The following is a 288,358-nucleotide window of genomic DNA, read 5'->3' as shown; positions in this document are numbered from 1 at the left end:
TGTCCCACCCATCCTCTCCCTAATTTTGTGTTGGAGAAGAGGTACTAAAGTAACCTGAAGCAACGGAGGGGCCCCCAAGGCTGGGGCCCCGGGATAACACCATAGGATCCTGAAGTCCTGGACCAACCTGCGGATGTACACACCAGATTAAGGTGTAGGGAGCCCAGATCGCTGGAGTGGGCACGGGGCTCCTGTCCCTGGCCGCCCCGTTACACCCCTTGGCAGATTGGTGTTTGGAGAGGGGGCGGAACCGTGAGCGTGTGGGCAAGGAATGCTGAAGTCAGGGGAGCCGCCCCCCCTACGGATACAGGTGGTGGACAGTTCACCTGTGTGGTCCAAGGGAGGTTCAGGACAGGAAGGGACCCTGTCACTATGATTTATGGTTACATAATCAATGGTACGAAGACAGTTAAGTTATTGTAAATATGCTTTGAAGTTCTCTTGAAGGATTTATGCTAGAAATGTGAGTTATTAATTTTACAATGAAAAGTTTAATAAAATCTTCTTCCAACGAAAGACAAATTTGTCGGACTGTGTATGGCCGGTGTTGAGGGAGAGCCTACTGGTGGTCTCCGAGTTCTAAGGCGCACTGCCTTCAATCCTCAATTTACAAAACCTATACTGATATGTAACAGAGATACAAATATGACAAGAAATAATAACATTGCTCAAGCAACCTGTGCACATTAGACATCATGGAGGCATTTGTTCACACCCCTCTGCCACAAAAGCACAGAAAACATCTCTGGTTTGTGTCGTCGGAGAAAACATTGCCAATACAGAGAATTACCTTTCGACAGATAATCAGCCCCAAAAGCAGCCCACCTAAAAGTCATATATGTATACCCGAACATGGAGAGTGGGTTTCTGAGCTCTCATCTCAAATCCAAATCAACACAGTGAGCAGATACGTAGTGTACGTGTTTGGAACACTATCAAATGTCTTGCTTTCTGTTACTTGGGCCTTTCCCACAGGATACAGGCATCATTAGCTCTAGCTTTGTAGTGTTTGGCTCCACCGGAGACGCTTTAACACTTGATAGAAAAGTTCCAATGAATATACAGTGCTGCAGCCAGACTAGACCTAATTTGAGCGGACATGGTCACCGTGTCCTAAAGCCGTACTGTGATAACCAGTCACATGAAGAAACTCCTTCATAACCCTCTACATCACTAACTGTGCAGTGTATGAGAAGGAACCATTCTCCTTATGGGCTAAACTCAAATTGCACAATCAAAGGAAACATCTTAGTAAAATTATGGCTCTACTACTGTTAAATTATCCATTTAAAAAAACAATTAGTGTAAAATTGTCATACATATGTACATGCAAGCTCTGGCCCAAACTTTTAAAGAAAATAAGGGTCATCGATAGACAGCAACTAGAATCCAGAAAAGAAAAAAAAAACAGCTGACAGTTCCCAAAATCTCGCTCCAAATGGCGGTCGGGCAAAGTCATTTTAGTTGGTAAATGGAGTGCTAAACTAGCCTTCACTCTATCGCCACATGCTATCCAATGTGTAAGCACTGCTACATGCCAAATGTTTCAAGTTTAAAGACGTTCTCCTGGTCTCATTCATGACACCAAAAACATCACCCTTGATGGCACTTCAACTAACACTCTTCTAAAACTATGCACTAAAAATGGAGTAAGTACTTACTCGTCTAACTAGGAGAGTTTGGGTCCTCATCAAATTATAGAAAAGCACTCCGGAGATGCTGCCATTGAATGTAATAGAATCATGGTGAGAAAATACTGCAATGGGTACAGATGCTTAGGCCCAGCCTCCACATATCAGAGACCGGGCATCTGACCAGTACAGGCCCTTTCGCATCCGGTTCCTTGCCTCGAGGCTCCCGCCTTTCTCCTCTTTTTGCTTGCTCTCTTTTCACCTCTTGTGCCTCTATGTTCTTTTCACTCATTCTCATCTTTCTTTCCCCCACTTTGCTTGCTCTCTTTTTCACCCCTTGTGCCTCTATCCCCTTTTTCACTAATTGTGGTATTTACCTGCTTTTGTTTGCTCTTTTTCACCCCTTGTTCCGCTGTGCTCTTTTCAATCATTCTTGTTTTCCTTTCACCTGCTTTTGCTTGCTCCCTTTTCACCCCTTGTTAATCTGTCCAATTTTTCACACATTTTCGCCGTTCTTTTCACTTGTTTATCTGCTTGCTTTCTCATTCACCCCTTGTGCATTTTCTGACCTTTCCACTTGGTTCGGTTTGCAGGCCTCCTTCACCTGTTTCAGGCCTTCTGAACACTCTGTTGTGCTCCTTGCAGCTCCCCTCACCTCTCACTTTTTGCATGCCTCCCCATGCTCCTTATCTGCTCTTCCTGTCACTTCTTCCCCCACCTCTGCAGCCCCACCCACTGCCCCCTCAGGCTCTACCCCCAAATACCTACTCAATGGAGGCCACTGCACATCTGTTTCACTTTCATCAAAGGCAAGCCCGTCTGTGCCAATCTGTGTCTGGGCCATGCCCAGTGCCAAAAACCCTGGTCCAATCACACCCGAGCAATTCTCCTCAGTGCTCTTTCAGTCAGTCAACCTAGGACACCATTCCCCTGCTGCTGTTGCACTGCACTCCACACTGCCTTCTAGAGCCTTCACCCGCACCCACACCCACTGCCAGTTTAGCTGCAGTAACCTACCTGCACAACCCATGCAAGCACCAGCAACTCCTAAAACACCCTCACGCAACATCACACACCTCAACGCTCACTTACATGCATGCTACTCAACACACAATCTCTCAGCAAACATGTGACCGCAATCTTGGGGCTGGTAAGCAGAGATGCCCTAGACCTCCTCTTCCTCATGGAAAGCTGGCTCAACCCCACATCAGTACCTGACATCAACACAGCAAATCCCTCGGTGCAGCAAGATCGCACAACAAGATTACCTTCACAAGCTATGAGAAAGACACACAGTCATCTACAAGGACTACATGAAGTACTCAATGACCATGTAAAGCACCACCTCGTTTATGGAACACCTGCACTTCAAACTGCAAATCTCCAAAAACGTCACCCTAAACAGAACTCTTGTCTACCGACCAGCCGAACTACAAACTTCCTTCACAAACCTCATCACTGACTTGATCGCTCCCTTCACCACTGACTCCAGAGCCTTCATACTCCTCGATAACCCCAATTTGCACCTAGAGGACGGTACTGTCCCCTGCTCCACAGACCTCCTCGAAAGCCTTAACAACATTGGACTAACTCAGCTTGACACAGAACCAACACACATGGCAGGACACATACTGGACCCCATCTTCCTCACGAACAGCATCAAGTACAACTCCATGTCAGTGCTTACATGGGCTGACCAGTCCATCATCTACTTCCAAATCAACACACCACAAATCAACATGCCCACCAGAGCCAACCTACCAACCCGCAGATGGGGCAAAATTGCAGAAGCAAAATGGCTCAACATTCTCAGCATGGATCAACCAAACCCCACAGACAAACTCACCAAAGACATCACCAACTTCAACAATTGGATCAAGAACTTTGCATACTCCCTCGCACCCATTAAACTCAATAAGCAGAGAAGAACTGACAAGCAAGCTGGCTGGTCCACAGAGGACCTCACAGAATGTAAACGGCACTGCAAATATCTATAAAGAAAATGAAGAGCCACCTGCAAAACCACCAACAGAACCACTTACAATGCTGCCCTTAGGTATTACTGTCAGCAACTGAGAGACACCAAGAAAAGAGCACTAGCTAAATGTATCAAAGTGAATGCCACATCTGCAAGGAGATCTTCTCTATCATCAAGGACTTCACCATACCCTGTCAACAGTGCACCCCCTTTCAAGAACTCTGCAATGACCTATCAAATTTCTTCTACAACAAAATCACAAGCATCTACAACAACTTCACACATGAACAAAGCCCTGGCAATCTCATTGCCTGACTGCCCATCACCAACCAAGACAACCACATAATCAAATGGGAAATTCTCATCAGAGAAGACACAGCCACGATCATGAAGTCTATCCTCTGAGGAGCTCCTACACATCGCTGACCCCATCACATCTACAACATGGGGGCAGCACCAATCTGCACCACCCACATCGTCATCAGCTCCATCACATCTGCCGCATTCCCTGAAGACTGTAAGCATGCTGCAGTCAACGCCTTTCTCAAGAAACTTTTGGCTGATCCAAACCAACTGACTAACATCCGTCAAATCTCTCTGCTCCCCTACCCAGCCAAAGTGATAGAGAAGGCCATCAACAAGCAACTGTCATCAACCGACCACCTGAACCACAAAATTCCTTCACCACCCTCATCACTGACTTCATAGCCCCTTCATCATTGACTTTATAGCCTTCATACTCTTCGATGACCTCAAGTTCCACCTGCAGGATGGTGCCAACCTCTCCTCTACAGCACTCCTTGAAAGGCTCAGCACTGGACTAATCCAGCATGTCACAGGACCAACACACATCGCAGGACAAATACTGGGCCTCATCTTCTCCACCAGCAACAGCATCAAGTACAACTCCATGTCACTGCTCACATGGACTGACCACTCCATCATCCACTTCCATCATCATCATCAAAGAAACTTTATTCGATTGATTTTAACAATCATAAAAGTCATTATGCATAAAGAACGATTTTCAGAGAAAAAAGAAAGAAAAATGCAAATAGTAAAATGCATATAAATATAAATATGAATACAACCAGTTAAGAGAATAAAAGAAGTGGTAAAGGTTAATAAACAGTTTGATTAAAACAGGTAAGGTAGTCTCAAATATAACGCTTAAAAGTCTCACTCAATTGCCTCAAAGCACGATCTGGCCTTAATCACTGAACACAGGAATAAGGCTAATCCATTGTAAACCATAATAGACGGAAGGGATAAAAGATACAAGAAAGCTGGACGACATTGTTTAAAATGCATTAATTTTAAAAGTGGTATCACAAACATTTTTCTAGAAGTTGAATAATATTTACAACAGAGAAGTGTATGCATTGTATTTTGGTCGGAGACATTATCACAGGGGCATTTTTCCAGTTGTAGAGACCAGTCATTAATCAGGGGAAAACTAACGAGGCGATGAAAAGACTCTAGTCTCAGACGGGTAAGGACAAACCGATGTCTTGGGTTCAAAACATTACATAAGTATGGTTCCATACCATTCGTTCGCTGTATCATATGGTTTCTCCTGACACTATATTTATTTGCCTCCGCATCCCATCTCAATTCGGCCAGGTGGGTGAGGCAAGTGTTTTTCAGGTCTTTCCTGGAAATTGTTTTCAATTCATCTGGAGTAAAATACAGCTCGGTGGCCTAATTTGATAAAAAAATTATTTATGTAATTTAGCCATGGGATTTTGAACGAGTAGGTAAGTGCTAGGGCATCTGCTATGATAGCCCTATTCAGCCTCGCAGGGTCTGAGGTCCATACTTTATGCCAAAGTAAAATTGGTTGAACACGAATGAGATCTGTAAGGTATGTTACTCCCATTTCTGAATGGCATACTAATGTTGACGTTGATTGCGGGACGCTTAGGACTGTTTTCAGGAGAGCATTTTCAGTCAGCTGTAGGGTAGTGCAGTCCCGGTAGCCCCAGAGTCCTGCCCCATACATTGCTACTGAAACGCATTTCACATTGTAAAGAGTCATCATATCTTTAGGAATTGCTCTCCCCACCCTTTTAGAAAAGTTTTTTATCGCCATAACAGGTTTTGTGAATAACAATTTTCTCGCTTTTATGGCTTGTACCCATGTACCTTTGTCATCGAACACAATGCCTAAATACGAGAATGTCCCTGTATCGACTAGTTTTGCGCCTTTTAAATCTATATGGCAATTCTTTGTGCGGTTTCTGGAGTATGTCATAGAAAAAGTTTTAGTGTGATTGATTTTAAGGCCCAAGGCATCCATGCAATTATCAAAGGTTGTTACTAGTCTTTGCAAAGCGACTGGGGTGTGGGCCATCGGAACAGCGTCATCCGCATACAGGAGCGCCGGGATCTTCCGAGAGCCTACTTGTGGGAGAATTCCACACCCACATTTCACGTCAGAGAGCTCTACTGGCCCCACATTTACAAATACATACAGTTCAAATGCCTCAAGCTCACATGAAAAGCTTTGCACGACACCAGACCAGCCTACCTGAACAGCTGAATACACTTTCCCCAGCCAACCAGACACTTACCCTCAGCCTCACTTGCACACAACCCCAGCATTCACAAAAGCAGAGCAGGAGGGCTTGCATTCTCCTGCATTGCACCCAAACTTTGAACAAACTCCTGGAGCATATCACCCCCTCACTTCTTGAGTTCCACAAGAAACTGAAGTTCTGGCTACTTGAATAAACACGCGGGGTAGCTCGCCTTTCTCCTGCTCAAGCACCAGAATACCCTCTAGGGTGATTGGCGTCCTCTACAAATCAACATAACATAATGTAAATATTGCACCACACCTCGTTGTATCAGTATTCCTCTAGTAGTGTTAGTGCACCCAAATACTGAGACACTCTTAAAAAAGGCCTAAATAGTCTTGTTTGCCTTTTGTAATTTATATTAATTGTTTCTCCCTAGAAGGCACGTTTAGAATTCAAATATGCCCATTTTCAGGATAGATAAAGGAAGCGTGTTGTCACTTCCGCTGCCATTATCATTTTGGATTGGTAAGACACTCAGCGACAATATGCTAATTGTGGCAGTAGCTAACATTATGTTTATTTTGAGCTCTGTTCCCGGTGAAGACAGAGTGTTGGCACTCCCTAACTTCCGCACTCGTCACCCTTGTAAATGTTTTGTGAGAGATTTATCTCCCACTTTACAAAGAGAGAAAAAGGGAAAAGAAAATTAGTTGAAAGTGAAAATGGTCCTTGGGAACGTGTTGGAGCATTAACAGAGACAAATAGCTAATTAACTGATGTAGAAATGACAGGTAATGATGACCAACAATAGCAGCCGCATGAGAAACTGCGCGCCAATTACTTGCAAAACAGCACTCTCCCAATTAAAGCAATTTCGAGAACTTTAGCTAATTACACAGCATTTTTTTTAGATATTAAGATTACAAGTCTGTGTTTGTGACGAGTGAGAAAGTGCTGGCAATTGCAAATTGCCGTTTTATGATAAATGAGCCGTGCAGATGCTTCACCCTTGCTGAGGCCCCGCCGGATGTTATTGCACTTGTCTGGCGTGACCTAGGCTTGCACCTACTCATCGCGGGTTATGGATCCACCTGAGAACTGCTGTCACCTGGAAAAGATCACGCTCACTCAGCTCCTTGTATCCTAGGGCGGCTGTCACTCAAAAGCTATTTTAAGGGGAACTGGTGAGACAATTGTGAACATTTTAGGTGGTATTAATGGGAAGTCAAATGAAGAATCGATTTCTCGTTTTAAAAATTCAAATCCATTGCAGGGTATTTGGGGTGAGTTGCGCAATTTAAGGGAAGACTATGAATAAGTAAATGGTTTTTTTTCTGAGAGACCTTATAGAATTATGCTAGCGCTAGAAAAAAAGTGTCATTTTTTGCCAAAGTGAACTCCAGTCCATAATAGAAAGCCATGTATGACAGAATATTGTCTACAGCAATGCCGCCTGACAAATATTGTCTAGAAAAATGTCACCCCTTTGGAGATAATAATAGAAAATCTACACCTAAAGGCAGAATAATTTTGCAAACGATGTACAGAGCACGATATTTATGTGAGACAATATTTCTGTGTAGGACAGTCTGACACACAACTGCCTTGTACATTTGTAAGTAAGACATAAGCGTACGTAAGACACTACCATTATTGAACGTTTGAACGTGTCACAGCATTTTATACTCTGTAGCACTCCATAAAAAATATGTTGGTACTACCTCTAAGGGCCTGACTACATGTCAGACAGTGTATTCCAACCCATGTGTGCAAACCCCTGTTTACGCAAGGGTCGGAATTACGAGATGGAAGATATTTAATTATCTGATAATTGTCAGATGCCTTAAATACCTTAACCTTCATTACATTTTGGTCAGCCCTGCCGAAATTTAACAGGGAAAAGCATTTAGGCCCAGGTTAATCATAAGATTACACTGCCCTTACGTCACACAGGGTTACACAAGGGCAAGAAATCCTTAAGTCAGATGTACCAAGTCACGCAAGAGCACCTTGCGTGTGCTTATGTTGGTTGGTTAATCTGGAGTAATGTAAGGCAGAGAAAGTCAGGGATAGAGTTACAGGTGCACCATTACCTGAAGTGGTGGAACATTATTATGAGGTGATTGAGTTCCTGAAGATGAGAATTTCGCCTAAAAATATTGATTGGCAGAGGATTGACAGGACAGTGCTGGATGTGAAGGAGTCGATACATACCTACTATGAGAGATTGCTGAAAGCGTTCAAGGAGTACAGTGGTAAGGAAGCGATTGAGCCAAAGGACGTGTTGCACTTTGTGTTCAGGTTTGTAGAAGGATTGAGATGTGAAATAGGACAGATGATTAGGAGTCATTTGATTTGCTGGCAAGCGAATCCGGTTGATGAGGTGTTGCAGTATGCAAAATATTGTAGTGATGAGATTGAGTTGAAGCAGAAAAAGGTGAAGGAGAAGGCAATGGTGATGCAAATTAAGGCAGCTCAAAATGGAGTGCAAGGAGCTTAAGTGCAACAGATGCTGAAACAGCAGGGAACTGTCATGTTCCAACCTCAAGTGAGAGGTAGGGGTCGTGGAGTCAATATGACTCGTGGTCCGTATTTGAATACTGTAGTGGTTCAGAATGATGTGCAAGGGATGAAAAAGATGTTATCGTGTCATCTGGGCGGAAACGTGGGACACTGGAAGCGGGAGTGTCCGTTGATGGTGCAGGATGGTGTTGTTCAGCAAGGTGGTGATGTCAATTCATTTCAAACTGTGAAAGTCCCTAGAATGAGAGGACTTAATCCAATTTTTCAGAATCAAGTGCAGAATTTTCAACCTATGCAGCAGGTGCAGGTGCAAGTGCCGCGTGCACAAGTGACACAGATGCAACCAATGCAGCAGCAGGTTCCTATGGTACCTAGACAGCAAATGCAGATACCTCAAGCCCCAATGGAACAGCAACAGGTGATGCTTACTCAGCAGGTCACGGGTCATAGACAAGACAGAAGTAGTGACACAGTGCACCAATTCCCATTACATAGTGAGACTGGAATAAACAACAAATGAATATGTGAGAGTTTGGTTGAGGAGCCATGTATGCTTGCAGCATCCCTAGAGGTAGATCAGAGAGGACTCTTTGTAAAAGGAAAGGTCACAGGGTCTCATTTCTAGCAGACACAGGAGCTATGCTCTCTACAGTGCGAGGTGAAGAAGATCCGAACTTACCTCTATCAGTCAGAACAGTCCAGGTTGTGGGGATAGCAAACAGACAGCTGATACATCAGATCACAGATCCAGTACAGGTTGAGATTGGCAACTTCCAGGGACTGCATACGTTTGTAGTCTGTGACTCAAGTCCAGTATCTCTACTAGGAAGGGACTTGTTGTGCAAAACCAGATGTTCAATTAGTTATTGGACTGCTGGAATAGAGGTTTAGATGAATAGTGATGATGAGGAAGAACAAACTCCTGAAACTGAGACTGAAAGTGTTAACGAAGAGTACCAGTTAAGTGAGTTTTTCTCCATGTTTACTATGAAAGAATTACATGCAGATTTGCAAGGAACAGTACAGGAAAATGTGTGGGACGTGACAGGTAAAGAAGTGGGTTTAATCAAGGGATTGGAACCGATTAAGATCACTTTGAAGCCAAATGTAGTGTTTCTGCAGCTTCCACAGTATAACATGGCACAGGATGCTTTGATGAAAGTGGTAGAGATAATTGGAGACTTTCTAAAACAAGGGGTATTGAAAGAAGTATTGAGCAGTCCATGTAATTCTCCGATAATGGGCCTGAAGAGCCTTGTGAGAAAGTACGAATTGTTCAAGACTTGCAAAAAGTAAATGACATGGTGGTCAAGTGTTGCCCTGTAGTGCTGAACCCAGCAGTGATACTGTTTCAGATTCCTTGCAATGCTGAGTGGTTCACAGTGGTTGATTTGTCACAAGCTTTCTCTGTGCCTCTCCAGGAGGACAGTCAGTTTCTTTTTAGTTTCAAATTCCTAGACAGAGTCTACAGCTGGTGCAGGCTTCCTCAAGGGTACACGGAGTCACCGTCTCTGTTCAATCAGATTCTGCAAAAGAATGTGGAGTCATTGGAACTACTGTACCAATCAACTTAAGAGCAGTATATTGATGATTTGCTGATTGCGTCCAAGACAAGGGATGAGTGTAAGTACGACTCGATTGCCCTGCTGAATCCTTTGGGGAAATTTGGACATAAGATGCCATCTTTGAAACTGCAATATTGTCAGAAGTCAGTGAAATACCAGGACACCAAATTGAGAAGGGGTCAAGGAGGATTTTCAGAGACAGAATTACAGTGATATTGCAGAGAAGTCCACCGACTTCACAGAGAGATGTCAGGATGTTTCTGGGAATAGTAGGTTATTGTCGTCAGTGGATTCCAAATTTTGCTGAGATTGCCAAACCATTGCAACAGCTGACACATAAAGAGGTTACCGACCCCATAACCTTAGATGAGGATCAGATGAAAGCATGTACTGAGTTGAGAGAGTTTGTGCAGAGCTCCAGCGTTGGGAAAGACTGATTACACAAAGCCATTCACATTGTTTTGTCATGAACGTGATGCTTGTTCTTTGTCTGTCTTGACACAGGTTCATAGAGGTGCTTATGGCCCAGTAGCCTATTTTTCAGCTACCTTGGACCCAGTTGCAGAAGCTTTACCAGGTTGTCTGCATGCTGTTGCGGAAGTTGGTCAAAGTCTCTCTCAATTTGAGGGAATAGTGATGGGATACTCTCTTTCGGTAATGGTACCTCACTCTGTTGAGATCTTACTGACAAGGACGTAAATACAGTATTTGACTGGTGCCAGATTGACAAGGTATAAGACAAGCATTCTAGGTGCTCCAAATGTAACATTGAAAAGATGTACAGTGCTGAACCCGGCAACATTACTTCTGAGTGATATTGTTGAGATTGAAAAAGAGGAAGACATGGAGCATGATTATCTTGCGATAACTGAGATGTGTACAAAACCTAGACCAGATATCAGAGATACACAATTGGAAGAAAATTACCAAATTGTCTTTGTTGATGGTTCATGTCTGAGAGATGGTACAGGAACATTGAGAGCAGGATATGCTGCATGTACAATCACAGGTACATTAGAAGCTTCCTGGCTTTGAGGTGTATATTCTGCACAAGTGGCAGAGTTGGTAGCTCTTACTAGAGCGTGCCATGTTTCTGCGAGACTGAGAATCACAATCTATACTGACAGCCGATATGGATTTGGAATTGTTCATGATTTTGGTCAATTGTGGGCGCAAAGGGGTTTCATGACCTCTACTGGCTCACCAGTAAGAAATGGTGACACAATAAAAGAATTACTAAATGCAATACAGTTACCTGAAGAAATTGCTGTGGTAAAATGCAGTGCACATCAAAAAACACAGGACCACATCTCACTTGGAAATGTATATGCGGATCAAGTCGCAAGGTTTTGCGCATTGAACTGTATTTCGTTCAAATACAAATGGGAATTGATGTCAGAAGAAGATAACCCATGTACAAGGTTTGCATTGAAAGTGATCGATCCTTTGGAAGAGTTAAAAGCATTGCAAGATAATGTTGACAAAGAAGAGAAATGACTTTGGTCTAAACTAAAATGTGTCCAAAGAGGTGATGAAATTTGGGTTTCTGAAGAGGGTCAGATGGTCCTGCCAAATAGTTTGTTGTCACAACTGGCCAGATATTACCACGGTCAGGCATATATTGGGAGGGATGCAATGGTCCGTTTGTTCAAGATCGACTGGTTCAATCCCAAGTTTAGGCAGGCAGCAGAGGCAGTATGGCATCGCTGTATAATTTGTCAGCAGCTAAATGTGGGAAAAAGAGCAGTGGAGAACTTGAGCCACATTGGAAGAGCAGGAGGTCCATTTAGCAGAATGCAATTGGATTTCATTGAGATGCCTGCGTGTGGAGGTTTGGAGTACGTGCTGGTGATAGTGTGTGTTTTTAGTCACTGGATTGAAGCATACCCCACAAGAAGAAATTACAGTCTCACAGTAGCAAAGTTGTTACTTGGGGAGTTAATACCACTTTCGGGTTTCCGATCACTTTAGAATCAGGTAGGGGAACTCACTTCAATAACGAGGTGATTAAACTCTTATGTGCAGCACTAAACATTGAGCAAATGTTGCATTGTAGTTACCGCCCTGAAGCATCAGGACTGGTGGAGCAGATAAATGGTACCTTGAAATCAAGAATTGCAAAGATGTGTGCAGCTACGAATCTGAAATGGCCGGATGCATTGTCTTTGGTGCTGATGTCAATGAGAAATACACCTGACAGGAAGACAGGGCTGTCGCCCCATGAGATCATCATGGGCAGAGCAATGAGATTGCCAGCAGTTCCAGCAAATGTACTTGTGAATATTACAGATGATATGGTGTTGGACTACTGCAAGGGTCTGACTGATGTGGTTCGCTCTTTCTCTCAGCAGGTGCAGGCCACCATCCTGCCACCCATCCGTGATCCAGGGCACAATCTGAGAGCCGTGACTGGGCCGTTGTCAGAAAGCATATTCGCAACAACTGTTTGAAACTGCGTTGGAGTGGTCCTTATCAGGTGGTGCTAACAACTTCGACTGCTGTGAAGTGTGCCGGACTTCCAAACTGGATACACGTGAGCCATACCAAGAGAGTGGTATGTCCACAGGATCACGAAAAAGTGTTGTTGAGAGCACCAACAACAGTGAATCAGGTTGCCGCACCTGCACCAGAAAAGGAGCCAGGAGAGCCTGAAGTTGAACCAGAACTGTTGGAAGATGGTTCTATTACCCCTGTAAGAGACGAAGGTGAAGAATTACAGGAGGGTGCGGAAGAATCTATGTCAACGGATACAGCAGGAGAGCCAAGCTCAGCAGAGATTCTCCCAGAAGCATTCAGGGCTGAAAAGCAGACAGAGCAAGTGCCAGACCAAGAGGGGGAAAGAGATGAGACGGATCAAAGTCAAGGTGATCTGACTCCTCCTGAGCCGTTGCAGGTCCATCAAGAGAAAACACCATAGAGAAAGAGAAGGAGAAGAGTCAGATCCTGAGAAAATACTAACAGAAGGATTGAGAAAAGGAGATAATTGGCTCGAATCACAAATAGGGAAAAGAAAAGAATTGGTCATAAATGAAACAATAGAGAAAGAAGTAGATACCACAAGATAAGAAGAATTGAGTGAAGGTGAACTAAGTGGTGATTGAAGGTTGAAAAGAAAGAGAACAGCAAGTCAATGTTACGCAGGTCCTGAATGGGCGTATGCAACTACTAACGAATGGCAACATGAGTTTATGTCCTTTTGTTTTGATAGAGAAGTTCTGAGTCAGTACTTTGATGTAACCTGAAGAGGAACAGAGAGCTGATTTGTTGAGCTAATCTGAAAAGCCTAAAAGAGACTGCTGAAAATAAACTGGAAGATACATTGATAACCTGATTTGACATAAAACCGGAGATGACAAGCTGCTAAGCGATTTTGACAAAGGAAAAGGGTTCCTGCTGTGAAACTGAACTGTGAGAGAAGAATGTTTTCCTTATTTTTTATTTTTACTGCACCTTATAAAAGAGTTACTTCTGCTTTCTGATTCTTTACAGATCATGGCTGAGCTAAATGATCAAGGTAGAAATGCTAGACGCTGTAGGTATATGAGTGTTGGATTGGCAATTATGTGTGGAATCTTGTTTATAGTGGTGATTTTGGGAATGTCTGTTCTTGATGTGAAGGGAGTCACTCATACTTCTGCTCCTGAAATTACTACACTAACAGCTTTGGAGAAATGTAAGTTAGATGAGAAATGTTTGCATGATTATACTAATGCTCAAGGAGAGCTTTCTTCTAACGTCTTCTATTGCTTGTTGAGTGAGTATGTTGAGCCGATGGATGCAAGGGATTGTCTTGTGTGTACGCAAATTACTTTGTCAGTAGAGGAAGGAGTTACGTACCACAGTTTACCATTTATCTATGGAATAAGCTGTAGCTTGCTACTAATAAGGTTCTATAACCAAGAGTACATACAGTATTTTTATTCCAATCATGATGTCATGTTTACATTTGTTCCTATTATTAGATATCTGAGTAAAGTAGCTGGAGAGCATGATATAGTACTAGTTAGAGGATTCTTTGAGCCTACATTAACCTTTAGAACAGCCTATGCGCATCAAAACAATCTAACGTGCTTGCTTACACCTTTAGAAAAGAGCTTTATAGGGCATACTGATGATAGAAGTAAGGCATTAAAAGAAAAAATAGAAAAAGGTTTAGAGAAAAGAACTTACAAGAATGATTATGCTTACACTGCAATTAAAATGCAAGGGAAATTAGCATTAGATGCATTACATGTAGGGAGGCTATGTATATATAGGCCAAAATCACGCACTGACACTGTATTTGTGAGAACGATTACATTTAGGCATGTGTTTTTGTTTCAGAGTAAGTGGACTTTTATGCTGAATGGTCAGGACCCTGCGATTCCTGGAATTTAATATATCTGTGGACTCAATGCTTATTACTGTCTTCCCAGAGGATGGTATGAAACATGTTATTTGGGAATAGTTTTCCCAAAGATTTATCAGATAGACGGCTTAAAGAAGTTTCAGAAATTTACTGAATTACATCATAAGCGACAGAGGAGGGAAACCTCTTCTGCAGTGGTGGAGATATCTTTGGTGCAGTGATTCCTTCAGTGGGAGTCATCCTGAATTCGATCATGATACAAAAGTTGTCTACTATTGTGGATAACATGCTGACAAATTTGACAGGAGCAAAATAGGCTTGCTTTAGACATTCTTTTAGCGAAAGACGTCGGAGTTTGTACGATGATTAATTCTAGGCATTGTTGCTCATATATTTCGGATAACAATAGAGAGATAAGAGACTTACTCAATAACCTGACTAACTCAAGTAAAGATTTGAAGGACTTGAAAGAACCAGGTGTTTGGGAAAAGGATGGAAAGGGATTTGCTTTAATGGGAAATTGGCTTAGTCAAATTTGGAATGGAGTATTATTAAAAATTATACAGGGAATATAAATTGTGATTACTTGCATATTAGGATTATGGGGTTCATGTAAATTGTGTCAAAAGATTATATTGAAAAGGTCTAAAAATAATCAAAGGAGGGAAGAACGAAACAGGGAAAGAATCCATAGAGAAGATTTGAGAATGAGACAAAATACAGCAGAAACCAAATTGTGAAATGTGATAAAGAATGGTGTGATTACATATTTAGTCATCTGAGGAGGGACTGTTGAGCAGATATGCTAATTAGAAATTTTTAATTAATGTTTACGTGTTTTGAATAACAAAAGGTTAAAAGAGAAATTAATTGTTGAAACATTAATGTGTACGTTTGAAAATGTGCCCACGGAGAGTAACAGCCAGATTATACGACCTTGTACTAAAATGATGAAAAATGCATAAAATATTGAAAATGAACAAAAACAATGTAGTAGTATGTCATATTAAGATGTATGACCTATGTTTTGCATTATATTGTGGAGTTAACTTAGCCGACGTTGTGGCCTAGTTGCCAGGCCTAATGCAGAAGCGGAATTTCTAGCGCACTGCAGAGAAGCTGGTACATTGAACTGTCCCTGAACTGCATACGGTAATCAAATCTGCTTAGCTAGATTTTTCTGCAATGTACCGACGAACAGGAGATGAGGTACTAGGATATGTAACAATTTTGGTGTAAGACAGAATTAATGTACTTTCTCAGGACTTGAACTATAGAAGCACTGACTAGAGAAGAAGATGCAACATTTTCGATACCTGATGAGCCGGATGAGGAGGACATCGTACAGTGAACCATTCAAAGAACTGAGAACGGTGAAATATTAGAATTCGTACATTTGTAAATAGGAATTAAGGGGATGGACTGGAAAACCTTAATAAAAAGTCATGACAAGGGGCAAAAACTCAGATGAGGGCAGAGAAGAGCAGATGAGATGAGATGCCAGATGTGAGAGGTGAATTGCTGATGCCAAGAGACGCGATTCGAGATTCTGAATTGGGCTTATGCACTTGAGAGCCTGACGCTTTGCTGATCCATTGATGACCTGAAGACGAAGACAGACTTTGTTGCTGATCCATTCTGTGGATAGGTAGCTAAGACAATGTGACTGTTAACTCTTTGCTTTTCTTTCAAGGTACCAACTGTGCTGTTTGAATACGTTTTTCTTCTAGCTAGATGTTTTCTAAATTTGTGTTCTAAATTATTTTCGCATGAAGTCCCACATGCTAATGCTAATTTGGATTAGGTTTCCTTGGCTGACGTTGACAGTGACAAATGATTGACAAACTGATTGCTGAACTCTGCTATTAAGGTTGATATAGTCATCTTTGATTGCTTATACTGAAGCATTAGAGCACGTGTTTACTCAAGTTCTTATTAGAATATGTTATTGGTGGTCATTAAAAAGTTCGAACTAATCATGACTTTATATTGTAACTAATAGGGAAATACAATTGATAAAACGTATAATTGAGTTGTGGTTATTCACGGAATGTTGATATATTGTCTCATGCTTAATGATTCTCTTAGTGGTTATTGATTGATTACACTGATAATTGATGTTCATCGAATACTACATAGCTAGGATACTCCATGCGATCCATAAGGTTCATCGGCCTATACGTGTCCCCTTGTAAGTTTACTTATTAAGGACCAGGCACGCCAGCAACCTCCTTCCCCTTTGCTAATGGGTTATCACCAGTTTGAAACTCATAGTAAAGTATTACTGTTTTGCGACCGGAATTCGGTCACAAAACAGTAATACATACATACCTTACCGATTTGAATGCCCTCAACGCCCCTTCCAAATACCGAATTGCATTTTGCACATTAGAAAAGGCATTTTTCCGGTTCCAAATGGCCCGATGGACAATTTGAAACCAGAAAAATGCTCTGTACATCCAGCCCTAAGTCCCTTCAAACGTCTTTAGAAAACATATTTGCTTCAAGAAAAGCGTGTCTGCTCTATTTTGTGCACTTGCAGCCCGAGATCTATCTGTTTAGATCCCCATGATGGCGGCGTGCCAAGAGCAATACAAATTAAAGGCTACCCCATTGAGCACTGCTGCCTTTTCTTTAAAAAAAAAAATAACAAAATATCTTGAAAAAAATAATTGCAGAGCTAGGTTATATGCCAACATCTTTTATTAAACTACTTAGAAAAAGGAGACAGAAACAACTTTAAACCGGAACATTTGTGGTGGCAGGAAGTCTTAGCTTTCTGAGATGTGTGGTTTCATTTTTCTCTCAGCGTGCTCCCTTCTTTCAAGCCATAATAGCTGCTCTCTGTTAATCAGCCTTCAGGAACCACAGATAGAGGGGATTGTTGATAACAGGGAAATATGCAGCTCGTTTCACTGGGACTCCTTAAAGGAACAGATGAAAGAGGAAGAAGCAGTGGTGTTCATGCACTAAATATTGGGCCCCACTGCGCCCCTCTTCCCGTCCATTAAAACTTTCTAGATTCCTTTAGATTAACAAGGAAGCAAGATGACCGACAGCCGCCTTTCATTATTAACCCTATCTTTCCACTAAGTAACAATGTTGTTTGCCTAACATAGTTTCTAAACAGCATTTACTCCGCAGAGATGATGACACCTGACTATACGTAGAATATGTAACTCTAACTGCAGTTAACTAGTTAACTGGGAGTGTTCGAAGTTGCAAAAAATCAGATAACTGCATTTTGTTCATCCCCCCCGTAGCAACGTGAGTTGCAAAATTGAAAACAAGCATTGGCAAAAGTAATGGATCTGGCTTTAATGTGCTAACGCACGTAAACACAAGCATTAACACACGTTGTTTGCACACATTCCATGCATGAATGCTGTTTCGACACATTTACACCAGCTCTTTTGGCTTTGTCAATGCTGGGAAAAGCTAGCAAAAATGTTTGCTTTCGGTAAAGAATGACAATAGGAGATAAAGAATTTAATGTAACAAATGATATCATTGATGAGTGTACATTTCAGATACATAATAGCCTCTCATGCAATCTAAAAGAAGCGCTTCCTAAGAGGATTATACACAAAATAAGTGGCAACATTAATATAGACAACTCGCCCTCTGACTGCAGTCAAAGCCCCAGGCTATGCACAGCAATAGGTCTGGACATAGCTGCGGTCTTACATCAGGTCTAAAAAAACAGCTTTAGACACTTTTTGCTTTGTTTAACTTTGCAATGTGTGAAGTTGGGAAACTTCAGCTAACTATACAAAGGGCAACGTTTCCAGGCTCACCCACTCCTCGGTTGAAGTGAAAACTTTGTACTGCACTAGTCAGTATCACAAAATGGTAGGTCTGAATAGCAGACACCAAAAGATAGACTCCTCTAATCCTCCAACTCTGGTATAGTTCTTTATGCCTCATGAACTCCAATGATGTAATTTGGGCTTTAAATGGAGTAGTACTCAAAGATTGTGAGAACCTGCACTTCATTAATTTAAAATGAAGAATACCAGCACTTCTTAGCAGGAGTGCAAGACTTTTAATGGGAAGTTACTGACACATTTGAGTGGCTAACAAGTAACTCTGGAGAGTGAGTACCTGCATTTTTGTATTTCCAATTCAATGATCGATAATCACACAATACATCAAATAATTATTGGCAAAGCCAATGGGTCAAGAGCTGTGTTAGCTGTTTCAGTTTATCAATGATTGCCTTGTTTTTTTTATGGTTTTTGCAAAACGTTGTTGCTGGAGAAACTGTTGAGCTCTCACCAGTCTAAAAAAATCTAAATATTTTTTTATTCTCAAAGAAGTACACATGGCCATAGTAGTCACTAGCAGTAAAGGTAGCTACTTTTCTCTGTAGATGTAGTCTTTCTGAAAGATCAGAATGCCAGCACTCATGGTGAAGTTAGCCAAAGACTGAAGTGGGCTGACCCACTGCCCTATTCTGTGTACTGTAGCAGGCGTAAGAAAAATGTGACTTACACAGTAGCAGACGATTGGATTAAAAGGACTGGCTTAAAACCCCAATACATTAGTTTATTATAGATACCATTTTAATAACATAAAAAGGTCTTCACTAATCCTAGACCTAAAAATGTGCTTATCAGGGTCCCTTCTGTTCATAGTTCTTTAACTAATTAGGTTAAAAAATACAGAATAGGCACCTCTTATAATATACAATAAAAACTCTTTGTACGTCATATTTCTTTCTTTGTTCTCTTTTTACATGCACAAAAAGCCAGAATAAATTATTCTAAGGAAGTCTGATTCTTTTGTGTGCTGTCCTCACAGAATGTTGCCATAACTGTTTTAGCTGGCTGTAGAACTCTGCACACGTTAGCCATACTAACTGTAGATAAGGTGCCTGTGCTTTTCCTTTCAACACGATTACATTGGTATACTCCTAATTGGCGTATTTAACTTTGCTCTAAGTCCCTGGTATATGGTACAAAGTGTATCCCAGGCCTGTAAGTTAGCTGTCACTAGTGAACTGCAGCACCTATTTTTCTATCCACTACGATGACAGTGTAAAACATGGCTTCAGGCCTACCACTTTAGCCTGAGGGTAGCAGAGTAAAAACTGTAAATTCAACCTGTCAAAATAAATGTTTTTGTCAGGTCAAAACCTCCCCTTTAAATATTAATGCCACACTAATGTAGGCCTTACAGGCCACTAGGAAGGTAGTCTACTCCGCCTTCCAAATTTATAAAGGACCGCCTACCTTCATTTGTAAGGGCATTGGCAGGAATTGCCATCACAGCGGTTCCTGTCAATACATTTTACTGTTTGCTGCAGCCCTGCAGCAAAGAGTATTATTTTTTTCTTTGGAGAAAGAAAATTGGGAGAACACGATTTTCTTTTTTAAAATAAAAAATGTAATGCTCCACTTGTCATTGGAGGCTTAGACCAGGGCAGGGATGGAGCAATAGAATGGCTTTACTATTCCTTGGAAAAGTAAAAAATGGCTACATCTCCCCCATCTAAATTGGGCAAGCAGACATGTAGCCATTTCTCCAATGGCCCTTACTCCCCAGGGCTGTCAGATGGGATTAATCATGCAAGAGACAGAGTAGTCTCTGCCGTAATTGAACTTAGGGTACGCTGACAAGTGAATGCAGTGGAGGGACCAATATATCAGGGGAGGGGCTCAGTCACCGTTGTGACAGAGTACCCTCTCCAACAACATATAAATCAGGTCAAAAGTCAGAAGAACTTTTGACCAGGACAAACTTGGTTGGTGTATCTAACCAGGTTCCATTGTGGTCTGCCTCAAATTGTGCCTAGTTCCCTACCCTGACTATTGACTGTCATTGGAATTTTGTGCTTCCTGGCATCAGTACTACTTGAAACTTTAAAAGCTCATCTTTACAGTTCCCCTTGTTGAGTAGTGTCAATTTTGCTTCATATTGTTTATTAAACTCTACTTTTTTCTAATTTGGTTAGGGGTTTGTATTGTTTTGCATTTCGACTTTACCCATTGCCCTTAGTTACACCTGTCACCTCTTTGCCATAGCTCCCAGGAGGTTGAGATCAGGTTAACCTAAAAACTTTAGGGTTTACCCTGACAAGAGCAGTGATTATTCCTTGAAGTGAGTAGTCACCCATCCCAATTAATAATTCAGCTTTTTACACTTGCTTATACAACATGTGTTGTACCTATCACTTATTTACGTTCTGAGGGGAAATGTTAGTATTCTTCCAGCACTTTCCAACCATAAAAAGTGGATGTATATTTGTTGTTTGCTCTGCAATACTAAAATCACAATCAGCCAATATTTATTTCCTATTGTCTGTGGAAATGAAAAAGGTGTAGCTAGATGTAGAGGCATCTAACTCTGGCTGTTCTTTGGTTTTTGTGCTTTACCTTTGCTATGCCTATTCTTGGGAATCATGTGGGCAGTGCAAGAAAAAAAAGGAAATAGGGCTCAAAGAGCTAGACAACAAGGCATTAGGGGCCCTATTTACAAGAAAGTGGCATGCTGCACCAAAATTGGCAGAGTAGCACTACTTCACTTCAGAAACACAGGAAAGCACTGTGTTTACGAAAATACGGTGAACCCCTGTGTTTCCCCTAACACTGGCAAAATAATTAGCTGCCTGGCACCAACGCTGACACCCTTGCACAATAGTGCAAGGGTGCCTGCGTTGCAGGGAATGATTGTTTATGTGCAGGAAGGTGCCCCATCCTGCATATAAACAATCAATAATGGTGATTTCTTACTTCTATGTGTGCTGCAAAACGCAGCACACATAGAAGAAGCAAATCGTCATTATGTAATAATTGTTTCTGTGCAGGAAGGGACACCTTCCGGCACATGATTTATGGCATTTTGCTTTTTCTATGTGTACTGTAGAATGCAGCACACATAAAAAATGCAAAAACAAGGAGAAATAAAGGTATTTCTCCTCGTTGCGCCACGCTAAAGCCACCCTAAGGGTGGGGTTTTTGGTGCTGACCCAGGTTTATGATTTCTCATAAATCTGGGGCAGCGTCAAAATGCAATGGGTGTTGTGGTGGAACACCCGCCAGCAACACCCATTGCACGCCCCTTTTACACAAAGTGATGCGTGTAAAGGGGCTGTATTTACAAGGCGGTGTTAAGCCACAAAACGTGGCTTAACGCCACCTTTTAAATATGGGACAGGGCATTGCACTACCAGAGCATTGCTGAACATGACTCTCCAGTGGCGCTAGGGGCTTGTAACTAAGTCCCTAAGGACCATATTTATACTTTTTTAGCGCTGCATTTGTGTCGTTTTTTGATGCAAAATCAGCGCAAACTTTCAAAATACAATTGTATTTTGTAAGTTTGCACCGCTTTTGCGTCAAAACAATGACGCACATGCGGCGCTAAAAAAGTATAAATATGGTCCTAAATTCGTCTGAACAACTGACTGATGGTTGTCAGGAGAAGCTTGAACCCCACCAGCTACTTAGTTGTGAGAAGTCCATCTGGAGTTTAATTAATTTGGCACTAGATTCCTTCCAAACTACGTAGGCCAAAAATGCCCCCTACAGCGATTGCTGGTGATGTAAATAGGCAGTTGAAGACATACTACGTGTCTTCTGTCAGTGCCCGAACACACAGTCATATTAGTGACAAAATGAAACGCTATCCGTTGAGCAAGTAATTTAAACATCTCCTTCACTGGAAATGGCTGTCCTTCATGATCCAAATGACATTCCAGATGTGCTCATCCATAAGATAAGGGAGATTGCTTTGGCCTTTGCAATGTGAAATTGCAGGAGGCTGGCCATCTATGTAGTGTGCAAAACTAGGCACACTGTGCAGGGGGTCCAGGAAACCACATGTTGGTTTACAGAGGTTAAAACTAGACTACCTAATGCTCTACTATTTATGATAGCTTATTAGAGCAGTTGGACTAATCTTCAAGAAATAAGAAACATGTGTTGTACTTCAGTAGCAATAAAGCAAGACACTCTGGTGGGAGATCCTAGTGAATTCTGAAATCCAGGCTTCCTCCTGGTCCTTTTACAGTCCAAAATGGACTATCCTTCTTGGTGTCCAACATGAGGTGACCAGTACCTAGGGCTATTGCACGGTTTGGCCACTGGAGGGCCGAGTGCCACCAAACCTGCCACACTCTCAGGGTTTGCCCACATAATCCATTGGGTGGGGTTTGGTCTGGCTGTGGTGTCCAGTTCCTTGGTCAACAGCCAGTCAGTGAGGTGGGCTTCACTGGGTCTTTGTTCTTGGGTTGCAGGAGAGTGATGCCTTCAACCTGAAGGGAGATCTTTGGTTATTTTAACAGAGGGGAGGTCCTCCGGGGGTTTGTTGAGTCTGGCCAGTGTCCAAGAAACCCCTCCGGGGCGAATATTTGTCGAGTCCTGGGTGCAGCAGGCAGGGGTTGGCGCCTTTTCTTTGTGCAGCAGTACTTCAGTTCTCATGCCTTAAATCTTCTTTGTTGCTGGACTTCTTTTGTCCTTGGAATCTGCTTGGTCTAGGGATGACCACTAAATACTGGGCCAGATTAAAAAAAAAAGTGGTGCTGCACACAGTGCAGCACCACTTTTCTTGCTCCCCTTAGCGCCCCCTAACACCACCATGTGTGCACCATATCTAAGATACAGGACACCATGGCAGGAGTTAGGGAATTAGCATCAGAATTTTTGACTCCAGTTATTTTTCAAAAATGTTGATACTAATCCTGCAAAGTCCAGTAAGGCCCATTGTAAACAATGGTGTAGCTCCTTTTAACGCCTGCTCTGAGTAAGAGTTAGAAGTGCCAAAACAATGACACAAAGAAATGTCTTAAATGTCTTTGTGCCATATTTTCGCCCCCCTCAAACTGGGGAACACCCCCTTTGCATACATTATGCCTGGCACAGGCATAATGTAGCAGAAAGGATTGCAAAGTGGCAAAATGCATGCATTGTGCCACTTTGTAAATCTGGTGTAGTGATTTTGGCCTCGGGCCACATTAGCTTCATAAAAAATCATGCTAATGTGGTGCAAGGAGAAGCTAGGGGCTCTTAAATCTGCCCCACTGTATTTAGTGGGCGTTTAGGGAAGTACCTAGTAGTGGCCAATGGGCCATCTGCCTCAGGCTGGCTACACCCACTAAGTGACCACTTCATGTGGGCATGGGTCACTTCCCTACACCTGATTGGCTATTTTCCTTCCATGCAAGTTGGAGGAAAATGAAATGGAGAGGTCATTTTGCATGCAACACCTTAGGGGTTGTGCAAGCTGGGCTGACCACTCCTCCTGTCCTTTGTATGGTTTTCCCACCAAACGTGGGGGTTTACAACAGGGGCGGCTATCTGCTGCTAGCAGCAGGCTTGGAGGTCAAGTTTCAAGGGCAGTAAGCCCTTTGAAGTTCACCAGCAGGGCAGTGCACATTCCTGAGGTAGGGGGTGTTGTCACCTCCACTTTGTTCTGGGACCCAGAGAGCAGGAACTCTCACCACAGGGCTCCAGAATCTTGTCTGGTGGTGGCAGGCTGGTTGTGACCAGCCAGCAACCATGTCAGTGTAGTTAGCTTTTGCACGGGGGCCCTCTAATGTGACCCCTGGGTAAATTTTGTAATGAATCCAAAACTGGTGCCAGTTTGGATTTATCATTCTGACATGTTTGATACCAAACAACTCGGGGTTCAGAGTAGCCATCATGTAGCTGTGAAACTCGTACTGATCAGTGTCCAGCACATGTATTCAAATTCCTGCTCTGTTCACTTATTATGTCCCTCGTTTGGCGAGAACACAGTAGGGACATATTGCTCATGCATCTATGCCCACACATACAATATAGTGCTCCCTTCCATAAGCCCTGCCAGAGGGGTGACTTACCTATAGTGCATGCAGTGTGTAGTGGACAGGGCACACAGGCTGTGTGCGATGTCAATTTTGTCTTTTAGGGCTGCATCAGAACACTCAGCCTGCAATGGCAGTGCTGGGTGCTTCTGGATGTATGGCCCTAGAGGGTGGCACAAACTGTGCTGCTGCTCTCCAGGGCCTGCTTTAGTACCTCATGCCCTGGGTACCTAAGTAATACCATTTACTAGGGGCTTGTAGTGGCACCCAAAGATGTTGCCAATGCATCACAACATTTTTAAGGAAAGAGATGTGGCCCAGGGAATCTGGTTAGCAGGGACCCTGGCCACTAACAATTTTGAGACTACATCAAATACCAGGCAAAATGTGGGGGCTAACCATGACATAAGAGGCCTTTTCTGACAGAGATTATGTATTCTCAGAAAATGGAAAACTGTGATTTTATCAACACATGAGGAACGAATGGACTCTATGGCTGTCACAGGAGCACATGAGAGACTGTTATAAAAGTTCAACGACCAACTACATCTATTCTATGATACCTGGGGGGAAGGTGTATTCCTCCCAACGTGACCAAAAATGTTGTCTGCTTGAACTATTATCTTTGCCCTAGATTGACTTGAGATAGTGTTTACTAATGGCTTTTAAACATTTATCTATAAAATCTATATATTGAAACTTATGGGCCATAATCAGTAATTGATGCTCTGTTGTGTTTATGACTTTCTGAAGTTCATGTCCATCATTGGTTGTTATATATGTAAATGCCAGCTATTATTGCTAGATTTCCTGTATGAAAAATATGAAACCCAATAAAGATTTCCATACACAGGTGTCATCGCTGGAGCCCAAGAAGAAGAATATTAAGTGGGTGATAAGTGTATGTTACAGGTCCCTGGGTGGCTTATGATTTCCCTTCTTTAATGCAGGTTGGGTGCTGAACCCACCGACTGGTAGCCTACTAGCTAAGCATTTCGGATTCCCCCATTAGGACTAATAGTAACCACTCAGTGAAAACATTCACAGAGATGACTGGAGAAGATATCGGCTAGATAGTCTGAAGACCTAGAAATTATCACATGATACTCCGCTCCTGTCCTGGGGTGTTTTGCATCAAAAGGCATGGGTGGGTGCATGGTATGCCTATGTACCACCAATGTAATGCCCTGTCCGCACTAAGTAACGCAAAGCAGTGCTTTGCCTTACTTTTAGGTACTTTTCAGCTCAAAATAAGTTTTGCGCTGGAAAGTAAATTAGGAAAAAAACATGTTGTGCTGCTTGGCGTCACTTTTGCAAAACCGTATCTACAAACAATAGTAGACATGGTTTTGCGCCAAAAGTTGAGGCCGTTTGAAAGCAGGCGTTAAAATTAGAAATGTTTTCATTTCTCCTTTCCTTTCCGACTTTGTATGCGTGCTGCACTGTGAAGCACACATACAAGGTGGGAAAGGTTTTAAAGGGTGTCCAAGCATAGTATTTTGTACTGCAAGGGTACCATTCCAGTACAAAACTTATGCTAGACTCACGCACACACCCTTGCACTATAGCACTAAAGCAGGGGTCTTCAAACTGGGGTGCGGGCCCCCCTAGGGGGGCCTCAAGTGATCCCAGGGGGGGGCGCCAGGCTCTGGTCTAAAGAAAGATTATGCAGTTAATAGTGCTTTGTTTAAAGCAAAAGCGTGTTTATTGTATTTGTAAAAAGGTAACAGAACTTAACTGCAATGTTTAAATAAGTCTAGGCTTATTTAAACATTGCCAACTTAATAGAATGTTATGAAAAATTCTGAGAGGGGGGCCTGAAGATTTATTTTTTCCCCACTGGGGGGGGCGCGGCATTAGCAAGTTTGAGGACCATTGCACTAAGGTGTGTGTGTGGTGCACGGCAGCTGAAATCATCACCGGTGCTAGAGGGAGAGGGGGAGAGTGCCAGATCTTTGTAGATATGGTACTTTGGTGATGCTAACCCAGCGCAAAATGTTTGTAAACCCCCCCCCAAAAAAATGTTCCCATCTCTCAAAAAGGGGGACCGTTTTACACTGTTGCTAGATATCGACCATGGAGAGGTATGTATACACAATAACAGTGTTGTAGAGAGTTGTTTATGGAATGTGTAGCTATTTGACACCAATAGTTGTTGATAATTGATAATAGAAGTTCTCCTGAAGCTCCCCGAAAGTGGTAAAGTTAGCTAACGGGGAATGGCTGAGGTGTACCAGTTTAATTAAAGAGTCTCTACTGACTTTTTTTCTAAGGTATCTCCTTCCTAGGAAAGGCACTGGTGGGTCTGATATGAAGCTGGTAGGATGGATGTTTTGCATCTCGAAATTTATGATCTCGGCCATGTACTCAGTTATTCTTTCCTATTCACCTGGGAGACATGATAAATTAAACACGAGCTGTGCGTATCTAGGCTTATTTAAACATTGCCAACTTAATAGAATGTTATGAAAAATTCTGAGAGGGGGGCCTGAAGATTTATTTTTTCCCCACTGGGGGGGGCGCGGCATTAGCAAGTTTGAGGACCACTGCACTAAGGTGTGTGTGTGGTGCACGGCAGCTGAAATCATCACCGGTGCTAGAGGGAGAGGGGGAGAGTGCCAGATCTTTGTAGATATGGTACTTTGGTGATGCTAACCCAGCGTAAAATGTTTGTAAACCCCCCCCAAAAAATGTTCCCATCTCTCAAAAAGGGGGACCGTTTTACACTGTTGCTAGATATCGATCATGGAGAGGTATGTATACACAATAACAGTGTTGTAGAGAGTTGTTTATGGAATGTGTAGCTATTTGACACCAATAGTTGTTGATAATTGATAATAGAAGTTCTCCTGAAGCTCCCGAAAGTGGTAAAGTTAGCTAATGGGGAATGGCTGAGGTGTACCAGTTTAATTAAAGAGTCTCTACTGACTTTTTTCTAAAGTATCTCCTTCCTAGGAAAGGCACTGGTGGGTCTGATATGAAGCTGGTAGGATGGATGTTTTGCATCTCGAAATTTATGATCTCGGCCATGTACTCAGTTATTCTTTCCTATTCACCTGGGAGACATGATAAATTAAACACGAGCTGTGCATATCGTAAACTACATGCATGTTTAAACACAAGTGAAAATCTGTACATGAATGTAGATCGAATAGGCACTCTTGCCCATTAAACGTGTTTCTCTGAGCTCCTGTCATTTGTCCCGTCAGCCATTCTCATTCTAGGGACTATGCTTTGGTCTCCCAACAATACCGCAATCTGCACACTGGCCTTTCCCCAGCAACACCCCATGGCGTGCCCTATCCAGCTAACTGGCTTCTCTGCTGCATCTTGACATAGCCTATGATCTCTCAGTCGCATTTAGAACTGGATTGTGACTTTTGACCATCACTGAAATGAATAACGCACATCGACCTGCACAGCGACCTCCCTGACATCTGTTCTAATTCCTAATCTAACAAGACCCTGACTCGCATTTACCCTTTGAACGCTTAATTGGTAAACAAACAAGTAAAGGGCCCAAATGTTTTCTCGTTGACACTACCTTCATTTCAACTCATGCCTCTTTACCACACCACTATACACTTCTTGATTCTTTATCCCACTCTTGCAGGTTCTTTTACTTCCCTGCTCTTGTCATTGTCATTGTTTACCTATCTGTGTCTTCCTTCTTCTTTTTCTTTTTCTTTCCTTTCTCTCTCTTGCTCTGGGTAAAAATCTGCTCATTAAAAATAATTCCTGGTCACATAGAAAAGCTGGGGCACACACAAACCATCTGAAAGCACTTGCACAAATTGAGCACTAGCAACTTTGACCTATCTTCAGCACCATGTTTAAAGATCTCCTTAAAGCATTCAGCTCTGTGCTGTGATGTCACACATTATTATTTTCACCTCTTGGAGTTTACCCAAGAATCAAGAGGCAGGTGACTCATCAACAATACTTAGCTTCTGTAACTCTCCAGGTGCTAGCTGCCACTGGGTGACTGAAGAGTAATGTTGGTGGCACAGTCCATGGACCTAGCTCTCAAAGTCCTAGTTGATACTGGAGCGCCAGGCCCTGTAGAAATCATGTCCTTAAAAAGAGATTGGTGGGTGCTGGAAGATTCTGGCCTGGCTCCTGGTCCTGAAGGGTGCTGGCTGGCTGCCACAGGGTTACACAGTGGCACAGCTGAAAGAATCCAGTGCTAGGTACTCATGACTGGATCCTTTCCCTAGCTGGAAGCCTGCTTCAGGGTTGCCATAGCATAACTTAAAGAAACTGTTTCTCAATCCTCCAGGCTGGCTTGGGGGTGGTCACAAGGAAACCTGAACATATGGATGCAGCCTTGGCACAGAAGGATGGCCAAGCCATTTGAAATAGTTCCCTTTAAAGTGGTACTCCATCTTTCCCACCACAAAGTGCTCACAATGGTGATGCAGTGTGTCATGCTTATGCCGTGGCTCTTCACCTCTGGAGTAAGAAGTTAGGCAACATGGATTTCTACATTGCCGTAGACAAGGATGTTGTCGGCAGTAAATTTCCCACACGATTTTTACACCCATGACCGCAAACTCACATGTGTACATGACCATTTGTACTGAAACCTCCAACAGGCCCAAATGAGTACCAGGGCTCTCTGCTCCCTTCTGGAATAGGTCAAAGGGAAATAAACACAGAAGTGCCAGTACTATACCTGTGACTACCAGCCCATTTCAAGCACTGCTTTCTGTGATATCCAGAAATTGTAACCCTTCCTCACTAAGAAGTCCTTGGTAATAAGAGTTTTAAGGCCACATTACAAAGATCTGGCTTTGCGACTCGCAAACTGTGTGTCTTAGCAACTTGCAATTTGCAACTCGCAAAACCAGATGTACAACAGTGTCATTCCCCTGGGACCCCTTCCCTTTTGCGAATGGATTAGCACCAAGTTGAAACTGGTGCTAACTGAAATTGTTTTGCGACCTCATTGCAGTCACAAAACAATCATACACACCATTTAGATTTGGTATTAGAAAGGGACGCCCTTGACACGCCCCTTCCTAATACCGAATCGCAAAACCCAAACTGCGATTCAGTAACAGGTTACCGAATCGCGGTCTGGGCTTTGTACATCCCAAAAGGCATTTTTCTAGTTGCAAACCGCTCGATTCTGTGAAGAAGACCCCTTTGCGACTAGAAAAATGCTTCATACATCTGGCCCTTACTCCTGAAAGAGCAGATGTTCATGAACTCCCCTCCGAACATTTGTTCCCTGGCTTTCTTCCTTTTCCTATGTTCTTGTTTCTACACCATGGGTAAAGCATAGTTTTGGCTGCACCATCATGCGTTACAGAGATAACACAATAATGTAACTGTCAATGCATATACCATGTGCCTTAACATTACAAATGTAAAGTGGAAATTCAGTATGTTGCGAGCAGCAGTGCTGGACCGGAGCAAGATGGCTGACGCGTAGAGAGGGGGCAGGCTCTGCCACGCCCACCCCGAATCTCGGACGCCAGCCAGTGCCGCAAGCAGCAGCGGACGCGGGCCGGGAAGTTTGGAGGGAAGCTCTCCCCTCCACGGATTACCGGTGCTATGCCGCGGCTCAAGGCGGCTAGAAAGGAGGCGCTGGGGGCAGCCCCACGGGATAATATGGTGCTGGAGAGCGCTCTGCTTTTTGGCTTCACGAACGGAGTACCAACGACAGCCATGGGGGGGTAAGCACACGCTGCCCTCTAATTTTTGGAGGAACGCAGGAGAAGACAAGATGGGTGTAGCCTGAAAAGTTACCCCCACGCTGGACTGGCTCTGCACTTTTGACTTTTGACTCTGCAAAAAAGAAAAGGAAAGCTCAAGTAAGAAAAGGGGGAAAAAGTGGCTTGAAATGACTGGTTTAGACCCTTGAGAGAACGCTAGCAGGATTTTTTCTATTTTCTCCTCCTCTTCAAGTAAAAACCCTAACAGATTTAAAATATAAACATAAGGTGTGTGGATCCTGAGGGCACCTATCCTATTGAATTTTGTGAACACGCAAACTATAGAAGAAAATTTAAGATTAGAAGTTCTACGGGGTACAATTTTAACAAGAACTGGGTGGCCCCAATGCTATTGATTACCAAGGCTAGTACTGACCGCTCGTGTACCCACTTTCGGCCTGCAACGGCCGTTATTAAAAGAGTAATACATGACGTGATACATGACGTGATAGTAGTAATAGTAGGGCTAGCCGGATTTGTGAGAGCACTCCCCCATTCCTTGAAAACAAGTATGGCGCCAAATATAGCTCGGAACTCAGGAGATAAGACACATGGCGCAAAAATTTTTACGGTCAGGAAAGGATAAAGGGGACCCGGACGGGGCGAACAGACGGCCTATATCGACAATGGGTAGACAAACTGGGAGAAACATAACTAGCCAAGGTAAAGATGTAAAGCTGGATGATAACATAACCCCCCTCCCGGAGAATAGGGAGAAAAGTAAAACCCAGGCTACTATCACGTCTTTTCTTGCAGGAGGGACACAAGAAAGTGGAACTACGCTCATAACCCCCACTTCTGGAGAAGGTTAGACTACTACAGAAAGCTCACTCGTGGGGTCTTCAGTGAAAATACTTTGAAGGAACCAGCACCCCAACCCGGCGGTGGGGGATTAGTGGGGGCAGACAGCTGTGCAATGGTAAGAAGAAAGGAAAAGGATCCTCCCATCAGTCAGGAGTGTCCCCCTGCACAGCAGCATGCGACCACAACGCAAGGAGAAGATTTAAGTAATATAAAACCTGCACGGGATATCGTAGCTGTGCAAAATATTTTGCAAAGCCCAGGAGGGCGCGACAAGGAAAATGAAAAAGAAATGAAAATCTTGGACTGGGCGAAAGATAGTGGGGATAAATTCTACTCGTTGACAGAGGAATCGGATTTCAGTAGTGCGGACGAGCATAGTCCTAGCGAATCTGGTAGCAGCATGTCCTCCGAGAGGGGAAACGCTTCATCAAGCAACGAACTCACAGTACGGCAGAGGTGGCGGCAGCGCAAGCTCACAAAAATAAGGTCTGAGTCACAGGAGTGTACCGAATTTTCCGCATCAAGCGGGAGTAAGACTTTAAAATGGGATTATTCCAGCATTAGTTTAATGGATATAACGCGTACAGCAGATACATCTGCCATGGGCGGTCAGCAGGTGGTGAACAATGACATGGAAGAAAACAATGGGGGCAGGAAGAGTGATATATGCACAGCAAGTACAGATTCTGGGATGCTACAATCGATATTTAATTCAATTAAAGAATTCCAAACAGAAACTCGGATTGAAAGTCGTTGAGCCAGGGTAGCCACAAAGCGGCTGCAAGGAACAGTGTGTAAAGTCTCTAAATCATGTACTGAGATAGAAACCAAATTAGGCACAATGGATGAGAGGATAGTAGCGGTTGAAGAGGAAAATGATACGCTGAAGCAACAGAATGCTATGCAGGAGGGTCAATTGACTGACATAATGTGGAAGTTGGAGGACTTTGAGGACAGACAGAGAAGAAATAACTTACGTTTTTTGGGCATAAAGGAAGGGTTGGAAGGGAATGACATCCGGACTTACATGATTAAGTTACTACAGGGGGCATTTCCCGAACGGAACCATTGGGATTGGGATAATGAGGTTCAGCGTGTCAATAGATTTCCCCCATCCAGGAGGGAGGGGGTACATTCAGCTGACTCAAAATATCCTAGAGCTATTCTGGTGTTTTTTGGTAACTATCTGCTGCGTCAGGCTATTTTTGATAAATCTCGCCCTAATGCCCCGCGTAATATGGAAGGGGTTACCTTTTTTACTCGACCAGATTTTTTTCATACAACTGTGGAGCGTAGATGGCGGCTCCGACAGCTGATCAAATCATTTTTTGACAAGGGAAGAGAAGCTTATTTGATTGCCCCCGCTCGTCTAAAAACGGTTGTGAATGGGAAAGTGAGATGTCAGAGATTCAAGCAAAAGAGTACTTGATGGGGCTAAAATAATGAGGTGGTTAAGATGGCAATGAATTCGGTGGTGGGCAGGCACCCCATATCTACGTCACGCCAACATTCGGGCCAAAGGTGGTTCGATTGCTCTACAAGAAGGGGGAGGGCGGGTTGGGAGGGAAGGGAGAGGATGGGAGTGGTGTGGGGAGGGGGATGGTTGGGAGGGTGGAAGAGGGTGGAAGAGGGGGGAAGGGGGAGAAAACGGGGAAGGAAGGGATAAAGAGAATTGAGCAGAATATAAGGACTAGAGAGGGAGAAGGGAAGGGAAGTTTATGTAAGATTGCATATAGCCATGGTGGAATCCAAATAAAAAAACTGGGAGGCTGGGAAGGGTGGGGAGGGGGAAAAAGAAAAAGGGGTTAAAAATGACTAGACTCCGAAAAGCTTCTATTTACATCTGTGGTTTAAATGACCCCCGAAAAAGAAGGAAAGTTATGGAAGATTTAAAAACCCTCAGGGCGGATATTTATTGCTTGCAAGAAACTCATGTGGAACGTGAAAAACTTAGGTTCGCTTGGTATGAGAATGATAATATGCTCAAAACAAGAGGTGAAAACTAAAGGGGTGGCGTTACTGGATCGGAGCAATAGAGTGAAATTTGCCAGGCAGAAGGCTGACAGGAATGGGAGATGGGCAATTGTAGAATGCTTCTATGGGGGAGGTAGCTTTACGCTGTGTTCTGTATATGGGGCGGTAACGGATGACCCAGTTGTAATGGATACTATGGCTGTAGAACTAACTGGTTGGCCTTCCCTGTATATTTTATGCGGGGATTTTAACTTTAATGGCTCTTGGGATGGCTTGCAGGATCTCTTAGCGCCCGCAGCTAAGAAATATCAGGGGCTGAAGCCTCGTGTGTTTAAGGCAATGGTAGGTCTGCAGAAAGAGTTAGGACTGGTGGATGCTTGGGTTAAGCTATGTGATTCAGATCCTGGGTACACTTATTTCTCTGCCCCTCATGTGAAATTGGCTCAATTAGATTTTTTCTTGACATCTCCTGAATTATTAACACAAGCTAGTATGGAATTATATCCATGGATTATGTCTGATCATAACCCATTGGTATTGGACTTGGAGCTAAATGGCCTCCAGTACAAAACCAGGAGGTGGACCTTCGAAAGAGGGCTTCTCAGTGACCCTGATTACTGTGACTACATGAGGAATTGGATAGCGGAATTTTTAGAGATTAACTTAGGGTCTGCCCCTATACAGATAGTCTGGAATACCCTGAAGGCAGGGGGGCGACTCTGAGCTTTAGCCTGAGAAAACAAAAAAGGGCTCAAAGTAAAGTAAGAGGTTCACATTTGAAGCTCAGAGATTTAGAAATGCAGCTGATTGCAGCCATAGAAAGGGGGGAAGATATAAAGAATACCCAGGAGCGGATTGCTATAGGAAAGGCAGAAATAAATGAAGTTAACGCAGAAAGTGTAGTGGGAAAATATCTTGCACAACGCTCTGAAAGCTATGAGTTTGGAGAAAGAACTGGTCACCTGTTGGCGGTAAGGGCAAGCAATAAAGCAGCAGCTGGGGTCATTAGAGAGATTCAAGACCAACAGGGACAAATAGTGTCAGACCCGGATGGTATTAGGAAAGTGTTCCAGGGATTTTATACTGACCTCTATAATGATACAACCGGATTTTCATTGACAGAGATGCAGGAATTTTTCAGCTCGATTAGGTTTAATAAAGTCTCAGAAGAGGATTATTTGCAACTGGAGGGACAGATCGGTAGTTTAGAAATAGACAAGGCATTAAGCGAACTAGCCACTGGGAAAGCTTCTGGCCCTGATGCGATTCCTTTAAAGTTCTACAAAACTTTTAAAATATTGTTATGTCCACTGATGTTCGAGCTGTTTATCCAGGTACAGAATGGTGGAGAAATCCCGCCATCATGGGGAATGGCCAATATAGTAGACTTTTTAGAGAAAGGGAAGGCCCCACAGAGCCCGGCCTCATATCGGCTGATAACATTAATTAATAGCGATGCTAAAGTCTATTCAAAAATATTTGCTGTGCGTTTATCCCTGGTAATTAAGAAATTGGTAATACCTCGACAACATGGTTTCGTTCCTGGTAGAGATACGGTAGAACATATTCAAAGAGTCATCACGCTTTTTGATGCAACAGAAGTGGCGGAGGAGCCCATGGCTGTCGCCCTGTTAGACGCAGAGAAAGCATTTGATCGAGTTAGCTGGAAATATCTCTGGCAGGTCATGGAGAATTATGGCTTTCGGGAAAAGTTTATCTTGGCAATAAAAGCTATGTATAAGTCCCCGGGAGTGAGAATACAACTAAGAGGGCAGTCTGGATGTATTCAAGTGGGGCGAGGCACTAGGCAGGGATGCCCATGTTCTCAGCTATTGTTCGCCTTATACATAGATCCTCTGCTCAGACAGCTTGAAGGGAACAAGCAGATATGGGTGGGATACAAAAGCCCTGGCATATGCGGATGATATAGCCATTATAACATCTAATCCGGATGTAGCACTGAAAGAAATTGAAGAGGTGACGACCAAGTTTGGGATATTTTCTGGGTATTTGTTAAATAGAACCAAAACACAGCTATTGGTTAACCAATACACAAATTCTCAGGACAATCGGAGGGTGGAGCATGCAGTGTACTTGGGCATCAATATCTCACCAAGAGTAGGAGAAATCATCAATCTGAACTTAGATCCAATACTTGCGCAGGTTAAAAACGATATGCATAGATGGAACAATTTGCATTTGACTATAATGGGGAGGTGTAATATGTCAAAATGATGCTCCTCCCCAAATTATTGTATTTATTTCGGACCATACCCTTGAATTTTACAAATACTCGGTTTGAAGATATGGACAGGATAATTATGAGATTTATTTGGGCATATGGCAAGTGCAGAAGATCGGTTAAATTTATGTCTCTACCACTTGAAAATGGGGGGTGGGCTTTGCCTAATATGAAGCTATATCAAATGGCAGCCGCATTTCAATACATGCATCCATTATGGGGGGAAAGACCAGGGGAGAACGAGGTGGAAGGTATTCCCAATATTTATGAACTGCTCGTGGGCTCTGCCGCCAATGGGTGTTTGCTAACCTTCCATGAACCGGGGTATTATAAGAAGGCCCAATACAAGGTGTTAGAGGTGGCCAATAAATGCTGGCGGCCATGGCGCATAAAGAATGGGCTTGGAAGATTTAATTACTATACCCTAATTAAGATTAATCCGTTGCTTCCGGAAATATTTAAGGATAACTATATGGCAAAATGGGCCTACAAAGGTATAGCGAGGTTAGGAGACTTCTTCGACGATCTTGGAATAAAGGCATTTAGGAGTCTTCAAGAACAGTCCGGTTTAGAACAAAGGGATTTTTTAAAATTCTTAGAGGTACAAGACTTTTTAGGTAAGAAAACGGGGGGCCACAGGGGTTTAAAAGTAATCAACTGTTAAAAGGTATTCTGGGGGAATCTAATATGACTATTAAAGTCATTTATTCCTTATTGATGGCAGAGCAACCCGATGATTTGGGGAAGCATAGTGAAAGGTGGAGCGGCAAACTGGTGGATGGGAGTGTTCATTTTCTCAAATCACTTAAGTTAGGTCACACTATGTTACTCTCTTCGTCTCTACAAGCACAACATTATAAGACCATGTTCGACTTGTATTATACACCGGCCCACCTTGTTAAGTGGGGGGGCTTACGAGGAATTAATTGTCCAAGGTGTGGGGCCCACAGAACAGATATAATCCATATGTTTGCTACGTGCATGGAATTAACGACATTGAGAGATGGTATGCAACTTGTGATAAAAGAAATATTGGGGTATGACGTGGTCCTCACCCCTGAGATCATGGTCTTAGGTGCTGCTGAACAAACAAGGGGACGACAGAGTGCGTTTATCTTCCTTGCCATGGCAGTTTATCGATTATGTATTTCCTCTGTATGGTTGAACACGCAACCACCATCATGGCAGCAGTGGTTGAGCAGGTTATTATCTGTGTATCATCTGGGAATTGCCCTGTATGAACGGAAGGGGAGATTGGCTAGGAAGAAAGAGAAAACTATTTGGGGACAATTTCGGAACTGGCTTATGGCCAATGATTGAAGGCTTAATTTGATGTTTTGATGATAAACAAGGGAAATGTCCCTCTCCAGCCGAATGAGAAGATGTAATCATATATTTTACCTTTTTTTTTTTCTCACAAATTGTTTGTTTATTGGTAATGATGTATGAATGTAACTATTTCTCTTCCTTTTCCAAAAATAAATAAAAAGATATATAAAAAAAACAAATGTAAAGTGGAGCGTCTTAACTGCATTATTGAAGATGCACTCACAGTAAAGAATTAGAACATTCATATATATGTGTGATCTAATGTTTAATTTTCACATGCTGAAATGTAAAATTCATGCACATTTATACTCATTTACTCTGATTATGGAATTATGGGGAAACTGCATATAATCATGTTTAATTTATAATTCTTATTTTCAATTTATGATTGCAAGATACACTTATTTCCATGTATTTTGAATGTGAATCAAATGCCATATTAAGTTAGCATAGCCAAAGGCCTGAAATATTTGATTTCTTGTGTCTAACCTTCAACGTGGAGTTTTGCTTGTGTTGCAATATTCTTTCTTTACAGGTGTGTTCATGAGAGTCTTCAGTTAATGAAAGGCATGGCGTGTGTATTGAAGATAGAGGAATACAGGAGGATGCTTTCGCAAGAATAAAGAAACGCTAATGAACAGAAAAGAAAAGACTCCTGTTTGTGTACCAGACACCAAGAGACTTTCAAGGCCATCCTGATGTCCAATTCGTGGGATGTGAGGTTCAATGGGAGTTGCCAATTTCAACTGTGCACGGAATAAAGAAAACTATTGCAGTGGGTGACCTAGCCTTTTCAAAGGCTCTGCAGGTTTAATTGGTATTCACCTAGTTAGTCAAGAGAAGATTCCCTTGAAACTTGGAGGGGTACAGACCTCTCTACTCTTTTCTGTTTCTCATTTTGTGTATGGCTGGCTTTAACTGAGTCTCTTGCATGCCTTATGCTTATATGATTTAACCTCATTTGGCACTTTACTTCACCTTTATAAATCCTCTACTTATATAGCATGTTTGTGAGATTCATTTTCATCACTTTGGCTTTAAATTTATATTACATCTTTGAACTTTATCCTCTGTTTCCTGGATTTAATGTGTTACCAAATGGGTTACATTGTTAATTCATTTGAATGGTTTATTTAACTCTCCCTCACCCCTTAAGTGCCCCAAAAATATCTGTTTGAAGAAGAGAAGCAAGAATATCAGCCAGAGCTTCATGACCTGTCTGAGGTCTGAGGACAAACACAGTGTGCATGTAAATGTGGTTTAAATGCATAGGCATTTTGGATACTTTGAATATTTTATCTATAGAAAGTGCCTAGATTCTTTTAACAATGGCTTCTTACCTACATGTATGGGAACCGTAGCGAAGGACAATGAATGTAAGCAAAAGGAGAACCAGAGCAGGGGTTCAAACAGGCTGCAAGGAGACACAGACTGGATGGGCATGCTGCACAGACAGGCACAGAGATGCACACTTGCTGTACATTAATGAGTGATTTCCACAGACAGGCGAGATATGCTGCTGGTAGGAATGGACAGATTTTGATTATCACATGCTTTTCCTATCAGTAAACATTTATCATTCAAGCAGCATTCAGGGAAAGTATTTACTACAATAATGCATCATGTTCACTGTTTCTGGTTAGTGAGCTTCAGACTTAGTAGTTATCTTGAAATCAGTGAAATACATTTCTTCTGTAATGATACATGCTTCAGTCACAGCATGCAGCATAGTGCATTAAAAATGAAACATTCTTTCTGTATACATTTTATTGCTGACAACCACTGATGACAAACCATAAGAAAATACATCTCACAGGAGTACTTTCAGATCATTAGGGTGAGATTGTTACATTTCGTTCCTATGACTCTACCCCCTCTTGTCCTCTGTTCTTTTCCACCACAGATTGCACTCTTCTTCAGTGTTCCAAACATACCTTCCACTAATCTTCTCCTTAGTTTATCACACATTCTTCCGACTGTTCAGTGCTGCAAGCAACTGTTATCATGACCTAGGTACTGGGTCCACTAGGATCCCTTTCTTGGACCTCCTTTTATTGGTTTCCTCTAATCTTTGATCATGCAATTCCTGGTTCTATGTGGCATGCTTCATATCTCAGGTGGTAGCAATGAAATTTAGCAGTGCTCAATATTTATTTATATTTTCACATTAGCTTTGCATATCTAAATAAAGCATATTTCTCTAAAGAAAGAAAATAGTTCCCAATTGACTCTCCAACTGTGGAACATGATTTAAGATTCTGTTTCATAGGACGATAGTAAGATCAGGATGCCATTCTCAAAATCTATTTTGACATGAAAACAGTCTCCAGGATCCTGCAAAGAGACCACATGCATCAGCCATAAGGAAACCATGATGTGTAATGCCACCACGTGGTCCACGGCTCCAGATGCATCCGCTGCCTTACATCGATACTCCACACCACAAAAAACACATGTACATTCCGTGCACAGAAGACGCATAAGTGGAAGGAACTCTTGCATCACTAATCTCTCAGTAGTTGAGGCTGTTTGGTCTGCCAGGATGGCACATACAGTCAATGATGCAGGAGAAAAGTATACCAGGAGTATCATAAAAATCAGTCATCTGGCACTTGTGTTCTTTCACAGCCTCTCCACGCTGAGGCTTACACCTATGCCGACTTGGAGGCAGCTTTGGTTCTCCTTTGCAGTGTGAAGGACAGTAAGTTAGTTAGATAGTGTGACATGCTTTAAGCAAGAGATTAATTTTTCACATGATAAAAGTCATGCCACTTTGTAGCCACCCAACCATTACTCGGAAGGAACCGTTCCAAATGCCTAGATGCCCTTCATATCCCTCAAGACAACCGTCAGGAGACACCCAGGTTGTGCTGACCTTGACACATGCACTCAGAAACCACAGAGGGCAAGAGAGGAAGCTTGCCAAAGCCAATTATAATGTGAGGATGCTCTGTGTGAATTAGTGAGATTGAGCTTTGGGAAGTTAGCTCTCAGGCATAGAAAGCAACAGAGTGAGGTAGCAGTCATGAGAAGAATACAATAAACGCATACTGTATGAAGAAATGAAGCAGCAGCTAAGACCAAAAAGGTTAGTAGCCTTCTGAAGAGACCCAATGAGGAGAGAGTCTGTCAAGAACAATGAGCCAGTACATACGCTGACAAGGGAAGGTTTTTCTTGCTTGTGAACCCCAGGAGGGTTGGGGCGCACTCAAAAGACAGAAAATGGGCCTGGATACCAAAAGAAATACCGGTTGTCCAGGCCTGATAGAAACATGTCTTGGGCCCGGGTCAAAATCTACTTGTGAGGTCCCACCCTAGTACTCTGTCAAGCAACCCATTTACATTGCTGCTATGAGGCTCCACATTACGTACAGAACCTTCAGAGAGCCCTTATGAATTAGCCCACATCACTTTGATGCTCATTGCGGCCCATTTTTTCACTTTTCAAATCCGTATATGACTTTGGGCCACTTATGAGCTATGTTTTTAGAATAAATAACATCAGCAGGTCCATTTGAAAGACCATTGTGCTCATCACATTGTGCAAACCATGTTAGGATCCAAAGCCTAATTTGGAGGCTGGGGTCATCTCTAAAGGGTTCCTGAAGTGACACACAGTTTGTTTTAAAGAGCAAAACGCCCTAACATTCAACACTTGCTAATATCTAAAGACAATTTACAGAGGTGTTCAACAGTTCATCACCTCAGTTAAACTTTGTGGCAATCAATGGCAAAATGTGCATTTTAAGAGCACATTTTCTAAAATCATAATTTTATTCATATCAGTGCCAGCTCTCCACCGTAAGCCTGTTTCCCATTAGCAGTGTTATCCTTTGTGGGCAATCACCAACATCCTTGAAAAACCCTAGCACGAGTGAAATGACTGCAACGTTTTTCATTGACATTCTGGTAAGGAAAAATAGGTTATGTACTGATTTAAACCTAAACTAGGAGACGTTTCTCACCAAACCAATACATTTAAAAGGTGAATATGAAGAGGGCAATGTTAATCAAATTCTTTACAAGTGACAGACACCGTCTATTCAGGGCATTAACTATTGGCCTTTTGGAGACCATTCCGATCCCACGATAGGCATGTCCAGAAAAAGGGGCATGTAATGCCACTGTGCGTTGTCAGAAACCCATGTGTCATTTCCACTCATTTTCCATCAATCAATGGGTGTTCTATAATGAGCGAAAGTGCAGGCTCAAAAATAAAGCCATTTTCAGAGCAAGGGAACCCAAGGAGCTGCCTCCCCTCAAAGAATTTTAAAAGTTGCTGATGTTTAAAATAAAAGTTGTAGCCAGCATTGCCAATAATACCCCGGGATACCAATGCCAATATGCAAGTCATGCAAAGGCATTGGACAATTTCAGAACAATAGACGGTAAAAACACATGACTGTTTAGAGAAGCCAAACACGGACAATCAGGATCCTGTGCACCGCTTTCAGTGTGCTCCTCTTCATGTCAAATCCACAGAAGATGGGAAAAAAGGCGTCTTCACCTCTGAGTATAGGAACTACACCTGGGTCTAAAGGGCTAAGTACATACATTTCCCCTTCATTTGGAAGTGGAGAAGATTAATATCCCTTTGCTTGGGATTTCAGCACCTGCTGCCAGACCCCTGTAAGCGCAGGGCCCAGGTCAAACAGATGCAACTGTCTCCTACCTTTGTAACCGCCCTCTGTGTGACAGAGCAGTTAAACACTGTGGTGACTGGAGTATAATTTCCTTTTGGTCCAGCTAGATTGCATAAGACTAAAAAGTGTGTCCCATTTACCTTTCTTCTATCTAGGAGCAGGGATTAAACAGAAATGGTCGCCCCAGAAATAAGAGGCTCCACTGGGAGGATTCACATCCTAGCAGGGGTGGGACCTCTGTGAGGGCGGAGGAGCGTTGCCCCCACCCGCCAGCAGCTGCGAAACCTCTAAAAGAAATCGATAATAAATTTAGTTTATTATCGTTTTCTTCTAGAGGGGCAAGGCCACGGGGGTGACGAGTGTGAGGGGGAGTGCTCAGCACTCCCCCTCAAAGCGCATGTGTGTTTGGCCGGCCGTCTCCGGCCAGCCAAACACACATGTGCACAGGGCTCTCTCCAGCCCAGCAACACAGTTGCCGGGCTAGAGTGAGCCTACACAGGCTTCCAGTCTGCCTGGGAGCACCCTAGCTGGCTGCTCCCAGCCAATCCTGATGCTGCTCTTTTTTTTTTTATTGCATCAATATCCCCCTGAAACCCTTCCTGATGCCCCCCCACACGCCACCCACCCCATGTAAGTCCCACAAGCCGCCACTGGGGATTCCAAAGATCAAGTTTGGTCTCAATGAATCATAAAAACTCACATGACAGATTTGTTGAAATGATTAATTAAAAAACTATTCATGTCGAAAGTGTTTATAGTGTTTAAGTTAGAAATATGTACCACAATTTGAAACTAAGGTGCTTGCACTTTAGATTATGGTCAGTACAAGAAATCTGCCTTTTCTGCATTGTTGCCACAGATTTGTTTATTTTTATGGACCCTCTTTTTCCTACTATTAATATGCTGTGCTCTGTGACATTGCCATTCAGTGCCACAGTGTGTGTGAGCACTGTCCTTAAATCTGTACTGCAACATAGTGTTCACTCAATTCATGTATTTAGCTTTACACTAATGCCATTGTAAATTAATGCAGGTGTGAAACCATGGTAGGAAAGTTACATGTGGGCAGCAGTGTGTATTTACATCAGACACATATGACTAAAATATAAGGCTTCACAGAACATCACTGTTGGTGTTCAGATTCTGTAGCTGTATCTCTGTCATTGTGCTGCACTTGTACTTTGGTGCAATGGGAGAGAGGGGCAGTGCAATCCTTTGAAGCTGAAAACCTACTGTAGAACCACATTCCTGGGTCAGCATGCTACTGGAGTCTACGGCACAAATGCAGGGAATGTGTGACACTGTTTTACACTGAGAAAGGGCATATTTTGCTGGCCCCTTGCTGCCAGTACCACCACCCCTGCAAGCCTGGGGAATTGGGATCTGGAAGGTGAGTGTTGGGATTGTGTGGGGACATCGCAGGAGCACTGTCTAATTGTTGGGTTCACAACTCAGTTTTAAGGTGAGCAGTAGCAATTTCTTTCCTGCTTTGAATTGGGAACAGTCAGGATGGTGAATTCAGAAAGTATTCAGAAAATATTTGTTAGAAATGGGGTCTGTAGTTGGCAGAGGTATACACCTTTGTCCAAAAAGGGACCACAATCCGAGTTAGTTTAAATCACAACACAATCCAAATTATCCTGTGCCTACCCTTCCGCAGCTTGGCACTGAGCGGTCCACCTTAACTTAGAAGGCAATGTGTAAAGTATTTGTGCAATAAATCATACAGCAACACAGTGAAAACACCACAAAAATACACCACACAGGTTTAGAAAAATAGATCATATTTATCTGGATTAAATAAGGTGAAAATGACAAAGATCCAATAAACACAAGTTAAAATATCACTTTTAAAAGGGTTAAAAGAATCTCAATCCTTAAAAATAAACAGTTGTCTCTTTGTTACACACAGCACATGGGATGCGTCAAAAATAATGATGCACGGAGACAGCAGAGAAGGAGATGCGTGGAAAAATAAGGAGTTGCGTCAGATTTTCTGATGCGGCACAGACAATGGGTCATTTCTTTCCACACTGCAAGGGGGTTGTGTAATCTTTCGGCACGCAGTCTTGGTTCCTCACTGCGTTGCGGAGATATTTTTATGGCCAGGGACAATGCGTTGAAAATTCGTGAAGCGCTGGAAGAAGGAGCAGGTGCTGTGTTAATCTGGTAGGCAATGCATCTAATTTCCGTCACCAGGTAGGCGCTGCATCAAATTCCCAGTCGGGAAGTCGGTGCTGTGTTGTTCCGGTCAGCAGTGAGGCAATTTCTGCAGTCTCCAATACACCCAGGTAGTGCCAGAAACGTGCCAACATTATGTCACTACAAATTTTGATGGATGTCCCTCGAAATAAGCATTATCTAACACCAGCTAACGTACCTAACTGACACCTATAATACAATGAATGAAGTATACCAATCAGACTAACCATACCATTACAAGGTGACTTTGCCACATTATACAGGTTCCCGATCCACAACAACATGGTCAAGCACCAATGAAGCAAAAGTTTAGGAAAGTGAAAACGCTCAAGGCTGATCATGAACACATACTCAACACATGTAAATAATTTTAACCTGATGTCATGTACAAGGCTATGAAACATGTTGGAAAGTAAAGGCAAGTACGCCTGGTGTAAACAAGTCAAACCTACTTCATTTCATATACTTCCAAAAATACACAATGGACCTATTCAAACTTGTAAGACCTCAAAGTTCCATACATTGCTAGTTAAGGTAAAGGAGTCATAACACATGTCTCACACATAAGCACTAATTATGATGTATCATGGATTGAAAAACATAGTGGACTAAGTCATCTAGGCCGTTGGTCTTTAGACAACTAACATCATCTATCAAGTAAGGGGCAAGTTGCCTCTGACATATGTCACACACACTACCACAAGATGTCAATCAAAGTGTACCAGAAATGTGGCCAACTAAACTGTGCTGCAATCAGGCCTACCTCATCAAGCAATTAGTCCATCTTTGGCCCACTGACTGAGTGGGTACATAACCACACACACATCAGACATGCCAAGCCTTGCAGCTGTCTGTGGAGTATTCTGTGGTCCAAAGCGCATGTTTTGGTCTCATGACAGGTACACCTACCATGATGCCAGCCAAAAGCCCAGATATACTTACATCACTACTCACATGTGTATGTGAACTTACCACACGAGTGCCACATTGGTATACATGCCAACGTTTGTCTCCCAAACAGGCAGAACTCTTTGGCCACATCCTTCATAGCAAAAGCAAGTATACATAACAATTTGCAATGTTGAATCTTCCATGAACCTTTCCAATGATACATGATGTTGCTACATATCTAATGAGTATGTACATGTGAATAGGCTATCATTGCCCATGTGTAATGCCTACAATAGTATGCCCAATGACAATGCTGTGTGGCCACTTTCCACTCACAGAACATTAGCATGGCTGTAGCATTCCTTGCTTCTGATATCAACATTTCTAAGCCCCTAGAAATGTTGGAAAACATCAATGGTATCCAACATGCATGTTGTCTACTCTGATGAGGCATCACAAATTTAAACATACATCCCTCACTTACCAAGGGGGAGTACCTTGTAACAGGTGTGAAGATGTTAACCATGTAGGTCATGTGGCATATCAGATGGACATCACAGCCTCACATGCTGCTGTCACTTATCAGAAAGCATTAGTAAACTAGTAAGGAATAGTGTATGTCTGCCATATTTTACAAATGAAGATGAATATTGAGACATTGCAGATGACAGAGTACAAAGACCTGCACACCTCACTATCATCACATTGGGAGGAATTACCTGTTGGTGGGCATCTATAATCACCAAAGTAGAATATGCAGTATACTGGGACACATATGACACAGTCATAGGTGCACCATTATATACAATTGTACTGAGGGAACAACATAGTTGAGTAACATGCCTCTTAATACATTTGTATGTGCATACCTGTGTGCCATATATGGCTACGGTATGTCAATGTGTACACAGGAAATCTGTCGCATTTTGCACTTACCACATTGTCAGAGCCAACATCCAGTTCCCTCACTCAATCACCTGGTAAAGGGGCAAACATAGGTCTGTACCCCCTTGTGGCTGCTGTGCTGCCTTCAAACACATATCCAACTCAGGGTAGGCCACCGTCAAAATGCGGTCTTTGACCTGCATGGATGACATAGATAAGAAAGTATGTCATGTCCACATGTACCATACTCCAATAGGCGAGTTTAAAACCAGCTGGTACAACAAGGCTAACACACACTGTCATTAACATCTACTACACTGATAGATGAGCATATGCAGTGAGGTCAGATGTGCGGTGGAAACAGGCAGGCAACATGCATCTCCAGCAACAGCAGTCATGTCATCACATATGAACATACAGCAAACACTTTTGCAAATATGCAAAATCAGGATGAGTCTGGTATACCAACTCCACTAACCCTATGCAACAGTTACACGGTGGGTCCGGAAACATACATCAAACACTCTCCACAGTGTCTCAGGACTCACAACCTGCCACCAAACATCAGTACATGACCAAATACTCATTCCATTCTTTGACAGCTTTGGCACTCTACATACATTAAGCACACATTCAGAAAAGTTGGCCCTCAGCCTTATCTTAGCTCCACAAGGTATACTCGGGTAAAGGAAATATTTGTGCACATGATGCACTTTCCTGCTCCTCTGGTGGACCATAGAGCTGTTCATACAGGGATAGGACCTCCTCCACCAGCTTCTCCAGGTCCTTAGGAGAGAAGGCAGGGGCCCTATCACCTGTAGAATGTGGCATGATTGCACACAGAGGCAGTACACTGCAGCTCTAGTCGTGGAGGTCTTGCCGTATCAGGAGTCAAGTGAGAGATGAAGTACGAAATGCCGGTCACATCAGCTACGTAGGATACAGTCACTACCGGTGGACATCACCATTGGCCCTAGACCACCAAAGGCAGCAATGTGTTCCAGTAGCAATTCTCACCACGGTATTATCTGCCTACCGCCATGGCAACTTCCACCAGCGGTCCTAGGTCACTTCCTAATGTCCAGTATAGTAGGTCAGGCAGCTGCCATTTTAAGGTCCTTAGATGTAGATGCTCCAAAACCTCACCCTGAGATGTCAGATCCCATATATACTAGATGAGGGGGAGAATGCAGATTTTCCAAGTGAGGATGACAGTTATGAGATTGAAGGTGGAGACAGCCATGCATATCTCATACATCAATACTTAAGCTGAGTGTAGGTATGTGTTGTTCTGTATAATACTTCACTCATTGGGTATCTGAGGGGCTTCGAGATGTTTGTTAAGGGTCTTAGTATGACTATCAGACAGCTCATTATTTGCTTAGCAGTACATAGCTCAGCTGTGCATGCAAAATTGTAAATAGAGTTGTGCTATCCTGATGGTCTCATTTGCTATTGTCTATGATGCGGCACAGTCAGTGTGACAATTGTATTTGGGACATGTCTTTATGGGTCTTCATTACCATTACCCGCTTATACCTTTTGTATTACATTTTCACTTTACAGATGTATTCACAAGGTCATGCTCGTGTGCTCAAATCTGAATTGTGCCACAGGCAGGTGGGATTTGCAGGTCTGACATGTGAAGTGAACATGGATAGATCCAGATGCTGTATGGCATCATTTTGGTGGTGTCTGAGTTCCATGCTCAGACTGTCAGGACAGTGCAATGCTAGTGTATGTTCCACACAATAGACCCCTGTGCCGTGTTGTCTGGGTTCTATGGTGTCATATGTGTGGCCTTGTGTCTCTGACACAAGCATCCTGTGTACTCCATCACCTTAACCTTCTTATTGGTTTGATTATGATACTATTTAACTTGTTTGTAGCTGTCACTGTGTTTCCTTATTACAGTCCACTGTGCAGTGTGTCAAGACTGACATAGGTGAGTAGCATGCCTACGGATACCCGACCATGGTAAGTGGAAGGTTCCATGACTGGGACAGTTGTACTGACCTCTGTCAGTAATATGGGGTATGGTTAATTGGGAGGTATGGTATGGAAACTTAATCCAAAAAGGGAGCACCCTATCTTACATTTCAGCTTGAATAGCCCCAAAGCATCATGAGAAATGCAGTCATTAGAATGAATTCGAATAATATTTCAAAAAGTCTTTCACCATAAATGGGTGCAGCAAGTGCTGTAACGTTGTAGAAAGTTTTTCACCATAAGTTGGTGCGGCGAATGCCGTATCTCCGGACACGTGTTTCTGGCTTTCAGCCGTCATCAGCAGAGAGCAAAGTGTGGCAGACGGGGTTGCTTGAAATGCCGCCTAAACGTATTCTCAGGTTTTTGTACCACTCAGTAGGCGCACATGTGCTTCACCAGGGCTCGTCAGCTCAAAAGCTCACGGGAGCCGTTAAATACACCATCCAAAAAGGGAGCACCCTGTCTTACATTTCAGCTCGAATAGCCCCAAAGCATCATGATAAATGCAGTCATTAGAATGAATTTGAATAATATTTCAAAAAGTCTTTCACCATAAATGGGTGCAGCAAGTGCTGTAACATTGTAGAAAGTTTTTCACCATAAATTGGTGCGGCGAATGCTGTATCTCCGGACACATGTTTCTGGCTTTCGGCCGTCATCAGCGGAGAGCAAAGTGTGGCAGACGGGGTTGCTTGAAATGCCGCCTAAACGTATTCTCAGGTTTTTGTACCACTCAGTAGGCGCACAGGTGCTTAGGAGTTGTAGTGCTAACAGTCCCTGTACTACCTATGCCATACACAGACACTGTGCCCCCAGGTGAGATTAGTTGACATGTGATACAGCAGGAAGAGGTATTTGGACAGTTGGACACAGGTGTGGTGAGTGTGTTGGCTGTGATGATGTCAAAGGTGATCAGTAAGCAAGCAAGACAGAACTTTAGGGTGACATTTCCATTGTTGTGGCTTACCCGATTCCACTCCCCCAGCTATTCCTGTTAAGCCCTCAGGATGCAGGATGTCCAAGACCTTCTCCTCCCATGATGAAGACATTGGGGGAGGAGGTGGAGGCCCACCACCAGTCTTGCAGACCGCCAGCTGGTGCCTGGCTGCCACGGAACGTACCTTCCCCATGAGGTCATTCCAGCCCTTCCTGAGATCCTCCCTTGTACATGGATAGCTGCCTACAACATTCACCCTGTCGACTATGTTTTGCCACATCTCCATTTTCCTGTGCAATTGTTGGACCTGGGCTCCAAAAAGATGTGGCTCTTCCCTGACGAGTTCGTCCACCATGACCCTCCACTTGTCCTCTGTGAAGTGGGGATGTTTTTGTGGGGACAGGGTAGTGGTGGATGACACAAAAAGGTAAAAAAATTGAGTAATGAGGAGTGAGTGCTGTGTTGTGTGTGTAGGTGACGGTTTGTGTCTGATGTGTGGAGGAAATATTGTGTGATATTTATGATGTGCAAGTGTGGGATAAGTGGTATTTGGAGTGTTAAGGGGTGCCTAATATATGGTTCTGTATTTTTAAATGGCGCTCTATCTTATGTGTGTGGTGTTCTGGTTGTCAAGGATTGCGGTGTGTCATGGGGTGTGCTTAATAGAGCAGTTTGTAGGTGTGTCGGATGTGTGGATGTGTGTCAGGTATGTGGAATTCAAAGTATCCAATGTGGTGTAATGTGTTACTGTGCAGACCTCTGACCGCCGCAGTTCGCATTGCTATTGGGTTTCCACCATGAGAGAACTGCTATTGTGATTTGTGAGTCGGAATTGGTTCAGAGGATTTCTGATGGGATGGCGATGCCGATGTGAAACCGCCTCTTTCACACCCTCTAGGCGGTGTCTGCATTTTCACATGCACTTCGCACCGTTTTCTTACCCACAATGCCCTGCAAACCTCCAACTTTGCAGGAAATCACACATCTTTCCAAAATGTTGGTGATGGAACCTTCCAGAATCTGCAGGAATCCACAAAATTCCTACCACCCGGCATTGGCTCATCTATACCGATAAAAATTCTGCTGCACTTGTCAGCCTAAAAATGTTTTTTTTCAAACTGCCCTTTTGGACCCGCTTTGTTTCCCCCTCAATTTCGACATGTTTTTGGCTCTTCCCTGTCACAAGCACTTGGCCCACCTACACAAGTGAGATATCATTATTATCTGGAGACTGGGGGGAACATTGGGTGGTAGGTAATTTGTCCCGGTGTGGTGATCCTACACAGAAATGTGGGAAAAATATTTTTTTTTCGCTAAATTTGAGGTTTGCGGAGGATTCTGGGTAAGAAAAGACTGGGGGGGTCCACCCTAGTCACACGTCCCTGGATTCCCTCGGGTGTCTAGGTTTCAGAAATGTCTGGGTTTGGTAGGTTTCCCTAGATGGCTGCTGAGCCCAGGGCCAAAAACGCAGCTGCCCCTACAAAAACAGGTAGTTTTGTATTTGATAATTTTGATGTGTCCAGATAGTGTTTTGGGGCATTTCCTTTCGTGGGCAGTAGGCCTACCCACAAAAGTGAGGTACCATTTTTATCAGGAGACTTGGGGGAACGCAGGGTGGAAGGAAATTTGTGGCTCCACTGAGATTCCAGAACTTTCTGTCATCAAAATGTGAGGAAAAAAGTGTTTTTTTAGACAAATTTTGAGGTTTGCAAAGGATTCTGGGTAACAAAACTTGGTGAGAGCCCCACAAGTCACTCCATCGTGGATTCCCCTAGGGGTCTAGTTTTCAAAAATTTGCAGGTTTAGTAGGTTTCCCTAGGTACCTGCTGAGCTAGAGGCCAAAACCCACAGCTAGGCACTTTGCAAAAAACAGGTCTGTTTTCTTTGGGAAAATGTGATGTGTCCATGTTGTGTTTTGGGGCATTTCCTGTTGCGGCGGTAGGCCTACCCACACAAGTGAGGTACCCTTTTTATCAGGAGACTTGGGGAAATGCTGGGTGGTAGGAAATTTGTGGCTCCTCTCAGACTCCAGAACTTTCTGTCACCGAAATGGGAGGAAAAAGTGTTTTTGTTGCCAAATTTCGAGGTTTGCAAAGGATTCTGGGTAACAGAACCTGGTCAGAGCCCCACATGTCACGCCATCTTGGATTCCCCCAGGTGTCTAGTTTTCAAAAATACACATGTTTGCTAGGTTTCCCTAGGTGCTGGCTGAGCTGGAGGCCAAAATCCAAAGCTGGGCACTTTGCAAAAACAGCTCTGTTTTCTTTGGTAAAATGTCATATGTCTACGTTGTGTTTTGGGGCATTCCCTGCAGCGGGCGCTAGGCCTACCCACACAAGTGAGGTACCATTTTTATCGGGAGCCTTGGGGTAATGCTTGGTGGAAGGAAATTTGTGGCTTCTCTCAGATTCCAGAACTTTCTGTCACCGAAATGTGAGGAAAAAGTGTTTTTTTAGCCAAATTTGGAGGTTTGCAAAGGATTCCTGGTAACAGAACTTAGTGAGAGCCCCACAAGTCACCCTATCTTGGATTCCCCTAGGTGTCTAGTTGTCAAAAATGCACAGGTTTGGTAGGTTTCCCTAGGTGCTGTCTGAGCTAGAGGCCAAAATCTACAGCTAGGCACTTTGCAAGAAACACGTCAGATTTCAATGTAAAAATGTGATGTGTCCATGTTGCGTTTCCTGTCGCGAGCATCAGGCCTACCCACGCAAGTGTGTTACCATTTTTATCGGGAGACTTGGGGAAACACAGAATAGCAAAACAATTGTTATTGACTGTTGTCTTTCTCTACGTTTTTTCCTTCCAAATGGTAGACAGTGTGTACAAAAGACGTCTATTTGATAAATGCCCTGCAATTCACATGCTAGTATGGGCACCCCAGAATTCAGAGATATGCAAATAACCACTGCTTCTCAACACATTATCTTGTTCCCATTTTGGAAATACAAAGGTTTTCTTGATACCTATGTCTCACTTTTTATATTTCACCAAATTAATTGCTGTATGCTCGATATACAATGAAAACCTGTTCCAAGGTGAAGCTCCTTTATTGGCTCTGGCTACCTAGAGTTTTTGATGAACCTACAACCCCTATATATCCCCACAACCAGAAGAATCTAGCAGACGTAACAGTATATTGATTTTGAAGATATGACATTGCAGGAAAAAGTTACAGAGTAAACCGTGGAGAAAAATGGCAGTTTTTTTCACCTCAATTTCAATATTCTTTTTATTTCAGATGTTATTTTCTGTAGGAAACCCTTGTAGGATAAACACAGGTTACCCCTTGTTGAATTCAGAATTGTATCTACTGTTCAGAAATGTTTAGCTTTCTGGGATCCAGCATTGGTTTCATACCCATTTCTGTCACTAACTGGAAGGAGGCTCAAAGCACAAAAAATAGTAAAAATGCCCTGTAAAATGCCAAAATTGTATTGAAAAGTGTGGTTTTCTAATTCATGTCTAGCTGTTCCTGAAAGCTGGGAAGATGGTGATTTTAGCACCGCAAACCCTTTGTTGATGCAGTTTTCATGGAAAAAACCACAAGCCCTCTTCTGCAGCCCTTTTGTCCCATTTTTTTTAAATGAATTTTTTGCTGTATTTTGGCTAATTTCTTGGTCTTTTCCACGGGAACCCACACACTCTGGGTACCTCTAGAATTCCTAGGATGTTGGAAAAAAGTACGCAAATGTGGAGTGGATAGCTCATGTGGACAAACAGTTATAAGTGCCTAAGCGCAAACTGCCCCAAATTGCCAAAAAAGGCTCGGCACAGGAGGGGAAAAGGCGTGACAGTGAAGGGGTTAAAGAAGGCCACTCATCTGAGGACCATTGTTTTAGCTTATAGTCGATAGCCCAGAAGTCAACTGAGAATTGTGGTAATTTGTTCTGCTACTTCGTAGACTTTCATGTATGATTTGATTTAGTTAATGTGCAAACGCGTCCCTTTATGATAATTTATTACACATCAGGACTCGTTTCAGGCCAATGAATCTTTTGACCCAGTTGAGAGACACCTTAGGACGAGATAGCTAATCAATATGTCAATCAATACATTAATAATGTCATCAATATTTACCACAACAATACATTTCACTTTAGTCAAAGTCATCAATTCAAAGCACTACCATGACCTTGCAGTCATGAATAACCACACCAGTTTAGTAGAATTTTATGAAGTTTTATTCCCTATTGATTACAATTCTAAAAGCAGATGCGTTAATCTCAAAACCAAGAAACATAATAGCAAAGATTTCATTAAGGCGAGAATCACAAACATTAAAACATAACACGGCGTAAACATAGATCAATGTAGCCGAATGTCAATAACGCGACCGTTCAACAAAGCATAATTTCGGTCATTTGTCTATTTGCGTTAGTTTAGTGAACACCTGTCCTAACCACCGATTAGCATTAGCATGTTGGGCTTCATGCAAAACAATTTAGAACACCAATTTGGAAAACATCTAACTATGGTCTCTGTCAAAATAAGCAGTTGGTACCTAGAAAGGAAAAGCAAACAGACTAATCACAAATGCATTGTCATAATTACCCTCCAAGGTTTAGGTCAGCGCACAGGTTCAGTATGGACACTTTCCTCATAAGGAGGTAAAGTGTAAAATGGGCAAATCTAGGACGAGGATGGTTTTAAGCAAACCAATAAGTCACCAAACAGAGTTTCTGGATAAAATCAATAGCATTCCCTAACCCACCTAAATGGCTCCCCGTGTCATGGGTTTTTATCCCTTTTCCGTTGTACATTCCCCTAAAATGTCATTGGTCGTTGGTTATACCCCACTATCTTTAACCTATCAGAAAATGCATTAGGTCATTAATCTTTCACCCCATATTATTTTACAGGCACTTCATTGGTCACATGATTTACGTCTTCAGAGGTAGCACATCCAGTATGATTTCATCTTTCTGTAATTCTTTGCACATCTTTTGGTCAGTAGCTCCATTGTCTTCACCGTTTTGAATGACCTTGTACATTACATTAATCTACACTGTTGCATTTTGATTAACATTTTATACAAGCAATAGGGATTTCATGGGAATGGATCTACTATGGTTACATTCAGCTTCTAATTTGAAGAAAACAAGGGGTCATGTCCTTTTGTGAGTCGGCACACTGCAAGATGGGAAAAATATGTTTAATATGAGAGGCAAGCAGCTAAGCTTCGGCTCATGCTAACTTAAGGCCTACAAGGATTTTAGCACAGATTCAATAGCGTAATCATTAATAATTAGTATAAAACTTATTCAGTATAACATTTATAAACATTTTAGTCATCATTATTAGTCCACGTATACATTAGCGGCCACTCCCCGTGGTCACATTTCTAGAGCGCGTTTAAGCAAAACTCACTATTACAGTTTTCTATGCGGCATTATCACACATTAATTCATAAACATTTCATGTTAATATAGATTATATAAGATACGCTCTCTCAGTCCCTCCTCTGCTGACGTTCGTCATCACACAAAACTTTCCCTTTAACCTTTCATTTTTAATTTTTCACCTTGCGCATAATGCGCATTTCAACATCCTGTCCTTTGTGTGAACTTTCCTAAATTTCGTTAAACATTTTCTCCCTTTCACTTTCCTCATTCTTTTTATTTCTCTTTGTCCAATTTCTTCTAATTTTGTCATTAATTTTGCATGCTCCCCATAAACCTAATAAACAGGCCAGAACAATTAATAGACCCCCTAATATTTTTGCAAGGACCCCATTCCAAATATTGCTAAACCAGCTCTCTACTCAGGCAATTCCTTTTCCCACTTTCTCCCACACTCCAGGTTCCTTCAAATCCCTCAAATCTGTGCTATCTCTAGTGAGATTAGTAAGCATACCTCTAATCTTTTCACTATTATCTGGCATACATGAGCAACAATGACGCTCGTTGAGCATCTTGCAGACTCCGCCGCTCTTTGCTAAAAGAATGTCTAAAGCAAGCCGATTTTGAAGAGTCATAGCTCTTTCCGCAGCAAGTCCAGTATCCATCAGGAGTATAGCCCCTGTAAAATTTGTCAGCATGGTATCCACAATTGTAGACAACTTTCGAATCTTTATGGAGTTTAAGATAACCCCTACTGAAGGAATTATGGCTCCAAATATGTCACCAACGACAGCAGCCGCTGTCTCTCGTTTTTGTCTAGCATGTTGTAATTCAGACGTTTTAGGTATTTGCTTTAAGTCATCAATCTGGTAAATCTTTGGGAAACTATTCCCAAATAACATGTCCCATACCATCCCTTAGGTAGATGGTAATAAGCATTAAGTCCACAGATATAATAGATCCCAGGGATCGCTGGATCCTGTCCATTTAACTGAATGTCCATTTACTCTGAAACAAAAACACATGCCTGCATTCACTCGTTCCCACAAATGAAGTGTCATGTTCAGATTTCGGCCTATATATACAAAGCCTTCCTACATGTAATGCATCTTTAGCTAATTTGCCTTGCGTCTTTATTGCAGTGTAAGCATAATCATTTGCATATGTGCGTTTCGCTAACCCTATTTCTAGTCGCTCTTTCAAAGCTTTGCGTCAATCATCAGTGTGATCTAAGAAACCTTTCTCTACAGGTGTTAATAAGCAAGTCAGATTGTTGCGGTGTGCATAAGCTGTCCCAAATGTAAGTGTCGGTTCAAAGAACCCTCTAACTATTTTTATACTATGCTCCTTAGCTAATTTGTTCAGAAACTCAATCACTGGCACAAAAGAAAACACCACATCCAAATTTGAATAAAAGTATTGCATATGTTCTTGATTATAGAATCTTGTTAGTAGCAAACTACAACTTATCTCATAGGTTAGTGGAAGACTATGGTAGGTGACCCCTTCTTGCACTGATGAAGGAATTTTTGTGCACACATAACAATTTTTTGCATCCATAGTTTCAACATACTCATTCAGCAAGCGATAGAAGACATTAGTGGAGAGTTCCCCTTTTGAGTTAGTTCCCTCATGCAAGTGTTTTGTATCTTGCTCAAACTTTTCCCACGGTGTTAGTGTTGTGGTCTCAGGTTTTGAAGCATTGTTAGTCGCTTTCTTATCCAACCATGGCATTCCCACAATCACACCTACAATTATTATTGCACACACAATACCTAATACAAGGCTTAACCAACCACACACTTTACCCTTATTGTTACTACCTCTATTATAAGCCATGGTCTGTAAAGAATCAGATAGCAAAATAACTCAAAGAAAACAATCAACTTGAGGACCATATAAAAGCTTTTTTTTTTTTCTTTTTTTTTTTCTTGATGCAAAGTCTCTTTCTCTCTGCGTGTATTTACAACGTTTCACTCACTCCAGGACCCTTTTGTCAAATCAGGTTAGCAGCTTGTCAAAATCGGGTTTTCAAAGTCAATTCAGGTTATCAGTGTCACATCTGGTAGTTTATAAGTCTCTTTCTCAGATTTTCAGCTTTCAATTTAGTTTTTCAATTTCAGTTTTTAACACAGTCTCTTTCTCTGATTGATTTCAGGTACCTTAGTACTGGCCTGGTACTTCTCGATCAAAACAGAACGCTAAGAATTCTTGTTGCCATTCAGATGTCGTTGCATATGCCCATTCAGGACCTGTGTACCTTCTATTTGCAGTTCTTTTTCTTTTCAACCTGCGTTCACTTTGCAATTTTCCTTCACTTAGATCCTCTGCCCGGGATGTATCAGTTTCTTCTGTTATTGTTTCACCTGGTACGACCTTTTCTTTCGCAGCCTGCTTCTCTGGCCAGTTATCACCTTTATGCGTCTTCTTCCTGCTTGTCTTTTCAGGACGCTGAACAGCACCCTCCTCTTGTGCTATGGTGTTTTCTCTTGACGGACCTGCAACTGGCTCAGGGGATGCCGGTGTGCTTTGATCTCTCTCTACTATTTCCCCTTCTTCTTCTTCTGGGTCTGTAACAGATTCAAGCTCTAACCCGTATCCGTCTACTTCTGGGAGAACCTCTCCTTGATTTAGTTCTCCTGCTGCCTCTACTGAGATAGGCTCACTGTCACCTCTCTCGAACTCGCTTACTGTTTGAGGGACTAGGCTGTTCTCAGTGGGCTCTCCTGCAGTCTCAGTTCCCCCTTGGCTGTTTTCTGGCCCTGAGACTTCCTTCTCTGGAACTGCTGAGTAAGAAACTTCAAGTTTCTCATCAGTTGGACATGTTACCTTCTTTGTGTGACTGGCCTGTATCCAGTTTGGAATGCCTGCACATTTCACAGCAGTGGTTGTTGTCAGTATTACTTGATATGGCCCCTTCCTGCGCGGCTCCAAACATGACTTTTTCATGTGCTTCTTGACAACCACCCAGTCACCGGTTTGCAGGGTGTGACCTGGATCACTGATCGGTGGCAATGTATTGGCTTCCACCTGGTGGGAAAAAGAGCGAACCACATCAGCCAAACCTTTGCAGTAGTCCAACACCACATTATCCGTGATATTCACAAGAGCATTTGCGGTAACTGCGGGCAGTCTCATAGCTCTGCCCATGAGAATCTCATGGGGTGATAGTCCTGTCTTCTTCAGGTGTGTTTCTCATTGACATCAGCACTAAAGGCAATGTATCTGGCCATTTCATATTGGTTGCTGCATACATTTTTGCCATTCTCGACTTCAAGGTACCATTCATCTGTTCCATTAGTCCTGATGCTTCAGGGTGGTAGCTACAATGCAGCTTCTGTTCAATATCTAATGCAGCACACAAAAGCTTAATCACCTCATTGTCGAAGTGTCTGCCCCTATCTGATTCTAAAGAGACTGGAAAACTGAACCTGGGTATTAGCTCTCTTAGCAACAGTTTTGCAACTGTGAGACTGTAATTTCTACGTGTGGGGTAAGCTTCAATCCAATGGCTGAAAACACACGCAATCACCAACACGTACCTCAATCCTCCACAAACAGGCATCTCAATGAAATCCATTTGCATCTTGCTAAATGTACCGCCAGCTCTCCCTATGTGGCTCAAAGTTACCACAGTCCCTTTTCCGGCATTCATCTGTTGACAGATGATGCACCTGTGATAGGTAACCTCTGCGGCTTGTCTGAATTTCGGGTTAAACCAGTCAATTTTGAATGACCTGATCATTGCATCTCTCCCAAGATGTGCCTGTCCATGATAGAGCCTTGCGAATTGTGATAAAAGACGGTTGGGCAAAACCAGTTTCCACTCCTCTGAGACCCATAAGTCGTCATCTCTCTGTACACAATGCATTCTCTGGCAGGAGCGTTTCTCCTCTCTGCTATCACGACCCTGTAGTGATTTTAGCTCATCTACTGTATTAACCACCCTTAATGCAAAGTTCAAGCATGTTTCATTTTCAGTTTGCGGTAACAATTCCCACTGATCCTTGAACAATATACAGTTCAATGCACAAAACCTTGTGACTTGATCTGCATAGCCGTTTCCCATTGATACAAAGTCTTGTGATTTAACATGAGCATTGCATTTCACCACAGCAATTTCAAGAGGTAACTGAATCGCATGTAACAAATCCTTAATCTGTTCGCCATTTTTCACTGGTGAACCAGAAGAGGTCATGAAATCTCTCTGTGACCACAATTGGCCAAAATCATGTACAATGCCGAATCCACATCTGCTGTCAGTATAGATAGTGACTCTCAGATTCTCAGCTGCGTGGCATGCCTTAGTAAGGGCAATTAATTCTGCCACTTGTGCGGAATACGTTCTCTCGAGCCAGGAAGCTTCAATGATACCAGCTATGGTACACACAGCATAACCAGCTCTCAGCATTCCGACTGAGTCTCTCAAACAGGATCCGTCAACAAACATAATGCAGTCATTTTCTTTTAACTGCGTATCTTGTATGTCAGGTCGGGGCTTGGTACATAATTCTGTTACCTCAAGACAATCATGCTCCACTTCCTCTTCACTGTTAATCTCAGTATTTTCAACAGGAAGTAGAGTTGCCGGGTGGAATACAGTATACCTCTTTAGGGTGACATTCGGTGACCCCAAAATAATTGTCTCATATCGGGTAAGTCGAGCATTTGTCATGTGCTGAGTTTTGGTTCGGGTCAACAGAAGTTCAACTGAATGTGGAACCATTACTGTAGGGATGTCTCATCACTATGCCTTCACACTGCGTGAGGCTTTGACCAACTGCTGCAACTGCGCGCAAACAACCCGGTAAGGCTGCTGCGACGGGGTCCAAGGTAGCTGAAAAATATGCTACAGGGCGGTTTGCACCTCCATGGAACTGTGTCAAGACAGACAAAGAACAAGCATCGCGTTCATGACAAAACAATAGAAAAGGTTTTGTGTAATCAGGCATACCCAAAGCTGGTGCCCTGCACATGCACTCTCTCAATTCCATGAATGACTCAAGCTGTTCCTTAGATAAGGTTATGGTAAACAGTTCATTCTTAGTCTCTTTGGCTGTCAGCTTTTTCAATGGTTTAGAGATAATCGAAAAGTTGGATATCCACTGGTGACAGTAGCCCACCAGTCCCAAAAACATCCTGACATCTCTCTTTGTTGTCGGGGGGTTCATTTGCAAAATGGCTGTCACTCTTTCCTACGATATTCTCCTGGACCCTCTCTCAATCAAGTGTCCTAAGTACTTCACCTCTTTTTGACAGTACTGCAACTTCTTTGGGGATACTTTATGCCCGTTCTTTCCCAAATGATTCAGTAAGGCAATTGTGTCATACCTGCAGTCATCCTTTGTCCTGGACGCAATCATCAGCAAGTCGTCAATGTACTGCACTAGAGTCGAACTGAAAGGCAGTGCTAAGGATTCTAGGTCCTTTTTCAATATCTGATTGAAGATGGACGGTGACTCAGAAAACCCTTGAGAAATTCTGCACCAACTGTACACCTTGCCAGGAATTTGAAACTGAATAAAAATTGGCTGTCCTCATGAAGAGGCACCGAAAAGAATGCCTGTGACAAGTCCACAACTGTGAACCATTCTGCATCACACGGAACCTGGAACATAATCACTGCTGGATTTGGCACTATGGGGCAACATTTTACCACAATCTTGTTTATTTTCCTCAAGTCCTGCACAATTCGAACCTTCCCACAAGGGTTTTTCAGACCCATTATTGATGAATTACATGGGCTGCTCAACACCTCTTTCAGAACCCCTTGCTTTACAAAATCTGAAATTATTTGTGACACCTGAATAAGGACATCCTGTGCCAGGTGATATTGTGGTACCTGGGGAAACACGGCATTTGGCTTCACTTGTACTTTAACTGGTTCCACTCCTTTTATCAACCCCACTTCTTTTCCTGTCAAATCCCACTCTTTCTCTGTCCCCTGTAATTCAGCTGGTAAGTCAGTTACTGTAAGCATCGGGAATAAGGTTATCAAAGGGTAATCCTCATTTGCGGTTTCCGTCTCTAACTCTGAGAATTGACCATCATCCCCTTCGTCATCACTGTTTGTCTGCACCTCAATTCCATCATTGGAACAGGTAATCGAACATTTCGTTTTACACAGTAAGTCTCTTCCCAGTAGGGGCACGGGACTTGAATCGCAGACTACAAACTTATGCAGTCCTTGGAAGTTGCCAATTTCAACTTGCACCGGATCTGTGATCAGGTTTGTCAGGTACTGGCTTGCTACTCCTACCACTCTTATGGTACGCCCTGAAAGTGGCAATTTCGAAACCTCTGCACTTCTGACTGTAGAGCGTGTAGCTCCGGTGTCAACCAAAAAGGAAACCTTGTGACCCATTACCTTTCCCTCTACATAGGGTCCCCTCTGATCTACTTCTAGGGATGCTGCAAGCCTCCACTCTTCACTGTCTGAACTGTTATCCGACCATTCATCATTCACTCCATCTTCACCACGCAATGGGGATTGCTGTACTGTATTATTCTGACTCACTACTTGACCTGTGACCTGCTGAGGAAGCATCACCTGTTGCTGTCCCACTGGAGCTAAGGGTAATTGCATTTGCTGTCTAGGTACCATGGGAACCTGCTGTTGAACTTGCTGCATTTGCGCTGGTAGAATACGCAGCATTTGTATTTGCTGCATGGGCTGTAGCCCCTGCATCTGAACCATGTTATTCTGGAAGTTTTGATTTTGACTTCTCATTTTTGAACCTCTCACATTTTGTATTGTACCAACATTTGTGCTTTGTTGAACGACACCATCCTGAACCACATTTGGGCATTCCCACTTCCAGTGCCACACGCTCCCGCACGCATGACATGGTGACATCTTTTTCATCCCTTGCACATCATTTTGAACCACAAAAGTATTCAAATCTGGACCGCGATTCACAAAACCACGACCTCGACCTCTCGGTTGCGCCTGAAACACGCCATTCCCTTGCAGTTGTTGCTGTACCAACTGCTGGATTCCATTTCCCTGCATACCTGCCTGCGCTTCCCTTATCTGCATCACCATCACCTTCTCCTTCAGTTTTCTCTGCTTCAGCTCAATCTCGTCACTACAGTATTTTGCATACTGCAACACCCCATCAATCGGCTTCGCTTGCCAACAGATCAAATGATTCTTAATCATCTGGCTAACCTCTGGTCTCAGCCCTTCAACAAATCTAAACACGAGATGGTTCATGTCTTTCGGCTCAATAGTTTCAGTACCACTGTAATGTTTGAACGCTTTTAGCAACCTCTCATAGTAAGCATGTATCGATTCTTTAACCTCCTGTGAGGTGCGATCGATTTTCTGCCAATCAGTCACTTTCAGCAACACTTTCTGCTTCAAAAACTCAATCACTTTATGATAGTATTTCATCACCTCCTCAGAGGGTGCTCCAGTCACCTTATCCCTTGCCGGTTCCTGTGTCGGCCAGTCCACACCTCTCTTGCACTCAAGCCACAAATCAGGCGGAACAATGATCTCAAACAAGGTATTTAAGTCTTCCCAGAGACACTTCACAAGCTTCACAAACCTGTTTGCTGATACCACTCGATCGGCTTCTCCCTCAACCTGGGATAATCATTTGTGAAAGATAGAATGTCTCCCCTGGTCCATGGTACATGGACTAAAACCCCAGCAGCTGTTTCTCTCATTGGTAGCATCTTTACTGATCCCGTATCTGGTGAAGCTTTAGCTTGACTTGATTCCCAGACCGTCACGTTTCTCCTTATCTCTTTTCTTTGCCCATCTTCCTTCCCACTTTTCTAAGGCTCCCCAAATCTGAGCACTTTGCAATATTTCTTTTAGATGCGCTTTCATTCTGGCAGACCTCATGTGCTCGAAGTCCTTTGAGTCAAAGTCTAATCTATAGCTTCTTTTCAAATGTTTAGTATTCTCAATATCCATATGGTATTTGTCTGCCAGGTTTGCCATCCTCTGGTGTAACCTTACCTACTTCTGTAGTGATTTTAGGGCACAGATATCTCAATTCTGCTTCTGTATATGACTCTAATCTGTTCACCCCCTTTGTTCCCTCCACTAATTCAGCAGCCTCTACTCCCAGTCTCTCAAAATTCAGGTAATCATCTGTCTCTGACCTTTCTAACTTTTCTACAGTTGCGGCTTTTGGAGTGTAAGTTGTTTCTAACCATTCATTCACTTGTTGCTCCGTAAAACCTTGCAGTGAAATAATCCCTGCATGCATCATTGGCGAATGTGAAGTATTTGTACTTATCAACTGCGGGGTTGGCATACCTAGCCCTGCCTGTCTCATTGCCTCCAACGGGGCTTCAACAGGGCTAAGGTCTAACAAAGACCTCGATTTTTCAACTGCTTACTCTCCCGGGGCCATTAACTGGGGAGTTCCTAGGGACCCTCCTCTTATTGCATCTTGGGTCATTACTCCCTGGTCACACATGCCAGACTTACCTTGCGCATACAATGGCACCGGCGGACCAACAGTAATTGGCAATGATATGGCAGCTGGTGTCTGACCTGGTCCCAAACCCCGTGGAGCAGCAACTCCAAAAGTTTGAATCTCTGAAGCCGGGGCAGGTACTAATGGAGGTCCTGCTGCTGGATTATATCCTGGTGTCAGCTGTTGCTGCGGCTGGGGCAGCAATTGTGGAGTTGGCTCAAGCTGTACTAACCTCGATTTTGTATATATCGGGTCTGGCGGCACTATCAGATTTGTAGTAGTCTCTAGTGCTGGGATGTCCGGATAGATTCTCTGTATCTGCGGTGGAGGTTGCAACTGTATCTGCATGTCTGGTGCAGTGGGTACACTGACACCATTATGTATCAAACCCGTATCACTTGTCTGTGCTGTATCAGTAACTCCCTTCTCCTGCATCTGGTTCCCAGGACCCGCACTAGTGCTCGGAACATTGTCACTTACCGCATAAGGTGGCGGGCGATCATGTAATATCAGATTTAGGAATTCTTCATCATCTGAATCATCCTCTTCTATCCAAGACCTCTTAGTCTCTTTAGGCGTATTAGAGTCCTTGTCTGACATACAGGTGGCTTTCTTCCCCTGCGTCTCATCTCCCTGTGCTATTGCTGGGAACAAATTGAGTTCGTCAACTATTCCTGGTCTCCACATTTTGCTCTCATTATCCCATCTAGCTTCAGCTAAAGTCTTCTCTGCCCTTTTTATTCTCCTCTGGAATTTCTGTTCTCTGTCTTTAATAGCCATTAAATTCCAAATTGCTAAAGCCTCGTACTGAGCTGGCCTCAGAGGCGGCTCTTGTACACTTAACATCCACCTCAAATTCTCTTGAACTCTCGTATTGAACGTTCCATGTTCCGGGAACACCAAACATCCCTCTTTTTCTGTCAGTTTGCACCACTGTTTCATCCACAAACAAGGAGCGACACCCTTTTCCTCCATGACTATATAAGCTGGAGTACCCTCAGGCGGTGTAGGCTCCCCTTCACTCGCCATAATGTATGCGTCTCCTTTCAGGGTGCTCTTAAAAGCTTTGATAAAATTCATCTTTGTGTCTTTTCTTTTGTTGCATTTAATCAAAAAGTGACTTTAACTCCCAGGACACTCTTCACCCACCTTTCTCAACCTTTTGCACTCACGGACAGCAGCCAATCCGTGTGCAACCCCTCTTGGCAACTGACCTATCTCAGCGCGGCACCACTGACGTCACACTCACACACACTGCAGCGGACAAAGTCTTGCGGCTTGTCCACCCCTCCCTGGATTCACATCAAACTAATGAAAAACTATTGCGAGCTCCTTTAACAACAACAACTCAAATTTGCCGGTTTACTACAGGAAGGGTACACATTCGCTTCAGAACTTTACAGAGATTTCACTTGAAGCCTCGGCCGCTACTTTCTCCTTCTCAGTTCCTGCATACACAAGCAGAATTCGACCCGCAAATCCTACTCTCGACTTGTCAATGGTTTGCTCTAGTGCACTTTAGAACTTGCCAAATCTCCATCGAAGGTTTCACTCACACAATTGACTCAAACTCGACTTGTCAACCACGCTCGATTGACCTAATTAAACAGCACAAATTACAACATAAACCCAAGTGTCTCCTACACTTGTCAATATACTCCGGAGTCTTAGACCGTGACGGGTCCGTACATTAACAACTAACCACATGGATAATTTTGAGCACAAAGCGCCACACTCATATGAAGTACGCCGACTTCCGTACTCTCATACTGCGGAGTACGCCCACTCCTACTAAAACAACATTTACCTGGCCTAAATACACACGAACATCACAAATCATCTGCAAAATGCATAAGCTGAGCAAGCGCAAATCCTACCCCACACATGCTAAAATGCTGAGAACATCCCCAACTCACTTAGGCAGGCTCCGAGATCCCGGGAAAGTCATGGTGAATTTAGAAACACATCATACCTCCAATTTTCATTATCTCAGAAAAACAATTCAAACAATAATTCTCAGTCCTAGGGCCCCAAAGGGCCAAACCGTTGCTCTGCTACCAGAACAGCAAGCACGTCCCTTTATGATAATTTATTACACATCAGGACTCGTTTCAGGCCAATGAATCTTTTGACCCAGTTGAGAGACACCTTAGGACGAGATAGCTAATCAATATGTCAATCAATACATTAATAATGTCATCAATATTTACCACAACAATACATTTCACTTTAGTCAAAGTCATCAATTCAAAGCACTACCATGACCTTGCAGTCATGAATAACCACACCAGTTTAGTAGAATTTTATGAAGTTTTATTCCCTATTGATAGCAATTCTAAAAGCAGATGCGTTAATCTCAAAACCAAGAAACATAGGGGGTCATTCTGACCTCGGCGGTAAAAGGCCCTTACCGCCGGTCAGAAGTCTGCCATTCTACCGCCGCGGCCGCGGTAAACCGCCACGGTCATTCTGACCCACAACGGCGGAACCGCCAAAATCCCGACATCCAAGGAAGGTCGCCACATCAGCGGGCCGCGGAAAACTGGAGATGACCAAACCTCCACCGTCACGCCAACACAAACACGCCCATGCCATTCTGACCCACGAATCCACGCGGCGGTCTTTCAACCGCGGTATTCGATTGGCGGGACACACCGCCGCGGTCAAAATACACACACAGCTCCAAAACCCAGCCACATTGGACAATTTGAAATACACACACCTGACACACATACAAACAACACTCCCACACATCCAACCAACTATAAAACACACACCCACATCACCCACAAACCCCTACGACCGAAGATCATAGACGAAGGAGAGAGAGACACATCACAGAATAGAGAGCTACATCACACAGAGGCACACTACACCATCACACACACCACATAGAAGCACAAAGCACCACACACCAACACACTCTTCACCATATACACCACCCCACACCTCATCCACACCACCCCATGGCACCCCAAAGGCACCCACGCTTTTTGGACCAAGAACTCCGGGTCATGGTGGAGGAGATCATAAGAGTCGAACCCCAGCTCTTCGGCTCACAGGTGCAGCACACCACTATAGCCAGGAAGGCGGAGCTATGGCAGCGGATCGTGGACAGGGTAAACGCGGTGGGACAGCATCCCAGAAATCGAGAGGACATCCGCAAACGTTGGAACGACTTACGGGGAAAGGTGCGCTCGATGGTCTCACAACACAACATCGCAGTGCAGAAGACTGGCGGGGGACCCCCACCCACACCACCCGAATTCACAGCATGGGAGCAAGAGGTACTAAACATCCTGCATCCTGATGGCCTCGCTGGAGTACACGGAGGAATGGACTCTGGTAAGTACAATCTCAACTACTTCACCCCCCCCCAGCATGCCAACCCCCACCACCACCCTCACCCCCAACCCCCCATCACACATCCTCCCTGAGAATGTCTCCCCAGCACAACCCACCCAACACCAACCCCTGCATGCCACCACAAACTATGGACACCCATCACCTAAGCATGACCACTGCACATACCCCCCCCCAACACCCCCACAACACCTCCCCCAAGGGAATGACAGCACTGGGGGACAAGGGCACCCATAAATCGCACACAATAGCACACACAGAAACAATAACCATACTCTCTTACCCCATGCAGGACCCGAACGCCAACACACCGGCCAGGAGGGTCCAGAAATGTCCATCCCCCCCCGGAAGAGGCACCCAGTGATGACAGCAGCTCTGTCGACCTGGAACCTGACGACCAGCCCGGACTATCGGGGACCTCTGGACAGTCGGTTCCCCACACACAGGCCACAGCAGACCCAACCCCCTCTGGGAACAACAGCACAGCTCCCACCCAGCGGGCCCATGGCTCTGTCTCTAGGACAGGTCAATCAGCGGTGTGTCTGCCACTACAGGGCCCCCAGGCTAACCCACCACCCCAACAACAACAGGGACCTGGGGGCAGTGGTAGTGGGCACACCGTCCAGGGGACAGAGTCCGGGGGAAACAGGGCAACTCGGAGGGCTGCTGTGCGACAGGGGGGGGAGGAGAGGCCCAGGGAACCGACTCTCCAAGAAGCCCTCACCACCATCATGGCAGCCTACCACCGCTCACAAGAGACGATGGCGACGGTACTGGCCAGGTTCCAGGAGATCCAGGCACAGCAGGAGGAACGCTACATGGGGTTCAACAATCATCTCACCAACATCTCTACCGCCATGGGGAGCCTAGTCCAGGCCCTCCACCGGATAGAAGACACGTTGCGGGACCATGTGGCACCACACAGGGCCCCTGTCACTAGCCCGGACCAGGAACAGCCTACCACCTCCGCCGGCGCTAGTGGACAGGAGGCCCCACCACAACGACAGGCCACCAGAACCCCACCTCCTGCTGAAGAACAACCACCCTGCAAGAGGAGCCTGAGATCCAAAAAAAAGACAGAGTAGGATGTCAAGACCCCCGCCAGCATGAGATACCCCCTGAAGTCATCCCACTGTCCCACATTGCCACCCTGTCCAACCTTGAACTGCCCCTGCTCCATCCTTCCACAGGCATATGGACAATGCACCTGTGAGACTGAGAACTGGACTCTGCCATGGACATTACTCCACCCCCACCCATCACCGTGTTAATATCATGTACCGTTATCTAGCACCAAAAATAAATCACTCAATGCACTGAAATCATGCTGGAGTCAGGCTGTATTATTTACAAATGTAAAACACATTACCGATCAATTATGTTCTGTAAACTTTGTGCTGAACACATACCGAGATCAATAAGCATTAATCCATGGGCTAACCAAGCAGAAGTCACGCAGTGGGTCATACAGCACTGAAAAGGGAAGGGAGAATCAAACATCAGTTTCAAATAACTGGGGGGTCATAGACAAAGTTGAGAAAAACGAGGCAGTCAGGAAAATTAAAATGGCGTGTGTGATTCTTACCTGTGTGCTACTGAAAATACTGTTGGATAACTCTGTCCCTGTTGTCTGGGTCGTCCTCTGAGTCTTCCTCCTCTTCACTCTCCACAGGCTCTACAGCTGCTTCAACACCACCATCTGGACCATCCTCCTGCAGGAAAGGCACCTGACGTCGCAATGCCAGATTGTGAAGCATACAGCAGGCCACGATGATCTGGCACACCTTCTTTGGTGAGTACATCAGGGATCCCCCTGTCATATGCAGACACCTAAACCTGGCCTTCAGAACCCCAAAGGTCCTTTCTATGATCCTCCTAGTTCGCCCATGGGCCTTATTGTACCGTTCCTCAGCCCTGGTCCGGGGATTCCTCACTGGGGTCAATAGCCAAGGCAGGTTGGGGTAACCAGAGTCACCTATTAGCCACACACGTTGTCTCTGTAGCTGTTCCATCACAAAAGGGATGCTGCTATTACGCATCACATACGCGTCATGCACTGAACCAGGGAACATTGCATTCACATGGGAGATGTACTGGTCAGCCAAACAGACCACCTGGACGTTCATAGAATGGTAACTCTTCCTGTTTCTGTACACCTGCTCATCGTCTTTTGGGGGGACTAAGGCTACATGGGTCCCATCAATGGCACCAATTATGTTGGGAATATGTCCAAGGGCATAAAAATCACCCTTCACAGTGGGCAAATCAACCTCCTCTGGGAATATAATGTAACTCCGCATGTGTTTCGTCAGGGCAGACAACACTCTAGACAAAACCTTAGAAAACATTGGCTGAGACATTCCAGATGACATGGCCACTGTTGTCTGGAATGAGCCACTTGCAAAAAAATGGAGGACTGACAGCACCTGCACCAGAGGGGGAATTCCTGTGGGTTTGCGGATTGGGGACATCAGGGCTGGCTCCAGCTGGGCACACAGTTCATGGATGGTGGCACGGTCAAGTCGGTATCGTAGTATGATGTGGCGTTCTTCCATTGTCGACAGGTCCACCAGCGGTCGGTACACGCGAGGATTCATCCTTCTCCTCGCAAATCCCAGCGGACGGTGCCTAGGAAGGACAACATGGAGCACAGAGTCAAGATAATCACTGGTACGTTCACCACTGCTTGCATGGCACACGGTTATCTAGGTATTGAAAGGCGTGTATGTGTGGCAATGCCAGGCCTAGGCCTGTGTGTCGCAGTAGAGATTATGCCATGTGGGCCCTTGAAATGGCGGCTGCCTGACCTGTGAAGTGGGACAATGGGATGTGAGGTCACTGCGCTGGTGGAGCACACCGTGGCGGTAGGCGGTCGAAGACCGCTATCCGGAGCCACATTGAAGCCTATGGGTTTCAGGAGCCAATGACGATGTGCGCCGGTGGTCGCGGTACGCACCGCCGCGGGCGTGACTGCCATTTTCTATCTGCTTAATCACTCGAGACCTGTTCATCCACAGGAGAGGACCTATACTGCAAGTGCTGCTGTGAACTCGGTCTGGAAGTGACAATGGCTGCTGCGACTGGGGAAAGGGCCCCTGCCTTCACGTCTGAAGAGTTGGAGAAGCTCGTGGATGGGGTCCTCCCCCAGTATGCGTTACTCTACGGTCCTCCAGACCAACAGGTGAGTACACCGGGTGCACATGGAATGGGCGATGCCTGTGTGGAGTGGGGTGGATGTAAGTTGGTGGGGTGGGGGGCAAATGAGGAGTGCAACGCACGACAGATGAGAGCATGTGCTATATTGCAAGGTTGGGGAGGGGGGGCCAATCACATCTAACATGCAGTAAGTTGATGATTGTTTCCTTCTCACCCTGTACATGTCACATAGTTCAGCGCCCATCAGAAAGTCGGGATTTGGCGTGCCATCGCCAAGGAAGTCCGGGCCCTGGGGGTCCACGTCAGACGGGGCACCCACTGCCGCAAGAGGTGGGAGGACATCCGCCGCGGAACCAGGAAGACCACCAAGTCACTGCTGGGGATGGCCTCCCAACCTAGGAGGGGTGCCAGTCGTACCCTGACCCCCCTGATGTCCCGGATCCTGGCGGTGGCCTAACCTGATTTGGATGGGCGCTTGAGAGCATCACAGCAGACACAAGGGGGTGAGTATCAGCACATTCAGCTATCTTTCTGCGCAGTGGAGGCGTCTGGGTGGGGGAGGAGGGTTGGGGGTGACATTAGGCCAGGGCGCTTTCTGTAGTGTAGTCCTCTCCCTTAGGCATGGCCCTGTGCTCCCGGCCCCCACCTCCGTAGGGTGACAAGTCCAGCTATTGATGGTCCAGCCTCACACATGTGCGCGCTTGTCGTCTCCTGACCTGTTGTCCGAGTCAGAAGTACTGAGTAGTGTGCCCCGAATGCGCGGCTTAGTGCATGCGGCTCCTGTGTCTGTCCTCTCCGCCAACGGTGTTGACATTGCATGCACTCAACCAGGTCTTCTCTTTCTCCCCCCACCCTTCTTCTTCATCTTCTTGTGCATGTGTGCATTAGCATCATCAGGCGGAGGAGATTTGGCATCAGAGCACGAGGGAGCTGCAAGCCACAAGGCCCCGGTGGGCACAGGAACAGACACCGAGGGCCCAAGTGAGCCGGAGGGCGAGGGGAGCACCACGACGGGGACCGCTAGTGAGAGCAGCGACAGCGACACGTCCTCGGATGGGAGCTCCCTAGCGGTGGCGGCAACATCCGGGCCCCCCGCCTCTACAGGTACAGCCGCCACCCAGCGCACCAGCCCCGCCCTCCCAGCAGCCCCTCAGCCTACGCTCCGTGCCCACTCACCCAGGAAGGCGGGCGTCTCCTTCGCCCCAGGCACCTCAGCCCCTGCCCCTGTTACCCCTGCTGCCCTCAGTGAGGAGGTCATTGATCTCCTCAGGACACTCATTGTTGGGCAGACTACCCTTTTGAATGCCATCCAGGGGGTAGAAAGGGAGGTGCATCGGAGCAATGCCTACCTGGAGGGCATTCATTCGGGTCAGGCTGCCCATGAACGATCGTTCAATGCTCTGGCCTCAGCACTGACGGCAGCCATTGTCCCTGTTTCCAGCCTCCCTCTTCTGACTGCCCCCACCCTGTCTCTGTCTCCTGTTCCTCAGCCTATCCCATCCACACCATCTGACCAGCCTGCACACACCTCAACACCCAAGGGCAGCTCATCCAGACACAAGCACCACAGATCCCACAAACACTCACCCAAGCAACACACAGATGCAGACATCCCAACAGTCACTACCACCCCTGTGTCCCCCTCCTCCTCGTCTCCCTCCTCCCTCCCTGTGACGTCTCCACTCACACCTGCATGCACACCAACATCAGCCAGTGCTTCCATCACCACCACACCCTCCTGTACAGTCCGCATGTGTGCAGTCACCACCCCCACTGCCATTTACACGTCCCCTGTGTCCTCTCCCACTGTGTCTGTCACCACCCCTTCCAAGACACACAAACGCAGGCAGACACCCACCCAACAGACATCCACCTCACAACAGCCTACAGCACCTGCACCTTCACCCAATGACAGCACACCTGACTCTCCTACAACCACATCCTCTTCCTCCACTTCCATCTCCACTTCTCCTACCTTTTACCTTGGCCCTAAAAATGTTTTCCTGGCTAATCTTGACCTCTTCCCCTCCGATGACCTACCCCCTCCATCTGCAAAGAGTCCCAAGAGCACCACAGCTACCACCAGCCCAACTTCGGGTGTCACTGTTGTGCATGGGTTCTGGAGCCCACCCTTTGCCAGCAGTGACACCTCCATCAGCAGCAAGGACACATCCAGCCCCCCCTCCGGCAAGAGGACCAGGAAACACAAGGGCCGCCGTGCGAAGACTGACACGGCTGCCCCCAAGGAGCAGAGTTCGCCCACTTCACCAGCCACAACGTCTAGGGGAGGCAAGGGCCCGAGAGCCCCATCTAAGGAGCGTAAGGGCAGCAGGGCGGAGACGTCAGCCAGCAGGAGCGCGGAACAGGTGGGCCCCACATGCCACATCCCAGCTGTAAAGGAGGACACCAAAGGGCCCAGGACTCCGTCACCGAAGGGCCCAGGAACATCACGGCTGGAGGTCGTCTGAGCACGGAGTCCAGGCCAGGTCTGGCTCCCTTGAACCTACTGGATGTGCACCGCTGAACAGGGCCCGCCGTGCAGAAGAGCACCGCTGAACAGGGCCCGCCGTGCAGAAGAGCACCGCTGAACAGGGCCCGCCGTGCAGAAGAGCACTGCTGAACAGGGCCCGCCGTGCAGAAGAGCACCGCTGAACAGGGCCCGCCGTGCAGAAGAGCACCGCTGAACAGGGCCCGCCGTGAAGATAGGCACCGCTGAACAGGGCCCGCCGTGCAGAAGAGCACCGCTGAACAGGGCCCGCCGTGCAGAAGAGCACCGCTGAACAGGGCCCGCCGTGAAGATAGGCACCGCTGAACAGGGCCCGCCGTGCAGAAGAGCACCGCTGAACAGGGCCCGCCGTGCAGAAGAGCACCGCTCCGCTGGGCCCCTTCATCTCAAGCACCGCTCCGCTGGGCCCCGCCGTCTCAAGCACTGATCCGCTGGGCCCCTTCTTCTCAAGCACTGATCCGCTGGGCCCCGCCGTCTCAAGCACCGCTCCGCTGGGCCCCTTCATCTCAAGCACCGCTCCGCTGGGCCCCGCCAGCTCCAGCACCGCTCCGCTGGGCCCCTTCATCTCAAGCACCGCTCCGCTGGGCCCCTTCATCTCAAGCACCGCTCCGCTGGGCCCCGCCGTCTCCAGCACCGCTCCGCTGGGCCCCGCCGTCTCAAGCACCGCTCCGCTGGGCCCCTTCATCTCAAGCACCGCTCCGCTGGGCCCCGCCGTCTCAAGCACCGCTCCGCTGGGCCCCTTCATCTCAAGCACCGCTCCGCTGGGCCCCGCCGTCTCAAGCACCGCTCCGCTGGGCCCCTTCTTCTCAAGCACTGCTCCGCTGGGCCCCGCCGGCTCCAGCACCGCTCTGCTGGGCCCCTTCATCTCAAGCACCGCTCCGCTGGGCCCCTTCATCTCAAGCACCGCTCCGCTGGGCCCCGCCGTCTCAAGCACTGCTCCGCTGGGCCCCTTCATCTCAAGCACCACTCCGCTGGGCCCCGCCGGCTCCAGCACCGCTCCGCTGGGCCCTGCCGTCTCAAGCACCGCTCCGCTGGGCCCCGCCGGCTCCAGCACCGCTCCGCTGGGCCCCTTCATCTCAAGCACCGCTCCGCTGGGCCCCTTCATCTCAAGCACCGCTCCGCTGGGCCCCGCCGGCTCCAGCACCGCTCCGCTGGGCCCCGCTGTCTCAAGCACCGCTCCGCTGGGCCCCGCCGTCTCAAGCACCGCTCCGCTGGGCCCTTCCTGTCAAGCACCGCTCCGCTGGGCCCCTTCATCTCAAGCACTGTTTATGGTTCACTGTGCCCACCATGCCTCCTCCTTGACCAGTGGAGACTGTTATCCACTTGAGAGACTGTGGCTTTGCACTCCCCAGGATGGCAGAGTGGGCAACGCACCCACTGTAGAGACTTGAGAGACTGTGGCTTTGCACTCCCCAGGATGGCAGAGTGGGCAACCCACCCACTGTAGAGACTTGAGAGACTGTGGCTTTGCACTCCCCAGGATGGTACAGTGGGCAAGCCACCCACTGTAGAGACTTGAGAGACTGTGGCTTTGCACTCCCCAGGATGGTACAGTGGGCAACCCACCCACTGTAGAGACTTGAGAGACTGTGGCTTTGCACTCCCCAGGATGGCACAGTGGGCATGGTGGCCCCTTCGTGGATCTTGCGTCGTGGACTCATGTGGCTGTGGTGCCCCCCCCTTCCCTTCCCCCTGAGGTGCCTGTAGTATTTTCATCAGATGCCCCTGCAGTGTTCTCTCCAAAGGACTCAGGTCTCCTGTGTGGGCTTTGCCCTTGTGTCGCTACACTGTAGCCCACGGACTGTTCCATTTGACTTGGATGTAGCGGACTAATTGCCTCGGTTCGCCATGGCAGTGTGTATAGTATTATTTTGTTATGGATATTTTGCATAGTTGCCGATACGTCTCAGAGTCTATTTTTTATATAAAAATTTGGTTCACAATTTAATTATGTCTTTGCATTTTTCAGGGGGGTTTGGGTGGTGTCACTGTGCATTGTTGCTCTGCATTGGTGTGTACATAGTTTGGGGGGGTGGGGGTCGCATATGTGTGTGCCCGTAACCTTTCCTCCTCCCCCCTCCCGTGTGTCGTAGGTGCAGTACTCACCGTTGTCGTCTGCGCCGGAGTTCGTACTCGTGGTAGATGAGCAGGTAGACGAGTGCAGGTAGGATGTTTAATTCGGGTTCCATGCTGTCCTCCGTACTCGTGGAGTGTGTTTTGGTGAGCGTTTTCCCGTCCGTAGTCTGTTTATGCCGTGTTTTTATCGGCGGGGCTCCCGCCCCGGAAAAGGGGGCGGATTGGTGAGTTGTGATACTGTGGGCGGTACATTGTCTGCCGCCTGCCTGTTGGTGGTGACCGCCGCGCTGTTTGTCTGTACCCCGGTGGCGGTCGGAGTGTTAATGTGGTGGGCTGTGTTGGCGGTTTCCGCCAGGGTCAGAATTCCATTTTTTGGACCGCCGGCCTGTTGGCGGGTTGGCCGCCGCTTTATCACCGACCGCCAGGGTTAGAATCACCCCCATAATAGCATAGTCATGATATGGCAACTTTGATAAGATTTCATTAAGGCGAGAATTACAAACATTAAAACATAACACGGCGTAAACATAGATCAATTTAGCAGAATGTCAATAACGCGTCCGTTCAACAAAGCATAGTTTCGGTCATTTGTCTATTTGAGTCAGTTTAGTGAACACCTGTCCTAACCACTGATTAGCATTAGCATGTTGGGCTTCATGCAAAACAATTTAGAGCACCAATTTGAAAAACATCTAACTATGTTCTCTGTCAAAATAAGCAGCTGGTACCTAGAAAGGAAAAGCAAACAGACTAATCACAAATGCATTGTCATAATTACCCTCCAAGGTTTAGGTCAGCACACAGGTTCAGTCTTCGTCTTCAGGACATCAGTTAAACCGCCATCAGTCAGAACTCAGCTTCGGAGCAAAATGGACACTTCCCTCATAAGGAGGTAAAGTGTAAAATGGGCAAATCTAAGGACGAAGATGGTTTTAAGCACACCAATAAGTCACCAAACAGAGTGACAAAGTTTCTGGATAAAATCAATAGCATTCCCTAACCCACCTAAATGGCTCCCTGTGTCATGGGTTTTTATCCCTTTTCCGTTGTACATTCCCCTAAAATGTCATTGGTCGTTGGTTATACCCCACTATCTTTAACCTATCAGAAAATGCATTAGGTCATTAATCTTTCACCCCATATTATGTTACAGGCACTTCATTGGTCCACATGATTTACGTCTTCAGAGGTAGCACGTCTGGTATAATTTCATCTTTCTGTAATTCTTTGCACATCTTTTGGTCAGTAGCTCCATTGTCTTCACTGGTTTGAATGACCTTGTATATTACATTAATCTACACATTTCTACAAGCAATGGGGATTTCATGGGAACGGATCTACTATGGTTACATTCAGCTTCTAGTTTGAAGAAAACAAGGGGTCATGTCTTTGCGAGTCAGCACACTGCAAGATAGGAAAAATACGTTTAATATGAGAGCCAAGCAGCTAAGCTTTGGCTCATGCTAACTTAAGGCCTACAAGGATTTTAGCACAGATTCAATAGCATAATCATTAATAATTAGTATAAAACATATTCAGTATAACATTTATAAACATTTTAGTCATCATTATTAGTCCACGTATACATTGGCGGCCACTCCCCGTGGTCACATTTCAAGTGCGCGTTTAAGCAAAACTCACTATTACAGTTTTCTATGCAGCATTATCACACATTAATTCATAAACATTTCATGCTAATATAGATTATATAAGCTACGCTCTCTCAAATGGACAGCGTTTATGGCAAAAATTAAATTACTTAAAAGTTGAGACTGCACTAGGGTTGTGTTTTAGCCCACTATTTCCACTTTATATAGCTTACTTTATGCAAATGATTTAGCAAAAATGAGTATGGTCTAACTGGGCTTCAAGAAAAACTAACTGCATTATTTAAATATTGTGAATTAAATAAATTGATCATCAACATGGATAAAACTAAAATTCTGGTATTTGGTTCAAACAATATATCCTTTTGTTGGTCATTTGTTGAGATGGTGTGTGGTGGAAATTTTGTCACATAGATATTTAGGAGTGATTTAATACTAAATTGAATTGGAAAATGAACTTAGTTACAGAGATATTTATGAGCCCTCATTAAAGCCAATCCTTACAGCTTATAAAGGTGTGGTGCCTCTGCAGATGCTGTCTATAGCAGACATTTCATGTTTGAACAGGAAATTTGACTGGGAAGTGGTTGGAGATCGCTGTTTCAAAACTATCCTGTCTTTATACAAATGCTATATTGTGCAAGCTCTGACTGTGGAAGTTAACATGATGTCTTGGAATTGCATAGTCTTGTTCCAAACCTTATTCATTTTGAATAAGCTTGCAACTTCCTTAGCTTAACATCATCAGTTTCTGAAGAGAAGAAGTGAGCAAAATCTCATTAAGGCGGGGTAAGGAATTAAGAATCCAATTGCCTGTAATTTTGAGTTTTTCTTGATCGGGCAAAGTAGAATTTGTGAAAACAGATTTGACCTATTTGGCAATAAAGAACTCATCAGCATGCATAAGAGCTTCAAGGCTGGAATCATCAGCATATCTATATTTCGTAAACTTATCAAGTGCAGAGATGTGAAAAGTAATTTTTAAATTTAGATTAGTTCTAAATCCAATGAACACCTGACTGGAGGCCATACGTTTTTTCCAATAAAATGATGGCATCTGCATCTCCGGTTTGAGGAAGAAGAACACTAGTTTTTATATATTGTTAGATTGTTTGCACTTTTTACTTCAAATGCGTTGTTTTCTAGTTAAACATTAATGGAGAATTAGATAGTGGCTTGCATGCATTCAGTGAGATTTTTATTTAATATGCAATTTTCAGATGTGACCTCTGCTATGGGAAGATCTGTAATAACTGTCAAAGATCAGAATTTGCTAAATTGATTCTATCTAAAATATGAATTGTAATGTGTACTTTGAGTAGTTCTGTGTCAGTCCTAAATAAACAAACGTTTTACTACTACTATTTTCCAAGAACGCATTCTAATGAAATCCATTTTTTTCTATCTAGGTGTGGGAAAATGCTAGAGAAATGACAAAAAGTTATTTTTCTTGCGGTATTAATATGTAATTCAATTGTAAAAGTAGATGTGTCATAGCGTAGAGTTTACTTTGTGGCATCCGAGAGTAGAGTAGTGTAGAACAAGTTTGCCTCTCAACTCTTCTTCAGAGGCTGAAAATACATCCTTGGCTAGCTAGAAAATGGCTCTGCTCCTGAGGAAACCAACTTGACCTCTGTTTGCAGGATAATGATGGAGTTGGTAATCACTTGTCACATAGCAATGATTAGCCAGCTGGATCAGGGAGCAGCAGGTAGAACAAATGGAAGCTTTCACAATTCTATCTTCCTCTTACTTGGGAATGCCAGACAGATGTATCCGAAACGGAAATCAGCAATTCCGACATCCACTCTAAACTTTAGGGCTCCATCTCCAAAAAGAGGGAAGATCATTCCTCACCCTGACAGAGCGGAGGATATCTCATCCTCATAGAGAAGTGACTAGGGGAAGAAACAGATGAACTTCCAGTGAGGTAAAACCCATCCTTGTTGTGGAAATCGGAGTAGAATTGCTGATAAATAAAGAGAAAGTGCTCAAAGGAAGTTGGGTTTTTGGAAGAAAATCAGGACTGGATTTATGGAAATCACCAATTTCTGGCTAGTACACAGGATAAAGCTGTCACCTCACAACCACTTCCGTAGAACATTACTGGAGCTGGTAAGAAAACATCTTGGTAGAAAAAGACTCAGAAGACTCAAGGGCTCCTGACTCCTGTTAAAACCCAGGGGCTGGAGCCGTTCCCCAAGGGTGAAGTGTTTAGCATTCTGTTACCTGCTACAAGGACACAAAAAGAAGAAAGACTACTAAAAAGGCATGGTTCACCATTGAGGGCTAGACCCTACAGAAGCCCTAACTAGCAAGAGACCAGTGACTCTGGCCCTCATTATGACATTGGAGGCCGCCTGCCAATGTCTTCCCTCCATCAGACCACACAGGCGGCCTGAACCCCGCCGGCCCTATTTTGAGTTCCTCACTAGGGGAACAGGGCCTTAACATTGGAGCCGGCTCCTAATGGAGCGACTGCAATGTGGTAGTGCAGCGGGTGCAGTAGCACCTGTCATGCATTCCACGGTCCGTAATTCAGGCAGTGGAATGCATGATAGGGGTGTGCATGGGGTGGACCCTGCACTGCCCATGCCAATTTCATGGAAAGTGCAGGGGCCCCCGAGTCCCCCATTCCGCCAGCCTTTCCATGGCGGTGTAAACCACCATGGACAGGCTGGCAGGTGGGGACTCGTAATCCCCAGGACACCGCTGCTTGGGATTGCAAACGCCGGGACAGCCAGGCTGCAGGCTGGTGGCAGCCTGACGGTGTCGGCAGTTGGACCATGGCGGCTCCTCCACAGTCATATTTTGGTGGTCGGACCGCCACACATGTGGCGGTGCGACCGCCACCATGACCCTGGTGGTCTGGTAACCGCCAGGGCCATAATGACTCCCTAATTGTCTGCAATGAGAAACCAGTGGCAGCAGAAGTGACCAAGTGGATCTTTTCCAGCACTTTGAAAAAACATTTGACATAGTCATTTTATTTTCTCCTCTGCAGGACTAAGACCTGGTGTTGAAGCTTTTTCCGGGAGGGTGCTTCCTTGGTCAGCAAGAAAACTAGTTGTGTCTCGCTCAGAGATTTTTTGTCACACTGTAGACTAATTTGGCAAGACTTTGCAGTAAAGGTAGTCAGCCTCACAGAGCCCTTGCTAGCTCACTGCTGGCATACTCTGAGAACCAAAATATGATTATGTTGGAAGGTAAAACCGTTAACCAGAGTGAAATGTCAAATCTACCCCAGTGGCAAAGTGACCTCAGCAGGACAGGATCCAGTTTATTGCTGCTTAGAGCTTTTTGTACCAATATCAAATTTCAGTGAAAGCTCCATGACAGTATATCCGACCTCAATGGACCCTCGCCAGAGGACTCTAGAAAAAAACAAACTAAGGGCCCTCTTTAGAGCTTTGAGAGTAAGAACAAAGCTGTAAATTGGCAGCCTCTCTGCTCTGCCAAACCTGTGGTTTCCCCACCTGGCGGTCAGGGAACTGCTGAGTTACTATTGATGGAGCCTCTGCTGGCTCTGTGGTGGTATCCCCCACCCAACAGTCCGTCCACAAAGGCAGTCCAAGGCACTTTATCCACCACAGTGTCACAGTCACAGTAATCCTGCCCTGCTGACAGCATGACTACTTTTACGGCATGGCGGAAACAAGTAAGGGAACTGTTAAATGGCCCCAGGGGAAATGTTAAATGACCCCATACATGCAGGGAAAAAGCTACCGTGAGTTGAGCGGTTCACTTTTTATTCAGAAAAAAAAAACTTCTGGTTTGGGAATTTGCTTTCCCTGATCACAAAAGTTGTTTGCAAAGGGGACACTTTAACTTTGGTGCCAGCAAGCAAATATCACTGCTATTCTGGAGCTGTGTTGCCCAACAAGGCCTGTATAAGACCAAAAGCCTCATGGTAAAACCATTGACCGCCATGACCCCCCTTAGATTTCACAAATACCACTTCATTGCAATCGGCGTGAAATCAAGCATAGGTTCTGATGAGCTGCAAAATGCACATTTCCTCTGCCACTTTGTGTTTTATTTGTGCTTTTTGTCTTAAAAGTTTCAAAATCCAGATCTTCCGTTCTCATTGTCCAATTTTAATAATTTGAAGCCTTTTTGCTTACTAACTTTTCTCTCTTTTTCTAACTTGGTATAGGAATTTTGTTCTGCTGTTTTTTTCCTACTTTTAATTTGTAGGTACTGCTTGACTTTAACACAGATTTCTCAGGGAAATTGCATGCTATTTGTGCCACAGCTACCAGTGGCCAAACAGCGTTTCTCTTAGAGTTGTGTAACGACCTCACCAGAGTGTGCTTAGTAAGTTGGCAAGGGTACCCCCTTCACAAAATAATAACCCACTTTCTGACAGTTAGATGAAGGATGGCTTGCATGGAGCAATTATTGTGGACAATATTGCCATTTATTAATATTCATTTAACTTAAAAAAAAGGCACAAGTGAGATCTATGAGAATGGTATGTATAAACTGTTCAGTTACATTTCTTGTGGAGTCAGGGGCCAACCATAATGCTTACACTTTCATGTGGGTTCTTAGCAAACAGAACAGTTAGAAACAACGAGAGTCACACCTCCTTCTCTATTGCTGGAAATGATAGTGTGCCCTCTCTTGTTGAAATGTCAGTCTTTTTAGATTAATAATTTGAAATAGTTTGCCAATATCCCAGTTTGCTTGAATTATTTAGTGCACAAAACTGTCCTTTAGAATTGAAGAAAGTGATGTGCAGTACTGGGTGTTGCCGTTGCAGCACATCCTTTAACAGCAAAGGTTACAATAAACAGTGAAGGTGGCAACTAAAATAAGTGCAACAGAAAGGAAAACGTGGATGAGACGCGAAAAGGGAAAGGGTAAAGAACATTGGAAGGGCTGGAAAGGAAAGCCTCTTAATTATGGATTAACAGTAGCAGAAATGGTCAGGTCAACAAGAAGAGGCAGGACTGCAAAAAGAGAAACACTTGAGATGGGATACAAAATGGGTGCAAAACGACAACAATGTCAAAATATAAAAATGGAGCATGATGGTTTCCAGTTTCAACTAAAAAATATTTAAATGTTTAATTTAAAACTTTAGGCCTAGGTTTAAGAAAAGTGGTGCTTCATATCATGAAGCACCACTTTTCTTGTGGCCCATTGCGCTCCCCTAACATACGGCACACTATGGCGCAGGTTAGGGCCAATAGCATCATCATTTTTTATGCTATTAATGTACTTTGCAGGATTAGCGCCAAAATGTTGGCGCTAATCATGCAAAGTACATAGAGGCCCAATATAAATAATGGTGTGCCTCCTTTTAACGCCTGCTTTGTGCAGGCATTAAAAATGCCGCTAAAAATGGCGAAGCGGAATCTCATAATGTTGTGCAAGGTTTTACAAAGTGGCTCAATGCGTGCATTGTGCCACTTTGTAAATATGGCGCAGTGTTTTTGCCACACTATTGCCACATTAGAGTAAAAAATAAATAATATAATGTGGCGATAGTTGGTGCTAAACCCTTCATAAATCTGAACCCTATTGATTAAGATGCACATATTAGCTGATCTGAATCAAATAATTTGAATTAGTTAATTTGTAACCAGAAATTAGAAAAAAACAGAGGCACATTTAGAGTTTGGCAGAGTGGCTGGAGTAACCTTTCTGACAAACTGATTGTCCAGCCCCTTATTTACAGTCGGGTGGACCGTAAGTATGTCAGCTGGATTGCTGACATACTCCACTCACAGCTCAATGGATTTCACGTAGAACACTGTCTGCCCAATTTAGAGTGGATGGTCTTATATTCTGTTTTGCTGTTCATCACCACTCTGTAAAGCCTAGTGGTGAAGCACAGTAGAAAGAAAATAATGGCCCACACACCACAGGAGACAACGCCCGTGGTATGAGGGCCATTAGTTTTACTGTTTCCTAAAATAAACTCCCTCTTTTAGAGTTTGTTTTTGGAAAAAGTAAAACATTGTAAAGTTTGATGGGCGTACATCTTCAGTATTCAGAATTTTATTACATTGACAGGAGGTGCCATGATGGCAGCTGCTTCCAATGTCTAGAGTTGCTGACATGGCTTGTGGATAACTCAACATTTGGAGAATGGAGAGCCTTCTGTAACGAGGGTCTAAAGTGCTCCACTATACCAACGGACTTACCTCTTCCCACCAAACTCTAAATCAGCCCACTAAATTCCATGTCAACGCTGTACTCTAAAGAATATACCAAAGATCAAACAGACACCTAGAGGCTCGGTTGAATACACATGTCTACAAAGCTCATGTGATCTCAGTTAGGATCTGTGTAACTTATGTGAGTGGGGAAAATTGGAAAATGGATGCCAGAGACTGGGAATGCCTTACCATAGTTCGCAATGACTTTTCACAAGTGATGTGTTGTTTACAAGAGCACCATCATCATTTGAAAAGCCACACAAGGGTTTAAGTTTGTCCATACTAAAGGCCTGCACCAATGGTGTAAACAAACTTGTTTTTCAGTTTGTTGTTTGTGGTTGTCAATCTAGTCCTAAATCACACTTTCCCTCTTTTTTTATTTGTGATAGAAGATCAGGATTTACAGACTTTTTCTCAGAAATCCCTCACTATGCTTTGAAAGTTGTGGCAATACTGCATTTTCTTTTTACAACATAGCCTTAACTACCATATCAGGCCTCAATTACAAGAACCTGACGCATCGGCTCTGATGCATCAGATTTCTTGCGCTTCCCTATGACCCCCCTAACAACTCCATGGATGCGCTGTATTGACGATACAGAGCTCCACCGTGCACGTTTTCACAGATGTGTCAGAAATTCTGGCGCATCTGTGGCGCTAAACTCATGCATTGCCGGGCTAGCGTCAAAGTAATTATGCTACTCCAGCAAAGCCAGGAGGTTCCCATTGAGAAAAACCCTGCGTTCGTTTCACGCCTACTCTGAGCAGGCTGTAAATTTCTGAGCAGTGAAGTCACAGAATGATGCAGTGAAAAGTAAATTTCACTGTGTCAGTTCTGTGTGGCTTTTCCTGTGGGAACACCTACTTTGCATACGTTATACCTGGTGCAAGTATAATGTGACACAAGGCTTTAAAAACTGATGCATTGGGTCCAATGCATCAGTTTGTAAATGTGGAGCAGTGCAGAACACTGCTTGCACCGCTGTTACGTGAAGAAAAAAATGACGAAACCTGCGGTGCAAATGCCTTGTAAATGAAGCCCAGAATGTTCTGCTCAACCTTACTTTTTACCCTGACAATATGATAGCAATCCACCCGTCACTTTTATTGTTTTAAGACACACTGAGTGTGATGGGTATGCATGGATGTGGGTCCCATGCTCGATGTGCTATACGATCTAGCTGCAACTTATCTGTGGTTGCTAGTGTTTGTATTCAAATGGGAATGTGTCCTGGCAAGTCAGATTACAGTGTTCCTACTAGAGCAGGGCCAAGACTTTGACATTTGTAGTGGCACAGAAGACACAAAAATGCTAGACTGGAACGGTGCCCCATATGATAGCCAGAGGCTGAGACTTTTATGAGCACATAACATAATGTATTGTATTGTAGTTATATAGTACTTACCACCTCTGATGAGGTGCCGTACATTTTACAGCAAGTAGAATATTACTCCAGAACCCAAGTTCATCCAGCGGTATTTGATTATTTTTGGTTATTTGGAATTCGTTTTGTGCTCCTGAGGAAATCATTCCATGCATTTGCTCCAGTTTCTTTATGGTAGATTCAATTAATAGGAGTTAGCTGTGTTCATTAATGGGGACTATGTGAGTTCTTACAAATAGTTGCAGAAATGAATTCATGTCATGACCCCTCTTCTTGAGGAAGCAAACCCAGGGAGGCTTCCAAGAAGAATAATATGTTGTGAACCCTCTTCAGCAAAAAGGAGAATGGACAGGTGTTTTTAACTCCCTACAATAACAAGTTATGCTCATGTAGATAAAGAGTGTTAGTAGCCTGATACCCCTGTCAGAGTAATTCTCATCTACTGGTGGAGTACCGATATGGACGAGTATCCCTGCCTTAGCCTTAGAAACAGTAGACACAATCAGTAGTTATTTTACAATAAAATGTAATTTATTAAGAACTATTCATACATAAATTGTGTATCAGAAGGATAGAATTTATCGCAGTAATCTCAGCAACCATAATATACGATTATGAGAAATACCTCAAACACTTTACATCACACATCTTTACTCTCTCCATTAGATTAGCCTAGTCCCTTCCTAATATCTGCATATATGTTATCAGTCTCATGGTAAGTGAATTGGCTGAATGGTTATTAGAATTCTATGTATACATGCCAAGTCATTTATGCATCCCTGCACACTTTAAAAAGCTTTTGCGTCTCAGTCTTATAGTGGTACTTCAGCATGTCCCTTTAACAATTAGTCCCTGTGGCTTCCCCGCCCAAATCCTTGGCACTCTTGACACCTTTCAATCCAATTACTTTCTAAAGGGGGGCGGGACTCCTGGGCAGCTTTTTATATCATTGCTCTGAAACACTGCAGCGCTTCGGTAATAGAAGCACAAATAAGTTTGCTCTTTTTTTTCTTTCCAACCCTAAGCTGGGGAGGCTGGATGGTCTTGCAGCTCTAATAACTGCATGTAATCCTGCAGCTTTTTGGAAAACAGAACATTTTGGTTCTCTATTTTGTTGGCGCAAAAATATCGACGTACCACTGTGATAAGAATGTCTGAAAATAATTAGGGCAGGCGGAACTCAGGGAGTTTCACTTGTAGAATTCTACAGAGTCACATAAAAACTCTGCAAGATTCCATGGAGTTCCATCAAAAGGGGAAGAAAATATGTATGTCACGCTGCTCGTGCTGCAATTTAGTGCCAGTATCACAAGTAGTGCTGAAAAATCAGCGTGAATGGCGCAATGCGGTCCGCAACAGGGCGTGGTCCTTCAAGTTTATTATGCAAATCAAGCGGCAGCAATCCTACTCGAAAAGCATTCCTCTGACCGCGACCACTTGTGACCACCTATGTTAGAAAATGGCACTACGGGACTCCAAATCTCCATTGTGCTCCTCGGTTCTCATTTCTGGAGTCTCGCAGGAGAAAAAAAATGAGTGATGGATTGTGGTGAGAATTCCACATTATAAGAGTAAGACAGAGTCACCAAATTCCACCAATTCCACTGGCAGAATGAAACATTCTGCCAAACCCTGAAAATAATATGGTGATCATGCTCATGTTGTTAACATTACCATTCAAAATATTTGTTTTCCAAACCCTAAACCTGATATACATACACACTCAAAAGAGTTAGTGTTCTCATGTTGTCAATGTAGTCAGCCCTAGTTTGTATGGAACATGTATGTATTACCAGGAAAGTAATTTAAACAAGTGGTGCCCATCTGGGGTAGAAAATGCTGACCTCTCCTTGGCTCACTCAGTTAAGGCAATCTGCCAATACTCAGACGTCAAGTCAAAGGTTAAGGTACGTGGCAGCTCCCAACTGATCAATGAGCTCATCAGCTTGGGGGATGAGGTGCACGTCAGTCTTAGTGACCGCATTGAGACCCCGGTAATCAACACAGAACCAGAGTTCAGGCATGACACCAGGAGCAGCAGCCTTTGGGGCCAAGACCACTGGGCGGGCCCAAGGGCTACTGGAAAACTCAATTACCCGTATGGTTACCATCTTTGATACCTCATCTTTGTTGCTAGCCCTGACCTTGTCAGTCACTCTGTACACCTTTTGTTTAACAGGTGGACTGTCCCCAGTGTCCACATCATCTATACACAGGTGTGTGACCCCTGGGATCAAGGAGAACAGGGAGGCAAACTGACCCAACACCTGGAGACAGTCCCTCTGTTGTTCTGAGGTCAGGGAGGGGGAGAGGTTCACAACCACCACAGACTCATCCTTCTCCTTAGCAGACAGGAGGTCAGGAAGACGCTCACTCTCTTCTTCCACCTCATCATCTGTTGCTAGGAGCATTGTGAATTCAGTTTGCTCAAAGTGTGGCTTGAGGCGGTTCACATGCAGGACCCTCAAGCGGGTCCTGGGAGTCCGCAAGTTCACAAGGTAGGTCACTTCGCTCTTGCACCCCACCACCTCAAATGGCGCGGTCCACTTGTCCTGCAGCACCCTAAGCTCCACTGGCACCATCATCCACACTTTCTGCCCAAGATGAAACTCGACCAGAGTGGCATTCTGGTCATACCAGCATTTCATGTCCTCCAGGTTTGGTTCTAGGTTCTCTTGTGCAAGAGCTCTGAAGCGGGTAGTGTGGTTCCTAAAAGCCAGCATGTAGTTGAATACATCCTGGGGGGTTTACTGGGTGCTTTCTCCAAGTCCTCCTTTACCAGACTCAAAAGTCCCCTGACAGGGTGGTCATATAGTAACTCAAAAGGACTAAATCCAAGCCCTTTTTGAGGCATCTCCCTGTAGGCGAACAGAAGGCATGGCAAGAGGATGTCCCACTTAGACCTCAAGGGCTCTGAAAGGACCATGATCTTGACCATTGCGTCGGGGGTGGTAAGGAGTGGTGAACTTATACGTTACCCAACACTCTTGCCACAGAGGCTTCATATAAGTAGATATGAACTTGGTACCTCTATCAGATACCACTTCCTTGAGGAACCCCATGCTGGTAAAAAAAAAAAACATCAAAGCATATCCCACCACAGGAGAGGTGATTGCCCTCTGAGGAATTTCTGGGTACCGGGTGGCATGGTCCAGCAGGACCAGGATAAACATGCTGTCCATAGCTGTCTTGGGATCCAGAGGCCCCACAAGTCAATACCAACCCTTTGAAAGGGGGTACTAACCACAGGAAAAGGTTGGAGGGGAGCCTTGTATTTCCCCCACTCTTGCCACTTGCCTGACAAGTTTGGCAAGCGCTATAGTGTACATCTGAGTGCCTGTGCATTTGGGGCCAGTAAAAGTGGGTGACCAGCCTATCAAATGTCTTGCATTGCCCCAGATGTCCAGCTAAAGGCACATTATGAACCAGACCCAGTAGGAAGGCTCTGAAGCACTGGGGCACCACCAGCACATGGGCTGACCCAGGCTCAGCAACCTTAGGCTCACTATACAGGAGGCCGTCCTCCCAATAGATTAGGTGTGATCCTGGCTCCTTGCCAGCCGCCTGGTCTGCAGCCTGCTGCCACAAACCCTCCAGAGTAGGGCATACTCTCTGTGCCTCACAGAATGCCTCCACTGTGGGCCCCCCTTCCTGCTGCCACTGTGACAGCTCAGGGGCCTCCCCCAGCTCAGCCACCTGCTCTCCTGTAGGATCCGGGGCATCACCCTCACGGTCAGCCTCCTCCCGGACCGTGGGAACTTCTGGGGCATGTTTCTCGTGCCCCTTGCCCTTCCTCCTCCTGGAAGACCCCTCGGCCACTGTTTCAGGCTCCAAGGGCTTTTGACCAGCCTGATGGGCTGCCATTGACCAGGTAGACACACCCACCCAGGCAGACCCAACATCCCCAAGTGTGACCTATGTTTCACCTCCTTCCAAGGGGAATCCTCCAAGGCATTGCCAAGCAAAAATCTACAGGCATAGTTGGACTCACAGCTACTTTCAAGGAACCTGAGACCCCCCCCCCATTTAAAGGGAGCCTGCGCCACTCTACACAAGCACTCTGACTTGTCCACTGCAACTACTTAGTGAAGTACGCAGTGATCTATCTGCTCTTCAAACACCAGGTGACTCCTCACTGTAGTTGCACTGGCTCCTATGTCTCTCAGAGCCTCCACCCCTGCCCACTGATGGTCACCCACTGCCTGTACCTCTCAGTGTTTTGAGGCACAAGGGTTCTCTGGACCATCTTACTGTCCCCTAGTGAGACAATGGTCATATCAGCTGGCTCCCACCCACCTGGAGCCAACTCCTTCCCAAGAGCTACACTGGCTAAACCCTGTGACTGAGCACCAGTGGGTGCTGGCGTCCTCTTGGAACATTTGGGATCCCCCTCACATGACCCACCTGGTCACATGCATAACACTTGAGAAGTCTCCCCTCCACAGGATTCCCTTTGGAGATCCATGGCTTCTCCCTGGGGGCCTGGGAATCCTTACCCTGGGAGCTAGGTTGGGCCACTTTAGAGAACTCCCCCTGTTTACCCTTACACCCCTTTCTTCTGAGAAGGACCCAGCCCACCCTTGGCGTGGTCTCCCCCAAACCTCTTGTGTACTCTGGTGCTCTCCCAATGGTCTGCTTCCTGCGCAAGCTTCCTGGGGTGAGTCAGCTTGCTGTCAATCAGGTGCTGGCGCAGCTCTGGAAAACAAAGACTGTACAAGTGCTCCCAAGCAATTAAATTGTAAAGCCCCTCATACGTTTTTACCTTACTGCCCTTCACCCAACCATTCAGTGACCTGCAAAAGGAATCTACACACTCCAACTAAGTTTGGGACGCTTTCTTTTTGTAGGACCTGAACTTGTTTAGGGGTCAGATCACATATTGTGAGTAGGGCATCCTTAATTATGGTGTAGGTGAGTCTTTAGGATCCCTTAAGGATGTCAGAGTGTCCCTCCCCTCTACCTCAAAATGCCTCCACAGACCCGCCCCCAATGTGCCTCAGGGACCAGGTTCATATGGAAACCAGGCTCATGCCCCTTGACACACAAGTATATGTTATTCTCCCTCTTATAGTCCTTCACTAAGTATGTAAGAATGTGTACCCTTCTCTCAAGCTGCACTGAGGTACTGCTGCCACCAACCCTAGTGGACTGGCTCCTCTGGTCCAGCTCCCTCAAGCTGAGCTCATAAGCCAGTAGTAACTTTTTCTCTTCAATGGCCAGCCTCCTTCCCTCCATCTCTATTTTGAGCCTCTCTATTTCCATCTGGTGACTCTTCTCTGCCTGTCTGTCCTGTAACTCCTCAGGAGTCAGACCCTTGGATGACACATTGCTACCTGGCCTAGAGACCCTCCCCCAGACATAACAGGTCCATCCACTACTCCATTGTATATACTCGGCACCTCCTCATCCTCATCCTCATGGTAGCTTGGCACATGCAGGCAGGGTTAACTCAGAAGCAATGTGTGAAATATTTGTACCAACACACACAGTAACACAGTGAAAACACTACAAAATGGACACCACACCAGTTTAGAAAAATAGTCAATATTTATCTAACTCAAAAAAGACCAAAACGGCAAAATTCCAACATACACAAGTCAAGATGTGAATTTTCAAACGAATAAGAGTCTTACTCCATACAAAACAATGGAAACGATGATTTTGCACAAAGTACCTGGTTAGTGTAAAAAATAAAGCCGCAAGCGTGCATCGGAAAAGGCAGCGATATGTCGATTCCTTCCTCGCAAGGGAGGTTGTGCGTCATTTCTTCTCCGGTTGGGTCAAAAATGCATCATTTTTCTCCCTTGCACGAGAGTGATGCATAGATTTCCAGATGGGACACCTCTAATCCACGCAGAGTCGGGAAGACTTTGACGCCCAGGGATGATGCATGGAAAATCTTGTCGCACGTTGTAAGAAAACCGCGCTGCACAGGGTTTGCGTCATTATCAGCAGCCGCAAGGGGGTGTTGTGCATCGTTTCTCCAGCGACAACGCATCAATCTCCCAGCCACGATGCAGATGGAGCGTCAATTTCAGCCGCAAAGCAGGTGGTGCGTCGTTTATCAGCCGCGTTGCAGATGGTGCATCGAAAATTCCCTGCACGCCGTTCTGTGCATGGATTTTCAGTTCCTGGTCTGCCAACTTCACCTTTCAAGGGCCCAGGGACTGGATAATGTACCACTTGGCAGGCAGGAGTCTCAGCAGAGAGTCCAGCTGATGGCAGAGGAAGTCTTTGATAGCCCTGAGACTTCAAAACAGGAGGCAAGCTCAGTTCAAGCCCTTGAAGATTCTTCACAAGCAGTAATATACCACAAAGTCCAGTCTTTGTCCCCTTTCACAGGCAAAAGTAGCAACTGCAGGATAGCCCAACAAGGCACAGTCACAGGCAGGGGCAGTTCTTCTCCTCAGCTCTTCAGCTCTTCTCCTTGGCAGAGGTTCCTCTTGCTTCCAGAAGTGATCTAACTTTCAGGGGATTTGGGTCCAATACTTATACCCCTTTCTGCTTTGAAGTTGGCAAACTTCAAATGGGAGTCTCTCTTGTTTGCAAGATCCTGCCTTGCCCAGGCCAGGCACCAGACACACACCAGGGGGTGGGAGACTGCATTATGAGAGGGCAAGCACAGCCCATTCAGGTGTAAGTGACCACTCTTCCCTCCACTCTAGCACAGATGGTTCATCAGGTTGTGCAGGCTACACCCTAGCTCCTTTTGTCTCACTGTATAGAGGGCATTCACAAACAGTGCAACTGTCAAACTGACCCAGACAGGGAATCCACAAACAGGCAGTCACAGAATGGTTTAAGCAAGAAAATGCCTAATTTCTAAAAGTGGCATTTTCAAACTAACAATCTAAAAACCAACTGTACTAACATATGTATTTTTAAATTGTGATTTCATTGACTCAAACTCCATATTTCTATCTGCTCTCAAAGGGAATCTGCACTTTAATAATATTTAAATGCAGCCCCCATTTTAACCTATGAGAGAGATAGGCCTTGCACAGTGAAAACTGAATTTGGTGGTATTTCACTGTTAGGACATGTAAAACACATCAGTACATGTTCCACCTTTAAAATACACTGCACCCTACAAATGGGGCTACCTATGGCCTACCTTAGCGGTGCCTAACATGTATAAAAAGGGCAGGTTTAGGCCTGGCGAGTGGGTACACTTGCCAAGTTGAATTGGCAGTTTAAAACTGCACCTACAGAAACTGCAGTGGCAGGTCTGAGCCATGTTAACAGGGCTACTAATGTGGGTGGCACACCCAGTGGTGCTGCAGGCCCACTAGTAGCCCTGTTAACATGGCTCAGACCTGCCACTGCAGTGTCTGTAGGTGCAGTTTTAAACTGCCAATTCGGCCTGGTAAGTGGGACACTTGCTAAGTCGAATTGGCAGTTTAAAACTGCACCTACAGACACTGCAGAGGCAGGTCTGAGCCATGTTAACAGGGCTACTAATGTGGGTGGCACACCCAGTGGTGCTGCAGGCCCTGGGCACCTCTAGTGCACTTTACTAGGGACATACTAGTAAATCAAATATGCCAGTCATGGAAAAGCCGATTACACATACACTTTACATAGTAGCACCTGCACTCTAGCACTGATTAGCAGTGGTAAAGTGCCCAGAGTATCAAAAAAAGGCACACATCAATAACCTGGGTGGCAGAGGCAAAAAGTTAGGGGAGACCATGGCAAGGATGCTGAGTATAAAAATAAGCTAGTGCAGATTAGTTTTTGTTACGTTGCTTAGATATGATTTCAGTGAAAGGGAAGTGTAGTCCATCAACTGAGTTGGAGGCAATGTGATTAAATACAATAAATAAGATTAAGGGAGACAGGTATGCTAGTTTCAGAGATGGGAGGTATGTAGAGGATGGGGTTAAGGAAGGGATCATTCAAAAAATGAAAGAATGGGGAAAATGTAAAGTTTTGACTCAATATCAGATATTCATGCAGGGCTTTAGAATACATGGGAGGATGCTTTTTGAGATAGCATGAAATCTGAACGTGTATAACTGTGGAAAAACATCAGAAAGAAAAAAACATTAAGTGAGTGCCAGATACTTCTGTTTTAAGTAATTTGGTAGGCAGTAGAATCAAGCGAATGGTCTATTCACCACTCAGCATTTTCTGTTGGATGATACTTGAGAATGTGAGGTCCAAGACCTGTCTTGCAATCTGGGGGTTACCACCTAAGGTACCATTAGTGGACTACTGTGCCTGTCCTGGGCATAGCACATAAGGCGGTGGGGGCAGCATAATGTGTTTTATGTTTTCATTATCAATCAGACTATTTATCTGTGTCAGTGAGAGTCACCTACTGGTTCCTCCCGTATAAAGTTCTGTTGTTATGTGAAAACCTGGAATCTTGAACTTCTCCTTTTGTTGCTTTAATGTGACCCCCCCCCCCCCCAATAAAGCCAGTTCCAAGATTTTTTCACCAGTCACTTTCTTCTTTTTGTTTGTGCTTTTACCTACACCCCATCCAACCTATCAGAAACAGTTTTTGAAAGTGTAGGTTTTCAACTCCACTCATAAATGTCATGCACTCTTGGTAGTTTAGATTTCTCCCATATGACAACAAAGAGCTCTAATGTTGTCTATCACCCACTCTTCTCCAGGGCTTCCCCAGCCCCCAGGCTTCTCTACAGGCTCCTACAGGCCATCCATTCCACATAAGGGCCAACAAAGGCACTGTAGGGCTCATCACTATGCTAGATTAGCCAGACAGTCAACACAAAGAAAGGGGAAACACATATTTGTTGAACCTATTGTGATGGTCAGGAGCAAATCACACAGAGTCAGTTCGTCATAATGCAGGCGCACAATATTACACTTTTATCCTACTTATGAGGGCTCTGGTGTCCCACCATACTGTTCCTGCACCTACAGTATACTGCCCTGGATTGTCCTTCTCGTACCCTCACTTCCTGAGCAGCACAAAGGACAAGGAGTTGTGTCCCGTATCTCAGAGGGCATGTTATCTTGTGGTATGTGTATCTGTAAAGCTCATTTTCACTCAAGAGGGTATCCTGGCGTTGAGCATCTTTGTGTGCTTAGCTCTGTATAGGGTAGATTGGTAATTTGAAAAGCCAGGTCTTCAGCTTTTTGCGGAATTCAAGAACAGAGGAGCAGGTTCTGAGTTGGAATGGGAGGGTTTCTCATACTTTAGGAGCAATGTAGGGGAATGTCCAGCCTACTGACTTGGTTCTATGTATGCGTTGAATGTGTGTGTTTAGAAGTCCTTTGGAGCAGTGGTATCTGGGTTGTTAGTGAAAGGAGGTGCGACTGTTCAGGTGGGTGGGGCCTAAGTTGTGTAGTGACTTAAAAGTGTGTGAGAGGAGTTTGAAATTAGAACATTAGAACATTTTGAAGTGCCGGTAGAGCTCCCTGAGGTGTGATGTGATGAGAGGCCTGTGTGGGAGGCTCAGGATGAGTCTGGCTGCCAAGTTCTGGATGGTTTGTAGTCTTTTGGTGAGTGGGTCATGATCCGGGTGTAGAGCGTTTTTCCCATAGTTGAACCTATGAGTAACCACGGGATGAGCAACTTTTTTTCTATTGTTGCATGGAAGCCATCTGAAGATTTTCCACATCATCTTAAGGGTGTGGTAGCAGGATGTAATAATGGCATTGACTTGTCCAGTTTACTGTTGATGATGATTCTGATTATCTAGGCATGGGTCTGAGTTCTGTCGGCCACCAGTTGGAGTCCCATGGTAAGGTGCTCTTACCAAAGACAACTACTTCCTTCATGCCGGTGTTGAACTTGAAACCATCGGCTTTCATTCATTTAGCGACCATGGCTATGCAGGCTGTGAACCTGTTTCTTGTGTTGGGGTCTTCACGAGCGCGATAGCATGAGTTGTGTGTTGGTGGTGTAGAAGAGGATGTTGATATCATGTGAGCTGATGATGCTTGCCAGTGGGATCCTATATGCGTTGAAGAGGGTGAGGCTGTGTGATGAACCATGAGGCACTCTGCAGATGGGTTTGTGGGTTTACATTGCATGGAGAACAGTGACAAGGTGACAGCTTGTGTTCTGTCTTTTAAGAAGGAGCAGGTCCAGCAGAGAGTGGATCTTGGATGTCAATCTTGTACAGGCGCCTGATGATGGTGGGGTGTGAGACCATGTCAAATGCTGTGGAGAGGTCCAGGTGAATGAGGGCGGCTGTGTCTCCTCTGTCAAGGATCATGTGGATGTTGTCTGTGGCAGCAATGAGTGCTGCTTCTGCACTATGGTTGGTCCTGAGTCTGAACTGCGTGCCATTGAGGAGCTAGTTAATGCTGAGGTCGTCTATGCGACTTTGGCTGATTAGTTTTTCTAAGACCTTGGCCAGGTATGGTTGGAGAGAGATGGGTCTGTAGTTAGAAAGTTTGGCTGGGACAGTGGATAGTTTCTTGAGCAGAGGTGCGATGACGACATGTTTTCAGGTGTTTAGGAGAGTGGCTGAGTCAATGGAGATGTTGAAGATGGGTGTTAGTGCTTCGCTGATCAGTTGGAGTCCTTTGGTGAAGGCGTTGGGGGTCAAGGGTTAGATGAGGCTCCCCAGTGATGGGCTTCATGGTATCGGCGCAGTCAAGTCTTTCATGATGGGAAAGATTTCCTTGCTGGTGTATGTGGTGGCATTGATTCGGTTTCGAAGAGTTGTGCATTGGTGTTCTGCATGTGCTGGGTGCAGCGTTTTTGCAGATTTGAAGATGTATTTATCTGTTGTATCTTTGCATGTTCTCCATTTACAAACTAGCTGCTTGCAGTGGCTTTTCATTAGCCTGAGTTCCTCTGTGAGCCAGCTGGCCTGTGGTCGGGCTCTTGTCATTGTGTTTCACAGGAGGAGAGCCAGGGTGTCAGCGCAAGCTTGGCCTGGTGCATGGAGAGGCCAGAAACCCAGTCTTATTCTATTCTGCGTTTCCAGAATATGGGTCTGGTGGGGGTAGATCTGTGGTTGTGTGGGGTGGGTATGCTGAAACTGACAAGGGAGTGCTCTGTCCCATTCATAGTTGCTGGCTTGTCGAATGTGATATTGCTGAATAAAGGGAAAATTGGTCCTATAGGTGTCCGGCAGAGTGTGTGGGTTTGGTAATGTGCTGGGTGAGGCCAAGCATTCCAAGTTCTTTGAGAAGGGTCATAGAGTTTTGGTTGGCGTGGTATTTTAGGTGAAAGTTAATATTTCCGAGGAGGATGAAGGTGCTGGCATTGATGAAGAGGTGCATGAACAACAGAAGTGACCCCTCCATTTGAGCGGAGAAGCATCACCCTCCAAAAAAATGCCCCCCATAATGGAAAAATAAAAAGGTGATAAACTTTGTTTATTGCCATTTTATTTTTCAGCACCCCGTCCTGAACCGAGGCAATTGTTGCCAAGTGGCAGCAGGGAGCTGTGCACTTGTTTAAAGTGTGCATGTCCCTTTGGCTGGCTGTCTTGCTACAGCCAGCCAGGCATGCACACTTTAAACATTTCTAACCCAGCTGTATTAAGACAGCTGGGTTTGAGAAAGCACAGGCCTCCGGCACTCCTGTGAGTGCTGAGAGAGGTCCCTCCCACCAATTCTGATGCTGCTTTCATGCTGGTTGCCAGCATGAAAGCAGCATCAGGATTGTTTAGTGGCGTTTCCTGGTCCCACACTTTGGAGCTTGCAGGAGCAGGAGGACACCGTAAGGAAGATGCCTGAAGGTAAGTGCCTTTTTTTTTTCCTTTTCTTTTATATTATTATTATTATGTCCCCCTGCCCACCACCCCTTGAAGTAAACATAAGCCAGCCGCCATTGGCGATGAAGTCCATGATGTCACTGGTGAAACTGCTGCAGGTCTTGGTGGTCTGTATACAGGGGTTCCGCCCATGGAAAAGTTGGCTGTGATGCATATCTTGAATGTGAGGCTTTCCATGTAGCTGGTGAGAGTGAATGTGTAGGTGGTGCTGATGATGGTGTTCTTGAGTATGATGGCAAATCCACCTCCCGGAGTGTGTTGACAATCTTGCCTGGTGACCATGTGGCCTGCAGGGATGGTTGTAGTGATGTCTGTTGATGAGGCTGGTTTAAGCCATGCCTCAATGAGGAAGAGCAGATCTGGAGCTTGCTCGTGGAGTAGATCCAACATCTCTGTGCAATGTGGTGAGCAAACGGGTGTTGAGGAGCAGACATGCGAGTATGGCATGTTGTTGGGTGGTGGTTGGTCTGTGTGAGCATGTGGCTGCTTTGTGTGAATGTGTGCAATTGAGGTGCTTGTTGCTACTGTTGAGGCAGTGGTGGGTTTAGTGTGTGGGAGAGTGCATGAGAACTTGCAGGAGGTGTACGTGAATGCTTCCTCTGTGGCGTGTGGTTCAGTGTGGCAGCACTGAGTCAAGTGGCAGCCAGGCTTGAGAGTGTGGCTAAGTACGACAGGATAGCAGACAGTAGGACCAAGGTCCCTGGTGCAAGGCGTGGTCCAAGAATGGGCGGGCAAAGGAGGACTTGGCTTTGGTGACCCTTTAGAGAGCCAGTAGTTGGCTATGCGTGTCTGCTGCACTACTATGTGCGACTGCCATTAAGTAGCTCCTGAGTGGAGGGAGGAGTGCTGGAGGTGGTGTGTGGTGTGCAGATGGATGAGGGGAAATGAAGTCCTCTTGCATGGCCTCTTCTTTTAAAGGTGGTTTGGTAGGTAACCAGTGATGTCTCTTCCTGTGCAGATGAATGATGGGAAATAAAGTCACCTTGGGTGTTTTGGTGGGAAACCAGTGATGCCACTACTTATGTATTTTAATGATGGGAAATGCAGTGATGTCTCTTCCTCTGCAGATGGATGATGGGAAAACCCTGAAAGACCTGGAGCATTGCTGCTGGGTACTAGGGTCTCATTAAGGCAAAACATTACTGTCACAGTACAGATGTCATGGTAACCTATTACTTGAGTCATCTGCCTAGCTATCTACTTAGAACTTGTTACTGTGCAAATTCTTGTCCATGCCCAGTCCTGTAGGTTGGGAAATGTTTTCACTCTGTAAGGGTGGAGGTGGAGCATCAGAGACAGCAGAACTTGGGGGTGGTGGCAGAGCATTCAGGCCATCACAGCCTTGTGTAAGTTAGAGTGACATTATTAGGAGTGTGGCCTGGAAATATGGGCAGGGCTTTAAGTAGTTTCAGTTTGAGCTGCTTTGGAGAAACGTGGCAGCAGATGGGACTGGAAAGAGGGTGGCCACTCCCACTTGGCCAAGAACACAAAAGGCTTCTGAATTGGGGCATCCTCCACGTGTGTCTCCCTGAGGGTGGCAGGGTGGGGGGATCTTGTGAAGTCCATAATTGATTTTAGAACTTCAGAACCCCCACACATGAGCTAAAAACCAACACTGGGAAAGGGTTTCCACCTCACTACGTGCTCCCTGTGTCGTAGAGGCTCTTTACAGGGTGACTCTAAGAAGTGAGCCTATGTTGTGACACATGGTGGCCCCATGTGATTTTGTACTTCTGCACCCCACCTCCTGCCACCCAGTGTCAGAGCACACAATGATGGGACTCCTGATGTTTGTGAAGCACAGCCCTAGTCTCCCATATCTCACAGATATTCATTGGTCTTGGGCTGCAGGGGTCTCACTGAAGGGTTGATTGGCTCTGCAGGTGTGGGGCCTCCCCTGCACCGCAAGGGCTGCATGGAGGGCGTTGCGCCCCTGCAGCCACGGTAGTCCTTCCTCAAGTCCTAACAGCACAGATCTAACAATCATTTGCCATGGACAGCAGGGGGCTCCCTTAGGTACATTAGGAGGCGGTGAGCTGGCACAGAGTACCAAAGAACTCCGTTCTCCCAATCACAGCAGGCAGTTAACAGAAAGAGACACGACCGGCGAGAAGCGCACGGTGAGGCTGTTTCTTTTCGTCCCGCTGCTTTGTCCTCTTCAGTGATGAATCCTCTTTAATTACAGAACAAGAGTTTTCTGTCACAGCTCTCAGCGTGGTTTCTATTGGTGAAGATTAAACAGCGCCCTACAAGAGCTGAATTACCTTCTTAAACCTATTATTTCGATGTGATTAACTTTACTCCCTTTCATTTAGCTGTAAGCAAAATCTTGTTTGCAAGCAAAAAAAAGATATGTATTTGCCTTAATATCGGCAATAATAATAAAAACGAACAAGCCAGAGAAGTAATTTATGGGCAAAGCGGCTGCTAGTGGCAGTGATACATGGACTGCTTAGTCAATTAATGAAAAGGAGGAAATATTTAAAAACAATTTATCAACGGAATGTATACAGTTCATACATCATGGTTCGCGAAGAATGCGCTCATATTCATTCCACAAATAACTGTGCGACCCCCGGTGCTCCCCGCGTGCTCGTACTCCTTTGTGTGACCTAATTTAGGCTGCAGTGGAGGGAGCCATCGACGGAATTTGGTAATTTCCAGCAGGAAGAAAGCCTCGATGACAATAAACAAGAAAGGCATGTTCTAAAAACAAATGGCTCTCGCTGGTCTTGAGTTAATAATGTCATACCTGGAAGGCAGAAGGGATTCCGTTATTTTTCTTCTTATGCAAGAGTTGGAAAGGGATGCGCAGTTTTCAATTAAAAATTGTCAATCACTGTTCCTCTGTTTTCTTTATTCGATATGTTGCGGTTGTGTCTTTGATCTCTGTCAGCTGGAAACTTGGCTGCTGTGCTGCTCCCTCACTGAGCTGTGCTTCATTTCTCAACTGCATCCTTCTCCGATACATACACATCCAAGCGTAGGCATACCCATATGTGGCAAGGGTGCACATGCTGTCCCGCTTTTTTTTCATGAAAAAACCCTGAGACTGGAGACTGGGAACTGCGAACAGAGACTGGCAGGGGCACAACTAGACCCGACCTTTGGGGGGGATGGGTGGAGAGGGGGCTAACCCACCAAGCAATGGAGGTGGAGCAAATACTTTAAACAGTTGGGCGCGGAGTTATCCTCAGAGCCAACACAACAAAATAGGTGCGAGCTGTGTATTTTAAAAATATTGGACACACCCAAGACTACTAGAACAAACATATTTTGTGGATATTACAATATTTATAGACTACTTACTGAGAACTTTAAAAGAGGGTTTGAGAGATATGAAGTAACAATCAGTTTGAACGGATTTGAGTGCAAAGCATATTACACCAGTTTTCGTACTTGGCCCTTTTTGCCAACTCTCTGCCAATTCTTTCTTGCCAGGATAAAACGCTCATTAAATATTTATAATTGCATGTCCAGAAAGGTGCTCTTGTCTGACTGGTGACCAAAGGTATGAGTACAGTTTGCCCATTATGCTGCTGCAACATATGCTTGTTTGAGGCTGCACTCTTGCACAAGTTAGGGTGTAGGACAAGCCAACTGACAGGTTTGATTCCAGATTTGTCTTTCATTCCTTCTGAGTAAGATTGAATGCCAGTCAATTGGCAATATTATAACATGTTAATCGTTATACCATGACTCTAAGCTATCTTAAAAACAACATAGTTGATGTGAGCACCCCACTTTGAGCAGTTCTCTTATGCAAGCATGATTAAGTTATATCCATGAAGGAAGCCACCAATCTGGTACATTGTCTTGTGAGGATGTCACCCTGAAAGAAACAGTAACAGTGGTATGTAGTAACATACATTATAGCAACCAGCTTTCAATTCTCTTCTACGACCCACAGCACATACAGTGTCAAAACCACTAAAATAATCAGGGTTAAATATTGAATGTGCACTGTTCTTCATAAAATGTATATTTATGTTACTAATTTCTTCAGACCACTTTCTGGAAGAATGTCCACATTCTCTGCAATGCTGGTCCCGAACTTATGTATTAATTACAGGAAAAAGTATGACGTACATACTTATTTTTGAAACTGAACATGTTGCGCACAAAGAAGAGTGTTATCCTAGTGTAGTGCTTTTATACTGGTAACCTGTTATGCTTGGAGATATGCTGCATTGCAGGACTTTGTTTAATTTCACCGCAGAGTAAGGGTTCACCAATATTTTGTTGGCAAACTACAGTAGGTTGAAAAGGAAGACACAATGAGGCGTACCTATACAAGGTACGTGCTGTTGTTATGTTGTACTGACTCTCCATTAACACCAATTCCAGCAAATTCTGCATCTGCTTGCAATGTGAAAAACTGATCATTGTGGTTCTTGCTTTAGGCATCAGAGTTTATGCTTTAAGTTACACATACATTTTACATATAGCATTCATAAAGCCAAGCTATCTCTCAGTCTACCCAGAGATCAGTCTCCGGACACCAACGATAACCCTCACCCGGCAATGCTTTTTTCACCGAAAGATGAGAGCCACAACACACTATTCCTGCTTGATGTATTCCTAAATTGCCACAAGCCCTGCATGTAACACTTGTAGGCAACCACTGACCAATGAAAACCAATATATGTCAGGTATACCCACACAGCACAGAAACAATGTTCATCTCCACCACTGATGACTTACTTATGAATCCGGACAGAGGAAACAGCGCCCCTCATTCTCCTGGAAGCATTTGACACAGTTTCCCACCTCGTGATACAATGCCTGTGGGATATTGGCAACCAAGGATCCACTCTCTACTAAATCTGTTCCTTCCTGACAAGCAGAATGAAAACTATGAGTCTGGTCCCATACTAATTGGAAAAACACAAACTTATCTGTGGAGTGCCCCAAAGCTAGACCCTCTTCCCCACCCTATTCAAAGCTTAAATGATCCCTCTTATCACAGTCATCTATGCCCACATCAACAACCTCTCCTACACCAACTCCATGCATCTCATACTGACTCTCAGACAAGACCACCAATGCATAGAACAAGTTCACAGCCTGCATGACTGAAGTCACTAAATGGATGAGGTTCAAATATGTTAAGCTAAACATTGAGAAGATAGAAGTAGTGATTTGTGGCAAGAATTCCTCACCATGACACTCCACTTGGTGGCCAGTTTACCTTGGACCTACATCAACACCCAGCAACCATGCAAGGAACAACAGGATCATCCTTGACAACAAACTGCAAATGACAGAGCAAATCAATGCCTTCACAGCATCCTGCTTCCTTACCCTCAAGATGCTGAAGAAAATATTCAAATGGTTCCAGAGCAATACCATAAAGACTGTCACACACACACTAGTCACCTTCAAGCAGGACTATGGGAACATCCTCTATGCAGGAATCAGCAAGCAACTCAACAGAAGACTTCAAACCATCCAGAACATGGCAGCTAGACTCACCATTAACCTCTCAAACAGAACCCACATCACATCACACCTCATTGAGCTCCACTCGCTCCCGTTACAGAAACAGGCTCACTCACCTTTCATGGCACTGCACAACATCAACCCTACCGACATAAACAGTCACATCTCCTTCCACAAACATTCCAGACCCTTCTGCTCAGCTGGGGTCCCATTCGCACACATCCCACGCATAAACAGAAATGGACCCGGGCCTTCTACTAGAGCTTCCTCTTCCTGAGTTCTGCAAGAGGCTAAAGACATGGCTTTTCGAATAGCCCTGCCTGCCCTAGGCAAGCCTAGGCTCTCACCTGCTTAGTGCCCATCCCGGGTGATAGTGCATGCTACAAATACATATAACACAACACAATAAAGAAGAAAGAAAAAAAGTAAAACAAATGTATGTGCACCTTCAATATGCATAGGCTTCAGGGTGAGGGGGCTGTAGGGCAGTGTAACCATTTCAACAATTCTCAAAATGGCCATTTCAGCTCAGTCTTCAAGGCAATAAATCGAGGTTGCTTGCTTCTATTGCTTTTCTATCAATTTCTCACAGATTGCAAAATATAAACAATTATGGTTTGGTATCCTTTCCTCTGAGTGCAGGGACTCCAGAATTCTGCTGTCAACTTATACTAGCCCATAATCAAGAGATGTCTTCAGCAAGGGATGAAATTCAAGACTGCACTTCTGCTCAATTTGTTTCTGAAATTATCCACCCATGCTGCATCCAGGGGGTATCAATGGACAAAATAAAACCAGTGAAATATTGCTAGTTATTGCTGCAATCAGGTAAACAGCCACATCTACTGATTTGCTCTCTTGTGAGAAGCCTAGAACAAGCTGCTGCCATAGATTGTGACTTTAGTGCATAATGTTTACACATTTATTTGTGTTAAAATAACTATCCAAAACCAGTATGTAAGGGATTGCATTTGTGCTGTAGAATAAAAGGACACTGAAGAGACCTCTTGACAATAGGAGCATTGTTTCAAAGTGCAAAGCATTTGTGATATGAAATCTGCTGCAGCTCTCATGAGTCTTTGAACCTTATAAAGAAAAACCCTTTTCCATTGGGGTTCTATATGGCAAGTTTTATGCTGATCCATCAACTGGGGACAAAATAAAGGGGGAAGAGGTCCAAAAAAGTAAAAATAGTGATGTTTCCCAATTTATTTCTCACAGGACGCATTTGACAAAGATAGAAAAAACTGAACAGAAATACACAAAACTTTGCATGACAGCAGGACTTTACTCCAGAAGTATCTTTCCTTAGTTTGATGTAGATCCAGTCAGAGGTTTTTAGGAAATTAGCATTACAAAGGTGGTTTTGTAGGCCTCATATTGAGCTGGCCTGTCAAGTCAAACTTTGGAGGACAGACTTATCTGGACTGTTAGTTGGTCTATGAACCTAAGTTCACTAAATATCTGAAAGATCCAAATAAAAAAAAAGCAAATCAAACTTGACAAGAAGTTTTCGCTCCCATTGTTCATTTTGGCCTTGCAATCCAAAAGCTGGATTCACCGACCCAAAGCTCTGTGAATACAATTTGAACACAAATATTGCAGCTGTTGTTACGGGGACTCAGTCCTGGCCTCCTGGAAAAAAACATGAAAGCTTATAAGGGGCAGAGGCAGCATCATCTGACCCGTTAGCTCAGGTAGAGGGCTCCAAAGATAACACCCATGATATGTATTTCATTATTTAAAAATTCGTTTTGGCACTAGGTTGCAGACCATGAGGCTGGGTTTGCAGTCATCCTCAGAACAGCCCCCGTGGTCCACAGACCCTCGGCAAGAGCTCCCAGGCACTTGTTGGACATTTAGAGTGCAACTTCTGGTTTTCAGCTTTTGCACAAGTGAAGGATTGTGGACCTAACCAAAACTTAAGAATTTCAGGAAGTTTCAGTTTTAATGTGACTGTCTATCTATCTGTCTGTCTGTCTGTCTGCCTATCAATCTCTCTGCCTGGCTTTCTTCCTGTATGTCTATCTGTCTATCTAGCTTTTATAGCTTTATGTATCATAAAGATATCTTTGTAACACGTGCATAAAGAAAGATTTGGGACTTTAAACCCTAATTCTGAGTTGTGCAGCATTTGAGTAATAATAGCACTGGTAACAAGTGCTTCCCTGGTGTCACTTTTTTGCCAGCAGATGTAATTTCCTTAGTTCCCCACCTCATAATGAGGCATTGCGTTTGTAATCAGCATTTACTGCACCGACTTCTGCATGTTTAGCATTTATTTATGAACATTTTCCCCTAATACATTTCTCAACGTTTTTTGTTGGTGAAATCGGTCAAGGGGAACTGGCACAGTAAGGTGATAAATACAGAACTTCCATATGAGATATGATCAAAATAAAAAACACAACTTGGAATCAGGACCTGAATAAATTCTGTAAAGTCATAGAAAGCAGGGATAGTTTATGTTAACAGAAATTTGTCTATCTCCATGTTGCGATTGTTATGTCCATATAGGGCCAGATGTATGAAACTTTTTTGCACTCGCAAACGGTGCGAATCGCAAAAATCAGCCGTTTGTGAGTGCAAAAACGTGGACTGCGATGCATGAAAGGCATTCGCAGACCAAAAATAAGAAATTGCAAAAATTGCGATTTTTTGCGTTGCGACCTGGTTTTGCGAGTCGCATTTTGCGATTCGGTATTTCCAGTAGGAAATTGCGAGGCGTAAATTGCGAGTCGCAAAATCCAAGTCACAAATAGATGCATCAAAAAATCGCAAATTGCGATTTTTCGCAGAATGGCATTTTGCACATGCAAAATACCACTAAGTGAAACCAGGTGGTAACCAGGTGCAACCTATACAAAGAGGCCCAGAATGCCTCAGACTCTTTTCCACAATGGCTGCACTCTACTTCATGGCGAGGAGGATGAGGATCTTGGCAGGTTTGAGGAGAGGGAGGAGGAGACAGGAGTGCATTTTCAGAGTGCAAATTACACTTTTCAACCTGACAGAGGAGGAAATATATGAGAGGTAGAGGTTGAACTCAGCCATGATACTTGATCTGATAGCTGAGCTACAACCCATACTGCAGCGCAGAACACTAAGGACTCACAGCATACCCACCCAGGTATTATGCTCCCTCCACCTACTCGCCTCAGGGAGCTATTAAGTGGTCATAGCAGCAGCTGGAGGGGTCTCACAGAGTACCCTCTCTAGATTTTTCAATGCATTTATCAACGCCATGCTGAGAAAACTACAGCAGTACATCAGATTCCCCCACACCCCACAGGATATACAGCAGACAAATATTGATTTTTACCCGATAGCACAGTTCCCCCATGTCCTAGGTGCCATAGATGGGACACATGTTGCAATCTGTCCACCATCAGCCACAAAGTATGTGTACCGCAACCGAAAATACCAACATTCAATTAATATACAGGTAATTTGCAATGCTTCCTACATCATAACTGATCTTGTGGCCAGGTACCCAGGGAGCACACATGATTTGTACATCTTTCGCCATAGCGGCATTCACACAATACTGCTAGCTGGGGAGTTTGGAGAAGGATATCTACTAGGTATTGTCCCTCTATACAATGGCGCATTGATGGTGTGCTGATGTCAGATGGCTCAGTTACTCATCATATCCTCTGTCCCTTCCAGGAGACAGTGCCCACGCAGTGCGCACCTACATGATGACGCCCTACCTCAATCCTGCAACACCTGCTGAACCGAGATACAATGCAGCACACAGGGCGACCCGCAACGTGGTGGAGCGCACCTTTGGACTGCTGAAGAGTCGCTTCCGGTGCCTCCACAAAAGTGGAGGGGCACTACAGTACAGCCCAGAGACCATATGTAGAATAGTGGCTACTTGTGCAATCTTGCACAATATAGCTACCACCAGGGGCATACCTGTAGAAATATGTGAATCTGATGAGGATGATGATCCCATACCAACCCTACAGCCAGCAGACATGACCAGTGCGGCAGAGGGAAGGCAAAGGCGTGCTGACATCACAAACAACCATTTCAGATGTAAGTATGAATAACACAAATGCACTGACAACTGTACCTGTAGTGAATTAAATTTATTACCTTAATGTCAGGTAATGTTCGTTCAACGAATAGCAAAAGAAATTAGGTAAAAGACTAGAGACAATAGAAGTTCAGAGTAATGCACTATTACTTCATAGTGAACACATTACCCCACTGGCCGCTACAGTTATTTTTTGTGGCCACGCACACCACTCGGGTGTCCAGTTACCTCACTGGCACCTCGATTGTCCGCCTCAGTGGCAGTGCTTTGCCTGGCACTGCGCCATCTGGTGTCCATTGCGGGTACAGCTAGACTGCTGAGTCTGGAAGTGTCCTCTGTGTCCCCCAGTGCAAGCTCACTAGGTGTGGCTGACCTCTGTCCCATGATGTTATCGATCACATTAGTGATTTGTACCAGTCCGTTAGCCACATCCTTGCTGCTGTGTGCTGCCTCCACCTGTGCAGCCACTGCACGACGTGCAATCAGTGAGGTTGCAGTAGCCACCCTGTTGACAGAGCGACAGAAGCCCCGAACATGTTCATGAATCTGCGCTCCTGTCTGCGGTGGCTCAGCCTCTCATGGCGCAGCTCCTGGCATAGTTCACGCACAGCACTAGTGAGCTCTCTTGTGTCCTGTGATGCCTGCACCTGTCCCTCATGCAGCAGTTCTATATTAGCATTCAGGCACTCAAGCTGGCAATGCAGGCCCCCCATGTTGGTGTTATGTTGCTGCATATTTTTTTGTAAACCAAGGATCCTTTTGCTTTGTAGGCACTGCTGCTGCAACATAGCAGCTTCCAGCCCACCGAAGAAGGAGGGACCCTCACCTGCCTCATTCTGCTGTGCACCGGCATTTGTCGCCATCCTGCGGGGTGCTGTGGCCTGCTGACAACTGGCCTCCTGCATTTGGGTGCGCCTGCCAGTTGGGAATGGTGTAATTGGCCCTTCCTTCTGCTCATCTGAGTCTTGATTGAGCTCTGGCAGTGGCAGTGCCCTGGGCCTGGGTCGGACTGACGCAATGGTGAGAGACCCACTTGTGTTAGAATCAGAGGCTGGATGGGTGTCAGTCTCGCCTACGCTGGCTGATTCTGTGGCTGCTGGGCCTGGCCCACCTGCAACGACAATATGCAGCATGTCAGTTATGTTTGTTGCAAGTAAGGGCACACAATGGTAATAAAGGTACAGGTACTTCTCTTCACTGTGTTGTGGGTGTTGTGTTCCTCTGGGTGTTGCTCTACTTAATTACATTGTACGTGCTACTTTCAGATCTGGGTTGTGGACTGCCACTCCCATAATGCATTGTTGTGCTGCTTCTAAGATGTGGAATGGACTACTTCTCACAATGTTTTACATTACTTGCTAATTCATAAGGGGCTTTTGTGCATACACATATGGGGTTACAATTCAATATTGCACTTACCTTGGCTGGTACTTGGTGTGCCGGAGGTGTCTATCTCTGTGACCCCAGTCACAGCTTCAGGGAGGAGTGTCAACTCCACTAGGTCCTCTAATGGGGTGGATGGTGCCTCTGTGGGTGGACTGCCTCCTGTGCCCCTGGCCTCCAGCAGTCTTCTTGCCACCCTCTCCTTCGCACGGGACCGCAGGTCATACCACCTCTTCTTAATCTCGTCGACCGAGAGCTGTGCCACTCCAATTGCGCAGATTTTGGATTGAACATCTGCCCAGAGTCTCCTTTTCTCACTCTCCTGCACCTGGAGTGAGCTTTTACCAAAAAGGCGATCATGGCTCCTGACCACCTCCTCTGTCAGCACCTCAAGCTCTTGCTCGCTGAATTTGAGCTTCCTCTTTCTCTCTCCCTTCTCCTTTTCTTGGGCTGAGGTGTCCATCCTTGCTCAGGTGTGCTGCCTCCTTCAGAGTGTTGCTCAGTGTGGCTGGGCTGCTCTCTCTGGATGCTGGTTTGGGTGTGGCACCTGAAACTGCCTGGGATGACTCACTTCCTGCTTGTGATGTCATCAGGTTCCTCCAGGTGTGCTTTCTCGAAATTTCTCGCAATTTGCGATTTTCAATTACCGAATCGCAATTTTGCGAAAATGCAAATTGCGATTTGGTAAACGGGCCTCGCAAATGACAAATAGCGATTTTTAAGAAATCGCTAATTCCGATTCACAATTATGTTACATGGCCTATTGCGACTCGGAAATAGCGATTTCTTAAAAATCGCTATTTGCGATTCGCAAGGCCATTTCTTCATACATATGGCCCATAGTGCTGTATTGGTCAAGTAAATTGTACTGTATTTTGAACTGTATTTCTCTTAATTCTCTTTACCAGGTGCTGAAGCTCGCAGCTCTGTGAGAGTGTTATGGATTGAGCATGTTTGTCATGCAGCCTACAAGTGTTGTGTATGATGATCAGAGTTGTGTTTTTGCCATGTTGCTGAGGTTTTACATGAATTTAAAGTGAAAAGGAATGATGGGTGCTCTTGACTGATTCTAATAAATGTATGGATAAATAGAAGTTTGTTAGTGCATTGCATATGTATGGATAAATAGATGTCTGTGAGTGCATTGTGGCCTATGTTTGGAATGTATTAGTATGAGATGAAGGGTTCTATCCTTCAAAGGTGCAAAGACAGTGATTTAAGCAGTTAAAGCGCTCTGAAGTTTAACCAATTACCCCCCACCCCAAAGCAGCATCTGTGGAAGGAAAATGTCAGATACACTTCACAGTTCACCCAAACCAATTGCACTGAAGAAGAATGGATGGCTGTGGAGGTCTGGGCAATTAATTAAAATCATTGACAGAACCTCACAGCAGTATGTAATGTTTTTGTTCAAGATTCTATTTAAATTGTGCCTTATGTTAGTATGGATATAAGGCACTAAGAAAAAGAAAAAAAAACTTATGATATTTAGATTCTACTGTTATAGACATTTATTTTACTTTTAATTGGAATGTAAAATCTTTCTTCAATTGCTTGTGATGTAAAAAAAACCTTGGGCCTAACAAGCATTAGGAAAGTGCTACAGGATGGGCAATAGAGCTGTCTTGCTGAATTACATTTTAAAGGAAAGATACTTATCTACCCTTTTTGGAAGTTAATCTGTGATGAGGTACCACTGCAGTGTATTGGTCAATGGGGAAAGATATGCTAATGTAGCTTTTCATTCCCCTTTATGTGTCCCAAGTCTTTGACACCTTGCAAGTGGCTTGAAGAGCAAGAGAGACTGCATGGGGCACAAGAAGACATTAAAAAACAAAGCCTTCTCTCCTTTTCAAAAACGTTTGAATGTCCTGTAACGTACATAAAGCCATCACACTCTTAAACTAAAAAAAACTAAAAGAATTCTGTGTGTCCTAAAATCAGCAGCAGCCCGGGATACAGCACCCGACTGGGGGCCAGGGGGTGGGTGAATGGCTGAATCCATTTTAGCCCCATGGGCATTGGGTGACTCTCCCTGGGTATAAAAGCCCCGGATGCCATACGATGCACCAGTTCAACAATGGTAAGGCCTTTTATTCTTGAAAGCTGAATATTGATGGCATTTTCAAGTGTTAGAACTTGCAGATTGAAACTTTGTCTACTTCCATTGCTTAATTTGTGAAAAAAAGTGCCCGGCCCTCATCAGGGGGCCACTGCAGTTTGCACCATCCATTGCCCCTGCCAGCACTGCCAATGCCAGTACCACCACAACAATTAACCATCACACTCCTACATGTGTGACAATTAAGACTCTTCTAGCCCGAAAGTCATAAGGCCATAGGAAAGGCAATGAGCAGCAGGTATTAACGTTTTTAATGTATAATGAATTAATAAGCAACTGTTTTTGTGCTCATCTCTAAATTTGACAAAAATCGCCAAAGTGTTTCAGACTGTCATAAGTGCTGGCATTGACAACTAAGTGCTTGTACCAGCACCAGAAACAAGGGTAAACATTAAGCTCTGTCCAGTTGTGTTTGCCTAGCCTTCTGCTTCACCTGGGAACTGCTATCAGTAGGGATCGTCCTGATCCGTGGAACATTGCACTTCACCATGCTAAAGATGTACAGTTGATAGTAGCAGTGGCATATCTAGGTTGCCCTGGACCCTAGTGCAAGCGAAGTAATTGAGCCCCCTGTCTAGGGTGACATCTCAGTCTTTCATTGGTGCTGTCACTACTCATCCTCTTTCATCATAGTCTGCATCTTTCATATAAAAACTCACCAGCATTTTCATACACACACTTTTGTATTTCTAATCCTTGTATTGCATTTCTGCACGTCAAAGCTGTAACCCTAAAACGCAGTACCAAAGCAAATATGTTTGGCCCTTTTAAAGCTCATGCACACAAAGACATAAGATGTGTGGACCCCAAGCCCACATTTCTGCCCACACATAGACAACCCCGTCATGCTGCACTCATACATGCATATGCCTCAATCTGCGCACACACTGGCACAACTTTCAACTTGAAGACCGCTTACACTACACTACAAAAAAGCCATGTTAATTCTACATTCATACAAGCACACACCTTACTCTACACTCACAAAACAAGGTGGTTTATGTGCATTCACACCAGCACACTGTTCACACATGGATACACCACTCACTATGTAGGAGCTGAATTCAGGCAGATAGTGGCATAGGAGGCACAATTTGCGTATCTGATGCATCGTTCCACCAGTGCAATTCAAATTTGTTGTAATAAACTACATTGAAGCCTGAATGTCAACTGAGGTTATCTAATCTCCCATCAGGCACACTTGGACCAGTACTGCAGACTATGTGAATTTGATTTTTGTGGACTTTTAAAGGGAATTACTATGGCATACTAAAGTCTCATTTACATGCTAAAAACAAAGTAGTAGTTGTCTGTGCAGCGCAAGCAGATGCTAAAAATAAATAAATAAAAACAAAAAACAACATATGCTCGCTACATATGGAGGGCATTCGCTTCAATAAAAATATTAAAAAGTAAAGCTTTGTACTGATCTGCCATCTTGTTAGACTAAAAAATGATCAAGTATGCGGAATACCATTTTAAGATGGTGACAAGATTTTGAAACTTGCAACAGTGATGCCTGGTGCTCTGCATAGGAAAGTTGCAATGGCAGAGGAGCTGCTGATATTGTCATTATGCAATTAGGAATTGTCTGCGGTTACAGGTGAACTGCTGGGGGATGAACTAATGGAAATATCTCATGAGGTCAGACTCCTCTGGATGCAGAGCAACAAAGAGTAAGTAGGCAACATACTGTCACTTCGACTACCTTACATTATAAGGACCAGCAGCTGTCTACTAGGCTGAGCCAAACATTAGCAACAATGCCAATAACCAAAGAGGGCCAATCCACTGCCCAATTGTATGTATCCTATTCCGAAGGGCTGAACCAATATATGAACGAAACCTGGTCCATTGAACAAAGTGGACTCACCCAAAGCCCGTTTTCTTTAAGCAAGTTTAAGTATTATTATTGAGAAAACATGAGGCTGGTGAGACAGCTTAAACTGTGCTTTGGTCAGACCTAAGACACACAGAAATGTTAGGAGCACAGGGAATAGGAGTGCATCAGGTCCTTGGCTCACTCATACAACATACAGCACTGGTCAACACCATCACAATCTTCCATCAAAGACATGGACCAGTGCAAGATACCTTCAAAGACACAGAACAAGTGTGGACCTGCAGGGTCCCCCAATACAGGCTTCTTTCAAAGACAAGAAACATGTGTGCTAATGCATCGCCAGTCTGTGCAAACTTTCTTTAAGGGCATGGAACAAATGTGATTCTGCAGGGCCAAGCAAAGCTCAATCAAAGACATAATAAAAAGTGTTGTATGGCAGGGCTAATGTGAGCTTTCTTCAAACACATGGAACAAGTGTGGTACAGCAGGGCCAGCCAGTGCAGGCTTCCTTCAAATAAATGACACAAGTGTGGTACTGCAGGATCATTGCAAGCTTTCTTTACGGACATGGAACAAGTATGTCATTGAGCAACACTATTAAACGCCTACCTTAGATGCAAAGAAGAAGCAGAATTGCAGATCCGTACAGGTGTAAGCAACAGTGCAAGCTTCACTCACACACATAGAAAGATCTACAAACGCAAAATAGATACAGCACAAGGCCGGAGTACATGTTTCCCTCACACCCACAAAACACATGCCAATCTGGCAAAAAAACAATTCAAGCTTCTCTCACATGCACAGAACATGGACAGCAATTGTAGCACAGTCCGAGGGACTATGTAAACACCCACACCCACCCACACAAACTATTTGTAGCTTTTGATAGCAATGTAAGTTTCCCTCCCCCACAGCACAGGTAGAAGATGGTCAACAGCAGTGCAATTGAAGACATCCTCACATCCAAAACGTGTATCACGCTGACAGCAGCATCTAAGCTTATTTTAGCCACAGACTACCCAGACTAAATTATGGGGGTGGTTGAGCCACTGAGGAATTGAGCTAGGTGCCAAGCTCTGATGCAACTCAAGGTCGAGGTCATCTTGAACCCGCAAAGCCAAAATTAGCTTCCATTTTATGTGGCTTCTTCCTGATACCAAAACTCTAACCTCATGCACCAAGAATGAAAGCCAAATTAATGAACATTGTGAAATGGATACTCATCTAGTGGCTGAATTACACAGTGAGAAACCAGAAAACCTGGGATCAATCCCAGCTGGGTCTTTGACCAAATTGTGTGATCATAGGAAGTATTTAATTTTATAATGCCTCCTAATGTTTTCATTATTGAATATAAGAAAACCTTGAAATAAGTGAGGAGGTGTGCAGTACACAAATCTCTATTGTGTTTTGCCTTGACTGTAATATTTCTCTGCTTAAAATATGAATATAGCCCACATATGGGATGCACATGATGACTGTCTTGCCTCCTACATTACTAATGGTATTGTCATCAGGGTGGGGGAAGAGAGTATGAATGTTTCTAGGTTCATGTTTAAAATGTATCACTTTTAATAAAATCAATGCAGTGATATACTCTGACGTACTAATGTGAAACAGGTTAAAAAATATAATATACTTTTTTGAATTATCAAGACACTTTATGATACTTTTACATAGTATTGTTTTGTACGACTAGCAATGGATATAGGAATAAGAAATGGAAACGGATTTGCGATTAAATGGACTGGGATAAATGAAACAGATGTGATTAACAAAGTTGTGACACAACACCGTCAATAAATTATCATATGTACAGAATATAATCAAAATTCACACACGATCCTAGGGTCCTTTAACCCACTTAGAATCGCCATTGCAGGAAGTTTAGTGAGAGCATCGGGGAAACAAAAGAGTGGTAAAGTGGGGTGGTTTGATCACAATTGCTCATCAGCCAGTCAGGAACTAAAACAAGCCCTGCAGGCCCGACCAAGAAACAGAGAAAAAGTAATTATTAAGCGTTCTAATTACAAACATGCATTAGAAACCAGGAAGGCACAATTGAGAGCTAGGGCATGGGCTAATCTTGAACAAGCAACGACACTAAGAGGTAGTACTTTATTTTGGAAAACAATCAACCAACCTTTTCTAAAAAATAGTGATGCACCCGAAATAACAGTACATGTTCCTTTATTGGAATGGCTTTCTCATTTTGGTTCAATTTTTAACCCAGAGAACCTGACTATTCACCCGTCAAATAACGGGATAATTGAGATCAACCCACCATTCTTGAAACCAGTTAGTCTAGAGGAAGTGAAATTTGCCATGGGAAGATGCCCGAAAGGGAAGGCGCCGGGCCCTGACGGGGTGCCAGTAGATGCTTATTTGACACACGTTGTTTTATGGTGCCCTATCCTGACCCAAGTCTTTCTGAGTGTGACAAAGGGATATATTTTAACATCTTGGAGTGAAAGTTTAATTGTCCCTATTTTTAAAATGGGGCATAGAGGCGACCCCAAATGTTATCGGCCAATTTCACTTTTGGATACCTCTGTCAAATTGCTGGGAAGAGTACTTGTAGAAAGACTAGAAACATGGGCAACAAATAATCATATACTTACAGAGGCTCAATTGGGATTTAGGCCTGGGGTTGGTACCCTGGAACAATGTATAAACCTTAATTTAATAATAAGTAAGTATACAATAGCAAAGAAGGGTCATGTATTCCTCTGTTTTGCAGATCTTAGTAGTGCCTTTGATTTGGTGAATCATGCTAAGTTGTGGAAAGTTTTAACAGATATGGGTGTGCCCTCGGATATAATAAGCTTCTTGGCACAACTATACAATAATCTAACAGCACGGGTGAGATATGGGAGAAATGGAGAATGTACGCCAGGTTTTAGGATAGGGAGAGGAATACGCCAAGATTGTGTCTTAGCGCCGCTCCTATTTTCTCTTTATATAAATGGTGTAGATGCCCACTTAAAAAAATTAAAAATTGATTGCCCTAAAATAGGAGAATGCTCTATCCCAATCCTTTTATACGCGGATGATGCAGTTTTGTTGTCACGAACTCCAAATGGGTTGCAGCAACTAATGGAGGGCTTCATGGAATTTATGGAGGAAAGAGATATGATGTTGAATATGAGTAAAACAGTGGTAATGACTTGCGGACAGGGAAAGGCCAGGAAGAAAACGTATTTTATTAAGGGCCACAAATGTGAAGAAGTGAATGGATTTACATACCTGGGTATACAATTTTCTAATATGGGACATTGGAAACAACACCTAGAAATTACCAAAATGAAGTATATTAGGACAACTGAGGCAGTCTTTAGATTCTCCAAAACAATTGGTAATAAACCCCTAAGGGAAATGCTGCAAATTTACAAAAGTAAATCAATCAGCAGCATCACATATGGTTCTGCCCTTTGGGGTTCGATGCCCGAGATCCATTTATTACAAGTGTTAGAGAATAAATTTTTTAACAGACTACTTGCAGTCCCAAATACCACTTCCACATGCATGGTACACAAGGAATTGGGCAGTCCCTACGTGGTGGATTTAATATATATAAATGAGCTGTCGGCTTGGCATGGTATTTGGGCAAAAGAAGGGACGCATCTTACCCAAAAGATTATTAAAGATTGCCTTACATTAGAACATCGGGATAGAATCCCATGGTTCATGCACTTAAAAGATCTGTTGAGAGGTATAAATCTAACACCAAACTTAGAGAACATGGGCATAGTTCTCCAATTTAGCAAGAAAGAACTGAAAAATCATTTAATGGCTTGGAGGGCTAGTGAAAGAGAAAATAGAGAATGCATGAAATCAACGGTAGCTCTTTACATGATCGAAAACAATGAGATAATACCAAACTATTTACTGACAGTTAGGAATATTCAGCATAGATTTTATTTGACCCGATTACGTTTTAGAATGTTGCATTTTCTGGTAGCTTTCCCAAAGATGAGAATTTGGAGTAAAAACCTACCGAAGTGCCCATGCGTGGGACGATTTGCACAATCTACAATGCACTTTATTATATCTTGTAAATTTTATCATGACATTAGGAAACAATTCTTAAAACCACTATTTATTATTAATAAGTTATTGTATTGCAGAGAAGCTTTTAAATATTTATTTAAATTGTATATGAATGAGAAATGTGAAGCAGTGATAAAAGTTATCCTACATGCAATTGAACAGAGGAAAAAGCTGTCCTATTTAGAAAAACTCAGATATGAGAATGAATAACCGCATAATTTGTCGCAACAAAGGCTTTTTATCCTTTTATTAGTAATGTATTTGGGAAAATTTTTATTGTATAACTTTTTTTTATCTTAAAGAGACTGTTTTTTCTTTTATGGAGTAAAATCCGAATAAAGATTGTTTTGAATTGAATTGAATTGTATAATTTCCATGCCAAACGTTCCAAAGGCTCAACTCGTGCATGGGCTCTCAGAGTCAAGACGGGCTCTTAGGCCAAAACAGACCCCTAGCTCGACCTTCACTGTTAATGTTTTGGCACTCTGACCTCTACTACAATACTGTTTGTAACAGTGCTTGAGTTTCCACTCTCTCACCATCTTGCTCTGGAGAGCAACATTTTACTTTCCAAGATTCTGGCCAATTTCTCACAAGGGTAACTATACATATTTCTAGTTTTAGTAAGAAAGAAGTTTATATTAGAGACTTAGTGCTTTTTGTTAGCATACAATGAAACAAATGGCACTCAAATAATTAATTTTCCCAGTTCCAGCCCACTGTCCTCAGAACATCTATCTTCTTTTACTAAATGTCATTGTGTGCCCTCCCCCCGACTGGATGAATGCAGTGATAACTGTGAGTATCTTGTCTAAAAAGCCACTCAACAGCATATGCATAACTTCTTCTTTGATCACGGCTGGTGGCAGGCAGTCAGAGCCAAGTGATGCACTCTGTATTTACAAAAGTGAGCATGCACGCTACTCAGCGATTTAGTGCACGTGCAGTGAGGTCTTTCCATTGCTCCAGGCATGTGTTTTAGGGGGTTCTGCTGCTTGGAGTCTGACTCCTGTAGCTGAGGGAATCAGACAGAACTAAAAGAAAGCTCACTGTACTGTAAGAGCTCATGTGGCTCTAATAGTAATTGGCTCTGGAACAATTTTCAGACTGAGGTTGTGCCATCAATGTTACACCACTGAACTCATAGGAATTCTCGAAAATTGAGCATCATATGAAGAATAAGTGTCGCAAAAGCGGCACACTAATTCAGCAGGAGAGTGGTAAGGGTGTAGCATGTAGCAGGTGTTTCATTTAGGGGCACACTGATATATTACTAAAGCATGGTGTGGTACCAATCCGTCATATACAGGCAGCACATTTTCCATTGAAATGAGTATTAAATTCCACAGACATACAGTTTTGCTATGTGGTGCAAAACAATAATGTGTGAAAATTGAGTTTCACTGGATGTTTGTCATTTGTGCATCACCAAATAAAGTGCCTTGGTTTGTTTGATTCCATTAAAGTCTTTGTTTACATCATTTTCAGAAAACATTCATCTTTGCTTTCCTGTTTATTTCGAAATATTTGTACGTTCATTTATAGGTATTTACATTTTGTTCTGTGCAGAAGAAAACAACATCCAACAGCATTTCCTTTCACACCAGTGAATTTGTCACATGGTTCACTTTACAGAATCCTTACACTTTGCATTAAGAAAAAGAAAAGAAAATACCACTTTTCATTTTAAAAGAATAAGCAGTATTTTTTCAGAAGACTAGATTGATCTTTGACCTCTTTCTTGGATGACACAGTAACTGTACCATGATAAAAACAAAATGGAAAGTCTTCTTTAGTGCTCATTCACATTCAAAACTCCAAAGTGGTTGTTTTGAGAGTGCTTCATCATCCTCTCATCTCTACTGCCAGCACCTATGCTAGATGGTGCCCTCTAAGCGCTCAGGGGGCTATTGGAGTTGGCCCCCTCCCACCTCTGGGCCTTGAAGCACTGCATCAGCTACATCACTGGTAGTTAAGCCCCTGGATGGTACAAAGACCATAATAGCCTCATATTCCATCCTTCACAATGCATGCACAGAGGTGACAGCCTCTAGTTCTTTCAACTACCACTTCTCATCAGGAGGAATCACTGTTATTCTCTTCATGAATTAAAAATCTTTTGAGTTTGTTCTGAACAGCTAGCTTCATCGCAGACTACTTATCAACAACACAGTCACTGACAACCACATAGGATTACCACAGAATCAACAGATCCCACTGAAAGCAGTGGAGGAATCAGCAATCTGGCTAATTAACATCATAAGATGTTTCCACCATTTACTCCGAGTCAGCTCACTCTGCACAGTCCCCTAAACGAAGACTTGTATTTTATTAAAAGCTTTCCTGGATGATAAAACAGATCAACTGCCAGTGTACAAATTAGACAAATCTCGCAACCAGAAGATTTGTGTGGCTTACCCTGAAAGGAGGAAAGTCGCTTGAAAGTTGTCCACCATATATTGGTAAAACTATCCCGAGTCCCTAAGGCACAACAGTTGTTTCTCAGAGTAGTTCAAATTAGGGAGAAGTGCTAAATAGAATTGCCCCTGTAAAATGACAGGAACGCTAACTAGTCTCAGCAAATCAGAATTACTCCATGTATTGCTGGGGCCCATGCATTTTCTGTGTTGAAGAGGTCTACCCCCTTCAGTGTATGCACTAATGCTATTAAGCACCTGGGGATTACATTAAACCCACACTGAACGGTACCTGAGCAGCCAATGCTAATATGTTATAAAAGGACATCAAGATAGACCCATTGGAGTGAAGACAACCGGCAATGTCATGAGTGGGTAGGGCAGTGGCACTAAAGATGTCCATTCACCTGAGGGTCTTTTATGTTCTCCAAACGATACAACTTGGCTTCGGAGACAATACCTGGGGCACTGCAAGCAATATGCTCAGACTTCATATTCAAGGGAATTCATTCGGAAGAGGGAGCAAATAGGACACTTTGACCAAAGTAGGGAAGGTGAGGTGGGTCCCTGACATAGAAAAAAACACAAATCAGTGCTTTTACACTTCTTATATACTGGACCATGCTGGAGACTGCCAAAGATGGTGCATGATAGACCACACATTAAGCAGGAGGCCACAAGGGGGAATGATGTGGCTCCTCAAGATTCAGCTGGATCTGAAGATTTATGTTTCCTGAGTGTCGAGAGAAACACTAAGGGAAGGGAATTCTAAGTGAAGGTAATAGTTTGAGCACATACTGAGATCTAATTACATTCCCGTCAATGTTTATTACACTCTGGGTTATAACTGACTTCATGTTGGGCATATAAAGGAGGGAGCTGTTCGCTTGGTAAGGGGAGTACCACAAAAGACATGTAAAGACCTTTAATATATTAAAGGAAGACTTTCGGCAGGTGGTGCGGAGTGAACAATTCGGGAATAAACCCCTAAGGCGATAGGCTCAGAATCCAGCAGCTAAAAAGTAGCAACAAGATAGCTAGTAGAATTTAAGAGATTAATGACAAGTCCAGCCAGGGGAAAGCATACTGCTTCACTTTCCTTTAGACCCATCAACAAATGCAAAAAGGAGTGAATGCTCCCGTTCAAGAAGACTTGGGAAAAATATGTATGAATACTGTCAGGACTCCTTTCAGAGGGCCATAGGGTAGGCAAGTGCTACTGGGCCCAGCTGTGGTGGTTGAGCCTGATGTCTCCAGGCCCGGCCTACTATGAATTGTGAGCAACTGTGCCAAGTACCCCTCTGCACTTGATTCTCAGGTAAAAGTAAGTGTGGTCAGGTAGTCCAAGGCTTTCTTGGGGAAACATGTTGATACAGATGAGAAAACATGGGCTCACAACTTAAAATGTGCACAGGCAGCATCAATAAATTATTGTCCACCCAAATACTCACTTTTGTGAAAAAAAGAAGTATGTTACTTGTAACGTTAACAACACAAAGGAAGAATACAAAATTCACAAACAACTGCACAGTCCTCCAACTGACGTCAGGGCTCAAGTGTCTTTCTGGCGCTTCCCTGTCCCACTCACTCCTCATGTTAGTGATCATGGCTATTTCCCATTGTCTATTTTTAACATCCAGGGTATGCCCCTCTAGTATTCAGATCCTCAAGATCCCACTATGAACCTGATTTTAAGTCAACAGTATTCCCGCACACATGCACTCAATTTAGAAGCAAGTTCCACTGGGGCTGTCAGGCCCAAACAAGTTTACCAGCACCGGCTAAAGAGAAGCGCTCGTAGTTCAGGAGAACACTCCGCTGGTGGTGCTTGCTGCTGCTCCAGCCTAAATCATGGTAGTTGGAGCACTCAGACTCAGTGGCCGCATTCGCCGGACACAGGCTTTCTCCTTTGAAGTTGTAGTCCTGCAGCGATTGGCGGTTTCATGCGGCTTCTCTTGCGGGAATGGCTACAACAATCCTGTTCTTGGTCCTACGCTTGGGTAATGATGCTCTCACTGCATCCTCACTTATCCAATGGAGTAGAACAAGTCGCAGTTCTTGATGCTCCTGTGGACCTCTTCTGATACATGCATCACCACTGCTCTCTGTCCATGTTCTCTGGATCGGTCAACAGGGCAAAGATTTCCACTACGGCCCCTCCTGGCATATGGGGATTCCACACCTCTACCAGACAAGGTTTTGGCCCTTAACACACAGCAGTCCTTCATCAGGTTAGCCCATTCTGGCATACAGGTTCATCAGACCACTATAAACGCAATGCTTTGGCCCTTTTACACAGCACTCTTTACCAGCACAGCCCCTCTTAGCATACAGTGTTGGTGCACAGCTACCACATAAGGCTTGAGCCCTTTCTCCATGGCAGTCCTTGCAGGGCTATCTTCACATTGGCCCTCTCCTTGCACACAGTGGTCATTGAATCAGCCCTGCACGTGGGCAATGACATGATTGGTGCATCAGCCATTTCCTCACACCTCACAAAGGGAGTCCACAGGGTTCCCAAAGGACCTTGCTCCCTCCAATGCACTCCTCTTCCTCACAGGACAAACTTGTGATGGCAAGCAGGCAAGAGCTGGTGCTCCAGCTCATGTGGTCTTGGATTCCCTGGGTGGTTTCCTCTCACCCAGCAGGAAGACTAGCAGGTCTAGACCCTACTGTCCTGGTCACAGGCAGAAGTCTTGCAGAGTTTCCCCTCCACACATAGCCCATCTGGCTGCTCAGCAGATGACAACTTTTGGGGTCTCAACATCTCCTTCTTATAGTTCATTTCTAGACACAAAATATGATTTAGGGTCTAAGAGGCTTGAATTAGATATTGGTGGATGGGTTACTTGTAACCCAACATCCCTTAATGGAACATTTTTATAATACTCATCCTCACAACAAAACATTTTCATTTGCAGGACTGGGGATTATTATGAAAGCATCCAGATGAGGAAACCTGGAAGGGGGGCTATGCAAAAAAGAAAATTAACTTATCCTCAGATATCAAACTGTCAAGGGAGGATTAAATAAAGATGCAGAATGCTCTATTGCCTCTTTGATGATTAAACGAAGTACCTTGGATTCTAATATTGCAGTTATCTCAAATATTATGAATGAGTAAATCTGTTTAGTTAGCTTGGATTCAAGGTTACAAACTTGTATGTGCCTGTCTTGTGTAAGAACCTAGGCATCCATCAAATATACGTGCCTCTTATATGAACATGCTTGGTATTATATATCAATTTGGATATTTATTTTCTGCCAGGACTGACATACATGCTTTTCATTGAAAGGACTGCATGTGCGTATTGTGAGTTAGATATACTACAGATGTAGTTGAACAGTATTCTCTCCCGTCTTTCTTTCCCTTCTCTTACCCTTATTCTCACTCTTTTCTTTGTTTCTTCTTTGTTTTATAAATTAACATTAGTGTATTTGTTAACAATTAAACATAATATAGATGTCACCCAATTTTACGATGGTCTGTATCCTAACGTATACCTTCATGACTGCTTTTGGAACAACTGACTGACAACTAACTATGTCTTGTTTTGGGCTGACACTTCTGGGTACTCACAAACCAGTAATTTACCTTGCTAGTTAAATTCTACCATTCCGATATGGTGCCCATTCTCATCGCGTAACATGACCCCTAGCATTCCACTACTTCTGAGTTAAATGTTGCACTTTTTACGCTCATAAGAACATGTAGGATGCCCAGACTTCAGAACGAAGAAGAATCCTTAGACTACAGAGACACTGGGGGCCAGATATAGAGAAAAGTGGCGCCAAAATTGGCATTACCACACTGCATCACTTTCGAAAAGCAGGAATGCGCCGTTTAAGGGAATACAGCTCACCCCTTCATTTCACCCTGTGCTGGTGCTAAAGTTAGCTGCCAGTGACAACACAGGCATCCTTGCACCATCATGCAAGGATGTCTGTGTTGAGGGGTGTGATGTTTATGTGCGGGAAGGGGTTCATTCCTGCACATAAACAATCACTAATGGCGCTTTGGCACTTCTGTGTGTGCTGCACAATGCAGCACACACAGAAGTGCCAAAGCATCATTTTCAAATGATTATTTATGTGCAGGAAAGGACACCTTCCCGCACATAAACAATCATTTCTGCCATTTTGTGTTTTCTATGCATGCGGCAGAATGCAGAATGCAGCATGCATAGAAAAAAGCAAAAAACGAGGAGGAATAAAAGTATTCCTCCTCGTTGCGACCTGCTAACGCCACAGTGCTGTGTGGGAAGGGGCCGTATTTACAAGGTGGCGTTAAGCCACAAAAAGTGGCTTAACGTCACCTTGTAAATATGGTGCTTGTCACCTTTATCACCTATATTGATGAAAGACATGTTTTACCTCTTTCTCTTTTTCCAATATTATTTGCATTGCTGACAATTGTTTTAAGACTACTTTGTATAATAAACTTTGACTTAATTTATTTATTATTTTCCCAAAAGTGTTAAATGCTGGAAGCACCCTTCTAGAAGTACACAATGTAAAAGTACAAACTAGCGAAATTAGTAATGAATGTATATGATTTATTCATATAAGACAATGGAATTGACTATTCCGTTTTTACAGTTTTTCTGAATCTTAACAGAGGAGGTAAACATATTGTTTATTTGTTGCATTCAATACACGGGCTTTAATTATGAACACAGATTTTTAGAATTCCCAAGTGTCCATTTGGACAAGGAATATTCAGATGTGAAAGCGAGGGTGGTTTGACTGTATCCTAATAAAAATACAAAAGACTACAAAAATTGAAACTTTACTGCTGATGGAAGGTATTGAATAACATTATAAACAATTTTATGCATCTTAAAGTATGACAAGGTACCAAGATGTGCTTGAATTTAAAACCAGAACAAAAACATTAGAAACCAACGTAGCCATTCAAGTGCCTGGATACCCTCATGGGTGATTACAGCACTATATTAATGGACATAAAATAACATGATATAACATGCCATACAGGGGTGGGATATATTTAGAAAAGAATAAAGAAATAAACAGCATGTTTACTATACCTTATGAGGCCCACCAAGTCCAAACACATTACAAAATAGTACTTAATCATCACCTAGGTTTTGTACTTCAAATTCGAAATTTTGATTTAATTTGCAGTGTGCCTAAAGAATAAATCCCCTGCTAAAATATGCTAGGAATCATTGAGAGACCACACAAGAAACTTATCTAATGGAAGAGTGACTTAAGCCCCCATTGCAAGTTGGCATTCCGAGGATGGCCAAACCTGTGGTGGCGGTTGGACCTCTTCGCTCCTGGCAGTCTGACCTCCAAATTACAACCCTGGCAGTCAGACTGCCAGGTGACCTCTGCCACCGCCAGGATCATGGATCCTGGCTGGGTGGTGGCAGTCGGATTCATGGTCAGCCACAGGGGCTCAGAGCCCAGGGCTGCCGGGCTGATCACAAGTACTCTTTCCGCCAGCCTTTTAATGGTGGGGTCCCTGCCATGAAAAGGCTGGCAGAAAGCCAGTGCTGAGGGCCACATGGGGTCACCTACACTGCTTATGGTCATGGCATGGGCAGTGCAAGGCCCTCCTGCCAGCAACCTCAGAATGCCCACTGTCTGCTGTGCAGATAGTGGGCATTCTGTGGGTGCTGTTGTGCTACGGCATTGGCCTCGGCTTCCTTAAGGACGCCGAGGCCAATGCCCTGGCACTGTTTCCGCCGGTCTGGCCAGCAGAAATGTCATAATACGATGTTTCGCCAGTCAGCCCGGTGGAAACATCATAATACGACTGGGGGGGAGGGAGACTGCCAGTATAGCGACAGCCTCTTTTCTGCGGCTTTGGTGGTCAGATCATTCCGACTGCAAAAAAACAAAATGAGGCCCTTAAATTCTACTACTAGAAAACTGTTTTGCAGAACTTATTGAAAGGGTAGCCAAACTGAGTAAAGCATATGAAGAATATCTAGTGCAAAAAACATGCAGCATCAGCTAAAAAAAAAGCTATGAGCAGGTCAGCTCAAGCAACAACAGTTACCCATACCAGGTGAAGAATTATGGAAAGCACTCCCACATGCAACAAAGTACAACTACCTTTCATTTTGAATAATGAAATTGAAATCATAAAATGTACCATTCAGTACAAGCCAACCACAACCCTGGGTGTTTGCTACCTTACAACTGAAAAAATATCCTTTATAACATTCATTCACAGAAGGAAGAATTCTAGATCAACAGCATGTCCATGTCCCTGACCAGCGTGATACATCAAAGACTGAAATGAAATATCATGTAATGCTAACCAGAACCAGAAGTGTGTCTCTACATTCAGGCCTGGGTCCAAGGACTGGTAATGGGGGAACTGACGGACAGAGTGAATGGGAGCAGGGAGAGGCAGGGAGTCTCCTCCTAATGGGTACGACATGCCAGGTCTCTCTGCAGCAGTCCTGGGAGTGGTGGACAACCCGAAGGCCTGTTTCTCCGCCTTACATAAATTTACTTGGTAACTGTGACTGCGCCTTGCCACAGGGGACTCTCAGAGAAGGATTTGGAGCAGGTGGAATGGCTGATTGCCTCAGTAGGAGGAGCAGGGCTTGGGGCCATCTGAGAGCTTCTCCCATCCCCCAAGCAGAAAGAATGCCCCTGTAGCAACGAGTGCCCCTGCAGGTTCAGAGACACCCCCATGCCACAGGGGTCAAAATCAAAATATGTCAGGCAACTCACTTCCTGAATGAGTGGAAGTGGGGGCAGCCTTCTCTGATTCCAGCCTTGCCACGTTGCTGAAGGAGCTGGCAGATAAAAAAACTCTATAGGCACAGTTAATGACACATTATCCACCACCTATGTGTAAGTTCAATCCTTAAGAAGGAACATTTACAATTTCCACTCCAAGCTCTCTGACCTGGAACAGAGAGTGGTTGACTTGGAATCCTCATGGGACAACAGGCCTCATTAGAGCCAGGAGATCTGAGAGCTTCATTGGAGAACCATTGATTTGGAAGACAGGAGCCAAAGGTAAAACATGCAGATATCTGGAAACACCGAGTAAGCAGAAAAAGTTAATATGATAGACTTTCTCTGTACTCTACTTCTGACTCTCCTGAATGAGACTTTCAACCCTCCCCTGGAATTATAGCGAGCTCATTGTGTGACATCGAGCCACAAACCCTCTCCATCATGCCAGAAGCAAATTTTGTCTCTCTACTTGCAGCATCACCAAACATGCCAAAATCTGACTGCTGAGAAATTACATGGGGCTTCTATGTCCAAAAATACCCAGATACTCATCCTGCCTGACTTTTTGTTTGAAAGTAAAACCTTCCTGGTGCTTATACCCCGACTGAGGGAGAAAGGAGTAAAATATTGTCTGTTAGAACTGGTGAGAATGCTACTCACCATAGATAGCCGGACATGCGAGTTTGAAGAACCAGAAGACTTGGAAAGACTCTTAGAAGGACTGGAGGAGAAGGATGGCACCCTGATGGACATTGCTTCTCAAGAGAGTTCCATGGGTCACAACTGGGAATACCAGACAACCTTGTACCGGAATAATTCCAAAGAACGATGCTTAGTGGAGATGACAAGGAGATGGGTGAAGGACCCCAAATCAGGAAACAGGCAAGCCCAGATTAGTAAAGATAAATCACATTCTCCTCTTAAGCCAAAAAGCCGGCTATCTCCTACCTGTTGCTGTGTCCCCCTTTGTGGAATTGGGGTACTGGAATCCTCGACCACCTTCTCCTTGTATGAGGTGTTGTTCTTGGGCTTTATGGAGGCAGTGGATCCCTCATTTCAGGAGAATCATGGTGCTTTCTGTTCCTGGGCGAGAAGGTTCTGGCCGATTTTTTTCTCCTTGTGTTGGCAGCGCCCCCCTTTTATGGTCTTGTGGCGCTGGAAAGCTTTCCACAGGGCTTTTTATTGAGTGCCTGGGAGTCTTTTGGGATTCTCTCTCTCCTCAGGAGCTTCGATACTGTGACTTTCCTGGGCATGGGACTGTATAGGCCGCAATATAAATGGCTTTATGGGAGGTTATTCTCCCCTCTGAACTGATTACGGATGTGCTCAAGGGCCTGGGGTGGCATGGGAACCCTGCTGTGCTGTTATGAATTGTACCATATGTAGTTCGCTGTTAACTGTTGGACTGTCATGCAATTGAGTAGCAGGAAGCTGCATCAAGGCTGGTGCGGCTGGCACTAGTATCCCAGAGATACCGCTTTTTCAGGTTTTTTTTCTTGGGGGATTAGTGCATTTGAACCCAGACACCTGTCACTTTCTTATCAGGGTTGCAACAGTGACCATTTACAGTTTCTTCTCCTCTACCAGAGAGTATTCCCCGTGGACCCACAACAGGGCCTTGGATAATTCCCCCTTCTGTTTGCACTTTAAAGCCTTTACCCATCACACAGTGCATGGAGCCCCAACTAGAGATCAGTGATAGTTTTGGGACAGGGAGTCCCTCCAAGGGTTCTTAAACCAATTACCACCTAGATACACTGGGTAGATTTTACTGAGATCATGGAGGGGAGCACAACTGTAGCCTCTCTAACCCACCCCCCATCTCTTTAACTTCCCAATCCTCTTATTCAGTCAGCCTTTCCTGGGCGTCCAGCTTGAATGTCAGAAATGGCGAAACCAATCATGCTGTTCTCCCCAGTATTAAAGACCTGACACATTAGCTGACAAGGAAACAACTACTTTTCCTCCTAGGTCATTGGAAACCTAACATTGCACTGATCCAGTAAAACCTTTTGACAAAGGTAGAGTGTGACAAACTGCATAAAAACTAGCTTGGGGGGGCAATTCATGCGTGCCACCACAATCATTAAGCCTCAACACAGACCACACCATTTAGACAAAGGATATTAGGGGCAGTGATACTGCTCCATAAGAACCTCCTATATAGGATACATAAGATGTGGATGGATGAGGAAGGGAGAAATGTTTTCCTAAATCTGCAGGCTCAGGGCACTTACCTAGTGGTGGGATTGGTTTACACCAGTGATAGGGACAAATCTGCCTTCTCCTCTAGGCTACTGGTGTCCTTTGGTACCACTAAGTTTGCCATCTGAGGTGACTGGACGTCACTATTGACCCGATACTTGACAGGTCAGGAAGGCCAGGCATGACAGAGATCGATTTTACTTGCCGATTGACTTGTGGAGTACAATTTTACTTCATGCATCCATGGGACGGGCACTCAGATAGACTACTTCCCTACCACAGTGACCATACTGCACCATGCTGGGGAGGTTCAGATTATAATGGGAGGGTTCTTGGATCATGATATGGTGCCACTCAAACTACGCCTCAACACAGCTTTCCCTCCCTTAGGTCTGTGGCTTATGAATATAGCTAAATATACAGACCCCTCAGACAAACAATGATTGCTTTCCTAGTCCAATGTTTTTGGACGAGAATGATGGATCGTTTCAGTCCCCATCGATGCTGTCAGTGGAGGGTGGCTGGTACACAGGGTGAAATAATCTGTGACTCAGCAGTCACTAAAAAGCAGGCCAACAGTGAGAGTCATTCACTAGAAATGAAAATTGGTTGCTTCTGTATATGCATCTTCCCAGAAAAGATTAGGGAATTAAGAAAGGCCAAATACGACCTGATTGTGCTATACATCACAAAAGTGGAGAAAGTCCTATTTCTCTTAAGACAGCAACACTACAAGAGAGGGAGAAGGCTGGTCTCTTCCTGGCCTTGCAGCTGAAATGGATGGAGCTGGTTAGAACTAATCCACCAATTCGCAATGGGAAGGTGGAATTCATACAGTTATTCAAGAGTTTTGTGACTTCTACTCTCAGCTGCATCAGCCTGAATCCCCCGCTGATCCAAAGGAGGAGGACACATTTATAGACATGCTTCCTATCCCATGACTCTTGGCGGAACAGTTGGATCTGCTGGATGCAAACAGTACGGAAGGGTAGGTGCTGCAGGCAGTAGATGATCTACAGACTGGAAAGCCCTGGGAGTGGGCAGTTACCTTGTAGAATTTAAGAAACTCACTAAAGCTCTGGTTGCACCTTTATTATGCAAGGGATTCCAAGAAGCACTTGCCACAGGACTGTTGTGCCTGTACTCTGCCAAGGGAGGATTGTCTTAATCCCCAAATCAGATAGGGATCCCCTGCAGTGTGCCTATTACAGTCGGATCTCCCTGATCAATGTGGATAAAAAGATATTACAGAAACTCTCTCTGACCAGGTAGGATTTTTCCCAGGATGCACTTCTATTGATCACATTACTCTCTTACATAATTTGGCAGGTTAAAGATTACAGCAACAAGAAGGTACTCCTCTCTCTAGATGCCAAGAAGGCTTTTGACAGAGTGGATTGAAGGTACCCTCTCCATATAAGGGTACGGATGGGCTTTAGTCGCACGTTCCTGACCCTAGTGCGGGGTACATATCACGACCCAGTAGTCGTGGTTAGCTCAGAGGGTTTTACATCTCTCTATTTCCCAGCAGGGCAGGGCACCTGGCATGGATTCCACTCAAATGTGCTGCTGTTTCTCCTGGCACTTGACCTGTGGGCAATTGTAAAATCCCAGGAAAGGGGGGTCAGTGGTGTACGATCAGCAACAGGAAAAGGCTTCTTTACACCGATGATATCCTTCTAACATTGTCCCAACCCTGCCAATCACCTGAACAGTTGGTGGCCTTGTTTACCCTCCGTTCAGGGGGTCCACACAAAGTGAGAAGGGGCTTACAGGCTAAACTTATGTGGGCTCCATATGGGATAACACCATCACCCACGCAACACTATATCTGCACATAGAAAGACTTCATGGTAAAATCGCTCCTTATAGACCATTCCTTTTCCGTGAACACATTGCGTGGGTTGCAAAGATGGTGGGAAAACTTCCTCATAACCAAATTCTAAGACTCAGGGAGCTGCTCAAGGATCTCAACAGAGGTTTTAGAGGATCGAGGTTTAACTATATATTGACTTCAAGATTCTTCACCAATGGCACTGGTCCCAGTAAAACTGTAGGCAGCCAAACTGACTTCACTTTCCTTATGCTGGAGGTGTGGTAGGAAATGGGGGACATTGTGCTGCCCCTCACTCAGACCAGGACGGGAACGTATTTCATTGTGCTGTGTTTTGCCCGCTGCAATCTATTAGACCTGTAAGAGAAGGGCCATGGTCATGTTTATTGTATGTTATATTTTTATTGTTTAATGCATGTTGTATTTTTATTGTTTAATGTATGCTGCCTATGTTGGCTGTGTTGGAATACAGATTAATGGAAATCAATAAACAATTGTTAGCAAAACAAAATAAACCTCTCCATAAATTACAATGTGTTTAAAATGTCATTTAGGGTTGTGAAGCCTCCAACAACTTCAGAACTGATTGATATTAAACTCCAACTCTTTGTAAATTCTGAAAGTCCTAAGTTTCAATTGTTTTCTCTTTTAGATACCTTTTGATCCTGACAAAGAATGCACAGCCTAATATCTGGAAATTTCCCATTGAACAATGTCGTGGTTAATACAGCTCTTCAAATTAATTTGAAAAGAAGAATTAATGAATGCTTTAGTTAATCATTTTTTAATTATATTTTCCCATTTGAGTAATTTGGAAAAGGCAAGTTTGCTAAAAGTGTGCCCTCATGTTCAGAAAGAAAATTACTTTTGGTTTGGTGGTAAAATGGCTGATGGGCAGTTTTGTTCTCCACTCCATGTGCCCTGCCCGGACTCGTACACATGCTGGTATTCAAAAGAATGAAAAATTGAAAACAGGAGACTTGAACCTTCAACTGCACCTACAACTACCAGTCGCTTCTATTGGTTGTTATGGAAGTTATCTGTTCTAGCTCTATAGGCTGTTCCAAAATGGTCACTTATCACTCAATTCCCATTTTTAATAGCCTTGTAGAGTATCCTGCCTACAGGGACATTTATACATTTTTCAACAGGTCAGCTTCTACTTTGCCCTCTGCCTTAGTTAACTGTTAACACTTTGGGATCAGTCACTCTATTAGTGTTTGCAACCACCTTATCTATGCCATACCACGTCATCGGCCTAAGACAGCAAACAAAAGTTTATGGTGTAGGTGTCAAAGTCCCTTCAGGATATATTTTTTTTTTTGGAAACGCAATTTCGAAGTCCTAAACTTTCTATCATGCAACCTAGAGAAAAAATGCTTTTAGGACCCGTGGTTTCATGCATCCAGAGAGCAGGGGCAGCACACCTCGAGGATGCACTCGCAGCGAAGCTACCGGTAGTAACATCTGCCCTTCTGGTCTAACCGCCCCCCTCTCTTCTTAGATATGTTACCTCTTCAGAGCGCTGGGAAATACAAACAGAGCTATTTATTTTTATCACAAAGACGTAAGATTGTTTGTTATTTCGAGCAGCCCCAGGTTACTTGCACTGCCCCACATTCTAGGCCCATATTTCATCCTCTGCTCAAAGCCCCAGAGGAAATTTGTTTGCCGTCCTCTTTTGTTCTGATGTCTCAAATCCGGAAAGCAGCAGGCCCTCTGCACACCTGATCATGGACTCGAAACAGGGAGGACTCTCGCAGTTTTCTGTATGACAACTTTCTCCATTTATCTACCTGACAGATCTTCCTGGGCACAGATTAATCTAACTCTTCCAGCAGTTGCAGAGAGATGGCTACAAAAACACACAGACATAATTAAAAAATAAATATTTCAGCCAGTGTGCAGGGTCTTGATTTGAATTTTGTGAACTGATAGAAAATTAGCAACCTATTTGTTCCTCAAATTACATTTTACCCAAGTTTGTTTCAGTTTTAACTCCGCTTCAGAATAGAACAGAAGAAAAGTCACCGAAAGTGCTTGGTAATTGGGTCTGGAAATGATAACCTAATGTATACTGCGAAAATTACTGGAGGAAAAGAATAGAAAGCATGGGAGCATCCATACTTCGAGTTTGTCCGAAAGAGGCATATAGATACATGGTCAATGCTGTGTGTGTGTGTATATGTTGTTGCTCAACGGTGTGACATAATCCACTTTATTGCCGGGCCTCAAGGCCGCTCACCATTTTAGACTTGGCCAACCTCTCCACGGTGTCTACAGTCAGATCTTTCACAAAGGCTTTGTCTAATACATACGTTTTTACCCGTGTGCCCACATTGAAGAGGGATTGAAAGTTATACGTTCTTCATCATGGGTAGAAGAGGCAATGACACCTCTAGCCTAGTGTAATCGAAACAGCTTTCAGCCCTTAACACCTAGAGACAAGTGGTTTACTTGACTGCTCCTGTGTGAACCCTGTGCTCCCATGAGGTCCTGTGGCCCTCTATAGCACCTGTGATTTTGAGTCGCACCGGAAGCTCCCATTTCACTGCAGGGTTAATTACAGATTTTTAGAACTTAGGCTAACCATCGCTGTGCCTCGATCTTAATAGAGAGGGAGCCATGTGTTGCAATGTAGTACAGTCAAGTCGAAATACTTTATTCAGTTAATAAAAGCCGCACATTACATACAGAGAACAGACACAATAAAACTCTATCTATAAATACACATCATCATTAATTAAAATATGATAAAAAAGACAAAAAAGGCCATCACAGGCTTTCAACAGCACAGACGTTTTTTCCTGATTCTAAGAGCGTCTGACAGAAAATGGGCCACGTTAAAACAAACTACAGGGAGCTGCAACATTTGAAGGTGTCATCATCATCATAAATATTTTATTCGGTTCGCTAGAACCATAAAACGTAATGTCACAAAACTAACAGAGCGAACAAAAACTTCACTGTCTAGATCACCGAGGGCTTGATTACGACCTTGGCGGAGGGGATTACTCCATCACAAACCTGACAGATATCCCTTCCACCCTATTACAAGTTACATAGGATATAATGGAACTTGTGGGCGGCTGTGGTGGAGTAATCCCCTCCAGCGAGGTCGTAATCAGGCCCTAATCGTGAGCATTGCATACAAACTACAGAATAAAAAAAGTGTTTTGTGCTCTCAGGAGCACAACCATCACAAGGACACGGGGGAAGCGTTCAAAACCATGTACTATGAAGAGGAAATGCTACCAAAAATGTACATTCTTTACACAAAACCTAGGGCCAGATGTAGTAAGCTGTTTGCATGGTACAAACTGCGAAAATCGCAGTTTGCGCCATGCAAACAGCCTTCTGCGATGCACATTCACAATTTGCGAGTCGGTACCGACTCGCAAATTGTGAATGCGACTTGCAAATAGGGAGGGGTGTTCCCTTCCTATTTGCGACTCGCATCTCAATGCAGAATTGCTTTGTGACCGCGAATGCGGTCGCAAAGCAATTCGCAGTTACCACCAGTGTCACACTGGTGGTAACTCATTCGCAAAAGGGAAGGGGTCCCCATGGGACCCCTTCCCCTTTGTGAATGTTGCCCAAAAGGTTTTTTCAGAGCAGGCAGTGGTCCAATGGACCACTGCCTACTCTGAAAAAACGAAACCAAATGCTTTCGTTATTTTTTTTATTGTGCAACTCGTTTTCCTTTAAGGAAAACGGGTTGCAAAATAAATAAAAAACTGCTTTATTTAAAAAGCAGTCAGAGACATGGAGGTCTGCTGACTTCAGCAGGCCACCATCCCTGTGAGTGCAGGGACTCACTATGGGGTCGCAAAATGCGACCCCCCTATTAATATTTATGAGGTCGGTCTTTGCGACCCCATAGCAAGTCGCAGACGGTGTCTGAGATACCGTTCTGCATCCGCATTTGCGATTCGGAAATTGCGAGTCGCACAGACTCGCAATTTCAGAATCTCAAATGCGGAAGTTGCTACATCTGGCCCCTAGTCAATTAAAATTTGTGCCGCTTGCAAGAAATGATTTGCAGATACAGGGCAGGATATAAAAAAGGAAACGTCTGAGGGTCCGTACCCACCCCTGAATCCCCACACTTCATGTGCATATCTTGGGCGTGTTAAAAAATAACTCTTTTGTTTTTACTACTGTCAAGGCAAGTAGGGAGTCCGGGGTAGAAAAGTACTTGACAACACCCAGGCTAGCAAAAGTATTTCCAACATAGTTTAACCAGGTATATCCAAGGCTGGATCCAGAGCCAAGCAATCTACTGGCACTGCTCTGCATAAATGAGCTTCAGGATTCCTCCACACTTTAAGCCAAAGTAGCAAGGGCTGCAATCTGATGTAATCATTTATGGGCCTCAAGCAAACTTTGTGTGGCAAAATGATGATGGAGATGAGTGCGCAAGAGCAAGCAGCCATTTTAGAAATTTGTTCTTCACTATCTGAAGACTCTTGTTATTTTTACATCCCAACACACCAGTACCAAAAGAAGTGCTGGATAAACATTGACTTTTAAAAACAGTAAGCACCTCTTTCACATGTTTATGCCCCAGCCTAAATTACCCATAAAGATGTTAAAGGCATCCAGTAAAGATTGAAAGCCATTAGCTGTCCTTGCAATAAGGACAGCATCATATGCATAAAGTAGTACAGTGACTGGCTGTGAGTTGATACTTGGTATGTCTTTCCCTGTGCTAAGCAGATGATCCTCCAGGCAATTGATATATAAAGAAAGAGGAAGGGGGTAACACACACCCTTGCCTTACCCCCGTAACAGATGGAAACTCGTTAATCAAATTACCTTCCTGGCTATATCAGACTTTAGCAGAGGTGTGGGCAAAGAGTCTACAAAGGAGAGTAATGATGCCACGGTCAACCCGCAGCTGTGCCCTAATGGCACATAGTTTTGATCTGTTTACTGTGTCAAAGGCACATGTTAAATCCATAAAGACAAGATGTACACAGATTTTTTTGCCTTTGTATATTTTTTAATGTCATCAAATAAGTCACAGGTTTTTGCCACCCAGCCCTCTAGTTCGGATAATATACTTGGCCTAAGATCTTGACAGAGCTGTCCAGGAGATAGAGTGGTCGATATCAATGAGATTGGTCCTTATCTCCATTTTCAAAAATAGGGACAAAAATGGCCTCCTTCCAGGTGTGAACTAACGGCCGACTCACATCAGATCTTATTACATTAGTAATTACAGCCCTCATAATTCTGGGAGGGCTTTATATAAATCTGAATGAATTCTATCAGGAACAGGGACCTTGTCCGAGGAGCTACATTATATGGCCTGTGGGACATTGGCAACTTCAATTTTCTCACTGAAGACTACGCTGTGGCCAGATCGTGACTTGGCACAATTAACTCACCCTCTGGTTCACCATGAGCCTGATTGTCAGCATTAAAGGTTTTAGAAAAATGTTCCACCCAGACCTGAGATTATATAACACTGTCTATTTTAGGGATGTCGACTCCTAATGAGCTAGTGCAATTAACCACCTGCCAGAAAGCCTATGTGTCTTTCATACAACTCGCTTCTATAAGCTCCCCCCATGCTTTTACCCTCAATTCTATCTTCCGTGCAACAATCGCTTCCCTGTAAGTCTTCTTTGCCATTCTGATACCAGCCTGATCATGGGGGTGAGCGTTAAGGGTCTTTCTTAGTACTCTGTGGGCCAACATCCATGAGTGATTAACCGAGCGAAGGTTTTTATTTGGCCTTTTCGTACCTCTCGTTAAATTGTCAGCCATATAACCTGTTTTAGTGGAGAAAGCTTGAATCCCGAATGGCAATCGCAATTTGTTCCTTGCTGTTTGCTATAAGGTCTCTAAGGAAATTTTCCTTATCAATTCCCCACTCAATACTTACTACCCTATTCCTATTAATCCCCATCTCGGGTTGCAGTGCCCCACCATCGGAGCCATTGTTGAACTCCAGCTTTATATCCAGTATAAGAGGGTTATGATCACCTATACAAATTGGCATCATTCTAAAATCTCCCATAAATGGGAGCAGATATTTGACAATACCATGAAGTCAATTATGGAACTCAAACCTCCATCAAAATACTTCTGAATTGCTCTAGTTGTCTGAATTGCCAAAAATTAAAGAATTAGAAACAGTAACTCTATTTATTGCATTCCCATACTGGGTATGCCTAAAGTGCTGAAGGGGATGTTCATGCTCATCGTGATGCAACAAGACTCCATGATTTTGGTATAGCACAATTGAATATTAAACTCCCCTGCCCAGACAATCAAAAGAGCCTCCTTATGAACATTTTGGAACTTATGCAAGGATTCTTCCAAGTCATCAACCTCCTTTGATATACTAGGGTAAAAGATGTTGTGATAATAGTTTATCAGTAGCAAATCAAAACATTTCTGAAGCTTCAAGAGGAGTATTTGATAATTTGGTGAGGTATCAACAACCCGTACTACAACCTCCGTTGATGCTACAGAGATAAAAGAGGAAAGTATCATGTGGAACCTTGCTCCATTTTAGCCTACACCGCTGGTCATGTGGTATGATCTTACTATTGGTAGGACCAGCATTTGTAATCACAGCATTTGATCTTCCCCAATTAGAGGGTTATGGTCACTAAATTCAGACCACTAAACTTCAAAACTATGCACAAATTGAGCTCGGTTGGCTGAAACAAACAACTAATCAATAACCATGTTGGCCCCTGCCCTTAAAAGTTGGGACAATAGGTCCCTCCAGACTCTCTCTTGTGGTAACCAGGTTAAAATCTGCCAAGACATCATCACGCATACTTCTCTCAGCAGTGTTCAAAGTGATTGCTCTGTTTAGAGACTATTTCAAAGGAGCTTTCAATATAATAGCAGCTCAACGGGCATAGATGTAAGTTAAAAACACTCATTTAAATATCCAAATGAGGTAATTTGTATTTTTATTCAAAAACTTGTAAAAAAGGACTGTAGAGCACATAGGTGTTCTGCAGGGGTTTCTCGATCAAAGGAATTATAAAAATGTAACAATAAAATGATTGGTAAGCCTTTAAAGTTTAGTTTAACAGCCAATAGTTTGCTAAAGCTGGAAACTAGGTTAAGGATCACAGTGCCTCGAGCTTAGTAGGGAGAGAGCCATGTGTTGCAATGTAACACAACACAAAATCCATTATTTGCCATGACAGATACGTTTTATCATGTTGGTACCTGAATTGGTACATTAAGATATTGTATGTGGCTTTAAAAGTCAGTTTTATATGAATGCTGCTCTTTCTATGAGCCACGTCTGTTCTTGTTATGTGATGAAAACAAAGATGCTGGCATCTCCCTAGAGGTATATGTTGCCAAAGCCACACATACGTCCCTCAACATCCACCACATCTGAAAACACAGCCCTGTGCAGCTAGATCTCTTAAGTCAACCCCTCATTTGCACAGAACCCCAGTAATGATAATAGTTTCAGGATGCCTCCTCACCTCAGTTACACTGTTCTCATAAGTCGCCAATGCCATCCAAGGCTTATCTTGAGTGGTTTGTTCCCTGATGAGCAAGTTCTTGAGGGAATGGGGCATAAACATGCCAATATTTGATATGAATTTAGAAAGTGGTGGTTTGTTTTTCCAGGGTCATTGTGCAGGCTATGGTATTTGACAAGAGAGGATGCGTGTTTCCTTTGACAGGGGTGTTTCCATGTCATGACAAATGGCTTTTGCTTGGAATGGTGTGAGAGTTGGACTTTGCCTTGATCTAATATGGTAGCACTCGAATGTGAAGATTGTAGACAGACCAAAGGAATACACAGCACTCTGGGCCAATATATTTAGCGAGCACACTCAAAACAATAATGAGGCAGTCTAGGGAAAACACCCCAGCTTACGCAATGAGGTAAGTTGGGGTGAATGAAAGACTTGAGAACATGATGGGTTTTATTCAATGCTGGGAGAGCTAGGTTAGTATCAGACACATGTTGGCCTGTAGGGAAATGGAGGTGTTGCTTGACAGTCATTGAAACAGCTTAAAACTATAGGCCCAGATTTAAGAGGGCCTAGCGCAAACTATCCTCACCATAGCATAATTATTTTAGTGTGGCAAAAACGCTGCGCCATATTAACAAAGTGGTGCAATGCTTGCATTGTGCCACTTTGTGAACCCTTGTGCCACATTATGCCTGGTCCAGGCATAATGTATGCAATGGAGCGTACCCCCGTTAGGGGGCCCGCAAAAATGGTGCAGTGGAATCTATGAAATTCCACTGCACCATTTTTGCAGCATTTGTAATGCCCGCACAGAGCAGGCGTTAAAAGGCAAAACACTATTATTTATAATGGGCCTTCATGTACATTGCAGGATTAGCGCCAACATTTTTGGTACTAATCTTGCAAAGTACAACAATAGCGTAAAAAGTATGACGCTATTGCCCCTCATCTGCGCCATGGTGCACCTTGTGTTTAATACAGCGCACACATGGTGGACATAGGGGGGGCGCACTGGGCCGCAAGAAAAGTGGTACTTCATTACATGAAGCGCCATTTTTTTTAAATCTGAGCCCTAGACCTAGAAATAGAGATTCATTGATCTAGCCCTGTGGCATCGCCAGATCTACAGAGGCACTCTTCTACTGTGAAATATCCTGCATTCTGCACTATGACAGCGTACCTACACATCCAGAACCAAGAGCAACAACAAAGATGGATGCACACCCAGATGTTCTAAGGCATTTGGAACATTTGCCCTGCACATATTTATTTCCAATCTCTCTTTGAATAATTCTACCTGCCCACCTAATACATAGCTTTTGAAGGAAACTTCTACATTGGATATGTTTATTAAAAAATTGTCTGTCAGTAGGAGTTGGACGAGGTGGGAGCAGCTAGGGTGCTCGTGAAAAGTTATTTGGCAATCATTGGGAGCAGCGATGCTCTTGATGGTCTGGGTGTGGGTGCAAATCTTAATTGTTCAGAGATGCTTTGCAGCTGAGTCCATGAACTTGGAGCGTTTCCATAGTTGAAGATACCAAAGAGTCTGCCGTGTTTCTTATGCTTTTTTTTTTTTTAAAGATGCATTTCTTCAAGTTCCAAAAGACAAATACTTATTCCAACAGATTTCTAAAAATAAAACATTCGGCGCTCCTTGATAGTTCAACACATTTTTAGTAACTCAAGTAAACTTTCCTTCGGCCGCTATGCACCAATCCCCATTTGACATTCAAGCTCCAAAGTCCCAGATAATTGGATTGCCCCACAACCCATCAGTATTCCACAGTGCTACCATCGGACCCACATCACAAAAATGTTTATTTTCTGTCTGGGCCCGTCCGTCCTAGATAAACCAATAGCATGGTCTCAAGGATGAGACTTGCTGAGATTCCCAAACGTTTTACCATTTCAACCCTAACCTTGTTCAAGAACCTGTGCATCTTGGGGAACTCTCGTCCTAAATAATAAATAGTGCCTTGTGGACAACAGTCTCTTAAACGCAGATCAGTTCTCACCATCCCAAACTTCTGGAACTGTGAACGTGTGCATTAAATTCTTTGAAGAATGTTCAGATGCGCCATCTGATAACAGGATTGCATCATCACCTCTCCAGGGTAGAGCAGAGCCTCCTCCTTTTCCTTTATCGTCAATTTGGTCCCTACAGCATTTTCCACGTTTTACATTGTCCTAAAATAATGAATCCGGAATATCGAGTGCAATTGTCTCTTCAAGGTATATATATATTTATTTTTTTTGATTCCTCGTCTACTTACTTTGGCTATAAAGGTATCTTCAATATGTGTCAACGTGGAGTTAAGAAAAATAAATTTGCACTCGTGTTTTTACACATATCTTGACACTGCAGAGCTAGTCAATATTCTGGATGCAATGTATGCAACTTAATGTAAAAAACTCAGGACCTTTTTTACAAGGCCATGGCACAGCGCGGCACAGCAAGTGTCTTGCTGCACCACCCTGTGCCACTGGGAAAGGGGCTGAAATGCACCCTGTCATCAAGATATGATGCATTACTGGCCTCTACCCCTGCACTGGTGCACAAATTGCTGCCATGCACCAGCGCAGGCACCTGCATTGTGGGGATGATTGCTTTTGTGGAGGAAAGGACACCAGAATGCAGCACACATAGAAAAGGGAAAAACATGGAGAAATAAAGATATTCCCCCTATTGTGTCACTCTTACGCCACCCCTGAGGTGGCATAGTAATCTGACGCATTCCGAGACTTGAGTGTTGTGTGGGAGCACCGCAAGCAACAACCATGGAACACCCCTTTCACCCCTTTTATTTGTGGAAAGGGTCCATATTTACACAGCACAGAAAATCGACCCAAGGTGAAGTTGCATGGCCTTGTAAATATGGGCTGGCACACTGCGCCTCCGGAGCGTAAAAAAATGTACGTTCTGGTGGCTCAGTGTGCCGCTAGGGCCTCATAAATGAGGCCCTCAATGTTCTGGCATTTTCAAAGATCAAGACGATTTTAAAATACGGCGCACCATGGCGCAGGGTAGAGGGCAATAGCGTCAGTCAATGTGACGCTATTGATGTACTCTGCAGGAGTTGCACCAAAATGTTGGCGCTACTCCTGCAGAGTACATACGGGCCCATTCTAAATAATGGACCTCCTCTTTTAATGCTTACTCTGAGTAGGCATGAAAAGTGCCATAAAAAATGGCACAAGGAAATCTCATAGATTGCCTTGAGCCATTTTTTCAGCTCCCCTAAATGGGGAACGCCCCCTTTCCATACATTATGCTGGTGCAGGCATAATGTAGCGCAAAGGGCTCTGTAAATAGGGCGTGGGGATTTCAGCCCCGTTGGGCCACATTAACTTTAAAAATAATGACACGAAAGTAGTACAATGGGGCGCTAGGGGATTATAATTATGCCCCTTTCTTTCTATTCTTATGCTCAACATCCTTCAATGTTCATTTTACTTGATAACATCATTGCATTTGCTCCTCTAGTGGTGTTGCTCAGTATATTTGGTGCTGAGGACTTGAGACAGTCAACCAGGACCGATCAAGTAGGACAATTTTGTGCTGTGGATGCACTTTCTATCAGTGGGGTCAGATAGCTCAGTATCCATCAAAGTGTCTCCAGCTTTGCTCTGTTTAGGCTTCAGGGAAACCCCTTAAAATGATGCCTAGTTTTATGTCACGTCAGCACGAGTGGGTGCCCCAGGGCAGGACTTCAGGCTCACTACTGTTAGAGCCTCAATGTTTGGATAAGATGGTATTGTAGAAGTGAGGAATTTGATCCAAGGCTAAATATTGCTCAAATCATTCTCTCTCTGGCAGCCTATTCAGAAAATACAGATCATTGTTATTACAGGCCTGTGTATAAAGAGTTACACTTACCCATTTGCATCTAAGCAGCAAGGTCCATGACCTCCATAAGTACACTGGTGTCCAATATGCCCGTCCTCAAATTTTACAGATTCTTGAATTCCACCGACAGCTAATTACGCGTGAATCATGTTTGAACCCACAAGTGACATGACTCAGATTTGGGGAACGTAAAGAAAATCGAAGGCATGTTTTGAAACTGGTAACTTGTATCATATGAGTCCATGTTCAAAAGCCAGGAAATCACAATGATTAAAAAAACGCATGAGACAAAGGCGGTCATTCTGACCGCCATGCGGTTACCGCCGAATGACCGCTGCGCGGTCAGGAGACCGCGGCGGCCATTCTGGCTTTCCCGCTGGGCCGGCGGGTGACCGCCAAAAGGCCGCCCGCCGGCCCAGCGGGAAAGCCCCTGCAACGAGGATGCCGGCTCCGAATGGAGCCGGCGGAGTTGCAGGGGTGCGACGGGTGCAGTGGCACCCATCACGATTTTCACTGTCTGCCAAGCAGACAGTGAAAATCTGTATGGGGCCCTGTTAGGGGGCCCCACGACACCCGTTCCCGCCATCCTGGTTCTGGCGGTGAAAACCGCCAGAAACAGGCTGGCGGGAAGGGGGTCGGAATCCCCATGGCGGCGCTGCAAGCATCGCCGCCATGGAGGATTCCCTGGGCCAGGGGAAAACCGGCGGGAAACCGCCGGTTCCCCTTTTCTGACCGCGGCTTTACCGCGCGGTCAGAATAGCCCTGGAAGCACCGCCAGCCTGTTGGCGGTGCTCCCGCTGCCCTCCGCCCTGGCGGTCAGAGACCGCCAGGGTTGGAAAGAGGGCCAAAGTCCTAGAAGGCTGCGGACACGTATACTCAGATTTACTAATCATTGCACTGCTGGAAAGTGATGCAGAGCACTAATTTTTACATCCCAGCACATAGGTGCTGCTTTTCATCAAGGGACGCATTACCGGGACATTACTTGGGTAGTTCAGCACAAACATCCAGGGGTGCTGCTGCAAAGCCATATCTATAAAGATATCCAGGCCGGGCTTTATATAAAAAAAATAGGAAGACATGAACAAGGGGAAATGTGTTCATTTTTAAAATAAAGACACGCATTGCAAATAGGTGGAAGCGCACATCACACATTCAGGCCCATATTTATCATAGTGTTGTGTCTCACTTGCGTCACGCAAAGAGGGCGCAAAGGCAACGCAACACAAAAAGTCAGATTTTCAAGCCACACAAGGCCACCTTGTGTGGCCCTGCATGACTTCATAAATCTGGAGTAACGCAAGGCAGCACAAGTGGCTGCCTTGCATTATTCTGCCCCAGAGAGGCGTTCCATGGGTGGAGCGTGGGTGTTCCCATGCATCCATCCATGGATTTTGGCACCTTCCCAGATTTAACATTAGGGGTAGACCTGGGAATGTGCCAAAATACTACACCTCCCCAGGGGAGGCGTAAAATGGAGAAATAGCTTTCTTTCTCCTTGTTTTTAACTCTTTCTCTATGTGCTGCATTCTGCAACACACATAGAAAGAGGTAACCACATCTCAGGATTGATTTTGTGCACGAAGGTGTGCCTTCCTGCACAAAAACAATTCTGCATACAACACAGGCACTCTTTCACCAAGGTGCAAGGGTGCCTGCATTGGTGCGGGGAGCCAAGAGGGAACCAGCACATGTAAAGGACAAGAATGCATCATATGATGTTACATTCAGTGCATTCCTGCCCTTTCACTTTGACACAGTGCAGCAAGGTACCTTGCTGCATTGCACTGTGTGAATGTATGAAAAATAGGCTCCCCCCTGTGTGCAGTCCTTTTCAGGTTTGTCTGCCCATAGGAATATGTACTAGAAGGGTATGCTCCAAGTAAATATCCCATTCCAGACAATACACATTCACCTCTGCTCGATGGTGCAAGGCTCATGCAGGCCAATCATAATAGATATAGCTCTGCACTATGTTTTTTTCTCCCTTGCATAATATAACACAACAAATGTGGTTGGTGTGCTGCTTTGCCTGATAAAATATAGATCTGGACTGTAGTGTTGACCTCCTTGACTGAGGAAATGGGACTAGATACTTGGAAGCCACTGGCATGTCCGGGGGCATTCATGTATTTGCCCAACCTTCAAAATGGCTTTCCCTTTTCTGCTGCGAAAATGGCATGATTACTTCTCTTGCTGGTACTGGAATTGCATCAGTCTGAAAATAGGTGGAGTGCATGAAGAAATATATTTCGCAAAGGAGCGCTATAAATAACAGGTCCTGTCTCTGGCAGAAGATAGCTGATGAACGGTTAACAGGTAGCTTTGGGCCTGCATTAATCCCTTCTGTAATCTGCGAACACTAGGACCCTGAGCAGACGGATGTCTCCGGTACTGGGCACTACTTACTGTGGCCATTAGGGAAAGGAAGAGGGGGATGGGAAGGCTCACTCTCTCCCATGTAATTCCAGGTACTGGAGGCTGGGGATCAGGGGCGGCAATCGGCCATTGTCTGAAGGGCCTTTGGCAAAGGCCAGATGGTGGGCCGTTTTTTTCTGCTGCAAATAAACTCCCATTTGTCTGGGCTGCCTTGATCGCTGGCACACAAGCTGAAAGGCTGCTGCAGGCAAAGAGCAGAGGTCAGAAATTGGGGGCATATTTATAAGAGACTTGCGCCGCTGTTGCGCCAGACGTTTTGACACATCAGCAGCGCAAGCACCACTCCAAATCTATGAGATGACTCATTTGCCTAAATATGACATTTTTCTAGACTTGCGTTGTCTAAAAGCTGCACCTCAAGCAACTGCGCATACAGAAAATCATATATGCAAGCTAGGTTTTCCCTCTCAAAAAGTCACAGAAAACTAACACAGTGATATTTATTGCTTTGGAAATGTGTGCCGCGTCATATGGATGTGGCACGCAAAGCCCAAATGCACCATCATTTTCTGCACATCAGTTACCCAGGCATAGGAAATGACACATTGGCTGTGCAATGTAAACCTGGACATGCAAAATTACGTTGGCAAGCTCAACTACGCAATGGAGGTCATCATTCTGCAACTAGGAGTAGGGAGGAGACCACCACCCCCACGTAGGCAGTGAAGGAGGAGGAGGGGGTCTTCTGCCAGCCAATCTCACTCATCAACCTCCGGGAGGAAGGGGTGATAAAATTCTATAGGCTCAGGAGGGAGTCCATCATAGATTTTCTGTAGAAGATTGTGCCAAGTCTGTTGCCACCAACTGCCAAGCCCACCAACATTCCTCCACAGGTGAAACTGATGACCGTCCTACACATGCTGGCCTCTGGATCATTCCAGGTCACAACAGCAAGAGTGGCAGAAATATCACAGGCATCTTTTTTCTGCCTTCTTACCCACTGTCTTGGATGCCATCATTCACCTCAGAACACAGTACCTCCTCTTCCCCAAGACACAATAACAACAGCTGGAGGCCAAGCAAGGCTTCTATGCCACCGCAGGGTTTTCACGTGACTTGGGGGCTATGGACTGCACACATGTGCAATTGGTTCCCCCAGCTGAAAAAGCACACCTGTTCCTCAATAGGAATCACACTAATTCTATCAATGTCCAGACCATTGTGGATCGCCCGTGAATGTGCTAGTCAAATACCTGGTGAGCGCACATGATGTATAAATCTGCAGGCACAGCATTCTAAATGAGCGGTTCTGGAATTGGCGATACAGGAATGGCCTTCTTGTTGGTAAGTAAATCAGAACTATACAATACAACAACTAAAACTGAAAAACAAATGACAGAATAATCATTTCCATTTCTGTTGATGGAGCCAGAGCCATATGTATGACTGATGTGCCTCAAACTACCACCATGCATCATGGAACATGCGTAATGCAATTCCACAACTCTGATATGTCAAGGCACACAAAGCACCTTTGGTTGTTTTGCATGACAAAGTATAAAGGACAAATGTAACCACTTGCAAAATGCAGTGTTCCTACACAGTGTGCAAGGGAGATGTACCATGTGAGTTATGTTAGTGTTTTCATTAACATGTCATGGTTGTAACATATGTCATCTACATTAAAACAAAGGCAACTGTAGTCCCTGAAGTCACTACTGCTTACTAGTTGTGCTTCATTCAGTGACACACATACATAGTTGACTATGACTTTAAGGGTTATCTGTGTGCAGGAATATGACCTTTTATGCACAAACAGCAATCTGCATGCAACACAGGCGCTCTTGCACCATGGTGCAAGGGTGCCTCTATCCATGCTAGCGAGCCCATTGTGTGCTATTGCAGGGTAAAAGGACAGGAAAGTGCTACGTGACCAAAATACTGGCCAACATTGCCCATTCCCAATGATGAAGTACAGGATGTATATGTGTGACATTATGTGCTGCACTGTGCCATCTTCCAACATGTCGGGCCCCTGTGGTCATATGTACATAGTGGGAACATACGGCAACATGTACCTAATGATGTCACCTACGGACATTCCTACACTTATCTGTCTTTGTTAGTAGCTACAGAACATCTGTGAGCAGTAATCTTTCACTCCACTGTGTGAAAGAATGGCACCATATCATCTGTACTGATTAACAAAACATGTCAAAATCTATGATAATTGGTACCTGTGAGCTGAGTGTCTCCTCGGTAGTGTACCTACTCTTGGGATCAGTCAAATGTCCACATTTTGAATGGATTGGTAACAAATACTGTCATAATGAATAAGTGTGTCACACAGGCAAGTAAAGATGTATGTTGTTCAATACTACAGAACATACACTGGAAGTAGTATATGCAAAGATCATGTGTGGCATGCAATGTAAGTGTAGGCCCTAGAAAGTGTAGAAAGTCCACACTGAGTAAATTCAGGACACCCACAGTACCAAACAGATACATGTCTCACCCTTTCTGACAGTGTAGGTACACACATATATACACAGTGAATAAGTGACATTAACATGTGAGAACTATTTTGATAGTTCAGCAGTTTTGTGATGTAATTTGCCCAAATTAAATGCTTATCAATACTGCAATGTGAAACTCAGAGTCCAACAAAATGCTATGAAAAATGGCACACATCAGTCAAGAACCTAGATTCGAATGCTACCTGCTCAAGGCATTACAGTGTACTCAGGATACTGATTTCAAGATTCAGTGGTCATAGCAATGATGACAAAGTTAAGGCATAGAAGTGCAGGTTGCCCTACACATTATAGCCATACACATGCCTGTTAAAAGCAAAACGATTGTGTGTACCTTTTTAGTAGACTTGTACTAATAACTACATCAGTATGTCCCACATAAAGATGGTCCACGCTGCACGATATATGTGTCAATGAAAGTGCACCATGAAACATTCTCAGTCCAAAAAAATAACTGACGATTCACAAGAAATGGGATAAGAATATGTTCTGTGTCAGAACTGTTCTGTGTCAGTACGCACCTAAATCACATGTGAAAGGAAATGATCAAATTAACAACAGTGTCAATGTCATGTAGGCCACACACAACCTCAGTAGTTTTACATGGACATATGTATGTGTGAGTGTCTAACATGTTGCCTATGTCATTACCTTACTAGTTTGGACAAGTGTCTAAACAATCTGATCAACAATATGTCACTTAAAACATGTAGTGAGTACACATCACATGGAGTGAGCAAGAACTTCCCCAGCTACCCATCACTGCAAGATACTGAGAGACATGAAAGTCAGGATATAGTAGTGTCTAAAGTATCTGACCATGGTCATCATTTCCTATTACACAGAGAACAGGAATAGACATATGTAAACCGTTGTCAAAATGTATGTGAAATACATACTGTGAAGTTCAGTATAAAACGTGTATGAGCTAATCTGTACACACAACATTATTGTGCAAAATGTTTGATGAAACAAATAGCAAAATTACTGACAAAAGTCATGTCTTTTTCCCTTTCCCATGACTAATTATATTGTCTTCAGCTTTGGGTCATGACCTCAATTGCACACCCACAAACTGCCCTGGAATGCAACTGCAATCAGGCACTGACGAAGACCGCAATGTAGTGGAGCGCACACTTGGTCTGCTAAAGTCGAGGTTTAGATGCTTGGACATGTCAGGGGCAGATTGTTATACTTGCTCCCATGGTCTGCAGGATCATACAAGTTGATGTCATCCTCCACAACATCTGCATAAGGACAAATGTCCTATGGGACAGTGAGCCAAATAATCAGAAACCAATAGAGGAGGATGAGGATGATGGAGGAGAGAGAGACAACACTCAGTGACTGGTAGAAGGTGAGACAGCCAGATAATTCAAAATCTTTTTACTTAAAAAAGTACAACTTTTATGGACGACGAACTGCTAAACCGTTAAAGTTACATCATGAAAATAAGTGTTTAAATCAAATCTTTGTGCCTGATTTTATGTTACAGTCACAGTAAACATCAAAGTACCCACATCTTGTCAACTGGAACTAGGGATCAACAGGTTACAATCATTTAATCAGACTTGTTGAGTAACATGGGCCCCTGCCTCTCATTAATGCATGCCATTCAAACAGAAATGCAATGTGATGCAGTGTGGGGCATTAAAGAGACAGGTCAGGAATGTTGCATTACCAAAACTAAATTGAACATATGTTTCAACACGCACTTCAGCAGTTCCAAGCTGCTAAACTAGGAGTCTTGCTATGTTCTGCATCATCAAAGTGTGTTACAGATGGTGGCACACAGTGAAGTTTGAAATACAAACCAACAACTACGATACATTTGACAATCCTCACACTGGAGTGTGTTTCACCAGTGTGGTAGCATGCAGAATGGCTGCATTTGGCCTAAACTGATGTTTCAGATCCCATCAGATATAATGATTGACAGTTATCTTGGACAAACAGTGTCAGCCTCAAATCTGATTGACCAGAACAGCGTCCGGGGAGGAAACACAATTTGGTGTATGTAGTGTTGGGTGGGTTAGTTGTGCTGTGACAACAGGAGGTGTGAGGAAGATGGGAGGAGGGCAGGGGATTGCAAGTGTATGAACAATTTCACAGAGGTACATTAGGGGATTATTTCAAAATCAGTAATGGGATTGAGCCCAATTTGGGGGGGGAGCTGCAGTTACCATTACATCAAGTCATGCAGCTCCATGCCGCATCCTTGGAATCTTGGTGCAAGCATAAATGCATGTGGGGCTTTCCTAAAAAAACAGCACTAGTGAGACAAATCCTGGCTACATTGTCATATATACCACATCATGCTACAGTAGATATTTTAAACAATATCCATGCATTGCAGAGCAATGCAGTTTAGAACAAGGCTATTTAAAACATAAAATAGCTGATTAGAATCTACACTAATTAGCCAGACCAATACTAACTTGCAGACGTATATGGCTAACATCTGAACATCTTCTGAAGAAGCTTTTACTTGGCTCAAAAGGCAGAGAAAACTGTATGTGCACACCTTAACAAATTGCACATGGTCAGATTGAGTGAATTTGAAATGAAGTTACCTTTGCATGGCAACAGTTGTTTACCTGAGTGTAAAAGTGCATAGTTGAGGGGATTACTAATCTTTGATCATCCCAAAGGGAAAATGTAGGAAGAGTGTGTGCCATTATATATGCCTCTGAAAGGGAATGCAGTATCCTTGGGCCAGGAGATACAGACAAAGACCTGCACTCAGAGTACATGTACTGATGTACTGCTACTAATGTTGTCAGGAGTAAGACATAGATTCTGTGTATATCAGCATTATGTTATTTGAATTCCACCAGTAAAATTGACTAGTTGCCCACGTCGCACTGCATGATGGCTAAGGGGTGAAAGCCCTTTTCCAAAGGTCTGTTGGTGTGTGTCATGTCTCGCATTGCCCCCAGTGTCGAGTTCATAAGCCTCGAAAAAGTGCCAATGCATTGAAAATGTATTGTGGCTGATGAGTTGTGCGTCAATCACGCATTGGCTATTTCTGTACCGATACGTCAGAAAATATGACTCATTTGTAAAAAAACAGGTGGGATACACACGGGAAGTGATGCCTTTGGTGTGGCAGGCCACCAACTAACACCCAGTTAGTTACTTTCACTTTCTCTTACTCTCTGTTAGTCTGTGCTTGGTGTTGGAGGTGTTTGGAGAGTATGTCAGTGATAAAAGTGAGTTTTGGTCTTATCAGTGTGTGTTATGTGTATATTTTGTCTCCATCATACATCTGGTGCATTGTCATTGTCTTTTTGTAATAATTGTCTGTGTATTATTGGGAGTTTATTTTTTGGGGGATTTATTGCTGGGCTAGTTAGGTTTTGTTGGGGTTTTATTTTTGGGGGGTTGTGTTTTTGAGAGGGTGTCCATTACGTCTGGTAGGGTTGGAACTTTAGTAAGGCCGAGCTGGGGCGGTTTGATATGGCTAATAGTCCATTACCTCCCAAGGATGCTTGCAGCTGGTGGCAGGGTGAGCCAGGGCTACCCTACCTAGGAAAAGAGAGAAAAGTGGGAGCGTGTACGCTGGCACCATCATAAGATCTTCTGTGTGGATCATACCAACTTCTAAATAAAGCATAGAAGGGTAGAGTTCATCTCCAGAAACAGACTTAATAGACAACCTTGGACTGGAGATTGGTGGACCAAAGGGTATGTATGTCTGTTTTATCTGGCTTTTGTGATGTGCCTTTATCAGTAATGCTCCTCATTTGTGTGTAACGCAATATGGTAATGTGGATGATTTATATCATGATAACTATATATAAGGAGATGATGTACAGTAATGGTACTTAGTGAGCCTCAGAGCGCCTACATCATTGAAACATCAAACAAGCTGTGGCTATGTTGCACAATTCCGTAGCAGCGGGCCTTCACACATATTCATTGTGCAATTAAGGAGTGGGCAAACGAAATTGAGAATGGACTGAAATTCAGCTGTCATTTTTGTTTGGGCAATAGCACCATGCTAGTTACCATGACAAAACTTTTTCAAAAGGCGAACGAGCACTGGTTGCTTTAACTGTCTTTACTCCGCTTCACAAAATGATCATCTGTTTTTCTCCTTGTATTTGTGACTCTCCTTTGCCTTTTACCTGTCCAAAAAAAGAGGATCTAATAAATTATTAGATGTAGGATTGTAGGTTAGTTTTGGGTGTAAGTATATTCTATATTTCAGAGATAAATGTTGAAGGTTTGTAGGTCATAGTTTTTAGATGTAAATATTTTAATTATTAATGAATTAATATTAGCAATTTTAAGTTTTAGCGTGTTAAGTATAGTACATATTACTATTGTATAGGAGGCATGACTGAGTTGAGGGAGTCCCCTCAGTTGGAGTTAAGTGAGGAAATGTTTGGGAAGCACTTTGAAGAGGAATCATAGACCTCTATCAAAAAAGGGGTTGAAGGCGCTATGTTTAAGAGGAAGAGGAGAGCACCTTCAGAGGAGGAGTACTTCTCTGTTTCTGGTGAAGTCAGACCTACAAACCCAAAAAAGGGCTGAAAGATCCTAAGGATAACACAACACCTGAACAGAGCCAAGAATACCAGGTGAAGGACAAAAAGGGACAAAACCCTGTCATCTCTGAGTGGTAGTCTTAGTGTTACATAGGACTGGGGTAGCCTTAGCACTACAAGAGACAATGATGTCTGCTGCGGCACAAGAGGGAGTGGCGTCCTCAGTGGCACAATACAGAACCAGGACTCATTAGCCTGGATGATATGTTCGATGACAATAGTGATAGTAGAGGGTTTGATTAATTCATCTTTGACCCTGGTGATGGCTTAGACACCTTTGCAAGTCTAGACAATGATTTACAGGGCACTCTGCAAATAAGCTAAATGAGGAATCTTTGGGAAATTATGTGTTCAGCCCAGACTCCATAAAACACCACACAGCTCTGAGTGGTGGCCACGGACTCATGTGGCAAAATGCATAAAACAGTGGGTGAGAAGACCTCTTGAAAGGCAACATTGAAATCTGATGCAGGCTGAAGGCCCCAGATTAGTAATAGATGACAAGGCATGTCAGACACCAAACCTAGACCCAGAGTTAATAAGATTCTTTTTTAAATCAGGTAAGGACTCATAAAAGGGCATAGAACAGTGCCTGTAACAGTGTCAGAAATGTCTGTTGGACATCTTGTGCCCTTTGGCATGCATACTAGACATGGCTGACAAGGGACACTTCAATGAAACTGAGGCAGACCAAGAGCTCCTAAGAGGTTGGAGCCACAGAGGGTCTTCATGTTGGGTAACACCAACGCAGGCCAGCGATCTGAAAGAAAGAAGGTCATTCTTATGGGAATGAGCCCTAAACTTGCTGAGTTGGCCAATAAAGAACCAAAAGGTGACCTTGGAGGCCTTCTCTTTGGACACAACTTTGTTAAGTCCTTGGGCAATAGATGTCCACCTTCACAACCTTAAATGAAGTGCAATACAAAAAGAGACGTGTATTTGGAACACATGTTTTTGGAAGGGCCGACAGGAGGGGACTGGCTGTGGGCCGAGGAGTTAGACGATCCTATTTTATACTCAAAACCAGTACTATCAAAGTTTGAGGGGTTATGGCCGAGGTTTACATACCTCATCAGATTGTTACCTACAGAGAAGAAGATCTAGAATGAGAGGAAGATGAGCTAGATCTCATGGTTCGGGACTCAAAGGTAAGTCAAACAACATGTTTCTCCCAAGTAAAGGTTGTTAGAAGTCTATAGCTTTTTGCTCTTTTGTTCACAAATGGGAAGAGGTGACAAATGATCCCTGGGTTCTGGAATAATTTTTAGGTTTCAAGATTGATTTCTGAGAAACCCCTATTTAGGTGTCTCAACCCCAAGGGACTGTGTTCAGCGAAGAGAGAATGGATTTGGTGGATGTGGAGGTTACTCTAATGTTGTAGAAAAGTGCAATAATAAAAGTAATAGACTCAAGGGATGGATTGGTGAGTGCAATTCTTCTGTTGAAAAAGAAAGACAAGGAATGGCACCCAGTGTTAAATCTAAAAGATCTAAGCTAATGCTTGGTTTACCTTCACTTCAAGATGAAAGGAATCTATCTTTTACAGAATATCCTGCAGTAAATGATTGGTTAGTGAAACTGGACATAAAAGATGCATACTTCATGATTCCTATGGTAACAGATTTCCAAAAGTAACTCGATTCCAATGGAAAGGTCTAGTGTACCAGTTTTGCTATCTTCCCTTTGGGCTATCCTTCGCTTCATGGTGCTTTGCCCAAGTTATAAGATCTGTAATAGTTTTTCTGAGGGAGAGAAGAATTTGATTAATAATATATTTGGATGACATTCTGTTGCTGATTCAGGTAAAAACAAAGTTACTGGATCATTTATGTATGACAAGAGAACTTCTAGAGAACCAGGTTTCATTGTGAATGTAGACAAATCAGTCTTGATACCAGTAGACCTTGGAGTTTATAGGCTTTCAGGTATGAGCCCCATTACTTTTGCCTCAGAAAAAGATAAAGAAAATAAGGAAAGAGGTGAGAAATATTTTAGGAAAGGAGCTTGTTACACTGAGGGACTTAGCAAGGACTATTGGTTTCCTGTCTTCATCGATCAGGGCCCTTAAGAGGTTAAAGACAGTTGGGTTGCGAAAAGGTTATGGTATGCGGAATCAATAAGTTTGAACCTGGAAGGTCGAGCAGACCTGGAGTGGTGGTTTAACAGCCTAGAGAGTTGGAATGGCACAGCTATTTTTGGAAATGGGCCAGAATTCGTATTAGAAACAGATGTCAGTTATTTGGACTGGGGGGCTGCCTCAACAACCTAGAGACAGGGAGAAGATGGTCAAACAAGAGAGTTTAATTCACATAAATTGCTTTGAGTTCTTGGCAGGACTAATTGGTTTAATGAGCTTCAAAATCCATTCGGCGTACAGCATGGTACTGATTCGTATGGACAATGTTTCAGCGGTTTCCTCTATCAATCGCCTAGGAGGCTCAAAGTCAAAGCAGTTAGCAGATCTAGCAAAGTACGTATGGTATTTCTGTTGGGAACTCAAGATTATTTTGTCTGCAGGTCACATTCCAGTTGAGGACAATGAGAGTGCAGATGGGAATTCACATCATCTCAGAGATTTCAGCGATTAGCAGTTGAACCCAGAGATTATTAGGAAGGTACAAGCTCTTTGGGGTCCAATAGTGTAGATCATTTTTGACAGCAGACTTACACATCAGGTGGAAAGGTATTTTACTTGGAGACCGGACCCAGAAGCCTTAGCAGTAGATGCCTTGGTACATGATTGGTTCACAGAGAGGGCTTTTGCATTCCAGCCACATGCTATGATCCAGAGGGTACTTTTGAAGGTTTGAAAGGAGAGGTGCAAGTTAATGTTAGTTACCCCCTTTTGGGCTTCGCAAGTCTGGTTTCCGGGGGTAATGGAACTTGCAGTGGAAGAAGTTTCTTATAGACCAGTACATCAGGGCTTACTGATAGGCCTAGATGGAGAGGAGCATCCTTTGGCATTTGAAGGAAAGCTGAACCTTCTTGTTTGGAAGATATCAGGGGTTCTAGAAGATTCTCTGGACTTTCATTAAAGGCTAAGGATTTACTGGATGGATCATGGGCACTAGGTACTAGGAAGAGATACAAGGGGGTTTGGTGCAGAGATAGAAACGGGTCTGGTTCCCGTGGAGGCTCCTGTGATGGAATTGGCCAATTATCTAGCCAAACTATTTCAGGCAGGTTTATCTTACAGGACCAATAATTGCCATTCATATGGTATTTCTGGTGGCCATGCCCTGTAAGATGCCTGTGTGGTCAGAAGGACCCACTAATATGTAGAATGATGAAGGAAAAAAGACTTAAGAGACTGCCTAAGGCTCAATACGCTTCATTATGGGATGTTAATATGGTATTCAAACTTTTGGATTCTTGGCAAGGTAATTCTTACCTTCCTTTGAGACATATGTCCCAGAAATTGGCAACTCTCCTCTGTTTAGTATCTTTCAGAAGGGTTTCAGATGTTAAAGTTTTAGAGATCTGCAACAGGGTTTATTCATCAGATTGTGTACATTTTGAAAACTGGAAAAGAACAAAGAATATTGTATGGTCTTGTTTTCTATCCTTCGTTCCAGGATTGTCCAAAACTGTGTGTGGTAAGGTGCAAGAAGGCTTCTGAGCATTGAATGCTAGAACTTAGACATGATGGAGACAGTCAATTGTTAATGTTGTATGTGAAACCACATACAGCAGTTACTATTGCAACAAAAGCTAGGTGGGTTAGAGCAATAATGAGTGAGGCAAGCATAGATCTATCACAATTTGGTGCTCATTCAGCCGTAGGAGCAATGGACAATAAGTTTTGCTGGACCTGCTGTACTCTTTCTGTTACCTTAAAAGCAGCCAATTGGTTGAATTCCAGCACCTTTGCAGATTTCTTGTGAGACCAGTGAAGCATGTTAGCAACTTAGTTATAGAAAGCTTTAAGCACGCATTATAATAGCCACTGATCTTGTAATGAAATTACAATTATCCAATTAACATGCAGAGAGAATCTTGATTTCATTAAAGACAAAAAAGGTTATCCCACCCACCTAACCATATATTTTTCCCATAAGGAACAGGTGAGGAGCATTAAATTTGATTGAAAAGAATGTAGATTTGTCTATTTAAAAAAAAAAAAAGAGTTCAAAGTTTTTGGTCTTTACATCCTACTCATAGAAGAATATTATTCATTTATCTTGTTTTTCCATAGGAAACAGTTCATGATTGGACCAGACCTCGAGGAGATGTTGAAGTCCTTTCCTTTGGATTACATTGTTTTAGATTTTCTGAGTTGTTTCTTCATGTCGCAGCCTAAAGAGAGGACGATAGCTGTTGCCATGGTCAAATATTCTGTACTATAATTCCAGAAAGGAATATTTTTCCTTTGTCATGTGGTCACATTCTTTAAAAAGCTGCATGTTGTTGGGGGCAGCAATAAAGGTTTATGAATAATGAGATCCTCCGTTGTCTTTAATGAAATCAAGACTCTTTATGCATGTTAATTACAGAATCATCATTCACATACCCTGACACAAGTGCCAATTCAATAGTTAGTGGGTTGTGGTTATAGTACACCAACAAAAATGTCCTGGGGATGCAAAGATTTTTCCCAAACACACAATGCGAAAGGCTAAGCTGCAGATCTCTTTTGTTAATGCTTGTATGTGTACTCTTCAATGTATGTCGCAAGGTGCTTTACATGTATACAGATAGCTATGTCTGTTAAATATCTCCATGTGCAGATCTGTGTGTTCTTCAATCCAAAGTAACATTTTACATACTGAGAAGCCATGCAACCTCACAAAACCTTTGGAACGTACAACAGCTCACTACTACTCAGCACTTAATACACTAGTACCAGTACATACATATGTCTTCTACGAGAGTATATAAGGTGTATGTCTGTCTTTTTCCATCATAACAAAACTTACATTATCTAAGACTCAAATCTGTCTTCTATGTTTCATGGTACACTGGAGTCTGAATTTATGCTGGTCAGCATTACTACACATCATCACATCCCTGACTCATGCTTCAGGCATGTAATGATGTGTACTTCAACACTTCTGCAACCAGCCAGATCAGAGCTGCAAGCGGACTACATGTGTTGAATAACCTGGGAATATATAGATATATGTGTAGGAGCTACTGTGTACTTCTGATATACTGTTATTGAATTTGAAATGTAAACATTTGTGTAAGCACTTTTTACAGTGCTATGTCCTCATTCATGTCACCTAGGTGGAAATCTTCCTTTTACCAGGGGTGAGGTTGATAACTTCCAGGACCCTAGTGCCACCAAGAAGTGTTATAAGTACATGTTTGTACCATATTGATGTCTGTGCGTGATCTTTGTGATGTGTCATATTGTGGTATGTGCTGGGAGGTAACACTCGGCTACCACCAATTATCTGACAGTCTGTGAATCTGAACTGAACATCCCCACTGATCCTTTAGTGATAATACCGGGGTAAAATATCTGATATGGCAATGTGTATGTATGCAGGCCCACAGGAACTAAACAGCTCAACATTTTTTGGATAGTGGCACATCTCTAGTCATGAGGCTTTTGGCACATTTCTCATCGTGAGGCACAAAGTCTGCATATGATCCACAGAAACACACGAAATCGTAAAACAAATGGCATATTCCCAGTTATTATGGAGTATGTGGTAGCACAGTGATTTAGGTTTGTGTAAACAAGTGTGGGCAGGGATCGTTTTTTAGATATCAAAATGTATGCATGACAAAGGACCAGATGATGTGCTACATTTCTACACAGGGACTGTTCCCAAACATGGGCAGGATAGGTATCATGGAATCTGATTCACAAACTGCTTGATTATACAACATATGTAGCATCAACAGGCAGCATAATGGCTTCAAACATGCTGCATGCTTTTATGCTTTCCAAATATGACATTTCAGCTGTACAGACCATAAGTGTGGACCAACATAGCTGTTGTGTTACACATAATATGTTTTTTTGTAAACATAAGTGTCCCTGTACTAGTATGAAAAAAGAAACCCTACATTTTAAACACATATGTCAACGGCATCAGGGTTGCCACCACAATCTGAGTAAATTTTGATGTGGTTGTTGCAGCATATGTTTTGCTTACGCAGCAACATATTCTTAAGTAATGCCTTTGCACCATCACAGCAACACACAACATGCTTCCATGTGTGTCTGTTCATCTGTTTGTCGATTATTCTATGGACATATAGGGCCTGATTTATATTTAGGCAGCTGGACTACTCCTTTATAAACATTACAAATATCCGTCAGCTGTATTACGATCTCCACAGGATAAAATGGGATCATAATACTGCAGCTGGAATATCTCACGTTTGTGGTGGAGTATTCCAACCACCAAGATCTAAAGCAGGCCCAAAGTTCTTCAATGTGTTAGCCTGTCTCCAAGGTCTGTGTGATCTAATCGAGCCTCAGTGGTACTTGAGCCTCCTTCAGAGATATGATTCAAGGGACCATGGGCCATATTTATACTTTTTGACGCGAAACTGCGCTAACGCAGTTTTGCGTAAAAAAAAATTGCGCCGGCTAACGCCATTCTGAAGCGCCATGCGGGCGCTGTATTTATTCAATGACGTTAACCGGCGTTAGCCGCCGGCGCTGCCTGGTGTGCGTGAAAAAAAACGACGTACACCAGGCAGCGCCGGCGTAGGGGGATATGGAGCTTGGGCGCCAAAAAATGGGGCAAGTCAGGCTGAGGCAAATTTTTCGCCTCAACCCGATTTGCGCCATTTATTTCGACTCCTAACCCCCATTGAAATGACTCCTGTCTTAGCAAAGACAGGAGTCATGCCCCCTTGCCCAATGGCCATGCCCAGGGGACTTCTGTCCCCTGGGCATGGTCATTGGGCATAGTGGCATGTGGGGGGGCACAAATCAGGGCCCCCTATGCCACAAAAAAAAAAAAAAAAAAAACGTACCTGAACTTACCTTAATGTCCCTGGGATGGGTCCCACCAGCCTTGGGTGTCCTCCTGGGGTGGGCAAGGGTGGCAGGGGGTGTCCCTGGGGGCTTGGGAGGGCACCTCTGGGCTCCTTCCGAGCCCACAGGTCCCTTAACGCCTGCCCTGACCAGGCGCTAAAAAACGGCGCAAAAGCAGCCGTACGTCATTTTTTTTGACCCGCCCACTCCCGGGTGTGAATTTTGCCCGGGAGTGTAAATACGGCGCACATGCCTCGGAGTCAATTTTTTAGGCGGGAACGCCTACCTTGCATATCATTAACGCAAAGTAGGTGTCCACGCTAAAAAATGACGCAAACTCCATGGACTTTGGCGCTAGACGCGTCTAACGCCAAAGTAGAAATATGGAGTTAGTTTTGCGTCGGAATTGTGTAAAAAAAACAACGCAATTCCGGCGCAAACAGAGTATAAATATGCCCCTATGTATCATATAAAATATTTTCTTTCTACTAGAGGATTGTTAAAACAAGTATACTCACACTACCTAGATGCTATGTAGAATTAATGATGTATGTATCCAAATGCAGACTTGGGATAATGAGTCTACCTAAGTTTAAGTTTGACACCTAATGATTTTCCCTACAAGTCTGAAGCTGGAGATACTTGTCACTTTTCTGTTCCATTACTTGATTCTCAATGTTAGTAAGGTTACACAATCATGGTCTACATGAGCTACATGGCAACCCCCTATCTATGCATTAACTATCAGACACAGAGTAAGGGTAGGCAACAATGTGTGTAGCCTTATGATACTCCACATGGGATCTTCAATGCCAAGCCACAGCTCCTGGACAGTATCTCCTTATCCATGTTCACTGATGTGGATGAACATTAATCAGCACTTTTGCGTGATGCAACTACAAATCCTATATTTGATGATACATTCCCATGTATTCACATTTCTATATGGACTCTAACATGAGTGTGGATTTTAGTCCTGTATGATATGGTATTATGTAATTGTTAGTAATGTTACATTTCATGCACCCACACAGATGGCCTCTGACTCATGTAGTGGATGTCTATGTAGTGACAATATACTGTCCATTTATCCACATCTATTTCTGGTATTGTTTTGCTCAGGCACATATGACAGTGTTACAATGACAGACTATTTCTTACAAGCATCATGTACATGTACAGCATGTGCTAATTAGTGTTAAATGTTTTCACCCTAGATAACATGCCAGCTGATGAAGCATGTATGTTCGAGATGAGGCTTGAGCATTTCTGTCATATGCGCAACATATCAAAGGCATATCAGAAGATACATAATTTGTATGAACATTCAAAGGCTGCACGCAGGGTCCCAGGATGTTGTGAGACCATCACCAACATCAATGCCCACATCTGCCACTGGCCAGTCCAGCCTAGGGCCAAGCGAACAACCTACACCCCAGCTATTTATTCTACTGGCTATCCCTGCTACCACACAGCTGAGACAAACACAGACCAGGAGGCCTTGCAAGAGGGATTCGGTGTTCCACTACACAATTATCTGTGAACTGAGGAGAGTGAACCGTAAACTGGACGGCATGCAGGAGGTGCAGGCCAGGCTACACATGCGCATGGGAAACCTAGAGGAGACAATGGAGCAGGTCGCCCAACTTATTTGATCATTTTTATTTTTCATGTTTTATCTGGTTTATTGTAGTATTTTAGTTGTTAAGATGTTAGTTGACAGTATAGATTTAAATAAAGTAAGGTTTTTGTTTTTAGATATTTATATGTTTATAAGGTTTCAGTGGGTGGGGAATAATGTTTAGACGTTGTGATAAAAAAAAAAATACCCCCCCAAAAAATTTGTTTAGATTTTAATGTGTAGCTAGTTTATGTTTCAGTGTAGTTTATTTTTGTATTGTATGACTATGAGTGATAAGAGAGGGGTGAGAGGTTGATGGTTTACATATCATTTATACTTAGTGGTAAAGTTAGTGTAAGATAAGTTAAGTTAGATTTATGTAGTGTTTAGGAAAGTTAATTTTGGATACATAGATGTAGTTAGATTAAGATAAATGTAGTTATTTTTAGGTAGTGTTTAGGTTAGGTAGCGTAGTTTTGATGGGTTTCGTTTTTTGACATAACGTTATATCTAGCAAATATTTTTCTACTTTCACAACCTCGTCATTATTGCTTTATTATAAGTTTCTACCATTGATTATGTTGAATTGAATAGATGCTGCTGCTATTGCGGTGCTGTCTTTATTTGTGAATGTGATTTTGTTGGAGAACTATGGTCTCCAGGTCTTGTATGTCACATATGAGTCACCTAAGAACAAATTGAAAATCTGAAATAATTGTAAGTGGTCGTCTTCGTGTGATTTGTCACACAGACCAAAACAGATACTCACCCACTGTAGCACTGTGTGTGAAAAAGATACACCATGTATTTTTGGGATGTTATTGTGACAACATATTACAGGGTATTACAGGATATGGGCTATGCTGGCACACACACTGGTGCATGACACTTACATACACACAAATACACATATTAACACATAGGTACTGTTTGTTAGTTGGTTCAACTCGTGTGTGTGTCCCACCTGCCCATAGAACATCAATAATCCCTGACATTGTGTACTTGCTAAGTGTAACACTACATGCAAGTGACTTTGTGCACCAAGATGCAATGTTTTTAACACTTGAGTCCCTCATTTCCTCTTGGCCTGGGGATGTTTTGCTTTCGTCCTTTGTCTGTGATATGGCTCCAAATCAGTCATATGTGTGCATATTTTTAAATTGATGTCATGCATGACAATACTCACAATCAATACATGTGAGGCCTCTCAGGGATAGAGGGACACATAAATCCTATGGATCCCAGTGGACATTTGAACAACAGTTATCATTACCAAACGGGACAGTAATAATTAAAAGTAGCATTTCATGCATACTGACATCCAGGGTGTTTGACTTACCTTGTACATCATTGTGCAGCATGAGTATGATGCTAAATAGTAAGGATTGTGTTCATGTGCACCTGTATATTGTCAGTTCTAGGATAATAACACTGGTTTAGGGACTCTCAAGTGTAAGCATTGAGGCGATCATACGGCCTGTTGAGGATTACAGGTTCCCGGAGCTCATAATTTGTGGATGAGAGAAACTTATTCATTGCCTCACATGGGTCACAGGCCCCATTTGAAGCATGTGCACAGTTGTATGTTTAGTCAGGTCAATGTTTGGCAGTCCAGGGACTGTAGATTACTTTCACACCATGACTTTGAATTTGAATACAAGACGTTCAGCATAATGCATTGGCAGTGGATGTACATAATGGTTAGGCATGTACAAGAGCAGGTAATAGTGACTGTAGCTCATTCTCCTTGAGATGCAGAAGTGTAGGTTCTATATCTAGACATAAACCATGGCATCAATACTCTTTTTTGGATCAGACAGACAACACTCAGGTGTATACTAGTGCATTTATTTACACCGGGGAGATGTTCCCCATGCAAATTTATACTTTGTTTGAGGCAACAACATAAAAATAGATAGTCAGCAAAAAATGTCCAGGCAGAGTCCATTTGGGTAGCATGTCATGCAACATGCGGAGGTGCTGAGAATTTAAGTGAGGAGATCCAAATTGCCATTAGGGAAGGAAGGCCACTTCACAAGTCCACAGGTGGACAGGTGCACAAACAAATAAGTGACAGTTCTGGGTAACAAAAGAGGTAACATGATGATAGACACAGGACCTATTGGGAACTATCCAGGGGCACAGACAAATGTTACCAGTTTTACTGTGAAAATTAAAGAAATCCTCCTATGAAGGGTGGTGTGGCTCCCCTGTAGTTGTTGGTGTTTATGTGAGGGTAATTTGAGGCACAGACACACCAGAGCAGAGGCAGATGATGTAGCTCCCCTGTCCCCAGCAGCATTTGTCTGAGGCATTGAGGCAGCAGGCAAATACCTGGCAAAAGTCTGGCGGCAGCCCAACAAAGCAACAACGTTGTGATTGAGGTCACCCATTGTTATGTACGAGTCCAACTTGAGCTCAATGGAGTGCATGATGTTACGGATGGTCCCCAGCTGGACGGCCACTTCACTGGTGTCAGAAGTAGAGAGCTGATGTTCCCTCTGCCTCATGATACCAGCAAAGTCAGCTAGGGACTGACTCATAATATGGAGGCAAGTGTAGGTGGCTTTTATAGCCTCAGATTTATCCTCCTTGGACTGAGGCACCTACAGACTGCTTCTAGGGTAACCGTTATGGTCTCCATATGCACATGCACCTCAACAACCATCCGCTGCTGGATTCCTAACACTTGCCATTAGAAGACACCTTTGGGGTCTTCGGAGTGCACAGCTGTGCTTGGTCTGGCAGATGGGGCATTTTCTGTGGGTGGTGGTAAATGTGGAGACCCTGCAACACTGTCATCCCTTGCCAGATGAGGAGAAGGAGATTCTATAGAATCCAGGAGGAAAGTGTCATCATCCATAGGCGTCAGGAGCCCATGTCCAACAGGTGGTTCACCCAGGACAGACAGCTGTACAGGAGGTGTTGATTGTCCATCTGCAAATAATATAGATTTTTTAAAGCATGATGTATTACATATGTTGACTATAGTATGTTGATAGACAAACATACCTGATTAGCAATCAATTTATGTCACAAATTGATTTGTTGAGCATGCATGGCTACAAATGAATGAAGCCAGCACAACAAACATTAGGGAACATATTTATGAGCCCATTGTGCCACCATTACATCACTTTTTGTGAGGCAACGGGGGCTCTAACTTAAAAATCATATCTATGAGGCCATTCAAAAACACTTTGCATGGCTTAGAATAGTCCATAGATATGGAGTAAGGCAAGGCAGCACAATTCACTGTGTTGACTTATTCTGCATTAAGGAGGCATTTCATGGCCTTTGCAGTGGTTGTTCCCATGCAGCTCCCATGGACTTTGACGTATCCCCAGGTTTACAATAACGTGTAGATCTAGGGAGTGCCAAAACTGTACGCCTCCCCACGTGAGGTGCAACAAGGAAAACTGTCTTTATTTTTCCTTGTTTTTCCTCTTTCTATCTGTGCTGCATTCTGCAGCACAGATAGAAAGAGGAAAAAGCCTTCCAGGATTGATTTTGGCAGTAAGGTTCACCTTCCTGCTGAAAACCTATTGTACATGCAATACAGACACCCATGCACTATCGTGCAAATGTACTTGCATTGGCACTAGGCAGCCCATTGTGCTCTCGCACAGAGAGAAAGGCCAGGAATGTGCCTTATGCTATAGATACAGCACATTCCTATCCTTTCACTTTGACGCAGGGCAGCACAGCAAGGTATTTTCTGTGCTGCCCTGCTCCAAATTCCCATAAATATGTTCCTACGGACAAAATACAATTATCCAACATGCCTAACCTGTATGTCAAATGTAGGGCTCATGCTATAGTTCACAAGAGTGTATTGATCAAAATCTGTGACATTTACCTACCCTGGTTACCAACACTACTAGGCCCAGACAACTCACCCTCTACCCATCCCCAAAACTGGCTCATTATCCTAGACAAATGACTCACTTTACATTTCCCTGTTTAACAGCCTCCTGATTTGATATATGTATCATAATCAGACATGTGTGTCTACACCTGCCTTCTGACACACACAGCATCTTTTTGGGGTCCACATCACATTGCAAGTGTAGTGCACTAATGCCCTCTTTTACTGCATCCCTTCCCAGCTACTACACATGTGCAACACTATCAAAAAGAAGCACAACATGACTTTCACTCAGGCTACCTTGCCACACATATATCACCCCTCTCCTCCTTGAGATATAATGGCTTCCCTTCAGACCCACTGCAAGTTCAATGTGCTCTGGCACACCTACGAGGCGCTAACAGGGCTGCACAAAGGTCTCACACCATGTATGCTTTAGATAAACAATTATGGATCTCTGGTGAGCTTCAGTTGGATTAACCTCCCTCCACCACAATATTCTCTTGTACGAGACAGGAGGTAGTGTTGACTTTAACAATGCAGACGACACATATGAGATCTGACCCAGCACATCAAGACAACTACGTGTATTGTGGGCTGATGCTATTGACAGTACACATGGCTGTTCACATGATCCTACTTGGAGATACTCCACATACTGAAGGCCTGAATCACCTCTCAGGTGAAAAGCTGATCCTCTAGCAACCCCATTCCATTACCTCACACTCCTCTTTTTGGCTGCATAGCCCCAAGACAAACACCTTTTCCTCGTGGTGCTAGGGGTTGTATTTTAACAATCAGGTTTTGCCTGTTTCCCATGTCCATGCATGATGTGCTGCTCTATTCCAGGTCTTTTGCTTTGTATTGTGGGACGTGTAGTCCCGGTCACTCATGTCAAACATTAGTCAACAATTTACAGTATTAAAAGGACAACCTGGACTGGGGCAGCACATCACACATGGACATGAGAAAGTTGTCTGAGCTGGATTGGACTGGAGAAATTGTCACTTGGCAAACTGACTAACATTTTGGTGATGTAAATGTTGGCTTGCTGGACATTCCTGCCCTTTACCTCGGACACAGCACAGTGCAATGTAGCAAGGTGTTTTGCTGCATTGCACAGCTTGAAACATTTACCCATATTGTTAATTGATGACACTTACCCTGTAGATCATCGTGGTCCTCAACAACGATCCTGTTCAGCAACTCCTGCCACCAAGTCTGTTGGGATAAGTGACTCTACCTACACCTCAATTGGGTACAACTCCTCCAGGTCCTGTGGTCCACCTCTTGTCTGCATGGCTGCCCTCAGAATATTGGCCAGTTTCTCCTTGGTCCTGTGCTTTTGCTTGGTCCACACTGTTCATCTTCTCCACTATAGACTGCAAATTGCTTCCTTCTTAATGCAAATTGTGAGGTGACAATGAAGAGAAGTTCATTTTTTGTCACCTCAGCTATAAATATTTGGTTCTGCTCCTCAATAAAATTGCTCTTCCTCTTCCCTTGAATATCTGTCTGGACATCTTGGCTGCTGTTGGGTTTGTTTACCCCCCTGCTTGTGGGTGCTGCTCCCTCCATTTCTTGTATTTCTTGTCAGTAAATCATGTTTTTGAACTGTGTTGTTTTTTTAGGTTTTTCCAAGGCACAACGCAGGCCCATGTGACACAAATCTAACTTGTGACACGTGAACATTACTTTACGTGCCGCTAATGCGTTACGACACTCGGCCAGTGATTCATTAAAATTTTTGACACAGCCTCGGACCTTATGACATGGTGCGCCGTACCATAAATATAGTGCAGCCATGTTGTATGAAGGTGTCGTAGTGCAAGGTTTTCTGAGGCATCACAACGTTACCACAGCAATGCGTCAGTTTTCATAAATCTGGGCCTTAGTATGACAAAGTGCAGACCCTGAGTGGCTCATTGTCATGTGCAGTAGGACAATGGGCCAAAATGAGCAGGAACAGCATGTAGTGTGTCTCCCCAATCCTGAGTCACTAAGCGTGACAAAAAGTCCTTGGGGAGTGGCGATGGTGTTTATGAGCAACACAGCTAGCACTAATGTTACTTGGGGTGGAGTGAAAGGAGGCTGTGCGTGTGCTAATGCAGAATTTCTTATGAGTTTATTAATGAATATTCATGTATTTTAAGTGTTGGAGTTGTGTAGAAAATGTATTAACTCAGGGAAAAATAATGCACGCATTTGAAGGTGCGCCTACCAGAGTGGCCACCAATATTTATGAAGTGTACTTATTAATGGCTTATTAATAAGACATGTTGACCTTATGTTTAATTAATGTAGTAATATGTCATATTAAGGGTTATGCATTATGTATTAGCTTTATTAATTGTAGGCCTTAACTTAGTGAGGTCTTGATGTAGTTGCACGGCCTCATCTAAAGCTTAATTTTTTTAGGCAACTAATAAAATGGATGCTTAGAGAGTTAAATTGTGATTTCCTACTGTTCTGTCCATGTACTCGTAGCTGAAGTTCTTTCTCATGAGAAATTGCTTGCTAGAAGATGATGTACTTGCTAGTGAAAAAATGTTTAATGTAATGTGTGTAAGACTGACTTTCCCAGGAGAAGACAATGGATGCACTGACTGGAGTATAAGCTGCAACAATATTGTTACCTGACGAGCCAGATGACAAGAGTGGGAGAAGAGGAACCAATTGACAACATGTGAACCATGTACTAGAAGAAATGTAGATTTTAAGTTTTGGTTTCATTGGGCAAAGTGTGAACATGCGATCCCCTGACCTATTAGGATGTGGTAAGAAGTTTTAGGAAATCTAACTTAGCTAGACTGCACAGAGAGGAGCGAAGCCATTCTCCCTATTCTTCTTGAGAGTTTAGGCCATTAGCTATATTCTTTGAAACTGCTTAGAGAGACTTTGCTTTTTCTCAACTTTGATGCTGTATTCTGATGTACTGCTGCCCGAACTGATGCCCTATTGACGAAGACTATCACAGCTTGCTGAATCATATTGAGGACAAGGTATACTTTCAACTTTACTAATTGTTATGTCAATTTGCTTTTGTTTCTAGGTACCAACCCCTAATTTTACTAGAGCCATAGTTAGATGTTTTTCCATATTTGTGTGACTGAATTGTTTTGCATGAAGCACATACATACTCATTCTAATCTGGTGTCAGTTAGGGTTCTCACTGATGATGTTCACCACATGTAATAACATTTGATGTCTTTTCTGCTGAAATCTAAATGTATGTATTCACGTTTGCAGCAGTTATTCTTGATAATAATTTGTACTGTAACCTTAGAATGTGTAGTAGCTCAAGCTTTGATGAGACTGCGATTCTTTCGCTGCTTTGGAGCAACAGTATTGTTTCTGTGTGTTTATCAATTGATTTTGAGGCTAAGGCCCTCATTATGACATTGGCTGTAAATCCTGCTTACCTCTGCGGTGACGCCCACCAACATACCGTCGTGGGAGCGAACATCCGTTCCCAATATTATGACACACACACTAAACCAACAGAATACTGCCACAAACACAAATCCGCCAGATCAAAGGTAAGTGTTAAACTGTCAGTACGAGCACCCACACTGTCATGCCAACAAAACAACGCCATCCACTTTATGACCCATGAATCACCACAGCGGACATATATCGACGCTAAACCATAGGCAGTACACACTGGCACAGTCAGAATGGCCATCCAAACACAAAACAAAAATAATTGGCCAATACCAAAAACACACAGTTGACACAAATACACGGACTAAACCCACCCATCACCAGCACTATAAAACACTCACCCACATTACCCACAACCCTTTACGAACACGAAAAATAGCCACGAGACAGATACACAAATCAGACAAAACTACACACATCACTAACACCCAGCCATCCGTCACACACCCCACCTCGTTATTCAACACGCACTACACAACACACACCACACAACACCCATGTCCCCACAAACGCACCCCTGTTTCAGTGATGAGGAGTTGCAGGTCATGGTGGAGGAAATAGTCAGGGTACAGCCACAGCTGTTTGGAGCACAGGTACAGCAAATATCCATTGCAAGAAAGATGGAGGTATGGTGGAGAATTGAGGACAGGGTGAACGCGGTGGGACAGCATCCAAGAACAAGGAACGACCTACGGGGTAAGGTACGTTCCATGGCAGCAAGGCACCAGCTCGCCAAACCCAGAGAACTGGCGATGGACCCCTACCTCCTCTCCCACAGCTGACAGCATGGAAGGAGCAAGTCTTGGCAATTCTGCATCCTGCAATCCTGCATCCTGAGTGACTCACTGGGGTAGCCGGAGGACTGTACACTGGTGATTCATAATTTACTACGTATCACCCCCCATTACTGCGTGCCATCTCACACCCTTATCCTGACTCCCACCACTCCACTCTATCCCACACAGTGCACCTACACATATGACTAACCCCAATACCAAGCCCTGCATGCCATACCCACTGCATGTACACCCCTCCCACCACTTATGCATGCACAGCATGGAGAACTAACAATCACACAATACATCCCCATATATAAACAAAGGTGGCAGGGCAACAGCAATGATATAGGGGAAGCTGGGAATGTACAATATGTCACAGACATGAAGCATAATACATCACTCACATCCCCGCATGTGGCCCAGCCAGTACCAGCAGCGAGGAAGTCCCAGTACCCCAACAGACGATGCCCCCAGTGATGACAGTAACTCTGGACATCTGGATCTGGATGAACTTCCTGGCCCATCAGGGACCACTGGCCAGTCGGCCACCCCAACCCACTCCCAGTCCACCACAGAGCTACCACCCTCAGTTTCCAACACCACAGCACCCACCCAATGTCCCCACACCTCTGTACCCATGACACGTCAATCAGCAGTGTGCCCGCCTGCACAGGGACCCCAATCGACACCTCACAGGCAAGACAATCAGGGTCCTGGGGTCAGTAGCAGCGGGCACACCATTCAGGGGACACAGGCACAGGGGAATGGGGACACTGGGAGGACAGCTGTGCGCCAGGGGAAGGATAGGCTCAGGGAACCAACTGTCCTGGAGGCACTCACTAATGTCCTGGGGCTTACCAACAATCCCAGGACAAGATGGGCCAGATTCTTGACATCATGCAGGAGATTCAGCAGCTGCAGGAGGTACACCATCAGGAGATCAGGAAAGATTTGCAGGCCATCAACACCACCATGGCCCAAGGGTAGGTCGCTCCCCCTGCCGCTGCAGCTCCTCCAAGTTCCCGAGTTCCTGTGTTCCTGAGACCCACCTAACTGTAAGTACCCCCCTCCTCCCAGCCCCTCGCCCTGCCCCGCGCCACTCACCTTCTCTCCTGCTCCTGCTTCTTTTCCTCCTCTCTGTCTCTTCCTCCTCGCTCCCCCTCGGCAATCTTCTTCTGTGTTCTTCTGTTCTTCCCTTCTGTTCTTCTGTTCTTCCCTTCTGTTCTTCTGTGTTCTTCCGGTCTTCTGTGTTCTTCTTCTCTGTTCTTCTCTGTGCTTCTGTGTTCTTCTTCTGTGTTCTTCTGTGTTCTTCTGTGTTCTTCTGTGTTCTTCTGTGTTCTTCTCTGTTCTTCTCTGTTCTTCTCTGTTCTTCTGCTCTTCTGCTCTTCCGATCTTCTGTTCTTCTGCTCTTCTGCTCTTCTGCTCTTCTGTTCTTCTGCTCTTCTGTTCTTCTGCTCTTCTGCTCTTCTGCTCTTCCGGTCTTCTGTTCTTCTGTCTTCTGTTCTCCTGTCTTCGGCTCTTCTACCTCCTCCGTCTTCTTCCCCCGAGCCTGCCCTCCTGCTCCTTCCTCATCCCCCTCCCTCACTCGCCTCCCCCTCTCTCACCCCTAGCTAACCCGTTCGCTATCTACCTCCCTCACTCCTCCTATCTTCCTATCTCTCTAGCTCCCTATCTCACTATCTAACTCCCCCACTCTCCACCTCCTCCTACCTACCTATCTGTCTATCTATCTATTTCCCTATCTATCGACTTCTCTATCTATTTTCTCTATCTATTTCTCTATCTCTCCCCCCCTCCCGCCACCCCCTCTACTACCTATCTCCTTATCCTCTCACTCTACCTCTCTCCCTCACCCACCTCTACAACCCCCCCTCCCCTATCTTCACAACCCTACTCCTATCTCTCTCCCTAATCTCCAAACCTCCTAACACTCACCCTCCTCCACCCTAAACCCCCTCCCCCAGCTCCTCTCACTCTACCTGTCCCCCCCCTCCCTCGTGCTTTCCCGCCGCGACCTCCTGCACGCCCCCGCCCCCCAGCTCCCATTCGCCCCCAGCTGACCCCTCCTCCCCCCCCTCCTACCTCTTATGGCGGCCGCTGCGCGACAGTGGTAGCGACCCTTGACCCAAGGGAAGGTCGCTCCCCCTGCCGCTGCAGCTCCTCCAAGTTCCCGAGTTCCTGTGTTCCTGAGACCCACCTAACTGTAAGTACCCCCCTCCTCCCAGCCCCTCGCCCTGCCCCGCGCCACTCACCTTCTCTCCTGCTCCTGCTTCTTTTCCTCCTCTCTGTCTCTTCCTCCTCGCTCCCCCTCTGCAATCTTCTTCTGTGTTCTTCTGTTCTTCCCTTCTGTTCTTCTGTTCTTCCCTTCTGTTCTTCTGTGTTCTTCCGGTCTTCTGTGTTCTTCTTCTCTGTTCTTCTCTGTGCTTCTGTGTTCTTCTTCTGTGTTCTTCTGTGTTCTTCTGTGTTCTTCTGTGTTCTTCTGTGTTCTTCTGTGTTCTTCTGTATTCTTCTCTGTTCTTCTCTGTTCTTCTGCTCTTCCGATCTTCTGTTCTTCTGCTCTTCTGCTCTTCTGCTCTTCTGTTCTTCTGCTCTTCTGCTCTTCCGGTCTTCTGTTCTTCTGTCTTCTGTTCTCCTGTCTTCGGCTCTTCTACCTCCTCCGTCTTCTTCCCCCGAGCCTGCCCTCCTGCTCCTTCCTCATCCCCCTCCCTCACTCGCCTCCCCCTCTCTCACCCCTAGCTAACCCGTTCGCTATCTACCTCCCTCACTCCTCCTATCTTCCTATCTCTCTAGCTCCCTATCTCACTATCTAACTCCCCCACTCTCCACCTCCTCCTACCTACCTATCTGTCTATCTATCTATTTCCCTATCTATCGACTTCTCTATCTATTTTCTCTATCTATTTATCTATCTCTCCCCCCCTCCCGCCACCCCCTCTACTACCTATCTCCCTATCCTCTCACTCTACCTCTCTCCCTCACCCACCTCTACAACCCCCCCTCCCCTATCTTCACAACCCTACTCCTATCTCTCTCCCTAATCTCCAAACCTCCTAACACTCACCCTCCTCCACCCTAAACCCCCTCCCCCAGCTCCTCTCACTCTACCTGTCCCCCCCCTCCCTCGCGCTTTCCCGCCGCGACCTCCTGCACGCCCCCGCCCCCCAGCTCCCATTCGCCCCCAGCTGACCCCTCCCCCCCCCCTCCTACCTCTTATGGCGGCCGCTGCGCGACAGTGGTAGCGACCCTTGACCCAAGGGTAGGTCGCTCCCCCTGCCGCTGCAGCTCCTCCAAGTTCCCGAGTTCCTGTGTTCCTGAGACCCACCTAACTGTAAGTACCCCCCTCCTCCCAGCCCCTCGCCCTGCCCCGCGCCACTCACCTTCTCTCCTGCTCCTGCTTCTTTTCCTCCTCTCTGTCTCTTCCTCCTCGCTCCCCCTCTGCAATCTTCTTCTGTGTTCTTCTGTTCTTCCCTTCTGTTCTTCTGTTCTTCCCTTCTGTTCTTCTGTGTTCTTCCGGTCTTCTGTGTTTTTCTTCTGTGTTCTTCTGTGTTCTTCTCTGTTCTTCTGCTCTTCCGATCTTCTGTTCTTCTGCTCTTCCGCTCTTCTGCTCTTCCGCTCTTCTGCTCTTCTGCTCTTCTGCTCTTCTGCTCTTCTGCTCTTCTGCTCTTCTGCTCTTCCGGTCTTCTGTTCTTCTGTCTTCTGTTCTCCTGTCTTCGGCTCTTCTACCTCCTCCGTCTTCTTCCCCCGAGCCTGCCCTCCTGCTCCTTCCTCATCCCCCTCCCTCACTCGCCTCCCCCTCTCTCACCCCTAGCTAACCCGTTCGCTATCTACCTCCCTCACTCCTCCTATCTTCCTATCTCTCTAGCTCCCTATCTCACTATCTAACTCCCCCACTCTCCACCTCCTCCTACCTACCTATCTGTCTATCTATCTATTTCCCTATCTATCGACTTCTCTATCTATTTTCTCTATCTATTTCTCTATCTCGCCCCCCCTCCCGCCACCCCCTCTACTACCTATCTCCCTATCCTCTCACTCTACCTCTCTCCCTCACCCACCTCTACAACCCCCCCTCCCCTATCTTCACAACCCTACTCCTATCTCTCTCCCTAATCTCCAAACCTCCTAACACTCACCCTCCTCCACCCTAAACCCCCTCCCCCAGCTCCTCTCACTCTACCTGTCCCCCCCCTCCCTCGCGCTTTCCCGCCGCGACCTCCTGCACGCCCCCGCCCCCCAGCTCCCATTCGCCCCCAGCTGACCCCTCCCCCCCCCCCTCCTACCTCTTATGGCGGCCGCTGCGCGACAGTGGTAGCGACCCTTGACCCAAGGGTAGGTCGCTCCCCCTGCCGCTGCAGCTCCTCCAAGTTCCCGAGTTCCTGTGTTCCTGAGACCCACCTAACTGTAAGTACCCCCCTCCTCCCAGCCCCTCGCCCTGCCCCGCGCCACTCACCTTCTCTCCTGCTCCTGCTTCTTTTCCTCCTCTCTGTCTCTTCCTCCTCGCTCCCCCTCTGCAATCTTCTTCTGTGTTCTTCTGTTCTTCCCTTCTGTTCTTCTGTTCTTCCCTTCTGTTCTTCTGTGTTCTTCCGGTCTTCTGTGTTCTTCTTCTCTGTTCTTCTCTGTGCTTCTGTGTTCTTCTTCTGTGTTCTTCTGTGTTCTTCTGTGTTCTTCTGTGTTCTTCTGTGTTCTTCTGTGTTCTTCTCTGTTCTTCTCTGTTCTTCTCTGTTCTTCTGCTCTTCCGATCTTCCGTTCTTCTGCTCTTCTGCTCTTCTGCTCTTCTGCTCTTCTGTTCTTCTGCTCTTCTGCTCTTCCGGTCTTCTGTTCTTCTGTCTTCTGTTCTCCTGTCTTCGGCTCTTCTACCTCCTCCGTCTTCTTCCCCCGAGCCTGCCCTCCTGCTCCTTCCTCATCCCCCTCCCTCACTCGCCTCCCCCTCTCTCACCCCTAGCTAACCCGTTCGCTATCTACCTCCCTCACTCCTCCTATCTTCCTATCTCTCTAGCTCCCTATCTCACTATCTAACTCCCCCACTCTCCACCTCCTCCTACCTACCTATCTGTCTATCTATCTATTTCCCTATCTATCGACTTCTCTATCTATTTTCTCTATCTATTTCTCTATCTCTCCCCCCCTCCCGCCACCCCCTCTACTACCTATCTCCCTATCCTCTCACTCTACCTCTCTCCCTCACCCACCTCTACAACCCCCCCTCCCCTATCTTCACAACCCTACTCCTATCTCTCTCCCTAATCTCCAAACCTCCTAACACTCACCCTCCTCCACCCTAAACCCCCTCCCCCAGCTCCTCTCACTCTACCTGTCCCCCCCTCCCTCGCGCTTTCCCGCCGCGACCTCCTGCACGCCCCCGCCCCCCAGCTCCCATTCGCCCCCAGCTGACCCCTCCCCCCCCCCTCCTACCTCTTATGGCGGCCGCTGCGCGACAGTGGTAGCGACCCTTGACCCAAGGGTAGGTCGCTCCCCCTGCCGCTGCAGCTCCTCCAAGTTCCCGAGTTCCTGTGTTCCTGAGACCCACCTAACTGTAAGTACCCCCCTCCTCCCAGCCCCTCGCCCTGCCCCGCGCCACTCACCTTCTCTCCTGCTCCTGCTTCTTTTCCTCCTCTCTGTCTCTTCCTCCTCGCTCCCCCTCTGCAATCTTCTTCTGTGTTCTTCTGTTCTTCCCTTCTGTTCTTCTGTTCTTCCCTTCTGTTCTTCTGTGTTCTTCCGGTCTTCTGTGTTCTTCTTCTCTGTTCTTCTCTGTGCTTCTGTGTTCTTCTTCTGTGTTCTTCTGTGTTCTTCTCTGTTCTTCTCTGTTCTTCTCTGTTCTTCTGCTCTTCCGATCTTCTGCTCTTCTGCTCTTCTGCTCTTCTGCTCTTCTGCTCTTCTGCTCTTCTGCTCTTCTGCTCTTCTGCTCTTCTGTTCTTCTGTCTTCTGTTCTCCTGTCTTCGGCTCTTCTACCTCCTCCGTCTTCTTCCCCCGAGCCTGCCCTCCTGCTCCTTCCTCATCCCCCTCCCTCACTCGCCTCCCCCTCTCTCACCCCTAGCTAACCCGTTCGCTATCTACCTCCCTCACTCCTCCTATCTTCCTATCTCTCTAGCTCCCTATCTCACTATCTAACTCCCCCACTCTCCACCTCCTCCTACCTACCTATCTGTCTATCTATCTATTTCCCTATCTATCGACTTCTCTATCTATTTTCTCTATCTATTTCTCTATCTCTCCCCCCCTCCCGCCACCCCCTCTACTACCTATCTCCCTATCCTCTCACTCTACCTCTCTCCCTCACCCACCTCTACAACCCCCCCTCCCCTATCTTCACAACCCTACTCCTATCTCTCTCCCTAATCTCCAAACCTCCTAACACTCACCCTCCTCCACCCTAAACCCCCTCCCCCAGCTCCTCTCACTCTACCTGTCCCCCCCCTCCCTCGCGCTTTCCCGCCGCGACCTCCTGCACGCCCCCGCCCCCCAGCTCCCATTCGCCCCCAGCTGACCCCTCCCCCCCCCCTCCTACCTCTTATGGCGGCCGCTGCGCGACAGTGGTAGCGACCCTTGACCCAAGGGTAGGTCGCTCCCCCTGCCGCTGCAGCTCCTCCAAGTTCCCGAGTTCCTGTGTTCCTGAGACCCACCTAACTGTAAGTACCCCCCTCCTCCCAGCCCCTCGCCCTGCCCCGCGCCACTCACCTTCTCTCCTGCTCCTGCTTCTTTTCCTCCTCTCTGTCTCTTCCTCCTCGCTCCCCCTCTGCAATCTTCTTCTGTGTTCTTCTGTTCTTCCCTTCTGTTCTTCTGTTCTTCCCTTCTGTTCTTCTGTGTTCTTCCGGTCTTCTGTGTTCTTCTTCTCTGTTCTTCTCTGTGCTTCTGTGTTCTTCTTCTGTGTTCTTCTGTGTTCTTCTGTGTTCTTCTCTGTTCTTCTCTGTTCTTCTCTGTTCTTCTGCTCTTCCGATCTTCTGCTCTTCTGCTCTTCTGCTCTTCTGCTCTTCTGCTCTTCTGCTCTTCTGCTCTTCTGCTCTTCTGCTCTTCTGTTCTTCTGTCTTCTGTTCTCCTGTCTTCGGCTCTTCTACCTCCTCCGTCTTCTTCCCCCGAGCCTGCCCTCCTGCTCCTTCCTCATCCCCCTCCCTCACTCGCCTCCCCCTCTCTCACCCCTAGCTAACCCGTTCGCTATCTACCTCCCTCACTCCTCCTATCTTCCTATCTCTCTAGCTCCCTATCTCACTATCTAACTCCCCCACTCTCCACCTCCTCCTACCTACCTATCTGTCTATCTATCTATTTCCCTATCTATCGACTTCTCTATCTATTTTCTCTATCTATTTCTCTATCTCTCCCCCCCTCCCGCCACCCCCTCTACTACCTATCTCCCTATCCTCTCACTCTACCTCTCTCCCTCACCCACCTCTACAACCCCCCCTCCCCTATCTTCACAACCCTACTCCTATCTCTCTCCCTAATCTCCAAACCTCCTAACACTCACCCTCCTCCACCCTAAACCCCCTCCCCCAGCTCCTCTCACTCTACCTGTCCCCCCCCTCCCTCGCGCTTTCCCGCCGCGACCTCCTGCACGCCCCCGCCCCCCAGCTCCCATTCGCCCCCAGCTGACCCCTCCCCCCCCCCCTACCTCTTATGGCGGCCGCTGCGCGACAGTGGTAGCGACCCTTGACCCAAGGGTAGGTCGCTCCCCCTGCCGCTGCAGCTCCTCCAAGTTCCCGAGTTCCTGTGTTCCTGAGACCCACCTAACTGTAAGTACCCCCCTCCTCCCAGCCCCTCGCCCTGCCCCGCGCCACTCACCTTCTCTCCTGCTCCTGCTTCTTTTCCTCCTCTCTGTCTCTTCCTCCTCGCTCCCCCTCTGCAATCTTCTTCTGTGTTCTTCTGTTCTTCCCTTCTGTTCTTCTGTTCTTCCCTTCTGTTCTTCTGTGTTCTTCCGGTCTTCTGTGTTCTTCTTCTCTGTTCTTCTCTGTGCTTCTGTGTTCTTCTTCTGTGTTCTTCTGTGTTCTTCTCTGTTCTTCTGCTCTTCCGATCTTCTGTTCTTCTGCTCTTCTGCTCTTCTGCTCTTCTGTTCTTCTGCTCTTCTGTTCTTCTGCTCTTCTGCTCTTCTGCTCTTCCGGTCTTCTGTTCTTCTGTCTTCTGTTCTCCTGTCTTCGGCTCTTCTACCTCCTCCGTCTTCTTCCCCCGAGCCTGCCCTCCTGCTCCTTCCTCATCCCCCTCCCTCACTCGCCTCCCCCTCTCTCACCCCTAGCTAACCCGTTCGCTATCTACCTCCCTCACTCCTCCTATCTTCCTATCTCTCTAGCTCCCTATCTCACTATCTAACTCCCCCACTCTCCACCTCCTCCTACCTACCTATCTGTCTATCTATCTATTTCCCTATCTATCGACTTCTCTATCTATTTTCTCTATCTATTTCTCTATCTCTCCCCCCCTCCCGCCACCCCCTCTACTACCTATCTCCCTATCCTCTCACTCTACCTCTCTCCCTCACCCACCTCTACAACCCCCCCTCCCCTATCGTCACAACCCTACTCCTATCTCTCTCCCTAATCTCCAAACCTCCTAACACTCACCCTCCTCCACCCTAAACCCCCTCCCCCAGCTCCTCTCACTCTACCTGTCCCCCCCCTCCCTCGCGCTTTCCCGCCGCGACCTCCTGCACGCCCCCGCCCCCCAGCTCCCATTCGCCCCCAGCTGACCCCTCCCCCCTCCTCCTACCTCTTATGGCGCCCGTCCGCGCCTGGCCCGCGCCCAGCGCCACGACCCCTGGTCCCCAGCTCCCCCAAGCCCCGCTGATCCGCTACGACCCCACCACCCTCCACGCCCTCAACCCAGGGCGCTCCAAAACCTGCTTCCTAGCTCACCCCAAACGCACCCATGGACCCTTCGCCTGCAACTCCTGCAAACGCATCTTCCACCACGCAACTACCACGACCACAAGCCCACGCGCCATCAACCACCTCAAGTGCATCCTGGTCAACGCTCGTTCCGTCCACAAGCACGCCGTTGAACTTTGGGACCTCCTGGACTCCACAGCCCCGGACGTCGCCTTCATCACGGAGACATGGATGAACGCCTCCTCTGCTCCAGACATCGCTACCCGCCATCCCCGAAGGCTACAAGATCTCCAGAAAAGACCGCACCAACCAAGTAGGAGGAGGTGTCGCCATCATCTTCAAAGACTCCATCAGCGTCACCACCTCCACCGAAGACCCCCCCCTCGCCGCTGAACACCTGCATTTTCAGATTCGCACCGACCCAAGGACCACCCTCAGAGGATCCCTCGTCTACCGTCCTCCCGGACCTCGCGCCTCTTTCAGCGACGCCATCGCCGACTTCATCTCCCCGCACGCCCTCGCCTCACCGGACTACATCCTCCTAGGCGACCTCAACTTCCATCTGGAACAAAACAACGACCCCAACACCACCACCCTGCTCGACAACCTCGCCAACCTCGGCCTCAAACAACTGGTGAACACCGCCACCCACATCGCCGGACACACGCTCGACCCTATCTTCTCCGCCAGCAAACACGTCTTCTTCAGCCACACCTCTGCCCTACACTGGACCGACCACAGCTGCGTCCACTTCACATTCCGACGCGAGACCTCCCACCTCCGCACTCAACCCATCCCTCGTCGACAGTGGAACAAGATCCCTGAAGAGCAACTCTTCTCCGCTCTCGCCGCCAACCAACCCACCCTCACCACCGACCCCAACGACGCAGCTCTCAACCTCACAAACTGGATCTCCAACTGCGCTGACAACCTTGCTCCCCTCAAACGCACGCATCGACAGACCAACACCAAAAAACCTCTGTGGTTCTCTGACACCCTCAAAGAATCAAAGAAAACTTGTCGTGCCCTTGAGAAGGCCTGGCGCAAGGACCACACCGCTGACAACATGACCGCCCTCAAGAACGCTACACGCGAACACCACCACCTGATCCGCACTGCCAAAAGGAACTTTTTCACCGACAGACTAGACAAAAACAGCCACAACAGCAGAGAACTCTTCAGCATCGTCAAAGAGTTCTCCAACCCCAGCGCCAGCGCCAACGCCGTCACGCCCTCACAGGATTTGTGCGAATCCCTCGCCACTTTCTTCCATCGCAAGATCAGCGACCTCCACGACAGCTTCGGACACCAGACCCAACCATACACCACTGAACCCGCTTCCCCGGACATCACCCTCAACAACTGGACCCACATCAACACGGAAGAAACCAAATCCATCATGAACTCTATCCACTCCGGCGCCCCTTCGGACCCCTGCCCGCACTTCATCTTTAACAAAGCCGACGACATCATCGCCCCGCACCTCCAGACCGTCATCAACTCTTCTTTTTCTTCTGCTACCTTCCCCGAATGCTGGAAGCACGCTGAAGTCAACGCCCTACTAAAGAAACCTACGGCTGACCCAAGCGACCTGAAAAACTTCCGCCCCATCTCTCTTCTACCTTTCCCAGCCAAGGTAATAGAAAAGACCGTCAACAAACAGCTGACCACCTTCCTGGAAGACAACAACCTGCTCGACCCTTCACAAACCGGATTCCGAACCAACCACAGCACGGAAACCGCCCTCATCTCAGTCACAGACGACATCAGAACCCTGATGGACAACGGTGAAACAGTCGCCCTCATTCTCCTCGACCTCTCGGCTGCCTTTGACACCGTCTGTCACCGCACCCTAATCACCCGCCTACGCTCCACTGGGATCCAAGGCCAGGCCCTGGACTGGATCGCCTCCTTCCTCGCTAACCGCTCCCAAAGAGTTTACCTCCCTCCGTTTCGCTCAGAACCCACCAAGATCATCTGCGGCGTACCTCAAGGCTCATCGCTCAGCCCGACACTCTTCAATGTCTACATGAGCCCCCTCGCCGACATCGTACGCAAGCACGACATCATCATCACCTCCTACGCCGACGACACCCAACTTGTACTCTCCCTCACCAAGGACCCCGCCAGCGCCAAGACCAACCTACAAGAGGGTATGAAGGACGTCGCAGATTGGATGAGGCTCAGCCGCCTAAAGCTGAACTCTGAAAAAACGGAAGTCCTCATCCTCGGCAACACCCCGTCCGCCTGGGACGACTCCTGGTGGCCCACGGCCCTCGGCACCGCACCGACCCCCGCAGACCACGCCCGCAACCTCGGCTTCATCTTGGACCCTCTTCTCACCATGACCAAGCAAGTCAACGCCGTGTCCTCCGCCTGCTTCCTCACTCTCCGCATGCTCCGCAAGATCTTCCGCTGGATCCCCGCCGACACCAGAAAAACCGTGACCCACGCCCTTGTCACGAGTCGCCTGGACTACGGCAACACCCTCTACGCCGGGACCACCGCCAAACTCCAAAACCGCCTGCAACGCATCCAAAACGCCTCGGCCCGCCTCATCCTCGACGTACCCCGCAACAGCCACATCTCCGCACACCTGAGACACCTGCATTGGCTCCCAGTCAGCAAAAGGATCACCTTCCGTCTTCTCACCCACGCACACAAAGCCCTCCACAACAAGGGACCGGAATACCTCAACAGACGCCTCAGCTTCTACGTCCCCACCCGCCCCCTCCGCTCCGCTGGCCTCGCACTTGCTGCCGTCCCTCGCACCCGCCGCTCCACGGCGGGTGGGAGATCTTTCTCCTTCCTGGCGGCCAAGACCTGGAACTCCCTCCCCACCAGCCTCAGGACCACCCAGGACCACTCCGCTTTCCGGAGACTCCTAAAGACTTGGCTGTTCGAGCAGCGATAACCCCCCCTTTCCCCCCTAGCGCCTTGAGACCCGCACGGGTGAGTAGCGCGCTTTATAAATGTTAATGATTTGATTTGATTTGATGGTCTCCATAGCAGGGGTGCTGGCGGACATGGCCAACATAATGAGGGAATATACAGCAAACCAGCTGGCCCCTCCCACTAGCCAGTCAACTGAACAGCCCACCACATCTGCTGCAGAAAGTGGACAGGAGGCCCTGCCACAGGACCCACAGGACCCACAGGCCACCAGCACCCCTCCCCCTGCAGAAGGTGAACCACCCCGCAAATGGTCCCTGCGACCCAGACAGATGCCAGAGACACTTGCCAAGGCCAAGACCACCGCCGGGAAATGAGACCCTCCTGAATGTCCCCCTTGGGTCCCACTCTGTCACTTTGTCCACTATGACCTGCCTTTGCTCCCCTTCCTATGGCCCCTTGGACACTGGACCTGTGCTACAAACAGACTCGATCAATACCCTGGACTTACTGCTCCCATCACCCCAGTCCATTGCACTATTCTGTCTATAAATGTTTTACTACAATAAACACCCTTGAACACAACTTGAGTGATAGTGTTTTATGTGAAGAAAATATGCAATTATGGTTACAGTTACATCTTTTGCAAATGACCTGAACTCTATGATAGCATACAAATAATGACCTGTAGCTCTCTGTAGTCATCACATCAGTTCACAGTAGTTATATCACCAACATTTGCAAAATGAGAAGGGATAGGTGACAGTCAGTTGAGATGCAAAGGAACTGACTGCCATCATGCTACAGCCACACTGAAAGGATAAATAACCAGAGGAATGGTCAGTTCCACTGTCTCACCTGTGTATCATTGGAAGTACTGCCGTATAACTGAAGTCCTGTTGTCCATATCCTCATCCTCTGCCTCCTCATCCTCACTGTCCTCAGGGTCCACTGCTGCCACAGGGCCACTTCCAATATCCTCCTCCTGCAGATGAGGCACATGTCATCTCAGGGCCATGTTGTGCAACATGCAGCATGCCACAACTATCTGGCAAACCTTCTCAGGGGAGGTGCACGGGGATCCACCTGTTAGATGGAGGTATCTTAACCTGGCCTTCATGAGTCCAAAGGTTCGTTATATGATCCGCCTGGTTCGCCCATGTGCATCATTATACCGATTCTCAGCCCCTGTCCTGGCATTCCTCACAGGGGTCAGGAGCCACAATAGGTTTGGGTAGTGAGAGTCACCTACAAGTATTGGCCTTACACAGTGGTATGGGGGATGACTCCTGAAGGCATACACTGACATACAGTGGGTGGGGACTCTGGCTCACCTATTAGCCACACCCTGTGACTCTGTAGTTGTGCCATCACATTTGGGATGCTGCTATTTCTCAGGACGAAGGCGTCATGCACCAACCCAGGATACTAGGCAGTGACGTGGGAGATGTACTGGCCAGCCAGGTACACCATTTGCAAATTGAGTGAGTGGAAACTCTTTTGATTCCTGAATACCTGTTCATTGTGCCGGGAGGGGGGGACAAATGCAATATGTGTTCCGTCAGTCGCCCCAATAATATTTGTTATATGTCCCCTTGCATAGAATCCAGCCTTCACAGTGGTCAAATCTTCCACTTGGGGGAAAGTAATGTAGCTGCACATGTGTTTAAGCACAGCAGACAAAACCATTGCCAGAACTATTGAGAACATTGGCTGTGACATTCTTGCTGCCAAGCCCACTATTACTTGGAGAGAACCAGTGGCCAGGAAATGGAGCACTGATAGAACTTGCACAAGAGGGGGGATCCTAGTGGGATGACGGATAGCTGATATCAGATCAGGCTCCAATTGAGTACACAGCTCTGTGATTGTGGCCCTGTCCAGTCCATAGGTCCTTATTATGTGCCTGTCCTCCAGTGTAGCCAAGTCCACAAGGGGTCTGTACACCTGCTCTTGTCTCCTTCTTCTATTCCTCTGCAGTGACAGGTATTTAAGGGACACAAGTATGAGTAGGGTGTCACAATCTGAACAATGGAACCACCACCTCAGTGTACATAGAGCATGTATGTAATTGGACAATGTGAATGGCTATGTATGTGCAATTTATAGCAATGATGCAGTTTACTATTTCTGAATGTTGTCCACCACCATAAAATGTCAACTGCCTGTCCTGTAAGTATGGACAGGTGGAAGTGATGTAACTCTGCCAGTGTCCAATGGGGATCACCAGCGGTGGTGACGTTGTACACCGCCACGGACGTGACCACCATTTTCTGTCTAAAACCTCACTTGATTCCTGACTTTCCACAGGACAATACCTACACTGCGTGTGCTGCTGTGACCTGGGTCTGGATCCTGCCATGGCCTGTGTGACAGGGGAAAAGGCCCCTGCCTTCACTTTAGAGGAGTTAGAGCACCTGGTGGATGGGGTCCTACCCCTCTATAGACAGCTGTATGGGTCTCCAGACCAACAGGTAATTATACCATGGGTATGATGCATGTGCCAAGGTTGCATGGAGATGAGTGTGCTAGCAGTGTGCAATTTGGGTGGGGGGTAGGTTTGGTGGTAGTGTATATGCAGTGCCCCGGGTGATGTGTGTGCCAATGGAGAAGGAAATTGTGGCCCATATTTATACTTTTTGACGCAAAACTGCGCTAACGCAGTTTTGCGCCAAAAAAATTAGCGCCGGCTAACGCCATTCTGAAGCACCATGAGGGCGGCGTATTTATTGAATGGCGTTAGCCGGCGTTAGCCGACCGGCGCTGCCTGGTGTGCATGAAAAAAAACCACGTACACCAGGCAGCTCCGGCGTAGGGAAAAATGGCGTTTGGGCGTCTAAAAATGGGGCAAGTCAGGCTGAGGCAAAAAAAACGTCTTAACCCGATTCGCACCATTTTTTTACGACGCCCATCCCCCATTGAAATGACTCCTGTCTTAGCAAAGACAGGAGTCATGCCCCCTTGCCCAATGGCCATGCCCAGGGGACTTCTGTCCCCTGGGCATGGTCATTGGGCATAGTGGCATGTAGGGGGGCACAAATCAGGCCCCCCTATGCCACAAAAAAATCCAAAAAAAAATACTTACCACAACTTACCTTCTCTTCCCTGGGGTGGGTCCCTCCATCCTTGGGTGTCCTCCTAGGGTGGGCAAGGGTGGCAGGGGGTGTCCCTGGGGGCTTGGGAGGGCACCTCTGGGCTCATTCTGAGCCCACAGGTCCCTTAACGCCTGCCCTGACCCAGGCGCTAAAATCTGGCACAAATGCAGGTTTTTTTGACCCGCCCACTTCCGGGCGTCATTTTTGCCCGGGAGTATAAATCCGACGCAATAGCATCGCAGTAATTTTTTTAGACGGGAACGCCTACCTTGCATCTCATTAACGCAAGGAAGGTGTTCACGCAAAAAAATGACGCTAACTCCATGAACTTTGGCGCTAGACGCGTTTAACGCCAAAGTATAAATATGGAGTTAGTTTTGCGTCGAATTTGCGTCGAAAAAAACGACGCAAATTCGGCGCAAACGGAGTATAAATATGCCCCTGTATTTTTGGGCCATATGTGTGACAGGCTGGATTGTATGGTTAATGGTGTCCTCCTGTATGTACAGTATTACCTCTGCAGGTCAGTGCCTATCCGAAAAAGGGACTGTGGCGTGCCATCCCCAAAGACGTGTGGACCCTGGGGGTCTATAGCCGGCAGAGCACCCACTGTAGGAAAAGGTGGGAGGACCTGAGACGCTGGGCCCCGAAGACCGTGGGGGCCCAGCTGGAGATGGCCTCCCAACAAGGGCGGGGTGCCCATCGGAACCTGACCCCCCCTGACGGCCTGCATACTGGCGGTGGCCTCCCCTGAGCTGGATGGGCACTTGAGGGCAGCACAGCAGCCACAAGGGGGTGAGTACAGTGCGCATGACAACAATTATTTTTGGGTGGAATGGGAAACTGGTGGTGGGTTTCAGTTAGTGGGTCCCCCTTAATTCCAACTCAGTCATTGCTATGTGATCCAGCTCAAGGTAAATGGGTGTATCGCAAAATCTGGTAACCTAGATAGGTAGCATTTCATGTCAGACAGGACTTAGTGGGTCCCACGAGGGGTGCAGTTGGCGGTGGCTGGCTCTCATCTTGCTGTGGCACTTAGCCAATGTAATGCCAGTGCAATGGATAGTGCTCAATCCTGATCCCTGTGTGTGATGGTAAAGTGTATGCCAACTGTGGTGATGTTGCTGTAATTGACCCAGTGCTCTCTTTCTCTCTCTCTCCCCCCTATTATCTTCTTTCATCCTGTCCATGTGTGCATTAGCATCATCTGGCAGAGGAGCAGGGGCGCGGCGACTGAGGGAGCTGCATCCCACAGGTCCCAGGAGGCAGAGTCCACCGACGCTGAGGGGACCAGTGGGACAGAGGGCGAGGGGAGCACCATGGCGGAGACAGGAGATGACAACACTGACTCTGATTCGATGGAAACTCCCTGGTGGTGGGGGACACTTCTGGAACCACCCCAGCTACAGATACAGCTGGCACCCCCCATACCAGCACCACCCTCACAGTAGCCCCCCCCCACCGAGTTGGCCGTGCCCCCTCACCCAGGAGGGTGGGCATCTCCCAGGCACCACAGGCCCTGCCCCAGTGAGCCCTGCTGCCCTCAGTGAGGAAGCTACTGACCTCCTGAGATCCTTCTCTGTAGGGCAGTCAACCATAGTGAATGCCATCCACGGGCTTGCATCACAGATGCAGCAATGCAATGCATACCTGGAGGGCATCCACAGTGGGTTGGTGGCCCTACAGAGATCATTTCAGGCTCTGGCCTCCTCTCTGATGGAAGCCAGTGTCCCTGTTCATACAGTCCCCCCTCCAACTACCACTCTCCAGTCTCAGTCTCCTTAATCCCAACCCATCCAAGGCACAGATACAGACAAGCATACACACAAAACATCACACAAAAGTAGCACAGTTAAACACTGACAACACACTTCAGGCCACATGCACTCACACAAACAACAGACACTTGCACACACAACCACATCCACTGCCTCTACTGTCTCCCACTCCTCCGCCTCCTCCTCCTCCTCCCTCACAATTACATCTGCACTCACACCTGCATATACTGCATCAACAGCCACCACCACCATCACCACATCATGCAGCACACACACTTCACTTGCAGACAGCTCCACAACATCCATCCATGCGTTCCCTTTGTCCTCTCCCACCCTGTCTGCCCCTCCTAAGAGACACAAACGCAAGCACACAGACACCCAACAGCCATCCACCTCACACATGCACACTGTCCATGCACTTACACCCAAGTACAGCAAACTTACACCTCTGACAACCGCTCCCTCAACCTTCACTCCCATCCCTCCTCCCAAATCCTGGCCCAACACCCCTAAGAAGCTTTTCCTTTCACGTCTTGACCTCTTCCCTCCCCCTCCACTGGCCCGTCCTGCCCGTAAGAGCAAGGTCCCAATGACCCAGCCCAGCACCTCAGCCAAACAGTCTGCCACTACTCCCATCAAATCATCAGCTGCTGGCAAAAAGGGGCCCCAGAGTGTGACGGCTGCCACTCCTACTGAGAGCACACCTCCAGCTCAGAAAGGGAGGACTAGGGTGGTGAAAAGCAAGGGACATGAGACTGGGAAAGTGGAGGCACCTCCTAGTCCTGGAGGAAGAGACACAAGTGACATGTCTAAGGCTAAGGGAACTAGTCACAAGTGGGGACACATGGATCCCCCTCCACCAGCAAAGAAAGTGAAGGTTCCCACTCCACCACCAAGGTAAGTGAAGGTTCCTACTTAACCACCAATTAAAGTGAAGGGTCCCACTCAAACACCAATGCAAGTGAAGGTTGCTACTCAACTACCAATGAAAGTGAAGGTTCCCACTCAACCACCAATGAAAGGCAAGAGGCCCATTCAACCACCAATGAAAGACAAGAGGCCCACTCCACCAGCAGAGGGCAAGGAGCCTCCACCTCCAGCAGAGACACAGTAGCCCTCACCTCCAGCAGAGGGCAGGAAGCCCCCACCTACAGCAGAAACACAGCAGCCCTCACCTTTAGCAGAGGGCAGGAAGCCCTCACCTCCAGCAGAGACACAACAGCCCTCACCTCCAGCAGAGAGCATGTAGGCCACCCTCCAGGGACTGTTGGACAAGGAGCCTCTTCCAGAACCAGTAGGCAAATTCCCCACTTCAGTGACGGTGGCCTTGCACTCCCCAGCAAAGACAAATTGGCATGGAGCCCCCTCCAGAACCAGTAGGCAAATTCCCCACTTCAGTGACGGTGGCCTTGCACTCCCCAGCAAAGACAAATGGGCATGGAGCCCCCTCCAGAACCAGTGGGCAAGTCCCCCACTTCAGCTGAGATGCCCGCTCCCCCTCTCCCCTTCCCCCTAAGGTGCCTGCCCATTTCCAACATAATGCCCCTGAACAGTGGATTCCGGATTGTGTCAGGAGTCAAGTTGGGCCTTGGACTGTGCCCTGTGGCCATGTGGCCCTTTTGTACTTTGGACTGGCCATTGGCCCATTCTGAACATTGTTACCTGTATTTGGAATCTAATGGACAATATGGTGGCTGTTGGCATCAAATTACAGTGTTTGCTTATTCTCATAGTTGCCCTTGTTTTATTTTAACGTGTGCCCTGTGAGAATGGTTTAACTCTGCAGCTGGTTCTGTGTATGGTTTGTGTGTGAATTGTGTGTGTTGTGAGTGTATGTGTCACTTTCCTTTTCCTCCCTCCCTCCCTTGTGTGCTAGGTGGCTGTATTCACTGTTGTCGTCTTCGTCGGCGTTGATGTTCCATGAGGGCTACAGCATAGAATAGCATCTGGAAGACTTGAATTTCTGGTTCCATGGCAGCAGCAGAGTCCTCTGTGTACCTGTTGGTGAGTCTTTCATTTAATGTGTTCTGTTTCTGCCAGGCTTTTGATGGCGTTGGAAGTGCCCCGGAAATTTGGAGTTTTGCTATGTCATAATATGGTGGGCAGTACCTTGGCTTCCGCTTGGCTGTTGATGGCTACCACCGTGGTCAGTGGTGTTAACGCCCTGGCGGTTGGTGTGGTACAATGGCTGTCTATGGGAAGTATCACCGCCATGGTCATAATTTGGCAGTATTTACTGCCAGCCTGTTGGAAGTATTACCACCACTTTATCACTCACCGCCAATGTCATAATGACCACCTAAGTTACGTGACATTAGCATTGTTCATATAGGTGGGAAATAAACATTCTAACTTTTACAAAAAGGTGTGGTTATTCATGGCTGAGAGGTCATGGTGAGTGGAAATTACTGACTCCTATTGACATTTGATGTTATTGATTGTTGTGGTTATTGATCTGTATTGGTATGGGAATATATGGTTGGAAAAACTCGAAGCGCAGTCAACAGGTCCATCGGCCTATTCGGGTCACCCTTGTAACTTTACTTAATAAGGTCTGACACGCTAACAGAGATAGTAGCAGAGATTGATGGTTTCCCTCCTTAACAGCCCATCATAGATGCCCGGTAAAGGTTTGTCTCCTTAAGAGCCTGTCATACAGTCCAGAGATAGGCAGTACAGTGTTTGGTCCCACAGATTGTAAGCAAGAAATAATAAGTCTCCCCACAGATGGTAGTAGGGAAAGGATTAGTCTCAAAGTGGAAAGAAAATGTGCCAATGATTTGAGGATGTTCTCGGCGTTCTAGTGATGGTATGAATGAGGTAGGTTTTGCGCTTGCACAAGCTTATGCAGAGTGCAGGTGAATTGTGATGTTTGTGAGTGTTAGGGAGCTTGTGTACTCCAAATGAAGTTGTAGAAGGAGTTTTTCATACTCCGAAGTGTGAGAGTAGGGAAGTTGTCGAACTTCACATGTGTGTATCGCTTTGTGCTCAAAAATTGTCCACATTGCTGTTGGTATACAGACCTTGCGTGGTCTAAGACTCCGGAGTATAGTGAAAAGTGTATGAGACATTTGGTTTTTATTGTAATTTGTCTGGTTTAATAGGTCAATCGGGCGTGATCGACAAGTCAGAGTGTGAGTCAAAGTGAGTGAAATAATTTTTCGACTGAGATCTGTCGAGTCCTATGTTCACCAGGACGGACCCAGTGATCAGTTGAGAGTGAAATTTGTGGGTCAAATTTTGCTTGCGAATCACAGAAACTGGGAAAGAAGGAGTAGCTGTTAGAGCGAAACACCGCCAGCGAAAAATCTGTAAAGTTTCTGAAGTGATTGTGTTACCTATCTGTAGTAAACAGACAAATTGGGTTTCGATTTTTGTTTAGTGCTCGCAATAAATTGCATTAGTTTAGTGTGAATCTGAGTTTGGGGGGACAAGCCACAAGACATGGTCATCCGCAGTACGTGTGAGTGTGATGTCAATGGAGCCACGCTGGGATAGGTTGGTTAGTAGGAAGGGTCGCTCAGGGATTGGCAGACGTCCGTGAAGCACAATTGGTTGAGAAGGTTGGTGAAGAGAATTCTGGGATTAAAAGTCACTTCCTGATTTGATTTTGAATAACATAAAGGTCACAAAAAGGAACATTTTCAAAGCTTTAAAGAGTGCTTTAAGGAGAGATACATACATTACAACGAGTATGGGGATACTGAATCACCAGAAGGTACAGCAGCTTATATTGTAATTGAAAAAAAGGGTGCTGCGCCATGTCTTTGGCTGAAGCGATGGTGCAGTGACAGAGAAGGGTAGGAGCTAAGCGTTTCCTGTCCATGGAAGATTTAATTTGAGGAGCTTAGAGCATTTGAAGAGGGTACTGTATGATCTAAACCCCTCTCCAGGACCAGCACAGTTCGAGGCATTAGGGATTTGGGAGTTAGTAGCCAGACAGCAACAGCAGCATAAATTCGAGAGGAGGATGAGGAAGGGAGAGAAGACACTAGCAGAGGCTAGGTGGGATGATGCCCAGAAATTTTGGAGAACCAAGACTTTACAGGGGATTGGTATTCCCAGCAATTAAGCAAGACAGCAAGAGAGAAGGAAGGAAAACTACCAGAAAAACAAACAGGAGCCCTTCCGAGAGTAGGGAGCGGAGACCAAAGGAGTCTAAAGGACCATTGACATATGAGGAAGAGTCAGACGATGATGAGTTTATTTTGCAGTTAATGAGAAATCGTCGAACACCAAATGCAGCACAAGAGAGTGGTCTGAGCACTAGTGTAAATCCTACATCTCCGACCCAGGTTAACGCAACAATGAGTCAAGTGCAGGTTGATCCGACTATGACACAGAGCCCAATGCAAAGCAGTCTTAATGCACCTATTACTCCTGTAGCACAAAATCAGGTGCCACAGTCAAAGGTCCTGAGAATGTATCCTGATGTACCCACAGTGGAAGCAGCCACAAACCTAATAGTGCCAACAGGACAGGTTTTCCCGAAACCGATGTTGGTTCAGACAGAGCCCACTCCACTTTTACTGCCGCAAGTGCAGTCACAAGCAATGCCAAAGTACACTCGAATAACAGGGACACAGATAGATATGTCTGTACTAATGATCTAAAATATGGGAACTACGCAACCACAGAACTTGAGTGTTAGACCAAGCCCAGATGCTGTATCTGTACCTGTCACCTTTGGTCCAATTGTACCTTTGTTCATGATGGATCGAAATCATTGCTACACCTTACTCCATTCGGAGCTCCTCCAGATACAGTGATAGGGTTGAATGCTAGTCAGAGCCTGAAATTACTGAAGCCGCAGTCTACAAATACAGTGGTACAACAAGTGCCACATGCCCAGGCCATCAAAAGTTTGCTGCAAGATTTGACTGCCTAACAGTGACTGAATGGTTAGACAAGATGAACACCCCGCAGAGTGCTCCCAGGGATGAGGAGTACTTGAACTATATGAGACTAGGAATGGAAGCGGGTGAGCTCATTGAACGGACTGTGGGTGTGAACAGGTTAGAGTTCTACACAGAAGTAGCATTGAGATATCTATGCCCGAAAATCAGGAGGGAAGTGAGCAATGTGCATCAAAGGTAAGCAGACCTGGTAGAAAAGTATTGCATGGAACTAGAGAAAATGAAGCATTTGAAAAGGAGCTACAGGCTAGATTTTGAGACAAAAGACTTCGAGCAAATGAGATCTGCAGGGATGAAGGCACACCTTAGGGAGTTACTCCAAAGTGTCCAGACATGGGGAGTTTTAGACAAATGGGAAGGCAGATAGGCAAAGAAAAGAGATAAAAGAAAAAGGGATTCTGCGAAGTTGACTGCAATGTGCAGCAGGCCAAGAATCCGGTGAATCTTTTACCAACAAGACAGATTCCAGGAGGGAATTTTGTTCATATCCCTTGGAGCAGAAGTGATATTCTGTCTTTCACAAATGATCATCCCAGGTTGAGAGAGAAGCCAGTAGAATGGTATCAGCAGACAGACAGGTTTGTGAAATTTGCCAAATGCCTTTGGGAAGACTTGAACACTCAATTAGAGATAGTAGTTCCAGATGATCTGTGGATGGAGTGTAAGAGGAGTATAGATTGGCTGACAAAAAAACAGAGAAATCAGGTTAAGGGTGCGCCATCTCCGAAGTAATTAAATATTACTATAAAGTGATTGAATTTTTGAAGACGAGAATCTCACCCAAAAACATTGACTGGCAGAGAAAAGACAGGACAGCTCAGGAAGCCAAGCAGTTGATACATGCTTAGTACGAGAGATTGTTGCAGGCATTTAAGCATTACAGTGGGATGGAGACAATTGAGCTGAAAGACGTGATTCATTTTGTGTTCAGATTTGTGGAAGGATTGAGACCTGAAACAAACTAGATGCTTAAGAGTAATTTGATTTGCTGGCAAGCAAAGCCGATTGAGGAGGTGTTGCAGTATGCAAAGTACTGTAGTGATGAGATTGAATTGAAGCAGAGAAAGTTGAAGGAAAAGGAAATGGTGATGCAGATTAAAGTGGCACAACAGGGATGCAGGGAACTTTTTCACAGCAGCAGTAACAGCAGGGAAATGGGGTGCTTCAAAACCAGATGAGAGGAAGAGGTCGCAGAGGAATTGGTAATGGAAACTGTAGTCCCAATCTGGATGATTGCAGTCTGGTTTGTGTCACTGGATTCCGCCAACAAGCCTTGGCACGTGCAAAGCTCGTGTTTGGCAGAAAATGCCACTGCGCGGGACCAGGAGGAACCTGGTGGCCTCTACCCAGGAGGGGGAGACCGATGGGGCTCTCAGCAACTCAGGGAGCCTTAAGAAGACCAGGCAGCACACACAGGGGTCCCAAAGCACGGGGACAAAGAAGGTGCAAATGGAGGACCATGCAGCACATCACAAAGGGATCCCACGCCGCGGAGAACCACTTGGGAGGCTGTGCGTCGCAGGATGGAGTGCTAGGGGCCTAAGCTGTGCTGGGCATGAAGAACTTCTTGGAAGGTCGCACACAAGCCTTGGCAACTGCAAGTCATGCGGTACATGGGGTACTGTCTTGCCTGGGGATGCAAGCTCTTATCTCCACCAAAGTTGGACAGCTAGACCTTGGTACTGTTGGGATCACTTTAGTCCACCACCTGTATTGCTGGATCCACGCTTGTCGTCTAGAGAGGGGACCCCCGCCACCGGCCGTCACTGCAGAGAGGTGCCTGCTGAAGCAGGGAAGTGACTCCGTCACTCCACGGGAGACTCCTTTGGTTCTTCTGGTGCAGGCTGAAGACAGGCAGTCGTCTGAGGATGCACGACATGGAAACCTTTGCAGTTGCTGGCAGGAGCTGAAGACACAATGTTGCAGAAGTCGTCTTTGCTTCTTTGTTGCTGTTTGTAGTGTTCCTGGAGGGTTCAGCCGCGTTTCCGTCGGTAGAAGATGAAGTAAAGGATGCAGAGGATTCCTGCTGGAGACTTGCAATCCGAATCTGAAGAAACACCCAGAGGAGAGACAATAAATAGCCCTGGAAGGTGGATTGGTCACCGAACCAGGTAAGCACCTACCAGAGGTGGGCTTGACGTCACCTGCTGGCACTTGCCACTCAGATGCTCCCAGAGTGCCCCACCACCTTGGAATCCAAGATGGCAAAACCCAGGGACACTCTGGAGGCGCTCTGGGCACCACCCCTGGGGTGGTGAAGGACAAGGGAATGGTCACTCCCCTTTCCTTTGTGCATTTTCATGCCAGAGCAGGGACTGGGGGTCCCTGAACCGGTGTAGACTGGATAATGCAAGGAGGGCACCATCTGGGCCCTTCAAAGCATTTCCAGAGAATCTGGGAGGCTCCCCCTCCCATGGAGGAAATCCTTTGTTCTGCCCTCTTGGGCTTGAGCTGCTCAAGCAACAGGAGGGCGGAAACCTGTCTTTGAGGTGGCAGCAGCTGGGGCTGCCTGGAAAACTTCAGAAGGCTGGTATGGCAGTACTGGGGGTCCACTGTGGAGCCTCCAGAGTGCATGGGATTGTATAACCAATACTAGAATCAGTATTGGGGTACAATTCCCAGTTGTTAGACACCTTACATGGCCATATTCGGGGTTACCACTGTGAAGCTGGACAGAGGTATCGACCTATGTCCAGTGTATGCGTAAAGTAGCGTCCCCGCACTCACGAAGTCCTGGAAAATGGGCGTAGATGATGCGGGGGCACCTCTGCTAGTGCAGGGGTGCCCTCACACACAGATACTTTGCACCCAGCCTTCAGGGTTGAAAGACCTGACATAGGTCTTTCAACCTGATAGGTGACTTATAAGTGACCTGGTGCAGTGCAAATGGCTGTGAAATAGTGCATGCACTATTTCACACAGGCTGCAATGGCAGTCCTGTAGAAGCCTTTGCATAGGCTCCCTATGGGTGGCAAAAGTAATATCTTACCACTTGACAGATACCATATTGCCATTTATACGGATGGTTCAGCACAACCAGCTGTAGGTACCAAACATCAATATTCAGCGACTTGCGCAGCTGTCAGTGGAGTGATGAAGGATAGAGCTTTCTACCCTCATAATACCTACACTCAAACCTTAGGGGACTGCACAGCTCAGTTGGCTGAGCTTAAAGCCCTCCTTCTAGTGCTAGAACACACAGAGCCAGGATTGCTGACTTTGATTGTCTGTGATTCATAATACTGCGACCAGTCCTACAATTATTACCTTAATCATTGGAAGCTGAACGGGTTTAGAGATTCCAAAGGGAACACCATAAAACACAAAACTCTGTGGGGGAGGGAGGGTGGCTGATCTTATGGATAAGCTACTGTGTGTTCATGTAGTACATGCATTGGGCCACCAACATGTAGGAGTACACATTATAGGTAACACTTTGGCTGATGAAGCAGGTAAACCCATTGTAGCTACGGCTTCTGTGGCTGCAGTGACTTGTTCTCAGACGAGATTGGATAATGAAATATTGACTGCTGTGAAGGCTTCGGCTGAAGGCACGTATCTCCAAAAGGCATACCCTGCAAAATATTCTTACCACATCAATGCACAGAATGTTGCTTATGTAACAGTTCCTGGGGTTGGACATCATGTGATCCTCAACGAGGACCAGAGACTAGATCTAATAAAAGCAGCGCATGAGGGTGTCACTTCAGCACATGCTGGTATTTCGGCCACGATAACACACTTACAGAAATGTTTCTGGTGTCCAAGTCTATCCAACCAGACAAAACAATATATCCTTTGTTGTGATATTTGCCAGCAAATTAAAGGCTCCAATATCAAACGCCCAGCACAGACATCCCTCTTAGTGTCCAGTAGGCCACTACAATGTGTGTACCTGGACCATTGCGGTCCACTCCAACCTAATGGTGCATACAAATACATCTTAGTCGCTGTAGATTCTTGTTCTAGATTCCTGTGGGTATGGCCTCAGCAGTCGGCTGACGCTCGAACTGTTATAAAAGACTTGCTGATCTTTATCGGTACATATGCGGTTGCGGCATTCCATTTTGACCAGGGCCCTGCATTTGCCTCTAAGGCATTCAGGGATACCATGGGGACTCCTCACCATACCATCCTGAGGGAAATTCGGTTGTGGAGAGGCGGAACAGTGATCTAAAGCAGTCCTTAACAGCCAGAGTATTAGGTTCTGGCTGCAGTTGGCTTCATCACCCATATCGGGTCCAGAGAGCACTGAATAATCTGCCAAGACGGTCCTTGGGGGGACGATCTCCTTATGAGGTTCTCTTTGGGATACCAATGTATGTCCCAGATCTTGATGGCCTTGGTTTGGTGGCAGCAGACACATCTTTTGACATAAATGAACATCTCACTGTCTTACAGGAGCTTCAGCAATTTTGTGATGATAAATCATCCGCCAGTGCTGCCACCTTAGGAATAAGGGTTTTACCAACCACTTCCATTGGCTGAATTCCTAAAGTCGGGGATCTGGTACGTGAGAAGATCGCTGTGAAAAAGGAATTTGGTTCATCCTACAGAGCACTGGTCCCAGTCTTGGGAATACAAGGTACCAGAACTGTCATCTTACCACCACTGCCTGGTTTGATAACAAACAGATTTGTTTCCATTGATGACATCAAAGTTCACCATGTGGCCGATCCTACACGGTAGACCCAGAGGTCCCTTGGGTAGTCCCCGATTCCCTCTCACTACCCAACAGGACATACCTCTTCAAAGTAGAATTAACACACTACTTTGGACTTCATAACAATGTCCAACAATGTTTCAACTACCTCCTCGACCATGGGGAGGGCAGAAAATGAGCTCTTGCTGATTCCAGTTACTGCATCAATGACAGCACCTGTCCAAGATTTGGCTGTTTTTTATACCAACACACACAGACTGATGACACCATATACCATGAGCCTCCACTTGAAGTGGATCAATCAACAAGTAATGCACTTGCTCCAGTTTTTGCAGAGACTACCTCTGGTTATTTCATTGACATTGATGACTTTTCTTCAGACTCATCCACTCTAGCAAGTGAAAATGAATCAAAGACCCGTAAGCTATAAATATGGCTTAAAAATACCTATTTTATTCGCAAATGGAACTATTTTTGGCTCTGTTTGACATTTTTGTCGTTATGGATTGGGTTTGTGACTGATTTCTTTTTACTCATAAATGGTCATTACCTTCCTGACCGCTCCTCTGTTGGGCTTGTGGATGAAGTCTTGACTCCATATCATTCCTCACATAAGGTCCAAAGTGACTTGTCCCTTGTGAACATTTCAGCTGTACCATTCCTGATGGTATAGTGTGGGACAACGTTCCATTTGATGTATACCGGCCTACTGAGGTCATTCAAATTCCATATGTGTTTAGAATTTCTATGACAGATGTCATTACACCTGGTGTTGTATCTGATGATTGGGATGTCCAGACGGTTGATTCTATGTTAACTGAAATGAAGTACTATTCAGTGTTTGAAAGTGATGATCTATATAGAAATACTATGAATTATAGAGAAATGTTCTGTTATAACAACTGGGGACATTACTACCTGTACCATGCTACTAGGCACAGACCAGTATTTAACTTCACAAAGTGGGAACACTGTTCTACACCACCAGTGGGGAGCCCGAAACACTATTTAGAAAAATGCACTTATTTCACTGAGCATGACACAAAAACTTCAACATTATATTATTTCAAGTTGCCTCCTTTGAAAATTAGGAAAAGTTTGCTAACTGGTACACTGCTGATTTATTCAGAGTCCTTTATTTCCCGTCTTACAGTTGAAGGTTACGAATACTGGAAGAACACTGTTGATTTAAAAAGTGTATGGGGAACACAAGATTGGCAGATTCAGGGTATGGAAGCTTTGTTTAGAGCATGCCTGATTCCTGTCCAAATGATCTTTTTAAATGACACCATTCAACAGACATCCTGTCTGGGGTTTACAAAAGTTAAAGAAATGAACACGTCCAGTATCCCCACACCTGCGAAGTTTATCGATTGGCAATCCTTCCTGAATGTCACTGAGGAAGAGCTTGATGCAAAGGTTCAGGTTGGTACTTTCCATTCCCGGCGGGTGGTTAATCTGGCCAATTGGCACCAATGGATGTTAGGCACGTTTTTTTTAATTCCTCAAGGGGTTTCAAGATTAGTTGGCCAGACCCTTGCTTTATCTCGGGCCAACACACAGGTATAGTTACAACATATAGGTCCTCATTACAACATTGGTGGTAAATCCTGCTTACCGCCGTGCAGAAGACCGCCAACACACCGCTGCAGCGGCAGAATTCCGCTACAGCTATTACGACCCACAGGTCGGACTCTGCCAAAATCCAGACACCCACACAAGTCCGCCACACCAAAGGTCAGTGATAAACTGGGGATAACTAAACCTCCACCGTCACGCCAACCGGAATACACCCACACTATCATGACCCACGAATCCACGGGGCGGCCTTTCAACCGTGGTATTCCATTGGCGGTACAGACTGCCGCGCTCAAAATACACACACATTTACAAAACACAACCACATTGGACAATTTGAAATGCACACATCTGATACACATACACACACCACTCCCACACACTCAATACAAAATAAAACACACACCCACATCACCCACAAACCCCTTATGACAAAAATTGAGAAAGAAGCACACAGAGAGACACCACCATCAACAATACTAGCATCCACAGGCACACAACACCATCACTCACACAACATCCACGCACCTCAGACAACACGCACAAACACATCCACTCACACATCACAACACACACCACCTCACACTTCTCCCACACCACACCATGGCACCGCAAAGACACCCCAGGTTCTCTGAGGAGTAACTCAGGGTCATGGTGGAGGAAATCGTCCAGGTAGAGCCACTGCTATTCGGATCACAGGTGCAGCACACCTCCATAGCTAGGAAGATGGAGCTATGGCGCAGAATCGTAGACAGGGTCAATGCAGTGGGACAGCATTCAAGAACACGGGATGACATCAGGAAGAGGTGGAACGACCTACGGGGGAAGGTGCGTTCCGTGGTCTCAAGACAAGAGATTGCAGTTCAGAGGACTGGCGGCAGACCCCCAGCTCCTCCCCCACAACTAACAACATGGGAGGAGCAGATTTTGGCTGTACTGCATCCTGAGAGCCTCGCAGGAGTAGCAGGAGGAATGGACTCTGGTAAGTCAAATCGTAACTATTACATCCCCCACCCTACCTGCATGCTATCATATACCCCACCCTCACCCCCATCACTCCAACACCTCACACATGCTCCACTCTCACAACCCACACATCCCAATACCAAGCCCTGCATGCAACACCAAAACATGGACACCCATCACCAAAGCATGTCCACTACATATACCCACACAGATCCCCAAACCAACTATTACACAAGGTCCTAGACAAGAATGCAAGCACTGGAGTACAGGGTCACCCATCCATTGCACACAATGGCAAACACAGATGCAATAATCATGCCTTTACACCCCTGCAGGACCCCTACCCAACGTCACCGGACAGGAGGTTCCAGACATGTTCACTCCCCCCACAGAAGAGGCCCACAGTGATGACAGCAGCTATGTCCAACTGGATCAAGATAACCAGCCCGGCCCATCTGGGACCTCAGGACAGTCGGTTCCCCTGACACTGGCACATGCCACCACAGAGCCACACCCCTCAGGAAACACCAGCACAGCACCCAGCCAGCGGGCCCATACCTCTGTCCCCAGGACACGTCAAGCAGCAGTGTGTCCACCATTACAGGGAACCCAGGCAAACCCACCAACCCAACACAATCAGGGACCTGGGGGCAGTGGCAGTGGGCACACGGTTCAAGGGACAGAGGAACAGGAAAACAGGGGAACTGGGAGGACTGATGTGCGACAGGGGGAGGACAGGCCCAGGGAACCCACTCACCACGAGGCCCTCTCCAACATCATGGGAGCGTACCATCATTCCCAGGAGATGATGGCAACGGTACTGCCAAGTTTCAGGAGACCCAGCGGCTACAGGAGGAACAGTATTTGGGGATCAGCGAGGAACTCAAGCCCATCAACACCACCCTGGTCACCATTGTAGGGGTGCTGAAGGACCTTGTGAACACCAGGAGGGACACTGTGGCACAACAAGGGGCTCCTGACACTATCCTGGATGATGAACAGCCCACCACCTCCGCCGGCGCTAGTGGACAGGAGGCACTGCCACAGGACCACGACACCAGCACCCCACCCCCTGCAGATGGAGAACAACCCCGCAAACGGTCCTTGAGATCCAGGACAAAGACAGAGAACAATGCCAAGACTCCCGCCAGGAAATGAGACCACCCTGAATGTCATCCTTCTGTCCCTCTTCGTCACCCTGTCGATCCATCAACTGCCTTAGCGCCACTTCCTATGCCCCAATGCACCTGTGAAACAAATAGACTGGACTCTGCCATGGACAATCCTCCACCATCACCCCAGCCCATTTTACAACCCCCTCCACTAATTTGCACTGAAATAAACACCCTTGAATCACAAAACAATCTGGAGTCAGTCTGTGCTTTCACAAATGTGTATTTGCAGAACTAAGGAAAATATCAATGTCGATTGTATTGTCAACATACCGATGTCACCTAGCTCTAGTCCATAAGGTAATATAGCAGAGGTCACACAGTGGGACCCACATCTGTGAAATGGAAAGCCAAAGTGGCAAGTCAGGGTCCATGCACTGGGTGAAAGTGACAGACATATGATAGGTCTAACAATTGTATGAGATGTGTGAGCCAGCGACATCTTCTTACCTGTGTCTCACTGGAAGTATTGCTGGAAAACGTTGTTTATGTTGTTGATATCCTCTTCTTCTGCCTCCTCTTCTTCACTGTCCACAGGCTCCACAGCTGCCGCAAGACCTCCTTCTGGACCATCCTCCTGCAGAAAAGACACCTGTCATCGCAAAGCCAGGTTGTGCAGCATATAGCAGGCCACGATGATCTGGCACACCTTCTTTGGTGAGTAGTAGAGAGAACCACCTGTCACATGGAGGCACCGGAACCTGGCCTTCAGGAGGACGAAGGTCCTTTTGATCACTCTCCTAGTTCTCCCATGTGCCTCATTGTAGCATTCATCTTGCCTTTTCCTGGGATTTCTCACTGAGGTCAGTAGCCATGACGGGTTGGGGTACCCAGAGTCACCTGCAAATGTCGAGGGACAACTGTTAGACACACACTAACCCTTAGGGACAACCTCAGACCCAGACAACTATTCACACGGTATAGGGTCCTTGTCCTCACCTATTAGCCACCCACGGTGCCTCTGGAGCTGCCCCATCACATAAGGGATGCTGCTATTCCTCAAAATGTAAGCGTCATGCACTGAGCCTGGAAACTTGGCATTCACATGGGAGATGTACTTGTCGGCCAAACACACCACCTGCACATTCATTGAATGGTAGCTCTTCCAGTTTCTGTACACCTGTTCACTCCTGGAGGTGGGTACCAAGGCCACATGTGTACCATCAATGGCACCTATGATGTTGGAGATATGTCCCAGCGCATAGAAGTCACCTTTCACTGTGGGCAAATCCTCCACCTGAGGGAAAACGCGCATGTGTTTCAGCAGGGACACTCTGGACAACAAGTTTGAGAATATAGGCTGGGATATCCCTGATGCAAGAGCCACTGTAGTTTGAAAAGACCCACTTGCCAGGAAATGGAGTACTGACAGGACCTTCACTAGAGGGGGGATCACTGTGGGATGGCGGATTGCTGACATCAGGTTTGGCTCCAACTGGGCACACAGTTCATGGATTGTTGCATGATCAAGCCTGTAGGTGACTATTACGTGTCTCTCTTCCATTGTCAACAGATCCACCAGCGGTCTGTACACCGGAAGATGCCGCCATCTCCTCACCTGCCCCAGCAGACGTGCCCTATGGACGAGAACAGCGAGCAGAGAGTCAGCCAACACTGAGGTATTAAAAAAATAATTATTGCACACATTTGTCAATCCGCAATGTGCCTGTCACTGTGTGTATGCAAGGCCTAGATAGGTGTGACTCATTGAAAATGAATGCCATATGGCCCCCCGAAATGGTGGCTGCCTGACGTGTATGGTGGGACAAGGGGATATGAGGTAACTGCAGTGGCGTTGTACACCGTTGCGGTAGGCGGTTGAAGACTGCGGCGCAATCCTGCATTAGTTAACATTGGACCCTGTGGGTCCCAGGAGCCAATGACGATGTACGCCGGCGGTGACGGTGCGCACCGCCGCGGACGTGACCGCCATTTTCTGTCTGTTCACTCACTTGATACCTGACCTTCGACAGGAGAGGACCTACACATCAAGTGCTGCTGTGACCTCAGTCTGGAAGCGACAATGGCTCAAGTGTCTGGGGAAAGTGCCCCTGCCTTCACTTCAGAGGAGTTGGAGAAGTTAGTGGATGGTGTCCTCCCCCAGTACATGCTACTCTACGTCCTCCGGCAAAATAGGTGAGTACACTGTGAGCATGCTGTATCGGCAATGCCTGTTTGGAGTGGTGTGGATGGAAGATACAGAGTGGGGGCTGAGGCCTGCATGAGCGGACGGTGAGTGTATGTGCGTCAGGGCAAGGGTGGGAACGTGGGTCAATGACTGTGACGGTCCGGACGGTTAAAGATTATCCTTTTCCCCTGTACTATTCCTCTAGGTCAGTGCGCACCAGAAGAAGGATATTTGGCGTGCCATCGCCAAGGACGTCCGGCCCCTGGGGGTCCACCACAGACGGATCACCCACTGCCGTAAAAGATGGGAGGACATTCGCCACTGGAGCAAGAAGAGGGCAGAGGCCCAGCTGGGGATGGCCTCCCAATGTGGGAGGGGTGCCCGTCACACCATGACCCCCCTGATGTTCCGGATCCTGGCCGTGGCCTATTCGGAGTTGGATGGGCACTTGAGGGAATCACAGGAGCCACAAGGGGGTGAGTACAGTCACATCCATCTGACTCAGCGTGCATTACGAGGTGTCTGGGTGGGGGAGGTGGGCAGTGGGTTCCCCTAGGCCAGGGCGAGTTTTGTAGGCAAGGGTCCTTTGTGAGGCAGGCTATGTGTCACCCTAACCCCACCAGTGGTAAGAGCCATCTACACCTAATCACAGTCCTGTGACTTCCATGTGTGCAGCAATCAGGCATAGGCCTTGTACCCCATGTCCCTGTGATTAATTAGGGAACTCTAAGTGCATTGCTTAGTGCAGAGTGCTGCTGTGTCTATAGTGTCCGCCAACGGTAGTGGTATTGCATGCACTGAACATGTCTTTCTTCTGTCTCCCCCCCCTTTTTGTGGTCTCCCTGTTTTTGTGTGCATTAGCATCATCAGGCGGAGGAGCAGTGGCACCGGAGCAGGAGGGAGCTGCATCCCACATGGCCCTGGAGGGTGGGGCAACGGAGTCTGAAGCCACCAGTGGGAGCTCCACGGTGGGGACAGGAGGTGACATCAGCGACTCTTCCTCTGATGGGAGCTCCCTTGCGGTGACGGGCCCCTCTGTACCCCCCGCATCAACAGGTACAGCCGCCACCCCCCCTACCAACACCGCCCTCCCAGCAGCCCCTTAGCATGTCTCTGTGGCCGCTCACACAGAAGGATGGGCATCTCCTTCGCCCCAGGCACCTCAGGCCCTGCCCCAGTCAGCCCTGCTGACCTCAGTGAGGAGGCGATTGACCTCCTGAGATCCCTCACTGTTGGGCAGTCTACCATTCTGAATGGCATCCAGGGTGTAGAGAGGCATTTGTAACAAACAAATGCATACCTGTAGGGCATTAATTCTGGCCAGGCAGCCCAACAGAGAGCATTTCAGGCTCTGGCCTCAGCACTGATGGCAGCCATTGTCCCTGTGTCCAGCCTCCCCCCTCCAACTTCTCCGCCCAGATCCAATCCCCAGTACCTCAGCCTAGCCCAAGTACACCATCAGACCAGCATGCACACACCTCAACACACAAGGGTGGCTCTGGCAAACATAAGCACCACACAACCCACAGGCACTCACACAAGCATCATACCAATGCACACATACCAACATCCACTGCCTCCACTGTGTCCCCCTCCTCCACATCTCCCTCCTCACTCCCTGTCTCATCTCCACTCACACCTGCATGCACTACATCTTCAGCCACTACCTCCATCACCAGCACGCCCATCACCACACACCGATCATGTGCACTCACCACCCCCACTACCATTCACACATCCCCTGTGTCCTCTACCAGTGTGTCTGTGAGCCCTGCTCCCAAAGTACACAAACGCAGCCACACACCCACCCAACAGCCATCCACCTCACAACAGCCTCCAGCCCATGCACCTTCACCCAAAGTCAGCAAACGTACACCTCCTACAACCACTACCTCTTCCTCCACTCCCAAACCCCTCCATCTACCTGTCCCAGTGTGTCTAAAAAGCTTTTTCTAGCTAATATTGACCTCTTCCCTACACCTCCCCCCGTCCATCCCCTTGGGCCAGGCTTTCCAGGTCCCAAACCAGCACCTCAGCCACCACATCACCGGATGGTGCCAGCGACTGTGGGCTTTTGGAGTGCGCCAAGCAACAGGGCTGCCAGTCTTCCATGGAGCGAGGGCAAGGACATTTCGCCTGCTCCAAAAGTAAAAAAGTTGCTCACATCCCGGAGGGAGAAGGGAAAAACACCTGCCACAAAGGGCTCAGGCAAAACAAAAGTGGATAGTGGCAAGACAGCTGCGCCACCATCCTAGGTGGGGAAGGGCGAGAAAATCAAGGGCAGGTCCATGTCGACACCAAGCTGCACGGCAGACAAGACCGCCACCAGCAGCACCACCTGCACCGCCACAAGCACCGCCACCAGCACCGCAGTCACTGAGCCCGCCACCAGCACTGCAGTCACTGAGCCCACCACCACCATCGCAGTCACTGAGCTCGCCACCAGCACCGCAGTCACTGAGCCCGTCACCAGCACCGCCACCACAGAGACCGCCACCAGCACCGATGCCACAGAGCCTGCCGCCAGCACCGATGCCACAGAGCCCGTCGTCAGCACCGATGCCACAGAGTCCGCCGCCAGCACTGATGCCACAAGAGCCGGCCACAAGCACTGCCGCTACTGGCACCGCCGCCAGCACCGCCAGCAGACATGGCTGCCATCCCCAGTGGTCAGTCGTCCGAAGCTGGTGGTCAGTTCCAGGAGCCTGGGCAGCTTGCATGTTGCACCACCGTCAGTGGAGTATCACATCCACTACCTCAGTCCTTGCCAGGATGAGGCACTCTGGGCAAAAAGCCCCCTCCAGAACCAGTGGAGAAAGGCATCCACTACCTCAATCCTTGGCAGGATGAAGCACTCTGGGCACAAAGTCCCCTCCAGAACCAGTGGAGAAAGGCATCCACTACCTCAGTCCTTGGCAGGATGAAGCACTCTGGGCACAAAAGCCCCCTCCATAATCAGTGGAGACTGTTATCCGCTTGAGAGACTGTGGTTTTGCACTCCCCAGGATACTGCAGTGGGCAACTCACCCACTTGAGAGACTTGAGAGACTGTGGCTTTGCACTCCCCAGGATACAGCAGTGGGCAAACCACCCTCTGGAGAGACTTGAGAGACTGTGGCTTTGCACTCCCCAGGATAAAAACAGTGGACAACCCACCCACTTGAGAGACTTGAGAGACTGTGGTTTTGCACTCCCCAGGATACAGCAGTGGGCAAACCACCCACTGGAGAGACTTGAGAGACTGTGGTTTTGCACTCCCCAGGATAGAGCAGTGGGCAAACCACCCACTTGAGAGACTTTAGAGACTGTGGCTTTGCACTCCCCAGGATACAGCAGTGGGCAAACCACCCACTGGAGAGACTTGAGAGACTGTGGCTTTGCACTCCCCAGGATACAGCAGTGGGCATTGGGCCCCCTCGTGGAGCTGGCGTCGTGCACTCATCTGGCTGAGGTGCCCCCCCCTTCCCTTCCCCCTGAGGTGCCTGTTTCATTTTGATCTGATGCCCCTGCAGTGTTCTCTCCGTTTGGAGTCTGGTATCGAGTATGGGCCTCGCCCATGCATTTTGGGCCCAGTGGTCCACGGACTATGAATGGTGCACTATCTGGACTTGTGTAGATGGTGTACATAATTGTTTATACTGTATTTCAAGTTTTGACTAATGGATTTTTATTACAATCGTTCAACTCATTTACTTTTGTCCTTGCGTTCTTCCAGGAGGGGTGGGGGGTGTAAATGTAATGTTGCAGCATGTATTTGTGTGTGTTTTGTTGTGGGTGAGGGTGGGGGTGGGGGTTTTGCGTGTTGCGTGTGTGTGTCACTCTCTTTTCCCTCCCCCCTCCCTTGTGTTGTAGGTGCAGTACTCACTGTGGTCGTCGCTGCCGTCTGTCGTGCTCTTGGTAGAGGAGCAGGAATACTATTGCAGGGAGTATTTGGAGTTCTGGCTCCATGGCATCCTGGTTCCTCGTGGAATGTGTAGAGGTGAGTGTTTTCCCTTCCAAGTCCTGTTTCAGCCGTGTTTTTGTTCGCGTTGGTTCCGACACCGGAAACGGTGACAGATTGGCCTCTCATAATACTCCACCTGTCTGTTGGCGGTGACCGCCGCGCTGTTTGTTTGTACCGCCATGGTGGTCGGAGTGTTAAAGTGGATGTCTATGTTGGCAGTTTCCGCCATGGTCGTGATTCCATTTTTTTTAACGCCGGCATGTTGGCGGTCTTACCGCTGCTTTAACACCAACCGCCAGGGTTGTAATGAGGGCCATAGTGTGGGTAAGCTGTGCCAATAATGGGTACAGTCTAACACGTTAGCCGCAGTTAAAGAACATCTTAACACTCTTTCTGAAGATGTAGACTTGCAGGACTTTTTGTTAGGTCCTAGGAAGCCATACTCTAAAAGATTCATATATGCTATGTACAACGAGATCTGGAAGCTTTCTCAGATAGAAACTGCTGCGTGTTTAAGGCAAATAGATAAGAAAAACGTAGAAAAGTCTTTAGCTGTTGTCGATAACGGCATGAATACATTGTCCAACAGAATTTATTTATGGACAAATATAGTGTCATCTGCAATAGATATCATTCATTCCGCTTTTCGAAATGCATGAAACATCTTGCCGTGGGCAGGTACGAGTGACTGGGCGATAGCTATATTAAGGGACAGTGGGAGTTGCCCTTTGATTACAAATGTCTGAACGGGGAAACAGAGATCTTTCTTAGCGGAAGCGAATGTGAGACTACTGTTAGTCATTCCATGATTTGCAAACCGGTGTCCCTTCATGGCCTTTGCAATGCGGGGTCGCAAACTTAGCTTGTTTTCTGAAGGATACTCCCGTCCCTTTGATTCGACCGGCATTTCATTTACTTTCGAATGGAAGTTAAGTGGTGCTTAGCGACCAAAGTTGTTGTGGTATGCGACCAGGAATTGCCTAGGCAATTTCAGTCTCCCAGGTCGTTACGTGTTGTGGACATGTTATTCCCCCCCCACACGAGAGATTAAGGTATCAGACATGTGGCCTCACGTTGATACTATTAATGTAAATGATGACAAGCTGAGCAGACTAAAGGTGCTACTGTTTCAAAAACAGGTCGTGTTGACATCAGCCAGAGAGACGTATGCTCTGCAGATTGCAAGATCATCAGCCGAGATACAATCCCTATTAAATACCAACCTCCCAAAGCACTTTGAAGAATTGGTTTCCAGAATTTTTAATGCCTCGAGCACATTCGGTTTGCACATTTCTTTAAGGCTATTGGTTCTGGAGTTGTGTCTATCTTCCAGACTATCTTCGGAATCATCCCATTGGTCATCCATTCACTCTTTTCAAGTGTGTTTGGCGGCTTTCCACTTATTTTGACATTGATTGGTGGGATACTGCTGTTATTTCTTCTGATTTGCAGTGGTTGTGTCTTTTCAGCTAAACACAGCAATGGAGCCGCTGTTACCAGCCCAACTGTGGAGTGAACGCATGGTTCAGATCTTTGATGCTTCCTTGCTGATGGAATTGGAGCGTGATTGATCATTGACATTTCAACCACTCTTATGGTTCGTGCAACCAGTCTTTCACTGCACATGGTGCCTCTTCGAATACTTGCCGACGGTGTGCCTTGCTGTTACGCCGGTGCCTCCTGTGGACCAAGAACTGCTGATGTCCCCGATGAGGCTTCATTCACAGTCGTGCCCCTTGAGACTAAGGCTGATTCGCGATGCCTCCTATGAGCCTTCCATGCTCACCGAGTTGGCCCGCTACACCACAGAGGATGATACTACTGAGGGTGCACCTGCACAAAAGACTTCTACGCACTACTGCTCCGTGGACTCATCTGCCTATCCCGTGATCGATTTAACATCTGACAATGTGGCCTCTTTCTTGGGGTCCTTTCCATTTAATGACTCCGGGGATGCTCTTCTAGATCATGACTATTGTAAATAATTTGAATGATTGACTTCAATTTAAATTCAAAGTATAGATCTAATGTTCTTACTTTTGCCTGCCTTGCTTGTCATGGTCGACATTATGGCCCTCATTACAACATTGGCGGTAAATGCCACCTACCGCCATGCTGACGGCCACCAACATACAGTGACCGCGGCGGTATACCGCTATGGGTATTATGACCCACACAGAGAAATCTACCACTATACAGACACCCACACAAGTCCGCCAGCCCAAAGGTCAGTGATAAACTGGCGGTAGCAAATCCCACACCGTTACGCCAACAGAAATACACCCACAGCATCATGACCCACAAATCACCTCAGTGGTCATTCATCCGCAGTAAACCACTGGCGGTACACACTGCTGCGCTCAAAATACACACACACTAACAAAACTGCACCACATTGGTCAATTCAAACTACACACCTGACACACATACACACACAACGCCCTTCCACCCAATCTAATATAAAACACACACCTACATTACCCACAACCACTTACAATGAAAACAAATATTGCCAACTGAGAGAGAGACAAGCCAGGAGCACCCACTGAATCAGAGCCACATAACACCATCACCCATACACCATCCATGCACTTCACAACACACACCCCAACACATCACCCCACACACCCTCACACATACCACTCACACTACACCCATGGCACCACAAAGACACCCTAGGTTCTCTGAGGAGGAGCTAAGGGTCATGGTGGAGGAAATCATCCGGGTAGAGCCACAGCTATTCGGATCACAGGTGCAGCAGACGTATATTGCAAGGAAGATGGAGCTATGGCAGAGAGTCATGGACAGGGTCAACGCCGTGGGACAGCACCCCAGAACAAGGGATAACATCAGGAAGAGGTGGACGACCTACCGGGGAAAGTGTGTTCTGTGGTTGCAAGACACCAGGTAGCTGTACAGAGGACTGGCGGTGGACCCCCACCTACTCCCCCACAACTAACAACATGGGAGGAGCAAGTCTTGGCAATAGTGCATCCTGAGGGCCTTGCAGGAATAGCAGGAGGAATGGACTCTGGTAAGTCAAATCTTTACTACTATATCCCTCACCCTACCTTCATGCCATCACAAACTCCTACCCCTACCCTCACCCCCATCACTCCACCACCTCACATATACCCCAATATCACAACCCACCCATCCCAATACCAAGCCCTGAATGGAACACCAATGCATGGACACCCATCACAGACCTGCATGGACACCCATCACCACAGCATGCACACTAGTGACAAACCAAGCACATCTCACACAAGCCAAAGCTGCCTTGCTAATACCAACCATAGAGGGAAACATATCCATGCACAAGATGGCACACACAGTTACAATAACACTTCATATACGTCCCCACAGGATGGACACTTAACGACACCAGAGGGGAGGTGCCACCAACATCCAGTCCCCCTCCAGAAGAGGCCCACAGTGATGACAGCAGCTCTGCACGCCTGGATCACGGTGACCAACCTGGACCATCAGGGACCTCTAGACAGTCGGTTACCCTGCCACAGTCCCAACCCACCACAGAGCCTCCCCCTCAGGAAACAGCAGCACAGCACCCACGCAGTGGGCCCATACCTCTGTCCCCAGGACACGTTGATCAGCAGTATGTCCACCACTACAGGGACCCCAGGCAACCCCACAAATCCAAGACAATCAGAGACCTGGGGTCAGTGGCAGTGGGCAGATGGTTCAGGGGAGAGAGACACAGGACAACAGGGAAGCTGGGAGGACTGCTGTGCAACAGGGGTAGGACAGGCCCAGGGAACCCACTCTCCACGATGCACTTGCAGAGATCCTGGGAGCATACCACCATTCCCAGGAGACCATGGGCCAGATACTGTACAAGTTGCAGGAGACCCAGCGGCTGCAGGAGGGACAGTACCTGGGGATCAGGGAGGACCTGAAAGACATTCACACCACCCTCGACACCATTGCAGGAGTGCTGGCAGACATGGCCAACACCATGAGGGAGGCAGTGGCACACCAATGGCCCCTGACACTAGCCAGACCTTAGAACAGCCCACCACTTCCGCCGGCGCTATTGGACAGAAAGCCCCGCCACAGGACCAACAGGCCACCAGCACCCCACCCCCTGCAGATGGAGAACCACCCCGCAAACGGTCCCTGCGATCCAGGCAGAAGCCAGAGAACATTGCCAAGATCCCAGCTAAGAAAAAAAACTCTCCTGATTGTCACCCTTCTGTCCCACTCTGTCACCCTGTCCACCTTGAACTGCCATTGCTCCCCTTCCTATGCCCCCCTTGGACAATGGATCTGTGATACAAATAGACTGGACTCTACCCTGGACTTTCCTCTATCAGCAACCCAGCCCATTGCAATACCCCCCCCACTTATTAGCACATAAATAAACACCCTTTGAACAAATTCAAGTATGGAGTCTGTGGATTATATGACACATGTATTAGTTTCACAAACTGTAAACATTGCATTTCTAATCTACTGTAATATTAACATAGGTATAACCTGTAGTGGGCAGCATTCACACCAGGAACCAGAGTGGTGCACAGAGATCTGAATGATATGCCAAAGGGTACAGTAAGTGGCGATAGACATAGGGAAATCAGGCTGCCATGTTCAATGTCAAACACAAAACTGCAATGGAAGGTGAAGTTACAGTGTCTTACCTGTGTGTCACTGGAAGTACTGTTGAATGAGTGTACTTCTGTTGTCCACATCTTCTTCCTCTGCCTCCTCTTCGTCACTGTCCACAGGCTCCACCGCTGCCACAAGACCATCTCTAGGCTCATCCTCCTGCAGAAAAGGCACCTGGCATCTCAAGGCCAGGTTGTGCAACGTGCAACATGCAACGATAATCTGGCACACCTTCTTGGGTGAATAGTACAGGGATCCACCTGTCAGATGGAGGCACCGGAACCTGGCCTTCAGGAGGCCAAATGTTCTCTCAATTATCCTCCTTGTTCGCCCTTGTGCCTCATTGTAACTCTCCTCTGCCCTTGTCCAGGCATTCCGCACTGGGATCAGTAGCCATGAGAGGTTGGGGTAACCAGAGTCACCTGTAACTATCGAGAGATACCTGTTAGCCACACAATCACCCTTAGGGCCAAACCCACACCCATATACCTACATCAACTGGGTGGGGACCATGGGCTCACCTATTAGCCACACCCGGTGTCTCTGGAGTTGAAAACACACCACCTGCACATTCAGAGAGTGAAAGCTTTTTCTATTCCTGAACACTTGTTCATTTTTCTGGGGGGGGGGGGAGACAAATGCTATATGTGTACCATCAATGGCACCAATGATGTTGGGGATATGTCCCAGGGTATACAAGTCAGCCTTCACTGTGGCCAAATCCTCCACCTGGGGGAATCCGATGTAGCTGCGCATGGGTATCGGCAGGGCAGACAACACTCTGGTCAGCACGTTGGAGAACATTGGCTGAGACATCCATGATGCCATGACCACTGTCACTTGGAAGCAACCACTTTCCAGGAAATGGAGTACTGACAGGACCTGCACTAGAGGGGGAGCTACCTGTGGGGTGGCGGACAGCTGAAATCAGGTCTGGCTCCAATTGGGCACACAGTTCTTGGATTGTGACCCTATCAATTCTATAGGTCAGGATGTTGTGCCTGTCCTTCATTGTCGTCAGGTCCACCAGGGGTCTGTACATGAGGGAGATGTCTCCATCTCCTGTTCATCCTCAGCAGTTGAACTCTAGGGTGAAAAACGGTGCGCAGAGGGTCACATTCACACATATGTGAAAAAAAAATGCATTTCTTCCTTCACAGAAACAGTATGTGAATTTGAGATTCAGTTGATGTGCCAATGTCTGCTGTGACACAGTTAAATGCCATGGCCTGTGCCCCCCTGAAATGGCGTCTGCCTGACCTGTGAGGAGAGACAAGTGGAAATGAGGAAATTCTGCTGGCGTTGTGCGCCATTGCGGTCGGTGGTTGACGTCCGCAGCGCAACTTCGCATTGGTTATCATTAGGCCCTATGGGTTCCAGGAGCCAATGGCGATGTACGCCCGCGGTGACGGTATGCACCGCCGCAGACGTGACCGCCATTTTATATCTGTTCACTCACTTGCTACCTGACCTTCAACAGAAGAGGACCTACACTGCAAGTGCTGGTGTGACCTGTGTCTGGAAGCGACAATGGTTCGAGTGTCTGGGGAAAGGGCCCCCACCTTCACTTTGGAGGAGTTGGAGAGACTGATGGATGGGGTCCTACCCCAGTACACTTTACTCTATGGTCCTCCAGACAAACAGATGAGTACACTGTGAGCATGATGCGTGGGCCATGAATGTATGGATTGCTGTGTGTGTAAGCCTCGTGTAGGGGGGGGCTGAGGGGTCCTGGGCAGAGTGCTGCATGTCTGGTGGTAAATGTCTGTGGGTGAGGGGATGGGAGGGATATTGTGGGCCATGAGTGTAACAGTCCGGTCGGTATGACTAATCCCTTTTTTCTCTGCATATTTTCCTGCAGGTCAGCGCCCATCAGAAAAAGGGTATTCGGCGTCCCATCGCCAAGGAGGCGCAGACCCTGGGGGTCTTTGACAGGCGGAGCACCCACTGTCGCAAACGATGGGAGGACCTGCGCCACTGGGCAAGGAAGACGGCAGAGGCCCAGCCTGGGCTGGCCTCCCAACGAGGAAGGGGTTCCCGTCGTACCCTGACCCCCCTGATGTTCTGCATCCTGGCAGTGGCCCATCCGGAGTTGGCTGGGTGCTTGAAGGCATCACAGCAGCCACAAGGGGGTGAGTACAGATTTAGAATCATGACTTTGCACGCATTAAGGTTTTACCTGGGTGGGGAATGTGGGCTGTGGGTGCCCATAGGCCAGGGCGAACTGGCAGGGTAGGTCCCTTGTTGGGCAGGCTCTGAAGCACTCCAACCCCAATTGTGTTAGTGGGCATCCACCACTGGGCAGGCTCCAGTTGTTTTCAGGTGTGCAGCTAATGGCTTTAGGCAATGTACCCCATGGGCTGGTGACCAGCTTTGTAACTGGTAGTGCATGGCCTAGTGCATAGGGCTGATCCCGGTGTGTTGTGTACGCCAACGGTAGTGTTGTTGCTGGCATTGACCAAGTGTATCCTCTGTCTCTACCCCCCTTCTTGTTTTCTCACCCTGTCCTTGTGTGCATTAGCATCATCTGGCGGAGGAGCAGAGGCACCGGCGACGGAGGGAGCTGCATCCCACATGGGCTTGGAGGCCAAATCCACCGACGGTAAGGGCACCTTGGGATGAAGGGCGAGGGGAGCACCACGACAGAGACAGGACAGGACACTACTGACAGAGACTCCTCCTCCGATGGAAGCTCCCTGGTGATGGGGGGACACCTCTGTGCCCACCCCAACATCAGGTACAGCAGCCATGCCCGTACCAGCAACGCCCTCCCAGCAGCCCCTCAGCGTGTTTCCTGTGCCCGCTCACCCAGGAGGGTGGGCTTCTCCTTTTCCCCAGGCACCTCAGGCCCTGCCCCAGTCAGCCCTACTGTCTTCAGTGAGGAGATCCCTCACTGTTGGGCAGTCAACCATACTGAATGCCATCCAGGGTGTCGAAAGGCATTTGCAACAAACAAATGCATACCTGGAGGGCATTCACTCTGGAATGGCGGCTTAACAGAGATCATTCCAGGCTCTGGCCTCCGCACTGATGGCAGCCATTGTCCCTGTCTCCAGCTTCCCCCTCCAACTTCCTCTACCCAGTCCCAATCCCCTCAACCCCAACCTATCCCAAGCACACCTTCAGACCAGCATGCACCCAAATCAACACACAGAAGTGGCTCAGGCAAACACAAGCACCACACTCATCTCACAGGCACTCACACAAGCACCATCCCCATGTAGACACACCAGCATCCACTGTCTCCACTGTGTCCCCCTTCTCTTCGTCGTCCACCTCCCTCCCAGTAGTGTCTCCACTCACACCTGCATGCACTACATCCTCATCCACTACCTCCATCACCAGCATGCCTATCACTACACGCCCCTCACTGGCAGTCACCACCCCCACATCCATGCACAGGTCCCCTGTGTCCTCTCCCACTGTGTCTCTGACCCCTTCTCCCAAAGTACACAAACGCAAGCACACACCCACCCAACAGCCATCAACCTCACAACACCATCCAGCTCATGCACCTGCACCCAAACACAGCAGACTGACACCTGCTACACCCACTCCCTCTTCCTCCACTCCCATACCTTCACCCTCTTTCCGCCCCAGTGTCCCTAAGAAGCTTTTCCTCACCAACATTGACCTCTTCCCTACAACCCCCCCCCCACCGTCCTTCACCTCAGGCCAGGGCAGCCAGAACCCAGCCCAGCACCTCAGCCACCCAGTCCACGTCCGCTGTGGTTTCTGCAGCTGTGAAAGGCTCCAAGGAGGCACCCATCAGCCCAGCCAGTGTGCCACCAACACCTGCCAAGAAGGTTCCGCCAGCTGGCAAGGGCAAGAAGGGGACAGCATCCAGCAAGGGGAAGGAGTCCCAACCCGCCAGCGAGGCCAAGTCAAAGACTCCAACTGGCAGAAGCAAGGAGGCACCACCATCTGCCAAGGGCAGGAAGGGGCACAGAACACCAGTCATGGCACTTCAGCCGTCCGAGGCTGCAGGTGAAGGCCTGGAGTCTACCACCACAATCGCCAGTATCGCCACCTGCACCGCGGCCAACACTGCCACCTGCACTGCGGCCAGAACCGCCACCTGCACCGCGACCAGCACCGCCCCCTGCACCGCCGCAAGCAGCACCACTGCCAGCAGCAGCAGCCCCAGTGGGGAACGCCGTCCGAGGCTGCAGGTGAAGGCCTGGAGGCTACCACCAGGACCGCCAGTATCGCCACTTGTCCCGCAGCCAGCACTGCCACCTGCACCGCTACCTGCACCACCACCTGTATCACCGCAAGCAGCACCACTGCCAGCAGCAGCAGCCCCAGTGGGAAGCCATCCGAGGCTGCAGGTGAAGGCCTGGAGACTACCACCACAACCGCTAGTATCGCCACCTGCACCGTGACCAGTATCGCCACCTGCACCGTGGCCAGCACCGCCACCTGCATCACGGCCAGCACCACCACCTGAACCGCCGCAAGCAGCATCACTGCCAGCAGCAGCATCCCCAGTGGGCAGCCGTCCGAGGCTGCAGGTGAAGGCCTGGAGGCTACCACCACCATTGCTAGCACCGCCACCTGCAGCGCAACTGCGATTCACTAAGCAACCGTCACCGCCGGAGGGCAGTATCTAGTGGTGCCTACATGAGCTGCAGTGCGTCCTGGCCCCTGCAAAAGCTGTCGTTCTGACACCCAGGTGACTCCAAAACATCTTCATCACAGGGTGCAATGCCCCCTCCAGAACCAGTGGAAAAAGGCATCCATCCGGCCCGTCCTTGGCTGGATGAAGCACACTGGGCACAAGGCCCCATCCAGAACCAGTGGAAGAAAGCATCCACTCAGCCCCTCCTTGGCAGGATGAAGCACACTGGGCACTAGGCCCCCTCCAGAACTAGTGGAAGAAGGCATCCACTAGAGAGTCTGTGGCTTTGCACTCCTCAGGACCAAGCAATGGGCAAACCTCCCACTTGAGAGACTGTGGCTTTGCACTCCCCAGGACCAAGCAGTGGGCAAACCACCCATTTGAGAGACTGCGGCCTTGCACTCCCCAGGACCAAGCACAGGGCATGGAGCCCCCTCCAGGAGCAGTGGCGTTGTACCATCTTCCGGCTGAGGTGCCTCCCCATTCCCTGTTCCCCTGAGGTGCCTGTGTGTTTTCGACCTGATGCCCCTGCAGTGTTCTTTCCATATTGAGGCAGGAGTCAAGTGTGGGTGTGGCCTATGTGTTTTGGCCCACTGGGCCACGGACAATTTTTGAGTGGACATTGTCCCGTCTTTTGTATATATTGTATATATTATACATACTGTTTTTGCTTTATGAACATATTTCTAAGTATTACTAATATTACACTCATTTGACTCCATTCCTTTTGTCCTTGTGTTATTCCTGAGGGTTACGGTATGTATATGTAATGTTGTTGCATGTGTTTGTGTCTATGGTGTTGTGAGTGAGGGTGGGAGTAGGGGTGTTGCGTATTGCGCGTGTGTTTCACTCTCTTTTTCCTCCCCCCACTCTTGTGTGCTAGGTGCAGTACTCACCGTGGTCGTCGTTGCCGGCGTTCATGCTCCTGGTGTATGAGAACATACACCAGCATGGGGAAAACCTGCAGCTCGGGCTCCATGGCGTCCTCGTTCTTCCTTGAGTGTCGAGAGGTGAGTCGTTTCCCTTCAGAGTACTGTTTCCGCCATGCTTTTGATGGCATTGGTACTGCCCCAGAAAAGCTTGCGGATGGGTGGGTTGTAATAGAGAGGGCAGTACATTGTCTTCTGCCTAGCTGTTGGCATTTACCGCCACGGTGTTTGTTGCTACCGCCGTGGCGGTCAGTGTGTTAAAGTGGCTGTATGTGTTGGCGGTTTCCGCCTTGGTCATAATTCCATTTTTTTTTACCGCCGGCCTGTTGGCGGTGTTACTGCCACTTTAACACCGACCGCGAGGGTTGTAATGAGGGCCTATATCTCTTGATATGTTTTTTAGATTTAGTTTTTTACACATTTTTTAACAACATTGTTTGCTTCTTTTTATGCTTTTAGCTTTTAGTCCAGAGCATTATAGCGTTTGGGATTTATTTCACTCTCAGTGGTGTCGGATACGGCATCATACCTGTTATGGCAATGGGGAGGGTGTTGTGAATCCTAGTTTGTTTTAATAGGGATACAGGAGTTAGCTTAGCCGCTGGCTTGCAGACTTGTGCCCCAGTCACCTAGTTACTTTTACCCTACTTAGCCTGCTCTGTTTTAGCGCATTTCTTTAATTATTTCTTTTAAGATAGCTGCCTTGTTTTGACTTAGACCCATGTTTTGATTTTCCTTATCAGTGCCACGGCGCTAAGGCGTCAAGATCAGGCGACAAATAGAAACAAACTGAAGGTGTCCGCATTAGGTACTTTCCCTCTTCACGCTTTAGAGGGAATTGTTTATACTATTTACCGTCCCAAGCACGCCTTATTATCTATTGTTTGGGAACTAACCCACGTCAGGGGTCCAGGCAGATCTGTATATATGCTCCTCACTTTATCAGATAGGCAGAGGGATTCCCACCAGATGCCATAGCTGCTATTGCTGTGGCAGATCGCCTTGACACTGACCCAGTCTTCATGTTCCTGCGGAGTCTGAGTTAGAGACCTTATTCCAAGGTAACGAGGGTTAGGGGCTCTTCTCATGGACATGGTATTGGCAGATTGAGGTTTAACATAGCTAGCTCTCTTCTGGGTTAGAGGTTAGGCCTACAGACTAAGGTATTAGGACATATTGCACACTTCATGATATTGAGTGATTTTGCAAGATGGTGGGGGTCTTTGTGTTAACGACTCTTGTCTTTACAATTCTGTTCCTTGCATTGTTCATTATTCTAATCATTGCAGCACATGCAACTTATATCAGATTGCAGTTTTGATTAAATAAATATTATTGAAACTTTACTGCATCTTCTTCATTGCCTGTGTGTGATTGAGACATGTTGTTAATGTGAGAAAGGGGTAATCTCGTTTAACCATGTCGCTCCCTGAGATGTTATGCTTTTGAGTCCATGCGTAAAGGCTGCCACAAATCACCTTTAACCGTTTAGGGTCTAGGTGAGGTGCTGCTTGTAAAACCAGAAGGGTTGGGACGACAGTTGAGTTTTGTTGTGGAATTGGCATAGTAGCCTACAAACATAAGTACTGTCAATCTTAAACCAGCAATCTTGCCTAGAGCAAGAGTCCAACTACGACAATGGCTAGGCATTATCATGGTCAAGCACATGTTGGGAGGGATGCAATGATTCGCCTGTTCAAATATAATTGGTTCAATCCGAGGCTTAGACAAGTTGCTGAAGCAGTTTGCCATTGTTGCTTCATTTGTCAGCAAATTAACGCGACAAAAGGGACAGTTGTTAATTTGAGCCACATTTGAAGAGCAGGAGGTCCATTCAGCAGAATGCAAATGGATTTTATTGAGATGCCTGTGTGTGGAGGTTTGAGATATATGTTGGTGATTGTCTGCATCTTTAGTAACTGTATTGAAGCGTACCCTACCCGAAGAAACGACAACCTCATAGTAGCGAAATTACTGCTTAGGTAACTGATACCACATTTTGGTTTTCCAATCTCTTTGGAATTAGATAGGGGAAGTCACTTCAACCATGAAGTAGTTAAATTACTATGTACATCATTAAACATTGAGCAGAAGTTGCACTGTAGTTACCGCCCTGAAGCATCAGGACTAGTGGAACAAATGAATGGTACCTTGAAATCAAGAATGGCGAAAATGTGTGCGTAAACGAATCTGAAATGGCCTGACGCACTGCCGTTAGGTCTGATGACAATGAGAAACACAGCCGACAGGAAGACATGATTGTAACCGCATTAAATCCTCATGGGCAGAGCATTGAGGTTGCCAGCAGTTTGTGCAAATGCTCTTGTGAACATAACACAGATATGGTGTAGGACTATTGCAAAGGTCTGGTTGATGTAGTTTGCTCTTTCTCTCAGCAGGTGGAAGCCACCACACTGCCACTGATCCAAGATCAAGGACACACCTTGATGGCGGGTGACTGGTTGGTGGTCCGGAAACACGGGCGGAAAGAGCCTCGTGGAAAGGCCCTTTACAGATGGTTCTGACTATTTCCACAGCTGTGAAGTGTGCTGAAGGTCCGAATTGGATTCACGCAAGCCCCACAAGAAATGTGGCATGTCCTTTAGACGATGAAGAAGAATTGTTGAGAGTACCAACAACGACCAGACAAGCCTCAGAGCCGAAAGGAGAAGAAAGAGGAACTGAGGCCAGGTCTGAGCCCATTGAGGAGGGTTCAATCCCTCCTGTGAGAGACAAAGGAGAAGACCTCCAAGAGGGTGACAGCAAGCCAATCTCAATTGAAGCAGCAGGGTAGTCTAGTCGGAGGAGAGCTCTCCCAGAAGTAGACATATTTGAGAGACAAAAAGAGCAAATGCCAGACCCCAAGGGGGAAGGAGTTGAGGCGGTTCAAAGCCAATGTGATCTGACTCCTCCTGAACCAGTTGCAGTCCATCAAGAGAAAATCCTGCAGAGCAAGAAGAAGTTTCTACTTCAACACTGAAAAGAGCATTAACCAAGGGTCCACCGAAAGGAGATAAGTGGCCGGAGCCACAAGCTAAGAGAAAGGAAGCAGTTGTTGGGACAACAACAGAGGAAGAAGTAGATATGACTAGGAGAGAAGATCTAAGTGAAGGAGAATTGAATAGAGATCGAAAATTAAAAAGAAAGAGAATAGCAAGTCAAAGGTATGCAGGTCCTGAATGGGCGTATGCAACAACAAGTGAATGGCAATGAGAGTTTTTATCTTTTTGTTTTGATCGAGACATTCCAGGTCAATATTTTGGCACTTACAGTAAAATAAGAAACTGAACTGTTGAGACAAATTGAGAAAAGTACAAAGAGAAAAAGAATCTGTTGAAAGTAACCGGAGAAGACTTTCATAACCTGAATTGACGAGATAACCTGATTTGACAAGCTGCTAAACCGATTTTTGACAAACTTACAGATTTTTGAGAAAAGGATCTTGGAAGTGAGACTGAAAATTATAATTAACTGCTGAAACAAGATTGACAATGCTTGTTTTTGATTTTGCTGCATAGTTTCTAAATTTTCTCTTCTAGTTTCTGATTCTTTTCAGATCGAGTAACATTAGCCAGCAGGGTAAGAGGAACAGGTGATGTAAATACATGAGTATTGGTTTGGCAATTGTATGTGTGATATTGTGTGTGATATTGATTGTGGGTATGACTGTTCTTGACAAGAGTAAAGCCAACCATACTTCAGCTTTAGAGACAATTACTGCATTAACAGTGATAGAGAAGTTTAAGCTAGATGAGAAGTATCTGCACGTAGACAATGCACAAGGGGAACTTTCTTCTAATGCGTTCTATTGCTTATTGAGTTATTATGTTGAGACAATGAATGCGAAGAATTGTTTTGTGTGTACGCAGATTCCCTCATCAGTCAAGGAAGGAGTTACCAATCTTAGTTTGCCTCTAATTTATGGGATAAGTTGTAGTCTGTTACTAACAAGTTTCTATAACCAAGAGTATATTCAATATTTCTATTCAAATCACGATGTGGTGTTTTTGTTTGTCTCTATAATTAGGTACCTGAGTAGAGTAGCTAAGGACAATGACATAGTATTAGTGAGAGGTTTTTTCAGCCTACATTAACTTTTGGCACTGCTTACGCTCACAGGAATAATCTGACATGCTTGCTTACACCTTTAGAAAATAGCTTTTTAGATCACACAGATGACAGGAGAAAGGCATTAAAGGAGAAGTTAGAAACGGGTTTAGAGAAAAGGACTTCTGGAAATGGTTATGCTTATAATGCAATAAAAGCACAAGGGAAATTAGCTTTAGATGTGCAACACGTAGGGAAGCTTTGTGTATATAGCCCTAAATCTAGCACTGACACTTTATTTGTGGGAACAAATGAATGTAGACATATGTTTTTGTTTCAGAGTGAATGGACATTTATGGTAAATGGACAGAATCCAGCGATTCCTGGCATATATTTGTGGACTTAATGCCTATTACCATCTTCCAAGAGGAGAGTATGGCATATGCTATTTGGGAATAGTTTTCGCAAAGATTTTACAACTGGATGACATGAAGAGATTACTGAAATTGACTGAATTACATCACATTAGAGAGAGAGTCTCCTTTTGGTATAGTGGGAGATATATTTGGAGCAGTAATTCCTTCAGTAGGAATTGTTCTGAATTCGATAAAGATTAAAAAGCTGTCTACTATTGTGGATAACACGCTGACAAATTTTTCAGGAGCCATGATCCTGATAGATACAGAATTGGCCACGGAAAGGATTATGACTCTTCAGAACAGCCTTGCATTAGAAATTCTTTTAGAAAAAGATGGCGGAGTTTGCAAAATGCTCAATTCGAAGCATTGCTATTCAGTTATTCCTGATAATAGTAAAGAAATTAGAAGCTAATTTACTAATCTGACTAATGAAAATGCTGATTTGAAAGAATTAAAAGAAGCAGGTGTTTGGGAGAAAGTTGGCAAAGAATTTGCTTCAGTGAGAAATTTGCTCAGCAACATTGGGAAAGGGATATTATTGAAAATAATAAAAGGGATGTTGATTATTGTGATTTGCATAATTGGAGCATAGAGAAAATGTAAATTATGTAGAATGATTAAATTGAAGAAAATGAAAAAGGATCAGAGGAGGGACGAAGTGAAAAGAGAAAAATTGTTTAGAGGAAATTCAAAAAGGGAACGACAATTTGAAGGGATAGAAATGACAGAATTTTAGCTGATGCAAAAATTTGTGTGGGAAGGTTTAGTGTGATGACACATTCAGTCATCAGAGGAGGGATTGCTAACACAGAATTTCAAATGAGTTTATTAATGAATATTCATGTATTTTGAGTGTTGGAGTTGCATAGAAAATGTATTAAGTTAGAGAAAAATAATACACACATTTGAAGGTGCGCCTACCAGAGTGGCCATCAATGTTCCTGCAGTGGACTTATTAATGACTTCTTAATATGAAATGGTGAGCTTATGTTTAATTAATGTAGCAATATGCCACATTAAGGGTTATGCATTATGTATTAGCTTGATTAATTGTAGGCCTTAACTTAGCGAGGTCTTGGCCTAGATGCACGGTCTCATGTCAAGCTGTGTTTCTTAGGCAACTAATAAAATGGATGCTTAGAGAATTAAATTGTGATTTTCTACTGTTCTGTCCATGTACTCGTAGCAGAAGTTCTTTCTCATGAGAAAATGTTTGCTAGAAGATGATGTACTTGCTAGTGAAACAATGTTTAATGTAATGTGTGTGAGACTGACTTTCCCAGGGGAAGACAATGGATGCACTGACTGGAGTATAAGCTGCAACAATATTGTTACCTGACGAGCCGGGTGACGAGAGTGGGAGAAGAGGAACCAATTAACGGTGTGAACTGTGTACTAGTAGAAATGTAGATTTGAAGTTTTGGTTTCATTGGACAAAGTGTGAGCATGCGATCCCATGACCAATTAGGATGTGGGAAGTAATTTCAGGAAATCTAACTTAGCCAGACTGCACAGAGAGGAGAGAAGCCATTATCCCCATTCTTCTTGAGAGTTTAGGGTATTAGCTATATTCTTTCGAACTGCTTAAAGAGTCTTTGCTTTTTCTGAACTTTGATGCTGAATCCTGATGTACTGCTGCCCGAACTGATGTCCTATTGACGAAGACTGTCACAGCTTGCTGAACCATATTGAGGACAATGTATACTAACAACGTTACTGATTGTTATGTCAATTTGCTTTTGTTTCTAGGTACCAACTGCTAATTTTGATTGAGCCATAGTTAGACGTTTTTCCAAATTTGTGTGACTAAATTGTTTTGCATGAAGCCCAAACATGCTTTTCTTATCTGTTGTTAGTTAGGGTTCTCACTGATGAAGTTCGCTACATGAAATAACAGTTGATGACTTTTCTTTGCTGAAATCTAAATATATGTAATATCGTTTGCGCAGTTATTCTTGCTATTAATTTGTATTGTAACCTTAGAATGTGTAGTAGCTCAAGCTTTGATTATATTGTGATTCTTTCGCCACTTTGGACAAACAGTATGGTTTCTGTATGTTTATCAAATGATTTTGAGACTATGGGCCAGATGTAGGAAGCCGTTTGCATGGTGCAAACTGCGAAAATCGCAGTTTGCGCCATGCAAACAGCCTTCTGCGATGCACATTCTCAATTTGCGAGTTGGCACCGACTCGCAAATTGTGAATGCGACTCGCAAATAGGAAGGGGTGTTCCCTTCCTATTTGCGACTCGCATCGCAATGCAGAATTGCTTTGTGACCGCGAATGCGGTCGCAAAGCAATTCGCAGTTACCACCAGTGTCACACTGGTGGTAACTCATTCGCAAAAGGGAAGGGGTCCCATGGGACCCCTTCCCCTTTGTGAATGTGGGCAAAAAGATTTTTTCAGAGCAGGCAGTGGTCCAATGGACCACTGCCTACACTGGAAAAACGAAACCAAATGGTTTCATTATTTTTTTTATTTTGCAACTCGTTTTCCTTTAAGGAAAACGGGCTGCAAAATAAATTAAAAAACTGCTTTATTGAAAAAGCAGTCACAGACATGGAGGTCTGCTGACTTCAGCAGGCCACCATCCCTGTGAGTGCAGGGACTCGCTATGGGGTCGCAAAATGCAACCCACCTCATTAATATTTATGAGGTGGATCTTTGCGAACCCATAGCGAGTCGCAGACGGTGTCTGAGACACCGTTCTGCATCCGATACTGCGACTCGGAAACTGCGAGTCGCAACGACTCGCAATTTCCGAGTCGCAATATCGGAAATTCGTACATCTGGCCCTATGTTACATGACATTAGCATTGTTAATATAGGGAAATAAACGTTCTAACTTTTACATAAATATGTGCTTATTCATGGCCAAGGGGTCATGGTGAGCGGAAATTACTGACTCCTAATGACTATTGATGTTATTGGTTGTTGTGGTTATTGATCTGTATTGGTACCGGATATATGGTGGGAAAAACTCGAAGCACAGGTCCATCGGCCGATTCGCTTCTCCCTTGTATGTTTACTTAATAAGGTCTGACGCGCTAACACATGCAATGAGCCAGATTACAAATAGCCATTTTGGAGGTTCTGCTTTTGTCTCCAGCAGCAGATAGATGAGACTCAGGTGTCTGCTGAGACCTTGTTATCTTCAAAACTGCGAGAGGGCTTCCTTTTTCCTTTGAGAGAAAATTAAAAATAAAATAGGGTTAACAACCAAACTGAGCAAAAAGAAACGTTTTTTCACAAATCAAAACCATGGTTTTCTGTCAACATTGTTGTGAAAAACATTTCTCCTGGGACACAATGACAAAGGGAATAGAGAATAGACATGGCGAGGGTGTAAAAAAATGGAATGAGTGAAGGGAGCAGTGTTGGAACTAAAGGAAAAGTGTTACGAGCAGAGTGGAGAAGAATGACAAAAATAGGGGAAGAGAAAAGGAAATTAAGAGAGTGGAAAATAATTCCCCCGATACGAACTAAGCAGCATTTTATGAAACGTCATTATGCACAAGTGTTGGACACTTTTTCGTTTTATGCCCGGGTCTGTTTTGATGCTTTGGATAGCATCGTGGGAGACCAGCTCTTTTAAAAGTAGCACAGTAACCTTTAGGGTGCACTCTGGATGTGTGTAGAGAAAAGCCATCGCACATTCCTACACTTGGAAATGACATCCAAGCATGCAAAACAAGAATACAATTGAGACAAGCTTTGGTTTGGTTTCGTCCCGCAAATTGGTATTCCAGTATTTTTGCAGATCTGTTGCACCTAATAGGTACTTTGTTGTTGTCTGGACATATACATTTAAAAGTAACACGTTTAACATACATCCCAGCGAATGCAAATGAAATATTCATCTTCCAACTCGCAGGGAGACTGATACAGAAAAGCGTCATTTTCAGACGAATTTCCGCTTTTATCTAGCTGTTGGTCGTCTTCTAGTTTTTTTTTTTCACATCGTGTTTGTAAATTTAAAAAAATGTAAACACACATACTTGCATACAAAACCAGTTAAGATAAAACGCTTTACTTTTAAAATGATTCCGCTGTCACTTTGCTGCAAAAAGCAGATAACAAAGCAAAGTATGGAAATTTGAGGTAGGGGGCGAAGGAGCCGGAAGGGAATAATTTAGATGTCAGAGTTTGCACAGTAATAACTGCAACATCAAAGCAGGCCATCATAACAAGAGCGCCCTGCCATTAAAAGCGACACCTTTGTCCTGAGTAGCCAATCAGCGGGGAGCGCTTACGTCTCCGCTCTGGCAGTGGCGAAAAACCTGACAGGAATTTCATTCCACATGGCTATGCTCACATGTTAACATCTTTTTCTTTCAAAATATGCATTTAATCATTTCTTCAAAAGAACCCAGACTATGAAATTAAATAGGATGGAATACTAAAAAAAAGTTCGCGATGGGTACAACATACATTCAAGTTCTAAAATCTGGTAAATTCCGTTTCACGAATCCAAAAGAAGGAAGCTGATATATGAGTTCCGCTGCAGGTCCGCTTCTCTGACATCTATGGAACATTATTCAGGGTCTTCGGTGTTTTTTTAATTTTATTATTTACGTCTACGCCATAATCAGGGGCGTAACAAAGGCACCAGCGGGTTGGCGTTCAAATTACAAACACCATCAGACCAGGTTGTAGCCAGACAATTCCGTGCGGGGAAGGAGACATAAATTGTCCCCACAACTAGAATGTGAGAAATTCTTTCCAACAGTGAAATACTAACCACTCTCCACTCTTCCTTTGCTTCTTTATTCGGCAAATCAAAGATTATGTCCTACCTCTGTGGCCTTGTTACTTTGCATAAGCAGTCATAAGTTCTGTGGGTGGCAGAATTACTAGAGCCAATGTGTGGTAATTAAACACTGTCTCAGCATTCTCTTACATATATATATGGCGCTCTACCTAATGAGTCAATCAATCAAATAATTTCTTAAGCGCACTACTCACCCGGTAGGGTCTCAAGGCACTGGGGGGCAGTTACTGCTCGAAAAGCCATGTTTTAAGGTGCTTTCTGAAGGTTAGGAGGTCTTGGGTCTTGCATAGGTTGGTGGGGAGGGAGTTCCAGGTCTTGGTGGGAAGGTGGGAGACGGATCTGCCGCCGGAGGTGGTGCATTGGATGTGAGGGACTGTAGCGAGGGCAAGGTCGGCGAAGCGGAGCTGTCGAGTTGGTATGTGGAAGTTTACTCGTTCATTGAGGTAGGCCAGTCCAGTGTCGCGGAGGGCTTTGTGAGCGTGGACGAGGACTTTGAAAATGATCCAAATGAAAATGAGTCCACGAAATCTTCAATAGAATTGGAATTAGAATTAGTAAAGCCCATACCTAGAAATGATTTAGGCAGCACAAACCTATCCAAAAGGCAGAAGAATGTTGGATATGGTCTGAGACAAGCATAAAGTCAAGGAGTAATAGGAGAGGGATCTGGGATGTGGACATTGTGATATTGTGTTGCTTTAGTAGGTGAGTATTCAACTCTTCCTAAACTGAATTAGTGTTTCCTCGTCATGATGGATACGTTCTTCCACCTCCTGATTGCACAGATAGAGATCAGCTGCCTTGTTTTCTTTTTTTACACATTTTAGTCTGCAGTCTGCTGATGTCCCAGCTGCAGGTGTGCTGAAAGACACAAGAGACGATGAGCTTGTCTGCAAGTTAAGCAGGGCTGGTGGTTGGGATGGCTTTGTAAATGATGTAGCTGGTTTTGAAGATGGTGTGGGGTATCAAGGGAGCCAATGAAGTTCCATCAGTATGGGGAAAATGTAATCATATTTCTTCAGATGAGACCTTTAGCAGCATGTAGGATGCACCTAAAGAGTGCCAGCGTGGAGTCTGGGAGGAAATGGACTACAGCGTTACCATTATCCAGAGGAGAGAGCATGAGGGATTGAACAGTAGTTCTTTAGAAAAGAGACCTGGTACCTGTCCTTCTTTGTTTTTTCACAGTAATATGTTCCTTGAGGGTGAAGGCATTGTCCAGGTTTAATCCACATGATTTACCATTTGATGAAAGTCAATGTTCAAAGCTGTCAAGGTTCATGTCATCCAGCCGTTTGGAAATATAGGAGGGGTGAAGCCAAAGAGTTTGGCGGTGACCCTGCAGAGAAGGCAAAGTTCAACATTGGCAAATAACTAGGTGGGTTGAGCCTTAGGAAGGCGCTAGACATCCAGGCCTGGGTGATGTGCAATCAGTGTTTGAGGCACTGCATGTCTGAAGCAGAGGAGACTTTCAAGTAGAGTTGTGTATCATCTGAATATTGGTAAATCTTGATGCTTTTACTTAAGAGCAGTGCACCAAGCATCTCCATGTAAAGGTTGAAGATCACAGGGGGCTGTATGGAACCCTGGGGGACACCACAGATCTTTTGTGACCTGGAGGTGCGTATGTGAACAATATGGAGTCACTTGGAAAGATATGGGAGCCTGTGAAGGACATTGCAGATGATTCCCATTCATGATACTAGGATCGTAAACTGAGCTGAATTGAGTTGAGAGGTCCAGCAATATCAGGAGACAGGGATCCTCTTCACCTGTGGTAAGGAGGGCATCGTCTACAATGTGTAAAGTAACAGTATTCATGATGCAGCATGATCTGAAGCTAATCAGTCATACTGTAGATGGTTAGAAGCGAAGTCATCTTGGCTTTTCAACAATCTTGCCAATGAATTGCAGGCAAATGATGGCCACTAGTTAGGAGGTCATCAGGGTCTAGTGTATGTTTTGTTAGGAGTGGGAGTCTTTAAAGCGTCTGGGAAATGCATTGATTCTGGGATGCATTGACAATGGTAAGTAAGGGAAAGTCATATTCCCCAAAGAGAGATTTGATGAAATACGATGATAAGATGTGATCTTCATTAGAAGTGACTGTGATGAATTTGAGTATGCTAGCAAGATCTGGGGAAAATAGGTCTTTGAAGGTTGACCATTGTACAATTTTACAAGCTAGGTGTGTGGGCATAAGAATCGAAGCAGGCTTGGGGTCATCGATGTGCTGTTGGAGCGTCTGTATTTTTTCAGTGAAGAAGAGGTTAATGGCATTGCACTTTTCTTTTCAATGAGAAATAGTTGAGTTCAGCAGGGGTTCAATGCAGTGCCTGATTGTTTGGAACAGTGTAACAATAGGGTTCCACCCATTTAGTCCAGTAGAATTTTTCACTTCTGACTACTCTATTTTTGGTCTTTTACTGTGAGTACAGTTCACAACTATTTTGACTGAGCGTATTAACCCCTCGGGAGCCTTGGGCGAGGTGGTCTCGTCCCAGCACACGGTTCCTGTGTGTCTGGGACGAGACCACCTCGTCCTGCACCAGGCCCACGGGGGAAACGCTAGTGCTTCCCCCGTTGGTCCCCCACCCACCCCCCCCATCAGGGATGAAAGGAGAATCGCTTCCCCTTTCACCCCCGATCCCCGTGACGTCTGATGACGTCAGCATGCGATCGCGTGCTGACCTCATCAGAGGTCGCCTCCCATCAAGCTTCCAGCGCGATGCGGAAGAGAAATGCTTAGCATTTCTCTCCTGCTAGGGAGGAGGGGGGTGGGAGAGAGATCGGAAGAAAGGAAAGGCTTTTCCTTTCTTCCGATGTCATTCTGAGTATTTCTGCTGCCCGATTGCAGAAATGCCTACTAGACACCAGGGAATTTAGTTTAAACATTTTTTTTACATGAGGGGAGTGGCCCCTTGGGCGAGGGTCGCTCCCTAGGGGCGCAAATAATTTTTAGGTCATTTCTGCACCCCTTGGGGGCAGATCGGCCTAAAATAATTAGGCTGATCTGGCCCCGGGGGGCAGAAATGCCCACTAAACACCAGGGATTTTTTTTTTCTTTTTTTTCTTTTATGTGTAGGGAGCGACCCCTTAGGCAAGGGTCGCTCCCTGGGGGGCCAAATTGTGCTTAGGCCTTTTCTACCCCCCCCTGGGGGCAGTTGGCCTAATATAATTAGGCCTATTTGCCCCCAGGGGGGCAGAAATGCCCACTAGACACCAGGGAATTTCGTTTTTTTAAATTTACATGAGGGGAGGGGCCCCTTGGGCAAGGGTCGCTCCCTAGGGGGGCAAATAATTTTTAGGTCATTTCTGCCCCCGGGGGCAGATAGGCCTAAAATAATTAGGCCGATCTGCCCCCAGGGGGGGCAGAAATGGCCACTAGACACCAGGGAATTTTCTTTTTCTTTTTTAATTTTATGAGCAGGGAGCGACCCCTTAGGCAGGGGTTGCTCCCTGGGGGGCCAAATTGTGCTTAGGCCATTTCTGTCCCCCCTGGGGGCAGATCGGCCTAATATCATTAGTCCGATCAGCCCCCCACGGGAGGTAAAAATGCCCACTAGACACCAGGGTATTTCGTATTTTTCTTTTTTAATTTTATGTGCAGGAAGCGACCCCTTAGGCAAGGGTCGCTTCCTGGTGGGCCAAATTGTGCTTAGGCCATTTGTGCCCCCCCCGGGGGCAGAAGTGCCCACTAGACACCAGGGATTTTATATTTATTTGTGTTTTCTAATAAAGGGAGCGGCCCCTTGGGCAAGGGTCGCTCCCTAGGGGGCCATATTAATTTTAGGCCCTTTCTGCCCCCCCCGGAGGCAGATCAGCCTAATATAATTAGGCGGATCTGCCTCCAAGGGGGGCAGAAACCTCTAGTCACCAGGGATATATTTATATTTTTATTTACTTTATGTTTTTATGCATGGGGAGCGACCCCTTGGCAAGGGTCGCTCCCCTGGGGTGCAAATTGTATTTAGGGCAAGATCGGCCTATTTTTGTTAGGCCAATCTGCCCCCAAGGGGGGCAGAAACCACTAGACACCAGGGATTGGTGTGTGTGTATGTGTGTGTTTTGTTTGGGGGGGCAGCCCCTTGGGCAAGGGTGGCTCCCCATGGGGACACATTACTGTTGGCCATATCTGCCCCCCGTTGGGGGCAGATAGGCCTATTTTTGGAAGCCCCATCTGCCCCGTAGGGGGCAGAAAGCTCACCAGATACCGGGGAAGATTTTATTTCAAAATGAGAGGGTGCGGTTATGGCCATACCCCACCCTAAATAAATGGGGCCAAAGTTGTTCTGCCCACCAGTGGGCAGATGGGGCAATTACCCCGATCCACACCCCGGGGGCAGAAAGTCTACTAGATGCCATGAAATAAAAAAAAATAAAAAAAATAGTGGGGTGGTGACTACCAACCAGTATGAGTCTGGTTATGCCCTCACCCGAACTGAAGGTGCTAACAGTCATTCAGCTCTCCCCCGCACACTAAAACATCTTATCCCATGGCAAGCAAAAGGACATTTGATTATTTTTTTTTTGTTTTACATTTGGGCCATGAGATCTTGGTAACTCTCAAAATCGTCCCACTTGGAATGGTGAGGGTTGCACTTTTTTTAACTTTGGGACGCTGCCATGTAGAAAAATCCACAAGACCAAGACACATCTGAAAACTAAACATCTAGTTGATTCCAGGGTGGTGTGCTTCACATGGACCCCGCACCATTTCCCTACCCACAATGCCCTGCAAACCTGCAACTTTGCTGGAAAGCACACATTTTCCCCACATTTTTGTCATGGAACCTTCCGGAATATGCAGGAATCCACAAAATTCCTACCACCCAGCATTATCTCCTCTATTCCGATAAAATTTCTGCTGCACTTGCCAGCCTAAAAATGTTTTGTTTCAAACTGCCCTTTTGGACCCACTGCAGTTCCCCCTCAATTTCGACGTGCTTTTGGCTCTTCCCTGTCACAAACACTTGGCCCACTTACACAAGTGAGGTATCATTTTTACCGGGAGACTAAGGGGAACGTTAGGTTGTAGGAAATTTGTCCCGGTGCAGTGATCCCACACAGCAATGTAGGAAAAATGTAATTTTTAGTTAAACTTGAGTTTTGCTGAGGATTCTGGGTAAGAAAACATTGGGGGATCCACGCAAGTCACACCTCTCTTGAATCCCTCGGGCGTCTAGTTTTCAGAAATGTCTGGGTTTGGTAGGTTTCCCTAGATGGCTGCTGAACCCAGGACCAAAAATGCATGTGCCCCCCACAAAAACAAGTAGTTTACTATTTGATAATTTTGATGTGTCCAGATAGTGTTTTAGGGCATTTTCCGTCGCGGGCACTAGGCCTACCCACACAAGTGTGGTACCATTTTTATCGGGAGACTTGGGGGAAAGGAAGGAAATTTGTGGCTCCTCTTGGTTTACAGAACTTTCTGTCACCGAAATATGAGGAAAAAGTGTTATTTTAGCCACATTTTGAGGTTTGCAAGGATTCTGGGTAACAGAACCTGGTGAGAGCCCCACAAGTCACCCCATCTTGGATTTCCCTAGATCTCTAGTTTTCAAAAATGCACAGGTTTGGTAGGTTTCTCTAGGTGGCGGCTGAACTAGAGACCAAAATCCACAGGTAGGCACTTTGCAAAAAACACTTCTGTTTTCTTTGAGAAAATGTGATGTGTCCACTTTGTGTTTTGGGGCATTTCCTGTCACGGGCACCAGGCCTACCCACACAAGTGAGGTACCATTTTCATCGGGAGACTTGGGGGAACGCTGGGTGGAAGGAAATCTGTGGCTCCGCTCAGATTCCAGAACTTTCTGTCACCGAAATGTGAGGAAAAAGTGTTTTTTTAGCAAACATTTTGAGGTTTGCAAAGGATTCTGGGTAACATAACCTGGTGAGAGTCCCACAAGTCACCCCATCTTAGATTCCCCTAGGTCTCTAGTTTTAAAAAATGCACAGGTTTGGTAGGTTTCCCTCGGTGGCGGCTGAGCTAGAAGCCAAAATCCACAAGTAGGCACTTTGCAAAAAACACCTCTTTTTTCTTTGAGAAAATGTGATGTGTCCACTTTGTGTTTTGGGGCATTTCCTGTCGCGGGCACTAGGCCTACCCACACAAGTGAGGTACCATTTTTATCGGGAGACTTGAGGGAACACTGGGTGGAAGGATATTTTTGGCTCCTCTCAGATTCCAGAACTTTCTGACACCAAAATGTGAGGAAAAGGTGTTTTTTTAGCCACATTTTGAGGTTTGCAAAGGATTCTGGGTAACAGAACCTGGTGAGAGCCCCACAAGTCACCCTATCTTGGATTCTCCTACGTCTATAGTTTTAAAAAATGCACAATTTGGTAGGTTGCCCTAGGTGTCGGCTGAGCTAGAGACCAAAATCCACAGGTAGGCACTTTGCAAAAAACACTTCTGTTTTCTTTGAGAAAATGTGATGTGTCCACTTTGTGTTTTGGGGCATTTCCTGTCACGGGCACCAGGCCTACCCACACAAGTGAAGTACCATTTTCATTGGGAGACTTGGGGGAACGCTGGGTGGAAGGAAATTTGTGGCTCCGATCAGATTCCAGAACTTTCTGTCACCGAAATGTGAGGAAAAAGTGTTTTTTTAGCAAACATTTTGAGGTTTGCAAAGGATTCTGGGTAACAGAACCTGGGGAGAGCCCCAAAAGTCACCCCATCTTGGATTCCCCTAGGTGACTAGTTTTAAAAAATGCACAGGTTTGGTAGGTTTCCCCAGGTGCCGGCTGACCTAGAGGCCAAAATCCACAGGTAGGCACTTTGCAAAAAAACACCTCTGTTTTGTTTGAGAAAATGTGATGTGTCCACTTTGTGTTTTGGGGCATTTCCTGTCGCCGGCAGTAGGCCTACCCACACAAGTGAGGTACCATTTTTATCGGGAGACTTGGGGGAACGCTGGGTGGTAGGAACTTTGTGGCTCCTCTCAGATTCCAGAACTTTCTGTCACCGATATGTGAGGAAAAAGTATTTTTTTAGCCACATTTTGAGGTTTGCAAAGGATTCTGGGTAACAGAACCTGGTGAGAGCCCCACAAGTCACCCCATCTTGGATTCCTCTAGGTCTCTAGTTTACAAAAATGCACAGGTTTGGTAGGTTTCCCTAGGTGGCGGCTGAGCTAGAGGCCAAAATCCACAGGTGGGAACTTTGCAAAAAACACCTCTGTTTTCTTTAAGAAAATGTGATGTGTCCACTTTGTGTTTTGGGGCATTTCCTGTCGCGGGCACTAGGCCTACCCACAGAAGTGAGGTACCATTTTTATCGGGAGACTTGGGGGAATGCTGGGTGGAAGGAAATTTGTGGCTCCTCTCAGATTCCAGAACTTTCTGTAACCGAAATGTGAGGAAAAAGTGTTTTTTAGCCACTTTTTGAGGTTTGCAAAGCATTCTGGGTAACATAACCTGGTGAGAGTCCCACAAGTCACCCCATCTTGGATTCCCCTAGGACTCTAGTTTTAAAAAATGCACAGGTTTGGTAGGTTTCCCATGGTGGCGGCTGAGCTAAAAGCCAAAATCCACAAGAGGCACTTTGCAAAAAACACCTCTTTTTTCTTTGAGAAAATGTGATGTGTCCACTTTGTGTTTTGGGGCATTTCCTGTCGCGGGTACTCGGCCTACCCACACAAGTGAGGTACCATTTTTATCGGGAGACTTGGGGGAACGCTGGGTGGAAGGAAATTTGTGGCTCCTCTCAGATTCCAGAACTTTCTGACACCGAAATGTGAGGAAAAGGTGTTTTTTTAGCCACATTTTGAGGTTTGCAAAGGATTCTGGGTAACAGAACCTGGTGAGAGCCCCACAAGTCACCCTATCTTGGATTCTCCTATGTCTATAGTTTTAAAAAATGCACAATTTGGTAGGTTGCCCTAGGTGGCGGCTGAGCTAGAGACCAAAATCCACAGGTAGGCACTTTGCAAAAAACACTTCTGTTTTCTTTGAGAAAATGTGATGTGTCCACTTTGTGTTTTGGGGCATTTCCTGTCACGGGCACCAGGCCTACCCACACAAGTGAGGTACCATTTTCATCGGGAGACTTGGTGGAACGCTGGGTGGAAGGAAATTTGTGGCTCCGCTCAGATTCCAGAACTTTCTGTCACCGAAATGTGAGGAAAAAGTGTTTTTTTAGCAAACATTTTGAGGTTTGCAAAGGATTCTGGGTAACAGAACCTGGCGAGAGCCCCAAAAGTCACCCCATCTTGGATTCCCCTAGGTGACTAGTTTTAAAAAATGCACAGGTTTGGTAGGTTTCCCCAGGTGCCGGCTGACCTAGAGGCCAAAATCCACAGGTAGGCACTTTGCAAAAAAACACCTCTGTTTTGTTTGAGAAAATGTGATGTGTCCACTTTGTGTTTTGGGGCATTTCCTGTCGCGGGCAGTAGGCATACCCACACAAGTGAAGTACCATTTTTATCGGGAGACTTGGGGGAACGCTGGGTTTTAGGAACTTTGTGGCTCCTCTCAGATTCCAGAACTTTCTGTCACCGATATGTGAGGAAAAAGTATTTTTTTAGCCACATTTTGAGGTTTGCAAAGGATTCTGGGTAACAGAACCTGGTGAGAGCCCCACAAGTCACCCCATCTTGGATTCCTCTAGGTCTCTAGTTTACAAAAATGCACAGGTTTGGTAGGTTTCCCTAGGTGGCGGCTGAGCTAGAGGCCAAAATCCACAGGTGGGCACTTTGCAAAAAACACCTCTGTTTACTTTAAGAAAATGTGATGTGTCCACTTTGTGTTTTGGGGCATTTCCTGTCGCGGGCACTAGGCCTACCCACAGAAGTGAGGTACCATTTTTATCGGGAGACTTGGGGGAATGCTGGGTGGAAGGAAATTTGTGGCTCCTCTCAGATTCCAGAACTTTCTGTAACCGAAATGTGAGGAAAAAGTGTTTTTTAACCACTTTTTGAGGTTTGCAAAGGATTCTGGGTAACATAACCTGGTGAGAGTCCCACAAGTCACCCCATCTTGGATTCCCCTAGGACTCTAGTTTTCAAAAATGCACAGGTTTGGTAGGTTTCCCTCGGTGGCGGCTGAGCTAAAAGCCAAAATCCACAAGTAGGCACTTTGCAAAAAACACCTCTTTTTTCTTTGAGAAAATGTGATGTGTCCACTTTGTGTTTTGGGGCATTTCCTGTCGCGGGCACTCGGCCTACCCACACAAGTGAGGCACCATTTTTATCGGGAGACTTGGGGGAACGCTGGGTGGAAGGAAATTTGTGGCTCCTCTCAGATTCCAGAACTTTCTGACACCGAAATGTGAGGAAAAGGTGTTTTTTTAGCCACATTTTGAGGTTTGCAAAGGATTCTGGGTAACAGAACCTGGTGAGAGCCCCACAAGTCACCCTATCTTGGATTCTCCTACGTCTATAGTTTTAAAAAATGCACAATTTGGTAGGTTGCCCTAGGTGGCAGCTGAGCTAGAGACCAAAATCCACAGGTAGGCACTTTGCAAAAAACACTTCTGTTTTCTTTGAGAAAATGTGATTTGTGGCTCCGCTCAGATTCCAGAACTTTCTGTCACCGAAATGTGAGGAAAAAGTGTTTTTTTAGCCACATTTTGAGGTTTGCAAAGGATTCTGGGTAACAGAACCTGGTGAGAGCCCCACAAGTCACCCCATCTTAGATTCCCCTAGGTCTCTAGTTTTCAAAAATGCACAGGTTTGGTAGGTTTCCATCGGTGGCGGCTGAGCTAGAAGCCAAAATCCACAAGTAGGCACTTTGCAAAAAACACCTCTTTTTTCTTTGAGAAAATGTGATGTGTCCACTTTGTGTTTTGGGGCATTTCCTGTCGCGGGCACTAGGCCTACCCACACAAGTGAGGTACCATTTTTATCGGGAGACTTGGGGGAACACTGGGTGGAAGGACATTTTTGGCTCCTCTCAGATTCCAGAACTTTCTGACACCAAAATGTGAGGAAAAGGTGTTTTTTTAGCCACATTTTGAGGTTTGCAAAGGATTCTGGGTAACAGAACCTGGTGAGAGCCCCACAAGTCACCCTATCTTGGATTCTCCTACGTCTATAGTTTTAAAAAATGCACAATTTGGTAGGTTGCCCTAGGTGGCGGCTGAGCTAGAGACCAAAATCCACAGGTAGGCACTTTGCAAAAAACACTTCTGTTTTCTTTGAGAAAATGTGATGTGTCCACTTTGTGTTTTGGGGCATTTCCTGTCACGGGCACCAGGCCTACCCACACAAGTGAAGTACCATTTTCATTGGGAGACTTGGGGGAACGCTGGGTGGAAGGAAATTTGTGGCTCCGATCAGATTCCAGAACTTTCTGTCACAGAAATGTGAGGAAAAAGTGTTTTTTTAGCAAACATTTTGAGGTTTGCAAAGGATTCTGGGTAACAGAACCTGGGGAGAGCCCCAAAAGTCACCCCATCTTGGATTCCCCTAGGTGACTAGTTTTAAAAAATGCACAGGTTTGGTAGGTTTCCCCAGGTGCCGGCTGACCTAGAGGCCAAAATCCACAGGTAGGCACTTTGCAAAAAAACACCTCTGTTTTGTTTGAGAAAATGTGATGTGTCCACTTTGTGTTTTGGGGCATTTCCTGTCGCGGGCAGTAGGCCTACCCACACAAGTGAGGTACCATTTTTATCGGGAGACTTGGGGGAACGCTGGGTGGTAGGAACTTTGTGGCTCCTCTCAGATTCCAGAACTTTCTGTCACCGATATGTGAGGAAAAAGTATTTTTTTAGCCACATTTTGAGGTTTGCAAAGGATTCTGGTTAACAGAACCTGGTGAGAGCCCCACAAGTCACCCCATCTTGGATTCCTCTAGGTCTCTAGTTTACAAAAATGCACAGGTTTGGTAGGTTTCCCTAGGTGGCGGCTGAGCTAGAGGCCAAAATCCACAGGTGGGAACTTTGCAAAAAACACCTCTGTTTTCTTTAAGAAAATGTGATGTGTCCACTTTGTGTTTTGGGGCATTTCCTGTCGCGGGCACTAGGCCTACCCACAGAAGTGAGGTACCATTTTTATTGGGAGACTTGGGGGAATGCTGGGTGGAAGGAAATTTGTGGCTCCTCTCAGATTCCAGAACTTTCTGTAACCGAAATGTGAGGAAAAAGTGTTTTTTAGCCACTTTTTGAGGTTTGCAAAGGATTCTGGGTAACATAACCTGGTGAGAGTCCCACAAGTCACCCCATCTTGGATTCCCCTAGGACTCTAGTTTTAAAAAATGCACAGGTTTGGTAGGTTTCCCACGGTGGCGGCTGAGCTAAAAGCCAAAATCCACAAGAGGCACTTTGCAAAAAACACCTCTTTTTTCTTTGAGAAAATGTGATGTGTCCACTTTGTGTTTTGGGGCATTTCCTGTCGCGGGTACTCGGCCTACCCACACAAGTGAGGTACCATTTTTATCGGGAGACTTGGGGGAACGCTGGGTGGAAGGAAATTTGTGGCTCCTCTCAGATTCCAGAACTTTCTGACACCGAAATGTGAGGAAAAGGTGTTTTTTTAGCCACATTTTGAGGTTTGCAAAGGATTCTGGGTAACAGAACCTGGTGAGAGCCCCACAAGTCACCCTATCTTGGATTCTCCTACGTCTATAGTTTTAAAAAATGCACAATTTGGTAGGTTGCCCTAGGTGGCGGCTGAGCTAGAGACCAAAATCCACAGGTAGGCACTTTGCAAAAAACACTTCTGTTTTCTTTGAGAAAATGTGATGTGTCCACTTTGTGTTTTGGGGCATTTCCTGTCACGGGCACCAGGCCTACCCACACAAGTGAGGTACCATTTTCATCGGGAGACTTGGTGGAACGCTGGGTGGAAGGAAATTTGTGGCTCCGCTCAGATTCCAGAACTTTCTGTCACCGAAATGTGAGGAAAAAGTGTTTTTTTAGCAAACATTTTGAGGTTTGCAAAGGATTCTGGGTAACAGAACCTGGCGAGAGCCCCAAAAGTCACCCCATCTTGGATTCCCCTAGGTGACTAGTTTTAAAAAATGCACAGGTTTGGTAGGTTTCCCCAGGTGCCGGCTGACCTAGAGGCCAAAATCCACAGGTAGGCACTTTGCAAAAAAACACCTCTGTTTTGTTTGAGAAAATGTGATGTGTCCACTTTGTGTTTTGGGGCATTTCCTGTCGCGGGCAGTAGGCATACCCACACAAGTGAGGTACCATTTTTATCGGGAGACTTGGGGGAACGCTGGGTGGTAGGAACTTTGTGGCTCCTCTCAGATTCCAGAACTTTCTGTCACCGATATGTGAGGAAAAAGTATTTTTTTAGCCACATTTTGAGGTTTGCAAAGGATTCTGGGTAACAGAACCTGGTGAGAGCCCCACAAGTCACCCCATCTTGGATTCCTCTAGGTCTCTAGTTTACAAAAATGCACAGGTTTGGTAGGTTTCCCTAGGTGGCGGCTGAGCTAGAGGCCAAAATCCACAGGTGGGCACTTTGCAAAAAACACCTCTGTTTACTTTAAGAAAATGTGATGTGTCCACTTTGTGTTTTGGGGCATTTCCTGTCGCGGGCACTAGGCCTACCCACAGAAGTGAGGTACCATTTTTATCGGGAGACTTGGGGGAATGCTGGGTGGAAGGAAATTTGTGGCTCCTCTCAGATTCCAGAACTTTCTGTAACCGAAATGTGAGGAAAAAGTGTTTTTTAACCACTTTTTGAGGTTTGCAAAGGATTCTGGGTAACATAACCTGGTGAGAGTCCCACAAGTCACCCCATCTTGGATTCCCCTAGGACTCTAGTTTTCAAAAATGCACAGGTTTGGTAGGTTTCGCTCGGTGGCGGCTGAGCTAAAAGCCAAAATCCACAAGTAGGCACTTTGCAAAAAACACCTCTTTTTTCTTAGAGAAAATGTGATGTGTCCACTTTGTGTTTTGGGGCATTTCCTGTCGCGGGCACTCGGCCTACCCACACAAGTGAGGTACCATTTTTATCGGGAGACTTGGGGGAACGCTGGGTGGAAGGAAATTTGTGGCTCCTCTCAGATTCCAGAACTTTCTGACACCGAAATGTGAGGAAAAGGTGTTTTTTTAGCCACATTTTGAGGTTTGCAAAGGATTCTGGGTAACAGAACCTGGTGAGAGCCCCACAAGTCACCCTATCTTGGATTCTCCTACGTCTATAGTTTTAAAAAATGCACAATTTGGTAGGTTGCCCTAGGTGGCAGCTGAGCTAGAGACCAAAATCCACAGGTAGGCACTTTGCAAAAAACACTTCTGTTTTCTTTGAGAAAATGTGATTTGTGGCTCCGCTCAGATTCCAGAACTTTCTGTCACCGAAATGTGAGGAAAAAGTGTTTTTTTAGCCACATTTTGAGGTTTGCAAAGGATTCTGGGTAACAGAACCTGGTGAGAGCCCCACAAGTCACCCCATCTTAGATTCCCCTAGGTCTCTAGTTTTCAAAAATGCACAGGTTTGGTAGGTTTCCCTCGGTGGCGGCTGAGCTAGAAGCCAAAATCCACAAGTAGGCACTTTGCAAAAAACACCTCTTTTTTCTTTGAGAAAATGTGATGTGTCCACTTTGTGTTTTGGGGCATTTCCTGTCGCGGGCACTAGGCCTACCCACACAAGTGAGGTACCATTTTTATCGGGAGACTTGGGGGAACACTGGGTGGAAGGACATTTTTGGCTCCTCTCAGATTCCAGAACTTTCTGACACCAAAATGTGAGGAAAAGGTGTTTTTTTAGCCACATTTTGAGGTTTGCAAAGGATTCTGGGTAACAGAACCTGGTGAGAGCCCCACAAGTCACCCTATCTTGGATTCTCCTACGTCTATAGTTTTAAAAAATGCACAATTTGGTAGGTTGCCCTAGGTGGCGGCTGAGCTAGAGACCAAAATCCACAGGTAGGCACTTTGCAAAAAACACTTCTGTTTTCTTTGAGAAAATGTAATGTGTCCACTTTGTGTTTTGGGGCATTTCCTGTCACGGGCACCAGGCCTACCCACACAAGTGAAGTACCATTTTCATTGGGAGACTTGGGGGAACGCTGGGTGGAAGGAAATTTGTGGCTCCGATCAGATTCCAGAACTTTCTGTCACCGAAATGTGAGGAAAAAGTGTTTTTTTAGCAAACATTTTGAGGTTTGCAAAGGATTCTGGGTAACAGAACCTGGGGAGAGCCCCAAAAGTCACCCCATCTTGGATTCCCCTAGGTGACTAGTTTTAAAAAATGCACAGGTTTGGTAGGTTTCCCCAGGTGCCGGCTGACCTAGAGGCCAAAATCCACAGGTAGGCACTTTGCAAAAAAACACCTCTGTTTTGTTTGAGAAAATGTGATGTGTCCACTTTGTGTTTTGGGGCATTTCCTGTCGCGGGCAGTAGGCCTACCCACACAAGTGAGGTACCATTTTTATCGGGAGACTTGGGGGAACGCTGGGTGGTAGGAACTTTGTGGCTCCTCTCAGATTCCAGAACTTTCTGTCACCGATATGTGAGGAAAAAGTATTTTTTTAGCCACATTTTGAGGTTTGCAAAGGATTCTGGGTAACAGAACCTGGTGAGAGCCCCACAAGTCACCCCATCTTGGATTCCTCTAGGTCTCTAGTTTACAAAAATGCACAGGTTTGGTAGGTTTCCCTAGGTGGCGGCTGAGCTAGAGGCCAAAATCCACAGGTGGGAACTTTGCAAAAAACACCTCTGTTTTCTTTAAGAAAATGTGATGTGTCCACTTTGTGTTTTGGGGCATTTCCTGTCGCGGGCACTAGGCCTACCCACAGAAGTGAGGTACCATTTTTATTGGGAGACTTGGGGGAATGCTGGGTGGAAGGAAATTTGTGGCTCCTCTCAGATTCCAGAACTTTCTGTAACCGAAATGTGAGGAAAAAGTGTTTTTTAGCCACTTTTTGAGGTTTGCAAAGGATTCTGGGTAACATAACCTGGTGAGAGTCCCACAAGTCACCCCATCTTGGATTCCCCTAGGACTCTAGTTTTAAAAAATGCACAGGTTTGGTAGGTTTCCCACGGTGGCGGCTGAGCTAAAAGCCAAAATCCACAAGAGGCACTTTGCAAAAAACACCTCTTTTTTCTTTGAGAAAATGTGATGTGTCCACTTTGTGTTTTGGGGCATTTCCTGTCGCGGGTACTCGGCCTACCCACACAAGTGAGGTACCATTTTTATCGGGAGACTTGGGGGAACGCTGGGTGGAAGGAAATTTGTGGCTCCTCTCAGATTCCAGAACTTTCTGACACCGAAATGTGAGGAAAAGGTGTTTTTTTAGCCACATTTTGAGGTTTGCAAAGGATTCTGGGTAACAGAACCTGGTGAGAGCCCCACAAGTCACCCTATCTTGGATTCTCCTACGTCTATAGTTTTAAAAAATGCACAATTTGGTAGGTTGCCCTAGGTGGCGGCTGAGCTAGAGACCAAAATCCACAGGTAGGCACTTTGCAAAAAACACTTCTGTTTTCTTTGAGAAAATGTGATGTGTCCACTTTGTGTTTTGGGGCATTTCCTGTCACGGGCACCAGGCCTACCCACACAAGTGAGGTACCATTTTCATCGGGAGACTTGGTGGAACGCTGGGTGGAAGGAAATTTGTGGCTCCGCTCAGATTCCAGAACTTTCTGTCACCGAAATGTGAGGAAAAAGTGTTTTTTTAGCAAACATTTTGAGGTTTGCAAAGGATTCTGGGTAACAGAACCTGGCGAGAGCCCCAAAAGTCACCCCATCTTGGATTCCCCTAGGTGACTAGTTTTAAAAAATGCACAGGTTTGGTAGGTTTCCCCAGGTGCCGGCTGACCTAGAGGCCAAAATCCACAGGTAGGCACTTTGCAAAAAAACACCTCTGTTTTGTTTGAGAAAATGTGATGTGTCCACTTTGTGTTTTGGGGCATTTCCTGTCGCGGGCAGTAGGCATACCCACACAAGTGAGGTACCATTTTTATCGGGAGACTTGGGGGAACGCTGGGTGGTAGGAACTTTGTGGCTCCTCTCAGATTCCAGAACTTTCTGTCACCGATATGTGAGGAAAAAGTATTTTTTTAGCCACATTTTGAGGTTTGCAAAGGATTCTGGGTAACAGAACCTGGTGAGAGCCCCACAAGTCACCCCATCTTGGATTCCTCTAGGTCTCTAGTTTACAAAAATGCACAGGTTTGGTAGGTTTCCCTAGGTGGCGGCTGAGCTAGAGGCCAAAATCCAGAGGTGGGCACTTTGCAAAAAACACCTCTGTTTTCTTTAAGAAAATGTGATGTGTCCACTTTGTGTTTTGGGGCATTTCCTGTCGCGGGCACTAGGCCTACCCACAGAAGTGAGGTACCATTTTTATCGGGAGACTTGGGGGAATGCTGGGTGGAAGGAAATTTGTGGCTCCTCTCAGATTCCAGAACTTTCTGTAACCGAAATGTGAGGAAAAAGTGTTTTTTAACCACTTTTTGAGGTTTGCAAAGGATTCTGGGTAACATAACCTGGTGAGAGTCCCACAAGTCACCCCATCTTGGATTCCCCTAGGACTCTAGTTTTCAAAAATGCACAGGTTTGGTAGGTTTCCCTCGGTGGCGGCTGAGCTAAAAGCCAAAATCCACAAGTAGGCACTTTGCAAAAAACACCTCTTTTTTCTTTGAGAAAATGTGATGTGTCCACTTTGTGTTTTGGGGCATTTCCTGTCGCGGGCACTCGGCCTACCCACACAAGTGAGGTACCATTTTTATCGGGAGACTTGGGGGAACGCTGGGTGGAAGGAAATTTGTGGCTCCTCTCAGATTCCAGAACTTTCTGACACCGAAATGTGAGGAAAAGGTGTTTTTTTAGCCACATTTTGAGGTTTGCAAAGGATTCTGGGTAACAGAACCTGGTGAGAGCCCCACAAGTCACCCTATCTTGGATTCTCCTACGTCTATAGTTTTAAAAAATGCACAATTTGGTAGGTTGCCCTAGGTGGCAGCTGAGCTAGAGACCAAAATCCACAGGTAGGCACTTTGCAAAAAACACTTCTGTTTTCTTTGAGAAAATGTGATTTGTGGCTCCGCTCAGATTCCAGAACTTTCTGTCACCGAAATGTGAGGAAAAAGTGTTTTTTTAGCCACATTTTGAGGTTTGCAAAGGATTCTGGGTAACAGAAACTGGTGAGAGCCCCACAAGTCACCCCATTTTGGATTCCCCCAGGTCTCTAGTTTTCAAAAATGCACAGGTTTGGTAGGTTTCCCTAGGTGGCGGCTGAGCTGGAGGCCAAAATCCACAGGTAGACACTTTGCAAAAAACACCTCTGTTTTCTTTGAGAAAATGTGATGTGTCCACTTTGTATTTTGAGGCATTTCCTGTCACGGGCACTAAGCCTACCCACACAAGTGAGGTACCATTTTTATCAGTAGACATCGGGGAACATAGAATAGCAAAACACGTGTTATTGCCCCTTGTCTTTCTCTACATTTTTTCCTTCCAAATATAAGACAGGGTGTAGAAAAGATGTCTATTTGAGAATTGCCCTGTATTTCACATGCTAGTATGGGCACCCCAGAATTCAGAGATGTGCAAATAACCACTGCTTGTCAACACCTTATCTTGTGCCCATTTTGAAAATACAAAGGTTTTCTTGATTCCTACTTTTTATTCTTTATATTTCAGCAAATGAATTGCTTTATACCCGGTAGAGAATGAGAACCCACTGCAAGGTGCAGCTCATTTATTTGCTCTGGGTACCTAGGGTTCTTGATGAACCTACAAGCCCTACATATCCCCTCAACCAGAAGAGTCCAGCAGACGTAACGGTATATTGCTTTCAAAAATCTGACATTGCAGGAAAAAGTTACAGAGTAAAATGTAGAGAAAAATGGGTGTTTTTCTTACCTCAATTTCAATATTTTTTTTATTTCAGTTGTTATTTTCCGTAGGAAACCCTTGTAGGATCTACACAAATTACCATTGCTGAATTCAGAATTTCGTCTACTTTTCAGAAGTGTTTAGTTTTCTGTGATCCAGCATTGGTTTCACACACATTTCTGTCACTGACTGGAAGGAGGCTGAAAGCACAAAAAATCGTAAAAATTGAGTATGTCCCAGTAAAATGCCACAATTGTGTTGAAAAATTGGCTTTTCTGATTGAAGTCTCCCTGTTCCTGAAAGCTGGGAAGCTGGTGATTGTAGCACTGCAAACCCTTTGTTGATGCCAATTTCAGGGAAAAAAACACAGGCCTTCTTCTGCAGCCCTTTTTTCCAATTTGTTTTTTTTAAAAACGAAATTTTTACTGTATTTTGGCTAATTTCTTGGTCTCCTTCAGGGGAACCTACAAAGTCTGGGTACCTCTAGAATCCCTAGGACGTTGGCAAAAAAGGACGCAAATTTGGAGTAGGTAGTTTATGTGGACAAAAAGTTATGAGGGCCTAAGTGCGCCCTTCCCCAAATAGCCAAAAAAAGGCCTGGCACCTGAGGGGGAAAAGGCCTGGCAGCGAAGGGTTTAACAGGCAGTGTCTGCCTTTTAAGATAAGGCCTCTGTTGTAAGTGGCGCTGCTCTGGTTACATGTGAGCACAGACTTGGGCGCATATTTAAGAGCACCTAGCGCCTCCTTGCATCACATTAGCGTAATTTATTTTGACCCTAATGTGGCCCAACGCGGCCAAAATCCCGGTGCCATATTTACAAAGTGGCGCAATGCTTACATTGCACCACTTTGTAACCCTTTGCGCTACATTATGCCTGTGACAGGTATAATCTACGCAAAGAGGGCGTACCCCTGTTAAGGGGTGGCCAAAAAAATGGCGCAAGGAAATCTAACAGATTAACTTGCGGCATTTTTTTTTTTGCCACTTTTAACGCCTGCTCAGAACAGGCGTTAAAAGGGGGAACATCATTGTTTACAATGGGCCCCTGTGTACTCTGCAGAGTACACCAATAGCTTCATAAAAAATGATGCTAGTGCCCCCTAACCTGCACCATGGTGTGCTGTGTTTGAAATACAGAGAACACAAGGGGGAAGGTAAAGGACGCAAGAAAAGTGGCACTGCACTAGGTGCATCACCACTGTTCATAAATCTGCCCTTTAATGTGCACATGTGCAGACCGTCCATGTGAGACTAATGTTGTATGAAGGCCAGTACCATTGTATGTGTAGTCTGTTGAAGAAGGGACTCTTTAGGGTTTGGTATTGACCTGGGGTAGGCCTTATAATGTTAGTGGGCACCCTTAGTATAGGTTTGTAGTGCTTACTGAGGTTGGTGTTGTTTTCACTGTGTGCCCATTATAGGTCGCATCTGCCCTAAAGTACAGTTTTGTAAAACGTAGGCCTAAATGGTTCTTTGAATGCTCAATTTTGGGGGAAACATGCACTCTAGTTTGAATTTACAGTCTAGTACTAGGTCAAGTTAATTACTCTGCTCCACAGTAGAGGAATCAAAGGGGTCCACAAACAAAAGGGTAATTTACAATTCTTGACAATGTTCCTAAGTAAGAAAAGGGGTGGGGATGTAAACAGCATCTGATAACTAGCTTTTCACACTTCACATTAAACCTAGGGTGAGACAGTCCTGGCACACACGACCAAAGGAGGAAGCCCCGACCTCTGGAGCCAACACAGGAGGGATTCACATTTGAGGTTTTGGTGGGAAGGGATAAGGCAGCTGGGGCTGAGGCTCCCAGCAGCGCCCTTACCAGTGACAAATTAGAATTACCATTTTGGATTGCCCCAGAATGCTGTGGAAGCAGGTTTGGACAGGGACGGAGGGAGGATGTGGCATTAGGATTAATCCGGAGTGCCTGAACCCTAAAACTTTCCAGTCACACTTAAAAACACCTGCACGAGGGAAAGACTATTAAGAAGATCCTGGACCTAAGAGTGATGACAGCAAAAGTATTCCCAGTTGGAAGGAGAAGCAACCTGATGGACTGCAAGGTCTTTGACTCCTGCTGATCCCCATGACTAGGATGGGTCTTTCCAGGGCCGGTGGCGCTGGCCCCCTAATGCCCCTTGAGGACCAGTTGGGAGGAGAGGACCTGCTATGGGAAGATGGTGGTCCCCTTAGGGCTTCTGTGGGCTTGACCTGCACTCCTCTGACACACTGGGTCACTTCCAGAAACTTAGAGGCTCTGGGACCAGGGGAGTGGGCCAGGAAAGTTGGCTTGTTTGCTGGTTGCAGAGTGGCTGTGCAAGTTACCCCATCAGCAGGAGAATAGCAGCAGGAGTCAAGAAGAAGACAAATCAGGCACAGGGAGCAGTGAAAATTCAGCACCTAATGCAAAGTGCCCCTCCAAGGCCAGGAGGCTTGAATAAAAGGCTCCTGGTGGCTAGGGCTGGCCACCAGGAGCAAATCAATCCAAAAAAATGAACATTTGCCCAATGGGGCCAGAGATAGGCCACAATAAAATAAAGATTTGCCTTTTCAGCAACAAAACAAAAGAAACCAAGTATTTGGCACTCTGTCCAGTTTCTCTAAATTACCTCTGGGAAAGTCCATGGCCTATTGGTTAGTGTATTGTATTTATCCTCTTTGAGGAGGAGGCATGCATGGGGCTGCCTCCACATACTGATATCTGCCGGCACCTATGAGACAGTCTGATTGGGCAGGTTGCCCGCCTGCCCATTTTTTGTACCTAGGGGTGGCAGGTCGCAAAGACCTCTGAAGTCACTTCTCACAGTCACCGTTGGCAGGTAAAAGTGCACAGCTCCTGTCTGTCGACAGGAGTAGACAGAGCACTGAAGGAGCAGGTTCCTGTGCGCACCAAGACATGGTGCTGCAGTGGAGAAGCTGGCCGAAACTGCGCAGGTGTGGCCTTGCCTTCTTGCGCTTTAGAAAGAAAAGGCGAAATGAATGTGAGCACCACTAGTGGGGCCTCAGCACTCCTAATGAAAAGAGAATTACAGCGTAAAGTTGTTTGATCTGCTCCACACCACAGAGAACAGAGGAGGAAGCTCCCTCATCAATTCTTCATAGTGCTGAGCCTGGCCGATACTGACCAACATTATTTGCATACTTTCTTTTGCATGTTAGCTGCAGGAGGTCCAGTAGGGAACCAAACATAGTATTAAAACTTCCCCTAATCCTCTCAAGGCCTTAAAATTGTGACCTCAGGAAAGGCTTTTCTGTGTTTTCAAGCACTCCTGAAAGTAGAGGTTATGCTCTTGGGCTCTGGAGTGTGGGAATTCCCTGTGGTTGGTCATATGATTGCACTGTCAACCTAACTGTTGCAAAAGAAAGACTCTGACACATAGGTTTCGAAGTTAAAATGCAACATTGACATATTGATATTGACAATGCAATGTTTACCATTATATTTAACACTATTAATTGTTAACTCTGTGCTTCGTGATTTCAATGGGGATCGAACGTTGAGTTATTGTTATTAATGTGGTGATACCTTGAATAAGCCATGTATAAACTGCCAATCCATATATTGTGTTGTTGCATCTAGTGGATGCAGAGCTTTGTAATTATGGGGTTCCGGGCCCACTAGAGGTCTAATGTGAGATGGGGTGTCACTAAAGGAATTTCTTTTTATCTGATTTATATGTTTGTAACTTAATGCATAGTATTTAGTAGTGTGTTTCCTTGGTAAAAGAAAAAAAAACACTAAAAATGGACAATCATCTATTGAATTGTGTTGCTCCATACTAGCAAAATGTTGACTACAAACCCACACCACCTCCTCTGAGAAGGCCATGAACTGCCCTGCTTCGCTAGCCAAAGAGAGTCAAGTGTAACAATGGGGTATGTGGTTCCCTGTAAAAAGACAATTGCAAATGTATTACTTGTGATGGATTTATATCCTTCATAAGTAATAACCCAATTAAGTTACAAACAATCTTCTTCTTATGTTTGTGATTTCATTGATGGTGCTGAACAGTATGCTTTGGATGTACTGTCTGAATGTTGCAAAGATGGACTTCAGTACCGGGAGGTCCTTCGGAGTTTATCCAGGTGTTTTTGTTCCATTTTCTTTCCTGTCCACTGATGGGTCATTCATTGTCAGCAAGGTCTTTAGATTACCACGGTGCTGAAGGCTTTGGCTTGGACTTGCCTGTTTTAGCTGGGATGTGTATGTTCACATAGATTTCCAAAAAAGTTGTTGGAATGATTTATTAGGGTGTTGGCATCCGACATGGATTTGACAAGGTGAGAGATGAATTCAAACATTATCCTATGGAGTAGTCTTTGAATGATCTGAAGGTTTGCGCTCTCTTTCATGATTAACCGGGGAGCAGAATACTAATGTTTGGCACAACACAACTCAGCCAGACAACTTGCTGCACTGGGTGAGTTCATCAAATGCTGCAAAGTACTAGCAAAGGAACAGTTTTTTACTTTATTCTTTAAGTGTGCCCCTACTTTTCTGGACCTGCATGAGTTTAAACATACCATGAGTAAGGTACACATTAACTGGTGCCAGTTATTAAAAACACAAATTTGTTTTGACCCCAACTTCCTTATATGTTACAACCCCACCTCACTGGAGCTGTATGAAACCTTAAATACCCACACTGGGTGTTACTAACTGGCTGCTGTGATTCAAGCAGATTTATCAAATAGCGCCGTTATTAGCAAATGCAAGTTTATTGCCCTCCTCTCCCCTTTAACTTTCTCATCTTTGACAGTTAGGCGTAAAACGTGATATCTCCATGGAAAACTAATCATCCTAAATGTCTGCCATAATGTATGCATTTGTCACACATTGCCCAAGGTGTTAGCAAATTAATACTTTTTTGCTCCCCTTACCTATTTTATCTCGTCCCCTCTTGATGGATCTGTACGAATTTGAAAATACCAAGGGCCTTATTTATACTTTTTGGTGCAAAACTGCACTAACGCAGTTTTGCACCAGAAAGTTTTGCACTGGCTTGCACCATTTTTTAGCACCAGCTGGGCACCATATTTATGGAATGGTGCAAGCCGGTGCAAAGGGTAGGCTAGCTTAAAAAAAAATGACTTTAGGCAGTTTTGAGTCAAAATAAATGATTCTGACCAGATTAGCATAATTTTTTGACGCTAAGGGGCATATTTATACTCTGTTTGCACTGAATTAGCGTCATTTTTTTTTTCTCTAATTCAGTGCAAAACTAACTCCTCATTTATACTTTGGTGCTAGACCCGTCTAGCGCCAAATTTATGGAGTTAAAGTCATTTTTTGGAAGTGGAAACCTACCTTGCCTTAATGAGATGCAAGGTAGGCGTTCCCGTTTAAAAAATGACTCTATGGCCTTAACACCATATTTATACTCCCTTGCAAAAATGGTGCAAGGGAGGGAGGAGGGGTCAGAAAATGGGGCAAAGCTTGCTTTGCCCCATTTTTTAAGACCTGGGTCAGGGCAGGCGTTAGGGGACCTGTAGGCCTATTTCCATGGTGAAACACCATGGAATAAGCCCAGAGGTGCCGTCCCTAGGCCCCGTCCCTAGGCCCCAGGGGAACCCCCACCCACACTAGAGGGACTGCGAGGATGGGGGACCCCATCCCAGGTAAGTACAGGTAAGTGCATTTTATTTTTTAAAGTGCTATAGGGGCCCTGAAATGGGCCCCCATACATGGCACAGGGTATGCAATGGCCATGCCCAGGGGACCCCTGTCCTCTGTGCTGGCCATTGGGGTGGTGGGCATGACTCCTGCCTTTTCTAAGGCAGGAGTCATGTAGCATGGTAAGTTTAGCACCATAAAATGACGCTAATCTGGTTAGAGTCATTTTTTTTTACTCTAACCTGCCTAAAGCCATTTTTTGGTGCTAAACCCTCTTCTTCTATACTGCCAGCCCCACTCGACTAAAGTCATTTTTTAAAACTCTAGCCTACCCTTTGCACCGGCTTGCACCATTCCATAAATATGGTGCAAGCCGGTGCTAAACTTTTTGGTGCAAAACTGAGTTAGTGCAGTTTTGCAGCAAAAAGTATAAACAAGGGCCAACTTTTGCGTCAAAAAATGACGTTAATGCGGTGCAAAAAAAGTATAAATCAGGGCCTTGGTGCTAGATGGGTCTAGCACCAAAGTATAAATATGGAGTTAGATTTGCATCGAATTAGAGTAAAAAAAATGACGCTAATTCGGTGCAAACAGAGTATAAATATGCCTCAGAGTATAAATATGCCTCTAAATATGGCGTTTAGGCCATAGAGTCATTTTTTGCACGGGAACGCCTACCTTGCATCTCATTAAGGCAAGGTAGGTCTCCACTTTCAAAAAATGACTTCAACTCCATAAATTTGGTGTTAGAGGGGTCTAGCACCAAAGTATAAATATGGAGTTAGTTTTGCACCGAATTAGAGTAAAACAAAATGACACTAATTCGGTGCAAACAGAGTATAAATATGCCTCAGAGTATAAATATGCCTCTAAATATGGCGTTAAGGCCATAGAGTCATTTTTTGCACGGGAACGCCTACCTTGCATCTCATTAAGGCAAGGTAGGTCTCCACTTTCAAAAAATGACTTCAACTCCATAAATTTGGTGTTAGAGGGGTCTAGCACCAAAGTATAAATATGGAGTTAGTTTTGCACCGAATTAGAGTAAAACAAAATGACACTAATTCGGTGCAAACAGAGTATAAATATGCCCCCAAGTGTAAGCGAAACATGCTAAATTTTTGACACTTTTCATGTATATTCACCAAATGGTGATAAAGTTATAAGTACATCAAAAATTCCTTAATCAACTGGCAAAATACAAAAAAGACTACTGAACAGATTTACATCAAACTAAAAGCACACTTTCAGAGTAATGGTCTGCACTCATGCCAACTTTGACACAAATCCTTTAGGGGCATATTTATACTCTGTTTGCGCCGGAATTGCGTTGTTTTTTTTTTACGCAATTCCGATGCAAAACTAACTCCATATTTATACTTTGGCGTTAGACGCGTCTAGCGCCAAAGTCCATGGAGTTTGCTTCATTTTTTAGCGTGGACACCTACATTGCGTTAATGATATGCAAGGTAGGCGTTCCCGTCTAAAAAATTGACTCCGAGGCATGTGCGCTGTATTTACACTCCCGGGCAAAATGACGTCCGCCCGCTTTTGTGCCGTTTTTTAGCGCCTGGTCAGGGCTGGCGTTAAGGGACCTGTGGGCTCGGAAGGAGCCCAGAGGTGCCCTCCCAAGCCCCCAAGGCACCCCCTGCCACCCTTGCCCACCCCAGGAGGACACCCAAGGCTGGAGGGACCCATCCCAGGGACATTAAAGTAAGTTCAGGTAAGTTTTTATTTTTTATTTTTTTGTGGCATAGGGGGGCCTGATTTGTGCCCCCCTACATGCCACTATGCCCAATGACCATGCCCAGGGGACAGAAGTCCCCTGGGCATGGCCATTGGGCAAGGGGGCATGACTCCTGTCTTTGCTAAGACAGGAGTCATTTCAATGGGGGTTGGGAGTCGAAAAAAATTGCGCAAATCGGGTTGAGGCGAAAAATTTGCCTCAGCCTGACTTGCCCCATTTTTGGGCGCCCAAGCTCCATATCCCCCTACGCCGGCGCTGCCTGGTGTACGTCATTTTTTTTCACGCACACCAAGCAGCGCCGGCGGCTAACGCCGGCTAACGTCATTGAATAAATACGGCACCCGCATGGCGCTTCAGAATGGCGTTAGCCGGCGCTAATTTTTTTGACGCAAAACTGCGTTAGCGTAGTTTTGCGTCAAAAAGTATAAATATGGCCCTTAGTGTTTTTTACGGTGATGGTTAGAACATTTTCCTATTAAGAAAAATACATATTTTTCCACTTTGACCCCTCTAATCCTTTAACAATTTCCTTCTGCAGACAACTACATGAAAATTGGCATACCTGACAGTAGCTGAATATGCTTCGTGGGTGTAAAATTTAGGGAAGATCCGATGATGAGGACTAGAGGTTTAGGCAAATTAAAAAACATGTCTTTTGGATGAAAACTGAAACAGAAACGTAACAACATAGTGGTAACTGCTACATTGTAACATATATGTATAGCATAAACAGCTCTGCTTTTAGTAAGAGCAGTTTTGACATTTTAGTGAGAAAGCTAGTATAAAGACATTTTTCTTATACAAAGATTTTGGGCCCTATTTAGATTTTGGCAGATATCAAAATGTGACAGATACAAGTGCTATAGACAATAATGCACTTGTAATATCCTGGATGGGACATCCACTACATTTCTGACAGAATATCCCTCCAACAAAAGTCTAAATAAGGCAAGTATGCCAGAATCATATCCTGACATACTACTTGGCAAAATAGAGGGTGCTTGTTAGAAATTGGGTCTCTAGTTGGCAGCAGTAGGCAACCTGGCCAAATAGGGACCACAATCCTAGTCAGGGTAAGTCAAATACACAACTTAAATTAACCTGTGCTCACCCTCCGGCAGCTTGGCACAGAGCAGGCAGGCTTCACTTAGAAGGTAATGTGCAAAGTATTTGTGCAAGACTCATGCAGCAATCACAGTGTAAACACCAAAAAAGACTCAACACCAGTTTAGACAAATAGAGTAGGTTTATCTGAATAGATTAAGACTGAAACATCATAAATCCAATCAGTACATCGGGAGACATTCACTTTAAGGAGCAGATTTGTGGAAAGTGGTGCTGCACCGAGTGCAGTGCCACTTTTCCTGCGTCCTTTAGCACCCCCTACTGCCACCATGTGTGCGCCGTATTTAAAATATGGCGCACCATGGCGCAGGGTAAGGGGCAATAGTGTCATTTTCTTTGATGCTATTGATGTACTCTGCAGGAGTAGCGCTAATATACTGGCGCTACTCCTGCAGAATACATAGGGGCCCATTCTGAAGAATGGAAGCCCTCTTTTAACGCCTGCTCTTGAGCGCTGTTAAAAATGGCATAAGGAAATCTCATAGATTTCTGGCTCCCATAAAGGGGCCAGCCATTTTTCTGGCTCCCCTAACAGGGGAATGCCCCCGATACATTATGCCTGGTGCCGGCATAATGTAGCGCAAATAATGTAGCACAAATGGTTACAGAGTGGCACAATGCATGCACATTCATGTCAAAATAAATAACATTAATTTGGCGCAACGTGGCACTAGAGGCCTATAAATATGCCCCTTAGAGTATATCAAAGCAGTGCTCTACATGGGGCTCATTGTAGAGCCTTTATGGTACTTGTGCAGACTACATTCAGTTCACTGCAAGGAGTGCAGTGAGAAAATGTTGGGACAAGTGGGTCCAAGTTGAGTTCAGGATTACACAGAAATTGTCTCCAAAGTAGAGAGCGGGCCTTAGATAAACCATGCGGCAAATTCCAAGTACACTTCCCACGGAGCTTGTGATGATCAGTGTGGCAAAGCCAAATTAGCTGCTGACAAGGTCTTTGATGTTCCTGAGACCTCGGGAAGAACAGGGGGCAATCCAGCAATACTTTTGAGTCACTCTGGGGCAGTACTTGGTCCTTTGTTTGCAGGGCACAGATCAGCAGGCAGCAGGGCAGCATAACAAGGCAGAGTGGCAGTTACGGGGAACTGTCAACCCTGGCAAAGTGGTAATTCTGGCATACAGCAGTCTTCACTCCAGCAGAGTTTTCTTAAGTCCAGAAGTGTACTGATTTCAGGGGGTCAGAGACTTATACCAAAAAGTGCTCTTGATGTGGGTGATGACTTTCAAAGGTTTTTGTGAAGTGCATTTGGCCCCCTTTCATCTCAGCTCTGACTCCAGAATATCAGTGGGAGGTAATCAGCCCCTTTGCGTGGGCTTTGGCCACTATCCTTTGAAATGTGAGAGCTCTTCCCAACCTCCTCCCAGGAATACCAATCAGTATGCAGATGAATGCAGGTGGAGTTGACTATCCTGTGTTGTGGGTGTCTGAAAGGAATGCACAAGTGTAGCTGTCACCTAGCTCAGGCCAGACATGTATTGGAGTAGGCCTGACTGGTAACAGAAAGCAGCCCCTAGGGAGAGGGGGGCTGGGATGAGAGGGCACAAGTATCAAGCACTGCTGCTCTGATTCTTTTGTTACTGGAGGCCGATATTGCTGCACCGCTGCAAAACCATCGCACAGTAACAAAATTAGCCCCCTCTGCTGCAAAACCGTCCCCCACTCTTCCAGTCTCCCGGGGAAATGCCCGATGCCTGCTATTGCCAGTTCTGCCATGTACTGGAGACAGGCTGTAGGCATACAGGACAGTAAGGACAGAGAAATGCCACTTTCTAAAAGTGGCATTTCTAAAATGGTAATATTGAATCCAGCATTACCAGTAAAGAGGATATATCATTATCATTCAGTGATACTAAACATGATGCTGCTACTTTTCGCTGATCAGGATTTACAGCTTAAAAATATTTTAAGGAATTTCCAATGCTGACCTATGAGGGGAGCAGGCCTCACAGTAATGAAAAACAACTTTGGGAGTTTTTCATTCCCAGGATATGTAAAACTTAAAAGTACATGTCCTGCCTTTTAATTACATGGCACCCTGCCCTATGGGTGACTTAGGGCGTGCCTTAGGGGTGACTTATATGTAAGAAAAGGGGAGTTTAAATCTTGGCAAGCAGTTTTAAATGCCTAGTCTAGGTGGCATGAAACTGCACACACAGGCTCTGCAGTGGCAAGCCTAAGCCATGCTTACAGAGCTACATGAGTGGGTGGCACAATCAGTGTTGCAGGCCCACTAGTTGTATTTAAATTACAGGCTCTGGGTTTATGGTACACCACCTTACAAAGGACTTACATGTAAATTAAATATGCCAGTTGGGGATACACCAGTGTTACCAGGTTTAGGGAAGAAGTGCATGCACTTTAGCACTGGTTAGCAGTGGTAAAGTGCTCAGAGTCCTTAGTCCAACAAAACATTAAAGCAACAAAACAGGAGGTAAGGGCACCATGTCTGGGGTAAAACCACCCTGAGGATGCCATGTTTAACATGTGTGTCCCCCAGCTGAAAGTGGGGAGGGCTACCCAACCTCTAGGGGGTCCTCATCATTAAGGTGGAAAAACTTAGATAGACCGCCAGCACTGGGGTAGTTTACTCCAGGTCTGTATTCCACCCTGAAGTCCATACCCTGTTGGGAAATGGACCACATCAACAATTTGTTTTTTTTGCACCTAATATGCATTAGCCAACTGAGGGGGGCCTGTGGTCAGTCCGAATCAGGAAGTGTGTGCCAAACAAGTATGGCCTCAGCTTCCTCAGAGCCCAAACTACAGCAAAAGCTCCCCTTTCTATAGTACACCACATCTGTTCCTGGGTAAGTAACCTCCTAGGTATGAAGGCTACAATTTGATCCAGGCATACTTCATTGAGTTGTGACAATACTGTCCCTATGCCATGCTCTGAAGCATTTGATTGTACAATCAACTCCTTGGAGAAGTCAGGGGCCTTGAGCATAGGAGCTCTGCACATGGCTTACTTCAGGGAGTCTAATGCTTTTAGCATGCCTCATTTCACATGTCTGGGCTGCTTCTTAGAAGGCAGCTCAGTCAAGGGGGCAACAATTGTGCCATATCCCTTGAAAAACCTCCAATAGTACCCAGTGAGGCCCAAGAATTATTTCACCTCAGTCTGGGTTTTGGGGGGTTTCCAGACCATGATGGTCTCTATCTAGACCTCGACGGGCTGCACCTTAACCCTGCCAACCAGGTGTTCCAAGTACTCCACTGCCCCTGCCCTATCTGGCACTTACTGGCCTTGATAGTCAGGCCTTCCTATTGCAGGACCTGAAGCACTTCCCGGAGGTGACAGAGGTGGTCCTCACAGCTGTTAGTGAAGACAGCTATGTTATCCAAGTAAGCAACAGAAAAGGCCTCCAACCCAGCAAGTACCTGGTTCACCAGCCTCTGGAAGGTGGCAGAAGCATTTTTTAAACCAAAGAGCATTATCCTGAACTAGTAGTGGCCCTCTGGAGTGGAGAAGACTGACCTCTCCTTGGCTTCTTCAGTTAGGGCGATCTGCCTGTACCGTGATGTAAGATCAAAGATGCTTAAGTATTTGGCAGCTCCTAACCTGTTAATCAGCTCATCCACACTGGGGATGGGATGAGCATCAGTTCTGGTTACAGAATTGAGCCCTCTGTAATCCACAAAGAACTAGGCCTCTGGAGTAGAAATCCGCTCTGCTGGTGGAGTTTGGGGAATTCGGACACTTCGACCACGCGGAGTAGTGCAGAGTTCCCAAATTCTGCAATCTGGTATAGAGTGGAGTTCGTTTGCAGGAGTAAGGTTCGGTTTCGTTGCTCTCTCGTGAGTGCCACAATACTCCTGGGCCACTAACAAGCGTGCAAGACTTTGCATTCAATCACACTGTTTCCAGTCCAGTGCACAAGAATTTGCATTTTCTCACACTGACAGTCCCGCTCGCGAGCGCAAATGAGCCTGGAGTAGATTGTCTACTCAAGTTACATCTATATCTAGTCAAAAAGTGGTTTTTGAGTGGATGTTCTTCTCCAATGGACCCTTCAAGTCGTTTTTTAGATTGAGAAGTCTTTTTTTTTTCAAACAAAAAGGAAGTGCCCCAAAGACTCCAACTTCCTGTTCCTGTCCAGCAGGCTCCTCCCAGTGCTTTGTCCATCTCCTGGTCACTTTTCACTTGGATTTTGGGGTAGAAAGATCATTCCCTTTTGTCTCCTGGATATGCCTTTGGATTTAAGGACTTTGGCCCATATTTAAGAAAAGTGGCACTGTACTATATGCAGCGCCCCTTTTCTTGTGCCCATCAGCGCCCCCCTAATGTCACCATGTGTGCGCCACATTAAACATATGCCGCACCATGGCATAGGTTAGGGACAATAGCGTCATCATTTTTGATGCTATTGTAGTACACTGCAGAATTAGCGGCAAACGTTTTGGGGCTAATCCTGCAAGGTATATAGGGGCCCATTAAGTATAAGGGTGCCCCCCTTTTAATGCCTGCTCCGTGCAGGTATTAAAAATGGCAGCTAAAAATGGTGCAGTGGAATCCTATACATATCTGCACCATTTTTGCAGTCCCACTAACGGAGGAACACTCCCCTTGCATGCATTATGCCTGGCTCAGGCATAATGTGGCACAAGAGGTTACAAAGTGGAGCAATACATGCATTGCACCACTTTGTAAATCTGGCGTGGCGAACTTGGCCTTGTTGAGCCACATTAGCGTAATAAAAAATGACGTTAATGTGGTGCACGGAGGCACTAGACCTTCTTAAATCTGGGTCATTGTTTTTATGAAACCACACAATTAAGTTCAGAAACTATAGTATAAGGGTGTTGTTTGTTTGCTTGGGCATGCACCAGTATTTCTTTGTACTTTAATTTGATTTAAACATGTTTATAGTGGTGGGAGGCCTGGAGGTTAAGTATGGGCCCAGGTATTATTTATTTTGCATTACATTTATTTTTCATCTTTTGTTAAAGGAAAATTGTTGCACAGCTCAGCTCAGCTCAGTACCTGTCCCTTTCTACATGTTTGTAACATTTGCAATATTATTTTACTATGTGGCCTCGATTTTTCAAAGTGCTATATAGCCAGTAGGCCAAGTACTAGTAGTCATCAGTGCATCAAATAAATATTCCAGTGGTGTGTGTTTTTAAAATTTCTTTTAGGGCAGAGATGGCATTGGTTAAAATTAAACATTTTGGCAATTTTTTGCATTTCACTTTTTTTTGCAAAAAGTGTATATGTTGTGCGGTAATATTTGATGGCATAAGAGGATGTGTGTACTGTTTTTGTGAAATTTTTGTAACTTAGTTAATGTTCGTGTTTTTTAATGCTCAATTAACGTTAGTTTTTTCTTCAGTGTTACCACCAGGCCTCCTTATGGCCAGTGTGTATGTGTGCTTATTTGTCGTCATCCACCATTTGTCTTTGTTCTCAATGCTGTGTGGCCAGGGGCATTTTGGGTAGTCTATGTCCATAGTCTTGAATGTGTTCTTTGCTCTTCATGCCTCCTTGTTTGCAGTTGTTGTTTGACCATGTCGCTGACAGCCATTTTGTGCATGCAGCCAATGTCCCTTTGCCATAGGCTTGGATTTGTTCTTTCTTTGTTCCCCACACCTACTTGCTCCTTGTAGTTGTTGTTTTACCCTGGGGCTGGCAGCCATTTTGTGCATGGAGCCAGTGTTCCTTTGCCATAGGCTTGCATGTGCTCTTTCGTTGTTCCCCATGCTTCCTCGTTCCTCATTACTGTAGTTGTTTGACCATGTGGCTAGTGGCTTTTTTGTCCATCCAGCCAGTGTCCCTTTGCCATAGGCTTGCATGTGTTCTTTGTTTGCCATGCCTCCTTGCTCCTTGTTGTTTGACCATGTGTCTGGCAGCCATTTTGTGCATGCAGCCAGTGTTCCTTTGCCATAGGTTTGCACGTTTTCTTTCTTTGTTCCCCATGCCTTCTTGCTCCTTGTTGTTGTTGTTTGACCATGTGGCTGGCAGCCTTTTTGTCCATCCAGTCAATGTCCCTTTGCCATAGGCTTGCATGTGTTCTTTGTTTGCGTGCCTCCTTGTTCCTTGTCGTTGTTTTACAATCTGACTGGCAGCCATTTTGTGCATTCAGCCAGTGTGTTTTGCCATACACACAAATAGTGTTAAATGATGATCATTTGTTTATTTTAAGTTTATATTTTGATTTTTGGTTTCTATTTTTCATTTTCATTTTTTATTTTACTTTTTAATTCTACTATTTTTTCAGTGTTTTATTTCTTTTTTATTTTAATTTAGTATTTTTATTATTTTAGTTTTTAATTTAATTTTAAATTTAAATTTTATTTTTTAAACGTCTTTTTTTATTTTAATTTATAGTTTTTTATTTTTATTTTTTGTTTAATTCTGCATTTTGCCTTGATCCACTCATCCATTTTTATTTCAATTTTAATTTAAATTTTTATTGTATTTTTTTATTTTTTTATTTTAATGTTACATACTTTTAATTTCTTGTTTTTATTTACATTTTTATTTTAGTTTTTTAATTAATTATTTTTTGTATATTTTTTTATTTGTATATTTTAATTTTATTTAATCCTGCATTTTGCCTTGATACGTCCACCCACATCCATTCCTTCATCCATCAATCCACAAAAGGCACAGTCGCACTACAGCATTCGGTATTTAGGTGTATAATAATTCAATTTTTCCTGGACATGCTGGCTTCGGAGCACTGCAGACAAATCAGCAGCGTAATTAATTTATTTAATAGATATTCCATTTCCGCTGGACCACCTTGCGATTTTTCAAGTATTATTCCATTTACCTATCTACCTCTCTCTGACTACCCCAAGTGTCTCCTTTAAAACAGATGGAGATAAAGCAAAGAGTTATAGCTTCATGTTGTGCTGCCTAATTTGAAATACAATTTTATGGTGTGGAGATGTGTTTTGAATTTACAATATTTGATTGAATTTCTATTTATTACATAAGTAACCAGCCGCACTACAATTGAATTTGTCTGTACTATTTCAACCTACAACAATGCCATGTTTCACTTGTCACATGTTTTTCTTGCTTGGTTGCTTTTAGGTGCATAAGAGAAGAGGCCTCACATCACCCGCAGTACTGCCAAAGAGGAGGCCTTACAGTTGCTTCAGTCCTCCAAACTCCTCCGCTTGTGCATCTTAGTGCCACTGTCAACTTAGACCTTAAGATGGCCCCAAAGAAAGTTACTCCCAAGAAAGTGGTTGGTTAGAAGAAGCAGGTTTACACCAGTGTTGTGCTAACTGCAACCTTCTTCAGGGAGACGTGTGCATGCCTCACCAGCCTCTGGGGGGGGACCTGGGAGCAGCAGTCCCACATCAAAGGCACCACCCCAACCTAAGCCCACGACCATGTTTGTAAGTGAGACAGCCACTGCAATCATGGCAACACCGACGAGCGGTGACGTTGAATTGGATTTGTCCCTTTCACAAATAAGTACCCAATTGTTTCAGAAAACAGAGCAAAGCGGACAGCAGCCACAGCCAACAAAAGTAGATCCTCCCAAAGTGGAGCAGTACAGTAAGTTGAGCTTCCTGCTGAGGAAGAATCAATGGCTCCCAAATCTCCAGCAAGGAAAAGGAAGGGTATTACTCCATTATATTCTCCAAGCACCACTTCTGATGATGATGATAGGGACATGGAGTGGACCCCGGCAGAGTCCGGGAGACACCAGGAGGGGAGAGGGAAAAGAAAAGTTCCAGAAAGTCTTAGAATCAAGGAAGAGGATGATGATGACAAGCCAGTCATTGTGGAAGCTGGCACAGAGGAGACCAACATTACTATCCAACCTGCTTCAACGGATATGGCATAGGCAGCACCACCAGCTCCCATATTTGGAAGGCCCCAGCAGAAACCTGCACCAACCCATACTGCAGTAGAAGTATGCACCTCAGAGAGGCAATCAACACACCCACCATCCTCCAGTACCTCTTCAGGCATTGGCAGTGGTCCAATAAGAAAGTACTCCTCCCTGATTTGGGACTTTTTTAGGATCAGCAAACAGGAGAACATTGTGATATGCTCCATTTGCCATGCAAATGTTCGTCGAGGTGAACCTGGTTCACAATATGGTACCAGAGGCCAGACGACCCATATGAAAAAATATCACGCAATCCGGCGGGAGGAGTACCTTAAAAAATGGCTGACCGTGGTCACAGGAGTGAAGATGAGGACAGCACGGGAAAAATCAGGTCCAACTGGTCACATCACAGTGGAAGGTGAGAAAGAAGAGGGTGACATCCTCACAAAAAGCAGCCCTGTCCCCAGCAGTGCTCCAGAATCACCCACCTCAGCGACCTCCCAATGTCACAGGAAGACTTAGAATTGGATGGAGACACCACGGCATATAGTGACTGCACCACAACGCACATTGAGTCTACCGCCACCTGTATCTCAAAAGCTGTCTGCTTCAGCACAAAAGAACAAAATCCAGGCTACAATTATGGTAATGTTAAGGATGGAGGGGCCCTACGACTTCAACCACCCAATGGCACGTTTGCACAATGGGAATTTGGCAAAAATTTTACTGCTGGAACTCCTTGCTTTTTCTTTTGTGGAAAGAGCAGGATTCTTAGAGTTTGTGGCAGCCATCTGCCTGAAATGGAAGGTTCCAAGTCAGACGTATTTTGCAAGAGTTGCTGTTCCAGCACTGCATCATGATGTGCTGCAACTCTTTAGAAAAGGTTTGCAGCAAAGTGTTGTCCGCACTATCCACCTGACAACAGACTTGTAGACCAGTTGTCAGGCTACTGATTACTTGTGCATCACTGCACACTGGATCTCTTTTGTGGGGGTAAATCAAAAGCTATCTACAGGTCTTGTTCCTAAAGAAATTTTTAAGACCGTTCAGTGGCATGCAACAGTAGCCCTGTTCGCCATGGAGAAATCACACACAGCTACAAACATTTTGGGTGAATTTAATAGCAAGGTGTCAGAATGGTGGCGACGCAGAGGCCTCTGAATTAGATTTGTTGCCACGGACAATGGCAGTAGCATAGTCAGTCCATGGCAGCTGGTGGCTAATTCAAGATTCCTCGTTTGGCGTACTGCATCAACCTGATTGTGCAAGACTTTCTTAGAAATGAAAACATAGTCAGCAACATACTGATAAACTGCAGACAAATTTGCACAAATTTCAGCCATTTTTTTCCAGCACAGAAGCAGTTGCAGATTATTCAGGGTGGTAAAAGAGTACCAGTTAAAGCCCTGATACAGGAGGTGCCAGCACATTGAAACTCAACCTATTATATGTTGCAACATCTGTTTTAACAGTGCAAACGGATCAATGTCATTGTAAGATGGGATGCAATTGGGAAAGCTATGACCATGGATGTGGACAAATGGGGCCTAGTCAAATGCCTGCCACAGATGCTGCTCCCTTTTGAGGCTTTCAAATAGGAAGTTAACAAGGAGCACAGTACAACAGGCCAAGTTATCCCGTTGTTGCATCAGCTACAGAAACAGTTAGCAAAGGTTTCTGAAATGGTGGCACTCGAAGGTGTAAAAGAAAACTCTGATGTGTGCACCTTAGTTTAAAGCTTAATCCTTGGCATATAATGCAAGGCTGCAAAATTACACTATCTCATCCAACGAATACATCTGTTGCCACCCTGTTTGAGCCACGCTACAAAAAGTTCTTTCATCTTTCATTTTGTTTTGTAGGGGATGCTGCAAAATACAAGAGATGTATTGTTGTGCAAGCCAGAGAACTGGAAGAACAGCTGGACCTTAGAGTCCCACTCTGCAGTTCTGGGGTGCCACCTTCAACTTCCAGAGAGGGCAGTCTTGTCTCACAGCAGCCAATACCAGCAACAAGAATACCGGCAACAACAGGCATCAGAAGAATCGGACCCAACCTCTGCATTGGCTTGGTTTCAAGTGCACTTAAGTCTAGTGCAGAGGTTAAGGCAAGAGAGGTTGAGCAAGTGGAGGCACCAATAACACTTCAGAGGATTTTCCAAGAGTATCTGGATGACCCAAAAGAGGTGTATGTGGATCAAAACACATTGGTGTATAGTTGTGGGAAGATGCACCAATGGCCAGAGTTGAGTAGGCTGGCAATAAAGTATCTGGCTTGTCCTTTAGCCAGTGTGTCTGCTCAGTGTGTGTTCAGCGCAGCTGGTGCAGTTATTACAGTGACAAGGACCATTCTCTCACCTCAAAATGTGGAGATGAACCAGCGTTTTATACCACCTGATTACAACATTCCCGAAACACTACAGGAGGAAGAAGAGGATGATTGGCCAGAATCAAGTGTGTTTGCTGACCAACGTCTGGGTGAACTACCTGAGTTTGAGGACCAACTCTACTTCCCTGACTGAGTATGCCAGTGCCACCACAGACCTTTTTAATTATTTCTCATTGAACTTCTTTCTTTCTTTCTTTGCCTCTGAGTCTTGTTGGTACACTCCTGACTCCTTCAGAAGCTTACCTTGCTTCCATGTCTCCTTCTCCTTTACTCCTTAATACAGTTACTGTTTGTTTCAATATGCAGGCCTTCTCCTAGTCCTCTCCTGCTGAAACAAAGCTTGGTGATAGCTCAAGACTCCAGCTTACCTACTGGACAGGTTCAGCCAGGCACCCAAGAGTGACGGACATGCCAAGAAGAATGAAGATGCACCACCCAATTTGGAAATACAATATCATTTTCCTTTTAACAATCATAATGTTTAGAACTGGGTGGGTTAACTTCAATCCTCCATAATTTTTATTTTTTAAACCTAGAAGACATAACATTTAGAGCTATACTATCTTGGGTACTTCTGGGGCAGAAGGACTGTCTGCAATGCATTTAACTGAAATGTGTCATACATTTCCCTTCATCATTTCCTTCCACAAGGTGTGGACCCTAATGAAACTGTTATGGTTTCTTTTTGTAGTGTTTGTCTTTGTCACATCTTTCCTCCAATTCCCTTTCCCATCTATTCATCAAGCCCCTAACCCTTTCCCCCAGGTGATGTGATTTGTTGAGGTTTGACTTAATTTTACACCATAAATGGATCAATCATACTCTTGCTAAGGTGGATGTGGGGAAAATGACACCAACTCCCCCAAGGCATGAACTTCTATTACCTGAGCACTATTCCACACCAGCCCCATCAACATCATCATTGAGGCCTCGTGTTGTGTGTTGTGTAAACGCTTAGCCTTGTCAACCACTCTTGACTCTCAGCCCACTTCTCCTGGCTTCATGATTTCATTTCCTAGGTTTAATTTTTAAATACTAGTCCCCTACCATTGCTCAGAAGAAGTTGAGATTGGTAGTTTTTATCATGTCAGGTTGTCTTTGTTGTGTGGCAAATACTGTCACTGCAGTAGTCTGGTCTCAGTCTTCCTAAAGGTATGATATAATGTGACCCACTAACTCTGTTTTCTTTCAATCTAATTGACAGTGATGGATAACCCTTTGATTAATCCTGCAGTTGGAGTTCATATAGGTGGGATTGGCAGCTTATGTCTTCCTTGTTAGAGCTCTAGCCTGCTACTACTACTACCTACCACCCCCTTAAGATGCTACTTTGGGAAAAACCATGGAGTAAGAAGACTTCCTCTCTTCATCTATTCAGGTAAGAGAAGAACTATGGATTGGTGTTAATTTGTTTAGTTAGTAATTAACTCCTACTGAAGAAGAGGTTGTCTATGTGTGTCTATGTTTTTTTCAGGTAAAATAGGCAAGCACAATCATCCCCTAGTTGTCAATATAGTTGCAGAGGCCAATAGAGCAAGAGTATAAGTAAATGGCATACACTTTTTTAGCAGATTTTTTTACAAAAAGGCTACACTAAAAGACACCAGTGAAAACTAATACACCAAAATAAACATTTGAGGCATAAATCAAGTAAAATACATTATTTCCATTGTATTTTTAACAAATACACAAACCCACCCTTTCCACCCACAAAAGGTCCAACCCTGTGCCCAAACAAATAGCCCTATCCCCAAATAGACCAATGAAAAGTCCAATATGAAAGGTTTTTGAAAACCCCGTCACAACTCCCTCCCCACCCTCTCCACCCACAATACCACCCTGGTGGGAAGTGGTCCCTCCTACCAAAACAAAAAAATTAAAAAGGGCTCAGAAGTGGTCACCTGTATATATGGGCCCAGAGCTGGTCGAGGTTCTGCTCAATCCTAGAGAGCCAGTTCTCCACCCGGTCCATCCACTGCAGGATACGATGAAGCAATATCCTGTCAGAGCAGGAGGGGGCAGCAGCAGTCAGGGACCCTGGAGGCTGGGGCTGGCATGCTGCTGAGCTGGGTACTGGGTCTGAGGCCGCTATTTCACCCTCTTCCTCTTCCAGGACCACCAGCCACCAGAATTTGGCCTGGATGTTCTCCAACCTATGACACCATAGGTGGGCTGCTATCTCCTGTCTAGTTTGTAGTCGTCCAGCAGGTGAAGCTATATTAAGGCAAAACATAAGTTGTAAACTGTGCTCTGAACAAACACTTTTTCAACAGTAGGTAGTGGGTGGCACAGTAGCACTACATTGCTGGTCCCCTAAGGACAATTGAATTTGATATGATTATGATTAGGGGAGTCACAAGGCCAAACATATTTGTTTACCCACACATGTCTCACACAAAAAGCAGACTGTTTAGTATTAAACAATTAAGGCAGAATAACAACAGATTAAAAACAAACTGTGATTTTTTTTCTTTTTTCTTTTAAAGGCTTTTCTAATAATAAAACAGACACTTTTAGTGGAAAAATAAAAATGAATTACCTCTCATTTATGAGTAAGCATTATGCGTTATGGAGTACAACTTGTGCTAAACTAATGGAGACATGGTAGCCAGCCTTTCGAGTACTTTGCTACTGTCTGCAGCTGGGGCAGCTGTAGTTGACAATTATCTATTTTTAATTCCAATGGGCCGGCTCTTCCCCAAATGCCTGTCTCTAGGGCCCAGATTTATAACTTTTGACGCAAAACTGCGCAAACGCAGTTTTGCGTCAAAAAGCTTAGCGCTGGCTAGCACCATTTTTTAGCGCTGTCTGGTCATCAAATTTATACCATAACGGAATACCGCGCTAAAAACTGGTTAGAGCCAATTTTTTATACTTTAATCATTGCGCCTTGTCCTAAGGCAAAATGACAATAGTGCCGCAAAAATGACTCTAACTTGTTTTGTTTTACGGCACATAAATGTGTCGCAAAATGGATATGCACCATTTTTAACTGCATTAGTGTCAACTTCAGATGCTAATGGACCCCAGTGTGACCCCATTCAACCAGGAACCAGCCAGAAGACACACACAAGTCCCAGGGGAGCGAGAAGAAAAAGAGAAAGTTTTATTTTAGTGCGGAGGAGCATGAAATACTTGTGAGAGAGGTGACGGAGCACCAACATCAACTCTTCATCATCTCCAAATTGCCCATTGGCAGGAGAGAGGCAATCTGGCAGCAGATAGTTGGCAAGATCAACAGTGTGGCGGAGTTTAGGAGAACCGTAACTGAGTGAAAGAAACACTGGCATAATTGCAAGCGAAGGACAAAGAAGAAAATGGCAAGGAACAGAAAGGCAGCACTGCAAAATGGAGGTGGTAGTCCAGTACCACAAGAGGACCTGGACGAGATGGAGGAGATGGTTGCAGCGGTCATCCCAGAGGAACTGGACACTGGAATCGCCGGACAGGACTGCGCAGACAACCAGGAAACACCACAAATGCAGGGTAAGTTGCATGTGGGAAATGAATGCTAAATTGTCAAGTGCAAGAAGGGGAGGCAGATTGTATACACTCAATGCATGTCAAATGAGTGCAGTGGGACACATTGCACATGAATCAAGTTGCACCATTCAAACGTAAGCAACACATGTACATACGCCTTGGTAGAGCCATGCACCACAACACATACACAACCTGGAGATATGTCAATCACCAGGGCTAAATACCTACATGTACATATGCAGCACATATGATGGAAGGCATGTTTAATGACTGTGCCTCGGGTTGTGTCATCACAACATGCCTTGTATATAATCAAACAAACTCTACCAACACGACCAAGACATCAGAGACTAGGAAGTTAGTCAATACCATTTCTGGGGTTACGTCATTGTGGTGTCCCTTGCAGTAACACCTTGCAACTGCCTTGTCTCATTTTCAAAACACATTTGTGCTGCATCTCACAGCACACAATTCATTGCAACCTTTCCCAACAGTACTCAGACATGTGCCACTTGCACCACCACCCTGCACATTAACAACACATAAGTCAGCCAAATCTCAATCATGCAGTAAGGATGACCCTCTGGGTGGAGGGAAAAGTAATCTGGGCAGCTGCTGGGGGAATAGCAGGGTGGTCCTGTATCACTGGAAACATGCCACAACCAAGAGCAACTAAACTGATGTAGTTTGGAGCCACACATTTTGACGCTGATCAGAACTGTGCCATTACAGAAAATATGTACTACAGATTGCAAACTGTAGGTCACAACAAATACAGGCTGAGCCTACAACTACTCTGACACAACCATGTGAGACACATAAGAATGGGGAAATAACCACACACATACAACACATGGGGGGTCATTTTGACCTTGGCGGTCTTTTTTAAAGACCGCCGAGGGACCGTCGTGCGGAAGACCGCCAGTGGTGGCGGTTTGCCGCTCGGCCTATTATGACCGTTGGCAGCTCTCCGTCGTTTTACGGACGGAGAGCCGCCAACAGCCATACTGGCGGGAGGTGGGGAAGTGGAGGTTGCTCCACCGCCACGCCAACAGAACAACGCCCAGCGAATCACGTCCTGTGATTCGCCGTGGCGGTGTTCTGTTGGCGGTGTGGTGTCGGTGGAGCTGCCCCCATGGCTCCCGTCCCCTCCCGGAGGATCGTCGGACCAGGTAAGTCGATCGTCCGTGAGGGGAGGGGGGTGCGGGGGTGTTGTGTGGGTGCATGGGGGTGTGCATGTGTGTATGTAGAGGGGTGTGTGAGTGCGTGTCTGCCTGCGGGGGTGTTGTGTGTATGGGAATGAGTGCGTGTATGTCTGTGGGTATGTCTGTATGGATGTGTGCATGAATGTTTGAATGTGGGTGTGCGTGTATGACTGTGTGTGGATGTAAGCATGTATGTCGGCGTGTGTGCATGTAAGTATGTAGGTGGTGCCTGCGTGCGTGTCGTGTGGGTATGGGTGAAGTGGTGTTGGGGGTCGGGTAGGTAGGGGGGCCCTGCCACCTTTGGGGGGTGGCAGGGGTGGTGGGGGGGGTAGGGGAGATAGTTGGGGTGGGGGGTGAGGGGTGGGTGAGACCCCTATCAGTGCCAGGGAATTCCTTCCCTGGCACTGATAGTGCTTACCGCCATGGATTTCATGGCAGTTCAAACCGCTGGAAATCCACGGTGGTAAGCCGGGTCCAAATACCGCCGGCGGTATAGTGATGGCTGCCGGGCTGGAGACCCAGGTCTCCAGCCCGGCGGGCGGAACGGAGAACCGGCGGATGACCATGGCGGTAACCGCCATGGTCATAATTCCCAAAGTAAGACCGCCAACCTGTTGGCGGTCTTACCGCCGGATCTCCACCTTCCGCCAGGGTCATAATGACCCCCATGGTGTATGACTGTGAACATAATGGTGTACAATATCACATTGACGGGGGTGCATGGGCAAGTCTGGTGTTGGTAAGACTGGCAGTGCAGTGTACCCATTGCAGTTGGCAGTATGAGTCACATGTTGGGATGGCGAGTGGAAATCTGTCTGCTCATGGTAGCTTTGTGGGACACTTACCACAACATTGTAGATGGATCAAATAGAGTGAGTGCCATTCTTGAGGTGCATCGGGTGTGATAGGACATGCTGCTGTTAGACTTGTGAATCAGGCAGTGGAAAGGGCAAAGGGGAAGGTCATGGGTCCCCCTGCACTGCCCATGCCAGGTGCATGGGCTGTGCATGGGCACCCAGGGGCACACCATACCACATCACCACCAACCTTTGCATGGGGGTTTCACCGCCAAGTAAAGGCTGGTGGAAAAGCAGGATCATACCTGGAGGCTAGCGTTGATCGTTATACTGGTCTGGTGTCACAAGACAGGTGGCATTGCCAGTCTGTAGGCTGCCGGGAACCTGCCAGTGCCAGGCTATTGGCCCATGGGGTATTCCCCATGGACAACATAAGCCACTACCACCTGCGCTGTTGGGGGTGGTCACATAGACAATGGCAGTCTGGTGGTCAAAGGACTGCCGGACCTGTAATGAGGGCCCATGCATGTAGCAGTATGACTACCTACAAAATCACCAACAAACTAGCATGAGGCCCTGACCTAAGTTCAACTCCAGTTAACTGGCTATATCCATAAACTAATTTGTCATCAGGCACAGTCATGTAGAAAATGATGTCCACAGCAACAAATGATACCCATGCTGGCCATCCCTGGGTCCACGCCTGTGTCAAGTTAGCTGCACTGCCACAATGCTGCATCATAGTGCAAGGATGGCTGCATTGAGGGGGAGATCATAGTTGTGTAGGAAGGAGTGCCTTCCAGCCCAGACAGAAGATGAAATGGAAATCTGCTAGGTCCATGTGTGCTGTGCAATGTACCACACATACACATACATCAACATGGGAGCTATCAAAGGAAACAACAGCATAGTGTCTTGGCAATGCCATCCCTGGGGTAGTGTAAGGTTTCAGTACCGCCTGGGTGTATGCGAAACATGTAAGACTGGGACAGGGGCATATTGCAATGTGTGTTGCTGTGGATTGACCACTGCAATACCCATTGCAAGGCCCTACCATGCAAATGGATGCATAGGGAGGGTCGACCATAACAAGATGGTGTCAAGCAACCAAAAGGATTTACATCACACCTAGTAGATATGACGCAGCCAATTGCGCCACCTGAGCTTCCCCTTATGTGACAATGTTTGGGAAGTAAGATGACAATGAGCCTCCAATAGCAAGTCAGTGGCGTGACATGCCAACTGCCACAACACAGAAAGATTGATTTTACACCATCTCATTGCAGAGGATGACGGCTCTCCTGCTGATCTGCTTGTCCTTGTGTGCCCCGATGACCAGCTGGCAACCATCAGCTAAGAGACCCTCCAAGAAGTCCTGGTATCCCTCCAGTTGCAAGGAGGACAAATAATGTAGTAGCCATCCCGATGCCCCACCCAACACCCCAATAGTACAACCTGCCAGCACCAACACAGCTTAGGACGCCGAGGATCCAGGGACCAGCTTTGAGAGGACAGTGGTAGCAATCTAATGGGAACTGGCCAAGCAGGTGGGGATGGAGACTGTGGCAGCCAGCCTAGAGGGAATGCGCACACTTCCCACTGCATGGAGTCCGGCAGTGTCTGATGGACATAGCTTCTGCCATGAGGGAGAGGCCACAACAACTGCCCTCCCAAACTGGCAGCAGCGTGATTGAGAACAAGCTGGACTCCATGCTCCGGGAAGTGGCCTACCTCAAGGCAGACATGGCTGCTTACCACTGGGATGCTGCTGCTATCCTGAAAAATCAGCAGCTCCTCCTTGCTGCACTGATGACATATGTAGTTCCACAATGGCAGATGCTGGGAATTGGGATTCCATATCTTCAACCACTGAACTGTATGTAGCCCCTCTAACTCCCCACCACCATCAAGGGCAGAGGAGACACCACACACATCGGAAGAAGAAGATGTCCAACAGATCAGCTTCACTCATAGGAGTTATCGGTAGCACCAGCCCATGCCACATCAGCAGTGTTCTCCTTTGTCCTGTGCTTGAGATCATGCCAGTGTTAGCACAGTTGGATATGTGTACTCTTTACCCACACACTGTTGACGCATCTGCTATGTACTGTCATTGTCTCTCACTTACCAATTGTCAATTCTTGTTACTCCGCACTTAACAACACTTCACCTAAGCATGCCCCATGACATGTCCTTCAACCCTGTACTTGTATTGTGTCACGATTGTATGGATTGCACTACGACACTTGTAAATAAACACTCCTACACAAACAGCATGTCTTTGTGAATTTTGATCCATCTACTACGCTTAGTAATTGTGATGTGTGTAACCATGTCATTAGTCACGGATTATCAGTACAAAAGTGCAGGATTGTGGGGGCACATACCTACACACAAACGTGCATATTTATACTCCGTTTGCGGCGGAATTGCGTCGTTTTTTTTGACACAATTCCGACGCAAAACTAACTCCATATTTATACTTTGGCGTTAGATGCGTCTAGCGCCAAAGTCCATGGAGTTTGCGTCATTTTTTAGCGTGGACACCTACTTTGCGTTAATGAGATGCAAGGTAGGCGTTCACGTCTAAAAAATTGACTCCGAGGCATGTGCGTCGTATTTATACTCCCGGGCAAAATTCACGCCCGGGAGTGGGCGGGTCAAAAAAAATGACGTCTACCCTCGTTAGCGTCATTTTTTAACGCCTGCTCAGGGCAGGCGTTAAGGGACCTGTGGGCTCGGAAGGAGCCCAGAGGTGCCCTCCCATGCCCCCAGGGACACCCCCTGCCACCCTTGCCCACCCCAGGAGGACACCCAAGGATGGAGGGACCCATCCCAGGAAACTTAAGGTAAGTTCAGGTAGGTATTATTTTTATTTTTTTTTGGGTGGCATAGGGGGCCTGATTTGTGCCCCCCTACATGCCACTATGCCCAATGACCATGCCCAGGGGACATAAGTCCCCTGGGCATGGCCATTGGGCAAGGGGGCTTGACTCCTGTCTTTGCTAAGACAGGAGTCATTTCAATGGGGGTTGGGAGTGAAAAAAAATGACGCAAATCGGGTTGAGGCGAAAAATTTGCCTCAGCCTGACTTGCCCCATTTTTTGACGCCCAAACTCCATTTTCCCCTACGCCGGCGCTGCCTGGTGTATGTCGTTTTTTTCCATGCACACCAGGCAGCGCCGGCGGCTAACGCCGGCTAACGTCATTGATTAAATACGGCGCCCGCATGGCTCTTCAGAATGGCGTTAGCCGGCGCTAATTTTTTTGACGCAAAACTGCGTTAGCGCAGTTTTGCGTCAAAAAGTATAAATATGGGCCAAAGTCCCTAACATGACAAATGTTAATGCTGGTCTTATCCCCTACAAGCAATTCACAGAGTATGTCACAAATGAAGAACACATGTATGCTTCATTCACTAAATATGGCAGGAGTGACTGTAAAACAGTTCTAGGGCAATATCGTCAGCTGGGAGTATCAGTAGAACACTTGGTGTGATAGAGAGAAACCTAATCTCATTAGTGATTGCCACCGGTCAGTTTTGCTGGATAGAGTTCCAATTTAGACTGTTGTCTGATGTGCTACAGTTCCCGACATTCCTACACAGGACCCCAAAACTGACAGTTGAAGTACCACACCTACCTGTCCAATACAAAGTAAACATAGTCACCTTGAGTGGCGGATACACTAGATGGGAGATGCATGGAGAAGTAGATGTGTTGTTGTTGCCAATGTGACAGCTCAGTTGTCAATAGGTGATGCACATGTCAAGAGAGGTATTCAGCGAGAGGACAGAATCCCTAGGCCAACACACAATTTGCACTGTGCACTCATGGGAAGACCCTGAGACACAAGCATATAACACAAAATTGATAGGTGTTTGCAAACATGTTTTTCCATCTGAGGGCCATGCTGTGGTTGTAGCAGTGGCAGGACCATTGTCACACCCATGGCATTTCTGCCTACTACAGATATAGGTAACAACTATGGGGGTTATTCCAACTTTGGAGGAGGTGGTAATCCGTCCCAAATGTGACGGATTTACCACCAGCCGTATTACGAGTTCCATAGGATATAATGGACTCGTAATACGGCTGGTGGTATATCCGTCACTTTACCGTCACTTTTGGGACGGATTACCACTTCCTCCAAAGTTGGAATAACCCCCTATGTCTTTATCATAGCTCACACACACGCTACTACCCTGGTATTGCAAGCTGTTGGGAATTTGCATTACACACCCCGAGTTAAAGTTGTGTGCTATCACAAGACAGGCACACTTAAGGAATCGCCATGGCTGTGGACTCATGTACAGTTGCTTTGTCTACCTGCGCACTGACTGTATTGTGACATGTATGCATTGCAAATACTAGTTGGCCTGCCACTGTTGCCATTGTACACTATAGTCAATCCAGTGAGGGAGAAGTACATGGACATAGACAAAGCGTTCAACATAGACACACTTGCTCTGTGGCCAGAGGGTGCTTCTGGAGTTGCAGGTTAGTGAGTGATGTGGCAGAGATGGAGCTGATGCAGTGCAGCCTTATACTGTCAGTTAGGAGCTTTAGGCTAGTGGAACAGACTCTGCACATGTGTGTGGTATGGGGCAGTAGAGGCAGTCTGTGACAGAACATGAACTGGAACATGGAACTGCCAGTACTCTCTTCCCAAATCATGTTCAATCTCCCTTACATGGCCTTTCCCGATGACACCAAGGGGCCAATAGGACAACAGTGGGGCAGCACCTGGGACTTGAATAATGAAAAGTGAGCGCTGCCTTAGAGTCATTTACCACACATATGCAATGCTAATTTACAAATTATGTGTTTGAGGTTTAATTTGTGCTGCTAATGCGTCACACAATGATGCACGGGTGATGCTACCCTCTCATTATTTCGGCCTCTAGTGTTAGTGCCCCTTAGCACACCCCTGACAAGACCATGTGTGGGCCAACTATAGAAAACGGCACAACATGGTATAAGGGGGAGTTGCGTAAAAAAACATGGCACTACCCTGGCGCTTTGCAAGACTCATAACTCAGGTACTCAAGCTTGTCCTGCAAGGCACCCAGAGGCGCTTGGTGATAGACATGCGGCTGAATTGTAGGTCTGCAATGATCATGCATTGATTAATCCATGACTGATGTGGCAAAGCTGTCTAATGGTATCAAATGCCCCATATTCATTGCCCCCTAAGGCGGGTAAACCCCCTTTGCTAACATAATGGCTGGGGCAGGGGTCGTGTGCGCGAAATGTTGACAAAGTTGTGCTATGCATGCATTGCACTGCTTTCTTGACATAGGGAAAATATGGTAGGCTAGTGGTGCCTTGGAGTTTCCTACATGGCACTATGCCGTGGCACAGGTGACGCTATGGGCTCTGAATAGTGTGCCTTTGTCATGGTTGTGCAGGACTCATCAGGCATCTGACCTGCATTGGTATCATTGTTGGACATGTGAACTCCAGGTCTAGACTAGCGCAGATACTCTTCATTTTGGTTGCACACTACCTGTCCACAAGCATTGCATGCAGCACTCCAACTCATTTGCTACTATCATTCAAGAGCAGTGAACAGTCAATAGTATGCCAATGGGAGACTCACCAACAAGTCAGCCGATCTCAATCCCAAGGTGATCGAGCAGATCCTCCTACCTGGCCACCAGATCTGCCCAGCAATGCTTTAGCTGGTGCTCATTCCTGTCGGTCCTGTAAATTCGCTTCAGGTGGTGGAGCAAGTTGCCCCACCGGAGCCGCCTTGCCTCAGTCCGGTATCCGAGGATGACCCAGCCACCCATCTCAAGCATCATTGGCAGTTAGTGGGAAACCAGCCACACAAATCCACCAAGCTCATCTTCTGACATTCAGGTCATCCTCCCCCTTCCAAACATGTCGAATTATGGTCAGAGTTGACCCCAAATACTAAGAATTAAAAATTAAACATAACACCACTTACTAACTGACTAAAAACTCCGGGCAGACACCCGACAGTGCAAATACACATCTAGACAAAAAGTACTGGGACAAAATGCACACAAAATATAACAGGACACGACAGAAGGGAACCAACAAACTTCAAAACACAACCAAGACTCAACCACGAGCTCCAAAACACAACCACACAGTCACAAAGACACTGACTGTAAAGAGAAAGTGAAACTACACCCACTGTATCATGCTTGTAGACAGGATTTCCTATTACATCACTTCATGTTCCCGTGCATCACGTTTTCCAGTTATGTGTGTTACAGTTTTTTTAGACGCATAACGCAGTGCATTGTTTATATTGATGAGTGACGGTTATGCGTTGATTTCACAGAAGGCTGCATTAAGAGGAGTGTGAAGGTGGAATTCATACTAAGGGCCCATGTGTCATTTTCTTTGCATTTGCGGATGTTTAAGATGCACTTCCGTCAAATTTTTTGACTCATTTCCTGATTGCGTGGTTTTTTGCATTGTCCTTAGATGCACCCTGAATCAATATACATATGACATGGGCTGTGCTGCAGTGTGGCATATTAGGTATGGCCACATGTGGTAGTCCATGCAACAATGTGGTAAGGGTGTGATTGGTCTGTTCCACTAATGTGTGTGTTACAGAATCAACAGCATGCACATTTTTGCACATCATGCTTATATATATACATGTGTGACAACAGTGTATCTACATATGTTTGGCATTCAGTACAATGCAATTCTTCTGATATTTGGTTGTGTATTGTGTATTGGTATGTGATGTGTGATGTTGACATACAGAGCATACTATTTGAAGCTGCATACACAGGTCAGGCATTGTTGATGATGGGCTTGGGGTGGTGTTTGATGTTGGCACTGCCTCAAGTTTTAGGTGAAACCTACATCTGATTCAGCGTCATCATGCTATGTATCTTGTGGTGACACACCTACGGCAACACACATTGCACGCCCCTTCCACGCAAAGTGCAGCGAGGAAGAGAGCCCTATTTCCAGTGTGGCTTCAAGTTATTGGCCAGCTTTTACATACAGTGCAGTCCATGACATATGTCCCTTAGTGATTTTGAGTGGCAGCTGATGTTTGTGCCAGCAATCAAGTGTTTCCCATTGCTCCTGGATTATCTACATTACTACCAGTGTCTCTCCTATCTCCAATACATGAATCATCATTTATTCTGTCAACACATGCACAGTGCAGGCTATGGGATGGGGCTCTGCTACTTTGCAAATGTGTCCCTTAGCACAGTGCATGTAAGGTCAGTGATGTCCTAAATACTCCTGCAGGGTCCCACTATAGCATCCATGATCTGCACTGTCTAACAGTGACTCTGCCCCATGGTGGGCCATTTATTGTTTATGATACAGTCATGATGGTGTTGTGGTCAGTAAGTGGTGCATGTGAGGTGGCACTACAGTAGGTGTGGTGCCACTTCTCACAATTTCACATTTATGGAATGCGTATGCTTCTGGTTTCTGTATAAATGTTCTGTTGCTGCAGGTGGGACAAGTCGGACATGGGTGAAGTCCATTGCACCCAGCACATGCGGGAAGCCAGCAAGTTGGTAAAATCCCTGTTTTATCTCCTGCTGCATTTGCTGGGTGTAGGAGAAGCAGATGTAGCAGGGTGTCAGAGAGATGATTGTGTCTCACACCTTTGGCAGGAAGACTGGGAAAGATGGCTGTGACACACCAGCAACCAGTGCACCTGTTGTCTGGAATGGGACACTTGCCAACTTATACAGGACAGCTAGGAGCTTTGTGACAGGTGGTATATTATGTGGTGTCTGCCGGTTGGCTGTGATCTGTGGCTCAATGTGGTGCAGCATGTGTAGTATGGCTTGCCGGTTGAGTCGATATGTCCTAATGAGGTCTTGTTCCCTGAGGCCAAGGATGGTTGTCCTGTCCTGAATATCCTCTTCTATGTTGCCTTTGTGGGTGTCGTAGTGGTGGTTTTGGTTGCTGCAGTAGTGGTGGTGGTTGCTGTTGTTGTCCTTTGCGCAATCTCCCAAGCTAGAGCAGTAGCACGTCCATCTTGTCCTGTGGGTTGCCAATGTTGCTTCTGTGTGTTTTCCTTAAGTACTGGTGTGTGGGCCTCATTTTAACATCTGTTCTGACTCCGGCGTTAAAATTTGACACAAATCGGAGTTGACATCATTTTTTGGGTCCACCTCCCATCCGTACGTCGCTTTTGCACGGGTGTATTAATATAGCGCTAGGGGCTTAAAGTCATTTTTTGGATGGGAACACCTACCTTGCATCTGATTGACGCATGGTGGTTTCAAGCATCCAAAAAATGACGTTGACTCAAATATTTTGACGCTAGACAACATCAAAATATAAATATGGAGTTAACTTTGCGTTGAATAAGTGTAAAAAAATTACGCTATTTCAGTGCAAACTGAGTATAAATATGGGCCTTAGTTTCTACTCTGACTCCAAAGAGTCAGGTGAATAAATAACATACATCACACATGTCATGTATAAAATGCGGTTATACTTATCCTGGCTGCTGTAAGTAGACTGTGAGGAAAACGATGCACTGCACTACAGAGAAAGGAACAGGCTATATAGAGTATCCCTTATGCCAACTTTTAAATCAAGTCAGGTACTTACTAGTCCCAATTTACTAAAGTGGCCTCGCCCCCACCACAAATTCTTTCAAACAAATTCATTTGGTGGGCAGTAAGGAAAGTAAACTTGACTTACTCTACTGCAGAGTAAGGCAGATAAATTAGGTGGGTGGTAGAGCTTTTGCTATAGCATAGAGTGGTGTCACTGATCATCAAATCATCCTGTGCTTAAGCTTTGGCTAACTCATTCACTGAATACAAAAACAAATACACTGTTCCTAACAGAAACACATAGGCCCTCATTACAACCTTGGCGGGCGGCAGAGGCCCCACAACTCCCCTTTCCTCCAACCTTTTCATGGCGGTTCTTACCACCATGAAAAGGCTGGCAGGAGAGGGTCTCGTAATCCCCTGGGCAGTAGGGCTGCCCCGGGGGATTTAAACCGCCTGTACCAATGTGGCGGGAAACCGCCGGTCCCGGAGGCGCTTCTGCCACAGTCATAATTCCCCTGGAAGCACCGCCAACAGGCTTCCTCCAAAACAGCCCTGGCGGTCTAAGACCGCCAGGGTTGTAATGACCCTCATAGTGAAAAAGAGGATCACAGGGCAACCCCAAAGTTAGAGGCAAGTGCCCTCACACACCCGATCGGTTGTCAAGCTTCATCATCGGGCAAGCTCCTCATCAGACCGGCGCTGCAATGTCTGACGGGCCCCCTTGTAAGGGGCCTCTTTCCCGGAGATCTTTTCTCAGTAACACTGTGCTGTGCAGAAAAAGGGTAGAGTGAATAATGCCCGAATACAGGCACTACACAGGTAAGGAGAGAGAAAAAGAAAAAAGAGGTAAAATTGGCTCAAAACTTAAACAGGACACCAAATTTTAATGAACAGAAAAGGGTGATGGCCAAAGTTATAAAAGCCACAATGAGAGTGAACAATGAGGTAATGCTCAAAACACTCCTACACTATACCTGAAGATAGGGATTAAAAAACTATATTAAACCCTACAGATGCGGTCAACATGTTTCGTGTCTAAACCGACACTTCATCAGGACCAAAAAAGCATAACTAAATACTTCTCCTATAGACTATACCTAAGGGGCACAATGTGTCCAAAACTGTCAGTCATAGTAAACTCTAGTCACGTACAAAAAGGTTGCAAGTCAGGCTAGTCAAGTGTAAGGGTCAACCTGTTTAGACAACAAAGAAGACATACATGTAGTATCAATTATAATATACTTCAATCAGTGCACACGTCAGAACTGGGTGGCACACAGTTAACACGCAGTGGTAACATGCTTAGTGGTAGTGCAGGGAACCAAGGTGCATACGCTTACCGTCCCATTAGTACGATCTGGCACCATAGGATTACACGAGCCCAGAGGAGAGCCGTATCACTGGAATAATATAGCACAACATTAGTAGGGTAGACTGTCCTGGGTATCTACAGAGGTGGACTAAGTATCCCCTTCGTATCCAACCCCGTGTAATGGAAGAAGACAAAGGTTAGTCTCCATTCCCTGTTAAAATCTTCAAACAAAGGGGTGAGACACATCCCCAAATACAAAAGTACTCTCATCTGACCATATCAATAAAAGATGCTCACATCCAAAAAACAAATCAGTAACATCAAACGACTACGAGGAGTATGCCAATAGACTGAAAAGATTCATACTCGCACTGGACAGGTATCATGACATGCTGCCTGACTAACGTACAAGATGCAGAAGTTCTAATCCGCAAGGTCACTTGGAGGCTAAGCGCATATAAATAAATAAACAGCTCACACTCAGAGCCGAATGTACTATTTTCTCGGCGATCCTCTGCTCTGGACCTATCCGCGGCTGTGTTCCCGAATTGACAGTCAGGGACGCGGCAGGCCATTTGATAAAGCCAGCGCGACCCGTAATACAGCAAAAGGGCAATTGCTGTCATTGGGTGTGCACGGTCACGTGTGCCTTAGAGAAAGAAGACGGAATCGGCAAACCCGAGTACCGCCATAGTCGTAAAAAACGGACTTCGAGGAACCAGTGTGCATCATCGGGTCACCACAAATAGTGGTTAAAACGCCAATCAGCAAGTTAATGTTGATAATCTCAAGGTTTATCGACAGAATGTCATACATGAAGAAGAGTGTAAAAACTGACTAATAAACGTGTGAGGGTTTTGGAAAGACAAGGCTGTACTTAAACCGAGTCTGGGTGATGGAGAACAGATACTGAATGGCGGATGCTGTATGTTCCGTTCAAAAGTCAGCACTGCCCCTATAACAAAACAACAGCGAAGAGAGAGGGTTGTTTGTTTTAAACAAATGCCGGACAAGGGTGGGAGTTTAAGCAGAAGACGTCAGGGCTCCAAAAAGTGAGCCTATAATAAAAAAAATGGAAATAAACAATGAAAATAAACAGGTGGTCTTGAGACGAAAATAGGCCCAGTCAGAAAGGTGTCAACCACTCGTTCGTCCCAGAGATAGTCCAGAAGGTGATCAACGGGTAAACTGTAGCCAAGGAATGTCATAATTGAGCCCGTTGATATGGGTCCCCAGTCTAAAAATCCAAAGTTGCTCGGATTCGAAAAGCAAACTTGGATTACTACTGACATGCCTCTGGGAATAAAGGACTACCCACCACATCTCATCTGGGCTATGGTGGAGTTCCAAAAAGTGTGCACTCAATTTTGTGGTTATACGGCCGCACCTGATGTTACAGTGGTGTTCATTGATCCTCAATTTGACCGGTCTGGTGATCATACTAATGTTATGTAAGCCACATAGGCACGTAATCATGTAAATACAGTTACGTGTGTTACAGTTGGTATGTTTGACAAGTTGCCATGTGCCCAATGGTTCCAGGTCCAAGGGGTGCAACCATCTGGTCAAAAGGCACACATTACACTGTCCACAGGGGTAGTGGCCTGCAATGGACGGTAAGCCCCACAAGGTAGTTTGTTTCATATCTCCTGAATGTGTGTGAGGACGGGGATGTATCACTATATCTCTAATATTGCTCATCCTTTTAAAGGCAAACAGAGGTTTAGAGATAGGTGTGCCTCCACTTTCTAAAATCGACCATCTCTTATTAATCAGTATCTTAAGGTTATTACACAATGGGGTAAAGCTAGACACACAAGTCAGTCGGTTGTCAGGTGTTTTAGGGATGTCTGTCAAAAATGCATCTCTATTATTGTTCCTAGCTTTCTCGCGTGCAGTGTCCACTAACCATGTTACCACTGCGTGTTAACTGTGTGCCACCCAGTTCTGATGTGTGCACTGATTGAAGTATATTATAATTGATACTACATGTATGTCTTCTTTGTTGTCTTAGCAGGTTGACCCTTACACTAGACTAGCTTGACGTGCAGTCTTTTTGAAAGTGACTGGAGTTTAATATTACTGACAGTTTTGGACACATTGTGCCCCTTAGTTACAGTCTATAGGAGAAGTATTTAGTTACGCTTTTTTGGGCTTGATGAAGTGTCGGTGGATCCTTTCGGACTGTTTAGACACGAAACATGTTGACCGCATCTGTAGGGTTTAATGTAGTTTTTTAATCCCTATCTTCAGGTATAGTGTGGGAGTGTTTTGAGCATTACCTCATTGTTCACTCTCATTGTTGTTTTTATAACTTTGGCCATCACCCTTTTCTGTTCATTAAAATTTGGTGTCCCGTTTGGGTTTTCAGACAATTTTACTTCTTTTTTCTTTTTCTCTCTCCTCACCTGTGTAGTGCCTGTATTCGGGCATTATTCACTCTACCCTTTTTCTGCACGGCACAGTGTTACTGAGAAAAGATCTCCGGCAAAGAGCCCCCTTACAGGGGTGCCCATCAGACATTGCAGCGCCGGTCTGACGAGGAGCTTGCCCGATGATGAAGCATGACACCCGATTGGGTGTGTGAGGGCACTTGCTTCTAACTTTAGGGTTGCCATGTGATCCTCTTTTTCACTATGTGTTTCTAATAGGAACAGTGTATTTGTTATTGTATTGAATGAGTTTTGGAGGACATACACTGGACCTTTAATCTCCCTGTCCCTCATTATAGTTTATTCATTCACTGTACAGACGAAAGTCTAAAGGGAAAAAACTAAAGAGAAATAAAATAAATATGTTATAGGAAAACATGAAATACATTTTGGAAACACTTTGCATAGCCATAAAAATGTGGCACATGCCAAAAATGAATTTTTCAATTTGTTTGGTAGACTGGGATGTAAGAACTTAGGAAAGAGTAAAGGAGTGAAGTTCTAAGAGAGTGGGTAAAGGGAAAAGAACACACCTTGAGTGTACTGTTTGCAATGCATTCACAACTTTGTAAATGCTGCATTACCTGAAGCAGACGCACATTGCACAGACAACACTACAGACATGAATTGAACCATACTGCTCTTCTTTGGTCATGGGTGGGGAATGGCCATGGGCATGGAGGGGGTTGATGAATGACGATGATGGGAGGGATACATATCTGCCTCATTTAACAAATACAGAGAGTCAAGGGATTAGAACAAAAATAAAATACCCCCACTTTGAACCAAGCGAAGTAGGTGAGCAGCATGCCCTCTACAGAAGAGCTCCCCTTATTTATTCATTCAAGAAATTATTCAATTATCTTTTCATTCTTCCTACTATATTCACCCATAGCCACCATGATTTAATCTTTACTTTCCCTCATCCAGTCTTTCACCAAAACTCAAAACCCATTATCCATCTTTCAGTATCCACTATCTACCCATTCTTTCAATCATCCTTTCACCTATCCACCCATTTGCCCAGTATTCACCCATGCATCCTTTCATTTCACCCATTTCACCCATCCTTTTGTTTAACCTTACATTCTTTCCTGTTTCCATACAGACATCACTTATTTTTTAGTGTGCATTGTGTGTGCTTTTGCTGAGTTGCAGATAGAAGAGGCCATAAGTAACCAAACCACCACCATAGCTGTAATGTAGGGGGTACAATCAAGATCACGACAACACCCTTGTAGCTAGTGATTAATAGTAATTGTCAAAAAGCAAGCAATTTGACTTACCACCGCCTGTCCCTGTCACCGCTTCTCCCCCTGCTCCATCTGCTCCTGCAGCAAAACTTGCGGCGGTGTGCCACTAGTCGTTGTGACTAGAAAAAAAAGCATACAGTTTTTCTATGACAGGTACACTTACCCTTAATGAAAAATGCAACTGCAATGCATCGTTACAGTTTGGTTAGCTCTTGAGTATCTTCTATCAAAAATATCACTCTGGGCGTTTTGTTAGTTCACAATGTTAGAAAAGCGAGGTAAGTAGGCCAACCAAAAACTTTGTGTAATGGAGGGGCAGAGCTATGGCCGACAATGATGATGACTCATAATCACTGAAGCACAATTTAGGGGTGGAATAAAAATGGTCAATGAAAGACAGAAAATAAAGATAATGCAGGTATAACAGGAATAAAAAATTGGAGTTAAAAAAAGGAGACAGTATGAAAAAATAAACAAGGCAAAATTAAAAGTAGTATAATAGTGGGCACAGGTAAAATTTTGGAAAATAATAATAATATTAAATAATACAATTTACTGGGATGAGCAGAGCCCTCAGTGTTGGCGCTGGTGGTTGGCGCGTCCCCAGCTCTTGCTGGACGCGCCCCTGTAGTGCCCCTCTTCTTGCCCTTGGGTGCTGATGTAAGAGATAAAGAAGATAAAAAAATAGATTAGTGGGACAGTTAATCTCCACAAAATTATTATATAACAGGCAAACGTAGTAACATTGTACTTAAATCAGATCGCCTCTGGTACTAGCATGATCGAATATAGTTGAGTTGGCCATACTCCTAAAATCCCTATTCCAAATTTCCTTAACAAAAACTTAATTTGGAACTATTATATTGCAATGAATGATCTTTGATTCTGTTCTCATTTCTCAACCCCATTGATGGCCCAACTCAGTCTCCTTTTTTTGCAATGCAGAGATGTATACTAGAACTACACATCATTGTGAAATTGCTTGGGACTGTACAAGCTACATAAACAAAGTCAGAGAGAATGGTAACTCATTGATGTCACTAATTCACTATGGTGACAGGAGGACAGAGAAGTCTGCATTCCAATTGCTTCTTAAATAATAAGCCAAAGCGAGTGCTTACAAGTACCATGGTGTAGCACCGAGCACCTGCCTTTCTCTAACTGGATCACATGATAAATAATATTCTTAACGTAAACTAAACATAACTTACCTCTGAATGTGAGCAGCATGCTATTCAGAAAAATAAATAGCACTGTAGAATACAAACACAATCATATAGTTAATACACACCAAGCCCCGGAATCTTCACAACTAGCAGGTCAAGCAGGTCCTGCTCGAGGTCAATGTTATCAACCCAGCAGTGCATGAGTTGCTGGGTGGTGTGTAGGATCTGAGCGGTGCCCCGGAAACACCTACGCACACTAGCCCAATTCAGCCGACGGCCCCACAGGGGGTAATGGCTCCCAGGACTTCTGCCTGCTGCCAGCAAGGAGGGGAGGTAGCGCTGCACATAGAAAACCAATGCTGCCACCTCCTCTAGACAAAAGATGGGCTGGGGCTGCAACCCTTGGTGGAGCCACCACCCACAAGGTAGGCACTACTTCTGGCTCTCTGGGGAAGCCTGGCGCTGCCGCTCCCCTGTTCCCTGGAACCGTCCTGCTCTGCCATGGTGCTGGCATGGAGAAAAGAAACAGGAGGAGAAGGAAGGAAAAATCAATCAATGACACTTATAAAGCGCGCTACATACCCGTAGGGTCTCAAGGCGCTGGGGGGGGGGGGTGCCGCTACTGCTCGAATAGCCAGGTCTTCAGCTTCTTCCTGAAGGAGAGGTGGTCTTGGGTCAGGCGCAGGTCGGTCGGGAGGGAGTTCCAGTTCTTGGCGGCCAGGTAGGAGAAGGACCTTCCTCCTGTAGTCGCTCTTCGGATGCGGGGGACGGCGGCGAGGGCGTGGTTGGCTGATCGGAGGTGGCGCGTGGGAGCGTAGAAGTTGACTCGGCTGTTGAGGTAGCTCGGGCCTTGGTCGTGTAGGGCTTTGTGTGCGTGGGTGAGGAGGCGGAAGGTGATTCTCTTGTTGACGGAAATAACTAAGGAAGTAAAGGGAAAAATAAAATAAAATACAGAAAGTCGCAAAAGGCACAAAAAAAGAAAAAGCGTAAAAATGCACAGAAACAATAAGACACACAATAGGTCTCGGCAACGGTGGGGCTCTGAGCTATTGGTGTTGTCAATGGTATACGTCGCAAAGGAGCTACAACAAACATTACACGTTCCTGTTCATTTCATATTTGATCACAGCTTATTGTGGCATCTAGAGCCAAGACCTAAAAATGGTGACTCGGGCAATCCCGATGTCCGGCAATACCGGCGCCAGCTCCTACGAGACACTTTGGGCCCTTGGGCTTAGGTATTTATTTGCAAAACGGTGTGCCATTGGCACTAGAGTGTTTTTGTTTTGTTTACATTTTTGAATGACCTACTACAATAGTTTGTATTGTTCTTGTGGATTTAAAAAGTAAATAAAATGTACTGCACAAAAGAAGCTCCGATGACTAAAAATGTAAAAATTACCATTTTGTTTTTATTCTTGTACTTTAGCCATACTTCCCCAATGTTAAAAAAAATAAAGGACTACACAGACCAGAATAGAATACAAACCTAAACACCTACTAATTAGCTACTTACTGGAATAGTAAAACTTGAGACATCAGCTGCTTTAGACCTACGATACAAACCTGTGCAGATTCTGCTGATGCTTGAAAAAAAAAAAAAGAGTGGCAGTCTGGCCGATGGAGAGGGTAGTGGATGCTGATGGAGGGCGTTGTAGGAAGTATCTGCAATGTACAGGCGTCTCTACACTTCCTGCCAAGTAAGGCTGGAGGGTTAGACATTACTTGATCAAGTAAGATGTCCTAGGAGTGGAGCATTGTGAATGCACCAGACAATCCGAGTGCACCATTTGTAATTGCTGATTAGGTGTGGAGTCTGCACACTCTGAGTAGGACCTGAGGTGATGAAAGGGAGCCATGGTTTAACCCTGTAACTATCCTTCTTGTATAGATGTCCACTAGTATACACAGAAACTGGAGAGATGACTGAACTTGTTTTCCAAAAAGACAGATTTCAGGCGCAGGAGAAGAACTTTGCAAGGCAGTGAAATGATTTTTGTTTTTCATGTTCATAACTAATGTATACTTTCAATAAATATTGCGTTGAACTCATCTGACATAAACCCAACATTCTGAAATGATATTGTACTGTACCACACTGGAATTCTGTTATTAGCAAATATCTAATAAACACGATTTGAATAGCTCTCGTTACGTACATGCAAAGAGTAAAAAAAAAATTAAATGGAGTGGATGCCCCATTAGGATGGGAACCGGGTGAGAGGGGGGTACGTGCCTTATCCGTTTGTGTATGGCATGGGGATTTCTTCAGTCTCGGGATCCGTAGTCCTGATACAATACCCTATAATGGCTACTGCTTATGCATAAAAATAGTTGGGCAGTGCACTTGGGAAGGGCTAATTACCAGAAGAGGCATGACGTATGTATGCCCTTGACAAATGGGGCAAACACAAAATAGAACAACAATGGTGCCAGCCAATGGGAAGCCTATGGGCGGGCTAAAGTGCACAACAGTAGATACAGCATGTCTCGGCTCGAGACAGCGCATGTGCTCTGTCTTGAGCCGAGACCTAAGAATAAGGGGTCTGGACTCAAGATGGTGGTAAATTAATTAGGAGGGTAGAGGACTGAAAATATTATTAAGGGATGAAAAAACAGGACCAGTACCATAAACAGAGTGAAAAACAAGATGGTCCGGCTCAAGCGAACCGTGCGGTGCTGTTCGCATGCGATTTTGAATGCAAGTACGTACTTCCTGCTATGTTTGACGTAAAACGCAATGTGAACAGGCACAACAGTGAACTTCGCCTAGCCATGGAACTCCGGGTAGTGCAGTGGAGTTTTTTTGTCACACCACTGAGTTCCACATAGCGTGACTCTGAGCATTCTGCCTAGGCCTTCAGAGAAACTCAGAGAAACTCAGCACAGGTATGGTGCCCAATGGAGTAGCTTTTGGTGTCAGAACCACAGGACTGGACCAGGGGCTAGTGGAGGGTTCTATCACCCCCAAATCCAACATCTCAGAGACCTCAGTTTTGATGCTGGTCCTCACCTTATCTGACAACCTGTAATTTTTGTGCTTGACAGGGAGGTTGTGCCCTGTGTCCACATCATGGATAAACAGGTGGGTAATCCCAGGAGTAAGGGAGAAAAGAGAGGAGAACTGTTCCAATACTTAGCGACAGTCTCTCTGCTGTTCAGGAGTCAGAGTTGGGGAAAGAATCACTCCTTCCACAGACCTATCTTTCTCCTTGGAGACTAAAAGGTCAGACAGAGGTTTACGCTTCTCCCCGTGAGCTCAATCAGTCGCCAGTAACATGGTGACCACAGACCTCTCAAAGTATGGCTTGAGGCGATTGGTATGAAACACCAAAGGTCTCCCACATAGGTGACCTTACTCTTCTTCTCAATCACCTTGTAGGGCCCTGTCCAGTGATCCTTAAGGGCCCTAGGTTCCACAGTTTCCGTCACCCACACTTTCTGTCCAGGCTGGAATTCTACAGTGATAGGATGTTGGTAGAGCCACTCCTTCATTACAGCCTGGCTGGTTTCTAAGTTGTTAGAAGGTTGCTTTTGCAACTTAGCCATTTGGTTAAAGAAGGCTGACACGTAACTTACTACATCCTAGGGCACTTTCTTGGGAGCTCGCTCCCAACCCTCCTTCACCAAACTAAAAGGTCCTCTGACAGGGTATCTGTACAGAAGCTCAAAAGGGCTAAAACCCACTCCCTTATGCAGTACATCCCTGTAGGCAAACAACACACAGGGCAAGAGGATATCCCACTTTTTCCTGCAGCCCTCAGGCAGACTTCTGATCATGCCTTTCAAGGTCTTATTGAACCTTTCAACAAGCCCATTAGTTTAGGGGTGCTAAGGGTTGCAGAACGTGTAAGTCACTACACACATCTTCCACATGGACTGCAGGATTGCAGACATGAAGCTGGTGTCCCTGTCAAACACCACTTCCTTGGGGAACTCCACTCTGGTAAAAATCTCCACTAGGTTCCCTTGCCACTACAGGTACAGTTGTGGTCCTCAGAGGGATGGCCTCTTGGTACTGTGTGGCATGAGCCACCAGAACCAGGACAAATCAGTGACCAGAAGTAGTCAGGGGAACCATAGGCCCAATATTGTTGTTGCCCACCCTCTCAAAAGGGGTGCAAATAACTGGGAGTGGTTCTTGGGGAGCTTTCAGCTTCTGCCCTGTCTTCCCACTGGCCTGGCAGGTCACATAGGTTCTGCAGAACATGTTAGAGGAAGTCCTCATCTTAGGACAATAAACGTGGGGGACAGGCCTTGCAAAGGCCTGTCTTGACCCAAGTGTCCTGCCAGGGGTATCGCATGAGCCAGCTCTAGCAGGAAGGCCCTGTAGCATTGGGGGAACACCAGGGCCCTTGTAGTCCCATGCACAGAAGCCTTAGGCTCACTATAGAGGAGGCTGTCCACCCAGTAAATGTGATAGCTACCAGAGACATCACCTTCTGCTTAGGCTGACCCTGTCGCCTCATGCCTTCAAAGATTGGACACTCCCTATGTGACCTACAGGACTCCTTGGTGGATCCTCTTTTCACTTGTCAGTCAGCAGGACTAGGTAGGTCACTAAGGGAAGCAGTGCTTTCCTCAGTGAACTCCGGGCCAGCCGCTGCAGGTACTCCATCCGTCTCACTAGGGGTACACTCAGGGGCTGGTTTACTGCACCCAATGACTTTCCTATTTTAAGCAGCTGGCTGGGCCATTGTTCCCGGTTCTGGCCGTTCGTGACTCCCCTCCAAGGCACCCATGGACCTTCTGGTAGCAAAGATCCAATCACATGAGTCTTGATTTCCACCTCCTTCCAGGCAGAGAACTCTAGGTAATTACCTAACAAACACTCCACAGGCATTGCAGGGCTTGCAGCAACCTTCAGACGACTTGGACCCCTCACTCAAATAGAACAAGGGACACTGGATAGTTAACATCCCGTTGTCAGCCACCACAACTTGGTGGAATACATTGGGAATCACCTGTTCTGGGGATACCAGCTGACTCCTTGCCATACTCATAAAGGCACCAGTGTCCCTCAGAGCCTCAACACTTTGCCTATTAATGGTGACCCATTACTTATACTTGGTAACATTTGATGGCATATGGATCTTAGGAAGCATCTCACTGTCACCTAGGGACACTAGTGTAACCTCACTAAATTTCCCCTATTAACTGGAACAAGCTCCACACCAGCACTATGCTACCAACCATGGGTTCTTACCTCCAGGGAAGGGTGTGCTCTTTGGCGTCACCCTTGTAGTGTCCATACTCACTTCTCTCATAGCACTTGGGCGTTTCCGGCTGCTGAATTTTGTCATGTTAGTTTTTTTTCTAGTGGCCGGATTGGGAACCAACCCTTTCCTTTGCGAGTTGGTTTGGGGACCTTTAGAGAACTCCCTCTTTTAATCTCCCCCCTCTTTCTTCTGGTCGGAATCCTGACCACCACTTTCGGAGTACCTCCCCAGTAACCTTTGGGGACACTCTGATGCTGCCCCAGATAGATGCCTCTGTAGCAAGGTTCCTGGGATCAGTCAGCCTACTATCCACCAGGTATTGGCATAGCTTTGTAAAACAACTATCAAGCATGTGTTCCTTCAAAAACAAGTTGCACAGACCATCAGAATCATTAGCATTGCTGTCCTTCACCCAGCCCTTCAGTGCCTTACCAGCATAAACTAGAAAATCTACCCATGTTCACAAGTTGAGTTGGCGACTGGCCATTAACTTTTGCCTATATTTTTCAGGTGTCAGACCAAACGTCTTGACTAAGATGGCCTTCATAGCAGGTTAGTTGGTCTGGTCCTCCACCTCTAAGGTAAGGAGGGTGCCTCTCTCTACCGGGGGCATCAACCACCATAGACTACCTCCCCAGAACACCTCTGGGACCCTGTGTACTCTTAAAGCCACTTTGTGGGCTGCCAACCACTTATCCATTTCACTACCACACTGAAATTGGGTACCACATCTTTTGGGATGTGGATTTTAGACTCACATGAAGACACTGCAGGTATGCTGCCACCATTTCCATTGCTGGACCCTACTTCCAGGGCTCTTATGTCTTGCCGTCTCAAACTGAGCTCATGGGCAAGCTTCTTCCACTCAAGAGCCAGTTTCTTTTCCTCAAGAGCCTGTTCGAATCTAGCAAGCTCCAGCCGGAGGTTCCTTTCCTCCCTCCTATCTACCAGCTCCTCCGAAGACAGGTTCCTAGAAGAGACGCTGCTCCCTGGTCTAGAAACCACTCCTGCTCCTGGCAAACTGTTGGCCCTTTTCACAGGTGGTTCTACTTCCTTATGGGAATCAAGGATCAGGTCATCCTCTCCTCCTCAAGAATATCCTAATCCTCCTCCGGGATGTCTTCCCCTGAAACTTGGGCCTCTGCATAGGACCTCAAAGCCTTCTGCAATTCCACCTTCCTAGTGAAACCCCTTCTAGACACTTGAAAGTCCTTGCAGAAATCCTTCAGCTGTTGCACAGTGTAAGACTCCAACCTGCTCAGCTGAAATTCAATAACTGCAGGTGGCTTCTCAAAAGGGAGACATCATTTAACAGAAAAAAAACCAAAAAGGCCAATTAGGGATAATTGAGAAATCAAAAATGCCAATTGGTACAGGTCAGGCAGCAATTTCACCAACCAGGAGGAATAGATTCAATTTGGTCTGAGTATAGGGTTGTAGTGAACACTGAATCGCTGTATCGTATTGCACAAACACAAGTCCTATCTTCATCACTGATTACCAATGTTAGAAACTGGGTCTCTAGTTGGCAGTGGTATGCACACAAGCCAAAAAGGAAACACAATCCTAGTCAAGGTAAGTCAAATACACAACTTAAATTAACCTGTTCTCACCCTTTGATAGCTTGGCACAGAGAAGGCAGGCTTAAATTAAAAGGCAATGTGTAAAGTATTTGTGCAACACTCATACAGCAATCACAGTGAAATCACTAACAAAAGACTCCACACTGGTTTAGTAAAATAGAGTAGGTTTATCTGAATAGATCAAGATCAAACTGATACAAATTCAATCAATATATCGAGAGATATTGACTTTCAGAGTATATCAAAGCAGTGCTTTACACAGGACTCACTCTAGAGCCTTTACAGTACTTGTGCTGAATAGGTTCAGTTCACTGCGAGGAGCACAGCAAGGAAATGTTGGGACCGTGTGGGTCCAAGTAAAGTTCGAGATTGCACCACCATGGCCTGACAGAGAGGAAAATACTTGGTGAATTACAAGGTTGCAGCAGAGAGCGGAGTCGGGATGGAGCGCCACTCGCAGATCCAGCGAGGAACAGGCACGCGCAGAGCGTTACCATTGCCTGGGTAACTAGGCTGGAGCCTCTGACTGTAGAGCTCGGAGAGGGCTGGAAAGGTGCACTCTGAACATCGGTGGGGTCCTTGGGACAGGCCAATGTTGAGGATAGGGTGCAGCGAGGCGTTGTGCTCTCCAGCATAGCTTGGAAGCAAGGATGTTCCTCTTCTCCTGAAGAGGGACGAACAGGGCAGGCTACGGCCAATCTCACAGTAAGGCGCTCCCAAGTAGAGTGCGGGTCTTGCATGAACCCTGCATCAACTTCCAAATACGCTGCCCACGGAGCTTGTGATGATTTGTGCAGCAGAGTCAAATTAGCCGCTCACGAGGTCTTTGATGTCCTTGAGACCTCGGGGAAGAACAGCAAGCAAGCCACCAAGCCCTTGGAGTCACTCTGAAGTAGTCCTAGGTTTTCAGGGCAGAGATCAACAGGCAGCAGAGCAACATAACAAGGCAGAGCAGCAGTTCCTAGGAACAGTAAGTCCTGTCAAAGTGGGAATCCTGGCATACAGCAGTCGTTTCTCCAGTAGAGTTTCCTTGAGTCCAAATGTATACTGATTGTAGGAGGTCAGAGACACTGTATGTATAACAAAAAGTGCCTTTGATGTAGAGGATGACTTCAAAAGGTTTCTGTTAAGTGCACCCGTCCCTCTTTCAGCTCAGCCCCCGCTCCAGGCTATCTGTGGGAGGTAATCAGCCCCTTCTTGGGGGCTTTGACACCTACCCTTTATAATGCGATTGGGAGTCCTTCCAAATCTCCTTCCAAGGAAGACCCATCACGAGGCAGATGAATGCAGTTGAGTATTCTGTGTTGTGGGTGTCTGACGGGAACGCACAAGAGTAGCTGTCACCTAGCACAGGCCAGATGTGTATTGTTATGTTATGTTATGTTATGTTATTTTTATTTGTACCGCGCACAGCTGCCCCAGCAAAGGGGCGTCCCGGCGCTTTGAGAAGGTAAACACAACACAGCACTAAAAGCGGGCAAAAGAAGACAAAACACAACAGATAAGCTTAAACAAATAAAAAGGTCTTAATAGCCCGCCTAAACTGAAGGAGCTCATCAATGGCCCGGATTTGTGGAGGAAGAGAATTCCACCAACTCGCTGCCAGGACTCGAAAGGAGCGGCCCCCAATTCTGCTCAGCTTAAAGCGCGGAACCACTGCTAAGTTCTGGCCTAACGATCTAAGAGTGCGAGAGGGAACATAAGGAATCAGCAATTTCTCCATGATTTGCGGGGAAGTACCCTTTAAGATTTTAAATGCAAAACAGAGAACCTTAAATCTAATCCTCTGCTGCACAGGGAGCCAGTGGAGAGAGCGCAGAGTATTGGACACCGAACATCGCCTGGGGAGACCAGTCACCAGTCGGGCCGCAGCGTTTTGAACCCGCTGGAGCCGCCGAAATTCTGACTGGTTTATCCCCGCCAGTAGGGAGTTGGCATAGTCCAACCTAGACAGCACTGATGCTTGAACCACCAGCTGTCTTGTAGGTGCATCAAAGAATTTGAGGATAGGTCGAAGTCCTCTGATGATGCCATAGCAAGAAGCCGCCACCTTCTTGGTATGACAGATGAAACTCAGAGAAGAATCAAACCATACCCCCAAGTTTTTTATCTCTGCCGCTGGGAGGGGAGTCACACCCAACTCCGAAGGCCACCATTTATCATCCCACAAAACCACCTGTTTACCAACCACCATAATCTCCGTCTTTTTGGTGTTTAACTGGAGACAGTTGGATTTCATCCAGTTAGCCACTTCCCGCAGACCATCACAAAACCTGGGAGCCTCCAGGTCTGAGTCCCCACTCAGTGTGACCGCCAGCTGCGTATCATCTGCGTAGGATACCATGGTTAGGCCCCATTGGAGACAGGATGTCGACAGACAGGACAGTGAGGGCAGAGAAATGCCCACTTTCTAAAAGTAGGTTTTCTAAAATAGTAATAATCAATCTAGCTTTACCAGTAAAGAGGGTTATCATTCATGTTTCAATTAAACTAACATGATGATGATACTCCTTTATAATCAGGAATTACAGCTTATAATATTTTAAGGGATTCCCAATGCTGGCCTATGAGGGGAGCAGGCCGCACAGTAATGAAAAATGACTTTGGAAGTTATTTCTTACCAGGACATGTAAAACTTAAAAGTGCATGTCCTGCCTTTTACTTACATGGCATCCTGCCACATGGGCTACCTAGGACACACCTTAGGTGTGACCTATATGTAAGAAAAAGGGAGTTTAAGTCTTGGAAAGAGGTTTTAAGTGCCAAGCCTAGGTGGCAGTGAAACTGCACACAGAGGCTCTGTGACTGGGAGGCCTGGGACATCTTTGCAGGGCTACTTGAGTGGGTGGCACAATCAGTGTTCCATGCCGACTAGTAGCATTTAATTTACAGGCTCTGGGGATATGGTACACCACTTTACTAAGGACTTACTTGTAAATTAAATATGCCAGTTGTGGATACACCAATGTTACCATGTATAAGGGAGAAGCACATGGATTTTTGCATGGTTAGCAGTGGTAAATTGCTCAGAGCTCTAAGGTGAACAAAAGTTACAGCAACAAAACAGGAGGTAAAGGCAAACATTTTGGGATTAGGCCACTATAGGAATGATAACAATGCTGCACTGAAAAGTAAAACAGTATAAAAACGGGATTGATAAAGACTCAGTATTTACAAAAGCTTGCTTGGGACCGTAGATTTTATTAAGTAGATCAGGCTTTTTACCAAAAAGAAGCTCTTGAGCTACTGGTAGCTCTCCAGCTACCTGGAAGTAGGCTCTCCCGTGTGCAGCCCAACTTACTAAATTTTAAGCTTGTGCTTGGTTCAATATATGAAAAACAAAATTAAAAAGTGTGTGTTTGAGATGAAAATGTGTGTATTTACAGAACCCATAAGCTGATATTTAGAGAACAATGATCGGGTTTCCAAAATATATTTACAGCTGATATTTGAGTGATAAGTGATGTGGCTATCAGGAGACCTAATACTAATATTTTACCTTGATACTCTGGCATTGTATGTGAAAGCATTCCAAATTGACAAAGCCTTGTTTTACACTACTGATGGTAACCCTCCTGAAGCATGGAGGTGATCACTAATGGTATCGCATAGGGTGGCCACTAAGGTCATTCTGTTGGACGTGGTGATTGTTACAAAACTAATAGTAGCTCATGATGGTTTTCAATGAAGAAAAGTAGGTCTTACTGTAGAAAAGGTTGGAAACCCAAGATAAATAGTAAAGTAATTTGGCATAATCTAGTCTTGAACCTTTAATCGTCAAGATAGCTCATGTTTTTCCACCCTTTTTGAGTAAAGGCAAGATTTTCCTTAAAGGTTTTGCTGATATAAGAATTTCTGAGAGGATAACTGGATGGCAGGAGTTAATAACTGATCTTCACTCCAAGACATTTGACTACCTCTACAGAGACTATATCAATAGGACAATAAGAGTCAAGCTAAACTTTTGTTCTCCCATTTGCGATAATTAACACATTTCCCTGTGTTTGGCTTGAACCATTGCTGCCATATACCTCCACATGTATCTCATATATTTTTGGAAAATTGCTCAAGAAGCCAAATCACCATCCAGTTGCACTAACAACTCAGTACTGTTGGTGTACACATACAAGTTAAGACTTTGGCTAATAGTCCCACATATAGAATGACAATGTGATGCAATAAGGCAATGGCTTGGAGGACCACATATTTAAGGGAAACCTCTGTAACTTTTTGGGATGGGAGTATAACTGAGTACAATCTGTCAAGAATGAGGTAAACAAAGTCATTGTGTGGCAACAATTCCCACTGCCCTCAGATGTTCTAATACAATGTCATGGTCTACAGTAGTGAATGCAGCTGATACAGTTAACATTATTAGCTTGTTGTCCCTCCTGCAGTCTGCTTCTAATATGAGATTCTCAGGTTCAGCTAGGAGCAAAGACTCTGGCCCTCATTACAACCCTGGCGGTTGGTGCAAAAGTGGTGGTAATACTGCCAACAGGCTGGCGGTAATTACCGCCAAATTATGACCATGGTGAAAAGATCTCAGATAGAAAGCCACTTTACCACACCGACTGCCAGGGCGGAAACAAAAGGCACCACAAAGGTAGCCACCTGTAACCAGGCGGAAGTCAATGTTCCGCCCACCATATTAAGACATGCCAAGCCGCAACCTTTTCCGGGGCGGTACCAACGGCATCAAAAGCCTGACGGAAACAGAGCTCAGAAGTGAAAGGACTCCCCATTGGAGACACAGGGGACAACCATGCCACCATGGAGCCCGAGCTGGATGTCTTCCCCATGCTCTTCTACGTGCTGCTCCACCACGAACACTAACGGCAACGAAGACGATGACGGTGAGTACAGCCACCTAGTACACAAGAGGGGTGGGGGAGGAAAAGGAGAGTGACACACACACGCACAACACCCCCCCCCCCCAACACCAAACACACAACCAGATGCACAAGAAAACAAGTTATTCCCCCTAAATCGACTGAATAATGCAAGGACAAAATGAATGTACTAAAGTGAGTGTAATAAGATCAACACAGTATAAAAATAACGTAGCCAATTTTACAGATATTTACAATTGTACAGTTCAAGGGACACCGCCCAGTCCTCATTTTGCGTGGCTCACATGGCCACAGGCCAAAGTCCAAGGCCCCACTTGTCACCTGCATCAACATGGAGAGAGCACTGCAGGGGAATCAGTTGGTAAATAGGCAGGTACCTCAGGGGGACGGGTGATGGGGGGGCACCTCAGCCGGGAGATGGAACAACACCACTGGTTCTGGAGGGGGCAACATGCCCTGTGCTTGATCCAGGGGAATGCAAGGTCACAGTCTCTCAAGTGGGTGACTTGCCCACATGCTCTGGAGGGGGCAACATGTCCTGTGCTTGTTCCTGAGGAGTGCAAGGCCACAGTCTCTCAAGTGGGTGACTTGCCCACTCATTCAGGAGGGGGCATTTTGCCCTGTGCTCTTGATCCTGGGGAGGATGGGGTTGGTGGGTGTCTTACCCACTGGTTCAGGAAGGGGGCATTATGCCCTGTGCTCTTGTCCTGGGGAGGCTGTGGTTGGTGTGTGTCTTACACACTGGTTCTGGAGGGGGCATCGTGCCCTGTGCTCTTGATCCTGGGAGGCTGGGGTTGGTGGGTGTCTTACCCAATGGTTCTGGAGGGGGCATCATGCCCTGTGCTCTTGATCCTGGGGAGTGCAAGGTCACAGTCTCTCAGGTGGATGTCATACCCACAGGATTTTCAGGGGGCAGGCCGCACAGCAGCCCATGGAGGCAGGACTACATACCGTCTGCCGGCAGTGACGGCTGCTCAGTGATGGAAGTGGTGCTGCTGCAGCCACTAGTGGGGGAGGCTCCAGCCCATACCCTGCAGCCTTGGATGGCTGCCCACTGGTGGTGGTGCTGCTGCTGCTGCTGGGGGAAGCTCCAGCCCATCCCCTGCAGCCTCGGATGGCAGCCCACTGGTGGTGGTGGTGCTGTTGCCGCTGGTGGGGGGAAGCTCCAGCCCATCCCCTGCAGGTGCGGATGGCTGCACAACCATGGTTGGTGGTGGTGGGGGCTTCCCCAGGCCCCTTTCCCTTCCTGCCTGCTGGTGCTGGTTCCTTGGTCTTCCTGGCAGCAGCTGGGGCAGGCTCCTTGCTCTTCCTGGCAGCAGCTGAGGGAGGCTCCTTGCTCTTCCTGGCAGCAGCTGGTGCAGGCTCCTTACCCTTGAGGCTGCCTAGTGCAGGCTCCTTCACCCTCAGGACATGTGCCCTGGATCCTTTCTCAGCACGAGTGGGTGTGGTAACTGCTGGGCCCGTGGACTGGGTGGCTGAGGTGCTTGGCTGGATTTTTGC

The sequence above is a fragment of the Pleurodeles waltl genome, chromosome 7, assembly GCF_031143425.1.
Source record: "Pleurodeles waltl isolate 20211129_DDA chromosome 7, aPleWal1.hap1.20221129, whole genome shotgun sequence".
Classification (NCBI taxonomy): Eukaryota; Metazoa; Chordata; class Amphibia; order Caudata; family Salamandridae; genus Pleurodeles; species Pleurodeles waltl.
The sequence above is the reverse complement of the archived record's forward strand: the minus strand, read 5'-3'. Positions refer to the sequence as shown.